We start from the raw sequence: 221146 nt of genomic DNA on the forward strand, positions 1-221146 counted from the left end.
AATAATATACCGGTGGGCCAAACAAACATGAATCTTTAAATTCAAATATCTTATAAGCTATTTGAGATAACTATAAAGTGTTTGATATCATTGTAATCAGAAAAAAATTCTTTATCGGTATGTCCACATAAAAAAATAATTTCCACTGTAAGAAAATTAAATTGTAATAATACAAGTTTGGAAATGTCGTGGCATGTTAGCGAATTTTATTCCGATTAGAATGAACCCAAACATTATATGATTATCTTTACTGGTTCTTGAGTTATAAGCATTTTTGTGAAGTAATATACCGGTTAGATCAAATATATATAATTTTTAAGTTTAAATATCTCATAAACTATTGGAGATGACTATAAAGTGTTTGATATCCTTGCAATCATAAAAAAAGTATTTATCGATATATTTAAATAAAAAATATTTTCTGCTGTAAAAAAATATAAATTATAAAAATAAATATTTGCAAATATCATAGATGACTAGCATATTTCGTTCTGAATGAAATAAAGCCAGACACTATATTATTATCTTTATTAGATATTGAGTTATGAGAATTTTTGTAAAAAAATACACCGGGTGGGTCACATAATCGATTTTTAAACTCAAATATCTCATAAACTAGTAAAAATAACCATAAAGTGTTAAAATGTTTGGTATCATTGCAATCCGAAAAAATGTCTCTATGGATATATCTACATCAAAAATGCTGTCTCCTGTAAAAAAAATTATCATAAAAATACATGTCCGAAAATATCATAGATTGCTAGCAAATTTTATTCTGATTAAAATGAACACAAACATTATATGTTTATCTTTATTGGTTCTTAAGTTATCGTCATTTTTGTGAAATAATGTGTGGGTCAAATATAATTAATTTTTAATTTTTAATGTCCGAATAAAAAATTATACCCCTCTAAAAACATTGTATTTATAAGAATACACGTTTGCAAATGTCATGGCTTGCTATTCAGGGATAAATTACAGGTTTGTTCTAGAAACACTTTTAATAAATTAGACAATAAGTTGAAAAGTCCGTCTTAAAGCCACCATTAGGTCTAATAACTTTAGGAAATATCAAATAAAATTAGGCCATTCTCATTTTCAGTTCCATAAAAGATTTTGTCTGATGTTACTTTAACCTCTGACGAAGAAAGTATACTAAACCTTAACCTTAAGTTTAATCTTTATAATAAGATGGACTCACAAACACGAGAGACTTTAGCTGTGGAGGCTGAGAGTGTTTTGCAGACGACTGATACAAGAAATAAGAACATCTTACGCGCTAAAATAATAAACTTTTTAAATTCTAGATGTGGCTCGAACAACTTAAACAATAACATCAATAAAAAGCACCTAATTTCGCTAAAAAATAAAATAAAGAGTACCGATTTGATATTGTCAAAAGCAGACAAGGGTAATTGCTTAGTCATTCTAAACAAGACTGACTATATTCAAAAGATATTGGAATTTCTGGACTCCGGGAATTTCATTACAGTTAATAGAGACCCTACCAATTCGTATTTTACGAAAGTTAAGCAAACATTGAACAGATGTAGCTTTACTCTCAATTTCTTTAACACTAAAAAAAAAAAAACTGTATCCTATTAATCCTAGAACTCCGATCCTTTATGGTCTCCCCAAAATCCATAAGACCAATTTTCCCATAAGACCAGTGGTTACCTTTGTTAACTCCCCATGCCATAATCTTTCCTTACTCGATATAGTCAACCAACATTTTTTCCATTTTGATAATAACATTTTCAGGTAGGTCTCAGGTTTGGCTATGGGTTCTTGTGTTTCCCCTCTACTAAGCGAGATTTTCATGAGTCATCTAGAAAGAGAATAGTTGAGGGTAGGTTTAGAGATTGCCTCACGGTATATAAGAGGTAAAGATGTCAGTGATACCAAATCAGCGTTTGCAAACCATTTACTCATAATTTTTCTTCAAAATACTACATAATTGTTTGTGAAATAATATACTGGTGGGGCAAACCAAAATAAATCTTTAAATTCAAATATCTCATAAGCTATTAAAGATAACCATAAAGTGTTTGGTATCAACATATTAAGAAAAAATACTCTATTGATATATCAACATAAAAATTATTTTCTCTTACAAAAAACATTACATTCATTTTCTCTTTTCTTAGTAACACCCCGTATAAATTTAAATAGCCAGTCAAAAAAAACACTATTCTTTTATTACTCTATAAATTTGCCAAGGGCCTCGACCTCGAATATGCATAATAGACGTTTTAAACGTGGTACATTTTTAAATGCGTACCGAATAATAATAACAATTTTTGGAATGTTGCAACCACGCTCATTAATAAGAAACAGGTAAATGCATAACCCTATTAACTCAATTTTAATCTTACGTAAGTCTATATATTGGAATCATTTTAAAATATTACCCAGTCATTAACTAAATCCCAATTATTTTTGCATTCAATGGCCATTGAGAAAAATACCATTTGCAAATTAGCTTTATGAGTTAATAGCATAATAATAGTTGGATAATCATCGTTTACGTGTCTGATGCGATTATTAAATAAATTCAATTCTTATGTGTAATAAAATAGGTTTCCAAACCAGCACCACCCTCGGAACGCCCTTAGGGGTTTTGACCCTTCACGGTCCAAAGGGAGCGGAGATTTTATTACTTTATGGTATAATTGACTTGTCCACTTGTTGATTTTCTTTTTCAGGCCATAACTAATATTTATTGGTTTACGATTTTTTAAAAAAAAATACTCCAACAATTAGGGTTACAGTGTCAGTTTAGAACATCCGAATATGGTCTATTAACTAAAATAGCAAAAAGTGCAATTTAAATCAATTCATGATAACCGTGCAATTTCTTTTTGAGTGTTGACCAGATAACTTTTGATATTGACAGCTGATACTGCATGACGGAAGTGCTTAATTTATAATAAAGTTGATTGATCTAAATACTCTATTAACCCTAACGAAAAGCTCAAATCATTATCAACGGTTTCCCATCAGGCATCAAAGGGTCAACACCAGGTTTTTCGTCGTTAATATCTAATTTAATAACACAGTTTGTTTAAATTTGATATAATTATATATATGTATTTATATATTTTATTGCTTATTTATATATGTACTCTTGCTGACTAAATATGTTGTTGAATTAGCTTTATGAACATTATTATTAATATTATATGTATTTTTATTTTTATTAATTTTTTGGGAAAGTTGTTGTTTTTGTATGTAGCTATTTATGCTAAATAAAGATTATTATTATTATTATTATTATATTTATAAATATTTAATACAAAAACAGTGCTATAAGATTGGATGTTATGGACGAAAAATGGTAATTTTTCAAAAGAATATCTTACTGGATAAATGCTTGGGGTGGGTGGGAGGGTAAGGGTTGTGTTGATAAAAAATAATGTTTTTCCAGAAAATATATATTCAATATTATAATTTCTTACCACTGTTTATTTAAATTTGATATAATTTTATATATAAATATTTAGTAAAAACAGTATTATTAGATTGGATAATATGGACGAAAAACAGTACTTTTTCAGAAGAATTTTATAAAGTATTTTAAGTGTAGTAATCCCATGTCAATTTTTTTATATGCCGAAATTTTTCCCCTTTTCTAAACACTTTAATAAATGCACCTTGACAATACACGGTTGATAAACAAACCAAAACTAAAAATTTAATAAAAAATCGTTGAATCAATACATTATATTATACGATAATAATATATGATGTTTTGCTTGAAATATAAAGGTTTTTTTAAATTACTTCTAATGGCAAAAAAATAATAAAAAAAAATACTTGAACAGATGAAAAGAAATCAAATGCCTGGAAAAATATTGATATTTCCAGAAAAACATAAAATTTTACATTAAAAATATGAAAAGCATAAACAAATGGCATTAGTTCCCTGGAAAAAATGCATTATTTTCAATTTGCTTCTAACAACAAAAAACCACATAAAATTACGTGAAATCATGGAAAAAAACAAATTTTTGGAATCGAACGTCAAAAATCTGAAAAAAGAACTCTATTAACCCTAAAGAAAAGCCCAAATCAATACCAACCGTTTCCCAATCAGGCATCAAAGGGTCAACGCCAGGTTATTCAACCTCAATTTCGTCTATCGGGCAGGTTCTATTAGGGCAACTTTAACAGGTTTAGAGCCTAAAAGAGGTCATTACCTCCCGATTGATTGATGATATTAAACATCAAAAGTCGCCATATTACTACTTGATACCGGTGGTACCTACTTGTTCTTTTTTAGTCAGTCGATTCGCCTCGCCATCTATAAATCAACGATTTTACCTTTAAAAGATTTACTGCTCTAGTTTGCTGCGACTGACAAAAAATAATTATTTACGGTCGGTCAGATATCGCCACAAGTGAATAGGTTCTTCGGTTTTGCACCTATATATTTGTTCGTTCTCTCAATACGAGCCGGACTTAATTTATTACGTTTTAAATGTAACAGGTAGTTGTAAACATGGGTTTTGGTAAATTGAACCATAAAAATTGGAACTGGGGTGACAATGGTGGTGTTTTGCTCATGAAATGCGTCTCGGTAAGGAAGGAATCTATGTGTGGGTTCCAATTTACAAAAAAAAAACCGTAAAAAAGGGTTTCTTACATTAGACTCAAATTCATGGGAAATTATTGTGGAATGTTTCTCTTGCTTATTTAGAGAAGCTTAATAGTATGAATACTTCTGAAATATTAGCTATAATATGAAAATAAGAATTGAGTTTAGAATCCAATATAATTCCGAGGTCTCTCACACTTTCAGCACTATCTTAAGAGGATTGTCAGTAATAGAAGAGACATAATGTATATATACTATTGTATTTTTAATACTTAAGTCAGGTACTAGTTGGAGGTTGGCGCAATCAGCCTCATTTACAATAAAACTTAAGATTGAAAGAACTCGTCCATTAACTTAAAGAGGTCTACGTAAGTAAAGAAAAAATTAATGAAAACTCCAAGTGCGTTTTTTTTAATTTGTCAGTACTAAACAGGTCTGATGATGCTTTATTAGCGAAACATGTAACCTTTGGGACATATATTGCGCCGGAAATGTTCAATGTTGCAATACCGTTTATTAAAGTAGTGTAACTGTGTGAAATGTTTCTGGATTAAGTATCTGGAAGCTGTAGGAAGAAACCTAAAATCGCTGGAATAGAAAAACATAAAAAATTATGAGAAAACACTCCAAAGCATTTAAAAAAAAAACCCGAGATAAAATTAAAGCCTGGTGGCGTCAATTACCTTATTATTTAAAAATTTCTAGGTTTTTCTCTGATACCTGAAAAGGTTAACCTAGAAGTAAAAAATTAACTCCTAAATAAATATTCCAAATTTCTATTTCAGGAGACGCTGCTTTGTCTATTGGAAAACTAAATTTATTACTAATGCTTGGAATACCAAAAGTCTAGCATCGGAAATTAAAGATCCATAATTTTTTTTACCTTTAGATATATTGATAAAGTTATACATAGAAAATTAAAGTGAATACCTCGAAAAAATCCCTGAAGATTTCTAATTTCTGGAAAACAAAAACATTAACTTCATAAGCATGGAAATCATGACAATTATTGGAGGTACATACAGGGTGCCTCTGATTAAGTCGGCACTATTGGTATCTTTGTTAATATTTAAGATACAGGGTGGGTTAAATTAGCGAACTAGTAGGATTTTTTCTGTTGATTAAAATGGTGAAAACAGAAAAAAAATTGAACATCGCCTGTTCGAGAAAATGTGAAAAATATACTTTTGTTAAATGGAATCCCCTCTATATTTTTACATAAATCAAAAGATAATAATTTTCTTAATAAAAAAGTTTATTTACACTAATAGCCTAAACCTAAAAATAACAAAGTTATAGCGATATTAATAATTTTGTCAAATTTAGGCAATTTGTCAAAATTATTTAAAAAATCTGAAATAGAATTGAAAATATTTTCAAATACCAATACCTGGACTATTTTAAGTACCTGGAAGAAATAAATCATGATTTTAACTGCGTTGAAGAAATAGATTCAAGTAGCAGTGCATTAAATGCCTGGAATAAAATTGAAAATGTCTTAAAATATCTGTAATAAATAATAAAATAATTTCAGAATTTGAAATACAATGAGAAATGTTTTCGAATGCCTGGAGTATATAAAAAAAAAAATTCAAATTATTTTGACTGCGTCAAAGAAGTGATTTGTAGTTGCAGGGCATTCAATGTCTGGAATAAAACTGAAAAAATTGCTTCAAATGCCTGGAATGAATAGGAAAATTATTTCAAAAATCTGAAACTTAATTGTAAATATTTCGAAATGCCTGAAATACATTAAAAAATATTTCAAGTACCTGGAAGAAATAAACTATAATTTTGCCTACGTCGAGTGAGTTGCTTTAGGTAGCAGAGCATTTGATACCTGAAATAAAATTTAAAATTACTTCAAATGCCTGGTATGACTTGAAAAATTACCATAATTATTAAAAACAAATGAAATTGATACGTCAAGAAAAAAAGTGACTTGCCTAGAATAAAAAGAAAAATTATTGAAGAAATTTAAAATAGAATTAAAAATTTTAAATAGAACGAACGTTTCTAAGTGCCTGGAATAAGATTGAAAATTACTTCAAGTTCCTGGAATATTTTGAAAAGTTATTGTCGGAAATAAATTCGATAAATACATATGAAAGAAAAATGACTGTAAAAGAGAGTAGGAATAGAAAAATCTGAAATAGAAATAGAAACGTTTTTACCCCAATTATTGTAAGAAATAAATGAGACCGATATATAAAAGAAAAGAATAATTAGGAAAATGACTTGAAATAAAATTGAATATTCTTTCAGAAAAAACATTGAGAAGAATGCAAATATCTGTCTGAAATATATAAGAAAATATTTCAAGTGCCTGGAAGAAATAAATTAGGATTTGAAGGGATAACTTCATATGCCTGGTATAACCTGAAAACTTAAAGAACAATAACTTTAAATGCCTAGAATAAATAGGAAAATGATTTTAAAAATCTAAAACAATATAGAAATACATACGGAAAATATTTCAAAATGCCTGGAATTAATAAAAAATTATTTCAAGTGCCTGAAAGATATGGAGCATATTATTGACTGCATCAAAGGAGCGGGGTCTTAAATGTTTGAAATAAAACTGAAACTCACTTGAAATACAAAATAAAATGTTTTAGAAGGCTGGAAAATATAAATCATGAATATGACTGCGTCAAATAAGTAGCAGGTTATTTATTGCCTGGAATAAAAAAGAAAAATGACTTCAAGTACCTGAAATAAACAGAAATATGAAGTCAAAAAATTTGAAATGGAGTTGGAAACGCTTAAAATGCTTGGAATAAATGAAAAAATTTTTCAAATGCCTGGAAGATATAAAGCAGTTTGATTTTACCTGCGTTAAAGAAGTGACTTCAATTAGGAGGGCTTTAAATAAATCCGTGGAATAAGTTTGAAAAAGACTTCAACTGTCTGCAATAATTAAAAGATATTGCAATTGTTGGAAATAAATGAGACTGATATGAGAAAAAAGCGAGTTTAAATGCGTATAGAATAAATATGGAAATTTTAAAATTCTGAAATAAAATGTGGAACATTTTCAAATGTCTGGAATACCTTAAAAAAATAAGTGCCTGGAAAAAATTAACCATGATTTCAAGTGCGTTGAACAAGTGGCTTCAGGTAACAGAGCCATTAAATGCCTGAAATAAAATGGAAAATGAGTTTAAATGTCTGAAATAAATAGAAAAATTATTTAAAAAATCTAAAATTAAATTGAAAATGTTTTCAAGTGCCTGGAATATATTAACCATGATTTTAACTGCGTTGAATTAGTGGCTTTAAGTAACAGAGCATTAAATACCTGGAATAAAACTGAAAATGATACTGGTATATGAGAAAAAAATAGCTTTTAATACCTCAATATATTTGTTTTTATTTTATAGCAAAAACAAGCCTCATAAAACCATTTTTTTTTTTTAATACTCTACTTAATAATATTTAAGAAATTATACTCAACCCCTAATACTTTTGATAAATTTTTTAAGTGCTTATGATCTAGAAATGTCCAGTTTTTATTATATAATGTAAGTTTTTGTTGTTTTACCAAAGAAAGAAGAGGATTGTTTTTAGAAAAAACGTTTCAATTATGAAATGATAATAAAAATCTACCGAAGTCGTAATAAAAGACTGGAGCATAAAAAGATCATGTTTAATTTAAATTCTAAATCACAATTCATAATTTCGGTATATAAAAAATGGAAGATCATTTTAATTAAATTAATCTTTAAACTAACTAAAGAATATATCTAACAAACAACGAGCTATGAAACATCTATTAAAAATATAATTGAAAATTATTCAATAACTGGAATACATAACTATATTAATTTAAGTGCGTGTAAGCAATAAACAAGTGCCTGAAATAATATGGAAAATGACTCGACGTATCCGGTATAAAAGAAAAAGGTTTAAAAATTTAATGAGTTAAATAAAAAAAAAAACAGGTTCAAATATTTGGAATGAAATTAGTAAATTATCTCTTATGTTTTCTCATCTAAAGTTAAATATCCAAATGATCTACAATTTTTTTAATTTTTCCATAAAATCATGGATGATTTTTTCTTGTTAATTCTTTCTATACAAAAAAAGTAAACCAGTGTAATTATACTAGTTTTTCCAGTGTATTTTTTATTTATATTTTATATTAATTATTCGTGATATTTTTTGCCAAAAATCTCATAAATGCCGTATCTATCTCTTGAAAGCGACTGTTCCCTGTTCAATACGCCCTACTAACAAAATTCATAATTTATTATTAACAAAATACACCCGAAATGTACATTCTTAAATTACATATTAAAAAAACCACACACTTATCGAATTTGGTCGGTTGATCACCATATTTTAAGTCAACCAAGAAGCTACAATGTGGTAAATCCATTTATTACCGCACCGATCTATTTACCACGGCCCACCAATTAGATGTGGATGATTAATAGCGTCTATTCCATTTGATAAGTGGGTCAGCCTTTGGACAAAGATATTTGTTTAACTGTAAAGTAAATGCCTACAGTTTAGATTAAGATCGGATGTATATTACAGTAGGTCAAAATTTTAAAATAAGTAGTCTCTAAATTTATGGAGTAATCCAGAGAATTCGTAAATGGCTATATTTGAAGCTATTATTAGATCTTACAGGCATTTAAAGTAATATATTAAATTTACATTTGAAACAACTGATCTCAGTACTTTACATGCGCATGGTGTACATATTTTTCTTTCTCTTATGGAAGTATATAACAACGATAACCAATTTTCTTTGATCTTACCGGCATAGTCCGGACCGTTAAGCTGGATTTATAAACGCAGTTCGCGTTCGCAGTTGAGTTGAGTTGAGTTCAGTTCAATTTAAACTATTCTAATCGTACACAACTGTTTATAACGTGCGCGTGCGCGAACGCGGCAGTTTCCATTACGCTGGCTTGAGTTGACCAAGTTTTGAGTTCGTCGTTCCCTGGCGTTCGTTTCGACCAATTAGAAGAGAAGTCATTTGTCATCTGTCAAATTTGTAATGTGACAATTGTGACATATAACAGATATTTTGTTGCGTTTTACCATTTTGTTTTTGTTGATTTTCTGATTTAATGAGGAGAATTTCTCAGAGATGGACATGGATAACATGAATCCCACCACCCAGGAGTCCCAGGACATGGATAAAACCGCATTGTTCCTAGAGCTTATTCAGAATTATACATTCCTCTATGACCTTAGCCATAAAGATTATAGAGACAATAATGAAAAAAACAATGCATGGAGGAGCATAGGCGAAGCATTGGGGTGGTCAGGTAAATAAAGATAAGAATGGTGGATATGCATAGAGGGGCGCTACAAGACAATCTTTATTGGGGGAACATTTTTATTATTATTAATTCTCTTTACTTCTGGTTGAAAAACAATATGATTACCACTAGTTATTTATACAATGTTTTCCAAAAAAATGCCCAAACTGGGTTTTACAGTATTGATTTAAAACCCCTCCACCCACCATTAGCATTATCAGGAGAATCCACATAACCAGGAGGGCAATAAATGCTTTCTTCCTCTGGTTTACTCATTTCCATCATGCAAAAGTTATGGAGAACTGTCACAGCTTTTGCTATGCAATCAACATTTTCAACTTTGGTATTGATACATGTCTTCAAAATTCTTCACCTTGCCACCATAATTCCAAATGTATTTTCTATTGTTTGCCTGGCTCTTGAAAGTCTATAATCAAGATTTTTTCTTTATGGCTTAAGTTCTTAGCACCATAAGGTCTCATTATATAGTGCTTAAGCGGAAATGCTTCATCAACCACAAATATATAAGGCATAGACAAATTTATGCCCTGTATTAGGTTTGAGCCAGGTATATTTAAAGTAGCATCTTCAAGCCGTGACCCAAAAGCACTATTTCTGAAAATTCCCCCATCTTTTTGGGAGCCATAAGCACCAATATCCACAAATAAAAACTTGTATTCGCTGTCACAAGCTGCTATTAGTACAATACTAAATGTCTTCTTATAATTATAAAACTTGGATCCACTTTTGGCCGGTGCTTGTATATTGATGTGCTTTCCATCAATGGCCCCCAGACAATGAGGAAAATTCCATTTTCTTTCAAATCCTTGAGCCACTTCCATCCAGCTGTCTTGCTCGGTAGGAGTTTTTATATACTCTTCATGTAAAAGATCCCACAGAGCACCACAGGTCTCTTTAATTATCTTATGAACTGTTGTATGGCCTATTTGAAATGTCCATGCCAAGACTTGCATACTAGTTCCTTGTGAAAGATACCTGCAATAAGAAAAAATATATAACTGAATTGCCATTATAGTTCATTTTAATGCCAAGCATTATTAAAATGGTTGGTTATAGACACCTACTGCAATGTTATGATAAGCCTCTCTTCAGCTGAAATTCCATTCCTTCTTTCATTTTTTGTGATTCTTGATTTTACAATCTTTAAAAGTTTTTCAAATACTGCAACATTCATTTTGGTGAATTTGAAAAATTGGTCAGCATCCAAAGCTTTCATATTCTTATAATAGTTGAAGCCACCTTAGCACCCAGCTTAGCCTCCGAGATCTATTAATAGGCCTGATTTTAAATCGGCGCTTTTGTCTTGTCTTTTTAACTTTTGCAGCCAATGCCAATATTATCAGGGCAAATGCGCCCCCTGCATACATTATAATAACATATCAACTGCGTTTATAAATCCAGCTTTAATTCGATAAATATAACAATCCATTTGTAAAAAATCCTTACCGGACTAAAATTGACTAATCTCTCGACGCAGGTGTTCATCTGTACAGGTCCGGATTTAAAAAAAGTTAATGATCGTCAGACAACGAAACGTCGTATGAAAGTGAGAATACTTTTTCTCATTTTGTGTTTTTATTACTTAGGCTCTTTGTCTAATTCTCTCTCCTCCTCTTAAAATTTTCACCTTAGTCTCATTTGATTCAAACGAACTTATCGCATACCTTTGAGACACAAAGACGTTACCTCTATTCTTCACAATTTCTGAATTAGAGTGAGGTGAAAGAGTATAAGGCATCAGTTTCACAAACGAGCTAGCATGTCAGTGATCAATATAACTTCGAATCAAATCCGTGCACTTTCCAAAAAATTACGTTCCGCCAACGAGCTTTTGCGTTTGCGTTCTAACCATAATATTATAACTTAAGACATGAAATACACTTCCATTGTTCGCGGTTACGATTTTATTGTTTAAACGAAATGAAGAAAAAAAAAACAACTAGCCCATTTATAACACAATTATTGTTGCGTTTGGAAAAGTGTCGCTGCACTCGATAATTTGACGCGATGGCGAAACTATGAGATTTTGCTCATTTATTTGAATAGGATAAGGTTAATGGTTTCAACCCTAGAGTAGGAACACATACACTATATTACTTTTCTTTTTCTGCTCCTTCTTAGTTTTCTTTTTTGTTTTCTTCTTCTTCGTCTTCTACTTCAATCCCTTTACGGAATATGAACTTCTGTCTGAGATATCCCTAATGACACTTCTCATTTCATTTGTATTAGACATTGTATTGACTGAAATGTCCGAAGTGTTGATTATCCCAAAGTGCAGTCCTGCATTTTTAATTTAATTTTCTCTAGGTGATCAGACGTTTCGGCATTTCATACGGACATTCTATCATACGTCAATTTTTTTTTAAAGTGAATAGGGATATTCAGGTCTAAAATCTAGAAAATAAGATTAAATTCCTTACTATAATCTAACAGTATAAGGCAGGACATTAGTGGATGCATATAGGTTTTTAGAAATGTGACTGGTAACACGGTAAATCCCGATTTCATTAATATCTTTATCTGAAAAAGTAAGGAAAGTCACTTAGTATAGAAAGAATACAAATTTAAAGAAGTATTACTAAGTGAAGTACTCATATTTCCTATGTTGGCAGAATGATCAATTATTCTTGTAACATACCTTTCCGATGATTTAATATATCGAATGTATGCACATACCTGTATACATATATGTATACAAGGTGGGTATCCTTTGTGTGAATTTACACATAAAATAAAAAGATAAATTAAGTTGAATTATAAGATTTTTATAAAAAATTAGCGCTGTCATCTGCAATTAAATAGTTGATTTCCTACGTAATTGAAAATATTACCCAATTTATTAACCGTAACGCTTCTATAATATATTTTATCTCATTCTTGGTTTGGGTACCTACAGTAGTTAAAGATTTCAATGATATTTAAAAAAAAAAGAGTAGATATGCAAGTAAGTCCTTAATTTTGTAAAAAGCAAATCAACTATGGCTTCCTTAATAAGAGGTCCCCACAAGCACGACCCCAACATACAAAAACCGTAATATTAAGAGGAATATACTATACACATTTCATTTAGTCCAAGCTCAAATTTTAGAAATATCGACCTTTTGATATATTGGGGTCCAAGCAAGATGTTTGGTCACTTCAGAGACTAATATTTGAAGAACTAGTAAAGGTATTCGCATGAATTTAGAAGGAAAATATTCCAAGAAGTCCAGTTTGTAAATAATGTTTAGGGTTTAATTTAGTCCGAGCTTAAATTACAAAAATATCGATCTATTTGTGTAGTTGCTTTGATTATCAAGATGACTACTCGTTTGGAAATCAAGAACTAGTGCAGCCAATTTCTTGAAACAAAAATTTTCATATTCGCAGGGAATTCTTTATAAATGTCCACCTTAATCCAAGATCAATTTCTAAAATATACAACTTTTTATGTAATGGCAGGCAATAAATATATTTGATTTTTAAAGTAAATACTCAATTCAAAATCTAAACTCTGAACAACTATAAAGGTATTCCTGTGAGATCAACATCATAATATTTCAAAAAGGCTACTTTGTAAATGATGTTTAAGGTTCAATTTAGTCCGAGCTCTAACTGCAGAAATATCGAACATTTTCTGTAGTTGCTACCTAGAAAGGTGTTTGATGTCTAAAATACTAGACATCAAAGTGGTAGAGTTGTTCTTATTAAGTCACGTTTAAAGTCCACATTAGTCCAGGGTTAAATTTCCAAAATGAAGAACCAATCTGAAGGTAAGATCAAAAGCATGATATTTCAAGAAGGCTTCTTTATATATAATATTTATTGTTCAATTTATTCCAAGTATTCCAAGCTCCAATTTCAAAAATATCGAACGTTTTGTGTAGTTGCTTTCTAGAAAAATGCTTAATTGTCAAGGTGAATACTCGTTTAAAATATGGCAAAACTGGTACAACTGTTGTCATGAAAAAATAAGTTTCATATTCAGAGGAGTATGCTTTATAAACTTCGTTTATAGTCCGCATTAGTCCAGGTCAAATTACCGAAATGTATTACTTTTTGTGTAGTAACAACCAATAAATACGTTTAATTTTTAAAGTAATCATTCACTTCAGAGTCTAAAATCTGAAGAACTACCTAAGGCCTTTTTCAAGAAGGAAATCATGCTTTTATTCTCAATTTTAGTCCAAGCTCATATTGCAGACATTTCAATCATTTTGTGTTATTGCTATATGCTTGCTTGTCAAGGGAACTACTTCTTTGAAAGTCGAAAATATCCAAGAACTGGTAGAACTATTGTCATAAAATAAAAACTATTGTATTCAGCGGATTATGTTTAATAAATGTAATTTATAGTCCACATTAGTTCGGGGTCAAAGTACCCAAATGTACAACTTTTTGTAAAGTGGTAGCCAATGCATATGTTTGATTATCAAAGTAAACACTCATTTCAAAGTTTAAAATTTAAAGAACTAGTAAAGGTATTTTAATAAAATCAAAAACATGATATTCTAACAAATCTACTTTATAAGTGATGTTGGAGTCAATTTAGTGCAAGCTCAAACTATAGAAATATCAAAGATCGATAAGCATGATATTTTTGCTTCTTGCTTTTTTACTCTATGAATGTTGTTTAGGGTTCAAATTAGTCTAGAGTCAAAATATAAATAATAAATAAATAAATAAATAAATAAAAAGGCCTTTATTTTATCCTCGGCGAAGGGCAGCCCTTCTGTTAACTTAACCTAGTAAAAAGAACTACCACACCTTCTTAATTAAATCTTTTACAAAAAAAGGGATACAAAAACTCCACTATAAAAGAAAAGATAAAAAACAACTCTACAGAATGATATAGCGCATAGAAAATAAAATTTACAAATACACGGATTTTACATTTCATTAAAATACCCACATTAAGTATACCAGATGCAATAAAATTACTAAAAAACTACTGCATGTACTGTTCTATAAAATGTTGGCTTTCAAGCAATATTTTCTTTAAATTCTTTTTAAAGAAGTAAAAAGACATCCCTTGACCAATATTATATTTATTTATTAATCTTGTAGCACAAAAATAAAATTATCTCTGAAAAATCGAAGCGCGATGTCGGGGTGTATCGAATTTTAGAACCGTGCGTGTTGTTTGAATATGTCTAGTGGAGCTTGTGAGTTTCAACAGGAAACAGCACTAATTAAGTTTTTCCTTATTCTGCAAGAGTTCTAGCTGATGCATGAGTTCTGTATTTTTTGTAATTTGCACCTACTGGAAGCATCAAGACATGAGCCATAAACAAAATTCTTCACAAAGCTGCTTCTTTAACGCAACATCTAATAGATCCTTACTCTTATACATGTTTCTTAGGCACATGAATCTCAAGTGTGTATCGAAAACAACACCCAAGCTTTTGTGCTCTTTTACATTTAAAATTTTTTCATGATTTATTAGAATCTCATAGTTCATTCGAGAATATGATGCCAAAGGTCCAATGAAAATCACAGCAGATTTTTTTGGGTTTAATTTTAAACCATTCACCGTTGATGTACTGCATCTAAACTTCCACCTAATGATTCCATTGCTACATTAACGTTATTCTCAGTAAAATCATTATAGATATCGAGCTTTTTATGTTACATCCAAGAACACCATGAGAGACAAGTTGTGGTAAAATGTAATCAACTCCTCAGTAATCTAAGCGTTTCGGCCCTTCTTCACCTCCTAAATAAATGAATGATCAAGTAAAAAATTTAAACATACATTACGGTGTTCCGCAGCCGATTAAACTTGCGCGAGAGACCTTTAAAATTCAAGAATGCCGCAAACCGACTTCGGCAACCCAAATTTTGATTTGGTCGGTCCAACTGAGCGCAGAGAAGTTTTCTAGGTCAGAGATTATTTTCTTGGTTAGTAAATATACTCGTTGCTTATCTGTTTCTTAAACCTAAAAATCTTAAAAATTAGCTTAAAGGATACCTTCGCACTTATCTCTTGCTATCTGAACTGGTTGATGTTCCAAATACTGCATCTACATGACTTCGTACACGTAATGCCTATAATCGGGCAACGGATAATGAATTCCTGCGACCCACGATAATTGCGGGAGTACATATCGTCAGGATGTAACCCAGCATTGTCACGGTTCTAGGTCAGAGCTCGTCGAAACCGAAAAATCCGTCGAAGAACACGAAAACCTTAAAGTCAAAGGTTCGCGCGCATTTAAAAGGTCGAGGCATGCGGCAGACGGTTTTTAGGCATTCAAACTCGGGTCACTGTCATTATTTTAACATCGTTGATTTGTTTCAGAGTTGAACTGGTTAAGAAGGAGTTTGTTCAAGAGGTCATTTGGTTATTATTGTGGTGCTGAAAGATCCTGAAAAAGGGAACCTCGAAAATCTCATTTCTGGCACTTATCTTACCATTAAGTCTCTTTGTTGAGTCAGAAAAGACTTATCCCTTTACTCGTAAAAATATATTTAGTCTAAGATTTTACAAATTTACACTATACAAAAAAATAAGCAAATATTTCTGACATTTGAGCCTGGACTAATTTGGCCTCTTAACGAGATTCCTAGAACATTATTATGCGCATAGATTTAAAAGTTCCTCAGATTTTAGAGTTTGAAACGGGTAATCCTCTTGATAATAAAATACCTTTCTGTGAGGCTAGTACACAAAAATGTCGATAATTTTGAAATTTGATCTTGGATTCTTTGAATCCTTGAATCTTTGAATACCAAAGAATTCTCTTTTGAATATTATACATTTTAATATTTTGTTCTTTAGACCTTAAAATGAATATCTGAAGGATCCAAAATTTTTCTTCAATGTAACTATTTTAGAAGTTTTAGCTTGGACTAAACTTGGACTCCTGATAAAATTTGCAAAGTATACGCATTTCATACAGTAAGTAAATTTATCAGAATGTTATACTCTTATTATACGATGTGGTACAATACTTTTTATTTTTATAGGATTACCGTTATTGGTTTCTTAGATTTTGGATTTTGGAATGAGTGCTAACCTTGAAAATCAATTGATTTTCTTGGACTTCAGTAAATAAAAAGTGTAATATTAAGTAATTTAAACTTAGACTAAATAAAATTTGTGATAGAATGCTCACCTTGAAAAGCAAACATATTTCTTGTAGGCAACTATAGAAAAAGTTAGATATTTCTGTAGTTGGAGCTCGGACTAAACTGAACCTGAAATATTTACAAAGTAGCCTTCTTCGAATATCATGCTTTTGTAGGAATACATTTACTAGTTCTGCAGATTTTGGGCTCTAAAGTGAGTGTTTACATTGAAAATCAAACTTATTCACTGGCTACCACTATACAAAAAGTATATTTATATTTCGGAAATTTGACCCTTTAAATATAGACTATAAACTTCATTTATAAAGCATACTTCTCTGAATATGATAATCTTTGTTTTGTGACAACAGTTCTTCAAGAAATCGGATATTTTAGACTTTCGAACGCGTAATCACCTTAATAATCAAACATTGTTCTAAGAAGTAACTTCACAAAATGTTCGGTATTTCTATAGTTTGAACTCGGACTAAATTGACCTCTAATATCATGCCTGCTTATATTTACAAGAGAATTGACAGAATTCTTGGCAAAGCCACATATTTAATTTATCGATAACAAACATGCAATTTTCACAAGCATTAAAAACAGCTCTAGTTACCCCTATCCAAGTGGCACAATAAATAAAATCAACAAGCATAAGCCTGTAACTTCAATCAATGTTACCCAAAAAAATTGCTGAAAAATATTATTTATAAAGTATAGCCTTCTTGGAATATCATGCTTTTGATCTCATAGAAATACCTTTAGTAGTTCTTCAGTTTACTTGGAAAATAAAACTTATATTTATTGGCTGCCACTACACAAAAAGCTGCATATATTTAGCAATTTGATCCTGGACTAATGTGGACTATAAACGAATTTTATAGAACATACTGAAATATTTTTTCTAGGAAGCAATTACGCCAAATTTTCGATATTTCTGCAGTTGGAGCTTGGACTAAATTGAACCCTAAACATTATTTACGAACTAAACTCCTTGAAATATTATTCTTTGGATCTCATAGAAATTTTACTCCCTGACGTGTAAGTACATTACTGTAACACTTGCCATTATGTTTGAGCTTTGAATATGCCATTATGCCTCTACACCTACATAACCCGATTGAACACATTCAAAAATTCCGTTGGTACCTCTTACATGCTCATAGGCCTTTTTACATTATAAAATGTAGATAATTGATTATTATCTCCGAAACCTCAATTCGAAACCGGGAACTGGGTCAAGTCAAATTTGAAGGTCAAGGAAGTGTTCTCTCAACAAAAAAAATCCCGTTAGCTTCACTGAATCAGTCGTAACAATATTACGAAATAATTTGCAATTTTAGGCATGCCCACATCCGCCATCATCACCATCACCGCAGTAGGATCTCATCAGCATTTACCGTTTTGTTATGCCGAGGAGGTTTTGTTCACTTCCAATATGATTCTGAAGAAATACTTCTCGCGATTCATCGGGGTTGCTTCAATATTCAACGTGATCCGAAAAACTCGATCAATCGATCAATGTTAATTATTAAAAAAAAAAAATGGTCGAGATTATGGTAGATAGGCATCATCAAGCATCTACTTCTTCAACAATTTTACCAGTCGCACCATGATAGAGGAACTGGGCGAGTAGGTCACTGGGTCATAGCGCCTTACAGATGTCGGCCGCAAACCACCGAATTCGTTTGCGATGTTGTCACTTTTTTTGAGACTTGTTTAACACCCTTGCGGTGTGTGATTTCCTGGGAATGATCCTGATAAAAATTGAATGTTCTTAGCCTGCAACATTCTAGCCTTATCCAAGAATATTCTTATTCTTTTATCAAAATAATGCTTTAGTTCGAACATACCAAGAATGTTGCTAAATTATCATATTTTTAGTGCCACCTCGGAGGAACATTCCAGAAATGTTCCTGTGGTGTTTAGGAAGTAGGGAGCACAATAAAAATAAATTAAAATAATCCATATAACTATAAACTCAATACTGATAAAATTTCATGAGCAATGTGAACAGTAATCTTACAGTGTAGACACGCCAATGCGCATCACATATCCTCTTGACTCCTCATCACATTGCCCAATCAATGATTAATAAGTTCTTAAGCATGCGCAGATCGACTCTCTATGCTTGTTCTAGTTTTCTCATTGTATTACTAGTATTTGAGTGTATGTTGTACAGAAAATATTCCATATAGTGGCAACGTGGTACCAACACATAACAAAAAAAAAACGACGGAGTCATCATCAGCATGGTACGGCCGGTACGCGACTCGTACACAGCAAGCGGGGTACCATCGCGGTACTAAAAACCACTTTATACACGAGATGCGTAAAAATCGTTTCCTCGTTTTATTGGTTCCGATAATGTCGTGGTCTGGTTTGCTGTCGCGCCTAATCGACAATAATAATCACTTTTGTTGTCTCTTTTTCTTCACTACTTTAACAGTAGTTTCGTGTTCGTTCGTTGTAGTTCTTATTTAAACTACAACGAACGAACACGAAACATTAAAGAGGCGTACAACGCGTTAAATATGTGGGAAATGATCGGGCATTTTTAGGTCAAAATACTTACAAACGTGACAGATCATTTCATAGCGATCGTCAAAGATTCTTGGGAGTTAGATCGGTTTGCATGCCTAAAAGTGGCTAAAAAGTCAATTTTTTCACTTTCTACCACATCTCACCCTTTAGTAACATCCTGGATCATTATGAAATTGTACTTTTCTTACGTATTTATGATCTTTATAAACGTGACAAATGATTTCATAGCGATCGTCAAAGATCCTTAGAACTCAGATCGGCTTATATGCCCAAAAGTGGGTAAAAAGTCAATTTTTCCACTTTCTACCTCATCTCACCTTTTACTAACACCGTGGATCATTATGAAATTGTACTTTTCTTACGTATTTATGATCTTTACAAACATGACAGATGATTTCATAGCGATCGTCAAAGATCCTTAGAACTCAGATCGATTTATATGCTCAAAAGTGGGTAAAAAGTCAATTTTTTCACTTTCTACCTCATCTTACTCTTTAGTAACACCCTGGATCATTATAAAATTGTACTTTTCTTAAGTACTTATGTTCTTTACAAACGTGATAAATGATTTCATAGCGATCGTCAAAGATCCTTAGAACTCAGATCGGCTTATATGCCCAAAAGTGGGTAAAAAGTCAATTTTTCCACTTTCTACCTCATCTCACCCTTTACTAACACCGTGGATCATTATGAAATTGTACTTTTCTTACGTATTTATGATCTTTACAAACATGACAGATGATTTCATAGCGATCGTCAAAGATGCTTAGAACCCAGATCGGTTTATATGCCCAAAAGTGGGTAAAAAGTCAATTTTTCCACTTTCTACCTCATCTCACCCTTTACTAACACCCTGGATCATTATAAAATTGTACTTTTCTGAAGTACTTATGTTTTTTACAAACGTGATAAATGATTTCATAGCGATCGTCAAAGATCCTTAGAACTCAGATCGGTTTATATGCCTAAAAGTGGGTAAAAAATCAATTTTTTCACTTTCTACCGCATCTCACCCTTTAGTAACATCCTGGTTCATTAGGAAATTGTACTTTTCTTACGTATTTATGATCTTTACAAACGTGACAAATGATTTTATAGCGATCGTCAAAGATCCTTAGAACTCAGATCGGTTTATATGCCCAAAAGTGGGTAAAAAGTCAATTTTTTCACTTTCTACCGCATCTCACCCTTTACTAACACCGTGGATCATTATCAAATTGTACTTTTCTTACGTATTTATGATCTTTACAAACGTGACAAATGATTTCATAGCGATCGTCAAAGATCCTTAGAACTCAGATTGGTTTATATGCCTAAAAGTGGGTAAAAAGTCAATTTTTCCACTTTCTACCGCATCTCACCCTTTAGTAACATCCTGGTTCATTATAAAATTGTACTTTTCTTACGTATTTATAATCTTTACAAACGTGACAAATGATTTCATAGCGATCGTCAAAGATCCTTAGAACTCAGATTGGTTTATATGCCTAAAAGTGGGTAAAAAGTCAATTTTTCCACTTTCTACCGCATCTCACCCTTTAGTAACATCCTGGTTCATTATAAAATTGTACTTTTCTTACGTATTTATAATCTTTACAAACGTGACAAATGATTTCATAGCGATCGTCAAAGATCCTTAGAACTCAGATCAGTTTGCATGCTTAAAGGTGGGTAAAAAGTCAATTTTATCCTTAGGTAATACCCTGGATCCTGTAACTGAGCTAAGAGCTTTAAAAAATTACAAATTTTTCAGTGATCAGTCAGTATGAACAACTTCTACCGGATACTTTTCGGTAATTTTCGGTTAAGTGACAACTTTGACAGTTCGAACGCTCATAAAAGTTGATTGGCTTGAGGACTTTACAAAACTGCACTGAATTTTCCCTTTTTTATGGTCAATTTTAGGGGTCACAATCATGTTGGGATTAGAGTAATTAGTTCCACATATTTAGTTGTATCTTGTGTTATCGTACCTTGTAAATACCGCGCTAAATGTATAATTATTTTAAAGAATCTCCCACGAGATCCATCCGAGTTGAATTTGAAAAAGAAACTGAAGAACAATGTCCTAACCCACTCTCGGAAACAATAGTGTTTCAATTAAATCGAAACACATAATCTGAATCGCTCTTCGCCGGTCTTCCGAAACAATCGGTCGTTAGAATTAGTGCATTTGCGCTAATAAAAAGGACATTTTGTACGGATTTGACCTGAATCTTAATACCTACTTGAATAAACAATAAATTAATTTATAAAGGAGACGTTTAACAGCTAGAAAACGGATGATATTCATGAAATAGTAATAAAAGAGCCCATCTTTTGAACGCTTATTATTAATGTGAAACCATTGTTGAGCGTGACAATATCTGGGGTAAATGGTTAAAGGTCTTTATCGTTAAGGAATCATTTTTCCGTCATAATTCATGGCGATTGATTGTCTGGGAAAATTACATTGGATTGAAGCGACAATTCATGGACTTATTTCGATTCTTAAGATATTTTGGACGAACAGTGCTGGGCATGAAAAATCGAATAGCGGAATTGAATTCGTTGGTCAAAAGTAGCTGAAAAGAGTACCATGTCTATAGGTTTGCTTTGAATGACAGATTTTTTAAACTAATTTTTATATGGCCTTGCTGTTGCTGTTAATATGGACAAATTAAAAAAAAAATTTATAAGGAGATGATTTGTCCTTGCCTCAAAAGTTTCTATCACTTTTTTTGCTAATAATCAAGGTATCAACCAATCAAATGTTTGCATAATTTAACAAAATAAAAAGCTAAACAAAATAATATAGTTGTTAAAGCGCAAATCTATACTTAGGAATGCATAAGGCGCATCAAAAAATATACATAAAATGCAACGCGTGCATTTAGTAGAGCGTGCAAAGAAAAGAGAAAGCAATTGGTCTGTATAGATAATAACCCCGTCAGAACCATGTTGCTGCAAGTTCATATTATATTATACAGATGCTAATAAATGTAAGCACCACGCAATGAACACAATTTAATAATTTATTAATAAAACTCTTTTTGAACATGAGCGCTCAAACTTAAGTTCCGCCTTCATATCGGCACCCGATTTGAATGCGCTCTAAATCAGGTAGCAAAGTGGTACCTCTCCTAATAATATATCAGTGCCTGGCAAGTACAACACAATCATCACATAACTCGCGATCGGGTATTTAATTGGATGTCCCGTACCTAGTTAATGGGAAAGTATAGAAAATGGGATGAAACGCAAAATTAACCATAAACAGTGCGCCTAAAGTATTTTAATGGCTTCGACATGCTGGTTCTATATCACTAATGGCGAGTCCCATATTCATATTATCTTAATTGAATTGTATGGTACTGAAGCGTTCACCTTTGTTGTTTACGTTAGCTTTCTTCTTTTTTTTTGCATTTGTTAGCATTTGATCATATTTTATATATAGTGGATGTTAAGTGTATTGCATCAATCCGAACACATTATTCTAAAACGAAATAAACCCTGATTAAGTTTATTGTGGCCCCCCAAATTCCCTGATTTAATTTCCATTGATTTTCTTACCGTTTTCCAGCCCTACAGCCTGTAGCTCATCCCTACTTATTTGTTGACAGATATGATACTTCTAGGCAACCCGTTTAACGCTCAGCTGTCACAAAATTTGACAGTTGGCCTCAGGTCAACTTTAACCCAACTTTTTTGTTTACAATAATTGCCATTATTTAAATTTTGAAAAAGTATTATATATAAATATTCTAGTTGATTTTCAAGACAATGACCCACCCGAAATCTGCCGAAGCTCGTCAGCACCACCTTGACAAAAACCCTTTTGACGGGTTCCTTATAGATGACACTTCAATACTGGATGGTATAGAGGGCAGACACCCTTGCCCCAGATGTGCAAAATCTAGGAAACTATTTTGTTATACCTGCTTTGTACCGATTGAACCTTTAGAAGGGAAATTGCCCAATGTGCAGGTCAGCTTTTTTTTTATTAAATAATTCCTGTAACATATAGTACAACCAGAGAAGCGGCTTTGTTGCTTAAAGGAATTTGCATAGAAGTCAAATAATGTGATTTCCGAACAAAAAGATCTTAATAAAAATACAAGTTTCAAATAACATTTGTGCCTGTTACAGGTTGTATTAAAAGCCTTTAATTTCCTTTTCTCATTTTATTTATTTTTTACTTATCTAGCAAGATAAGCCTATATGAAATCAATCAATGCAAACAAGTGAGTAATCTTTAATCTTCTTGTATAAGTTTAAAACACACTTAGAGCAAATAGAGATTGGCCAAAGGTGTCTAAATAAAAATAAATTTATTGAGAAAGCAGCATTCACTTCTCGGAGAACAAAAAAAAACAATCCTTATACCATGACTCTATCAATTCAATTCATTTGTTAAAAGAATAGATATTTGCATATTACTCCTTTGTCCTTCTCTTCTTTGATTCCATTTCCTATCAGAGGTTAGATATCATCATTGCTATTCTTACTTTATTTGTTGAAGTTCTATTGAGATACAGTTGAACCAATCCCTTAAATTTATCATTTACCAGTGCTTCTTTGTCCTTTTATCTTTTCTCGCATAGTTAGTCTAAGCATTTCGTACTGCTATCCTCTCAATATCATATCCTAGATATTGTAACCTTCTTGCTTTTATGGTGTTAATTACTTCATATTCTTTATCCATATCTTGAATTATTTCTATGTTTGTTTTTCTTTTCATCCATGATATCCTGAGCATTTTCTATAACACCACATTTTGAATGACTGCATTTTGTTTAAGTTTTCTGCCTTCCAGTTCATCATATTCTATTAAAAGCACATAGTACCTTAATATTCTCACACTTAGTTTTACTGTGAGGTCTCTGAAACAGAGGATTGTTTTCAATTTTACCAATGCATTTTTTGCTGTTTCTGTTTTAGTTCTTATTTCTATTTTGTGGCAATTATTTTCTGTAATCCTGATATTTGAATTGTTGAACTCTTTCTATTCATTCATCTATGTTTAGCTTCTTTGTTATTACACTGTGTCACTCACAAATCTTAGATTCTTTATTATTGTTCCATTTGTTAGTATTCCTTCATTCTTGCAAATAGTAAGTAGTGCCTCTTCAAAAACTGATTCACTGTATACATTGCAAAGCAGGGGTGACATAAGACATCCTTGTCTCACTCCTCTCCTTATTTCTATTTCTGGGCCTTGTTCAATGTCCAAAATAAAAAAATAAAGACTTGTTATTAATCTTGGTCTTTGTTGTCTATCTTTTTTGTTCTAAGCAATTTAACTAATTTTTCATGTCATATCTTATCAAAGGCTTTTTTGAAATCATATCTGTATTAATATCTAGACACCTGTGTGCTAACTTGCTTCTTGGATACCTAGTTCATATCTGCACTTAAATTAACTGTCATTTTACCCTTCTTTTAGTTTTTTATGAATGTACTAGTTTCAAAAATAACTTGATTGTGTGACTTATTGATGAAATTGTTCTGTATTCACAACAGTCTTGAATGTTTCTGGTTTTTGTGATAGCGCAGAAGGTGGAGAGCAACCATTGTTCTGGTATATGCCCTACTTTATATACCTGATCATTTAAAAATACCTCATACATAAATACTATTTATAAATCTCACTTATTTCCCATTTCCTACTTAGACCTATTATCCAACTTAGTCTAAGTGCCCTATTTAGTGAGTGAAATCTATCTTTATTTCAGTTGCCTCTCAAAATTGACATAATAAAACACAAAAGTGAAATAGACGGTAAAAGCACTGCCTGTCATGCAGCCCTTTTGGCCAACCGAGATGTAAAAATCTACACCTACCCGGACATTCCTGACTATTCAAAGGAACAAGTAGTTATGATCTTCCCTGGACAAAATGCGATCAGCGTTAGTCAATTGGTGAATTGCGACAGCTGGGAGAGCATTACGGAGTACCAAAATCAACCGTTAGACCGAGTTCCCGAGGGCTACAACAGGAGCACCTTAATGCAAAACATTCCTCTCACTAGACGAGAGAGCGGTTTGATAAGAACAGGGAAAAACCTGCCAATTACCAAGGCAGTATTTATAGACAGCACTTGGCACCAATGCAAAAGTATTTACAAAGACGAGAAATTAAGGGCGATACCTTCGGTGGTGATCCAAAATAGGGTGTCGCAGTTCTGGAGGCACCAAAGGGGTAGTCCGAGGTGGTACTTGGCCACCATAGAAGCCATTCATCAATTCGTACTCGAGGTTCATTTACATTGTTGGGGTTTGAGTCCCGGTTATTTAGGTATCAAAAACTGTTTTACTGAAAATAGTGTTGGGCAAGTTGAGGGTTTGTTAAGTCAAGACGAATCAGCTTATAATGGACAGTATGATAATTTGTTGTATTTTTTTAAGCATATGTACAATGTGATTCATAGGTATTATGATCATGATAATTTATATGCTTATAAAAGGAGGCTTATGTAGGAATTGAGTGTTTTTTATTGTTCTGAATCAAACTGTATGCCGGAATTTCTCTATTTTAGTGATTTAAAAAAAAAGTTTGGTGTCCTGGTTGCAAGAATTATTATGTAAAATTATTTGGTAAGAAATGTGCCCTTACTACTAAAAATATTGACTCAAAACCACGTTATTATTCTCAAATGCATCCTCAGAAGAAAAATAAATGACTGGTATATGGTAGGACCAGATTGTGAAGCAATATTTCACTGATTATGCTCAGAATTAAATCTTATTAGAGAGCCATTAACCGTTGAATAAAAGTTGCTATAGCCCTGCATACATTATCATCATGTGCTGAATACAGGGTTGTTGCTAACCAATTTGGGACCAAAGTCTTTATGCATTTTGTGAGGCAGTTATCAAGGAATTTCAGGAGAGTATTCCCCATTAAAAGCAATGCCTTTGAACAAATGTATTTAAAGATGCCCCATTGAAGTAGTACGAATTCTTCAATTTGAAAATAAGTTTATTGTTAAAATTTATTTTTTTTTACATTCTCCACTTTAAAATACATTGGTTGTTTCAATTTTTCTGATGCATAAGCTTCTCAATGAGTTTCTTCTAGGTTTCGATATGCCACATGCAAATGTGCAATGTGGTGATGCTAAAGTGTTAAAAGATTCCAACCTATACAAGTTTGTTTATTTATTTATTCATTCATCAACCAATACATAACAATAAGATAAAAATAAAAGTGAATTAACGTAACCTAACATTTTAAAGCAATAGTAGCATAAGGAGTATAAAAGTTACATTTTAATTCACAAGAGCTCATTGAAGTTTAATAGGAACTCTATATCACACTGCTTTTTAATTGCCTCAACAACTGTTTTGTACCTACAAAGCAGTCTAGCTGATCTAATTAACGGTGAGTTAGTTTGCTAACAATCGTGACAAAAGAACTGCATCCGTAACTTATTTTGTGAGAGGGTACATAAAAAGAAGAGGCTGCTCTGATCAATCTACCAGGAAAATGAAGTCCAGTTCTGTGGAGTAGATCACGTCATGAATTATTCGAGTGAAGAATGTCATAGAAGAGGGTCAAATCATGATGTTTTCGATAAGTCTCATGACTAAGAAGATGTCGTTCACTTTCAACTTCGTTATAAAGTAAAGGTAAAAGCAATATACCTTATGTACTGGACTTGTTCAATGGATTGTGAGAGGTTGTTTTAATGTGGTGATCATAGCAACAGCAGGGCAGTACAGCAAAGGAGTTTTATAGAATTTATATCTTGAAAATTTCTGGTGCATCTCTTGACGAAGCCGAACATTTGTAGAGACTTCGATACAGCTGACATAACATGAAAGGAAAAATTGATAGATCCTTCACACTAGTGACAACTGCCAGTGGGGTATCTTCAATAGTTGACAATTTGCTCCCAAATTCGAAGGTAATAATGTTGGACACCTTGTATTTTGCTTGCTGTTCCAGCATAATTTATAATAAAACTATGCAAAAGTCTTAAGGGAAGAGGATTTTGTGTTAATCTATGTCATGGTAGAGCTATTGTTGAAAATGCCTTTGGCCGCTTGAAAGAGGTCAGACGTACTTTGAAAAGAACAGACATTAATTATACATTTGTTCCTAAAATTGTATATACATATCTTACCTAATATAATTGAAACTATTAGAGATACATTTATTGATAATTGGCTATATGCTCTTCAAGGAGTAGAAATATTTTCTTCTCAAACCAAGAAGAATACCATTCAAGAGTATGATTGTCTTGAAGGATCTGCTATTAGAGATAACTTTCCGCAAACATTTTCATTGATCAAAATTGGTGTAAAATAAACCATATATGACTACATCCGTAACTCTGTAGGTATTTTCTGTACTTTGCCAAAATATATGTGCTGTATGTATACATTTTTTAAACGAGGTACTTTGACATTTCAATGAATGCATTTAAATATATGTACCTACATTCTAATTTAGTTCAGGAAGTTACATATCGTGGAGGTGAGAGACATAATTAACCATATTAAGAACAAACCTAGTCTGGACATTTATAGATTAAATCTGAGTCTAATTAAGACTATAAAAAACCAAAACCATTACCAAACTTATAATATTTGTTTGATTTCTAAATTTTATTATATATTTTTCTTTTTATGACGTATGTTAACATTGTATTAAGATTAATAAAGATTGATTGAATGCAAAAAAGGTAGCACAAACTTTCAATAGGTACTTTAACATCCAAAAACTGAGGTATCATATAGTAAAAACTTGGTTGCTGAAACTGTTATGCTTTTACATAATGCAACTAAAAATTTATTCTTTTAATTTTTTCTTAATGTGTGAGCTCTCTGTATCTTCATTATTCTCATACTATTAATTATCTTTCTTTTATTATGAATGTTTCTGTAAATTATTGAAATAAAAAAAAATGTTATGTCTAAACTTAAAACCACAGGTATATAATGCACCTGTGTGTACTGCTCCTTGAAAAGCATTTAATTTTTTTTTAAATCTTGTGCTCTGATTTCTGCCAATCTCCCTTCAGCTTCTTCTTAAGAGTCAAATAATTGTTGCACTAATTGCTTTTAATCAATTTATCAAATCTATTTATTTATTTACCAGTATCAACAGCCAGAATGATTCAAACAAAAAATATTGTTAAGTAACAAAACCGCTTTTTTTGTAAAAAAAACTACTATATTGTTTATTTTAACTAAAGGGTAATAGTTATTGTAATCATAAAAAAATTGTTACCATACAAAATTAATTTATCTAATAATTTAGATAATTTTAACTTAGGTTTTGTTGCCTGACAACATTTTCGTTATTAAAAAAGTTATTTTAACTATTTCTTTATTTGTTTTCCCACGTTTAATAAAATTTTGTTAATTCAAACAAAAAAATGTTAAACTACTAATATATAGAAAATTAACACCATTTTTTGTTAAATCAGCCCACTAATTTATTTGGATAAACCAAATTATTGTTTGCAATAATATTTTTGCAATTGTAAGCTCAGAATCGTTGATTTTTCTCAGGGAAGTAAAATATAAAAATACGCTGTATAAAGTCAATTTTTTTTACTTTCAAAGTCATTAAAATTGTATGAGATTGTTCATATAGCTGTGGAAATTAAAGAAAATTTGAAAAATTGTTATCTTATTTGTGTTGAGCATAAAATTAGTAAAATCGACAATCACTTTCAATCTTATAAAGTAAAACCAATATAAAACCAACAATTTTTTTATATTTTCAACGCAGCTTCATGAATTTCACTACGCTCCTAGTCACGTATATAAATCACCAAATGGTTTTGAATATATAAGACCAAAATATTATTAAAAGCTTATAATTGATAATTGGTTATAAAAATAATGTAACAGATATAAAACAAAATTGGTACAATCATCAAAGGTGTAAAAGCAAAAAAAAATTAGATTTATTATTTTTTTAAATTGCCTTTAAGTATATTTTAAATAAAGATAATTTTAAAAATACTTTTAAAGTTGACCAAATAATTTTAAGTTATTTATGGATTAATTTTAAGACATTTTGGATAAATAAATTTTGGATAAAAATCTTGTGTTTTATTAAACCCAACTAAAATAATTAATATCTGACTAAAATTGTCGCTAAAAATTATTATTAATTTTATACTCGTTAATGGTCATGCATGTTCAAAAAAAAAAAATAAAACAAATGTTATGAGAACCAATTTCTTCATATTAAAGGATTAAACCCTTTCGTTTTGATTTTTTTGTTAAACTTAAATGAAAGTCAAAATTGAAGTTTAACTAGGGTGTTTCAGTGTATACATTATACATTTTCACGGCCGTTGAAAAGACTGACCTTTAAACAGGTATTTGAAATCCTACAGTAAAGCATTAATAAAGAAAAATTATACAAATGCTATTAATAAAGCCAAACCAAAAAATTTAAATAAATATTAAAAAAAAAATATCGCTATACCACCTAATTGTATAACAACTAAAAAAAAGTACGGCAAACAAAACTAAATAGTCATTCAACTAAAAAAAATTGGTAGAGAACAAACATAATCGTAAGTATACCTCGTTTTTTTTGTTGCCTAAATGAACATATTGATATCGGACAAATATTTTGTTTATACAAACAAAATAATAGTAACATAACAAAAAAATTGTTAAAGTACGGAAAGAGATGTCAATACATCTTCTAAATTGTTGCTGCAACAAAAATTTTGTTAAACGACTTATTTAGTTAATTCGCTAAGACCATGTTAAAATCAACGAAAAAAATTGTAGCAGAACAAAATCAATTTAACCATTCAAATTTGGTTAATATAACTATGAAGGTAGTTTGACGCATTTTCATATGCTCTTTTTGGTTGATTTTACTTATGCTTTTTGTTGAGTGTAAGTATGATTATCTTTAACATATATTAACTAAACATAAGAATAACAGAGAGCAACCTATGACATCAATAAAATAAAAATTAGATAAATTAATACATGTCAAATATATAGTAATTCCATTGCCGATTGGATCTGATTCTGAGAAAGGTAAGAAAGGCAATCAAACTAATCATATCAAAATCTACATATTTGTCTTGTATTTCCATTATTGACAAAGAAAAGGAGTACTGAAAGAAGTTTGGAGAATTGATTTTATTTGTTAATACAGTAATCCCTCATCAACCGCGATTTTGATTATCCGCTGTTTTATCTTGCGAAATCGGCTTCTCTAAATTTTCAAACAAATTAACAGCGCTGTGCATTTTCGTCGCGATCTTACGCGCGATTAGTGTGATTGTCCTTTTCTTGAGTTAATTATTTAGTTATAATATAATGGCGTCCACAGGCCACGATTTTGTTAAAAGAAAGCGAAATGTAATGACTCTTGACACAAAAATTCAATTGCTAGACTGTCTTGCTGAAGGTGAAACGTATGCGAGTGCTGCAAAAAAATTTAAAGTGAATAAATCAACTGTAAGAACAATAAAAAAGAGTGAGCAATCTATTCGGGCCAGTGTTTCGCGCGGTACTAATACCAGCAACAAACTAAAATGTTTCTCGCGACCTCTAACGATGGAAAAGATGGAAAGGGCGCTCGGAATATGGATCGAGGATCAAACTAAAAGAAGAGTCCCACTTAGCACCCAAATTATTCAAGAAAAAGCTCAGCGTCTTTTCGAGAATCTAAAGTCTAATGAGGAAACGGTAAGCTTCCAAGCCAGTAAGGGTTGGTTTGAAAATGTTAAGCGATTTTCGCTGCACAACGTAAAAATTACAGGAGAGTCGGCTTCTGCAGATCACGAGGCAGCTAATCGGTATCCGATGGAATTCAAAAAACTAATTGAAAGCAAAGGATATCATCCAGATCAGGTATTTAATGCCGATGAGACAGGTTTATTTTGGAAGAGGATGCCTGCTCCAACATTAAATTTGTGTCTCAAACTGAAAGATCCGCACCAGGATTTAAAGTTGCTAAGGATAGGCTTACTCTTCTGTTTTGCTCTAATGCTTCAGGTAACCACATGATAAAGCCACTGCTCGTATACAAATCTCTTAACCCACGTGCTCTAAAAAATAAAAACAAAAAAGATCTGCCGGTGTTTTGGAGAGCGTGTTACTGCAACATTATTTACAGATTGGTTTCTGAACTGCTTCGTACCCAGTGTTAGGCAATATTTAACCTCAAAATCGTTGCCATTCAAAGCTTTATTTCTTGTTGATAATGCTCCCGGCCATCCTGAATCCTTAAAGTTTGCTGATCCAAACATAGAAGTTCGTTTCCTGCCTCTTAACACTACATCATTGATACAACCATTGGATCAGGGAATAATAGCAGCGTTTAAAAGATATTATGTTAAGCGAACTTTCAGTTATGTATTGAATAGCATGGGACAAAATCCTGGTCTCACAGTCACTGAAAGTTGGAAAGCTTTTAATATCGCCCATTGCATAATATTTATCAAAGAAGCAGTGGATGAGTTACGTTCATCAACATTGAATGCCTGTTGGAGAAAGCTGTGGCCAGAGGTTGTGGCAGACACATCAACAATTCCTGACAAAGCAACCGAAATTGACGAGGTTGTAAGAATCTTGCACCAAATTCATGGCGGTGGTTTCGACGAGTTGCAATCAAGTGATGTTGAAGAAGTTACAGTTTCTAACGACAGTGAACTATCGGAATCAGAACTGCTTGAAAACCTGGAAAATACATCAGATATCGAAGACAATACAGATGATGAAACCCCCGACGAGCCGACGACTACTACAATTACTATACTACATTCCTAACGTTAAGTAGTTTACAAAAAATGTTATCAACCGCACAACAGTTGCAAGATTTAGTTTATGATGAAGACCCTTCACTAGAAAGAAGCCTAAAGTTTTCAAATGGTTTGAATGGGCTACTGCATCCGTATAGGGAGATCCAAAAAGAACTCACAAAAAAAATGAAGCAGCCGACAATTTTACATTATTTTCGAAAATAAGTTGTATACGTTTATAACAAAATCATTATGTATCTACTTTTAATATAGATATGTACATACATATGTATAAGTAAATTTGGTGTCTTAATTACGTATTTCCACACTAATATTTTATATTCTTCTGTTTTTAGGAAATCCCTCGCTAACCGCGGTTTTGCCAACCGCGGCACCCTATCTGGAACGGAACCCCCGCGGTTGACGAGGGATTACTGTACTTTGTACATAAAAACAAGAGAAGTTTTAATCCGCTGATTTTCTAAGGATAATCTCTCAATTCCTTGAACAGTAAACGATGGTCATAGTTTTGCCGTACATCCACGGCATCTATTTTTTTTTATAAAACATGTATTTGAAAATTGTGCGCTATACGCGTTCTATAGTTGTAATTCATACCTCGTATTGAGAGGACCATACAATACTACTATATTCCAGTCTTGGTAATATCAAACTATCAAAAACTTTCAGACAATACTCTAGTAGATAAGGTCATCATCTGTGTAGTACTAATTAGATTGTATTTTTTTAAAATCATCTGCAAAGAGTAAGCTCGGCGATATTCCAGTAACCAAACATATTTTATTAATACAAATTGAAAATAAGAGAGGTCCTAAAGTGGAACCTTGGATAGGACATTAGAGGAAGTAGTAAAAACATCAGATCTGCCTCTCCTGATCTCAACACACTGTTCCCTATTTAACAAATAAGATTTAATAAGTTCAATCAGTTTATTGCTAACATTATTCTTATAAAGGGTTTTTATTATAAATCCCCAGATGTTTCAGGATATCATCAACTATCGTTATTATATCGAATCTACTCTGATTACTATTGTATTCTTACAATTATGCAAAGCAGTTTTAAGGGTCTTTGTTAATTATACCTTTTCCTTTAATTCTAGTTTGAATACATTGATGCATTCTTGTAGTACTTGCCATCAAACGACTTATGAATTTTTTCTTCTACGATAACTTGTTATAGAGGCGGTATTTCCCATTCCAAACATATATTTTGGGAAATCTTTTCTTCCATTGTCCTTATTCAAATGCAAAACAACCATAGATAAGAGATTCGTTTATTATAAATATTTTTACTAATTTTCCGACATAAAAAATTTAAAATTCCCGCGCTTGCCTCCCTCTTAGATATACGCAATAATAGAGATGAATGCTCATTATCGATATTAAAAATTGAATCCCCTCTTAATGGATGACGTCAGGTCTCTATCTGTCACGTAAACGTCATCGGGGGGGATTTTTCCTTCACAGTTCACAGAAAAATTACTGATACAGAACAGCGACAGAAGTGGCGCGTTGCGTGTATAAAGTCTGCAGGTGGGGCCGAATAAATTCACACGAAAAAACACAATTTTTGGACTCCATAACCCGAAAAAGGTAATATCCCGTTTTAACAGTGTTTGAAGTATTTAATGGACGAAATTTCATATCTATTTGTGAAAGTGCCCATTACATAATTGTTTATGTTTATCAGGTGAAAAGTGATCGATTTTACCGAGGTACAACCCCTTGAGGCCCCGATCGGGGGCCAATTAAATTTATTAAGACAATATTGAGAATATATCCGGGTCTGGTTACGAAACCACTTGACTTATCGAAGGTCTTTAAACTAGAATAAATCGAGACAACTGTTCTGCTAACACTTACTAGCCTTTGCCAAAATATTTATTTTTCACGTGATATTCGCGTTTTATTTTTAATCCACTCGGGCGTAATTATTCAACGAACCAAGCATCTCAAACCCCGAATCAAAAATTTATTTACAAGTTTTAAGGTCACAGAGAAACCACTTCAGCAGTTTTGAGGTTAAGGTTAACCTAGATCTGTGTTAGAAGGGGAAAATGCTGTAGTCTAGACTTTCATTCAATTGTATTATTTGAATTTTTTTCCTTTTAGTAACTGAAGAAAATGCATCGAGCAAGAACCCTGGCTAATGCCATAGCAGGGGTGCCTGGACAGACATTTGCCTCTTGGCTGGTCAAAAACACACCGGCAACTTTCCAATGTGCCCAGTGTCGCTACTACAATGTCCCGGCAGCAGCTGAGCCTTTCTTAAATGGTAGTTCCAGTCAGTATGTTGAAGATATGTATAATGCTTGGCTGAGGGATCCTGCTAGTGTACACGCAGTAAGTAACAAACAAACAAATTGTGTATTTTTGGATGAACTCATTACAAATACCAACAGTAGTAATGGAAATAATAATGCAACAAATGAATATAATTAATGAGAACAATAAACAAATATTTAAACTAAATCTAGTTTTGTGGCAAGTTTATTCTTAATTATCATAAATACTGAGTATTTGTAGACAAAACTAAAGTTAAATAATATAAAAGTACAAGATTATAAGATAGAAATAGTAAAAGTAAAAAATCTAAAACTGCATGTATGGTACACCTACTAAAATATAAAGAGTTCACAGTAGAGGCATTATGTGTAATTAAAAAAGACACTTATATCAGAGAAAAACAAACCACCGAGAAGCGACAAAACTCGCATTTACCGTTGATTTTCTGGGGTCCAATTTTGGTGCCCTTGAGCGGGCTTAAATGACTGGCGCTACATATAAAGTAACGGAGAAAAATCGTTTTGGCAATTTAATAGTTCCGTACACAGAGAGAAATATGACAATTAATAGATTAAAAATTTTATTGGGAACTTGAAATCAAAACTATTACATTATTTTACTGTTGGTATAGTTAAGTTATAGGTATACCTAAACTATACCGGGTGATACAGGAATAAGGGAACACGCAACAACTTTTTTATTTTTCAATATAAAACAATTGAATACGTCAAAATATGCCTTTATAACCATTCTATTGACATACCAAATTTCATTAGTTTATCTTGAAAAATAAAAAAGTTATTAAAGTTATTGCATGTTCCCTTTTTCCTGTGTCACCCGGTATAGTGCCAACTATAAAAATTACCATTTAGGATAAATAATGTAAAACAAAAAATCTTCTAAACAAATTTTTATTTTTTGAGGAAATAATATTGGGTCATTGTATAATGAAACACAAAAATACATTGGCAATAATTAAATTAAACCTAGGTACATTTATACATTCCGCAAAATTTTTAGTTTTCGAACATTTTTATCTTTATTTGTTTTTAAGACCCTATTATGATATTTAATGGTGTAAAATATTTTCAACCTTATAAATAATTTTAAGATAAAGGTTTTTGGAAAATGTGCACAAGGGTGTTCATAATTATAATAGTTCATAAAGTTCATAATTATAATAGTTTTCATTATGTTAAATAAATTGTTAGATATTTTCTGGTTTATGCACATTTTCTCAAAATTACAATTGAATATTTTATATTAATTTAAATATATATGAAATAAACTCTTCTGGAGGAGATTGTAAGCCACCAAAGTTACATATACTGGAATTATAAGCCTTAAAATGAAGAAATAATCTATTTATATCCATTTCATCACACATTTTGCCGAAATTGGTGCAGGTATCACAGTTAATATGAACTTCAAGTGCTCTTTTCATAATATAGGACCGACCGGAGAAAGAAGGCCTGGTGGAGAATTCTCGGACGGTTTATCTATTTCGATAGATAGGAGGTTGCCGAGGGGCTCGCACACTGAATATTGTGAAGTGCTTGGGCCTGCAAATAATAAAAAAATCCTTTAACATTTTAAAACTTTACATCTTTAATATGAATAAAATCAGAAAGTAAAACTGATAGACTATATGGTAAACTAAAATAAATTTGGAAATTCTGCTCAGGTAAAACTACCTATGTATTTGGTTTTCAAACTTTAAATAAATTATAAATAAGTGATTGTGAGGTTGGTTTTCATAGAAATGGAAACAAAGACAAAGGGTATTATTTTACCCGTTTTATATGGGGTCCAGACATTTTGGTACCTAATCCTAATCCTGGTATCTGTCCCAGACAAGTTTTGTATAACCATTTTATAACAAGACCTTGTCTGGGCCTTGTTATAAAATGGTATAAAACTAATTAGGGTTTTCTGAAGAATAATCCATTCTTACTGAAATCTTATTCCAACCTACTAAACTGAAAGAAGAGAGTCTTACCAGAAAAAATATCCAATAATGGGTGTTTTTCAGGCGTCTCAGTTCTGTCATAAGGAGAATTTTTTTCGGCAATACTTTGCTGGGCCAACGTTGCTGGTTTCATAATTGCAGGCTGTATTAAAATATCTAAAAAGAAGAAATATAATAGATACAGAATATATTTTTATGTGCAAAATAGGGTTTCGAGCATAAAATTAATATTAGTTAGTAGGTAAAAATTATAGTTAAGTTAACCCATCAAAAGCTAACCTGATAGAATTTTTATGTCCTTTTCCTTTGAGACTTTTTTTGGCGGTCCATCCTCAAGCTGTTCACCTTCACAAGTCCTTTTTGTGGGATTAGGAAATAATGTTGGTAACGCGTTAGGTAACAAAGGCTTTCTTGAGGGCCCTGCACTATAAAACTTCTCATCAAAATGGTACTCACAGAGCTTATAGTTCCTGGTTAGTTGTTCTCTAGGTATCGAAAACAAGTCTGTTCTATAGCAAGCTGCCAGCTATAACTTGGCACTGAAAGTCATAAAATTACACGTTTAATTCAAAAGCTAAATTTATGTATTTTTTTTAATTACTGCATAGATAAATACCTCTAATTACTGTAATTATGAATTTAATAAAAAATAAATAGTGAATTCCTGTAATTACGAAAAACAAAAAAAGAAACAACTTATTTTGAGTGGAAACAATTAAAAGAAAAGTTGAACTTACCGAACTTCTTCCTGCGGAAAAGCAAAGAAAGAAACACCACACCCTGTCTTTGAATGACATCCACGAAAAGCACAGGTATAAGACATATTATAAAAGTTTTTAATAAAATAAAGAGCACAATGACAACACACACAAAAAATAAACACAGAGAAAAATTCAGGCAACACTTGACTAGACTAAAGTAGGCGTCGAATATTACCGGACTAACCGACGGCTGGGCGGGGACCGGCAATAAGACAGGTATACCAAATAAGCTCGCACATGCGCAAGAAAAATCGGTCCTGGCTTTGTCCCTTCTCGGTGGTTTGTTTTTCTCTGCTTATATCTTTTATGTAAAGAAGAAAAAGAAAGCAATCTTCCAGGTACCTAAAGTTTAAAATGCTTTGCTTTTTCATTCACCCATTAAAACATGTAAATGTTTTAGCACTCTTTATAAGCACACGAAGATGGTTGAATATTTTTATGCTCAGATTAATTAGGGAGCCTTTGATTAATTTGCTTCTCGTAAAAGGGCAAGGCAATATTATTTTTTGTCAGGTACTTGTTAGTCAGATACATTTTTTATTTTTTATATATCAAGGAGCAAGCTTCTACTATAGACAGCATAATATCAAGGCTTTTAAAAAAAAGCCTACATGTTTTTCTTGGGCTTTTGTGACACATTTACCTGACAGTCTTTTGCTATTAAAAAATTGCTAATTAAAAAGTTTTACTGCATCAAACCCAGAATGCTATGCCATATATTAAATGACTTTTTACAAGTCAATAATAATCATATTTCAAGCATCCATTAGCCATTTTCTGCCTTAAAGTTCAAATATGTTTATGTGATTTTAACTTATTATAAATGACCCCCTATTCCTTCTCAGTTTTTATTGCTTATTACTATTTGGTCAATACAAGTAAATTTGAAATTTTGCCAACTTTTAATGATTGAAAGTTCTCATTGCACAACCCCTTAACGTTTATATAACCCGTTACTGTTACTGACAAATAGTTTTCCCGCAACTGCTCCGGTTTTAAAATATTAAAATGAAAGAAAAAAACATTAACCAAAACTTTTATTTCATATCAAAAACATTATTTATATAATATAGAACTTGGGTAGTACAAAAAAAATTTTTTATTTACAATTTGGGCACACTTTCAAAGCACATTGCAAACAGATAGGTAATTTGCACACAATGCAACATGTCTTTGTTTTCCTATATTTTTTTCCAGGACAAATTGAGCACCTCTTTCCTTTTGATAAATTTTGGGTTGGCAGTTGTGTAGGTGTATCCTCCATATCTACTCCAAGAATATCGGCGGCGAGGCAACGAGGTTTCCGGGGAACTTCTTGGTTGTAGTCTTTGCTTCATAATATGTGGAGTATATAGTGCAATACCTAGTTGTTTCAGAAAGTTGTAGCGAGTTATTTCCTCTCCATGTGAAAACTGATATATTATACAACTATTTACACCAGACACATTCAAAATACAGTGAAAAATTGACATTGGCCATCGACGGGTTCGCCGGGAAGTGGAATACGTTCCACATTTTTCATCTAAAGCATCTACCTGCTTTAGTGCTGTTATAGAACATAATTATTTCGGGTTTCTCAGTACTTCCATCAATAGTGCTTCCGTGATGCATTGACGATATTAAGACAACAGATTTTCCTTTCTTCGGGATGAAAGATACTATGGTTTTGTCCGATGTAAATCCGAAGTTTGAAGATTTAACAGGCCTTTTTCTGTCCGGTAAAAATTCTGGAGGGATCATTCTTTTATTTTTTTTCACTGTACCTACATAATCCCTTGTTTTTTTTTAACTCATTAGTCAACTCCATTGATGTGTACCAATTATCTCCAGTGACATTTCGGTTGGATTTCTCAATTGGTTTGATCATCCGAAGAACGACATCAGTTGGATGTGAAAATGGCGATTTTTTTTCATGTTGGATATTTTTTCCAGTATAGACCTCAGCGTTATACATATAGTGTGTTTGGGAATCGGCCAAGATCTGCATTTTTAGCCCGGATTTTGCAGGCTTATTAGGTATGTACATTCTAAATGCACATCTTCCCCGGAATGGAACCAGCATTTTATCTATAGTTACGTGAAGTCCTAGAATATAGTTCTGCTGAGAGTTTTTCACAAAAGCTTCAAAAAGATCGGATATTGCAGCTAGCTTATTAATTTTTACTCTCTCGGACCTTGTAAGATGATTGTCAAACCTTAAACAGCTTAACAAAAAGAGGAATCGTGCAAGGGACATTGTACATCTAAATAAATCTCTCCCAGTTCCATCTGTTGCCCATAATGATTTTAAATCCTCATGGCCTGACTTAAATATACCCTGCATGAATAAAAGACCGATGAAAGCTTCTATCTTAATTTTATCTGTCTTATCAATGAAAGTTGGAGCAAATTTTTGGCCAGAGTTTTTACGTCGTTTGAAGGTGGCGTATTTTGATGCTATTATGTCAATTCTTGTATTTGTGTTCTCAACTATAATTTTCAACATTTCATCAGTTATTAACAATTTCCAAGCTTCTAAGGGGCTCAATGGTTCCTTCTGTCGAGCAAAACCTTTTAGTCCGGATAAAACCCTAATAATGTTATGGGATTTTACCTTAGATCTTTGTGGAGGTTCTTTGGCCCATTTTGTGGAATCTTTTTCCGTACCAAGCTGACTTTGACATGTTGAAAGTGGCTGTTTGGTTACTTGAAGCGTTTTCAATTGCGATGTCACTAGACGAGGTATTTTCTTGCACAGATTCAGTCTCAAATTCACTATCCGTATCGTGTTCACTGTAAATTTCGTCGTAATCACTTTCGCCTGCATGATCAAATAATGTTTGTGCGGTTGCGATCCATTTTCTACTTCTTGAAGAGTTTCTGCCGTCTCATTTACATCTTTCAACTCTTCCCAAAACTCTTCGCTATTTAGAATGTCTTTTAGCTCCGCTGAAGTTAGCTGCTTGCTTGTAGAAGCCATTTTATCTAGAAAAAAAAGTGTATCAGTAAAATAACATATTTGAATTTAAATCTAAAAATTGCCTAAACAATTAACAAAAGTTTACACAAAAAATAATAGCAAAAACGAGTACATACCTGTGTAATGAGATGACACTTTGTTTACGTAAGTACTACAGACGGGTCACGGAGACCCAACTACGTAATTATTTCGAATTTAGCAAAATCAACAAAACCACCTGCCACGTCTCCGAGAGAAGCACTAACTAATAGGAGAATAGCTGGACGTACAGCTCTCCTACCACCAAGGTTACATAGGAAGTGCGTATTAATACTAACGCCGGGTCACACAGACCCCGTCGGTAGCAATTACGGGATAAAGTCTTCAGGCACACTTCTCATTAGTGATTGCTGATCAGTATCAGGACACAAGATTGTTGTTTTGTCAGCAAATACTGTAAAGTGTCCCTTAATGTATAGAGCAGTCAAGTCATTGATGTAGGTACAAGAAAAATAATATAGGGCCGAGTACAGAACCCACAGAACAAGGAGCATACATTAGCAATATTACCCAAGGATCTAACAATTTGTTTTCTACCTGATAAGATACATCTAAACTATTCCAGGCAAGACTTCTTATACCATAGTAAAAGGGTTTGTCGAGCAGAACCAAATGCTTTAGAAAAATCAAAAAAAAAAGTGTCAATTTGTTTTAATATTAGAATACTTGATTGCACACTGCTTGGGTCTATTCTACATTCTCTACTCAAATGATCTAGATCAGTATATACAGGGCCAATTGGTTTTGAAGAGCTTGAATTTAATAACCTTTGGCTGGAGACACTTTACAGCTTTACCATCTTTAATACAGCCACAGTTATATACAGACAAATATTTAGCAGAGATAGGGATCAATTACATAGTCCACATTAAAGAGCATAAAACACACAGTCTATACAGGTTTCAGCAAGAAATATAACCCAGTCAAACAAGCAACTTCCTTATTATGGCAACTGGAATCATATCTTACTGATCAGTCAGTTGGTTAGGGCCTGGACTTATCTCAATCATTCCTTGTACTAAGTTTACATTACCATAGCTACAAATGTGATTACTTTTAAATAACTAAATGAACCTTGATGTCATTTACCTGACCATAATTTATCTGACGCATTATGGTATGGTGATCAATGGGAGTTTGTGTGTATTCTCCTAAGAACTTGAATGCAATCATAACCTGAGCTGTATTTTTAGTGTATTGACTTCAGTCTTGGTTTGTAAAGAGTACAGAGGAGTTATAATGTCTCTTAATAATTCCAATAAATTGGGTCTATGCATCCCCCAGAGTGCTTTTACAAAACATTTAATCGTTTATGAGAGGGATCAAGATATATTCTAATCTCTTGCTTTTACAATCTAAACATATCAGTAGGTTTAGTAAATTATGTGAATATTATTGTAAATTTCAAGTTTGCTGTGAATATTTTTCAAAAAAGTACATCCAAATGATAGGACATTAATAATTTACTTCTTACTTGTCCAAAGGAAAATAAACGGCAATTGCCTGGAAAAGTGAAAAATTATTTGTCTCTTCCAGGCGTTTGAGGTCATCTCTTTCCGTTTCCAGATGCTCAAGGGAAGGAAAGTGACTGTCACTGTCCGAATTTAATGAAAAATGATCGTTTCCAGGCATATAAGGTCATAATTTAATTCTTAGAGTGTAATGAGTAAAGTAAATAATTAAATTAAAAAAATTATACTATAATGCTGTACTAAGGTGATTCTGTCGATTTAATCAATATAAAAATGTTGATTTTTCTCTGATGCATTTCCTTAACCTAAAATTAATCAAACTCCAAAGGTTAAATAAGGTAGTCATTCTTCCCACAAAAAAATTTAACCAATGTATTTCGGCCATTGTAGAAGCCATCATCAGATACAGAATTATATAAAACACACCACAAAAGTATGGACTTCTACACTACTGTCATTCTAGTCATGGGACGCCTTCTTCCGCAACTCCCAAACCGGGGGCGCAGGCTACTCGGCTCCCCCGTCACTCGCCCCACCCAGAAAGAACGAGGTGCCCCTCGGCGCGGTTATACCATCATTAGGCGCATCCGGCGCCCTGGGAGCCTCCGGTATCAGCGAAAAGATCATCGACGACCATTTGGCCGTACAGGCCATCATAAGAAGTTACCAGGTAAGTGATTCTTTTGGTTGTTTTATAAGGGAGCATTTTTATCATATTTTTTTTTGGTTCCAAGCATGTTTGGGTATGTGCATACATATGATATGGTCATAAAAGTTCATTTTTTCAGAGAGAGTGAGAGGGAGAGAAAGAATGAGTTATTTTTACTGGATTTTGAAAATGCCAAAGAGGTGGTGAAAGTGATGCTTATTTCAGGATCTGGTAAAAATTAAATGTTTCATAAAGACTTTTTGTAAGATTTATTCTGCGGTGTGTTCGGAATGGGTGAGATGCATGATCTGGGAAACTGTTTAAGAGTGATGATAAATGGTTAAATGGGTAAAATTTTATAGCAATAAATGCTGTTTAGTTGACATCTACAGCATGTGGATGAAACCAACAGTGACTCGAAGTGTCTGTATACAAAGCTGGAATTAAAATTAATGTTTCAAATTATATACCATTTTTCCAAAATATTTGAAAAGTGTTCGAAAGATACAATTATAGACTATTTTCAGAGTAGTAATATTTTTCCAATAAATAAAAGGTTTCAGAAAGGGTCTAAGCACTGAGTATGCAATATATGAACATTTATTAATTACAAACATATTATTTATTACATTACATATATTTATTAATTACAAGTCCATACCATACTAAAATATATAATTCAACTTGTGTTAATATCTAGGACAATATTTAAATTTATACTAAAATCGTGCTACCTAATGCACTTCCGAGGTTTGGTTCCGTGGGTGCACTCATAAACTATTAATTATTATTAAATTAAGTTGTACTTAGCATAAGATAATGTATTGTAAACTACAGTTTAAATACAGTGAATTCACGATGAAAGGAACAAATTCCATTAAAATTTAGTCGTTTTTTGGATACATCGATTAGTATTGTCACTTTTTTGAAATACGCGCGTTTTTTTAAATAAAAAATTTGTATATGTCTCTCAAATAGCAACTAAGTTTTACAATTCTATGGTATATTCTGAATAATAATAATGATAAAAATATATTCTAGACCTCACTTTAAAATCGCCGTTCGACAATTTCTTGATGCAACTTTTCCCAACAGATGGATGGACGACGAGGTCCGATTGAGTGGCCATCAAAGTCACCGGACATAACCCCATTAGATTTTTTTCTTACAGGGTTATTTGAAGTCCAAAGTTTATGTGAATAGGCCAAATAATGTTGATGATTTAAAGCAAAGACTTTGACAAGAAATTAAACTAACAAAGTGATTGAAAATTAACAAAGTGCAATTGGAAGTTATTTACCACGGACTTCAAAAGTTCACTGAAGTAAATGGACAACAAATTGAACAATTGAATTTGTATTTTTAAATGTCGTATGTTTCATTAGTCTATGACGTCAAACCGCTGATTTTAGGTATATAGTATTCAAGTCCCTTGCATTAAATTTTACAGGAACTGACTAATTGGAATCGAGGTTGTATCGATTTTAGAGCCAATTTAATTTTTTATTAGTAAAATATTAAACCTACATACTTTTTGGGAAGAACAAACATTTTCTTTTAATGATATTTACAAAAACAGTTTGGACTTGTTCAGTTTAGGTAAAAAAAATATACCGAAAGTTTGTACCTTTCATACTAACTTTATTTAGAAAAAATTAGGGCATAACAAGACTAAATAGGTATTGCTTGTTCAAGGCTCATTCTTCATTACCTTTCATTGGCTCCAATTCGGTATCTGATTATAACTCCTCACGATGGGTATTTTCCAGTAAATACTTGTATCAATTATCTTTCCAGTCCAAATCTTTCCAATTTTTGCCAAAATTTGTTTTTATAAAGGTATTTCAGACAACTGAATATTTGTAGAGGTTTTTCCTCATTTATTTAGATTTTGTTTAGAACTTTTAATATTAGTTTTAAAATTTGGATAACTTTTTGTTTGTATGACTCTGACAATCTTTGTCAACAATATTCTTTTACAATCACTTATTTTATCCAACTTTTTGTATATGTTTTGAAGTTCTTTAACATCCTAAAGTTTCCCATCTTTTTTTAATGTCTTAACAAAGTCTATATATTGCATGGCAATTTTCTTTAACTTAAAAAACAGACTTCTTTCTAAGTTTTCTTTCAACTACTCTAAAAACCTTCAACATTAACTTGAATTTAAAACAGTGCCTCAGAGGTTGCTTCACTTATCTCAAAAATTTAAATATGATCGTAAATTGTAACTTGTTCGTTTTTGTTTTTTATAAAAATATAGCTTAATTTAAGCTTGCAAAATAGACTTGTCCGGTTTTGCTTTAAATCAATCGATATTTCCTATTGTTTGAATATTATGGGACTTATTTAGCTATGAAACAAAAATAATAAATTCACAGCCCAATTATACAGAGGACTTGTCAAGTTTTGCGGGAAAGCCACTGACATAATAAAAAAAAATTAATATTGACGCCATAGTTTCTACTTAAGGTACCCTGTATAGAACATTTTTTTATTGCAAAAAACGCGCAAATGACAACACTAATTCGTGTATCCAAAAAATGTGCCTACACTTTAAATGAATTTGTTCCTTTCATTGTGAGTGAGTGCATTGTATAATTTCAATATGTTTTCTTTTTTGAAAATATGTTTATTAATGAAGAGGTGTGTCATGACAAGGGACAAAAGTCCAACCTCAGAGCATAGACCAATTCCCATCTAACTATTTTTCTCCCTCTTCAACATTTTCCATGATTGGACGCATCGTATAAATCCGCAACAAGCATGGAGGATGTAACATAATATCCTCTAAAGAAAATCTTTCATTACTATTTAGCTAGTATGCTTATTATTTTATTTTCACCGCTTTTTTTTTTTTATAAATCTATCCTCGTATATAGCAACGTGGCCATTTGGTGGCCAAGGTGGATCCGTTGGGTATAATGTTCTCTGATAAAACCGAGACTATTAGCGACGTGATGGGGTCGATTCCCGCCGAGATCGCTAGACAGCATAAATTAGGTAAATCGCTCCTAAAAGAAAATTTAAAACATTTGGTCGTAAAGTGCATAAATGCGATTAAATAAAATGATTTTGCAACGAGGCGTAGCATAACGAGGTTCGTTATTTATATATGTATATGTAATTTTTGGCGCAGTTTGAAACATTTCGGTTTTGTCCAGATCGAGGGAGAACAAATTGAACGCATAGGATGGAAATAACCGTTTTGTTTATTAACCTTGTTATAGGTGTAGGTCAGTTAGTGGAAAACAACATGAATGTACATAGTCGGTTGATTCAAAATGATCTCAATCAAAATATGCAAATATTTAGTTTTTTTTTACAGAGGCTTTCATGCTTAATAAATCGTACTAAAAAAAAACTATGGTGCTAGTTGGACCGCCGAGGACCTACCCACCCGCTTTTCTTAATTTATAGTATGTACCGGCATGCGCTTTTGGGCTTTTCATTTTTTTTGCACGTCAGCTAACTTACTATCACTTGCATACCATAACGAAAGCTTTTAGTTCATTTTTGTTTTTTTTTTTTTTTAATTAAAAAAAAATAACCTAGTAGAGGTGTTGGCGCTGTATTTCTAGATCCGGGGCCACCACATAGCGAAACTGGACCCGTTGGGGATCAACGAGGCCGACCTGGACGACCAGACCCCCCAAGAGTTGATTTACAAAAATTATAATTTTGGTAAGGTTGTGCCTGGTTTTGTTTTTTTGTATTTTTTTTCTTTTTTCTTTTTTTTTTTTTGGTATTCTGGTAGCAAGTTGAAATTTTTTGCCTGGTTGGTTTTGCTTGGTTTTATTAGCAGTGATTTCTGTAGTGACTTTTATAGATTGAAGTTGGGTGGGGCCTATCACCTATAGTAAATGTAAAAATTCATTAATTTATGGTACGTATGATAACACAAGTTTTTCCACTAAAGTTCTATATATATGGAACCTAAACATTTTTATTGGTTCACAAAAAAAGAATTATTGAAAATTCTTGAAGTTGACAAAAAATAATGATAATCTTTATTTAGCCAAGGCGACATAGATAAGTCAAGTATAAATTATTGTAATATATAAGCATGACGACGATCATGACTTTCATGTCAGGCTTCTGGGTTCAAGCATTTAAAGTGTTTGATCGCATTCTTTAACGCCCATTAATTAATTACTTGTTTCAAGCCTTATAACCTTTTAATAAATCACTTATTCCATGATGGTATTATATAATATAAGCATAAAAAATCAATTTTTAAATAAAAGTTGGTAATATGGCATCAGTTTGAGTAGTTTGGTTTTAATGGCAATTTTTTCATATGTAAAATTCATAGATATCACATTTTGTCAGCACTGCCGAAAAGCTTGTAAATATTAGATAAAATCACATATCCATATACGAAACTACATAAAAAAAAACTAAAATATGAATATGTTTTTTTTTAAAGTAAAAAAACTATTAAAGCGAAAAAACCTTTAAAAGAAAACCTGTTTTGATTTAAAATTTCACCCAAAAATTCCCATTTTTTAGTAATATTTCGGTTGCATTTATTTTTTGTTTTGTCTTCTTATTTTTCATTTTTTTTTTGTTGATGTATTATTACATAATTGGACCAATATTGAGCCGGTTTTCAAAATTAGATTTCTTCAAAAATTCAATGTTAAAAATCTAGTTTCTAGGACCAATTTTTCATAGTAGAATTATATTGCAATAAAATTTTTAGAATTTAATAGGCGTTGAACTAAAGATACAATTTTACCCAAATTTCTCTGTTTTTCAAATTTTTTTTTGAAGGAGTTTGAAATGTTCATCAATTTTGCTGCATAGACCATCTTACACTATAAGAATAACATTTTGTTGTAAAATCGAAATATAAAAAATTATAGAAAGATTTTTTAATAAATGGATATATATATTTTTTTTATATAAATAGATAAATTGCCCAAAAAACTTCGAAAAAGTCGTATAAAGCTTTATTTTTTAAATTTACCAAAAAAAGTCATACCCGATATTCCCAAAGTTTTCCTCAAAAAATCCAGATGGTAAAAAGTTGATCATTTTGGTTTTTATTTATTTTTTCTGGAAAATTATTGACTGAACTATTTGCATCAGATGCAATAGAAATAAAATTTTTAAGTTTAACAGTTTTCCAGAAAGATGGAAAAAACCTCTTAGGAGTTTTTTTCTCGTTTTTTCGAACACTATTGAGAATAGGGAAAATTTTCCTTTAGCATTGGAATCCCAATCAAAAATAGAACAAATCATACAGAGTAACATTTAATTGTAAACTTCAAAATAAAGAAGTTATGGAGGATTTTAAAAAAAATTGAAAAAACTGCATTAATTATCTTATCCAAAAATACTTTGAATTCAGTGATTTAATTCCCCCATGTTACCTTAAGTGTCTAAACTAAGTTTCTGATAATTTTAAAATAAAATGTATTATTATATTATATTATTTATTATTATATTATTTGCTCGCTTTTTTTATGAATTTCAGTAAGACTTAGAAGGTACTTATAGGCACTTGAATTAATTTATGGAATCCATTATATGTAGTTATACACTTATTTCAGGATTTTTAATTAATTAAAAACTCATTTCAGGCTTTTGGGTTCAAGCCTTACAAACTTTTAATAAATCACTTATTCCAGGTTTTTTAATTTAAGCAAATTTAGGCACTTAAAATAACCTCTGGAATCTTTTTTTAATTAATTAGGTCCTTATTCCAGTCTCTTGAATAAGACTATAAGATTTTTCAGGGAATACAACGAACGATCTTAAAATTAGTATAAGGAGCAAATTAGATGGAAAATATGTAATTTTTTTTTGAGAATTTTTTTTTCTATTAATAGAACAATTGCCCAAAAAACTTGAAAAAAGTTTTATTTTTTAAATTTACCAAAAAAAGTCATACCCGATATTTCCAAAGTTTTCCTCAAAAAATTAAGAGGGTAAAAACTTGACCATTTTGGTTTTTATTTATTTTTTCTGGAAAATTATTGAAAAAATGCGCAACAGATGCAATAGAAATATAATTTTCGAAACACTATTGGGAATATGGAAAATTTTCCTTTAGCATTTGAATCCCAATCAAAAATAGAACAAATCATACAGAATAACATTTAATTGTAAACCTCAAAATAAAGAAGTTATGGAGGATTTAAAAAAAATTGGAAAAACTGCATTAATTATCTTATCCAAAAATACTTTGAATTCAGTGATTTAATTCCCCCATGTTACCTTAAGTGTCTAAACTAAGTTTCTGATAATTTTAAGTTCTCTAAAAAGCCTGGACTAACTATCCTTAATACCTGAAGCACTTTACTCTCACTGTTACTCAAGATAGATGTATGTACCTGGATTATTTTATAAATTAAACTTTTCTATGAATTTCAGTTACTTAGAAGGTACTTATAGGAACTTGAAAGAACTTATGGAATCCTTTTACGTAATTTTACACTTATTTCAGCATTTTTATTTAATTAAAAACTTTTGGGTTCAACCATATAAAGTATTTAATCACATATTTTTATAGGCCCATTAATTTATTAATTAATTACTTGTTTCAAGGTTTTCAAACTTTTAGTAAATCAGAAATTACTTTGAATTAACTCATAGGATCTGGTTAAATAATTTAAAACTTATTCCAGGCTTTTTAATTTAAGCATTTAAATTGAATAAAATCACTTATTTTCAAGCCTATAAATTAATTAATTCAGGCACTTAAAATAATCTCTGGAATCTTTTTTTAATTAATTAGATTCTTATTCGAGTCTCTTAAATAAGACTATAAAATTTTTCAGGGAATACAAGGAACGATTTTAAAATTACTACATGGAACACATTAGACGAAAAATATGTAAGGTGTTTTTCCTAGGCGTGTTCCGATTCTCCTTATAGAAACTTCTAATGTAGAAAGGCACGTTAAGTAAACACCCTGAAAAGTTTCAAAATTCTTCCAGGAAGTTGCCAACAAACACTTATGCTCTTGTTGCTACTATTGTGAGCTGATTAGGAGAAGTCAAATGTTTACAAGAAATTAAAACTTTTGTCCAGGATGAGGTGATTAATCGCACTCAACTGCCTGGAAGAACTAAAAAAATTTATTCCAAGCAATCAAGTTGAAACCCAGTGCTCTCTATAACTGATAAAATGCACTTAAACACCTTGGAAAGTTACTAAATTCTTCCAGGGAGTTAAATTAAATACTACTGCTCTGTTTATACTATTGAGAGCTGATTAGAAGTCAAATGTCTCTTAAATATCTCTCTTATAAAATGTGATTTTACTCAACTGCCTGGAAGAAATAAAAAACTTATTTGACATTATTTATTGAGGCAAATTCTTCAGGCGTTAATTTGTTTGCTGATTAAATTTCAATTGTGTATAATAGTCTTATTCATGAAATATCTATTTCCAACAGTTATATCCATTATGATTTCAGACATGTTCAGGAAGCTTTCCTTTTTTTGACCCCAATAAAAGCACAGGACCAGATGGAATATCTACACTTGTTCTTAAAAATTGCAATGTTAACCTATCTAGACTTTTGCATCACATTTTTAATCTCCCTTTTCAAACAGTGGTGTCTCTAGACTTTTGGAAAGAAAGCTTTATTAAACCTATCTTAAGGCCTCTATTACTAATTACCGCCCCATTTGCATGCTTAGTGTAATTCCCAAGGCTTTTGGGAGTTAAGTCTCCGACTTTCTGTCACCACTGTTGGATCCATTATTGTTGCAACAAGTTTGTGAATAAACGTCCTTACTCACACGGACTTCACGTTGGATGCCTTGAAGAAGGGTTTTTAACGACTTCTCCAAGGCATTTTATAGAGTCCCACACATGTTGCTTCATAGACTTAATCTGATTGGGATTGATGGAACTTCATTGTCTTGGTGCTTCTTATCCGATAAAAGGCTGATTCTAGGGTAATTTAAGTGCCATCAAGGCTCATACCTCAAGGCTCACACCTTGAATAACTTTTCATTTGTTGCAATTACCTGCTTTTTGCAGATGATCTTAAACTAAACTGCGTTGTCAAATCATTCCAGGACTGCGAAAAATTACGATATAAACTGGATGACCTGTTTGACTGGTGATTGAGGAATGGCATGTCACTGAATCCTTTTAAATGTAAAACTATAATGTTTTTCGGCACTATACGTTAAATAGTTAGTTAGAACTTAAACTTTTGTGAGCTGATTAATTGCACTCAACTGCCTGGAAGAAATAAGAAATGTATTCCAGGAAAGTTGGAACCCATTGCTCTCTATAACTGATGAAATGCACTTGAACATCTTAAAAAGTTAAAAAATTACTTCATGCTCTGTTTATACTATTGTGAGCTTGTTAGAAGACATCAAATGTCTACAAGAAATAAAAACTTTCGTCCAGGAAGTTGGGTTAGAACCTGGTGCTATACGAGGGTGGTCCCAGAAGTACCCGACCCAATAAAGAAAACACGAAAATTTTTTTCCCAGCGATATTTTATAAGTTCGATACCCTTTTTATAATAAGAACTGTCTTACGTCTCGAAATAGCCATTAACTGCAGACATCAGTTCTTCATCGTTGGAAAATCTTTGACCACTGAGGCAGTTTTTTAAGTTTGGAGACAGAAAGTAATCTGAGGAGGCTAAATCTGGCTAATAGGGTGCATGAGGTAGCAATTCAAACTTTAATTCTGATTTGTGAGCTGGTGCATTGTCTTGATAAAACAACACTTTCTTCTTTCTTAACCAAATGCGGCCGTTTTTGCTTGATTTCTTCGCTCAAACGTTGCAATAAGTTCGCATAATACTCGCCGTTGATAGTTTTACCTTTTTCAAGATAGTCAATGAAAATTATCCCTCGCGCATCCCATAAACCGACGCCATGACCTTGCCTGCAGATGAAACGGTTTTCGCCTTCTTTGAAGCCGGTTCTCCCTTTTGAGTCCGTTGTTTTAATTGTTCTCAGGTGTGAAGTGATGGACCCATGTTTCATCCATGGTTATGAAACGACGCAAAAATTCCGCTTTGTTGCTATTAAATTTCGCTAAACACTCAATTGAAACATCTTCGCGACACTGTTTTTGCTCGAGTGTGAGCAAACGCGGCACTCATCTTGCACACAGCTTTCTCATGTCAACATTTTCAGTTAATATGCGATGTACCGCACTTTTTGAAATGCCTACTATGTCCGCTAGCTCGCGCACTTTCAGTCGACGATCATCCAGTACCACTTTGTGAATTTTCTTTAAAATTTCTGGAGTCGTCAGCTCATTTGGTCGACCACTGCGATGCTCGTCTTGGCAGCTCGTACGGCCTCGTTTAAACTCTGCTACCCAATATTTTGCTAATAGCAGACTAATATATTGGTTGGGCTGAGACCTTTCAAATAAAAGTGTTGTATCACATAACGATGACCAATTTTCTCCATTTTCACAAATTCACTGAAAACGGTCACTATTGATGGCTGCCAAACAAATACTAAACAACGTGGCGTCTTTAAACTTGAAACATATGCTTTATAGATTGTATACTTTCTAATACACTGATATTTTTCAAACTACTACCGACATCTTTCAGGCTGGGTACTTCTGGGACCACCCTCGTATGATGTGATTAATTGTACTCAACTACCTGAAAGAAATAAAAAATATATATTCCAGGCAGTTGAGTATCAATTCAGTGCTCTCTCCAATTAGGAACACCCTGTATAATTACAATATAATAAAAAATCTTAAGCCAAATATACTGAGGATCCCAAAACAGCTGTAAGTAGGTTTAATTTTAATCTAAATCAACAATCAGAACGAAAACCAGGTAAGTTATACATCATTTATGACTAACACAATTAAACCTAATAAAAAACTGAGATAATGAGCGATTGTCGTGTGATTTATTCAATTATCAAGGGAAATCAGCGTTATCAGGCGAACGGATTTAGCAAACAACTTAATGATAATACAAAGTGTTCTATTAAATTGAAAAAAAAAAACGTATTCTTTCCCATAAGGATATGCGGTGCCTTCAACCATAAAAACTTTAACTTGCAACCAGAAACCGTTCGAAAACTCACACACTATGTCCATAACCGTTTAGTTTGTGTCCTGACATATTTAACACAGCTTTTTCCATTTTTTTTTCGCTCCTTTTGCACCTCACTAGACAGACCGTCCAGAACGTATTCAGAAGAACTACGTCGGCAGGTTCAAGAGTTCATGCGACGTAAGCAATTTTTATTTATTTATTTACTTATTTATTTGTATATAGCCATACCACCTACATTCATTCATTTATTCTCCCTTAAAAAGTGTTTCAAACTGCCTTATTCGCTGCTTTACGTCCAAACGTTAATACCTACTTCATTGTTTTGTACATAACTGAACTCTCGTTTAGATGAAAACGACATGGACAGGGTGTTCAAGTTGCCCTCCACCACGTTTATCGGCGGTAAGGAGAAGGCTCTGCCCCTCAGGGAGATTTTAAGGCGATTGGAGTTGGCTTATTGCAGACACATCGGGGTCGAGTTTATGTTTATTAACAGTTTGGAGCAGTGCAATTGGATCAGGCAGCGGATGGAGACCCCAGGGTGTATGGAGCTCACTCACGACCAAAAAAGGTTGACTTTGGCACGGTTAACGCGAGCTACAGGGTAAGAACCTGTTTATTTATTGTTAGATCTACAGTACAGCTTGGAGCAAGGATAGAATTGAAAACCGTTTTAGAAGAGGTTAAATCGTTAAAAATGCTTACGTTCCAAGTTTAACACTAAAAAAAATATTAGATTCCAAAATGTGTCCAACAAGGCAACGGTAAATAATTACAAAATTGAGTTTTACATACTCGATATTTTTGGGTAAACCACTGGGAATATTTTCATAATTTTTGCACGGTAATATAATGGAAGTCCAGAGGAAGAATTTGAGGGTAAAAACGTAGTTCTACAGTAAAAATTTCAGAATTTAAGGCAGTTTTGGTCGAGGCATATTTTTTATCAGTTTATTTAAGTTATATTAAGTTTTTAATGTAAATTTTCGCTATTGTCGAGAATACTTTAAGAATTAATTGGAAATGTCTTAAGAGGTTTTTTGCCCAAGGAAGGGCGTTTTATTTTCCAATAATTCAATATCAGAAGGTTCTTTGTACCTCAAAAACTCTTTGAGTTAGCGGCAATTTTGTATGTCAAGGACCAAGAGTCACCAAATTTGAGTTTATGTAACTCAAACTGCAACATCAAGATTTTTAAGCATTAATGGACATTTTTGGGTATAACTGAGGAACCACTGGAAATATTTTCATAGTTTTTTCACAGTACTAAAATGAAGTTCCCGAGGACGGATTTGAGGGTAAAAACGTCCCTCTAGAGTAAACATTTCTGAATTAAAAGCAGTTTTGGTTAAGGCATAGTTTTTTGCAAGTTTTCAAAGTAAATTCTCCCTATTTTGGATAATATTTTGAGAAATAATTTGAAATGTCTTAAAAAGGTTTTCGCCCATATAAGGGCGTTTCTTTTCCAATAATTCCATAATAAAACGTTTCTTGTACCTCAAAAATAGGTGCAATAAAGGATCAAAACATCACTTAATAAATAGTAACATCATTTTTTTTGTGTCCTGTATCCCAAGTAAACTTTTGCACTTTAGTGTAAAGTAAGGACGATATCACGTAGTAAAATTAATTTTTTCTATAGCTTATTTTTATCCAATTATTTTAACCAAATAATTAAAATTACATAATAAGTATTCTTTAAAGTACCTTATGCAGAAAATGTCTAATTCAAAGATAACAAAATCTGAAAATTTATTATTTAGTATAAAATAGCCTTTTCGGTTTTTTTAAATTTTAATTTTTTTTGCAAATAGGTTTATATGTTATTTATTTTTTTCTTTTTTTTTTATCTCTACTTTATCATACCATTTATTTATTGCTTAAAAATCGAACCGTTAATCTATGAGATTTTGTATTTGGAACTCTGATGAATACGAATATTCGAAACGTCTTCTTAAGAAACAAACATTAATTAACTTTTTTTACTTAATTTGATTTTAATTTTCAATAACCATTACAGCTTAATATTTACTACAAAGGAGATTATAAGCCACAAAATATACATTTAAGTAAAGCATGCATAACTTTAATGGATATTGGTGTCATTTTTATTTAATTATAAACTTTTTATTCAGTTTTCTTTAAATTATTTTGCTTTTTTTTGAAAATCATCTTTTTACTTTTTTTCTTTGGAAATTTGTATAATGCAATTTAAGCTGATGTCTTATAATAATAGAAAAATAATACAAATATAAGCAAAATGATATGTCTAATCTTTTTTTTTTTTAATCAATTATTATTTTTGTATCGCTTATATTAGAGTTAGAGGTAATTTTATCTGTCCAGGACGAAGATTTGCCAAATTTGAGTTGTAACTCGATTTTTAGGTATTCCTGGACATTTTTTGGTATAACTTGAAAACCACTGTGAATATTTTTATATATTTTTTACAGTGACATAACATAATTTGCAAGGCTGGATTTGAGGGTAAAAACGAGGTTCTAGAGTAAACATTTCAGCAGTTAGGACTGTTTTGGCTGGCCCAATTTTTTTTCGCAAATTTTCAAAGTTAATTCTTACTTTTTTTTGAGACATAATTGGAAATGTCTTAAAAGGGTTTTTGCCTAAGAAAAGGAGTTTCTTTTCCAATAAATCCATGCCAAAACGTTTCTTGTATCTCAAAAAACTCTCTGAATTAGAGGCAATTTTGTACGTCAAGGACCAAGTTTCACCAAATTTGACTTTATGTAACTCAAACTGCATCAAGATTTTTAAGCATTAATGGACATTTTTGAGTATAACTTAGGAACCACTGGGAATATTTTCATAATTTTTGCACAGTAATATAATGGAGATCCTGAGGATGGATTTGTGCGTAAAAAGTCATTCTAGAGTAAACATTTCAGAATTTAAGGCAGTGTTGGTCGAGGCATATTTTTTTGCAAGATTTTAATGTAAATTCTATTGTCGAGAATATTTTGAGAAATAATTGGAAATGTCTTAAAGGGGTTCTTGCCTAAGGGAGGGCGTTTATTTTCCAATAATTCGATACCAAAAGGTCCTTTGTAATTCAAAAACTCGTGAGTTAGAGGCATTTTTGTACATTAAGAACCAAGAGTCGCCAAATTTGAGTTTTTGTAGCTCGTATTGCAACATCAAGATTTTTAAGCATTATTGTAAATTTTTTAATAGTACTAAAATGAGGTTCCCGAGAATGGATTTGAGAGTAAAAACATCATTCTAGAGTAAACATTTTGGATGTTAGAGCACTTTTGGTTGAGGCATATTTTTTTGCAAAGTAAATTCTCGATAATCTTGAGAATATTTTGAGAAGTAATTGGAAAAGGCTTAAAAGGAGTTTTTCCCAAAGAAGAGCGTGTACTTTCCAATATTTCCATACCAAAACGTTTGTTGTACGTCAAAAACTCTTTGAGTTGAGTTAGAGACAGTTTTGTCCATCAAGGATCAAGAGTCGCCAAATTTGAGTTTTCGTAACTCGATTTTTATGCATTTGTGGACATTTTTGGGTACTTAGGAACGACCGAGAATATTTTCATAATTTTTTCAGAGAAATATAATGGACTCCTAAAGATGGATTTAAAGGTAAAAACGTCGCTCAAAAGTAGGTAAAAGGTAAAATCGCGAAATTTTAGACGTTAAGAAAGTTTTGCTTGGCGCATATTTTTTTGAAAATTTTCAAAGTAAATTCTCACTATTCTCGAGAATGTTTTAAGAAATACTTAGAAATGTCTTAAATATATGGATCCAAGATAACGCCTAAATACATAATATCTTTTTTGTAATTAATTTATTTATTATTTATAAATATATTAATTCCATTTAAATGTGCCGCACTTGATCTTTCTTACTCCCAGATGTACAGAAATTTAGAATCACAGTTTATGTCTTGTTGCATTGTATCATCGACAAACAGTACTGTTTTACTTGACTTCGTTTTGATTGTAGTTACTTTAATGATATCATTTATGTACAATAAGAAAACCAAAGGACCCAGCACAGTTCCAAATTTAATATCCGATAAATTGTTTTTATATTTCACTACTTAAGAGTTGAAGCACTTTAAAACTGTACCCCTAACTCCCATTTTTTTTTAATAAAAGTTTTCTATTTATTATTTTCAAAGCTCTTCAAATAAAAATACTACTAATTCAAAAGCCTAATTGATTTGTTATAATAATTGCAATAAATTTAAAGTCACGTTTTTACAATGAATTCGAGCAATTTTTCATTGATTTGAACAGTATTTATTGGCTTAAACTCATTAGCTAGTTAATTATTTAAAACTTTAGGTGCTGGTAAAATGGTGATATTTTCAAACTCCTATGTCAAAAGCATCCGGAAACACTTTTTCCGAAATTTGTTTGAATCTTATTGTGCATCTCATTTCCTTCAAAGTTGTCTTCTCAAATTTACCAAATATATTAAAAAATGGTATGTTTGCAAGTATGTCATCAACCGCTGAAAATCGAGCTAAAATATTAACAATATTATATATCATATTGATAAAATATTTTTTAAAGTTTTTTGCAACAATCATTTCCTCTGTTAAAGCTCTTTGTTGAACTATTATCTCTTTAGGTTCTAGGATTTTTTTCCCTGCTGGTAAAGATTTAAGAGTTTTCGAAAATATTTATCCTTTTCTATCCTAATTTTTAACCGTTTTATAATTTGACTATAGAAACGTATCATCCATTTTCCTCTAAGAGACCAAACGAAAACAAAACAAAGGTAAGAACACAAACCGTAACTTTGTGTTCTTACCTTTGTTTTGTTAATTTGACTATAGTACAACTTCATACTTAATCGACTTTTTGTTCTTGTGAAGAATAAATCTTCATCATAATTTTCAACTAAAGCACATTTTTTTTAGAATACATTCTATATCGGAAACGGAACAATTGGCTAAGCTGTTTATATCAGTGACACTATTAAGCAAATAACGTTAATTTCTGTGTTATAGTGTTTTATATTTTATATAGTTCTTCATTCTCTTTCAAAAACAAATCAACCTGTTCACCTAACACATTGGTTTTATTAACTAATAATCCCAGGGTTTGCATTATTGAATGAACAGTAAGTTGATCAACATATCCTTCATCTAGTCTGCCTCTCTTCCTGGATCTTTCAGTCCCATTGTTACTCGCATATTACATAATGTACACTGGGCTACATATTTGAATCTACATTCACAAATAAAACAAATATTTAAATCAGAAGGACCGCTCACATCGCCACTTTTAGTTCCCATCATTTAATATAAAAACGTATGCAAGTGTATGAGTTATCTACTTCTCAAGACCAATTTATGTACTTTTATGTTAATACTTTCAATAAAATGTACTCTCATTTCCAGATTCGAGTCGTTCCTATCTCGAAAATGGTCCTCCGAAAAACGTTTCGGTCTCGAGGGTTGCGAGATCCTAATACCCGCAATGAAAACGGTCATCGATAAATCGACCGAACTGGGCGTGGAGAGCATCGTAATGGGAATGCCCCACAGGGGGCGTCTCAACGTTTTGGCGAACGTGTGCAGGAAACCGCTTTACCAACTGTTCACCCAGTTCGCCGGCTTGGAGGCGGCCGACGACGGTTCCGGCGACGTCAAGTACCACTTGGGCACCTACATCGAACGTTTAAATCGCGTGACGAACAAAAACATCCGGTTGGCCGTGGTGGCGAACCCCTCGCACTTGGAAACGGTCGATCCGGTCGTCGAAGGGAAAACTAGGGCGGAACAGTTTTATAGGGGCGACGGTGAAGGCAAGAAGGTACCTAGCTACTAAAATGGGGCAACGATATACAGTAGTGGCAGAAAGTAGAGCAACTTCTTTATTTTAAACACATCTATTTTATTTAGTAAGAAAATACAATCATATTGGAAATATAATACCAATAAGATCTAAGCATTATAAATCTATCAACAACTTAACTTAATATTCTTTGTTTATATTTTTTATGTACAAAAGTTAATTCTGGGGCGGAAAAAAGTAGGGCAACTTTTTAAGAATTGATGTTTTTCTTTTAGTAAAAACTGAAATACAATTACAATTTTAGTACTTTGTAAAATATCCGTCATTTTTGATAACTTCCTCACAACGGTGGCGCATAGATTGCAGTAACCTAGAAATTATTACTGGGTCCATATTAATCCAAGCTTCGTGTAATGCATTGAACAATTCGTCCTTATTTTTGTAAGTTTTCCCCCTTATTTTCCTATCCAAAATTTCCCATAGGTTCTCGATGGGGTTTAAATCTGGTGATTGACTTGGCCAGTCCATTACTTGAATATATTGCTGTCTAAACCAAGCCTTTACATATTTAGAAGAATGCTTTGGATGATTGTCCTGCTGAAAAATGTGCCTAAGGGGCATTTTCTCGTCTGCATATGGAACCATTTCATTTTCCAGAATATCTTTGTACCGGGTGTTTCAAATTCGAGCCACATCATTGGGATTTCGGAAACGGTAAGAGATACAGGGTCGGTTAAATTGGGGCAAAGTTGCGTATTCTTATGCTTAACAAAATGCCGTTTTAAAATTTTAAAAAATCCGACTACGTACGAAGTTATTCGGAAAATACCAAAATTTTAAAAAATCGTTTTTATTTTTTTGTGAGGTTATTTGAAAACATATTTTAAAATAATTGACACTTTATTATTGTCACTTTTTCTCCTCTACCAGATGGCGTCGTCAAATTTAAAATCCGACGTTTCGTCTTTTGGCAACCATCATCAACTTTATTTTTTTAAATACGGCCCTGGAATTTTTTTTACTCATTTTAATTCCCCTTTTTATTCTTAGAGAAATGACATATCACATAGTTTAATTTTCCAATATTTTGATGTCAAAAATTTACTTTTATTAAAAAAAAGTTAATACTGTCCTGTTGTTTGAAATAAAAAGTAATAATTTATCTTAACACTATCATTTATTGAATAAATCAATGTTTTTGACGAAATTTTTTAATTATTAACATGGTAAAAATAGTATAAATTTAATATATTATACTAAATTTTAACAATAACAATAGTAACAACTATAATTTATTACTAATTTGTATGTTGAACAACACAAACTAAAAATAATAAAACTTAATGCGAAAAAATGCAATATTTTAAGTTGAAAATAAATATTCAAATAGTTGACCCTGCACCTCAATACATTTCTGTATCCTTCTACGTAAATTTCCAGACACTGCCCGCTGGATAGTCCTGGCTCGTATACCCCTTAATTCTGTAAATAAATTTGCACGTAAAATGTTTATATCATTTGGGGTGTTCTTAAATAGTCTGTTCTTTAAATAACCTCAAAGAAAATAATCCAACGGGGAAAGATCGGGACTTCTAGCTGGCCAGCGCACCACCCCTTGATTTCCAATCCACTGATTAGGAAAATTATGATTTAAAAATCGTGTGACATTCCTTCCATTATGGGGTGGTGCACCATCCTGCTGCCACCACAAATCGCGGATAATATCAAGAGGTTCATTTTCAAGAACATCGAATATATTTGGCAGAATTAAATCTAAATAGCGCTCAGCAGTTAAATTACCGTCGTATATAATAGGTCCCAAAATTCGATTCCTGTAAAGACCCACCCAAACATTGAAAGAATTATGCCCCTGTCTTCTTACTTCGCGGTTTTGTCTCGGATTTTCGACTGAATAAAAATGTTCATTATTCCGATTAAATAGCCCGTTGGTCGAAAAGTTACATTCATCTGTCCAAATTATTTTGTTTAAAAAGTCTTCATCATCTTGCAGTTTTTCGTTCAACCAATTGCAAAACTGAAGCCTTCTATCGGTATCTCCATGCGTAAGTTCTTGACTGATATGAAGTTTATAGGGGCGATAGCGATTTTTTCTCAATACTCTGTGGATACGGGTACTTGGCATATTCAATTCACGGGAAAATTGTCTGGTTGAACCTTGCGGATTTTGGGTAACCTTTAACGAAAGCTACCTGATAAAAAGTTATTGTGAAAGTATATCGTTGTAAAACTTACAGCATTAATAAGCGCCTGCTCGGTTTCAGGATGCACTCGAGTCCCATACATATTTCGAGGTTTAGTGAAACTTCCATAGAGGCTAAGGTTCCTGTCCAAAGCTCCGAAATACGTATAATTAGGTTGGGGGCGCTCTGGATATTGCTCCAGATATTGTTGGCAGTAGCGTTGCGAATTTCTATTCAAAGAATAGTAAATTTGGACCATATCACGTTGTTCGCTACTGGAGAATACTATTTTTGATTTCACAAAATATCGAAAAAGCCAAATGTCAAACAGATATAAACAATTAATGACAGATGGTCGTCCATTTTTTTCTAATTCAAAGCCATCTTTGCTAATAAGAATTTTCAAGTTATTCAGCCGGAGACTTAGACATCACGCCTGCAGAAAAATTTGTGAAAATATAATATAATATAACATATTAGCAATATTTTTACCATGTTATTGATTGAAAAACAACATCAAGACAATTTTTATTTCAAACAACAGGACAGTATTAACTTTTTTTTAATAAAAGTAAATTTTTGACATCAAAATATTGGAAAATTAAACTATGTGATATGTCATTTCTCTAAGAATAAAAAGGGGAATTAAAATGAGTAAAAAAAATTCCAGGGCCGTATTTAAAACAATAAAGTTGATGATGGTTGCCAAAAGACGAAACGTCGGATTTTAAATTTGACGACGCCATCTGGTAGAGGAGAAAAAGTGACAATAATAAAGTGTCAATTATTTTAAAATATGTTTTCAAATAACCTCACAAAAAAATAAAAACGATTTTCCAAAATTTCGGTATTTTCCGAATAACTTCGTACGTAGTCGGAATTTTTTAAATTTTAAAACGGCATTTTGTTAAGCATAAGAATACGCAACTTTGCCCCAATTTAACCGACCCTGTATCTCTTACCGTTTCCGAAATCCCAATGATGTGGCTCGAATTTGAAACACCCTGTACATAAATCTATCCATTATCCCATCAATTTTATGAAGTGGCCCCATTCCGAAACCGGAAAAGCAGCCCCACACCATAACTGATCCACCACCATGTTTTACTGTTGGACAAGTGTATCTGGGATTTAACCTTAACCTGGTTTGCAGGACGTCGAACATATGCTATTCCATCACTTTGAAACAAATTAAACTTTGATTCGTCGCTGAATATTATCTTTTTCCAGTCATTAATTGTCCAGTGCAAATGAGATCGAGCAAAAAGAAGACGGGATCGTCAGTTTTTTGCAGATAATAAGGGCTTTTTTGCTGGACGTCTTGCAAATAATTTGGCCTCGCATAATCTACTTCTTATTGTCCTTGAAGATACCTGAACGCCTAATTCTTCTGATAAACGCTGCTTTATTTTACTTGAACCCAAAAATGGATCACTCTGAGATATTTTCAAAATTTGTTTATCTTGATATTTATCGGTTTTTCTTGGTCTTCCTGTTTTTTTTCTGGGTAAAACATGTCCATGCTTTACATAACGTGAAATTATTCGCGATACTATAGATTTATCAACAAAACTATAGATTTATCATCAAACTAAACCTTCTTGCAATATTGATTCGTTTTTCACCATTTTTGTGACAGTCTATAATTCGTGTTTTTAAATCAACGGATAAAGGCCGTCCTCTAGGCATTGTAAACTAACTTTGCTTTTAATGCAACCGGTAAACAGCTGGAATTAAACTAATATTATTCGATTTGTAAGTTCTAAGAAAAATGTTGCTCTACTTTTTGCCAGGTACACAAATTCTTATCAGTTTAAAAATAAACAGAAATATTTAGAAGGTCAATTCTTATCTGATTTAAGACTATCTACTTGACCAAAAGTATTGTGGATAAATATCATTGTTATTCCTTTGTTAGTTGTCAAGAAATTTTATTTTTTTTAAAGTTGCTCTACTTTCTGCCACTACTGCACATATAAATGTAATAATACTGGTAACATCGCGGTGAAAGTGAAGCCAAGCCGATAATGCATAAGTCTATTTTACAGTGGAATTTAGAGATCTGCACATGATTAAAAATTCTTATTGTTGATTAGCTTTAGCTTGAACGATCGATAATCCTCGTTTTGGGATGATGGAGGAAGCATATGACTAACTAACAGGAAATCACAATATCACTCATGTGCATTGGCGAGTTTTTCACTACGAGATAGATTTATGTCAAATTAACATTATGTTTGTTATTGCTTTCTTTTTTTTTTGTTATCAGTATTGGGGATATATATAGATATATGGGGCAACAGTCGTTTTAGGTTACGTTATGGTTTTTTTCTTTAAGGTTATGTCCTTGTTGCTCCACGGCGATGCCGCTTTCTCCGGTCAAGGTGTCGTCTTTGAGACTATCGGGTTATCGGAACTGCCCGACTATACCACCCACGGTACCGTGCATATTGTCGTGAATAACCAGATTGGGTTCACTACCGATCCTAGGTATTCTAGGTCATCACCCTACTGTACAGGTAAGGTTTAATAGATCTACGATTGCCCTAGAAAGTTCAATTTCTTCATTTCATTCAGTTCATTTGATCTTTAAACGCACTGAACAAAATACGTCAAAATATAAGTAATAACAATGCATATGTATTGAAAAATAATAATAAGCATATATAAAAACATAACTAACAGATAATCGTAAAATATGTATAGGGTGGCCGTTTTATTAGAGGCCTATGCCTTTTCTTAGAATCTACAGGGTATGGAAAAAAAAATTTAGGTATAACATAAAACGAAAACACTTAAAATTATATAATAATTTTAATTAGAGGAGAAGGTCCGAATATGGACCCCATTTTGTTTTTTGAAAATATTGATGGTGTTATTGAACGAATTAACCTGTAATTTGGAAACCTAATTACTGGGAACATCCACTTTAAACACGGTTTAAAAAAAATACTTAATAAGAATGGTGTAATTTTCAAAAATCAAAAAGTATAAATTTTTAAGATTTATGAAAAGTGCTTGAAATATGGGCCACCCTATAAAAGTAACAAAAAGTCGTATTTAATCGTAAGAAAATATGTATTTTCAAAAAACAAGACATAAAAATACTCATTTATGTTCTGTGTCCGCACAAGCCTCATGTGACCACATATTACGCATCAAACAGCGCACCCACGACTCGCCCTTGACATCTTCAGAAAAAAGTCTTTCACAATAAATACACGTTGCATCTTCGTTTTCAGAAGGAGTTTCGAATTCTTCAACGGCGTCATCTTTATCATCAGGAATGAATATTTCGCCATTTTCACTCTCAGAGTCAGACGATTCAACAATCTTTTTTCGTTTTGGAAGATCTTCGAAGTTTTGCCAAACGCATTCTGTTTTCCTTTTCTACTAACATTTTTAGTTTTTTCAATAGAAGTTTCCAACTCGTTTTTGTATGGAGAAGACGTTATAATTTAAGACTTTTTTCCACGATTAGTTACTTTTCTTTTTATGGAAGGGACTGGGGAAATCGCAAAAGGCGACACAAACCTGGGTGATTTTGACAAACTAGGTGAAGTGAAGGCAGGAACATCATCAACATATCTAGAGCATCCGGGTTGGGGATCATTATTGGATCATGGCGGGTCAGTAGATTTAGCATTTTTGTTAATTTGAGTTGCTGGACTGGACACGGGAGAGGAACTTTGATCTTGGGAAGTATTGCTGTTGGTGGAGTTTTCTTTAAAATCGCCGCATTTTTTAGCTGCTTCAGCTTCCTCAGTACTAAAATCAGCATCACAAAAAATAGACACATTTTAAAGGGATAAACGCCTGTCACTCGAAAACCGTTGATTGCTATTTGTGCAGTATGTGACTTTAGGGATGCCTCTCCCAATAGCTCGGCTATTTCATAAACAGAAACAGGACGCTGATTAACACGTATCCAACTTCTTATTTCTTCGCTATAGTAGAGCTTAAATGGAGCCATAAAACTTTTATCTAAGGGCTGTAATGTATGCGTAGAATGAGGGGGTAGTGACAATATTGAAATGTGATTCTAATAACTTCCAAATTGCGGGTGTGGCTGTAATGTCCATCCAATATTCCACTGCTTTCTCATTTTTTTTGAAACGTATTTTTCTTTTGTTCAGGGCATTTTTACCTAAAAAATAACAATCGTGCCATTTTTCACAAGTCTGTACTAAATATGGGCCTGGCTCATATTTCAGACAGTTAAGTGGCCCATATTCCAAACATAACAACAAAAATCTTCACATTTAAACGAAGTATTTTAATACAATTTTGGGCAAAACTCTGTAGTACATCTTAAACAATAACATTTCAAGACCACACTTACCAATTTTTAATTTTATTGGCTAAGAATTTTTCACGAAAATACAAAATGTTAACACACGTGTATTAATTTGTGTAACCGTCGGAGTATCAATCTGTCGATTGTTTTCTCATGCCATCTATGTTTAGACAGCTGAAGCTAGAGATTTGTTCGTGGATCAAATACTTTTAATCTACGCAATGTGAATCATCAATGTGAGTGGCCCATAATAAAAGCACGGCCCATATTCGGACCTTCTCCTCTATATAATAATTTTAAGTGTTTTCATTTTAAGCGAATTTTCAAATTATTTGAGTTTTATCAATACAGGGTGTTCAAAAAGTGCTGCCCCGACTGTAACACCAAAATTTTAATTGGGACACCTCATATATTTTTAGGTTCCTTGGGAGAATTAAAGGTAACTTTCATAAGAACTCCCTATCCGAATTTTGTGTAGACGTACAAGAATCAATTATACTAAACTTATGGTGAACAATATCTCGAACAGCTATGGAACTTTGACACGCGACTAATGTTGTTGTAGCTCTTATAGTAAAACCAAGAGATTTTAACTATGACCTTATGACGTTATTTATATGGTTGCAAAAATTAAGCCGCTTGTCAATAGTGACACCCAAATCACGGACGTAATTACAGTTAGAAAGAATTTTACCATTTAATGTAAAGACGAAGCTAATTTAATTTTTCGGCCAAGAAATTGACATTCCATTAAAGTCCATTAATCTTGCACAAGTTGTAGAATAAATTAAGTTCGTTTTGGAGAAACAGTCTTCCCAATTAGTTACAATGCGAAATAGCTGTAGGTTGTCAGCAAACAGAAGACAATTGATTAAAATGTTAACAGAAAGGTCATTGATAAAAAAGGAGCAAAATTGCTACTTAGTGAGTCTACACCAATTTTTCAGCAGATTACATCCACTTTGGGTATTTTAGATTTAAGTTCTTTTAAATCAATTCTGGTTGAAGATAAATTATTTCTCACACCAAGTAAAACCACTTCCACGAGAAATACCGAGGGCATTTAAGTTCCTTTCCTTACGATAAATCGAGTAGTAAATGGTTCATTAAGACCTCTGACATTCTGGTATAGGATACAAAGGTTCCCACTAGACAAGTTTTCTTATTTAAATTTTGTCGCTTACTATTTTCGCAGTGCCATTGGTGTAGGCCATCCTCAAATCAATCTCACCAGCTTCAAAGATGATCACTCAGTTGCTTCCTAATATCTCTCTGTAGTTGCAATTGCTGCCTAGTTTTGTCATATGAGACAGAAAGATGCCCAACAAAGAGAATCACTACTAAATTAGAGGCATACTAATTAGAGGCACAACAACTAATAACCTCCATAGCCAAATTGTTCAGATTATCTGTGGTCTCAGGACAATTAAAGACCATGAAGTTATTTTTCCTGTTTTCTTTTTCGTACTCACGGAAATGAGAGAGACGAGCTAGAACTAAAGTTTGCAGAAAATTGTTTGAACATCGTTAGTTCCTTTTCAAAATTGACTTTGTTAAAAAGCTGTTGTTCTGCATTAGTTGTTTTTTTCTTCCACTTCATTAAGTAGTTTTTTTTAGTTATTTAATTTTTACCTGAAACGGCTCAAATGTTAAATTATTAAAGGCCTGATTATCTGGAGGAGTGCTGTCCATTAGCTTAACCACTTGACTCATTGAAAAATATAGCGTGCAAGTCACAAAATATGAACAACATCCTGTACAATAATTTGTATAATATCTTAAAAAATGACTACAATATTAATCTACTAAGGAATTTAACCCTTCGCCCTATAATAGGATTCTCCAGTTAACAATGGGCAGTAATTTTTACCAGTGAACTTGAATGATATAACAGTTAAATTAGTATAACTTAATTACATAGTTTGAATCTTGGAATAATCATAGGCTTTAGACTGGTACAAAACACCACTAATAAATTTAACTATATCACTAAGCAAATTTTCAACTGTTGACGATATACATGTCTATAAACATATGAACATTTATTGGATAAAAATTTCCTTGAAACTTTATCCTACCGCTGCGCCTGTACATACATAACGCAATTTTAAAACTTGTAGATGTCGCACGTGTCGTAAACGCTCCGATTTTCCACGTAAACGCCGACGATCCCGAATCCGTTATTCACGTGTGCAACATCGCCGCCGATTGGAGGGCCACTTTCCACAAGGACGTCGTTATTGACTTGGTAAGGCATAAACCTTAATTTATTTATTGTTTTAATGAAATTACCGTGAAATTAGGTTTGCTATCGGAAATTCGGTCATAACGAACTGGACGAGCCGATGTTCACCCAACCGCTCATGTACCGGAAAATCAGGAGCATGAAAACGTGCTTGGACAAATATGCCGAACAGTTGACTTCTGAGGGTGTGTTTGCCAGTTTTCTTCGATCCGGTCTTGTGCATTTCTTACTTTTCTCTTTGTAGGTGTGGTAACTGATGACGAGGTCAAAGACGTGAAAGCAAAATACGAGAAAATCTGCGAGGATGCCTTGGAACGTGCTAGAAAGGAAACCCATATAAAGTACAAGGATTGGATCGATAGCCCTTGGTCTGGGTTCTTCGAAGGGAAAGACCCCCTGAAGGTACGTTTCTATATATTTAAGTACATAGTTCACAATCAATGATGTGCCTCAAAAACGTCTTTTTTTTTAACTGTATCTATGGTATAACTAAAAACTGCTGAAGAATAGTTAAAGTCACTTAAAATGCCTGGGAGATATCGAGAATTACTCCAAAAAAAATCTTAAAAAAATTATTACCAACGATTAGAAGAGAAAACACTACTCTCAACTCCTGGATCACATTAAATATTATTTTGAGGATATAAAAAATAACGTCAAATAGGCGGAAGGTATGAAAATTCCCTTCAAATTTCCGTAAAGCATGGAAAATAATTCCATATATGTAGAAGATCGTAAAAATGACATCAAGTACCGGGAAAACATAAACGATTATTTCTGATTCTTGGAGGAAAAATATCTGATGTATAAAAATGGCAAATGCCACTTTTTTTCAAAAACTATTGATTTCTCAAATTTTTATGTAGTTACAAGATAGTTGTGGAATATTTCGGTATACATGTCAGTCTTTGAATCAAATTCCCATCTTGAATAGCAGGAAAGTTATCCAAAATTTTGAAAAATATCTGATGTATAAAAATGGAAAAAAATCACAAATTCCATTTTTTCTTAGAAACCGTTTATTTCTCGGCTTTTCGTGTAGTTTTTTTTCATGAAAAGTGATTTTATGAATGCCCGGAATAAAAGGCAAAAAAGTCTCTAAAAGCACGAATTAGAAATGACACTAAATATCTGGCATAGGAGAAATCTCTGAAAAACATACAAAAATTATGGCAAATGTCTGAAATAAAATAAGAACATTTTAAGATATATTTTCCTGGAAGTTTAGAAACTGTAGAAGAGATTATAATACATAAATGGCATATATGAAATACATAACTGGCAAATATTAAAGTAAAAATGGCTAGAGGCCTAAAAGCTTAAGAAACGTGAAAAATTATGCGATGTGATTGAAAAATTAAAAGAGTGGCTTCAAAAGACTGGACTATATAAAAAATTATTTAAAATGCCTAAAAGTTTAAAAAAATTACTCCAAAAGTGTAATAGCTTGAAATATTATGCAAAATGTCTGCAATAAAATTAAAAATTTGCTTGAAATGCCTGGTAGACATAAAAAGTTATTACCAAGACCTAGAAGAAATAAAAAAATTAGTCCTAAAGCCTGATTCCATGACTAGAATACATAAAAAAAAATTGTTTAAAGTTTCCATAAGATATAAAAAATCACCTTAAATGTTTTGGCATTACAGAACCGAATTTAAAGAATAAACCCGGAAATTGATCTAAAAGTTTGAAAAATTTAACAAATTATTTTAAACCTTGGTAAGATTTCTTACTTACCTTAGCGCCATACAAAAAAAAAACAGGTAGGTATAAGTTTTGTATATAAATCCAGCAATTTTTTATCAGTAGGTAAATGATCACTAGAAAACTTTGTTTATTTTTGACAGTCAACACATTTTGCCACCTCTGAATTATATTCTATTAGTTTATTATTACTACAACATTTGGGACAAGTACTGTTTTTTCTTAAAGTCTTTTTCTATTTTACCGAAGGCATAGCATGTAAAATAAGAATATAATCACTTAGAACTGATTTCCTCTATTCCTCATTGAGGTTACATTCCGTTGTCTCAACTTGATCACAAACTTTATGTACTCATAAGAATTAAACTCCTTAGCATTATTTAGCTTTACAATATTATTAATGATTTCTTCAGGGGTATTTAAACCTTCAAGTGGTACATTCTTAACCTACTTTGTTTCAACAGTGATAACTAGTTTTGATTTGAGAGCTTATAATGACTTATCATTATGATTGCTGAACCTCCTCGAATTGTAACAGTATTATTTTTACATGCATATATTATTTAATTAGAAACGTATTATCCATTTTTCTCTAAGAGACCAAACGAAAACAAAACAAAGGTGAGTGTAGCTTTTTGATGAGACCGTGACTTTGTGTTCTCACCTTTGTTTTGTTTTCGTTTGGTCTCTTAGAGAAAAATGGATAATACGTTTCTAATTAAATAATATATGCATGTAAAAATAATACTGTTAAAATTCGAGGAGGTTCAGCAATCATAATGATAAGTCATTCAGAATGACTATGACTCAGAATATATTAAGCCACAAAATTTAGCTTGGTCAAGAAAATCAATCTTCTGAAATCACAAGAAGAATAGGCATTTCCTGAGCTTTTTGCAAACTAAGATTTATTCTTAAATCTTGTGAATTTCCTATAAACTTAAAAAGGAAAGTGTATGGGTTCTCGTTTTCATTGGGGCATTTTCATCGTCGGTCGGTAGCGTATGTATGAGTAGCGAGTGCTCCGTGTTATAACCGTATAAAAAGAAATTTTGAATTTTTTTTAAACAATCAACTAACTACTTTGTTAGTTGGTTGTTAGTTGTAATGTGATTTGTGTAGGTCTAGGCCTAGGAGCGAAACACGTGTAGCTTTTTGATGAGACCGTGACTTTGTGTTCTTACCTTTGTTTTTATATTATTTAAGTTGGATTGACAGACTGGGAAATATCATTTAATACTTCATTTCGACTCATTTTATATATAAATAAATTATGAGAATATGTAAGACTGTATTGTGACCAAAAATGTCTGGCAATGAATGAAAATTTGTATCTTTCATATGGTGCTTCAAATTAAGTGTCTCCGAGATCTTGTTGGACAAAATTCCCTGTAATTCGAAAAGTTTTTGAGATAGAAGAATCGTTTTTAAATGAAATTGTTTGGTAATAAATGCGTTTTGAATTAAAAATATTCCGACTATTTCTTAAGATTAGACTATTTCTTAAGAATTTCAAGAAGATACGAGGCCTCCCCCTCGCTTTTAAAAAGACGCGTATCCAGTTTTATTTCGCCAAGAAATACGACACCGCAAACTCGAGGTGTCGCATAAAATTTTAAACATCACTCTTTCTCAACATAAATGTATAAATCGTCCCTTTCCCTTCCAGTTAATAGCATATCAATAAACAGGATAAGTGCATAACGGGGCATTCAGGACTAATAGGGAGAACAGGGCCCTATATATCAGTCAATTTCGCCCCGGGCCCTCACCTTAAATCACCCCAATAATCCCGTATGCCAGAAAGGGTTATTAGCTCGCGAGTGTCCTTAGGATATGTCTGTATATTAAACATCCAGATTACTAACCGGCCCATATATGTATGTATACGAACGTTTCGGGACGTTTGATCTTTATTATTATGTGGCATATTAGGGGTTGCCAATAATAAGAACTGATATTAAAGTAACCTTTTTCATTTTAATTAACTTTGATTTTTGGAATTCGTTGAATCGGTTGCGCTCTTTTAACCTTAAACCAAGGCAACTTCTAATTTTTTTAATAAAAGTAGCAAAAAAAACGACCACTACCAAAACAGCCCTATAGTCGGATTACCGAACAGATGGAGTAAATGATGTGCGCGAAATATAGGCCCGCCCATCGTTGCAACCTTGGCAGATTTAGACGAGGATAATTATGCCTACTTATTTTAAATTATTTTACCATATAGCTTTGCTTTGTAAACAGCTTTTTTTTAAATATAATACGGTCGCCTGTAAAATGGGTCCAAACCGATTTTGAGGTTGTGCCAGGTAATGATATAATAATCCCTTTTAAGTATTTTGATATGCAAAGTTATGTTAATATATTGGGGTTTACCGAAAAGGGATAGGTAATCCTTTTAAGTAATCGTGCCACGTCAAACATTTAGGGTGTAATTGGCCAGGTTCATCAGAACCGAGCGCTACCTGAGCACTGGAAGTTTTGCCTATAATAGTAAGGACCAATAAAAATTGTCATACCTGAGCAACAATCGAGCGCTCAGGGAGCGCTTTTTTTTGATGAACCCGGCCATTATAAAATATAATTTTATGATCATAATCTGGTTTTGAGAATTACTTAAGTAGCTTAATTATCTGTTTTTAAATATGTGTTTTAAAATGAAAGAAGGAATAACAAGTTAGGGGCTGCGCTGGTAGGCCGGTGAGATTTAAATTTATAGATTGAATATAAGTATATATAGCAGAAAATTGAACCAAAACGATCTAAAGCCGCTCGACTAATAAAATTAAATAAAACCCCAAGTCATGAACCCTTTCGGCTCTAGGCCACACCTCCGGCGCCGAACGATCACGTGACCTCTCCATCTGTTCGGTAACTAACTTAACCTTAATTTTTAACCCAGAATGACGTTTTCAACCTTAAATCCATCCTCGGAAATCCCACTATGACGATTTAAAAAAATTATGACAATATTTTAAGTGGCTTCAAAGTTCTGACCAAAAATGTCTACTAATACACAAAAATTTTGTATGATAATAAATAAACGCGCGAGCAGCCCCTAACATATAGATAAAAGGAACTGACAGTTTAACTGTTGCTGCACTATTTGTTTATACTTTAAAACACATGTATTTGAACAATTTTCACTAGCAAGAAAAATTCAATAATATGCCATGTTGCCAATCTAATAACTTTTCCGTTGTAATTTAGGCTGCCAAGACGGGTATAGTCGAAGACACCCTGGTGCACATCGGTAAACGGTTCTCCTCGCCACCTCCCAATGCGGCCGAATTTATCATCCACAAGGGTATCGAGCGTATCTTAAAATCGCGCATGGAAATGGTAGAGAACCGAACGGCCGATTGGGCGTTAGGCGAAGCGATGGCCTTCGGATCGTTATTGAAGGAAGGCATTCACGTGAGATTGTCCGGACAGGACGTCGAGAGAGGCACTTTCTCTCATAGGCATCACGTTTTACATCATCAGACGGTCGATAAGGCCACTTACAGGTACGTGCAAGTTATACATTCAAAGAAATATTACGATAATTTATGCACGACTTTCATAATAATAACAATAATATGTCTTTATTTTTACATTAAGAAAAAATGTAGGAAATGGGTGGCGCCGTTCGATTTGATCGCTCTTCAGTAAACCACATCAACTGCATCAAAATACTTAAATAAGTTATATAAAAAATTTAAAATATAATAGTTATTTATGTAAGAAGTGTGTAAAATGATCCTTTTTTTATGAATGGGAAATTTGTCAAAATTTTTCAGGAATGAGAAGAATGACTAACTTACAGGTAGTTGATCAAAGAATTAAAAAGAGAACTGTGACTCTATTGCCTGGAAGTAACAGAAATTTCTTCCAAGCAGTCGATGTCTTTAAATAGTCAGAAAACTGTGACTTCAACTGCCTGGAAGCTAAAATTACCAAATTTTTAATGTAATTTTCTGTTACTTTCAAGCAATTTAAGCCTTTCAGGAATAAGAAGAATGACTAACTTCCAGGCAGTTGATGTCTCTTGTTACTAATTTTCTTAATTCTTATATTTGTGTTCTGTGCCTTTTAGTGTTTACGTCTTTTTAGAGTGAATAATTTTTAAATACTGTTACCTGGAAGGGATATGTTAGATAAAAGAGTATTATGGTTCAAATAATATTCAATCAAAAAAATAGCTACCTATATCCTTCAGTCAGGTCATTTTTTGTAAACAGGTAGACGAATTATCTTTTATAACTTTTAAGTATTATTTATAATATTTTTTTCACGGGTGCTTTGGCCGACCCAATTTATTATTATTTGCCATCATGTGCGATACATAATTTAGGACTTATCCGAATTATGTGGTTATGTATATTTAAATAATAATATCGTATAAAATTATATTTTTGAGAAGTCTTTTCTTATGGTCTTATTTTCGAAGTATATTTTTGGGTTTCTATATCCTAATCCTGATAATAAGATAATTATAATGTTTTTAATTTTGTTAATTATTTATTCTATGCTTTGCACAAAATCAGAGAGGCAGCCAACGAGCTGTTTTAAATTTTAGTTAGGAAAATTTAAATATTAATTTTTCTCATATTCCAGACTAAGCAGCGCACCTAAAGAATGTAAACAAAACACAATACACTATTATTTAAAATAATATAAATTAACTTTTCTAAAATTAAAAAAAGGCGCGCTACTATCGCTAATCGCGCGTTATTAGGGGACAAAACTTGGCGTAGCTTTGAAACAGATGGTGTACCTTTCCTTAGCGAGACAAACTCTAAGATGTAATGACAGAACCCCTTAATTTGTTATCCCTGATGATGGACATGTTATATGTCGGAAACATGTCGGCTTAATATGTTTTAAATAAATTTAGTGGAGCATGACCGAAATACCTTTAGTTACCCATTCTTCCTGATAAGTTTGGTCCATTTCTATGGCATTTTCTTCAAAGTCGCAGCTGTTTCTTCTTATTCTTTTAATGGGAGCGTCTTTTTCCACTATTACTAATTTTAGTGAGTCCATTTTACTTTAAAATTTTGCGTTGTTCTTCATCTAATTGGTTCGAAACTTTAAAATGTCTAATTCTGTTTCTTGTAAAAGGCGTTGTTTATATTTCCTATTCCTTCGTCTTCTATTTGCTTTTTGATCTATTTCGAAAACCACCTTATGCTCATCTCTACAAACATTGCACTAAAAAATTATAGTGGGCCTAATCGTTATTTCTGTGTCTTGTTATTGCGCAAAAATTAATGCAAGTTACACCGAGTAGTATTTTCATTTATCTTTTAACAAAACTTTTGATACGCAACACACTTATACTATTTTTATATAACACAAACAAAAAGCAATAAATTGTACAGATATTCAAAGACACGTTTGTCTCAAGAGAAGAAGCTTCTACTTATAATAATTGGTAGTGTTTAAAGAAACATTACTGTAAATCTCAGTGGAATATATCTAACTCTTTTTGATGTGAGACACGCATATTTCGTTTCTAATACATAATACGTCTGATTTCAGACCTTTATGCAACTTATACCCCGACCAGGCGCCATACACGGTCTGCAACAGCTCCCTCTCCGAATACGGCGTCTTGGGCTTCGAACTAGGTAAACATTAATTAAAACCCGAATACCGTGCACACGTCTCACTCGTTCCCGTTCAGGTTATTCGATGACCAATCCGAACGCCTTGGTAATATGGGAGGCGCAATTCGGCGATTTCGCCAACACCGCTCAATGCATCATCGACACCCTGCTGGCCAGCGGTCAATCGAAATGGGTGCGACAAACCGGGCTGGTGATGCTCCTGCCCCACGGCATGGAGGGTCAGGGTCCGGAACATTCGAGCGCACGCCTCGAACGTTTCCTGCAAATGTCCTCCGACGATCCCGATTATTTCCCGCCGGAAACGGAGGATTTCGCCGTGCGCCAATTGCACGACATCAATTGGATCATCGCGAATTGCACCACGCCCGCGAACTTTTTCCACTTGTTGAGGAGGCAGATCGCTTTGCCGTTCAGGTGAGGAGGGTTTTTTGCTGGTTTTTGTTTTTTGTTTTGGTGTGCCTTATGACGGATGATTTTAGGAAGCCGCTGATTGTTATGACCCCCAAGAGTTTACTGAGACATCCGGAGGCCAGGAGTTCTTTCGATGAAATGATCGAAGGTGGGTATATTGAGCCTTATTAACCGTTAGGTCTCTCGCTTTTTTCTCTCTTAAAACCCTGTTTGCTGAGAAATATTTAAACCCTTAGGTACGGATTTCCAAAGGATTATCCCGGAACAAGGAAAGGCCGCAGAGAACCCCGACGGGGTGAAAAAGTTGATTTTCTGCTCCGGAAAAGTGTATTACGATATTATCAAGGCCAACAGGGAATTGGGACTGGAGGATAAAATCGCGCTCATGCGTGTCGAACAAGTATTGTCATTGTCGTTATTGATAAACAAACATAATATTCACTAAGAGCATATCTATTTGTCTTAGTTGACTCCGTTCCCGTTCGATTTGATCAAGAAAGAGTGCGAAAAGTATCCGAACGCTCAGATCGCTTGGGCACAGGAGGAGCACAAGAACCAGGGCGGATGGACGTACGTGAGACCCCGTTTCGAGACCACTTTGGCCGGACAGAGGGAGGTGATGTAAGTATCTTTTCCAAGAAATCACACTTTAAACGGATAGGAAAGCAACAAAAAAATCTCTAAACTCGATTACCTCTGGATCGTTTACGAAGTAAATGTTACATTACGTATCTGCACTATCGCCCATAATGTAGTACCAATTTTAAAAAAAATATTAAATAAATATTTAATGCCGTGAACAGATACCATTATCGGAATGTTTTTATTAATCTTATGAGATTTTTTTCGTTTTTAAGCAGTTTATTTGTCGAGCAACTAAATTTAATATTTATGTTTAATTTTGTTTGTACTCTTGCGCTTATCCGTGGTAAATTTAAAAGTTTAAAAGTAAAGATTCAACATGCTAAGGAGGGTACATTTGCCCTTTGCAAATAACAGAAAAAAAATTGAAGAAACTCAAAAATGGTGAGAGGAAATAGCAAAAGTAAAATAGCAAAAGACCTAACTTTAAATAAATCAGTAGTATCAAGAACCATTTCTCATTTTAATAGAAAGAATACCTTGGAAGGTGTTGGGTTGGGTTATGATGGATGAATATAAAGATAAACTTAAAAGAATTAAATTAACAATAAAATAAATATTAACCCTTATTTTGGCCAAATTTGAGATTTATAGAAAGTTTATCTTTCAAAATTCAAAGAGAAGCTTAATTCTGAGATGAATTTTGGTTAAACTATGTAAAAAAAGGTTCTTAATCAAACTTACTACTTTAAAGATCAAGTTATGTTGCCCTTCTTAAATATTGTATCTGTATCAATGGAAGAAACCCAAATTGAGGGATCTCCAATAAATTAAGTATGTGTAAGCACTTATATAGCTAAATTTTAACCTTATGCTTGAATATATTTATATAAAAATTCATGCGTGTATGTAGATTATAATAAACCAAGATAGCAAAGGAAATCTTAGGACTTTGGAATGGAATTGGCCTTTTCTCAGGAACAGAAAACTAGATACTAAACATAGAAAATTTAAAAAGTTTGTGTTTTAACTACACCACTTATAATTCTACACTAGGGCAGTATAGTATTTAATAACTAAAACACCAGTTAAGGTGAGTTTCCAATTTCATTGGAGAAGAATCGATAAAAGTACTAAAAATTCAACTTTCTTCAAAAGCTTGTTCTTCAACACTCTTAGAAGTTACAGATATTCGCGCAATATTGGTTTTAGCGGGAATTTTAGTCAAAACGATAATGTTATGATTTATATTTCCAGTTCCATCATAAGCGAGCTATGCCTTCTTTAAGATTTTCGACCTATTTTTTATGCATTTCAATAAAACATAAGGAATAAGTTTATGAGTACTTAAAAGATTCGGACAGGCAATCAAAGTGTCCAGATTCCTGTAATAGACACTCAAATCATCTTTAATTGTTTGGAATAAGGTTATCAGTATTTAAAAGACCACTTTTAAGTGCTTGGAATAAGTTCTTAAGTACTTATGATACTCTTACAGGCAGTTAAAGTAACCAGATTGTGTGAATACACTCTCAGATTAACTTGCCTAAAAGAGGTTTTTGCCTGAAAAAAAATAAGGGAGGAGGGTCCTAACCCAGCCAAAGTCCTGAAGGGATTATTGGTTACATATGGCAAAAGTAACTTAAATTCCTGGAATAAACACTCAAATTACCTTTAAGTGCCTCTTAAGTACTTAACTTAAGAGACTCTTAACCAACAGGTATTTAAACTGTCCAGATTCCTGAAATAGACCCTCAGACTAGTTTTAAGTGGCTAGATAACAGTTTGAAGACGTTTCAACCATCTCCACCTATTTATATCTTAATAGAACTCTACTTCAATTCATTCAAGAATATATCTTTGGGATGAAAATAGACTTCTTGATGTGAAAAAATAACGTTCGAAGTAAATGTTAAAATTCTTGTACGATACATCATTTATTTCGAATACTTAACCCAAACTGCATAAACCATTTTTACAGGATTTATAAGAGCTGATGCGATATTTTTATTCGGTATTGTCTATAATTTCACCGTGAACACAGCGTTTTGGACATCCTATTGGTTTGATTTTTAATACGTTCCAGTCCGGCATTTGAGACAATTATAATGCTGAAAAATCTTTATATCCTACCCATTGTAACTGTCTAAAAAAGTACTAAATCCTAGCCTCAAAATATCACTACTTAATAAAAAAACGTTTTTTTAATGGAATTCCTCCAATAAAACGACTATTAAAAAAAGAAATTTTTGACTAAGGGTGTTTTTTTTCTTTGGTATGAAGATACGATTTTTCCGTTTTTTTTAGGCACTTTTTGAGTTAAATATTTTCAATATTTTCCAATAAATTTAATGGCATTGGTCCAGGCAGTTCAGGCTAGTTTTGTCTTCTTTATATCTAATTTTAACTGCCTGGAACAATGACCATTCTTTCATATATTTATTTTAACATTTCAATTTTAAGGTTCAAGACCTTATGAAAATAGGGACATCAATTGCAGTAATTTGTTAATTGAGGCAAACATTAGTAAATTAGTTTTAATTGAATGGTCCCTATTGAAAATGTGGGTAAAAGGAGAACAAATTTGGATTTCTTTACTGTTGACAACAATAATTATAGTCTAATTCAAACAATTCTGTATATCAAATTTTGTAGGAAATGTATTCGATTTGAAGAACCCACGTTTTGGTTTTCAAAAAGTGCCTATAAGAAAATTTATTCTAAACTATGTCATCATTTTATTTTTTTTTTAAGTTTTGCTGGTTTGCTTTACCGACTAACATGCTCATTTTTCGCTCTTTTTCTAGACCTACTAAAAAAGGGTGGTTCAGTAGTTGGTTCGGTAAAGACGAGCCCAAATCAGATCCGAATGTCGTACCTGACGAGCGAGTTGTCAGGTAACGCACAAAAATCATATCTTCATATTGTAGATTTTAGCTTTTGCACTTTATAGTATAACGTTCTAACATATTAGATAATAAAAAAGGCGCTTTATGTTGCTTTCTTTTTAAGCGAAAAACAATCTCCTGTAATACAATTTTATTTCCAGTTACATCGGAAGGCCGGTATCTTCGAGTACAGCGACCGGAAGCAAAGCCCAACATCTCAAAGAACTTAAGAATTTACTCGATGACGCCACCAGGCTGTAATTATTTTAATTATACAACAGTTTAGCCCTTTTAAAAAAAAAGGAGATTTTCGGACCTTAGAGGTATTTTCTCCCCCAATGCACCCGATAACTTGTTGATTTATTCTTAAGATTCTAAAACACTAGTGTTATATTTCTGTAATAATAATATAATAGATTAGTGTTAAGGAATGCACCAAAATTTACACACACAAGATAATCATCAAAGCAAAACTTATTATTTTTTTTTGTGTATAGTGTACATAGTCACTTTTCTCCTTATGTGTATATTTTTTTAAACTCGAAAACCAGGGAGGAATATTTTTTAAAAATGTGATGTTGTTAAGAGTCAAAAAGTATTGCTAACATTGAAAGTTGTATGGTTAAGGTATTCGGCAAGTATTGTATTATTATTTATTTATTTTGTGTTTTTTCCTTTTTTTTTGGAGTAAGAGATATTTTCAAGTGAAATAAATATTTGTTGCTTTATCACAAGTTGTGCTTTTTTTTTTAATAATAACCTCAAAAAATCAACATTCCCAAGGTCCAACTTGACAATATTCAAAAACTGAGTTCCCAGTTGTAACTTCTCATTTCCCTTATTTTTGACACCGAATTTAGTTGTTCTTTGGAGTCCGTCAAAGGGCAATTCCAGGCAGTTGGGTATAATTTGTTTCCTTATTCCAGGCAGTTAATTTAAGACAAGGTGATATTGATATATAATATATATTTGAATATGAATTTAAGAGAAAAATAATATTTGCTCTAAGGATATTTTTCTTGGTAATATCTGTAGTTTGTAGGATATTTTCAGCATCGACGGCTAGCGTTTCTCTAATGTTTAAATCAACTTTATGCGAAAAATTAAATTTTAAGACTTAGAATATTTTCTTCATGGGCTGAAAATTAAACGTCAGATAAATTCAAAAATCTTTTGTGAAAATCAAAATATGAATTATCACCCAAGTTCTGTCTAAATTCAGGTAAATTACGTTGTTTTAATTGTATCCACTTGGACGATTAAAGATTGGAAATTTTCTTACCTAATCTGCGAAAAGTTTCAGATCCAAATGACTTAACTTCGTCCCTAAATTTTAAATCTAAAATACAAAATTCTAAAAAAGACGTCACAAAAGTTGTGTATTAAAAACTTCTGCTGGAACCAATCAGCTTCATTTAAATTTGACAACGAAATTACAAAACACAGAACATCCTTAGAGATGTAAGACAGTTCTCCAAAGTCAACAATTAGGCGTCAACGTAACTGACATTAAGATCATTAATAAACGGTATACAGATAGCACAGTCCTAATAAGAGATAGTTGGAATAATCGATAAGTGAGAAATAAGTGCCCAATACAAGAAATTGTCAACTGCCTGGAAAAACTTGAATAGTACAGTTAACTGAAAAATGGTGAAAAATTTAATTTGCCTGGAAAAGTAGGGAAGACACTGCATCTAAAGTCTACAAGAAGAATCTAGAATTACATAAACTTGGCTGAAAACTTGAAAACTGAACTTGACTGGAAAAAGTGAGAAAATTGACTCCCTAATACAAAGGGAGCAAGTTTCCAAGAAATTTTTAAATTACATGATAAAATACTAATTCCAGGCAGTGGAACATAATTTGTTTAATATTTCCAGGTAGTTGGAATAAAACACAAGTGGTTCAAGAAAAAATTGAACATTTAAGTGGACTGAACAACTTGACTAACTGCCAGGCCAATGGTTTCAATTTACCTGAAAAACTGCGAAAAATGTAAAATATAAACAAAAATTAAAGTAAATGAAAAGTTTTAAATTACATGATGAAATAGAAATTCTAAGCAGTTGCACATAATTTGTTTCATTTGTCCAAGCAGTTGGATTAAGACGCAAGAAGAAACAAGTGATCAACTGCCTGAAAAATAGTTTCAATTTGCCGGGAATTGTGACAAATATATTTAATCAAAGGTCTAAAAAAAAATCAAGAATTACATCAAATTGCTTGGAAACCTGAGGTAAATTACATCATAAATTACCTGGCTCTTTAGATAATTAGATCACTAAAACGCAAATATGATCAATTGCCAAGACGAAACAAATAAATATGTTAAATTGGGTGGAAAAAATTAGGAAATTGACTTCTTTCTACTTCTAAAGACCAATTTTCAGGTAGCCAAGTTCCAGACACTTAACCTTTTTTACTCATTCTATATATTCACTATCACTTATAGTAATTTATGATAATTTAGTTTCTGGAACTCATCTAATTTCTAAAATTTTAGGGTTATTCTAACTATCTCTTATTAAGACTGTGCCATCTGCACACCGTTTATTTAGGATCTTAATTTCAGTTACGTTGACGCCTAATTGTTGACTTTCGAGAACTGTCTTACATCTCTAAGGATTTTCTGTGTTTTGTAACTTCGTTGTCAAATTTAAATGAAGCTGATTGGTTCCAGCAGAAATTTTTAATACACAACTTTTCTGACGTCTTTTTTAGAATTTTGTATTTTAGATTTAAAATTTAGGGACGAAGTTAAGTCATTTGCATCTGAAACTTTTCGCAGATTAGGTAAGAAAATTTCCACTCTTTAATCGTCCAAGTGGATACAATTAAAACAACGTAATTTACCTGAATTTAGACAGAACTTGGGTGATAATTCATATTTTGATTTTCACAAAAGATTTTTGAATTTATCTGACGTTTTATTTTCAGCCCATGAAGAAAATATTCTAAGTCATAACTTAAAATTTCATTTTTCGTATAAAGTTGATTTAAAAATTAGAGAAACGCTAGCCATCGATGCTGAAAATATCCGACAAACTACTGATATTACCAACAAAAGTATCCTTAGAGCAAATATTATTTCTCTCCTAATTTCATTCTCCTTAAATTCATATTCAAATATACATTTTATATCACACTCAGGATTTAAAAAAACCACGAATAAGGGCTCTGTTTAATAAATTTCTTTATTTTTAGAGTCATTTCGATCTAATACAGAACCGCTAAGTTTCTATCCAATATACGATTGTAGCTATTACATAAACTTTCCCTAACCGTAATACCGATCACAAATGATTGTTTATAAAAAAAAAATCATTGGAATATTTTGGTAAGAAGCGTCCTTATTCTAAATTAACCTATGAAATTAATACCCTCCTCTTCCACGGAATCCACCGCCATATCCGCCTCCTCTGTAACCTCCGAAGCCTCCGCGATAACCTCCCCTGTACCCTCCTCGATCTCCATATCCGCCACCTAAGATTTTAAAAAATTTAAAATTCTAATATTATAATATTCAGATAAGTTGTTACAGCCGACTGGTTGTCTCGTATAATATAACAAACACTTTAGATGAATTAAAACAAATATCAGTTAATAAATGCATAAATGCAATTACCTGATAACAAAGTAAAATAAAGGGTTGATCACCCTGGAGTGATACAATTATTAAAACTGCCGAAAAGTTTTTAGGTATTTTGAGTAACCGAACGAATTTGATAAATATATGAATTAAGAAAAAAAATTGCTTTAAAAATGTAAAATTTTTAAACAATGTAAATGCAATTATAACCACGGAAACCTGTTCAGCGATAGTATTTGGTGCAACGACTTTGTTTAAAATTCCGTATGTTATATTATTAAAAAAGAGCAAAAGTAAGTTAATAATAGAAGATATATTAAGGGATAATAAATAAATTAAATACGGATGATCTTTTTTGAATACCGGGGATATCTAAGAATTACATTTTAGCCATTTGGTTTTATTGTTTTAATAATAATGATGTACTTAAATTATCCGTGTCTTGCTTTTATTGTTTTTTTTTTTTAATGTTGATCATTACTGAAGTTATTCTTTTTTTTTAAATTTATTGTTTATCCAAGATTTTTACATCTGGAAAATTGAATCAGTGTACTTTTGTATGTTCTGCAAGAGCCGTTTTATTTTTTGAAGCTAAAAGACTGACACTTCTTTTATGTGTTGTAATTCTTGTTTTTATGTATCTCCCGGTTTGTCCAATATAAACTCATTCACAGTGTCTGAACAGGAAATCCTAAAAACTACCCCACTCACTAATTCTTTAGGAGTAGGTATTTTTTGCGAAGCCCACAATCGTTTTCGGTATTTTCACATTTAAAAGCTACAGTAAAATTGTCATTATTAAATGTATTAGCCACTTTTTCTGACATAAGGGATCTTGAAAAACTTTTTTAAGTGTTATTAGTAGCTTTTACCGTTTGGCAATTGGTATTTTAAAATGTCGTTGATTAATTTGCATACTCGTTTTTAGAAAGTAATGTATTTATGTCATTGTGAAAATCTGGGCGTGGCAGTTCTAAAGCTCTATGTTCTATGAAAGGTTTTTAATACTGTTAATTTTTTTTGTTTAAAAGGATGCATAGACTGGAAGTTAAGAAAACGTTAGGAAAAGGTGGGTTTGTGATACCAGTTCGTTTTAATTGTGTTGTTTTTGGTTTTTATAAGTAATACGTAAAAATTACATCTTCTTTTTCTCTGTTTTAGTGGTAAAGTTAATTTAAAGTGAAAAGAGTTGAAAGTTTAATAAACAGGACACAAGTAATGATATCGGCATAAACTGGGGAGAGGCAGTTACTCATTTCCAACACAAAAATCTATTCATGGAAATTACCTCCAAAATTAAAATAAGGTGAAATTTAATAATTGAACAAATTGATTTATTGTCAGATTGCAATTGAAGACCACAGGGAAAAAACGTGCAAAGTCACTATTAATTGAATTTGAGAGAATAACATTTTAAATTTGAAAACGCTATAAATTTTGAATAATTTTTTTTTAAATTTTGATTTTGGAAACAATTATTATACCGTATACTAGCTTTTTAAATTATGTAATGAAATTAAAAAATATCAATTAGTTTTTTAAATTTTATTACAAAACCAACCAAAGTACAAAAAAACAGGAAAGAAACGTGCAAAGTCACTTTGTTTTAAATGTTACCGTATTTACTATATTGGTGTTTAGCGCTTATTTTTTGTTGTTTTAACGGGCTTTTCTCTTCTGTTCATTTTAGGGATTTTCTTTGCAGGTAGTACAGGAAGATTGTCGTAAAAGGAAAACGTGCTCTCGTCACAAAATTTTTTCAGTTGCTGTAGATCTTTGTATTCTTCTCTTGAAATAGGAATTTTACCTAAAAAAATATTTTATTAACAAAAACACTATTATTTAAAGGAATTACAAAACAAACTTACCATTATAAGCTCGTGGTGGATAGTGAAACTCCTTTTCAGATAAAAGTGGGCCTCGTATGAGTTTGGAGACTGGTTTAGTTACGATGGAAGTAGTCCAAGATCCATTATAGGTTTCACGATGAAGAATCATTCTTGGATGATTCACAGTAACTTCCAACTCTCTTATTGGTCGACTCAAAAACGGACACTTCTTTACATATAAAGGAGACAAAAATGCACTCCAGTCTCTTATAAGGCTGTCGTTAACTTCTTCTATTTTATAAGGTGTTGGTTTAACTCTAGCTTCCTTGAAAACCCGAATCCAGTCTGAATGTAGTTCGGTCTTGGATTTGCAGTTAATTATACCCATATTTTTGTCACACTCCATAAATGAGTGGCCCCTAATCGGAAATACAACTTTGATAGTTTGAAACCTCTTTTTTTGGTGGACCAGGTAGTGCAAATAGCGAAACACTGTAAAGTTCTTATTTTGTCCTCCACAAGAGTCGCAAAAAATTATTAAAATCTTAACGCTACTAGGAAGATGATGAGTAACATAATCTTCTAAAAAAGAACATACCTCATTAGAACCCTTCTTAGCTACTTCTTCTGAATAGGTATAAAATACTGAATCAGCATCCGAAAGTCTATGGATGTTAAAAGAATAAAAAGATAATTGACGCTTATAATAGACGTTATTAGTCGTTATGTTCGGGACTGGTAAGTTTTTTTGGTAGTCCATGGCCACCGCCTCTATCTCTATTGATTTCCTACTTTGAAGTCGAGCTTGTCTCTTCCTAGCATAAAAGGCTTCTGTTTTTTTCTTATGAAGTTCTTTCTCTAATGTAAGCTTTCTTATTTTGCGATTTAGGAACTCTTTTATTTCCAAAGTGATGTTTTGGGTAAGCCTTAAATTTAGCGACTTTAATCTAGCATTGAATTCATCGCACTGGAACAGGTGTCAGAGCGGGGATATCCAAAACTGATATTAAAATCAGTCGAAAAAATAGTTCTGTAAGTTTCGTAAGACACAGATTTATCTGGATGTTTTAATTTATATATTGAGTGCATTTTGCGAATGTTCAAATCTTCAGGTAAGTAAATTTTCTTTGACTTTTTATTGCTATAATGACTAGACCTACCCTTAAACGAACGAATATGAGAAATAACACAGTTTTTTATATCTTCTTTAAGTGCACAATGTTTATAGGATTGTTTCCCCCTGTTGTCCTTAGAAGCAACTCCTTTGACTAGAAGTGAAGTGTGAATAGTCTGAACTCTTCTTCGTGTAATTCCATGAAGTGAACAAAATGCTTTAAGGCATACTGGAATGTCGACTGTTCCTTCATTACGTAGCACTCTTACCTTATAAAAGTAACTAGCCTGCCGAAAGTGACTTTCTTCTTCTGGGCGACGATTTCTTCGTTGGAAAACAGGACTTAGAAGAATAAGGCCACACAGATAGGCACTTTGTTCGTCCCAAGAACCTAACTCATTAAAATGTTTAATAATTTTAGCCCGTTCGTTAGGTAAAACTTTTTCAAAGCACTGAAATCGCTTACAATGACAGTCTGGCCCTACTTCATGACTCTGTAAGCGTATTTTTTTTGAAACATCAGACATACGACCAGTTATTTTACGTTTTTCAGATAGTCCACATATTTTTTTATCTAATTCGTCACCACTAGTGTCACTCGCCATGTTCACTCAGTTAAAATAATCGGCAGACTGACCTACGAGCTTAAAAAAACAATATAATTTTCTCAACCCAACACGTTTTTTCCTGACTGTTTTTTATCTAGCATCGCGATGACATTGCACGTTCTTTCCCTGCATAGTTATTTAAAACTGCAAATAACCAGTGACACAGTGCGTTTCTTGCCGGTATTAATTGCTTATATGAAAATATTCTTTGAAAGGAAACACATAAACGTATTATCTTAATTTTTATAAAATACTGACTTTGCACGTTTTTTCCCTGTACTCTTCAATTTTGACCAACGCCTTTTTTTTAAATATTATATTTTTATTTATTTTGAATATTAATAGTCGGATCTTTAGGAAGGGGGAATATAAGTGTTATTGTCTGCTTAAAGCAAATTAGCTTTTGTTGTTAAAGCAACTGTTGTATTTAAAAGATTTTAAGGATATTTTCCAAATTATTATTTTTTCAATGTACATAAACAATTTCTAAATTAACTAATCTACATTGAAAATTTTTGAATAAATGATTGATTTTGATAAATGTTTAGGCATTACCTCGGGTTTTTTACATTAAAGCAGAAACAGTTTTTACGGATTTTGTATTTTGCAAGTTGACTGTTGGTTCTTGCATAGGTTTTAAAGGTAGTTACATAGTAAACATATTTTAAAGGATGCAACCGTATAATGTACCATTTTTATGTTGGAAAATAGACTTTTTTCAGTGTTGTTAAAGTAGAATATTTCCTTTTCTTTTGTCTTAAATATATATTACAAAGAATTAATTCTGTTTTACCTCTGGGTGCTCCGCCCCGGGCACCCCTAAACATTTTCGGGGGCGGTCCGTTATACGATCCCAAGCTGTGGCCCCTGGGCGGTCTTTTGCCCATGCCCATGTTCATGCCGCCCCCTGCTCCACCCCTCGATTCCCTCTGAATCCCGAAACTGCCCGCGTGTAACTTGCACAGTTCCCTTATAACGTTTACCACCTGAAAGGAGTTTTTTTTAAAAAATTAAATTGGACTATAGTAGTATTAGTAGTAACAACTTACCTTCCTGTCGATTTCGGATAGGTCCATGATCTGTTCGGGATCCTGAGACGCCCGAATGACCAAACTCTCTAAAGCAGGTCGTAAAGCGACGATTTCCGAAGCGGTTTGCGGGTCCATCTTCAAATTGATCCAGTTATCCAGACGCACGACCCCGTCCACCTGATCGACTTTCCTCGATCCGAACAGCAACAAGTGTATCGGGGTGACCATCGACATCTGTTTGCAGGACACCGCCCTCGTACGGATCTTCTCCCCGAACACGAAGAACGGATACGGAAAGTTTTGCTCGTAATTACTGCAGTTCACCGACGTTTTGTGTATTAGGGCCGCTTTACTCTCGGTGGTCAGCACTTTCCTTTTCTCCTTGTGCCAGCAAACGTTCGGATAGAGGCCGTAACACATGAACGCCATGATCACGTCCAATTTCGGATCCGGTCCGACCGTTTCCATCGCCAACGGGGCCATCGTCTCCTCCGGGAAACCGCAATTGTTTAAGATCTGCTGCAGCTGGAATTTCGCCTCCCACGTCACCCGCATCGTCGGCATACTGATGCCCTTGTAGTCGCAAAATCGGATTTCCGATTCTTCGCCTCCCTGCCGCGCTTGATCCCACAGCTGAAATAACGTTTTGAATTATACGTTTGATCGTTAAAACGGACACTCAAGTTTTCGGAGGTTATTACACAAATCGATGGCCTAATTCTAATAGTTCGTATCTGAAAAAACGTAGTTTTATAAAAAAATGGAAAAAACTACCTAATTCTTATATTCTGAAGTATATTTCATGTTTTATTCAATTTTTTAAATTTTATATAACTTATCTAATGTAAAGTAATTAATATTTAAGCTTTTGTTAATATTTACCGCAGATGCGGTTAAATTCTTAAAAAATGCAGATACGGGCTTTTAATTTTAAAAAATCTAGAACGATCTAAATAAAATAACTTGATTAACGAAAGACTTTGGCCGGCGTTGAAGTGTATGGTTACTAAAACTAAATTTATGGTTTTTCCTTACAAATTCACAATACTTTGGTTCAGAGAGTGGGTGAGTATAAGTTCCTGGGACTAATGATCGACCAAAACTTAAAGTGGAATGTTCACATTAACCAACTATCAAAAAGTCTATCATCAACTATTTACGCAATAAGAACAGAAGCTATGGAGATTTAATAACCTAGGCATCTCAAAAGAAGTATATCATGTTCTGTTTGAATCTCGCCTAAGGTATGGCATCCTGTTCCTTGGTTACAGTACTGCTACTAAGTTACATTCTCTGTTTTGTCTGCAGCTGTGAGCCTCTGTTTCAACACTACAAAATACTAACTCATATGATCTTATTTTGTTTGAAACATTGTCATTCTAATACCTTCCAACAAAGGGCTAATATACATAAGTACCAAACACGTTCTAGACAAAACATTCAGGTACCTCAGTCTCAGAGCACTTTAAGTAGAAATACTATTTTTCACTATGGAAATATAGGATATTGTCATTAAAAAAGTTTTATTGAGATCTGCTAATTATTCTTTCACAGAATTTCTTGACCTACAGTAGTGGCAGAAAGTAGAGCAACTTCTCTATTTTAAACACATCTATTTTATTTAGTAAGAAAATACAATCATATTGGAAATATAATACCATTAAGATCTAAGCATTATAAATCTATCAACAACTTAACTTAATATTCTTTGTTTATATTTTTTATGTACAAAAATTAATTCTGGGGCGGAAAAAAGTAGAGCAACTTTTTAAGAATTGATGTTTTTCTTTTAGTAAAAACTGAAATACAATTACAATTTTAGTATTTTGTAAAATATCCATCATTTTTGATAACTTCCTCACAACGGTGGCGCATAGATTGCAGTAACCTAGAAATTATTACTGGGTCCATATTAATCCAAGCTTCGTGTAATGCATTGAACAACTCGTCCTTATTTTTGTAAGTTTTCCCCCTTATTTTCCTATCCAAAATTTCCCATAGGTTCTCGATGGGGTTTAAATATGGTGATTGACTTGGCCAGTCCATTACTTGAATATATTGCTGTCTAAACCAAGCCTTTACATATTTAGAAGAATGCTTTGGATGACGGGATCGTCTGTTTTTTGCAGATAATAAGGGCTTTTTTGCTGGACGTCTTGCAAATAATTTGGCCTCGCATAATCTACTTCTTATTGTCCTTGAAGATACCTGAACGCTTAATTCTTCTGATAAACGCTGCTTTATTTTACTTGAACCCAAAAATGGATCACTCTGAGATATTTTCAAAATTTGTTTATCTTGATATTTATCGGTTTTTCTTGGTCTTCCTGCTTTTTTTCTAGGTAAAACATGTCCATGCTTCACATAACGTGAAATTATTCGCGATACTATAGATTTATTCAAACTAAACCTTCTTGCAATATTGATTCATTTTTCACCATTTTTGTGACAGTCTATAATTCATGTTTTTAAATCAACGGATAAGGTCAATTCTTATCTGATTTAAGACTACCTACTTGACCAAAAGTATTGTGGATAAATATCGTTGTTATTCCTTTGTTAGTTGTCAAGAAATTTAATTTTTTTAAAAGTTGCTCTACTTTCTGCCACTACTGTATCTATACCTATGTTGCAGAACCTTAATGACTTTGCGTGCCTATATGTCTAGGTTAATTTTATTTTATTTACCTACTGTACCTCGAAGTACTGTTTGTTATATGTTTATTGTAAATTCAAGAATTCTTTGTAAATTGTACAGCAAATTTGCTTTTCAATAAACAATCGAAGTACTGTTATATGTTTATTGTAAATCAGGAATTCTTTGTAAATTGTACAGCAAATTTGCTTTTCAATAAACAATTTTTGACTTGAAGAATGTGAATGAATTTTTTATTTTTTTAAACCATATTTAAAATCAATTAATGAGTGAATTGGTTACATCTATGTCTATGTCGATACTAATTCGAATTTTATTTACCTCGAAAGCAGTCAACATGGCAACGTGGTCGGAGTGTCGGTCGCCGGCCAGAGCCCTCTGATGGCCGGCCAATCGTCTCTGGCCCATGTCCAGCGTAAATATTTCCGGGAATGTCGAAGAATTCGCCGCCATGGTGGCCAATGGACCACCGCACATGAATATACAGCCTAAAACCTAAAAAAGGAATCGAACTAATAAAAGAACTTACCAAAAGACTCATTTTTAAAAGACCGAATTCAACGACACTCATTTAATAATAAACTCGATGCCTCAAAATGTTGTAAGAGATACACCACACAAGGATATTTTATTTAGTATTTATACACCTGTATAAAGGGACGGTGGATCCACCGTGTAAAATATTTTCAGACTCATCTCTATGCCCAACTTTATTTATCTTTTAAACCAGAAAATAATCAAGCCGCAAATTTCGAAATTAACACAGATTTAGAGGTTATATCAAGGATTTCTAAGCAATATTTACTAAAACAAAATCCATTAGTCGGTAGCTTTCTTAGTCGGTTGCTTGTGCAACGAAAAAAAGAGGTCATATATTTTGGATAGTACGGATGTAAATATTGACAATAACAAAATAATTTTTCACCTCGAAATTTGAGATTTATTATAGATACAAAAAATAAATTTGCGGATCGCCTAAATTACAAAATGCTTAAGATAAGGTTATGTTATAGGTAGAAAAGTTCATAAAGAACCAGCTGCTCAATATGCGCACAAACCCATTTTTCAACACAAAATTGATAGAAAATCCGGTGGCAGAGAGAAAAGACGACCGCAATATATTTTCTCTCGCTTCTTATTAAAAAAACCGCAAGAACAAAGCAGCCTCCGTACTTCGTTTCTTTGTACCTGCCGGGGATTTAAAGCCTATGACGTAGCCTGGAGGCCTACTCAGTGTCGTCTTGTACGGGAAGTGAGTTAATCGTGTTATAAGGCATTTAAAATCTGTTTGTTTTTTTAAAGTATAATAGTGAAATATACTATAGTTTTTTTAGTTAGACTATCCGATTTTTATTGTAAAAGGTAAGTAAAATTGGTTTAAATTATTCAATTGTCTAATAATTTTAAAAAATAAATGAAAATTAATTACTGTTAAAAATTATATTATTTAAAATATACTTTGATTTTAAGTGACAAAATAATAGGTATTTAACTTGTAGGTATATATGTACAGCCTAGAGTGTGCATGTGTATATTAATTTTTTTACTTTGTAATTTTTTTTAGATGTTACATAAGAAAGTAGGCAAACAAGGACAAATAATTCACAGCCAAGGGAGAGAGATTATTTCTAACTGGCAGTATTGTAACGGTGCTTTTTAGATGTTATTGTTTTGAACCTAAGTGTATTATTTGTTATCTTATGATAAGATTTACTCGCTTAATTTTAACTGTACCGTTCTATATGTACTTTTGTTTTGTTCTGACAAATCTCGATTTTAACAATGTAAGTACGCTTAAAAATTTGTTTTTATTCAACATTTTACCAATTTTTGATAAGCATAGTATCTATGTAAATTGTATCTTTTACTTTTAGTCCTCGACCTGATGATGCGATGATATTGTAAACCGGTCGTCATAATAAAAGGAATTTCTGGTGAAATAAGACCTTTATTTTCTACTGTGTTTGATGGCAAATACCTATAAGAGTTTTAATAACCCTATTTCATCAGGAACCAAAGAAATCATGTTAGTTAGTTCTTCGTTCGAAATATTCATTGTTAATGGGGGCTCGTTTATAACAACATTTTGCCAGTCAATTAAGTCGACATAATCTTGACAATCAAAATTCAATTTATTCACGCGAAATATTCTAAGATCCTCGGTTTTTGCGGGTGATCTGCATTTTAAAATCCTTCTTAAAGCTAACTCGAATATGTTTTCTATCATCTCCTAACATGGCTAATAAAATATTTTCTGGGTGCGCAAAAAATCCATTTCTCTCAATTACGGGATCAATACCTTTTTTTATTTCTTCAGGGAGGTAACGAGATTTATTTATAATGCTAAACAAGTGCCTAGCACCATCCTTACAAGACCAATGGCATTTAATTTGAAACCAGCATACGGCATACACTTTTACTATAAACTCTGTTAACATTTTAAGGTTTTGAGAGGGCTCATTGGTAGCAACGTATAACCTTAGGACTCTATTGGCTGTGGTAAGCCATCTAGAGTGTGACATTTTCCCTGGCGCTTTTAGAGCCCAATCGTCTTTTAAAACTCCAGTAGAGATTCCTTGACACATCTCATATAAATACTTTGCATCGGTACTTACGGTTTCTAGATCAACTAATGGTAAAATTGTTTCAATTTTCTCAAACTGTACGACTGGTAAATTTTCACACGATTCAAGGGTCTTACCAATGGCTCCCTCTGATAATTAAAGATAGATGGGATTCTATCTTTAATTATCGAAATTTTGAGGAGGTTTCGGCAGCCGAAGATATTGTTTTTAGACGTTTAGTTTTTTTTTGGTTCACTTGAGAGTACAATAGGCACCTTTTAAATATACAGGATGGTTAAATTTTAAGAAATAAAAAATTCGCTAAATTAATAAAAAACATAATAATTTCCGAAATTTTAAGGCACTTTCGGTTGCCGAAGAAGTTGTTTTCTGACGTTAAATTTTTTTTTGGCTTACTAACGACTACAATAGGCACCTATTAAGCATACATTAATTAAAATTCCAGAAATCGAAAATTCGCTCCACCCTAATGCACAGACATTACCTCTCTAGAGATGTTAAAAAAAAACTTTATGTTATACATTGATTTTGTGCCACTTCAACTTGGCAACATAGTTTATGGGCTGATCCTGGATTGAACATTTTATGCCTGTTAGTTATTATACGTTTATGTCTAGGGTTCTTTACTTTATTTTATGTGTATTTAGTTATAGTTTTTTTGTAATAGTTAAATCATTTAAGTGTTATTGTATTACTATATCTTTATAATTATATTGAAATATTAGTATTTATAAATCAAAGGTCATAAGTTACTTTATTTGAACATGTATTGCTTTTACCATTTCTTTAGGCTTTACAGCTTCGGTAGTACAAGCGAAGCTGAAAGTTGCGTTTTATCCCAACCCACTTCTAGTTAAATTTTTGTATTGTATTATAATGATTAGGGCATTTAATTGTATTTATAAACTATTTCTTATTATTAGTAAAAGAAACGTGAATAAAGGACTCACCATCATTTTTCCCAACCGGGGTTCGATCGGTAATTTCGCGATAATTCTACCCAGCGGTGTGAGTTCGTCATTTTGGTCCAGGCATTTCATTTCTTTGAGTAAAACCTCCGCCTCGATCACGGCGTCCAGCGGCGGCGGTTCGATGGCCTTGGACAAGAAGTGACCGATGCCGCCCAACCGGAGCAATTTAATGGACAGAGCCAATTCGTGCAGGGGCGTGCGGAACATTTCGGGGGTCATATGTTCCTCCAGTTTCTCGTAACGCGCTCTCGAACACAAATGGAAGCAAATACCTTCAAGACAACAACAATAAATGTAGATATTAATTTTAGTATGACCGCATCCGGACGCCCCTTATCGGCGAATATATGCGTTTTCGAGAAAAATGTTTCGGGGTTTCGGAGTTTGATAGATAAAGGGTGAGCCATCTGGTTCTTCAGTACTTCGACATCCAATAACTCCGTCATTTCTTAAGACGATTTTGAGAGATGAGCATTATGCTGCTATTTGAGTCATGGGTCGATACACAGCGAAACAACACGCTAAAATTGTTTTTTTTTTTGTATAGGCCAATAGCCACATAGCCAGTTGCAATTTTTTTATCCCTTATACCTATTCATACTTATTTTATATTTTTAAATATTTTCCTGCATTTAAAATAATGATAGGACTTATGTTTTACAATTATACTTTTTTTTTGCCTTAATCTACAAGCCTAGGTGTCTTCTATAACTAAAATATAATGTGCTTAAATGTATGTTTTTTGTTATCTCCTATGCTAAACATAACGGACAGGGTCAATCTTTTCACGGCACTGCCGTCGATCAGCGCGATTTTTGAATTGCCAAAATCACAAGGTTGACCACGGACATAAAGTAGGAGGTTAGAGAATATTTTACTAAAAAATTAAAATTTGAAATATTTTTTTCAATTTAAATACTAATTAAATATTACAATAATGCATAACATTAAAGGGGTATGCAACTTTACATTCTCTTCTCAGTTTTAATAGTAATGCTTGAATTTCTTGAATATATTTTTTACACTCTAGAAATATGTGATCACCTGTAGTGTTGCAGACGATACATTTCTCAGATTGGAAAACTTGATTTTTTGAGATGGGCTTGGAAACTAGCATTTATTCAAATTTGATTCTGATAAAAAATAATTTATTTTATTAAATTATTATATCATTTTATTTTAATTACTTTTTTATTAAAAAATTCCTGGACTCATTAAGATTTTCACGCCAGTATTGCGAAGGTATCTTTGTATTCCATTTAATAGCTATAGTTTTTCTAATGTTATAGCAATATCACTAGCACAAGGAAAGTCTCCTCGACTTACTCCATTTTTGGCTACCATATCTACATATAAATATTAAATATTAAATTCTGTATTACATCTAATCAATTTCTTTATTTGCTATATTATAGGATATACTTTAAATGAACATGTGCGTCCATAGTTAGTAAATAAAGGGTATTTAACTATTGTGCTTAAAGGGGTAATTAACTCTAACATTGAGTAAAACTCATGATAAGCTTTATAAAGAGGTGTAGATTCTTTAAGTCGCGAATACTTATTGGTTAAGTTATAAGTGCTTAATTATTTTTTAACCAAAACTCTAAGCTATTATATATATATTGGCCTACAAGAGCTCCCTATATCTAGGTTTTTTTTTCTAAATTCTTGCATAGGGATTACTAAAACGCTTGAAAAGTTTTCTATTTTATGACTTTGTGAATAAACTTCATTGAAAGTGTGTAATGTGCTTGGCGTTTTTGGCCAAATTTGAAACCATAAATTTATACAAATTTATGCATTGGGTACTTGTTTTCATTGCTTTTCAGGTTGGATTGTTTTTTTGGCAATTTTTACTGATATGTAGACTTATTGTATGATGACATGTTTTATCTGCTGTTGATCTTATTGACACATAGTATTTACTGTAAATGGTAAATATATTGTCAAATCCAAGGGTAGTATTGCAGTTTTCTAGAGATGGGTAATTTTGTATTATTAAAGTATTTACATGTGTATTTTTCCTTTTTTTTACTATTGGATCACAGTCAGAAGAATTCCACCACGGAGGGGATGGTCGTTTATAACAATAAGGTTTATTTGTGGCCATATATATTCTAGCAAAATCGTTTATATTATTAACTAAACGTGTGTATTTAGTAGACGTGTTAGAATTATTACGATTTATTGGTATTGTTTGATTACATTACAGTTCTAATAAAGTAGGAAAGTGATCTGGTCTATGAGAGTCATTATCAACCTTCCACTGAACTTTAGTCCCTAAGCCTTATGAAATTAGACTTGGATCAACGGCAAAGTCTAGTTCATTTAGCCCTATTGTCCTAGTAGGTGATCCAACATTTAAAGTAACCACATTACATTTATCTATTAAACGAAATATTTGGTCTCGAACAACAAACCATGTACCATCTTCTTGAAACACTCTTTGTTTTTTGTTACTTGGAATTATTTCGCCGTATGTACATTGAAAATAATCGTTCAACTGTGGGTATCGTATGAAATATGAGAGCTAGTTCCTAGTTTGTCCAATGATTTCTTATATTACAAATGTGTAGCTGCTCGTCAGCGTCCCAGGTGGTCGCTTTGTTTGTCCGGAAATGCGTAAGCTGGTCTGATGAATTTGTATTTTTAACAAGACGCCGCACCTTGCCACACCGCAATCGCTGCCATAAAGTTTTTGCAGAGCAAGTTCCCAGAACGCGACTTCTTCGATTGGTCTCTTCGTTCTCCGGATTTGACGACACAGGACTTTTTCTTAACTTAAGCTACTTGAATAGTAAGCTGAATGTTAGCAACAATATATAAATTACAATAATCCGGACAATATTTAAAAATTAAGTTAATATAAGAGCAGAAGTTGCTGCTATTACGCCTGAAATGTTGTCAAATACTATGAAAATTTTCCAAAAAAGGACCGCTTTTTGCGTGTGATATGAAGGCTCTCATTTGATTAATACTCTATTCTGACCTAATTTGCAATAAATGGCATGGGACGTTCTAAATAATAAATCTTGTTTATTTGTCCAACTCAGATGGGAGATGGCAGGAAGATATTCAAGTTTGAAATCCTGTATACAGGGTGTAAATAAATAGATGCGAAAAAATTCAGAGGCTGATTCTTGGGTCAATTTTAAGAAAAAAACTGTATATGTCCTAAAAGTCCTAACTTTTGAGATACCAGGTGGTAAAGATTGAAGAAAAATATATGTTTTTTTACAATACCTGTGAAACCCTTGTAGATATTTTAGTAATATTTGGTATGCATTTTCTATGCATCAAAAGGCATTTTCCGAGGCTCACGATTTTTTTATTTGTACTAAGGTTCGTGCAAGGTTTAAAGTAAATATTTTTGATGAAAAATATGGTACACCACTGTTTACTTAACTTTTTAACCTTTTTTGTTTTTTACTTAACCTTTCAAATAATGTATTAACCTATTAAACTGTATTAACCTGTTAAATGTATGTGGTTGTTGGTTCATTGTCAGTTCTTGCCTCCTTTAAAGTAGAAACTTTTTTGTGCAATTTTGATCCATTTTATCAAAATGGCAAATTATTTGAATGCAGAAATGACATATATGCATTTTGTTTATAGTCTTGCTAAATTCATTGCAAAAGCATCTAGAACGTATGCGGAAATGTACCTTCAACAAATGTCACCTCATCATACTCTATATATGCACGCTTTTATTAAAGACTACGAGAAACTGGAACTTTTCAACCAAGAAAGCATGATTGTGGTCGCCAACGCGATATTAGAATACCGAAATTGGAAGAAGCAGTCTGCAGCTGTCAATCATATAACAGTATGGACTATTTTAAAGGATCAGTTATTATATCCATATCACAAACAATGAGTCCAGGCTCTATTACCACGAGATTTTCCTAGGCATTTTGAATTTTCTCGTTGGATGTTAGAAGCCATTGAGCAAAACCCTCAGTTTTTAAAGCAGATTCTGTTTACCGACGAAGTTAATTTTTCCAGAGAGGCAATCATTAACTACCATAATAACCACATTTGGGCAGATGAAAATCCCCATGCCACAGTTGAAGCTCATCACCAACAACAATTTTCTTTAAATGTATGAGTTGGAATCATTGGAGACCACCTTATTGCCCGACATTTTCTACCACAGAGATTGAATGGCGAAACGTACACTCGTTCTCTCCAACACATACTTCCAGGACTTCTTGAGGCAGTACCCCTAGATGTTAGAAGAGTAATGTGGTTTATGCACGATGGGGCTCCTGTCCATTTTAGTTTATTAGCACGTTGTTGTTTAGACGAAACATATCCAAATCGTTGGATAGGCCGAGGCGGTCCTCAGTTTTGGCCACCTCGGTCACCAGATATGAATCCACTAGATTTTACCACATAAGGTCATTTAAAACACGGGTTTGTGGAGCAGAGATCATGTGTCACAAACCTGAGCTGTCTTTCTGAATATGTGTGTCAGGCGCTTAATGCTAGAGGTCAGGTAGATGTCCTTTACATGGACTTTCAGAAGGCGTTTGATCAGGTAGATCTCAAAATTTTATTAAAAAAACTGGATTATCTGGGCTGTTCCACAGGTCTGTTAAGTTTTCTTTCCTCGTATCTCAATGGGCGTAGGCAGTTTGTCGAGATCGACGGCTTTCGTTTCTTCTCAATATATAGTGAAATCTGGAGTTCCCCAGGGAGCAAATTTGGGTCCTTTGTTGTTTATATTGTTTATTAACGATCTCGCATCAATCATCTCTTGTTATAAATTGCTTTTTGCCGACGATCTGAAAATTTACACTAAAATTAACTATTTAGCCGACTGCCAACATCTTCAAGAAGTATTAAATAGTATTAATAGCTGGTGTCAGAATAACAGACTTTTTCTTAATGTATCAAAATGTTTTCTTGTTTCCTATTGTAGAAATAAAACTTCTATACAATATGATTACCATATACAGAATCTTCCTTTAACAAGATGCCATGAAATCAAGGATTTGGGTGTAACGTTTGATGAAAATTTTGACTTTAAAAGCCACATTCAGAATATTGTACTATCATCATCCAGGTCTTTGGGGTTTATTATTAGAAATTGTCGTAATTTTAACGATACCAGCGTGGTACTATTATTATATCAATCTTTTGTACGCTCAAGACTCGAGTATGCGTCACTTATATGGCATCCAATATATGAAACTGAAATCAAAAACGTTGAATATATACAACGCAGGTTTATAAAGTATTTGCACTATAGGGAAGATGGCGTTTATCCAGCCAGAGGCACTTGCCAAAATGTCATGCTTGGACGGTTCAATATGAAAACCTTACTCGATCGTCGTGTGACAACGGCTATAACTTTCTTATATAAGCTAGTAAACAACAAAATAGACTGCATTTCACTCTTAAATCAGATTCGGTACATTGTCCCAAGGATAAACTCCAGAAATTCTCGCACTTTTTATTGCAACAGAGCATTAAATAATATTTTCAAGAGAGCTCCGATTTTTTACATATGTAATTTGTTTAATACGCTTTGTAACTACAACATAGATCTATTTGTTGATACGCTATCTTCTGTGCTGAGGCTACTCAATCAATAACCTAGTATTACAACCTGTAAGTACCTGTCTAATGCTGTTTGTTATTTAGAAGTGTGGCATAAAGGTTTGTTGAGTTCTTTTTTTTTTTTTTATTTTTCTTTTCTTTTTGTTTATTCTTTAAATTAGTTTTAACTGTTTTACTTTACTACTTTGTTTTTTTTGCATTTAATTTTTATTCTGTTATTATTGTTTTGATTTGTATTTTTTTTTCTGCATTTCCTGTAAGTGGGTGACCGTTGGAAATAAAGACTTATTTATTTATTTATTTATTTATAAAACCTTTGGTGTATAGGATTCGAAATTATTAATAGGAAATCGAATTGTTAATTCATGTGCCGTAATTTAAAATTCTCCCGGAATTTTTTATCGGATTCGTCGACAAATGCGGCGACGTATGGACTCTTGCATAATGGCAGAGGCTGGTCATTTTCAAAATTTTTTATAATTATTTAATTTCCTTTTCTTTCATTTGGTTTAAAACAAACTAAATAGTATCACATCTAAACCTCAATAATAAGCACATAATACATTTAGGTAGATGGGTTTTATTTTTTAATGGAATACGCAACCTCGGACATAAGAACGTTAACAGATCAAATTTGCTCAGAAATAAATAAGAATTACCAAAACCAAAAATTAAAAAGTTGCGTACCATATCTTCCATCAAAAATATGTAGTTTAAACCTTACACAAACGTCACTGGTACAAGTATAAAAAATTGGTGACCCTCAGAAAATGCCTTTTGATGCATACCAAATTTTATTAAAATATCTACAAGAGTTTTACAGGTATTATAAAAAAAACACACATAATTTTCTTCAATCTTTACCATCCGGTATCTCAAAAGTTAGGACTTTTAGGACAAGCGTTCATATAAAGTTTTTTTCTTAAAATTTACCCAGAAAGAATCAGCCCTCTGAATTTTTTTCGCATCTATTTATTTACACCCTGTATATCTTTGAACCCTGTCAATCAATGCTTTATTATCATAAATTTAAAAATTTTGTCGACAAAGCTATTATTTAAATAAATCATACAAACAAAATATACACAAAGACAAAACAAAAAATACAAATATATAAAAATAAAAAATACAACAAAACATACAAAAAACTTAACAATTTTATAAATTGTTTAGGTCACATTTCCTTAAAATCTATAAAATATATATACATTCACTTGTATACAAAGTCGGCAAAAGGCTGTTGTTTACAAAAACGTTATTAGCAAACCACTAATTTGTTTACATAATATACGAATATTATTTATGTACATTATCATAACAACATAAACAAATTTACCAGTGTTTAGGAAGCGCGTGCTTAAAATTACATAACATTAATTATTAAAAAAAGTCGGTTACTGTGTATAAGGTTCTCTCCAGCAAGTATGATTTCAGAGCTTTCCGAAATTTGGAAAAAGTTGTTATTGATTTGATTTCAAATGGGAGATGATTGTGCATTTTTTTTGCATTGTAAAGAATGGATCGTTTAACTAGTTCTGATCGTGGGGTTGGTAGATAAAGATCGTACTCTGCGTTTCTAAGAGGATAATTGTGAGATGGCCTTTCTGACATATCTGATAAGTGCTTGCGGATTAGGCAGACGGATTCAAATATAAATAAGGAAGAAAGAGTTAGTATTTTAAATTTTTTAAAATATTCCTGGCAGTGAGTTCTGTAATTTAGTCTTAATGAATAGCGTATAGCTCTCTTTTGTAGCTTAAATATGCGTTCAAATTGAGTAACAACTGCACAAACGCACCACACGTACCCCAAAACGGAAGGGCATATCGGAGGTGCCACTCAAACAGGGCATAATAAACTGTTATAGCCGTTGCCAAACTTAGCTCCCTGGATACTGATCTCAGAGCAAAACATGCAGAACTTAATTTTTTGGATAAGTAATCGATGTGGATATCCCATTTTAAAGAGTTGTCTACTATCAGTCCCAAGAACTTTACGGAATCAACGACCTCCATTCTGTTGTTATTAATTACAAAAGGTTGCAACGCACCGCTAAATGATAATACTCTAGTTTTTGAGACGTTAAGGCACAAGAGATTTGAATCGCACCACGATTTAATGGTGACTAGGTCACGAGATATGGTTCTACGAAGACCCCACCATATTTAAGTTGCTCCAGGAAAAACTAGTATCGTCCGCAAAGATACAAATTTTACTATTTATGTCCAGATTAGCAATATCATTTATAAATAGCATATACGACGCTTAACCCTCTATATATCATAATTTCAAATACTGTGCAAAATTGAGTTTTTACTTACCAGGTCTGACACGTCCCGCTCTACCCTTCCTCTGTTCCAAATTGGTCCTCGAGGCCCAAACTGTCGCGTAACTGGTCATATTATTATGCGACGTAAACATTTTCATTTTGGCCTTGCAACTGTCCACCACGAACACCACGTCATCGATGGTAATCGACGTTTCCGCGATATTCGTTGCCAGAATAACCTTCGTCACGTTAGGCGGCACTGGCAAAAACACTTTGCGCTGATCCTCCCGGGGAATCTGCGAGTGCAACGGCAAAATGCAGTACTCCGAACCGCCGAACACCGGATGGCTCTGCAGGTGTTTCATCATGGCGAAAATCAAATTCCAACCGGGTAAAAAGACCAAAACCGCTCCAGGAATATCCTGTTTTTTCACGTAAGTCAAGATCGCCTCCATCAGTTCGAAGCTGATTTCTTTCTCGTTTAGGCGGGCCATCGCGTTCCTCGTTTGTACCGAATATTTCGGGTCGATGCAAGTGTTTAGGTTCTCTTCGGTGTCGTCCGCGACCGTGTCCTCGTCCCCTTCGTCGTCTTTTTTGCCCTTGTTCTTCTTTTTCGTATCCAGCGGGGGCACAAACCCGGTCAGCTCGATACAATCCTCTAAAAAGTACTGCTGCACGGGAAAAGCGCGTCCCTCGATCTCCAACACGGGGCAATTGTTAAAATACTTGGAAAACAACGTGGTGTCTATGGTGGCGCTCATAAGGATCACCCTCAGGTCCGGATAGGTGTGAATCATGTCCCTCAGCACCACCATGATGAAGTCACTGTTTACGTCACGCTCGTGGATTTCGTCTACGATCACGTGGCTTACACCACGCAGGCCGTTTTCTAGTTTCTTTAGTAAAACGCCGACGGTGCAGAAGAGTACCGAGCCGTAGGGTCTGGGCAGGACCGACTCGAAACGTACCGAGTACCTAAAGTAAATAAATTAAATCATCTAGATGGCGCTCGGTTGGAGAGAACGTAGGAGTGATTTTCGCTCTCCAGACAGTACCCTCCGAAAATTATTTCTGAAGTTGTTTGTCTATAAACCGATAGCGGTAAAGCAGTTTCCGCAAAAAAATGTTTTTTTCAACAAGTAATATGAGAGAAATGAAATTCATTGTTTAACCCTAGCCGCCCCAAAATAATATTTTTTTTTGGATCCCAGAACCGGGTCAAGATTGACTATTTTTTTTGTGAAATTTTTATTTAAAAAAATATGGGAATCATAATATAAATCAGATTGGCGAAAGAAAGAATTCCAATTGTCGACAAGTGCAAAAGTTTGGGCCTTGTAATGGATAAAAGCCTTCGATATAAACATCACGTCTCTTGTCATCAAGGAACATCTCGTTTTAAAATTCAAATTCAAATTCAAAAACTTTTTATTTATCCCAAAATAAATTACACTTCATTTTTAAATATAACAATAATCTCGGTTGATGATAAATAAAGGACTACCCTGCGATTAATAAACCGATTCACAAGTCTGGAACTTATTTTCAGAAATGTGTAGAGCGCCCCAAAAACTAAAACCTATAAAAAACTAAAAAAAACTAAAACCTAAAGAAAAAAAAAATCACTATTTATACTTAACAATAAAAATAATAATTTTCAGTTTATGACAATAATTTTGGTATCCGGTCAAGCACAAGAACCCCCCATAGGTCACTAGGAGAATAGCACTAATAATTCATTATTATTTATAAATTGGACTGACAGAGAACCCACAGATCTAACCACAAATAGTCAGATAATTTTAACATTTTCAACATTTTCTCACATTTTCATTAAATTGTACGTTGCTCTTGCAAAAGTTTATTTTTAATGTGTTTTGAAAATGTAGATATTGCTAAAGTTTTTTTTTTTCAATTGGAATATTGTTCCATATTTGAGGTGCAACAAAAGCAAAGGATTTTTGGAAATTTGCAGAACGGTGTTGCGGTACAAGAAAATTGCCAGTATAGCGAGTTTGGTGATGGTGATCTCTAGATATGAAAAGTTGATATAAATATGGCGGTTGCTTGGATTTTAAAACTCTATAAATAAAATTGGTTAAATGTAGCGTACATCGATTAGCCATAGATAATATTGAGTGTTTATTTAAGTGTGGAGTAATATGATCTCTATACAAAATATTATATGAAAATCGCAAACACGCATTTTGCAACTTCTGAATAGATTTAGAAATTCTGTTAGTCAAAGAGCTGTGATAAATGATGTCACCATAATCCAACAAGAGAGTTACATAAATAGTATTTTGTTGTTGAGGGTAAAAATCTGTCTACTTGATATATTTTCTTCAATCTTAAATAGGCAATGCAAAGTTTCTTTTTTATATGCGTTTCGAAAGTTAATCTTGTGTCAAGGTAAACACCTAAATTCTTGACTTCTGTGACAACAGGCAACCTTTCATTATCTATCATAATATTTAAATGTTAATTAATATTTGCTATTCTGGCTTTGTTCTCTCCCAACAATATTACACATGATTTTGCAGCATTTAGCTTAAGATTATGATTATTTGCAAAACTTTGAATTTTTTTTAGGTCATCATTAAGATTTTTCTGAAAATGCTGCAATAGATCTTGATTAAATGAAATGTACAATTGGAAATCATCAGCAAACTGCTGTATTTTGGAATTTATAACCTCTTTGTTCATATCTGCAACGTATAATGAAAACAATAATGGCCCTAATATCGACCCCTGTGGGACGCCCGTTGTCACCGGTATGTAATCAGATTTAATTTTGTTGGGCCCATTATAAAGAAGTGTACTCTGAACACGCCCGACTAGATAAGACAGCTTCCTGAGAAAAACCAAAATGGTGAAGCTTAGCCAACAACATCCGGTGACACAGTGTGTCAAAGGCCTTACTGAAGTCTAATAGGCAGAGGCACGTGATTTCTTTCCGATCCTGATCAAGCCTTACATCATTCACCAAGTTAATTAGGCAGGTACTAGTGCTAAAATTTTTTCTAAATCCAGATTGGCTAGGCGGAATTATTTTTTTAGATTCGACAAATGAAACAATCTGTTGATAAATGTGCTTTTCCAAAATTTTTGATATAGCCGGCAAAATACTTATCGGTCGAAGATCTTTAAAGTCTCCTGTAAAATGTATTTTTACTGGCACTATTTAATTACTGTGATGTGGTTTCTGGCTGGTGTCTTGATTATGAGGATAAGGGTAGACGGCGAAAGCTCTTAAAACTCTTAAATTCGACTATACTCTATTTCAGAAGTGTGTAGAGCAATAAAACCTCATTAGGTATGCAAAAGTGGTACCTGGTGATCCACCAATATTTTATGCCACTACCTTAGTTGGGTATTAGTTTCAATGTAAAATTCTTTCTTTTCGTTGATTGCAGGTAGTGCCACCCGGTTTTGGGTCAATTTATGAGTTTTGCCCATTGTTACCCACTGATAAACATTGAAAACGGTTCGCCAAAGGCGTGCAACTGGGACTTGTTTTTTACCTTATAATTAATGTACTTAAATGCTATTTTATTTTAGAAAGTTACTTTTGTTTAAATGGAATAATATATTTTTTTCACAAATTTATTGAACATAATATGTAGAGTAAAACAGTTGAAAATGTCACTTTTGGATCTGGCACTTTTTGAACAGTGTATAACAATTTTAAATTATAATAGATTGTAGTCTTCTTCGTCATCTGACGAACTGTCATCACCTCTTGACATTATAATTAAAGGATCGACTGTCTGATCGATGAGGTTGTCAAGATCCCACATTTTGTCCTCTTGCTTAATTACATGCTGGACTGCTTTTCGCCAATTCTCTGGTGTCGCTTCCGTAATGGCTTGATCAAACAGTAGCTTAACATCTTTCATTTTAAAAGTCGTGTTTTGTCTTGCTACAAATCCTTTTACCTGCGCCCATATCAGTTCTATAGGATTTAGTTCGCAATGATATGGCGGTAAGCGCAGTACAGTTATATTATATTTTTCGGCTATATCTTCCACGGCGTATTTCATGAAACGAGTTTTGTGTAAGTTTGCTATTGCCAGCAGTTCTTTTTTTATCAAATTTGCTTCAAACGCAATACCTTTTGCAGTCAGCCAATCGATAATTTCTTGCTTTCTCCAACTTGAAGTTGGCGTCTTCTCTATTCGCCGTGAATGATAGCTTGCGTTATCCATAACCACCACCGAATTAGCCGGAAGAAATTTTATCATTTCACCAAAATAGTCCTCGAAAACGTCTGAGTTCATGTCTTCATGGTACTCTCCTGTGCGAGTCGACTCAAAGGTTAGCAGACCTTCTTTTAAAAATCCCTCTTCGCTCCCAATATGTGTGATTATAAGTCTTTTTCCTTTTCCCGAAGGTACTTTAATACCCGTAGACAGGCCTTCTATGAAAGCTTGGCGAGCACTGGTTATATTTTTGTCTTGCCACATTTTTTGGACTATATAACCTTCGTTAATCCACGTCTCATCAAGATAAAAAACTTTCTTTTGCTCCCTGCGGTACTGCTTGATACTTCTCAAGTATTGTCGTCTCCAACAAACAATTTCGTCGCTCTCCAGTAAAAGTGCTTTGCGGTTATGCTTTTCCCAGGCAAAATCCATATTTTTTAAAGTTTTCCATAAAAGTTTTCTACTTATCAATGGAATACTCTCATCTCGGCCAAGCTCCATTAAAATTTTGTCTAGGGTGGGTATTTCCTTTTTAAAATAAAAAGAGTGAACTTTTCTTCGAATTATACATTTAGCATTTTCATCAAGGACTTTTGTCGGTCGTCCTGGCTTTTGCTTGGGAGATTCCACTTGACCTGCTACTTTTCTTTCCCGCAACTTTCCAAGTCCACTCATTCGAGAACATTTTTCAACAATTTCTTGCACAGTAAAACTAGGGTAATCGTGTTTTATGCAATCATGTACATTTAAAATAATCACTCAGCGATAGTGGAGAATTTTTAGAACATCTTTTCGTTGGACTGAATACCTCCATTTTTTAAATATTGGGATAATAATATTGTGATTACACTACAGCGTAGCAGTGACTACTAACGTTTAAAATATGATTTAAAAGTATTTATAGTCTGTATATATTACCTGACCCCATTTTTGCATGTTACAAAGCGTTAAAAGATAGGTACCTATACAAAAGGATTAAAAGTATTTATTTAGTATTTAATCTCTTTCAAAATAAAGGCATTTAATCCGTGAAAATTAAATTCATAAATATTATAAGTACCTGCGCCTATCAACTACCACGAAATGTAGCCAAACAAAACGGAATTCCCCAGTTTATTGCTCTATACACTTCTGAAATAGAGTATAATAATTGTATAAACTTCAAGAATTTGGATGGCTTAATATGGAAAATCGAAGAATTGAACGATTTAAACGACTCCTTTAATTTAGACGGTAATTATCATTAACAGAGTATAAATTGAGAACTATGATTCTCTTTGGTATAGGGATTAAACTTTTCTTTTAATTGTTTTTTGATAATGACTTGGCTTGCTGTACTAATGACTTTGCTGCTAGGTAATCGCCAGTGATAGTGACTTTTATGTAAATTAAAATGAGGTTATGTGCTTATTGCATTATAGATTGTTAGATTTTAAATTTCGAACTTCTTCAAATTCTTTTAAAAGAGAAGCTATTTAATTATTGGCACAACTCTCAAATTATCTGTCTTTTATTTGTATACTTTTGGCTACTACTGTTTGTAAACTGTTATTTTGGCAAATAAAGAATATTTATTATTGTTAAAGAGGAAACCGTCTAAAAAAATCTTATTTGCTGTGGGATACAAGATATTTCATTGAATTACGCACGCAAGACCTTCGTTTGCCAGACATTAAACTGTCAATAAACGTTTTTTCCTTTGAAATTAATAATTTTAATGGATAATAGTGAACCTACCCAACGGCTTCTCCCAGCTCCTCCGCCCTTTCGTTAGCCACACGTTCGGACACGGAAACGGCCGAAATCCTACGGGGCTGCGTGACCACGATACTGCACCAAGCGCCTTGTCCCGACATTATATAATCCTCCAGTATAAACTGACATATTTGGGTTGTTTTACCTTGAAAAAAAAAATCTAATAAGCACCGATATCCAGACACTTCCCGCACAATAACATACCACATCCGGTGTTGCCCCTGATAATAATCACCGGATTATCGTTAATGGCCTCCATAAGTTTCCCTTTGATGTTGAACACCGGCAACTTTTGTCGGTCCTCGATGTTCTTTTGCAATCTCTGATCGGTGGTCAGTTTCAGTTTGGCCTGCTCGTGCATATGCTCGCTTATCTGTTCCATCGTCGCTGTGGCCAAAAATCCTTCGTCGATATTACAACCGGTCCAGGGATTCCAGTTTTGTTGGGGCGGGGACCACGGTACCACCCCGGCTTGAGACGGTGGAGCGGGATGAAAATCGTCCAGCACGTGGGTGGAAAGTAACGAGACCGGTTCGGATCCCTCTTGTTTTACCGCGGTCGGGTTTACTTTTAGGTCGTTTAAGACCTCTTTTACTTGGTTTCTTAGTTCGGGGGATATGGCCACTTCGAAGGGGGGCATTTCGGCGGCGTTTTTCTGCTTTTTTAGTGTACCTAGGGAGTTTTTTTTTCTTAATATTGTGACAGTTTATAGTGAAATGTGATTTTCATATAATATTGAGAGAATTTCAAGTAGGTGGCAACATAACAGCCCCCCTACTTTTTCACGTCACCTACTCCCTTTTAAGGTTAGTGCTAAAATTAGATTATTTATTGCAAATGTTTGGTTTTTAGCAAAGGCTTTTCAGTCTTTCCAAAGTTTATTGATGACTCTTTTAAAAGTAAATCTCATTTTGCTAAGTAAAAATGGCTAGATATAGAGATCAAACATTTATATAGTAAACAAGGTATTTTAGGGTTAGAAGCATACACACTTTTTTAAAAACTCACTTTTAGTTAAACTGATTTAGTGTAGAAGTAGAATAGCAAGCATGGCATGATTTTCAAAGAAACATGTTTGAGGTTATTATAACTATGTTTCCTCTTCGGATAAATTCAAATTACCATTTTCAAACCCAGCCATTCCAAAATTATAATGTTTACCAAAAATCCATAAACCTGGCAATACCATAAGATGAATTGCCTCCACAACATTTCAAAGTTTTTGGCAAAGTAATTTGAGACATTGAAATTATCTTGAATGAATGTTTTTCAGTCAAAAACAGTTTATAGTCTAATTTTAAATAAAGATTCATTTTTTATTTCTTTTGGTGTATCTTCCTTGTTCCCAAGCATTCATATACCAGAAACTTTAGAATATCTGATTGAACTTTTTAAAAGTAATTGTTTCCAAGTAATAATTATATGATAATATGAAACATGAGTCTTTTAAAAATGATCTTAAAAAATGGATGTAAAAAATAAGAAAGATCAAAATTCCATAATTTGGTGAATAATTCTTGAAATGTATTATTCCCTCAAGTTATAAAGTTTTAAATAAAATGTTAGACTTTTTTAATGTATTAATGTTACTATTAAAGTGTCAAAATGATGTCAAAAGCTTGACAAAAAACTTTCAAATGTGACTACAATATTGAACAGTGTCCTATTCCCAAATGTGGCTGTTTTACTGAAATGTGACTTGTCAAGAATTTCACAAACAAGTGGCAGTTTATGTGAGTACCCGTTTTATTGCCCTTTGATATTGATGTAATTTCTAGATATCTTCATATTGGCAAATAAACGTATATTTGTTTATTATTTATTAATAAAACTTGGCAAGTCACAAAATATTTTTCAATACAATTCATATTATGAACTTGATATGTGCCTCTCTCCCTTTCTAGCAGAGCTCTTCATGAACCATTCTGAGTTAACTGCAAAAAATGCATTTCGATATTTTTCCACAAGTTTAGTTAAGATATCGTGATAATGTGTTTGTCGTGGTCGACAAGAGCAAATGCAAAATTGATAATCTTGTAGAATAACTCAATAAAATCAAATATCCAATTTCCATCCTCAGATACTCTTGCCGTCGGTTGGAATTTGATAATGATTGAAAAGAAATTAAAGAATATGAAGAGTGTAAATTGAATAAATCCAATTATGCCTGATGTTTCCATAATATTGGACTCACATGATAAAACTTTGTTAACTGAATCATAAACAAATGTTTGTTCATAGAAGGTAATAACTATACCATTATAGCTCTTTTAAACATTCAGTCTCTATGATTCAAAACTGACGAAGTATTTATATTTCTAGAATCACTTAACTCTCCTAGTATTGTGACTCCGGTTGAGCATTGACTATGATTTGATAGATTAAGTACAATTCATGGTGATACTTTAATTATGATAGAACAATATTTGCAAGATATATTTAAAGGTGAAAAAGTTGATGGCTTTAATTTTTTTTTTTAAAGGAAAAAGTATTTCGAGTTTTCTATTGCGTTTTTTTAAATAAATAAATTTTATGTAATTTCTTCTTTTTAATGTAATATCTTAATTAAAGAGTATTCACCTGCAACAAATTTTTCCTAAATTTTATACAGGGTCAAAGAAACGTATAAGTTAAATAAAATACGTTTTTATGAAGTGTTATTTAATTTAATAGACCTACTTGGCATTCCTCCTACATTAGATTGCCTATCCGTAAGCCTGAACAAATGTAGAGGCTGCTAGAGCCTTACAGAGCATTTTGCTGAAAGATTTTAGCCAAATTTAGGTTTGCAATTCACATCTTTTCATTGCTAGTATTTTATTTACATGTGTTTAAATTAGGATAAATTATAATTGTTTTGTGGTACAATTGTTAATTTTATGCGCCTTCACTATGATTGTTTTTCTGTTTTATATGGCTGGCTGTTTTTATAGGGCCAACAAGAAGATCAACTAATTTCAGATTTAAAAAACACGTAGCTCGTAATAAAATACACATAGTACACGTAGTAAAATATAGAAATACACGTAGTAAGATATAAGTACACGTAGTAAAATATAGAGAATAATATTAAATAAGAGTCAGGGTTGGTCTAACATGTTTTAAATACTTGCCAATTTGTAGGAATAGACAACTTAAAATTACTTAAACCAGTTAATAACGATCGAAAATTAGATGCTTAGGAAAGTCTAGGAATATTGGCTTTGATAGGGGGGAATATGTCATTGCGGCATCCTGTGATCTCTCGAAGGCATTTGATTGTGTCATAAGACATTGCTACAAAAGATTGAGTACTATGGGGTTAGAGCATTTCAAGAGCGTGTTTAGATTCCTATTTATAGATGAAGCCACAATTTATTGAAATTAATGACAAAAAATCCTTAATAATATTTCATCAAGTGCACCCCAAGGGTCAATACTTGAACCTCTTTTATTTATCCTATACTCACATGATTTTTGTCTCGGAATAAATATCGGAAAATATATCCAATTTGCTGATGAGACAACTTATTATAACTCACATAAGAACATGCTCAAACCGAGAACCTTGAGTCAAGCATTTTAGCAGGGAGCTGGTGTGACCCAAATTCTCTGTCTCTAAATTTAAATTAAAATTGTAAATATTGAATTCAGCTTAAAGAAACAATCAACAGACATTAGGTACATGGAAACTAAATTTACTGGCATTAACTGTTTTTAAACAACACAAGAAAGCAGTAAGGATACTATCCAGAATAAACCAATGTGAGTCTTGTCATTCTCAATTTAAGAACCTAAAAATACTACCCCTCCCTGCAATATATATCCAAGAGGCTCCTATGTATGCTAAAGAGAACTTAATGGCCTTGACACATTCGATCAATTAACTCTTATAATACAAGAAATAAAAATCCAATTAATTATACCACAACATAGACCCTCTTTAACCCAAAAAAACTTTAAAGTCCCATCTATTAAGTTGTTTAATTGTCTTCCAGAAAAGGTAAAGGCCCTAATATCTAACAAGTTTAAATTCACAATTCAAACACTATTGCATCATATAAGTCCTCATGAGACCCGTGTGTTCTTGTCCATGAGCCTTGTGTAGTTAAAAGTTTAAAAACTAGATTTTATCTTTTTATAAGTTGAATATTTTTAAGATGTGTATTATGTGTGTGTATTTTTTTTTAAATCTAATAATGTTACTTTTTATTTTTGTAGGTAACAATTATTCTTCTTATCATTGACAATGCTTAAAATAAATTGTGTGATTTTGTCTAAAATGCAATATGCACAAATTTTAAACTCATGAAGGTATTCATAATATCAACACACGCTTTAGAGAGAACATAGCCCCGAATTATCGTAGACTGGAGAGATGGCCCATCATGTATACATTTCTTTAACAAATTACTCCTAATAATTCGACAAATGCCCGTATCTAAATTTAAAATAAAAGTCAAAGAACTTCTATTGCTTGGAGCATATTATTCCCAGGATTATGTTAGTGCTTCCTCTTTCCTGTGTTTTGTAATTTCATATTTTTTATTTAAAATGATGGAATTCCTAGAACTTAACAACAAGACAAAGTTATTTGTTCTAATACGGTAATATTTTAAGTATTTTATATGTAATGTTTTACATTCTAATATGTGTATTATTATATCAAGTATAGAGCTAAGTTTAACTATGTATTTTATATTTCATCAGATCTGACTTATGTGAATACTTTGTATCCTGACATCAATAAACTGAACTGAACTATATTGTACTTTATATTATTTACACCAATGAATTACCAGAGGTTGTGAGCGACACTGTTCAGTTTGCAGATGATGTGAATGTTACTTTGTCCACTGAGAATGAAGAAAATATGTCCCAAAAACTCTTCAGCACCTTATCACTACTTGAAAATTGGTTTAATAACAATAACCTACTGCTTAATGTGGATAAATCCCAATATATTAAGTTCAACTATAAAAAAATGCTTATTCATCTACCTATAAAGCAGATCTCAAACAAATTGAAACTCTGGATTATGTAACTTTTCTGGGGATCAGGTTAGACCATAGGTTGGATTGGACACATCACATTGACTCTCTTGCGAGCAAAATAGACTGTTACTGCTATGCAATAAAAATAATTTCCATGCATGTAAGTGCAGAAACATCAAAAATAGCATACCATGCCTATGTACACTCTCGTCTAAAATATGGAGTCATATTCTGGGGTGACAGCTCGAAGGCAGGTAGGATCTTTGTTGTTGTTGTGTTGATTTTGATTTTTTGTGTGATGTCGCTGAATGTGTTTTTGTATTTTTAAGTTTCAACTATTATGATCTGTAATTTGAAATATTGGTACTGGTTGTAGAGCACATTTTTTTAATGTTATATTTTTTACATTTTTTTAGAGTGCGCCTAAACAGTATCTGGTCTGCGTACCAGAATACTGACGTAACACGGCCTTTTATTTTTCATAGACATTGTGTATTTCTTAATTTTTATATTATACTTTGTACTTGTTTATGAAAAGTAATAAATTTTGTTTATTATTATTATTAAATACCTACATTGATATTATACTTGGTTCCTCAATTGCCATTGTGTCGTGTGTGTGTGTGCTTTTTTAATTGTATAGTATTTAAAATTAGTGTTAGTTAAATTACTTAAATTTATTAAATTAAGTTTTATTTTAGCAAATTTTATTACTAAAATACTGTGTAAGCAATCTAAGTTTTAAGTTTTATGTTAATTTTAATTTAGTTTATAATCTTAATTTTTTTCCTTCTTTTGATACACCCTACACCTATTATCGGTTATTGTTCTTTTGGATTAATAAAGATTTTGGATGAATTTTGTACAATTGTTGCTGTATTTTTTGCAGAATAAAGTTCCTTCCTTCAATGTTCAAAAGTCTTAATAAGGATAAAGATCCAATCCCCTATAATTAATTGTACAGTTTGGTTAGTGTTAAAACTTTGTTCAGCCATGTTTCATTGGATTTTTCGCTCTATTAGTTAAATATTTAGTATAAAAGGCCACTTATAAGTAGTTTTTTCAAGAATAACATAAAGAGTTTTAGTTATTGGTAAAACTGTTTTGCAATTCTAATCTAAGAATACTCAATTATTTGCACTAATATGGCTCTTATTATATTGGGTTTAATACTGTTAAGACAATAAATAAATAAACATATTCAATACCTGAAAAGGCCTCAATAACTCCCAAATGGAACAGCTGCCTGACCACCGATAGGGCACAACTTTTACTGGCCGTTTGTTTATTCGACCCTCCGTCCCTTCCATGGATGATTCGACCCAGTTGCTTCACATAAAAACTTATTTCTGCCACAAAAGATCTATAAAATGAGACATATTCAAATAAGCAATAATTTCCTTAAAGTTGTACTTACTTTTATGTTAAATAGGGAGCGAGCCAACTAGGTTCCCTGTGTAAAGAGCTAAAAAAGCCAAGAACTGTTTTTTTACTATTTCAGTGTTATTGAAATAAAAAAAACACATCTCCTCAAATCGTGAAATGTGTCATTCTTATGACAATAATCTCCTGGAAAACATTTTAAATAGTGGTGATATTTAAGACTCCCGAACTGGTTGGAGTGTCTTAAATATCAAATTATTAAATAATATATAGTGTAGTTCTTGGTTTCTTTGAGCCACAGAAGAACCTGATTGGCCCAAAACAAAATGTTTATTAGCCTAATACTTCAGTGGTGCCCACTAAAGTACTAAACCCAAATAATAAAAAAAAGTGGTCAAAAATGCAGCTTAACTTAATAAAGTGCTTTTCTGTCCAAATAAACAATAAAACAAGGTATGGTGGTTACTATTAACCCGCCTTTATAACCACAACGAACCTATTATGATCCGGTCCTACTTGCGTATATTTATAATCAGTGTTAATCTTATTGGACTGCATGAACTGATGCAATTTCGATTTGGCATTCTCCACGGTCCAGTTTCCGTGAATGGCCGCGTTTACATCCAAATCTTCGGCTTCTTCCATGCGTTTTTGTTCCTGGGCGCGGTCCATGTAGTGCCAGTTGTCCTCTTGGGCACCTCTGGGTCGGTAGGCCTCCCCAAACTTCGAGGGGCCCATGCCTTCGCTAAATACCTGATGTTGGGGCTTTTCGGTGGGGATCTCTTGTGGTGGAGCCTCAACTAAAGGATTAGAGACGATTTTTGTATGTAATTTATTGAATGTTTAACTAAATCAAATTAAATATTCACTAATACATAACACAGTATGTGTTTGTACAAGACAAGATGTAATAAGTCTAATGGCTAGAGATAAATATGAAACATTATAAATTTAAATTATTACTCATTAGAATCTAAACACAATTCTTTATTTTTTATTTATGGGGTCAACCCCATTAAAAAACTAAAGAGATTCAAACACAAAATAATATTTTAGCCTAACACCCAATTTAACACTCAACATAACAAAAATAATACAGTCAATAAGAAGCATTGGGAGTACATGGATTATATCTGAAGTGGATCGATTCATATAACAAGTCAAGCTAAGGGGAGCAACTTCAAGGGAAATTCGAGTGACTTCTGGAGTGCCTTGGGCCAATTTTGTTCCTTTTATATATAAATGAAGTGGTATCTATTTTTAAACACTGTGAATGTCTTTTATATGATGACGATCTAAAATTTTTTCGAACTACTGTTCCTTAGTGCAACTAGATTTAAATATTTTTAATCAATGGTGTGTAGAAAATTTTTTGAACCTTTTAGGAGTTTTGAAAGTTTTACGTATACATTAGATGGATGTTTGCTGGAAAGTGTAGACACTTAATGATTTAGGTGTTATTTTTGACCATCAATTGACTTTTAATGCTCATGTTGATAACATCACCATGAAGGGTTTTAGAATGCTAGGTTTTATTGGGAGACATTGTGATCAAATCAGTGATATTAGAACCATAAAATGTTTATACAATAGTTTAGTTCGTAGTGTTTTAGAATACAACTGTATTGTCTGGTCACCATTTTATAACATACATATTAATCATATAGAAAGAGTTCAAAATAATTTTGCAAATTTTTACTTTATAAACATGGGTTACCTTACTTGTTATAACATTAGATGTCAGCTAGTTGGGCTGCAAAGTTTGGAAATTCGAAGAAATAATGCCAGAATTAATTTTTTGTTTAAATTACTTAACGGTAAAATAGATAGTTCTTATCTTTTAAATAGGATATTATTAAAAGTCCCAAATGGGGTCCTCAAAGGATCCTTTTCTATGAACTATCTCACCGTACCAATTATGGATTTAGAGAGGTAACAGACCAACTAATAAAATTGTATAATACGCACTATAGTTCGTATGATCTATTTACGGGAGAGTCTTGTAATAGTTTTAAAAATAAGGTTATAAGAGGAACAGGGGGATAAGTTAGATAATATATGTAGGTACTTTATTTTCTTGCTTTTTTTGTTTAATTTGTGTATGTTGATTTATAAGCTTATTGCATATTGTTTGTGTTTTTAACATTTACATGTTCCACCTGTTAAGGTGTTTGTAATTGGATATATATAAATAAATTATTGTCAATTTGGTTCTCAAAAATAAAATGAATACTGAGAATCCAATCCAACAATTGACAGAGTGAATATTAAATATATGTTGCTACATTCCAACAAGTAATATAAACTATTAAAACAATAACAAATAACAATCCGTATTAGCCCATTATTTGAATAAAATTAATAATAAATAAAAATACATCAAATCATTTACTATTAATTAAGATCCAACATTAATCAATAGCAATTCACTAATCCACATTAAACAACCAGGTTATAAAGGTACAGGTAAAGTAACGCCCAATATTTCAAGTTCATTAGAATTAATAAATTTAAGTGTCTGTTTAATAGGGGAATGGGATGCATAATTAGTGCTATGAAATGGTATTGAGAATAATCTATTATGCCTAAAATTCCTAGATGGTATATTAAAAGGAGTTCCTGACAGTTTAACTGACCATTCACCAACTTATACAAGACCACCAAATCAGCAAAAACTCTCCTTTGACTCAGTGTTGATAAGTCCAACAACCGCTTATATAATCAAAATCATATAAATTTATTTTGGACCCTTTTGTACAACAATTTGTGTAAAAAAGGGGACCATATCATTGATGCATGTTCCAACTGTGACACAACAAGAGACATATTTACAAATCTCAAAAGAAAATTCCCTGCAAAACAAAGCCTAAACCTTTTAAGGAGTTAAGAACCAGATTAGTTTATGTGTGTTAAAGTTTAGGTGCCCATCAAACCAAAAACCAAGATCCTCAATAATATTACATGACTGAAGAAAAATGACCTCTATATTGTAAAATGAGTCAAACCTTTTATTTTTTATTTTATTTTCATATAAAATACAACAAACAGAACACCTTTGGGAGAACAAACTTTCATACAGAATCATCAGTCAAAGAAAATTAAAACTGCCTTCCAAATATACCTTGAAAGAATAAAAGCCTCCATGTAACAAGTATAATTTAATTTTTCTAAAAAATATTTTGGCTTCAAGATTTCTTATATCAGCTGGAATAACATTAAAGAACTGGACACCATAGTAGTCAAAGCTCAGAGCCTATTCTAATTCTAGAGCCTGTGATAATATTTCTACTATCTCTGGTGTTGTAATGGTGTATATCTAAATAAGATGAATATAAACTATAAGATGTATCAATGTAATGAAATGTAAGAACATACAGGGAGGTCTCTGAAGTACTGTCTACAACAATCCCTATATCCCAGCCCAATCATAGTCCTGATACATCTCCGTTGAAGCTTAAAGATTTCCTGTGCATGGCTAGAATGGCCCCAGTTCAGAATTACATAGCACATATTTGCAGAAAAGTAACCATAGTAGATAGACAAAATAGTGGACAAGGATGTAATAGCCCTTAAAAACCTTATCATGGAAAGTATTCTGCTCAGTCTGCCTGATAGAAGAGATATATGATCTTTCCATGTTAACTTTTCATCTAAAATAACTTTAAAATTTTTTGTAGGAGACCACACCTGGTATATTAGGATTTGAATTTTTTTTTAAGCTAAAGTTTAACTTGTTGGTTTTCGATGCATTTAGGGAAAGTCTCTTGGCTAAAAACACAGAATAAACGATCTTACAGAAGCGAAGGCTTGCGTCGGCTCCTTTGATATCCGTGAACCAGTTTTTTATAAGCCCAACTGACAGATGCACCCGGCGCGGCGCAAATACACTGAGATATCTCGTAAAGTTGTAGTAAACGCATAGACTGAACGAAGTGCTTTTATTTTTAAAATCAAAATGGTTATATTCATATAATACGGGAGCAAACTACAAAATTTAGTTACATTTCAAATAGGATTTTTGTTAAGGCTTATATTGGTCCTTGCTTTTTAGAATAATTATAATAATTATTATTTTTATAAAAATTGTTATTTGACAGTTTTGATACACGATAGAGGTGTAGGTTAGTATACTTTTAATTTGTTTTGGAATGGAATTTTTGTCTTAGTTGTTTTATGATAATGGTAAATAATATTTGCCTTTAGTAAGGCACTAGCTGAGAAAAAGTCTGCTATTTGTGTGATGTTAATATGTTAACAAGATACATATACATATGTACATAGGTAGGTATTTTTAAATTAAATTTTAGCTGGAAGGTTTATATGCAACACATTTAAGAGTAGGTGTCATCGGCTTTTATATATTTATATATAAAAAGATATATGTATGTATTATTATATACATATGTAGGTACCACACATACGTCCATATTTTATAAAGGTATTATACGTAGTATAGTCGCCGTCCATTATGATAGTCTGGAATAAAATATAAGATTTTTAAGGGTTTTACTACTACTATATTATGCACTTGCATGGGTAAACCAGTCCATAAAAAGACAGATAATTGAAAATTAAAGTCATTATTCTTTGTCACATAAAAATACTGTATACCTAAATCAACCTTAATATTTTTATCTATGTACAATGTTATGTACCTGCACATATGCATAGATACATATGGTTTAGGTATATACATATATGTTTATTAAATTAAATAATGTTTATTCTGTATTTATTTGCATGACACGACAAATTAATTAGGGAATATTCTGAACTTTTCAAAGCTTTTAAACAACCGTAATTAATAATGAATAATACATAATAATGTAACTTTTCTATACCTACTTTCTTTTATTATTGTTATTGCTCACCTTCTAATATCCCTAGGAAACGAAAATAAACTTTTCCAGTGATGCTTTTGGCAAAACAATGTGACCCCTATACACACAAAAAGTTGGCATTTTAGTGTTTTTTTTTTTTTTAAGTTTTTAGCACAACACAAATGAAAGAAAAAACAAGCAGAATTAAAAGAGAAAAGAAAACAAACAGAGTTAAACTCCAAAACAAGGTAATGTGTAATACCTACTTAACAAAAATAAAATAAAAAACAGCAAATTACACAATATTGCAAATATACACACTAACGCTCGTACTAATACACTAATTATGACCCGATATCCCACGTGGGCGACGACAGTTGTACCCGTTAGAATGGGGGTAAATGGGAGGAGCCTGAACAAAAAACCGGTTCGGTAAAAAGGGCTAGCCTTCGCTTCTGTGAGATCACTTATTCTGTGCTAAAAACCATTCATGAATATTTTTATTGCTATTGCCTATCATGTCCAACACAGAAGTGGAGTACCTAGTAACATTTTTAATTTATTAGCAGAAAATAAATAATACACAATTTCCATATAATATGGCATACAATATTTCTCGACCGATTACTAAACTGGCAAAGTCAAGTCAATACTAGCATAAAAATACCCAGTAACAAAAACAAAATTCACACACACTAATTGGTGTAACATCATATTTAAAATATTGTCGCTGCACTTATATCAAGATTAAAAATTTACAATAAGAGGTTGTAATACTTTATACATAAATATGTTTTACACATTGTCAAAAATAGACAATCCGACTTTAATAATGATGATAAAAAAGATATACCCGAACAATCTTTTTTCCTCATATATCTTAAACCAGGTAAGAGATTCATTCAGTATTCAGGTTTTATTACTTATAAAGAATAGTTCAGATGGCTCAAATTGAGCTTCTTTTCCCAAATTATAGAAATACACTATTGCTCACAATTTTAATCAATTAGATGGATTAAAGCATGCAGAGAAAATTTTATAGAACAATTTTTAAACTGGCCTCCCATTTACCACATACAATAAACTCAGTTGATTAATATGATTGAAGTTTCCTCCTTACCTCCACCAGTGAGTACGGGAGCGGCATCTAAATCAAATGGTATGTCAGTGCGAGCAATCAATCCTTGTCTCAACAAATAACTAACGAAATCTCTAGCTGCGTTACTCTGAGCGTCTTTCTTGTTGGTAGAATTCCCCGCTCCTACATAGCTGTGTCCACTGATCCGGACCTCACATAAAAACCTTTGCCTATGCCTCGGCCCTAAAATTACCGGAAATTCTTAATATTGTGAAAAGAATATGATGTAAGGAAAGTGTTACCTGTGGGACGCACTTCGAAATTCGGCTCGATCTTGTTCTTTTGGCAGTATTGATGCAAAAAGGATTTGGCGTCCGACATTGTGATAATTTATAGGTTATGATTTTTTTTTTTGGCGAAATTAAACGTTCGCTTGTGCGGTACAAGCGCCACACGACGCACGGATCGTATATTAAACGTATAAAATACAATTTAGCTTGGAAATTATTAGGAGGATTAATGGAAATACAGGTAATACAAACAGACGAGTCGGCGAAAGTAGAAACGGCTAATGGACGCAACTGTCAGTACTGTCACTGTCAAATGTCAGATGGATAGGCCTGAGAAAATTGGGGCACTGTTGTCAGCTTTCGTTAGAATTCCCTATAAATTATATTTTTTATTTCATATTAAAACGGACTGCAAAAGCAAATAACTAAGAAACTATAGTGAGTTTATTAAAAAATATTTCTTTATCCACCGCATATTAAAAAATAACATCATCTGACATCGATTTTTTTGATTACAATGTCGGCGGTGTTGTAAGGTAACGTACAAATTGTTTATAGTTTATGAAAAGTGGTTAATTATATATGTTTAGGTCAAAATTAAGAACAATATTTGATGAAAAGCGTCGCAATGTGGCAACACTGCACCTTCACGTGATCCAAACTGACACTGACAACTGTCACTTTCTAGAACACTGGCGTCAGTGCTGCCATGTCACATCCAAATTCTTTTAGTCAAGTTAAAAAATATTTCCGTGGTATTACCAAAAAAGGTCATGTAAATATATATTTTTGATTTAGAAAACAGATTATTAAGGCAGTAGTAAAAAAAACTACCAAAAATTTAGGAAAATTAATTGGCAACGCTGTGCACTACACTCAAGTTGGTTGTCGACCATGTTTTTTCACTCTAGCAATGGCGCCATCTATGTGCCGCTGGAGATTCTAAGAATAAAACTACTTGAAGAAAAAAACAATTTATTTAATATTAAAAAATAAGCATAATTTAAATAATCAAACGGATATTAGCGCTTCATATCGGGTACAGAAGAGTCCCACTGAGCCTTATAAAAATTCCCCGCGTAAGCCTTGCCCAGGTTGTACTTCTTAGCGAACCTTTTGATCAAAAAATTCCTTCGCTCAGTATCCAAATTCTCATCGGTTACGTGGATTTTCTCGTTATGTTCGAAAACGATGAAGATGTACCGGTGAAGCCCCGAATGCTTCGGGGGTCTCGAACCAACGTAAGCGGTGATAGTTTCACCGGTAGACAAGTCGTTTCCTTTGATGTTTACCACCAACCAGTGATTAATTTCCCTAAAATCATAAAGTATAAAGAATTTTGGGGAATTACACATTGAAATAGTGAAGCCCATAAACGGGGGCAAACCACTAAGCATAGATCAATATTTCTTAGATTTGAAGGCTCCGTAAACGCCATTAGAACATTGAGAGCGCCCTCTGAAGGTCGAGAAGCAACACTAACCGGATGTGAGATTGGGTTTGTGACGGCGGGAAATTTGATTGTGGCGCCAAATTTGAATTTCGCGTTGGTACCGTCTGCTTAAAATTAGTATAAGATGTGTGGTTCTTTCAAAAATTACAGTAGGCAAATTGAAATTTATTTTTCATATTAAAAAAAGTAGTTTTTTTTTTTAATGAAATCATTATTGCCTTTGGCTTTTTATATATTCTTTTAGGTTTAAATGATTTATTTCTTCCAGGCAGTTGAAAAAGAAAACAAATAAAGCAAGTTGAGATTGTAAAACTCTAGGGAATGGAAAGAACCCAGTTTCAAGTGCCTGGACGATTAAATCATTCTTCCTCTTCTTTTTTCCATATTTTCTTGCACGTTATAAGTCCTTGGGTTTAGATCATGACCCCTATTATTGCCCCGGAATACCCTTTGACGTTATTCACGCCATCTTTGTGGTAGTTTAACGACTACCGACCGTTCAGTCCTCCGTCCGACTAAATAATTAAATCATTCAGTTGAAACGACAAAATCGAGAACCGTTTAGTACTCCATCCGACTTGTGTACTCAACTCTATTAAAGAGTTGAAATTACTGGCAAGTAAATGGATTGAGGGTCTAGGACTGATGAGCGATTTTAGGACTCTGTCTTTCGAATTAAATTATATACGATTTACTAATATTGATTATTAAAAACATTGAAACATATTCTTGGATTTGGTTTTGAGAAAAAACCTATTTAAGCCTAAAAACTACAATATTAACTCATCCACATCTGCCAAGACTTTGTTGAATGGTACTCAAAAAATATTCCAGGAATCCATATAGTATAGAGTCATAATAGTGATTTAAATCTCGTAGATATTAACATTCCAGGAAAAGATTAAATAATTTTTTAAAGTTAATTCCAGGGACCCTTAGTAAATCAAATTCCTGGAATAAAGCCATCAAGTTATCAAAGGATATTAAATTCCAAGGAGAGAATAATACTATAAATGAACAGGAAAAAGATGGAGTATATTTAAAATATTATTCCAGGCACCGCAGTAAATGAGATTCCTGGAATAAAATTCCAATTTATCTAAAGTGTCAAAAATTCTTGGAATTTCTCAATAAGACTATCAAGTTATTAAAGTATATTAAAATTATTCATTAATATTTATGAAATAATCTCTATAATTCCATAATCCTGAAATTCCTCAGACTAGTACTATTATTTAGAATCCTATGCGAATTTTTAAAACTACAATAGGCTAACCATAATTTGGTATTAATATAGGTTCACACGATATGTTTTGGCTTTTTGCACTATCGGAAAATTGTTATTATTATTAAAACGTGGAATAGCTCTTCAATGTATTCTCCAAGACTTTTCGATTTTGATGTGTTTAAGTCCAAATTATGATTTAAAACTATTATAGTTTTTGTAATACTGAGACCATCATATAAAGAAACGTTCCACTACTACTTTCGGTAGAACCTTGAATCTGGTTATACAGTGAGAGCCAAAAGTCCGGAATAAATTCATTTAAAATTCAGGGGTATGTTCAAAAAAAAAACGCTCGGACACGTCGATTTTTATTTTTAACTGCGGGTTTTCTTACTATAATTTTATGTATACAGGGTGGTCCAAAAATAAGTTACGACCATCAACTTCAATTTTTTAAATGGAAATACCTATTTTTTATTTTGTATTCTTAAAGAACAGAAAATTCTAGACATATTTCATGTACAATGTCCTATACCTATCTTTATTTGTTTTTAAGTTATTGACAGTTGAAGATCGGCATATATGCACTTTTGACATGTTATAAAATCCAAACGGTTAGACATAGACAAATGCGGTTTGCATTTTTAATCGAAGCTTTTTTAAAACCATCATAGTAAGTGTCAACAGGTACTGAGAAATTTACGGTTGAATTTATAAAAAAAACATTCAAAATATTAATGTATTCTCTCAAAACGTTGCGTATCATTTCTTGAGGTATTCGTTGATTCTCATTTCTTATATTATTTCTCAATTCTTCTAAATTGTTGGGTTTATTTACATACACTCTATGCTTTAAACAATCCCACAAAAAGAAGTCCAAAGGAGTCAAGTCGGGAGACCTAGCAGGCCACTACAATTGACCCCTTCGCCCAATCCATCGACCCGGAAATACCTCACTTGAATATTGGCGCACGGCTCTGCTGAAGTGTGGCGGCGCGCCATCTTGCTAGAACCAAATTGAAGCTTCTGGAATATTGGGATTATTTGCATTTGGAAACATAAAGCGGGAATCAGTTCGTTCCTTAAGAATTCCAAATAACGTTGACCTGTTAAGGTACCTTCGAAGAAAAATGGACCTATGACTCCATAGCAACCATAGCTTTTAAAAATGAAGCAGAACAACTGCCGTGGCATGATATATATTATACTTATAATATTAATCGCAATACTAAAAAATAATATTACTTACTTAATTAATAAATATGCACATTTTAAAACTACAATATTACAAGAGAAACCTTTTACTCCCTGGATCACGAGCAATATAAAATTTTTAATGAAACTTAGAGATAAGGCACGTCACAAATATTTAAAACAGAAAACCTCCTGGGAATTTAAACTACTACAGACAGCTTCGAAATTTCACTAAAGTAGAAAGAAAACGGCATATTTCAAACAATTTTCCTTAAAAAAAGGTAAAGATTTTTGGAATACCGCTAAAAAAATTAATTTTACAAAAACTAAAAACAATCCTCTACCAGAAACACTAAATAATGCAGTAGACCTAAACTCATTTTTTTCTAACTCCGTGGCTTTTACAAAATCAACCTCAAATGAAAAAATTGACTTCTACAAAAATAATAAACTAAATGTTAATCAGGAAGAGTTTTATATCAATTTAATTGATGAGGAAAAAACTGCGAATATTATAAAAAACATTGGAAGTAATGCAATGGGAGTTAATGAAATTTGTATTAAAGATTTAAATATATGTCTTCCTTATTGTTTGGAGGCTTTAGTTAATATTATTAATAGTTGTATTTTGCAGAAAATTTATCCTAGTGAATGGAAACAAGCTATTCTTATTCCTTTACCTAAAATTTTCCCCCCTGAAGAATTTAAAGACATAAAACCAATAAGCATTTTACCAGTTATATCAAAAATATTAGAACGTCACATTTATAATGAACTCTCTAAATATTTATATAATTTTAAAATAATTCCTGATTGTCAGTCGGGATTTCGAAAATCTTTTAGTACTACAACAAGTCTCATAAGCCTTATTAATGATATTAGAATTAAAGAAGACAAAAAACAGATAACTTGCTTAACCCTACTTGATTTTAGTAAAGCATTCGACACCATTGATCATAAATTACTATTAGCTAAATTACACTATTTTGGGTTGTCAACAAATGCCATTATATTTTTCCAATCTTATCTTGAGCAAAGTATATAGATTTCAATAAGTAGAATCACTTCTTTGACCGCCTCAAAATGCCGCCTTTTTTATAAGCGGTCGTAAATCACTTGTAAACTACGCCGGCACCCCTCGCATGACAGGATACAAGTCCGTCCACACAGTTGACATTAGAAATGCGTTTACGGGGGGCAATAAGGAAAGTATTAAGTTTAATAATATTATTGGGTAAAATCAAGGTTTTTTTATTTTAAAATATTTTGATGAGTTTTGACCCTTATTCATTGTGACACATAAAATAAACAACAACTAGGTAATAGGTAATATATTTATGTATGCATCCAGTCGCCATTTTTTCTTTGCTTTTATTTCTTTTTATAACGCTAATAAAACGCTTAAATTTCAGTCAAAACCTTAGGAACGTTGTTAAGAAAACTAGAATCCCGTAAAAACTCTTTAATCTTAATAAAGGCGTACCTAATATAAAGGGTGTAAACCTAAATGTATACCTTAATTGCCGACTAGTTAAGCTGAATTTATACAGACAAATAGAATAAAATAAGGCCTTATTTGACATTTATGCATTTAAACAGCAAAATAAAATAAAATAAGAAATAAGGAATTACCAATCACATGCCAGGTATATTTCAAGAAATTGACCAATTACATACCAGGTAAATTTTATCTCTTTGTCTTTCAATGGGTTTTCTGACCAAAACGCCGTGCGTACTTTCGTTTTCAAATAAAAATAAAATATTAGTTGCATTTTGGTCAATTTCTTATTTTATTTTGCTGTATAAATGCTTTATGGGGGTTTGTGTAAATTGAACTCTTATTTTAGTCTTATTTTATTCAATCCAGCATTATTATTCTCAATAATAAAAACGTAGGGTTGTACCGATTATCTTTATTTTTTTGATTGACCTGGTTACTTAAGAGGAATCGTTTGGTTCAGACACTTAACTTAGACACCCTTTATTTAATCCTTTACTTGTTTGGGGATTTTTCCAAAATCCACTTTACCTACTATGTAGGTATGTAGAAACCTGGACGTTTATTCTACCTGGAAGTTTATTAGAATGACGTTTATTTCTACCTGGATGTTTACTACCATTTATTATTAAATGGAATATTAATTTGTTGAATCACAGTTGGCTGATCAAAACACATGTAATTAGTGGGAAACTGCAAAAAGGAAAATAATTAAAAAAAAACACTTGATTTATATGTAGGTATTTGATTTATATGTAGGTATATGCATATATTCCTTATTTGTTAATAATCGTAATTGCATTACAATGTAATTGCATTACAATGCACACTTACTATTCTATTACACAGTAAAAAATATTAAATTATAAACAATACATATTTATTTAGAGGAACTATGTACGAGTATAATTTTAAGTCTTATTCTAATCCAAAAAACATTTGTACAATAATTATAAATTTTGCAGTATTTTCAGCTTCGGGTTTTCCTTCTTATTTCCTGTTCTAGTTTTAGTTATTTCTCTATTTGCAAACTTTAGTGTATAATAGATTCTTACTCTTGTAAATAAAGCTAATATATAGTCTAAGGAAAACTGGAACAAGGGTGTGAAAATGGTATTTTTACACATTCTTCTTTTAAATAAATGCCTGCATTATCTTTTACACAAATATTATTAAATTTTTTCGTAAAAACATCCTCTAGTAAGATTATGTATTCATTGAAGCTCTTTGGGGGTACAGTTAATCCCCCAAATCGTCCCTGACTACCCTCGTAGGCTTTTTTTCACAAAAAATTGTAGTTTTATCATGTACATCATCACCTCTGCAAAAATTAATACTATGTTTAATGTTAAAATTAATATCACAACTATGTTTAAAACTACATTTTCGTAATAAATATCCACCAACATACACTAGTGCGTTGCCTTCTTCTGTTTGTAAATTTTGATAATCTTTGCTGTCGATATTTAAAATTGGTGTATAATTTTTTGTTGGATTTAAAACCGATACCCGTTTTACTAAATCTGGAGTTATGGTGAGTAATATATCACTTACATCCGCTAAACAATTGGAACCTTCTTTTTCATCACTAAATGACAGAATATTAAGTTCACAAAAACAAAAAATATTGGCACACTCGGTAAACGTCGAAAATAAACTAAACCGAGTCAACCCTATAACCACATTTCGTCGACGAATCGGTATAAATCGAAAAACTCCGATAGGCGAGAGGGGCGGGGTCGGCAGGTGCGGATGGTTAGTCGAAAAGGGTCGAGTGACTTGACTGTGTTAGACTGTGTCTTGAGGGTCGGTCTCACTGCGTTCGGGTAATCAAAAAGTCAAATTATGAGTTCTCCAACTTCTTGCCTCTTACCATGGGTGTTCCACAAGGATCCATATTAGGACCGTTGCTGTTTTCTCTCTATGTGGCTGATATGGAAAAGGGTCTTCAAAATTCAAAACTCCAACAGTATGCTGACGATTCCCAGGTATATATTGCTTTTGATACTCCAGGTCTGCATGAGGCGCAAAATAAAATAAATACTGATCTACAGAGCTTGGCCGTGTTTACTGAGAATCATAACTTAAAACTTAACGCATCAAAATCGTGTGTAATGTTTGTAACACATAACAAGAGTCAGCTGCAAGAAGTTTCAAACAGATTTAAAGTAGTTCTTAATGGCGAGTCTGTTCCAGTTGTAACTGAAAAACGTAATTTAGGTGTAGTTATTGATTCAAATCTACTTCCAACTTTACTTCCCATATTAAAGTCAAACTTCAAGCCGCCTACATCAGATTAAAGGGCCTTTATCAGTATAAGAAAATATTGCCTTCAAAAATAAAATATTGACTGTGTGATACACTAGTTCTTTCATTACTTGACTATGGGGATATTGTATACGGCGATTCTTTAACTAAATACTTATCGAACAAAATACAAAAACTTCAGAATAGTTGTATGAGATATTCATTTAATATTGCCTCTAGAAACCGCATAACTCCATATTTAAATTCTAATTTAATTCTGAATATGAGCAATAGAAGGAAAGTTCATATGTTTAATTTAATTTATAAAATAATGAAAACCGGACAGCCTGCAAATTCAAGAACTTTATTTTCTAATCAAGATATTCCTTATAATACAAGAAATCCCCATTTGCTTAGAATTCCTTTACATAGAACAGCAACCTTTAAAAAAAATTTTTTATATATTCATGGGCATTCGGATGTGGAATGAACTACGTATTTATATAAAGGAATGTTCGCCTAAAAAATTTATTATAAACTTAAAAAAATATCTCTTAAACACGCAAATTATGGTAACCTAATGTGACCGTATTTTATAAAATGGTATTTTTGTTTTAATTAATGTTCTACACACCTGATCTTGCTAATTGTAAATATTTACTTTAAAATTGAATTCTCCCTCGCCTGGTATCTACCCTCCGTGCTCGCCCCTATACCGTTCTCGCTCGTCTTTGGATTCTTTTGTTTTTTTTTTGTTTTTCTTTTTGCCCAGTTTCATAGCCACTCGCTAGTTCAGTGTAAAATGCACATATTGTCCCTTTTGATTTTGGTATGGACCTTATTGTAAATACATAATATTACGTTTTTTAGAAAATGGTTTATTTAGGAACACGGGTTGTACAGCACATGTACAAGTAATCTATGTACTTGCATGTGTATCGGTTTTTTTATAAAAATCGCGTTGCACTCCGATTACCAAACAAATTGTTGTAATTTTGAATTGTTTGTATATTCATGGAATTTTGTTTTGTATATTCTGTAATAATGTTTAATAATTTTGAATGGTAATAAAAGTTTTTTTTTCATTGATAATGTCGGCCCAAACATTCACAGATTAAGGATATATTGGGTATATGAGCTTTAATCACCCAATTTGGATTGAAGGAAGACCAGTAACGGCAGTTCTGTCTGTTCACTGTACCATTGAGGCAGAAGGTCGACTCGTCAGAAAAAATTATTCTACGAGTAAAAAGACGGTCGTTATGGCAGACATTCATTATAGTTTCGCAAAACTCTAATCGACGATCTGTATCATCTTCGTTAAGTTCGTGGATTAATTTTAATTTATACGGATGTTATTTTGCCTTTTTCAAAATCCTTCTTAAAGATGTTTTTCCAACATCGTTATCTAGTGCTGCCTGTCTAGTCGGTGTATCAGGATTTTCTTTAATGGACAAAACAACATTTAACTTCTTTTCCTCGGAAATTGAGGAACGACCCGATCTGGGTCGATCTCTGACGTGACCTAATTCCCTAAATTTTCTTTCTAGTTTGCTAACGGTTGACTGAGATATTGTCTTATCAGAATACTTGGTATTAAACATTTCACAAACCTGGTGTTGGGTCCTAATGCGATCACCACATCCTATCATAATTAGTATTTCTATTCTCTCAGTTTCACTTAACTTATTCATCTTTTCAGGCAATATTAAATTTTACAATAAACAAGGATAAGACTGCTTGATACCTGTCACTTCAAAAAATGATGACTCATTCAACATCATTGCAACAATGGATGAAAAAACAAGGTTACCTTAGTAAGGGTGTTACATAGTTGCATGAATTATTGTATGTTCAGAAATTCAACCATAAATTTCTCAGTACCTGTTGACACTAACTAGCTAGTGTCACCTAACATACCCCTGAATTTTAAATGAATTTATTCCGGACTTTTGGCTCTCACTGTATATGAATCTTTGTTTTCTAGTCAAATTCGGTGTCGAAAGCCTCGTACAGGTCAAGAGACCCACCAAGAGTGCGATCTGATCTAGAAATGTCATGACTTACCAAATATCGTGACTTACCTATAAATGGGGTTGTCCCTAGAAGGCGCATCAGGATCCACCATACTTAAAGTGTAATATTTATCAGAATCAGCCTCCCATGTCACCTGCGGTTGTTCGATAACCTGCGAAGGGGTTAACTCACCCCCGAATTCCACTTGCAGGTTATTCGGGTAAGTGACGGTTATTTTGGCGGATGGAACCGAGTCCAAGGTGTCCGGTACAACTCCGTCCACTTCCATTGTTTTTTTCTTTTTAAGAACTAGTAAACGCTATACAAAGCAAGTTGGATATTATGACTAAGTTTTGATTTTGTTCGCATACTATCTTATCTCGAGTGCACGATGATATGATAACATCGACGATAAGTTGTGCGGTTAAAATAACGCTCGTATACGTGTAAAAATAGTTGTTTTTAATCAGATCTGGTTTATTTACAAAACGTTACCTATATTAATTTAATAACTAAAATAAACATGTACACAACAAAACTGTTGCCTTAAGCATGAATTAAATTATATAATACGGTCCTGCTGTGGACTGTATACATAATTAATTACATAATACGGGCAGGAGGGTCCGTTTGTTCTCCTTAAATATCACATTTTTTATTGTTATAACGAATTTTGTTGTCAAATGCCCCACAGGTCATCAGTCTTTAGCTGGTTTAATGCTGAAACAAAATGTGACTATCAATTATCACTTTTTCATAAAGAATTTTTTTAAGCACGTTTAAATCAAATTACTTATTTAACTACTTTAACTCGAAGTGAAAACTTAATGACAGTTCTTGTCAAATTGTAAATATCTATGCTTTTGTTTTCAAAATCAAGCAATACATGGTTTGTGAATTTCCTTCTTTTGCGGATTCATTGCCATTTACAAAAGAAGGAAAACCTGCCTTTTTTCTTAAAGAATGAATATCGCGATATGTTATTTGTTTACGGCTTCTCTAATGGAAATTTGTGGAGTTGTTGTGTTAGGGAAGATAGATCTACAAGTACTCACCGCATTGGTGCTCAAAAGATCAAGAGATATAAAATTTGAAAATTTTCAATTTTTGTGGTTTTCTTTCTTTTGCCCATGATATTGATGTGAAAACAAATAGCAATCACAAAAGTACCGCCCTTCTTAGTTAAATCGTCCTAACAACAAAATTCTCTTTTTTTGGCTTATTACATTTTATTAACCTATCAAATGGTATCTACCTCCTTGGCTAAATTAGAGAGTCCTAACTACATTTTTTATGTCTTAAATCCACCTAAATATATGGTTCTATGTGCAGAAAAGACGATAATCCCAAATTAAAATGTCCTATCTATCTTTTTCTAAGTTAAAATGTCCTGAGTGGCATTCCGTTTATAGAATATTCATTTATGCCAGTAGAGACATATTCGAAAAGTGCTAAGCCAGTGGCAATAATACGGCACGAAGGGGTTGCGAGTCGAAAGATTTAATTTCAACTTTTTTTTATGTAACAGAGGCATGCGTAATATTACGATCTGACTTGACAACTGTGGAGCTCAAAACAAAAATTGGGCCTTATTTTGTTTTTTTTGTTTACGTTATACCGGGGTTTACATTGTAACTCTACCGGGACGCGTATTTACATACTATACTACGCTAGAGAGCATTAGAAAGAAAAATGTTTTTATGTGATTTTTTTGATGCTGTAAAATTGGTAGTAACAGTGAATAAATGTGTAATTATTTACGTTATTATTATTATTGGTTTTTGTTTCATTTTTGTTGGTAAGTTTAATATAGAAGATGAGGCGTTAAAATATTTAATGAATACATTAATGTTACTTTAAAATTTAAAACGAATGTTGTGAAGGTGTGTTGTATTTTGGGTTTTAGAATTTCGATAGTGCTTTATTTCTTAATGAGTTACTTATTATATTGGGTATTACGTCACTTATAGCAAAAATCAATTTAGAAATTTTTATCTCACACGCTCAACAATTGAAAAGAAGAAGAAAATAGACTTATTCACGTATTTAAAAGAAATATGAACTTAAATCTGTAACGATAGCGTTCGATATACTTTTTTAAATTTAATTTAAGTTCAATAAGTTTTAAATACAATAATTTACTTGAGGTATAATAGATTTTTTATATACCTAGAAGCTGAGGTTCAATCTATTAATCTCTGAGCTCGTTTCTTCTTTTCAATATCCTACCTAACTTTGTTATGAATATTACAATTAAAAAACGATAAAAAACAACAAGAAGACCTACTTTTTTAAAAAATCCCTAATTTGAACCAACGTTTCGGTAGTTATATCTACTACCGTTATCAAGGTAATTAAAGTAAAATTAAATTAAATTAAAAATAAAATATACTTATCTTTCAAATTTTCAGTAATGCAGTCTCATCAAAATTTCTTCCTAATTCGAAAATACTTTATATACTTTTTTTATATGATTTGACGGTTTATTAATAGTTTGACAAACTATTTTGAAAGATAACAAAATTTCAAAGGTTACTTTTTTAAAAATTAAAGGGGTGTGATCTTAATGTAAATTAATCATAGAAAATACATGAATATCAAATATTTTAAATCATTAATTAATTTTGAGAATACCCTGATCTACTTCTCTCTTTAGCAAAGGAATCCATGTATATATACTTTTTTATATGATTTGACGGTTTATTAAATTTAAATTTAAATTAACTCCACATAATAGTAAATCACCACATTTTTATGGTTTACCAAAAATACATAAAATAAATGTTCCTTTAAGACCTATAGTTAGTAGCATAAATTTACCTACTCATCCTCTTGCAAAATATCTTTTAAATATCTTAACTCCATACACTAATAATTCTGATTCTTACATTAAAAATTCTCAACACTTTTTAGAAAAACTTTCTACAATTTCTTTTAACCCTCATGATCTATTGGTAAGTTTTGATGTTGTAAGTCTTTTTACTAATGTTCCTGTTGACAAAACTTTAAATATTGTTAAAAATAAATTAGAGAATGATAATAATTTGGCAGAACGTACAACACTAAGCGTTAATACAATTTTAAAACTTTTAACCTATTGTGTAAAAACTACTTATTTCCAATACAATAATGAATTTTATCAACAAAACTTTGGTATGGCTATGGGTTCTCCTCTTTCACCAATTTTAAGTAATATATTTATGGAAAATTTTGAATCTGAAATTATTAATACATTTGATAAAAAACCTAAAATATGGTGGCGATATATTGATGATCTTTTTTCAATATATCACCATAACGAAATAGATCTTATAAATTTTTTAAATTATATTAACTCAAAAGAATCTACTATAAAATTTACTCTTGAAAAGGAGGCTGATGGTCAGCTTCCTTTTCTTGATATTTTAATTAAAAAGGATTTACAAAATTTTGAAACTAGAATTTACCGTAAACCAACTCATACTAATAGATATCTTAATTTTAATTCTAATCATCCAATAATGGTAAAAAAAGGAGTGGTAAAAAGTTTATATGATCGTGCACACATTATTTGTAATAATCAATATTTAACAACTGAAAAAGATTTTATTAAAAATATGTTAATTCAAAATAATTATCCCAAAGAATTTTTAGAAAATTGCTTTAAAGAGTTTGATAATCCACGTATAAAATTGAATCAACCACTTTTTACGACAAATCTTATTTTACCATTTATTCCAGATTTTTCTGATAAGATAAAAAGAATTGCTAAAAAATTTAATATAAGAACTATTTTTAAATCACAAAACACATTACGATACTTATTAACAAAAACTAAACCTTTCAATGAAAATGAATTTAATAAAAATGTAATCTATAAAATTCCTTGTATTTGTGGTAAATTTTACATAGGTGAAACCTGTAGACCATTACCAAAAAGAATTAATGAACATAAATCTTTTTGATGAATGATTTTCAAAAATCAAAAATTACACAACATGCATTCGACAATAACCACAGAATAGACTGGGATGCTTCCTCAATTTTAGCAAAGAAACCAATTTCAAAATTACGTAAGCTAAAGGAAAGTGCATTTATAATGTTAAATGAAGATAAATGCTTAGCTACTTGTTCGGTTGATTTTCATAATACATGGATTCCTTTGCTAAAGAGAGAAGTAGATCAGGGTATTCTCAAAATTAATTAATGATTTAAAATATTTGATATTCATGTATTTTCTATGATTAATTTACATTAAGATCACACCCCTTTAATTTTTAAAAAAGTAACCTTTGAAATTTTTGTTATCTTTCAAAATAGTTTGTCAAACTATTAATAAACCGTCAAATCATATAAAAAAGTATATAAAGTATTTTCGAATTAGGAAGAAATTTTGATGAGACTGTATTACTGCAAATTTGAAAGATAAGTATATTTTATTTTTAATTTAATTTAATTTTACTTTAATTACCTTGATAACGGTAGTAGATATAACTACCGAAACGTTGGTTCAAATTAGGTATTTTTAAAAAAAGTAGGTCTTCTTGTTGTTTTTTATCGTTTTTTAATTGTAATATTCATAACAAAGTTAGGTAGGATATTGAAAAGAAGAAACGAGCTCAGAGATTAATAGATTGAACCTCAGCTCCTAGGTATATAAAAAATCTATTATACCTCAAGTAAATTATTGTATTTAAAACTTATTGAACTTAAATTAAATTAATTATATCGAACGGTATCGTTACAGATTTAAGTTCATATTTCTTTTAAATACGTGAATAAGTCTATTTTCTTCTTCTTTTCAATTGTTGAGCGTGTGAGATAAAAATTTCTAAATTGATTTTTGCTATAAGTGACGTAATACCCAATATAATAAGTAACTCATTATGAATTCGTCACAACAATACAGATTTTACTTTATTTCTTAGTTAGGTTTTTTTATTTTTATGTATATGTAAAATCAAGTAGCACCTTATTAAAATCGAACAATTTAAAAATGTATACATATAAATTGTTAGATTTTAATAAGGTGCTACTTATTTAGTTTAGATTTGAAATTTAAAGGGCCTAATGAATAAAAAGAAAGCAATTACTTTTGCTTAAAATATGAAAGCAAATCCTGAAGACTTTGCGGATTAGAAATGGTAGAATTAGAAGCATTATATATGTGTGTCAATGAGACAGAATGTATAGGAATATACAGTTTATTATTTATTTTCTTTTTATTTTACTCATCTACCTAATATTGTCTACCATAGATTGGACATATTACCTATCTATAGACAATATTACCAAACTTAAGGAGTTTATACGAACACCACTGTTAATCAGTAAGAAAAAGCTGTATGAAATCATTCAATATTTTGTTAGATTTATTTTATAAAAAAAATAAAAAAGATGATACCTAATACTCAGAACAAAAAGATTTAATTCAATAATACCCATCTTAAAAAAAATTGAAATATTTAGTGATATATTGCGTTTTGACGATTGTAGGGCACAAGTTTATTTAGTGACATTGGAGCCTTAACGGATGGATACTTGTGATCACTTCTAACATAAAAGTGATCACAAATGAAAATAACAGTAAAGAAAAAGATGACACACACACTTGCGTTTTTTCAACAAGATATGGTTCCAAATTTGCCTTCATCATCTTCACATTCAGATGATCTACTTAAGAGAAAAGAAGTTGCGGTAGAACAATTAGGTCAACATTTTTCAAATCTCGTACAGATGGTTAAAAGAGACTCGACTCCTGAAGCAACAAATATGTGAAACTACACAAAACATTAGAAAAAATAAATTATTTTTATTTTACGTTAAGTACCTGTGTTTATTTTTAATAAATATGTGTTTAATACCTATAAATCTGTTTTATTTTTCTATTAAAATTAATCTCTTACAGTCGTAGCCTTACTTGGTACACCTAATTCTAAACAGCTTATTCTAAATTGCAAAAAAATTTAAAGCAAACTTTAGAAGAATACTTAATATAGCCAAGCTTAACCACTGAAGAGTCTAATTTAGTTCTTAATTCATATGAATTGCAGAATAATATAAATCAACTTTTGCGCTATTACTATTTTGTGGTTCCAACATAAGGACATTTTTTCGCTATTTAAGAAAAGTTTATTCTACTGTATTATCCATACAAGCAAATTAATGATAGAAAATGTAAATATGTACATTCTGAAGCAAAACCTATATTTTAAAATAAAACCAAATTTAGGAATGGACTAAAGAAATTACGTTTTACGCGTACGTATTTAAAATTTGTATTTACGTACCTTTAAAAGCCCAGAAGGCACTATTAAAATTTTTAAAATACAACACACCTTCACAACATTAGGTATTGGTTTTCAAATTTTACATTCGCATCATATTCATTAAATATTTACACATCCTTTATCCAACAAAATAATTAAATATGTTACTACCAATTTTACAGCACCAAACAAATCACAAAAACATTTTTCTTTCTAATACTCTGTAGCGTAGTATAGTATGTAGTGATAAATAAGTGCATTTCTCAACTACATATTATACTGCAGTGCAGAGCCGCGGAGTTCTATGGTGCTCTGTGCTGTAGTATAGTATGTAAATATGCTACCGGGACTGAACTGCAGAATTTAGAAATAAAATACTTTCAATCCGGTCACACTTTTAAATCCGCGGACTCGATTGAAAAGGCACGATAAGGTATTCAATTTTAATGATTTTAAATCGGCTGTAGAAAAGGCAAACTCAAGGCTGTAGAAAAGGAAAGATTGTTGATCCAAGTTTAAGCTTCAAAAAATTGTTCCCAAACCTTACTTGCAGAATATGGTACATTTGCACTTTAAAAGGGAAGAAATATGTTGTACTACAAAAATGTCTTTTCGGAAGAATTTAAGCTCTTGAAATGTTTAAGTGCTAAATATTTTAAGGATGGGTTACCAAAACCTTCTTGCCGAAATTGCCAATTCGAGGGAGGAATTAGCCGTTTCCCAAAATAATGATACTGACAATAAAGAAAATGTAGATTTCCAGTAAGAGTAAAGCACTTTTTGAGTAACTGGTTTCCATTCATAATGATTTCATGATTTACTTTCATACTGTTTTTCTAATCTTCTAATCTTTGATTAATTAGTAATTTAGTTATAATGTTAATTTGAAATGTAACACCTGCGTTTTTAATAAAAATCAGTCCAAAAATATATATATTTTTTTAATTATAATTACTTTACTAAGTTCAAAAGTCCTATCTAACATTTTTTATGAAATATGAGGACTGCATCTTAGTTTTCATAAAATCTCAATTTTCTCAGCTTCATCGATTTGCGAGTTAGGATGTTTTAACTAAGGACGGCAGAGTAAGTATATATATATCATTGGAAAGCATATTAAATGCAGTAGTTTTTGCTAAAAAAAAAACATGTCCCTATTTACCAAATTTTAGAAAAACGACAACGAAGAAGATACCACTAATTTTCCACATTTCCCAAATGTTACATTTAACTTCTGATAACACCCGGTATAAAAAATTACTCAAAAACATCCATCTTATAGCAAATTTAATTCTCTTTCAAATGGTATATCTAAATTTTATATGGTGGTAAGAATAACGGAGATATTCTTGTTTATATGAAAAAAAAAACAAAGAAATTTGATAAAATCAAAAAATGTTAAATACCAGAAGAACTAACAACTTTTCGAAAAAACGTTACGCGACTTTCTTGTTGCAAATGACTTATTTAATCACCTCTTAAATGAGTCGGTTTTTATAGTAGACACCTTGTATTGCAGTCTTTTCTGTAAAACAAAAACCAATAAGAAATGTCCCTCTAAGTTGGATTCAATTCCCTAGACGAAGTTAAAAGAAGTCGTTTACTTTTTCTTAAAGATAACTCACTTATTACGAGAAAACTACAAGGGTCTCAAACTTATATTAAGATTAAGGGCGTGCTACACGTATTTCGCTCCTAAAGGCATCATCAGATCTGATCAACAGCTTCTGAAAATCACAGTTTTAAAAAGAAGACGTGCACACTACGGATACTCCTTAAGGGAGCGAAACACGTGTAATCTAAATATGAGCTCGAGACTTTTAACAAAAAAAAAAGCAGTTTTCTTTCAAGGGAATGAAAAATAATTTGTATGGGTAAAAGAACTATAGAAAAAAATGTTTATTCCAAAACTGGTCGGAAATCTTAATTTTCTATAAGAAAAACAAAATTCCATTCGCATTAAGACAACTTGTAACAATTTTTAACAACGAAAACCATCTTTAGGACAAGTTACCTGATACATCTTAATTTTCATAAAACTTATGGGAAATTCACACTACTTACGTCAGCTCCCACGCTACTCAAGTACCGGTTTCGATAGCGATCATCCTCAGGATCGGCCGCGTCCGAGTTGATAATCTCGTTTATAGGGTCAGTTCTGACAGACGCTTCTTCTGTCGCCAACAATCGTTGCCTTTCCAACACGTCATTTCTAAACAGAGAAAAACACTGATAATTTGATCGTCCTCGATTTCGTTAATTTCAAGTGGGCGGCATGTGACTATCGAGACCCTCTTGAGAGAACAAAAGAACGATAACAAATTATGACAGCAATATAGTGGGGTTTTAGTTTGAGTCGGATCGTCAGTGAATGTGTTTCTTGTCTTTTGGTGGTTATTGAGGATCTGATTTTGTGTTGTGTGTTTTTTTAGTAATTTATGCCCAGAAACTTGATTAAAACGTAAATTTTTTCACGGTTTAAAGGTTATGCATGTATACGTACATGGTATAATTAACACGAGTACCGGAGAGTAAAGTATGTATAAGTGTTTCTTTATGAAATAGCCTTGAGTTTGGTCAAATATCTTTTTTAATCGCCGAGATTTTGAAATTTAACAGTGAAAAAAGGAGAAAGGCGAGAAGCGTGTAAAAAGGGTGTTTTTTAAATATTTTGGGCAAATCTCAAGATATAGTGCAATTCTGAGGTTAGAATTTGAATTCAGAGCATCGAAAGCCTTCAGAAAAGTAACATTAGTCTTCTGGGAAACAATTTACTTTAATAAAACATTATATTCAATATTATTTTAAGGAAATAAACTTGTAATTTTGTTTGTGTTTTATTTTCACATACCTTTTAGAGGATGCTGGTGTTGGAGGTACGTTTTAGTGCCAAAAATGAACAAAGTTCTCAAACGTACATAGCAATAAACGAATGTACAAAATAATAGATCTAAATTATCGTGGAATACAAGAAAACTGGAAGAACAATTTATTTAATTTTGCAAAGATATTTTTTTTTTCCAAAGTACAATCTAAAGCAGTGGGAATAGACGGTATGAGTTCATATCTCTTAAAACTCTATTGTCCATATATTGTCCATGTTATTATACAGGGTGTTTCAGAACTATGGGAATAAACTTCTGGAGGTTATTCAGTGCAACAGAAGAACCCATTTGAGTATAGGAACCCATGTCCGAAAATGCGTCACTACGCCACTACGGCCCAAAGATGGGTTAAAATTTGTAAAAAACATTAATTACCTAAATAGGATCTGCTGCATTTATTTTTACCTTTTGTACATGATACCATAACAACAATTGTTTAAAATTAACGCTCATCAATGTCAATTCTCAATGTCATGTTTAAAAATTTTATAGCTTACAATTTTTAAACATATATTGCTAATGGAAAACTTTACCAATCAAGAATTGGCGGATATGCATTTGGCATACGGAGCAACAAACTGCAATGCACGAGCAGCGTCGCGGTTGTATCATGAACGTTATCCTGAACGACAGCATCCTGGATATAAAAAGTTTATTGTGGTTTGTCGGCGGCTCGCTGAGACAGGCATCTTTAAGACCAAGATGCATGATACTGGTATTGCTCGAACCGTAAGAACGGTCGAATTTGAAGAAGAGGTGCTTCAGCGAGTTGCCGATGAACCATCAAATAGCACAGGTGAAGTCGCTAAGAATATGAATACGAGTAACGCTTCTGTCTGGCGGGTACACGAGCAACAACTCCATCCTTACCACTTCCAGAAAGTTCAAGGTATGACTGCACCCGATTATCATCCTAGAGTTCAATTTTGTCGATGGCTTCTGAATCACATCATTGCACAACCAAATTTTTTACGATAAGTTTTGTGGACCGAAGAAGCCTCTTTCACAAGAGACGGTATTTTTAATAGTAGGAATAACCATGTTTGGGACGAAGAAAATCCTTATGCAATTTTTCCAAGAAAAGATCAGAATCGTTGGTCTGTCAACGTATGGGTAGGCATTGTTGTGATGATTATTTAATTGGGCCATACCTTCTACCGGAACGGTTAAACAGGACCTATTTATCTGCGTTTCTTGGAGGAAGTTCTCCCAGAACTCCTTGAAAATGTTCCACTAAACGTTAGACCGCAAATGTGGTTTCAGCATGATGGAGCGCCGGCTCACGTTGCTGTACAAGTACACGAGTATTTGGCTCAGCGGTTTGGGCACCGTTGGATTGCCAGAGGTGAAGCAGTTTCTTAGTCTCATAGGGCACCCGATTCAACGTCGCTTGATTTTTTCTTGTGGGGACATGTAAAGTCCTTAGTCTACGAAACTTCAGTAGAATCAGAGCTAGACTTCATTGGACAAATAACAGCAGCATTTGAAATCATTCAAAACGAGGATCAAATTTTTAGTGTAGTTCGCCGAAATCATGTGCGGCGTTTCAATCGGTGTATTGAGGTTGGAGGAAGACATTCTGAACAATTGTTGTGATGGTATCATATACAAAAGGTAAAAATAAATGCATCAGATCCTATTTAGGTAATTAATATTTTTTCTAAATTATAACGACACATTTCCGGACGTGGGTTCCTATACTCAAATGGATTCTACTGTTGCACTGAACAACCCCTAGAAGTTTGATCCCATAGTTCTGAAACACCCTGTATAACTCAAATTTTTATTTATTGTATTGAAGAATCCGTTTTTCCTGAATGTGGGAAAACCGCTTTAATAGCTCCTAGTTCGAAAAACTTCTGTCCCAAGAAAATAACGATTTTAAGCCAATCAGTGTACTCCCAGTGGTTTCAAAATTGTGGGAAAAATAATAAATTATACGGAAATGAATAATTTAATTCCTGAAACTCAACTCATGGCTGTATTAACTAACGTATCAGACGATCGGTTTCGAACGATTGACACTGGAAAGATCACTAAACTTTCCCTACTAGGTCACAATATGTCACAAAATTCTTTTGGCAATTTTACATCACATAGTCAAGTCTCAATACTGTCAGATTTCTTAAAAACTTTTTGCTAGGCAGATCAGGCTCGATAAACAATGTAAGTATTTCGCAAAGAGTCCCACAAAGGTCAATGGTATTCCCACTCTTATAAGCACGCCATTTACACCTCCTTTTTACCCAACATTCAACTTTACGCAGATGACACCCAAATTTAATTATCCTTGGACAGGGTCAATGTTGTCTAGGGCTTATAGAATTAAATAATTTCTCCCTAGATCATTCTCTTACGTTAAATCGAAATAAATTGCTGTGAATTGGGAAAATACCCAACTTTGAAGCTACCGCAAATCTGCTTAAAATTCAAATTAATAGCGTACGAGTTAATTTGAAGTTTATTTTGATACAACATTAAGATTTACCACAAAATGCTATATACTAAAATTGCTATAAAACAATAGACACTTCACTTTTCAGAACACAAAAATTATGCTGTGTGATCTACTAATAGTATCAAATATGATGTGAATACAAAAAATTCTAAATTTGTATCTGGGGCTAATTTACGCCTTAAGGAGGTTTGAACATATTTCTCGCAAAATCTCAGATACTAACTGGCTAAACATGGAGGAGAGGCGAGATCTATAATATGTATATTGCATGTTTTTATAACAAAATTATGTGCAATAAATACCCAAAATATCTGGATAACAAACTATCTTTTAAGAGAGATATTAATAACAATAATTCCCTCTTCTTCTAAAAAACTCTTTTTCCTGTAAATCTTTTTCAGAAAATCTTAAAAATATATCACATGCTTTCAAATAAACTTATAAGCAGACGAGTCAACTAGTAATAAACTGAAATGACTTTTATGTAGGATAAAACTCTAATGTTCTAGGATTTTAAACCAATTATTGTTTAGTATTTATGATCTTTTAAGTCAAATATGTCATTTGTAGAAAGCATTATAATTCTTTTCCAGAAAAGTAGAAAAATGAAAGAGTGAATCGAATTTTCATGAAAAAAACCAGGGAAAAATTCCTATTAAGGTACCAGTCGAAAAAAACAGATTTTTCCTCTTATTTTTTTTTAGAAAAATTCAGAATGTTAGAAATGGTTATTCCGGGTGTGCCTGTAATAAACAAAACACTTTGCCTGTTATTAACAAATGAATATCTTGAGTTCTCGTAATCAATATTTAAAAATTATTGATTTATGGACTAGTCTAAAGACTCCTTTAGACTTTTTTGAAGAAATGACTAAAAACGATGAACTTAAAGTCAAGATATTAAAATTCTTATTCCATGAGTGTCGTAAGAAGCAAAAGATTTTGTCTGCTATTGACAAATAAATATCTTCAGTTCTCGTAATCAATATTTAAAAATTATTGATTTATGGACTAGTCTGAATACTCCTTTAGACTTTTTTGAAGAAATTACTAAAATCGATGAACTTAAAGTCAAGATATTAAAATTCTTATTCCAGGAGTGTCTGTAAGAAGCAAAAGATTTTGTCTGTTATTGACAAATAAATATCTTGAGTTCTCGTAATTAATATTTAAAAATTATTGATTTATGGACTAGTCTGAAGAGTCCTTTAGACTTTTTTGAAGAAATGACTAAAATCGATGAACTTAAAGTCAAGATATTAAAATTCTTATTCCAGGAGTGTCTGTAAGAAGCAAAAGATTTTGTCTGTTATTGACAAATAAATATCTTGAGTTCTCGTAATTAATATTTAAAAATTATTGATTTATGGACTAGTCTGAAGAGTCCTTTAGACTTTTTTGAAGAAATGACTAAAATCGATGAACTTAAAGTCAAGATATTAAAATTCTTATTCCAGGAGTGTCTGTAAGAAGCAAAAGATTTTGTCTGTTATTGACAAATAAATATCTTGAGTTCTCGTAATTAATATTTAAAAATTATTGATTTATCGACTAGTCTGAAGAGTCCTTTAGACTTTTTTGAAGAAATGACTAAAATCGAAGAACTTAAAGTCAAGATATTAAAATTCTTATTCCAGGAGTGTCTGTAAGAAACAAAAGACTTTGCCTTTTATTGAGAAATGAATATCTTAAATTCTCATAGTCTGAAGACTCCCTAAGTCTTCTCTGAAGAAATTACTAAGATCAAGGATAATGTGAGAATTATTTCAAAAAATAATTTTGCTAATTAAAAAAACGAAAAAATTTTTTTTTCCTCTGAAGCTTTCACGTAAAAAATGCTCATCGAAAATTGAAAAAAAAAATGAAAAGGAACAGCACATAAAAGAAAATAATTAGAAAAAGCAAAAGCTAAATTACAAGGAGACACAAAATGTAAATCAATGGGAAAGTGAAAAAAACAGCGTGAAAAAGGTGGCAGTTTTATTTTTCCCCATACATCTCTAAAGTTTTTAGGAAAAAAATTATTAGAAATAGAGAAAAAGTGAGTTTTGTGAACCATATTCATAAAATAACTTATTCAATCAATTGATTATTAAAAAGAAAGAGAAAATTTGATTTAAATCATTAGGGAACCTTATTATCGAATAAGTAGGATTTAAAAAACAAGCATTATAATATTAAGAAATGTCAAAATCTTCGGAAACAAATACCTTTCACCTCCTCCACCTAATTTTAACGAGCTAAAATTAACATCAAGTTTTGCACCAATAATCCCGGACTAAAGAAGCAAAGCAACCGCGCGTTACACATCACTATCCCTCTCACTCTAACAATTGTCCACATAATAGTCCGGTCACATTAGAATTTTTTCTAATATATATATATATTTTTTTTAATTTGTATTGCATGTTCTAAACTAAGTATATCTTTAATATGTAGAGGGCATTTTTAAATATTTTTATATCTACAGCAAATAAACCTTTATTACTAAAAAAAATCAACTATTTAGCGTACCGATTTAATAAATTAAAATTGAAGTGCATAAAATAATATTATAAACACAATTTTTTTTTGGCTCTAACATATGTATAAATATATATATTCTTAAAAACTAAATTATTTACAGTTTGACACTTGGCGGAGGGGGAAATACTTACAAAAGAACTTCTTGGTGGCGCCGCCTGCCGGCCGGAGTCAAATTTAAAATGCCTTGTTGACGCTGGTCCAGTATCAGGAGGATGCCAGTGAAGGCCAAAGAAACTAAAACAAAATAATGCCACCTAAGTATATTCTCTTCCATAATCGATTTTTTATTTATGAATTCCTATTTATTCTTTTTCTGAATTCATGAATTCTAGACAGTGTGAAAGTGAAAAAAACGAGGTAATTTCCTGGAAAGCAGACTCTTTTTTCGAAATTTAATCTAGTTCTATTGTATGCGATTTTGATCTCTATTTATGATCAAATTTCCGGGTTACAAAAAACTTAATAGCCCAGTCAGATTATGCTCTTTAAAATTTGATCTAAAGCATATTCCTTAAAGCCTTTCAGGAACCGTTAAGTTTAGTATAAATTCATTAACTCTTTTACTGCAAATGCTTATAAGAACAAAATCCATTTTCGCTATCAGGAACAAGAGCCCTAAAGTGACAATAAAATCAATTTAAAGTCAGCTAGGGATTTTCATCAACTGCCTGTAAAATCAAAAATCCTTTTTACCACCAGAAATAAAAAATACTAAAATAAGAACAAAATCAAAGTTGATTAGATATCCTGGCATTTAATAATGACTATGAATTTTCATAACCAGAAACAATAGTACTAAAATGACAATACCCCTAATTCAAGATCACACAAAGGTGCAATCAATCCACTTCTAATATTGCAAAACTTACGACCTCATTAGTACATTTTTGAGCATCACTTGAGATTTAATTGAAGAAATAATAATATTGCTAAATAATCGCGTCAATTAATTGTGACGTGTCCTTAATCCAAATATAGAGTTAATAAAGGATTTATGCTTACCTAATAGGCTGCCGAGGAAAAACTCGCTGAGAACCGTGTAACCCCACGTTTGAATAATCCAGCCGGTTATTATGGATATCACCGCAAGGCCTAAGTTTTGGACAGCTTGACACCTAAAAATAATGTAAATTAGGGCATTTCCATAAACTATGTAGAGGACAATGTTATGTACTAAAATTGGAAAGTTGCAGATGTTTACTGCAGACATTTCATTTGTACACATATTCCAAGAACTATTTCGTTAGACACCTATTTCAGCGTTTTTCCAAATTCAAACAAGAATTTGAGAAAAAAAATATTTGTCAAAAATTTTGATTTTTTGATTTGATTTTCATAACTCAAAAAATTAACCAGATGTTGTTTTGAAAATTTGTACACATATTCCAAGGACAATTTTGTTGGACACCTATTTCAGCGTTTTTCCAAATTTGTACAAGATTTTGAGAAAAAAGATATTTTTCGAAAATATTGATTTTTTTTTCAATTTATTCAACACAAAGTTCATAACTCAAAAAATTGAACAGATGTCATTTTGAAAATTTGTACACATATACCAAGGACAATTTCGTTGGACACGTATTTCAGCGTTTTTCCAAATTTGTACAAGATTTTGAGAAAAAAGATATTTTTCGAAAATATTGATTTTTTTTCAATTTATTCAACACAAAGTTCATAACTCAAAAAATTGAACAGATGTCATTTTGAAAAATTGTACACATATTCCAAGGACAATTTCGTTGGACACCTATTTCAGCGTTTTTCCAAATTCAAACAAGAATTTGAGAAAAAAGATATTTTTCGAAAATATTGATTTTTTCTTCTATTTATTCGACACAAAGTTCATAACTCAAAAAATTGACCAGATGTAATTTTGAAAATTTGTACACATATTCCAAGGACAATTTCGTTGGACACCTATCTCAGCGTTTTTCCAAATTTGTACAAGATTTTGAGAAAAAAGATATTTTTCAAAAATATTGATTTTTTTTCTATTTATTCGACACAAAGTTCATAACTCAAAAAATTGAACAGATGTCATTTTGAAAATTTGTACACATATTCCAAGGACAATTTTGTTGGACACCTATTTCAGCGTTTTTCTAAATTTGTACAAGATTTTGAGAAAAAAGATGTTTTTCGAAAATATTGATTTATTTTTCTATTTATTCGACACAAAGTTCATAACTCAAAAAATTAAACAGATGTAATTTTGAAAATTTGTACACATACTGCAAGGACAATTTTGTTGGACACCTATTTCAGCGTTTTTCTAAATTTGTACAAGATTTTGAGAAAAAAGATGTTTTTCGAAAATATTGATTTTTTCTTCTATTTATTCGACACAAAGTTCATAACTCAAAAAATTGACCAGATGTAATTTTGAAAATTTGTACACATATTCCAAGGACAATTTCGTTGGACACCTATTCCAGCGTTTTTCCAAATTTGTACAAGATTTTGAGAAAAAAGATATTTTTCGAAAATATTGATTTTTTTTTCAATTTATTCAACACAAAGTTCATAACTCAAAAAATTGAACAGATGTCATTTTGAAAATTTGTACACATATTCAAAGGACAATTTCGTTGGACACCTATTTCAGCGTTTTTCCAAATTCAAACAAGAAATTGAGGAAAAATGTTTTTTTCGAAAATATTGATTTTTTTTCTATTTATTCGACACAAAGTTCATAACTCAAAAAATTGAACAGATGTCATTTTGAAAAATTGTACACATATTCAAAGGACAATTTCGTTGGACACCTATTTCAGCGTTTTTCCAAATTCAAACAAGAAATTGAGGAAAAATGTTTTTTTCGAAAATATTGATTTTTTTTCTATTTATTCGACACAAAGTTCATAACTCAAAAAATTGAACAGATGTCATTTTGAAAAATTGTACACATATTCCAAGGACAATTTCGTTGGACACCTATTTCAGCGTTTTTCCAAGTTTGTACAAGATTTTGAGAAAAAGATATTTTTCAAAAATATTGATTTTTTTTTCTATTTATTCGACACAAAGTTCATAACTCAAAAAATTGACCAGATGTAATTTTGAAAATTTGTACACATATTCCAAGGACAATTTCGTTGGACACCTATCTCAGCGTTTTTCCAAATTTGTACAAGATTTTGAGAAAAAAGATGTTTTTCGAAAATATTGATTTTTTTTTCTATTTATTCGACACAAAGTTCATAACTCAAAAAATTGAACAGATGTCATTTTGAAAATTTGTAAACATATTCCAAGGACAATTTCGTTGGACACCTATTTCAGCGTTTTTCCAAATTCAAACAAGAATTTGAGAAAAAAGATATTTTTCGAAAATATTGATTTTTTCTTCTATTTATTCGACACAAAGTTCATAACTCAAAAAATTGACCAGATGTAATTTTGAAAATTTGTACACATATTCCAAGGACAATTTCTTTGGATACCAGATACAAATTTTAAGTCTCCCTCCACTCTTTTATTTATAGAATAAAATTTCCCATATGTTTCGGACACAACAGTGTCGAACATCAGGATGATCAGGATAAAATGCATAATAAGTCACACACACCGGAACTTGAGTATATTTCAATCTATCGACACCTTAAGTTTATTAACAAAAGGCGTGTGTGACTTGTGCTAATTTTAAACAGTTATCATCCTGATGATGGACACTGCTGTAAGCAGGAAGATCTTCACTTTCGATTCCACTGCAAATATGAACTATTTTTTCACTATAAAAAAATTGCAGGGAATTTTATAACAAAAACAAATAAATATTCTAGGAACAAAAGAGGTTATTCACTACTTACACTCCGTATGCCGTCCCTAGCTGATACTCGGGTATAATTAATGCTACTAGAGGCCACAAACCGCTGGCCAATCCCGAATAGGCCAAACCTAACATAGACTAAAAAAAATAATAAATAAGACAAAAAATAAGCGACTTTTGTTAGAATTTCACTTACAATTCCCACGTATGGATTTACGGCGGTGAATCCTAACAGTAAATGTGCCACAACGGTGGCCACCACAGAAATCAAGATCCAGAGGATGTTCAATCCCACTTTATCGATTAGTAAACCGGTGACGGGGGATGCGATCCCGGATATTAAATAAACCAGGCTGTTAATCCTGTCGGCGTCGTCTGGGGACATGTGGAAACGTTCCACGAAAAATGCCCTAGAATTAGATTTATTCAAGATTTTTCGATCCAGTGCAAAAATACTTTTAAATTACGAAAATTAAATTGTTACAGACATTATTGTAAATATATTAGGTACCTAGCAAATCTAATTTCTGTGTGTGCCAAAATAACCATAACAAAAAAAACTGGATAAAATAAGAGTTAGTGTGCACCATTTGCTTAAGCTCATCAAAAAACTTAATTAGGTAGATAATTGAAATTGAAAAGAAAATATTTAATTAGGTACTTTGAATCAGGTCAGAATAATACTGAAAACTTTTCAAAATTATAAAACTGATACATTTCTTATGAAAAGCTTCTCTGTTCCCTGTCATCCTTACTGTTAGCGGCAATACGTTTTTACACCAAGGTTTAGGTTGGTGGAAGTAAGTATAGAAAATAAAATTAAAAAAATAATAAGATATGAGAATATCTTAAGCAAGAAATGGACTTTCTTGAACTAAAACCGTTTTAAGAAGATTCCCATTATTTCTTAAGATATTCACAAGGAAACTTAGAATTTGTTAAGAAAAGTAGCAAAAAAAACTAGCCCGACCAAAACAGCCCTGGCTACCTCAATTTTTAATCCAGAGAGATGTTTTCACCCTCAAATCCATCCTTAGGAATGCCGTTATAAGGATGTGAAAAAATTATGAGAATATCTTAAGCAGTTCCCAAGTTATTACGATAAATAATGCTGAAAACTTTTCGAAATTATCAAACTGATACATTTCTTATGAAAAGCTTCTCTGTTCCCTGTCATCCTTACTGTTAGCGTCAATAAGTTGTAAATTTTTACACTAAGGTTTAGGTTGGTAGAAGTAAGTATAGAAAATAAAATAAAAATAATAAAATATGAGAATATCTTTAGTGGTTTCAAAGTTATGACCTACATTGTCGGCTAATACATAAAAATCTGGTGATTTCAATTTGCTTCCAAAAACTTCAACTTTTATGGCTCTAGGACCTTAGTGGACAAAATTCCATCTAACTCAAAAAGTTTTTGAGGTACAAGAATCGTTTTTATATGAAATTGTTTGGCAAGAAATGGACTTTCTTGAACTAAAACCGTTTTAAGAATATTCCCATTATTTCTTAAGATATCCACAAGGAAAGTTAGAATTTGTAAAGAAAAGTAGCAAAAAAAAAACTACCCAAACCAAAACAGCCCTAGCTACCTCAATTTTTAATCCAGAGAGACGTTTTCGCCCTCAAATCCATCCTCAGGAATGCCGTTATAAGGATGAGAAAAAATTATGAGAATATCTTAGGTAGTTCCTAAGTTGTGACCAAAAATGTCGGGTAACAAATAAAAATCTGGTGATTTCAATTTGCTTCCAAAAACTTCAACTTTTATGGCTCTAGGACCTTAGTGGACAAAATTCCATCTAACTCAAAAAGTTTTTGAGGTACAAGAATCGTTTTTATATGAAATTGTTTGGCAAGAAATGAACTTTCTTGAACTAAAACCGTTTTAAGAATATTCTTATTATTTCTTAAGATATTCACAAGGAAAGTTAGAATTTGTTAAGAAAAGTAGCAAAAAAAACTAGCCCGCCCAAAACAGCCCTGGCTACCTCAATTTTTAATCCAGAGAGATGTTTTCACCCTCAAATCCATCCTTAGGAATGCCGTTATAAGGATGTGAAAAAATTATGAGAATATCTTAAGTAGTTCCCAAGTTGTGACCAAAAATGTCGGGTAACAAATAAAAATCTTGTAATTGCAATATGGTTCTAAAAATTTAAAATTTGGCGACTCTAGGACCTTGATGGAAAAAACTCCCTCTAACTGTAAAAATTTTTAAAGTATAGTAAAGTATAGTAAGAAATAAGTACTGTTAGGAATTATAGTTTTGTTCAACAAAAAAACCTGGTAGAGTAAGAATGACTAACATGTACACCTATATCAGGGTTGGTTCGTATATAAAAGATCAAACACATAAAATATATAAAGATCGAATTGCCTTATTGGACAAAATTCCATCTAACTCAAAAAGTTTTTGAGGTACAAGAATCGTTTTTATATGAAATTGTTTGGCAAGAAATTGACTTTCTTGAACTAAAACCGTTTTAAGAATATTCTTATTATTTCTTAAGATATTCACAAGGAAAGTTAGAATTTGTTAAGAAAAGTAGCAAAAAAAAACTAGCCCGACCAAAACAGCCCTGGCTACCTCAATTTTTAATCCAGAGAGACGTTTTCACCCTCAAATCCATCCTCAGGAATGCCATTATAAGGATGTGAAAAAATCATGAGAATATCTTAAGTAGTTCCCAAGTTGTGACCAAAAATGTCGGGTAACAAATAAAAATCTTGTAATTGCAATATGGTGCTAAAAATTTCAAATTTGGTGACTCTAGGACCTTGATGGACAAAACTCCCTCTAACTGAAAAATTTTTTTTAAGTATAGTAAAGAAATAAGTACTGTTAGGAATTATAGTTTTGTTCAACAAAAAAACCTGGTAGAGTAAGAATTACTAACATGTTTACCTATTTCAGGGTTGGTTCGTACATAAAAGATCAAACACTTGTATGCCGGTATTCCTTCACTGTAGAATAAGCGTGTTGGCAACATTGGGGCATCTTTGAGCATCACTTGAGATTAGTTTATAAAAATTAGGATCTTTGGGAATCGCATACTACAAGGTAGATTAAAGGTATGTAATGTGCTAAATTTTATTTAAAACAAAACTACCTACATAAATTGATTTTAATCATACTATCAAGAGTCTTTATTTTAATATAAAATTAAGGTAAACTAACAACTTTTTTATATAATATAATGAAAAAATAAAATATCCTACAACTCTTGCTTTTCTTTATTTACTTTAGTACATGAATATAAATATGTAATTTTAGAATTTTTTTAATCTCGTTAAGTACATTGTAATACTGACTTGTAAATATCCTCTATAAGAAACTAATTCTTCAACTGGTATTTAAGAAATATGTGAATTATCTCTAGTTAAATTTAAAATACCATGTGGATTTTTGAGGCAGTGTACGTATTACATATTTAATGCAACATGTTTTAACTTGTACACAGGTTGTAAATGTCAATATATCATACTCTTCACAATTTTTATAGCTCGAATAATTTGTTCTTTTTGTAGTTTTTTATTAGTAAATTACGAGAAAGAATCAAAGGAAAAATATTAAAGAATCTATTTTTAAAAAAATTAATAATTGGCATTACATTTTTATGGATATGATGCATTCAACTTCAAGTGCCTGGACAAAGTAAAAAAATTAATTAAGTTTCTGAAAAGCGCACTTTTTGGTCAAAACTGGTCAGAATAATATTACCAACTTTTCAGAATTATAAAAGTGATACTTTTCTTACTAAAAACTTTTCTGTTCCCTATCATCCTTAGTGTTAGCGGAAATATGTTGTATATTTTTACACTAAGGTTTAGGTTGGTACATGTACATCGATTTTAGTGTTTTCATATATAAAAGAACAAACACTTAAAATATATAAAGATCGAATTGCCAGTACTTCTTCACTATAAAGTAGGCATGTGGCAACACTATCCTTTCCAAAAATGAGTTTATGAATGTAATTTTGGACTGTTTTTCGCCATACTATTATAGCATATCTCAGTAGACTCCAAAAGACTAATCATATAAAATACATGTTGTTTCCATTTGAGGTTCTGATCGATCTAACTATTTAGTAAATTGTACCTCCTTTATTTCATTCTCCATGTACCTGAATATTATAAAAATTGGGAGGATTGGTATCTGTTAGGGAGAAAGCTATGTAGTTGGTTTTGTCAATATTTAAAAGAATCTAGCAAATTTTTACTTACACCACATTATATATTGTCAGTATAAGAAACGACCAGCGATTTTCTTAAGTAAGATATCTCTATTAAAGAATTTATATATATAGGTTCTTATTTAATAAGTGTCTGATATGTCACAGAGTGATTTACCTTTAAGGTAAAAAGTTCCTATACAGGTGTGGTCTAAAATCGTTGGTTTTCGAAATTCATGGTGTCAAAGGTGTCAAATTTCCTAAAAAATACCCATTTATGAAAATTGGTATCTGGGTGTTTTCTGACATGAATAGTTTGAATTTGACGATAATTAAGTTCTTACTAGTGGAGGGTACTATAGGAATAAATGAGATAAAATAAAATCGTGGATCGAGAATTCCAGGTAGTTGGGACAGTTCAATTGCCTGGAATCAAAAAATAAAATACAATGAAATCATGGATCAAGAGTTCCAGGCAGTTGGGACCAAATGCGGGAATCACCGCAACTGACGGGAATTACAAATTTTAAAAAAAATCATGGATTTAGGATTTCCTCAGAATAACCTCAAATGCCTGGAATTTAAGAAAAAATCAGGAATTTCAGAGATTTGCGACAGTTCAATTGCCTGGAATCAAAGAATAAAATACAACGAAAACATGGTTCAAGAATTCCAGGCAGTTAGGACCAAGTCCGGGAATTACCGTGACTGACGGGAATTACAAATTTAAAAAAAAAACATGGATTTAGGATTTCCTCAGAATAACCTCAAATGCCTGGAATTTAAGAAAAAATCAGGAATTTCAGACATTTGCGACAGTTCAATTGCCTGGAATCAAAGAATAAAATACAACGAAAACATGGTTCAAGAATTCCAGGCAGTTAGGACCAAGTGCGGGAATCACCGCGACTGACGGGAATTACAAATTTAAAAAAAATCATGGATTTAGCATTCTCCTCAGAATAACCTCAAATGCCTGGAATTTAAGACAAAAATCAGGCATTTGAGACACTTTAATTGCCTGAAATCAAAGAATAAAATACAATGAAACCATGCATCAAGAATTCCAGGCAGTTGGGACCAAGTCCAGGAATTACCGCAACTGACTGGAGTTACTAATTTAAAAAAAATCATGGATTTAGGATTTCCTTAGAATAATCTCAAATGTCTGGAATTTTTAAAAAAATCAGGAATTTCAGGCAATTGAGATACTTCAATTGCCTGGAATCAAAGAATAAAATACAATGAAATCATGGATCAAGAATTCCAGGCAGTTGGGACCAATCCCGGGAATTACCGCGACTGACGGGAATTACAAATTAAAAAAAAAAAACATGGATTTAGGATTTCCTCAGAATAACCTCAAATCCCTGGAATTTAAGAAAAAATCACTAATTTCAGACATTTGCGACAGTTCAATTGCCTGGAATCAAAGAATAAAATACAATGAAATCATGGATCAAGAATTCCAGGCAGTTAGGACCAAGTGCGGGAATCACCGCAACTGACGGGAATTACAAATTAAAAAAAAATCATGGATTTAGGATTTCCTCAGAATAACCTCAAATGCCTGGAATTTAAGACAAAAATCAGGCATTTGAGACACTTTAATTGCCTGAAATCAAAGAATAAAATACAATGAAACCATGCATCAAGAATTCCAGGCAGTTGGGACCAAGTCCAGGAATTACCGCAACTGACTGGAGTTACTAATTTAAAAAAAAATCATGGATTTAGGATTTCCTTAGAATAACCTCAAATGTCTGGAATTTAAGAAAAAATCAGGAATTTTAGGCATTTGAGACACTTTAATTGCCTGGAATCAAAGATTAAAGTACAATTAAATCATGGATCAAGAATTCCAGGCAGTTGTTACCAAGTCCGGCAATCATACAACCAACTGGAACTACAAATTAAAAATCATGGATTTAGAATTTCAGGGAATTGAAACCACACCCTGGAATAACCTAAAATGCCTGGAAATTAAATAAAAATACAGAAATTTTAGGCAATTGAGACAGTATAAGAATAAAATACAATGAAATCATGGATCAAGAATTCCAGGCAGTTGCGACCAAGTCCGGGAATTAAGGAATTACCACAACTGACTGGAATTACAAATTTAATTCAACTACAAATCAAATTTAATTTAAAACAAAAAAAATCATGTATTTAAGATTTCAGGCAACTGAATTTTTTTTCAACTATTATTCAACATTTAATTCAACTACAAATCAAATTTAATTTAAAACAAAAAAAATCATGTATTTAAGATTTCAGGCAACTGAAACCTCAAATGCCTAGAATTAAAAAAAAATCCAAGAATTTCAGGCAATTGAACCAACATCCTGGAATTCAAAAATAAAAATCCTGGAATTCCGGGAAAATGAGACAGTTCGACTGCTGCAATCAAAAAAATAGAAATAACTAAAAGGCTCTTAAATGCTACAATTTATTATGAAAATAATTCAAGAAAAATCTTACATATTTACAAATGCATCTTTATGGATTTAGTTTCTAAGACTGCATGATTAGATATTGGATTGGTAATTCTCCTGTATTTTTATTAGTTTTAGAAATAAGTGATGTTTACTAAGGATTTATTTATAGTTATAAATAAATAATTATAAATTAATATAGCTGCCAACACAGACATATTTTTATTTTGTATCTATTCTGAATAAAATGAAAAAATTAAAAACATACTTACTGCCCAATACTGATAAAAGGAAAAATTGCGACATAGTAGCTGACACAAATGCAGGAAACCAACCAAAAAGGCATTTTAAAATCCTTCATATCGGTTATCCTAACGATTTCCGTGTTCATATTCTCGCTTCTTCTCAGTATCCTGTCCGCCCTTCTGTCCATAAAACCCAGAATAAGGGAACACGCCATAGAAAGCAAACATGTGCTGGCAGCTTTAAAGATTCCATATTAAAATACTGTTATTTACAACTAATAATGTTATTACCAATAAGCAATGCCAAGCCTAATATGTGGGTGCCGCTAACCCTCTCTGCCACCCAATTATAAATCGGTTCCATAACCCAAAAATTAACGGTACTGCCCACCCTTGCCAAACTTAATTGAAGTCCGAACACCATGTTTAGTTCTTTGCCTTTGAACCAGAGTACCGCATAATTGTTTTGGGCAACAGCCAAGGATTCTGCTCCTAGGCTGAACATTTATTACAAATTAAATTTCAATACTACCAAAGTATTTTTGGAACTTACCCAAAAACAAACCGTCCAATTAACATCAGCCAATACAAATTAGCATAAGCTGAATAGGCACAGATCAATTGACCAGCAAACGTTAGGCCCATAAAAATGTTCGTTCCTAAACTGATCCCAAATACCCTGGATGATTGAAAAACAATTTTTGTTATTAAAATATTCTGCAGAAAAAAGTGGTCAAGACAAGACCCACCTATCAATTAAAAAACCACCAATGAAGCACATGATAACATTGGGCCAAGAATAAACTGAATATAAAGCGGTAAACTGGGTCTCTGTCAGGTTAAGGTCCTTCTCGTAATTATTATGGAGGGCACTGGGGTTGTCATAGCAAAAGTAGGAACCTATAAAAAGTGAGGTTTAAGTTCCAAGCAATACAAAGTTATAATAGTATATAGTTTATTGTTAATAGAAGTGCTTTATTTTGTTTAGACAAAAGGTGTGTAGCATTGGTAAAAATGGTTTATCTTTAAAGCTAGAAAAGGCAAATTTATGTGCTAAAACATTGGAACTATAAAAAAATAATTATTCAAATAAGTTGTGTAAAAATTGAAGTTTTTTAAGCAAATAAATTCATTTAAAATTTTAAAATAAAAGAAATGCTTTGTAAGACTACTATATTAAATGTATCAATTATTGTAATATAGTTTTTATACATAGTTACTAAGCATCACTTGCAGATTGTACAAAATAACTGTTGTCTTTTTATATGTAATCTATGGAGGTATGACCATGTTTCAGCCAAAATTAAGCAGTATTAAGTCATATTTTTGATCAAACATTTAGCTTTTAAGAGCCCCACATATCGTCGCCTTGCATACAAAGGGCCGTAACTCATAATTTGATTTTTTTTGGATTTCGCCCGGAGGTTGACAAATTTGGTGTTTTCTAGCTGCTCTCAAAAGGGCGTAACTCAATATAATTTATTGCCTGGGTTATGCACGCAAACTGTTTAGGCGTATCTCATCAAGTCATTTTAAAACAGCAGGCAAAAAGGCGTTTCTAAGATACATAATAGTATTGTTTACATTATACAATTTGGCATCTAAGGAATGTTTTTGCTATACATGGAGTGAAATTGACAGCAAAAGAGGCTCATCGGAAATATCAACATGTATCTACAAATGTTTGATGCATTACGATGAAAAATAGGTTAAATCTGCAGATCTATTTGCCGATGGCTGTAACGGCCAAAATAAAAATTCCATAGTCGCTATAATGTTACTATATTTTGTAAGAAGCAGCAAGAACATTAGGCAAATTCGTCTTCGATTTTTTGAGCCCTTTCATGGTCAAAGTGAAGGAGACTCAGTCCATAGTGACATAAGTACTGTCATTTCGCGTTCAGGAAACATATTTGTTCCATCTCAGTTGATTCCGATTTTTAGACTAGCTAGGGCTAAAAATCCCTATAATGTAATTCCAATGAATTATTCCGATTTCATAGATTTTAAAGGCTTGTCGAAAGATTTAAGAATTTTAAGCATACGCCAAGATGATGACAGAAACCAAATCAACTGGACAGAAATCTTTGAAATTAAAATTGAAAAGGAAAGTCCAGATAATATTTTTTTTAAAGTGTCTCACTGTGATGAACATTATAGAAGCCTCACATTGAAGAGAACAAACATAGATCATTTTTCCCTTGGAGAACTTAACAATGAACGACCAAAGATAACATGTCTTAAATATCAGGACCAAGGGCGTTAAGGAACCTACGTTTATTTTTTTGCGATAAGAATTTTTTTTAAGGCCAGGCCAGGATTTTCACTTTTCATTTCTTTGAAGTACTAGGTTAAAGGCGTATCTCAATCTTTTTTTGATTTTTGGAAAAACTGGAAAACCTATCTAAAATTTCATTAGCAAATTGTTCTAATCATAGATACCCACATGAGCACAAAATTTAAGCCGCAAATTCCAAACCGTTTTTCTCACAGCGAGAGTTTCTCTTGAGCCAACATCTTAAAATGCTTTTCCTGTAAAATACAAATATTTCAGATATGCTCCTATGTGTGCAAGTCGACGATATATCACCATTATATTCAATTTTCAAATTATGATTTCAAAAATGTTTTACTCAATTATTCTGTTATATTTATTAATTCCTTAGGTCATAATTTCGAAAATTACAGGTGTAAATGTAGAGTGCATTTACTTGGGGTTTAAAATTCTTAGTATAAAAAGGTTTCTTTCTCTTTTTTTTTTAATTATCTCTCTTTCTGATCTTGAAACTTCTGTTTTTATGTATATACTTAATGGTAGAATTAAATGCTTAAGTGTAATTTAAATGTTTCTTCTGCAATATTATCATGGAGGTATGTATTATAATTATATTAGTATTAGGCAAATAAAAGATGACTTAATATTATTATTAATACTACATTAGTCATTGTCACATCATACATTTTCTAATATCAGTAAAACACTTTTTATAGTTTTTTTAAATTATTTTTAATTCCTAGGAGACATATCCTCATTGTAAATATGTGGGTCAAAAAAAAAAGATAGTGTACACAGGCAAAAAAAAATCCCCTTATCTTTTGTGTCAAATCCTTGAAATTTCAACAAAAAGATAACAATTTATATACACAGAATATGTGACAGTATTTTATTTCCTCCCTAGGCAGGTCAAAGATCATTGGGAGACAATAAATCGTTATGTAAAACTTTAAAAAGACTTAGTCATAATATTAATTATTTTGCAATAATTGTTCACTGCATAAAGAAATTTGCCACTTTAGAAAAATAGAAGTGCATGATTCCTGGAATTATTATTACACCTGATAATATTAGGTTACAACAATAGTTTTAAATAAATTAGGGTTTTTTTATGCTTGTGAGGTTGAGAATAGACACTCAGTAAAGCAGAGAGAGTAAAAACTTACCGAAACCCAAAAAACACATAAAAACCAAAGCGATGAACCTGTGGGCCTTTCCGCTAGGGTGACAACAAAGGAAATAAAATTTGTCACAGCAGGTCTCGTCGTTCCTGATCTGAATATTGGGCCCCCCGTCCATAGTGCTTAAATAAATTAACCAAAAAACAAAAACAATAATAAAAAAAAATTTAAATTAACTAACTAACAAACATTAACGTCATTGGAGGATTATGACTGAATTTATTAAACAGAATTAAGATGGGACATGCGGGTACACCGATAAGAACCTAATCTATCAATTAATAGTAGTAATATAATAAATTAAAAAAAAAGGTGGAAATTCTATTGTGTTTTTGTACTGTAATTATTGAAATTTCTTTATCTTTGTTATGAGATGGGGATTCATAAAAGAACAGCTGATAACTGTCACGTGTCATATGTCAAAAAATAATCACGTGACTTGTATAAAACCCATATGACAGTTAAAAATGTCAAAGGATACGTCAAGTGATAAAGTGATTAGACAGGACCGGCTTAATCAATTTACGATTAGGTCTAGTTATGCGTTACTATTCAGAATTCCCTATATTTGTCATGGCGTTCATTTGAATTAGGCGCACATCTAACAGCTTTCACGTGTAATCATCATATGACATCAATAGGTTAATTATATGTCAATCTTTTGAAACGTGACAGCAAAAGTGTTGCGTGATTGAGGTTATGTTCTAGCGGAGTTATTTGATAAGGCTGGTATGGTAAAATTACGATTAACAAGAGATTAGCAAAAATAAAGTGTGTAAAACATAGTTCACTTATGCATCCCTATTGAGAACTCTCTATTTTTGTCAATCCGTTCATTTAAATTAGGCGCACACCTGATGGCTGTTATGTGTGATCATTATTTGGCATCAATAGGTTAAGTATATGTCAAACTTTTGACAACTGACAGAGAAAATGTTGCGTGATTGAGGTTATGTTCTAGCGGAGTTATTTGATAGGAATGGTAAAATTACCATTATTTAATGATGGGAATTAGTGATTTTTTTGGAAATTTTACTTTAAAATAGAGTAAAGGGTGTAAAAAAAAGTTCGGTTATGCGTTACTATTGCGAATTTCCTATCTTTGGCATGGCATTCAATTAAATTAGACGCATAACTGACAGCTGCCACGTGTGATAATTATGCGACATTAAAAGGTTAAGTATATGTCAATCTTTTGAAAAATGACAGCATAAATGTCGTGATTGAGGTGATGTCTAGTTATTTAACAGGGCCGGCTTGGTAACATTATATATATTTTAAATACGATATTTCAAATCCAAGAAATTACCTCAAGTGCCTGGAAAAAATAAACAACTACATTCTTTCAGGATGCTGAGAAATTAACTTTGTGCTCCCTGAAAACGCTAGAAATGCTTGTACAAAAAAGACACTACTGCCGCGCAATTTTTAAAGTGCCATTCCGTACATGCTGTAAGCACCATTCAAACCTCTGATGTTAAACTCCATTAAATTAAATTCATGCGAGTGGTCTGTAAAAGACAATACCACATATGCACAAGACACACAGTTTTCAACTGACTGACCACAAAAACACATTGACTAATCATAAAATACAATAATGAATGATCGCTACCTCTCGTTAGATTTTTCGGAGCAATATAGCATCGAGCTACAAGGGCTTTGAAAACCTCCAATGGTTCGGCATAATTCTCGATCCCAACCTAGAAATGAGCTTAGATTTCCTTAAAGTTACGAACTATTCCAGATGGAACGCACGCAGCTACATCAAAAGAATTTATTCAGAATGCAGAAAGAACAAACAGGCCAAGAACTATCGATATAGTTGAATCTGTTAAACGAAATCCAGGTACCAGACATATCGAATGATATTATAACGCAATAACAACACAGTTCCGGCCCATTTCATATAGAAGTTTATCCATTGATGTTCAGTTCCAAATCAGTGGCTCTGATGAAGAAAGAAAGCAAACCGAGGAAAAATAACAAATTGGTTGTACCAGCCTTAGAGCAGTACTCCTAGTGGAAGTGTGTATGAAAATACTGCACCAGTAGTACTGTTAAGCGATAAACCAATTATTATTTTATTTTAGTGAAAAAAAGAGAGAATCTCAAACAAGCCTCCATTTATTACACCAGTTATCAAGAGAGCAGTAGAGGTATAATTTTGGTATAATGTTATTGTAAATATTTATTAATGTTTTTTTCCGTAAACTAATGTAGCGGCTTACTGCCGGTCAGTTTCTGAACTGCCATTGTGGACGTCATCGTTTTCACAAACTAAAACAATTTTAGACGTTTATTTGAATCTAGATTAGTCCTAATTTATATTGTGAATAACATTATGAGTTTTCTTATCTGTTGTATCCCCTGTACGACCATCAATAAATAAATAAAAATAAAATAATCATAAAGTCTTTATTGACCCTCACACATATGATGAAAAAGTCTTATTTTCGATCCTGCGCATATCTACAAGTCATAGCTTGCGACGTGGTCATCATAGGATGGGTCGGAGGTAAAGTCTTCCGCGAGATGGCGACTCCTCTGGCCATTTCCGGTCTGTAGCCGGCGTAACTGGGCGAGGGCATATCGTGGGCCAATCGCAGCCGTTCCTCACCCACCGCCTTCGCAATTTCCTCTTTCGTTTCTTCACTCACCAGGTTCTTAAGGGGATCCACGCATGCGCCACACCTAATTCAATACAAAGTTCACAGATGTGATAAATGTTTTAAAAAATCACTTATGTAAACGCCCCTTTAGTAGTAAACTTTTTACTAAATATATTAGTTGTTGTCCTACTGACTGCTCCGTGTAGTCATGTGTTTTTGGAGTTTGAGGAGGTAAATAATAGAATGTCTTTCAATTGAGATGACAAAATGGCTGTTGTATCTACTAAAGGTGCTTTTACATGAGCCACTATATATTTCTCATTATCTAAGCGACAAAAGTATATAACGCAAGAGGCAAGTAGAAGTGTCTTTGGGGAAGGTTTCTTACAAGACGGGCGGATCTTTATTAATCCAAAACTGCGCAGTCGGGTCCGAGGAGCCCCTCCTCTGTTGGTCGTCCCACGGTTTTCCCTCTTTGATAAATCGTTCCTCCAACGGGGGATAGAGGTCGGTTTGCAAACTGACCAGGTCGCGGGTTTCGATTTTCGAAAAATTCGGAATTTTCGGCTTGAAACCGGACGCACCCTCGATTTCCGCATTGCGCCACTCGCTGGTGTAGACGAACTGGCAGAGCAGCCGACGCATCTCTGGATCTGGCACGTCGTCCAGGCTGCATGCCGGAGTCATGTAAATTCTTGGACGCGTTTTTTGGGCTTCCAGTTTATCGACTTCCGGTAGAGGCGCCTATAAAAGTCAATTTAAATTGGGTCAAAGGGTATTGGATAGTGTTAACGAATAATGAACCAAGGGCCAATTCGTCAAAATTGAGTTTTCTTAACAGGTGTAGTAAGGATGTAGTACCAATATAGTTATTCTAAGTCTTTCTACTACTGTAGATGTATTAAATTATGAATATAGCGGTCAAGAAACTGTTTAGATTCTTCGTTTATGTTAGATACCATTGAGGTAACTAATAGTGTTTGTGGGTTACTAAACCTTTCAAATAAACAACTTCTATCTTCGAGATAGATAGGATCGAGACTCTTCAAGTTTCTTTAATATTCTTCCACGTCAGCATCGCTTAACTCTGTATATAGGGGGTCTTATAGATCATCGTCAACATAGATTTATGAAAGGTAGATCTACCACCACAAACTTAGTTTGTCTTACAGAACATATATCTGAGTCAATAAATGCCAGGTCACAGGTTGACGTTATTTATACAGACTTCTCGAAGGCTTTTGACCGTCTGGATCATGGTATTCTTCTAAATAATCTTGACCAAAACTACGGTTTTTCTTCTCATCTAATACACTTTTTTAGCTTTTATCTTACGGGTCGTCTTCAGCACGTGGAATGTTATGGCCGTAGTTCGGCTCAGATAGTTGCAACGTCTGGAGTTCCACAGGGCTCCATATTGGGGCCGCTCTTCTTCAACACATTTATTAATAGTATATCGGAACAGCTCACTGTAAATAATTTGTTATATGCGGATGATACAAAATTGTATTATGGCATCAATAGTATCTTAGATTGTATGGAATTGCAAAATAATATTAATCTCCTCAATGCATGGTGCAAAAATAACAATCTTCCTCTTAATGCTGCCAAGTGTAAAGTTGTTTCTTACTCTTTGAAGAAAAACCTGATTATGTATGACTATACTATGGACAGTGAGACTGTCCCGAGATCAACGGAATTCAAGGATTTGGGGGTGACATTCGACAGCACTCTTTCCTTTCAGCCACACATTCAGGACATTGTTAATCGGAGCTACAGAGTGCTGGGTTTGGCATTAGGAACGCACATAGCTTTAATAATAACTTTAGTCTTAAAATTTTGTATTTTTCTTATGTGAGATTAACACTGGAATATGCTTCTTCTGTGTGGTCACCATTTTATATGAATCATATACATGAACTAGAAAATCTTCAGCGTAAATTCCTAAAGTTCCTTTCATATAAATGTGACGGAGTGTACCCAGAAATTGGTTTTTCACGCCTACTAGAAAGGTACTCCTTTAGTAGTCTTGAGGAGAGGCGAAAATCTGCTGATCTGAAATTTTTATTTAAACTTCTTAATAATAAAATTGATTCGCCAGACTTATGTAAATCTTCATGTGCCCCGCATATCATCTAGAAATTCTGACATATTTTACCTATCTAGACCTAGAACGAATATTTGTAAATATTCTTCAATGCGTAGAGCATGTGGCACTTTTAATTCTGTTCAGGATCAATGTGACATATTCAACTGCAGTTTGTCCGAAATTAAAAGAGTACGCGTTTCATAGATAGTAGACATAAACAAAATTATTTTTTATTCAAGTATTATATAATATTGTAGGAAACTATTGCTATTAATAATGTATTCTTTTTTTTTTCTCTAGTTTTGGATTGTAATTTGTATAATATTGTATTTTTTTCCCCCAATCAATAATTGGAATTTTTTCTGTGGAGTGGTGTAATTAAAATAAAATAAAATAAAACTCATATATCAAGGTAATGAAAAATATGAAAATATATATTTGTTTTTTTCGTCTTGAAACCCTGCAGATGAAGAGCTAGAAAGTCGTTGATGATTGTTGCAATTGTTTGAATACATGTTATGATTTTATGATGCATTTTTGCGAAATTCAGAGAAAAACGAGGTAAAAAGACATCCTACTACATGAAAAATGGTTGTTGTAAGCATAAAATACATTTTCAAACTTCTAAAGTGCAGAAAAAAGCAGTCGTAAGCAAAAAAACAAGGGCTACACACTCACTAACACCTTGCCGATACTTACTTACTTTAAACTTAACAATTAATACAATAATAAATTATTTTTGACATAAAATTTAAAATAAGCCATTTTAATTAATTTGAAGTCACACTGGCTATATATCCCATTATAAAATACTTGGATATTTTGGAACAAATAATAGATGATTTTGTCTTAAGGATTTTCGCAATTTTGGTTGGAATATTTGTTTGACTAATTTTGTTCTTCACTTTTCATAAAATATTCTTTATTCAAACTTATAAAGTAGGAATGTTTAGCATGGATTTAAGGGTAAATACATGATTCTAGGTTAAAGATTTTAGTAGTTAGGGCAGGCTTGGTTGAGGTGTTTTCTTCGCAAATTTTCTTATCTAATTTTCACATTCTTTGGGAACATTTTTATGAAAGAATTGAAATATTCTTAAAAGACTTTAATCCAATGAAAGAGCGTTTCTCGCCAAACAATTTTGTAGGAGCAGGATTCTTGTAGCTCAAAAACTTTTTTAGTTAGAGGCAACTTTGTCTGCCAAAGAGATATTGGACGTTTTTGAAACGTTTATTGCAACATTCAAATTTTTTTATTTTGGCGGACATTTTTGGCCATAACTTGGGAACCACTTGGAATATTTTCATATTTTTTTCACATTTATTTGGCAGGATTTCTGAGGGTAGAATCGTGATTTTAGGTTAAACATTTTAGTAGATAAATGATGATTTTAGAGTTGCAAGAAAAAATGTTCATGTACACGGAATTTCTTTTATCTTGCCAATACTTTATCAAAATGAGTCGATTTCTACTCTCTAACTTAATGATTGATTAAGGACATTATTGATGGATAATATTGATGTTAATATTGAAGTGTTGTTATTTTTTAATCGCTTTTTAATGTGGTTGAATAATGAGCATTTTATCAATTTTCCAAAACCGCTTCTAATCTATTTTTTCGTTTTAAAGTTTGTACAACAAATTTGCGGTGCGGTTCCGTATCCGTAATAGGTTGTTGTGGAATTTATTTTAAGACAGGACAAGGATATTCCGCAACCTCATACCATTTAATGAATTCTGCTTTTACAGTTAAATGATACATTTGCTTTATATTTGCTAAATTTCTGCTTGAGTTTTAAATATTCGGCTAATCCTTAGCCAAATCATAGATCCAAATAATATGGATTTTCACCAGTCGTTCTTCGCAATCATCTTGTTAATCATATTCAGTTTCAAGCAATTCAGTTAGAAAAATACTTTTATATGATAGATACCGAGGATTGAAAACCCAATAATTGAAGTGTTTTATGTGCAATAAACTACTTTGGTTAAGAATCCCGGGTTTAAATTTTAGCGCTTGGTTCTTTGTACGTTAACACTATCCAATTAATAACTACAATTGGCTTAAACTTAAATTGTATTGTAGGCTTCACTATAAAATTGTAGTTGTATTTTTTGCAAATAAAGATTCATTCATTCACAATAATTTAATCGACTTATCTTCTGGTGCTTTGTTTAACTTAGGCGCCCGGACTAAGAGCGGCACTTACCAACTTTTCAAACGGTTTTCTAGGGTCAGTTTGCACGATCGGTTTTGGGAATAAGAGTAAATCAAAGGGAATATACACGTCATCCTTCCATGTGGTAAAGGTTTCGTTATCGGTGTAATGACGTTTCGGTGGAGGTTTAATTGGTTGCTCCGCCCTTATGCGAGGGTTCTTTAAGTTTTCCTTTTTCCTATCGCAGTACTTTTTAAAGTCGTTTTGGTAAGTGGTTTTTTCTTCAAAGGCGTTCAGTTTAATCTTGTCGTTGAAGCAGTTCATTGTGTCCAAAAAAAATTACGGTAAAGAGTGACAGGATGTCAAAATGAAATGTGATTGATGCGTCAACCCCAATTTTATCATTTGTACTTGGTGTAATGATTCTGGAATAATTGCGCAATTTACTGAATTGCAGAATCTTCATTAACAGCTTTTGAAAAACCCTTATATTATTTTAAAAATTAAGTTAAACTCATCGGCACGGTTCTCAGTGTCAGCTACTTTTTTCCAATTAATTCGTTAGTCACTTCAAATTTTTGATACGAACAAAAAATGTAAATGTGACTAATGCGTTAATCCTAATTTTATCAATGATACCTGAAGCGATAGTGATTCTGGAATAATTTACTCAATTGCAGAATCCCCAATTGTTGATACTATTAACAGCTTTGAAAAACCCTTATATTCTTTCAAAAATTAAGTTAAGCACGGTTTTTATTTTCACCTACTTTTTTCCAATTAATCCAAAGGTAAATTAAAATTTTTAATACTAACAAAAAATGTTATTTATTAATTAATAAAATTTTAATTACTACGATCAATTTTTGATTCCTGAAAGAATTGTTATTTATAAACTGAACAATAGTATTTATCTAATCAAGTAAACACCTGATTAGTGAAGTGCCTACCTACATACACTTGCAATTTATATAAATTATGTTGGGTCAATCGGTGGATTCTTAGTTGTCAATTTACTTCAGGGTTGAATACTACCAAAAAAAAAATGAAAATTCAACTTTTCTTGATTGGGCTAGTTACTTTGGGGGTGGTATCCGCAGGTAAGGTGCAAGTACCCTTTTTTACACACATCTATATGGTGAATTTCAATAGGAAATATCGAAGAGTACGGAGAACCAAAACTAGAAGGTATCATAGATGGTCTGATCAACACAACGATCAACAACATCTTGGCAAACTTGACTGATCCCATCGCCATTTCCAACCTGTCGCTCAGCTTCGACCAGGACTTACTCAGGTGAGTTTGACTTGCCTTAAGTGCAGTCCTTTCGTCAATTTCCGTGCGTTTCCAGTGGTTCTACCAACATTTCCAAATTCCAACTTTATGGCATTAAAAAGTTGGTTGCCACTAACATCTCTGTCAGCGTACTGTCGTTGGCAATGAACGCTACCATTGAAGTACCACAGATTCTACTCAACACTAAATATTATGCCGATATTGTTGCTGCCCAGCTGGTTCCTCTTTATGGAGATGGTTCCATCAGGTAGAAATCGTTATTATCATTATTGCTATTATTATTAATATTATTCTTTAGTGCTACCATCGATGACATCGTGATCCAAGTGGGTGGAAAAGTGAACATGACAGGCGGTTTGTCCTTGTCAAACGTAACAGTTGCCTTCACCTTAGGAGATGCCACAGTAAGATTTTTTTATCGTAATAACAGCATTCAAATTCTTTGATCTTTTCTTTTTTATTAGTTTTCCTTGACTGGTCTCCTAAATAATCCGGATCTTAGTTCCCTGATCAGTCAAGTTCTAAACGATAACGTGGTCAGTTTCATTAACGATAACGTCGAGGTTCTTAGCAAGATTATCAGTCCAATTGCTCAACAGTTGATCAATGTCATCTTAAATGGAGGATCTAGCAGTGCCCTCGAAGAAGAATTGAGGGCTTACCACTATGACAGCCAGCAGAAATTATCTTAAAATAAATGTAAATTTTAATAGAAGTACATGTTTAATAGGACATTATTTGGTTTTATTACGGCTTGACAAACACCTGGATAATTGCTTGAAGAGGGTATTGAATTTTATATCTTATCATTATTGATATTCTATTTATACAGAACTCATCAAGACAGTCCCGTTTTGATCTTAAAGCGAAAATAGGATTTTTAATTGTTTTTTTGAAAATGAAGATTATGACTACTGTTATTATTGGGTTCGTGGTTAGATAAACTGGTTTTAATGGCTTGTTCTCTTGTAATGATATAAATTAAGATGGTGTCGTCTTTTGAGTTTTTTCCAGTTGACTTAATGGTGCAATTATATTTTTTATAATTCTTAAACAAATCAAAGTGAATCCATTGATATGGTACTCATTTTGTTACCCAGTATTTGAGGCTATAGAAATTTAGTACACATTTCAGAAATATCCTGTGAGATTCTGATCTACTGCCAAGGTATTCCAGGCAAGGTGTCTTATAGAGTCTTTCCAGATGCTAATAGAAATTTCGAAATTTGCTGGAACAAGTAGAAGAGAATAAAATTGGAATGAAACTCACACCTTTACAACTTGAATGCTTCTTAAAGAAAAGAGAACATTGTTTTCTGTTTAAATAGAACCATTTTATAGCCATCGACTGGGTAACCACAGAAGTGAATTAGCTGCAAAGTATAGCGTGCTGTCATCGGCAAAGAGCGTGCATTTTGCATTCGTTGTAAATGCTCCAGAGATCATTTGCATATTTCAGAAAAAATGCTGTTTTTTCCAAAATACGGAGTGAAGACAGAAATTGCTACTCTGCAATGATCTGGCCAATTCAAGGCTTCACACAATAAATGCAACACAACGATATCAATTTGAAGCTTATTTACACTTAAGAGAATATAAATGATAACCTGTATGTTGCTATTAACCATGTAGCTATGGATGATGACCTTGAAATAATTTCTAATTTTTCAATGAATCTAAGTGAGCTAGAGTTTCCAAACATAAACAGTGGTGTGCGCTCAAGTGTTCCCTACAAGAACCTTCAAGAATTTTTAAAATATTTTTGACTAGTTTTTGAGCAATGGCTAGGTTTGTCCAGGAAGTCTTTGTTATAGTGGTAATAAATAATGAAAATAAAGTCTAGGGTGGCCTTGAAGTATTTTCTAATTTTCCAATAAAACTAGCTGAGCTAGAGTTTCCAAATCTGGACAGTGGGGTGCGCTCAAGTATCCCCTACAAGAAACTTCAAGAGTTTTTAAAATATTTTTGACTAGTTTTTGAGCAATGGCTAGGTTTGTCCAGGAAGTCTTTGTTATAGCAGTAAAAAAAACTGTAGGTAAACCTTGAAATATTTCCTGTTTTTCCAATAAAACTAGCTGAGCTAGAGTTTCCAAATTTGGACAGTGGTGTGCGCTCAAGTGTCCCCTACAAGAAACTTCAAGAGTTTTTAAAATATTTTTGACTAGTTTTTGAGCAATCGCTAGGTTTGTCCAGGAAGCAGGAAGTCTTTGTTATAGTGGTAATAAATAATGAAAATAAAGTGTAGGGTGACCTAGAAGTATTTTCTAGTTTTCAGTTTTCCAATAAAACTATAGCTGAGCTAGAGTTTCCAAATTTGGACAGTGGTGTGCGCTCAAGTGTCCCCTACAAGAACCTTCAAGAATTTTTAAAATATTTTTGACTAGTTTTTGAGCAATCGCTAGGTTTGTCCAGGAAGTCTTTGTTATAGTGGTAATAAATAATGAAAATAAAGTCTAGGGTGACCTTGAAATATTTCCTAATTTTCCAAGAAAACTAGTTGCGCTAGAGTTTCCAAATTTGGACAGTTGTGTGCGCTCAAGTGTTCCCTACAAGAACCTTCAAGAATTTTTAAAATATTTTTGACTAGTTTTTGAGCAATGGCTAGGTTTGTCCAGGAAGTCTTTGTTATAGTGGTAATAAATAATGAAAATAAAGTCTAGGGTGGCCTTGAAGTATTTTCTAATTTTCCAATAAAACTAGCTGAGCTAGAGTTTCCAAATCTGGACAGTGGGGTGCGCTCAAGTGTCCCCTACAAGAAACTTCAAGAGTTTTCAAAATATTTTTGACTAGTTTTTGAGCAATGGCTAGGTTTGTCCAGGAAGTCTTTGTTATAGCAGTAAAAAAAACTGTAGGTAAACCTTGAAATATTTCCTGTTTTTCCAATAAAACTAGCTGAGCTAGAGTTTCCAAATTTGGACAGTGGTGTGCGCTCAAGTGTCCCCTACAAGAACCTTCAAGAGTTTTTAACATATTGTTGACTAATTTTTGAGCAATGGCTAAGTTTGTCCAGCAAGTCTTTGTTATAGTGGTAATAAATATTGAAAATAAAATGTAGGATGACCTTGAAGTAATTTCTAATTTTCCAATAAAACTAGCTGAGCTAGAGTTTCCAAATTTGGACAGTGGTGTGCGCTCAAGTGTCCCCTACAAGAACCTTCAAGAATTTTTAAAATATTTTTGACTAGTTTTTGAGCAATCGCTAGGTTTGTCCAGGAAGTCTTTGTTATAGTGGTAATAAATAATGAAAATAAAGTCTAGGGTGACCTTGAAATATTTCCTAATTTTCCAAGAAAACTAGCTGAGCTAGAGTTTCTAAACCTGGACAGTGGTGTGCGCTCAAGTGTCCCCTACAAGAAACTTTAAGAGTTTTCAAAATATTTTTGACTAGTTTTTGGGCAATCGCTAGTTTTTTCCAGGAAGGCTTAGGTGTAGTGGTCAAAAGAAGGATTGCATTGAAGAAGAAAATTAGCAGAAGCTTATTACTACACTAGAAAAGGTAGAGGGTTGTAAAGAAGTGATTTAAGCACCTGGAAGGGTGTTGTTTATCTTTGAAGGCTTCCTACTGAAAACATTACTAATAAATTTATACATGTATATTTATTTAATGATAACCAATAGAAATTCTAACAGTAGAGTTCCTGATAAGCCTTAGATGCAGTAAGATTTTTTTGTCTTCAACTGCTATTATGAAATTGTAAGACTTTTCTAAAAATCAAAAGAAACCCATTGACATCGTACTTTTTTTTAGCTACGTTTTTCCAACTAACTCAGTGCATATAATTGAATTTTTGATACCCTTTCAATTTTGCATGAATACCCTATAAATTCATTGCAGTTATTATAAAAAAAAGAGCAATTAAAAGTTCACAATTGTGCTTTTACACCTGGAAACTTATCTGAAGAGGCTCTTATCTAATCACTGTATTGATTAATTACTAATTTAAAAGTCAATCGCGGTTGTGCATCACATCCAGTTTTAAACAAATAAAAATTAAAGCGTCAACATGAAGTTTCAGGTTTCTTTAATTGGGTTTATTTGTTTAGGAGTTTTGTCAGTAGGAGTTTTTGCAAGTAAGTTGAGATTTGTGCTTAAAATCACGTATTGGTCAACTAGATGAGAACTTCGTTATTTACATATTAATCCTCTAAATATTATTACACGTCTAAATTCTATATAAAATTTCAATCAATTTGATGGCCACATGCCTTGAGAATTTGGCCCATTAAATTTCTTGGAATTTAACGTAAAGTCAAAAAATAGGCTGCAACAAAAATTGATTTCCGTTTTCTTTAGACAACCTTGAGCAATACGACGATCAGAAACTACGAGGTATCATCGATGGCATGATTAACACGACAATCAACAATATTCTGTCAAATTTAAACGAAAGCATTGAAGTGCCCATTTTAACCTTAAACTTAAATCAATCCTTACTCAGGTAGGTTAATTTTAAAAATTTTTTCCACTGTTACCAACTAGCGAGAAATTTCCAGCGGATCCGCTAATATCGTCAATTTCAACCTAACTGGAATCAAAGAACTGGTAGCGACCCAAATTAACGTCAGCATTTTATCGTTAGCGATGAACGCCAGCATTAAAATACCGCTAATCCAGTTGGATACCGCTTATAATGCCAGTTTTATTTTGGCGAAATTTTTCCCGTTGTTTGGAGACGGCGCAGTCAAGTAATTATTAATTATTATTATTATTTTTAACCGCTCAATTTCATACAAATTTATTTAGCGCTACCATAAACGATATTGACGTTTTAGTAGGCGGCAAGGTGAACCTGACCGGCGGCCTGTCACTGTCAAAAGTGACAGTTTCCTTTGGCATTCAAACTGCACAAGTAAGATTTTATTTCATTGTTTTCTATTGCTTATATTAGTTATATTTGGAAAATGGTTGAACGAAAGTATGACTTGTGACCTATCAAAGTAATTGGAATCGTACCCAGATTCTATAAAAACATAATAATATTTATTTATTCCGACCGCACTGCCTATTTACAAGAATATAATAAAATACATGTGTGTGAAGAAGATGACAATAATCAGTAGTATGAAAATGAACATAACTGTAGCAAAAATAAAGAACAAAAAATCGAAAAATACAAAAACGTAAACCCATAGAGAATTTCAGCACTTTAGTTTTTTGTAATCAAATATATTTCAAAATCAGGGTAAAATGTGAGTAACTCTGATCGAGTCCTTCTTGCTTTAAGATTATCGATATTACATATATATCCTTCACTAACTAATAATTATTATGAAAATTCTGGTAAATTTTAATGTCAGCCTTGGAGGCTAGGGAACGAACAAATGCTTTTTGAACGGCTTCAATTGCTTCCACATGTTTAGCATCAAAAGGTGACCCTACAGGTGAGACATATTTAATCCCAGAACGAACAATTGAATAGTAGAGCATCATGAAACAAAAGAGAGATAATTTACAACAAAACCAAGATTACGCATACCCTACAGTCACATCATAACAAGGCACAAATGTTTACTGTCCAGTAACACTTTTTTCATTTGATCAAGTATTGTTTTACAAGTGACATGATGTAGAGGCAAAAATTGGTTCGTCCTTAATATTATGACTATCACTGTTTTTTATGGCAATTGTTCTCTTCACCCTTACTTTATTGTAAGACCAATTATAAATCCAAAAGCCAAACACACCGTATTAAATCATATTGTATTTGTCATCTATGAATGGGGAGGTAAATTATAAATTAGGTCTTATAGTTTGGAAAACTGTAGATTTGATTCTATCATGTTTATGCCAGTTTCAGAGATGGATATCAGTTCGAAATTCAAGGAATATTGCAGAATGCAGAAAACATGATGTACATCTGTTTAAAGGTGGTGTGTAGATTAGTTTTCAAAGAGAAATGGATGGTCACTCTATTGCCGAATTGTATGCGAAAGAAGGTCACAAGGTCAAAGTCTTGCAGAATCTATATACTCAAAGTAAAAAAATTACACGATGTTGCATTCAGCACATTCCGAAGAATTCCTATTAATAAATTTAATATTTACTTTTCTAGTTCAACCTCTGATGTTTGTGCTTAATGTAACCGTCTAATATCCATAATCAAAGACACCAGAAAAAGGCGAATTTTTTTTTTTACGATCTTCGGAAGGAAAGTACACCGAATACTTTACGTTTCGATCTCCAGCAGGTCCAACCTCTACCCAGGACTAATATTTTTGATGCATTCTACGCTCATCAAATTAGTCTTTACTGTATTTGGTGGAGATTCCAAAAGGTTTACTTCGATATTACGACTGAACGCCTGTTTTTGCAACAGTTGTGCAGGTCAAAACAAAAATACCCACATTGTCCACATTCTGTAATTCTGTATGAGATTGAAAGATTTAATACACGTAAGTGAAATTAAGTTAAGTTATCTCTACCGGTGAACAGGACCTTTGGGAGAGTAGAAAAGTTGAAGAGAAAACATCCCACCTTAACCAGTTACGTTGATTGACTTCTCAACTTCATTTGATACCCAAATGACACCAATACAAAACTTGGAATTCGTTAGAGGATCAGCCTGTAAAAGTTTTTTCTCGAAATAATTAAAAGTGGACTTATCGGTTTTTAGAGGTGAGCTCCTCAATTAGGTCTTATGTTTTGTTTTTCAGTTTTCTGTGAGTGGGCTCTTAGGGGACGACGAATTAAGTGAGATGGTAACCACGTTCTTAAACGATTACGTGGTTTTCATTATCAATGATCAAAGAACTCTCATTAGTGAACTGATCAGTCCTATTGCCGAAGAGCTCATCAATGCCATCTTAAAGGGAAGCTCAACGACTCAACTAAGTGTTGATAAGGAGGAGTTTTACGAAACTGAATCCAATTCTGTGTAAAAGTAAATAATAAATGACATGTATAAAATTTGATTTATTTATTAAATAACATAAGATATCCTACACGTACTGACAGACCTCTTGCTAAACTAAATCGTTTGATTATTAAGTTCTAGTCGTCGAATCCGATGATTTCTTTTAAGGTAGCGCCGTATCGTAAAGCTTCTGATGTTCTCGAAGATTCTCCAGCCGACGAGGGCATTATGGACATGTTGCGCGTGCGCTCAGTCAGTTTCGGAGAATTCTTCTCGCTCACTCGCACTCCTGGCATGACGGTCATACGACGGGAGGCGGGCATAGCGGCCATCTGACGGAACAGGTGCGACACCTCGTCTTTCATTTTCGAACTAGCCATCATCTGGAATTTTTTTTGTTGATTTTTAACTATAAACAGTGATTTCTATGATTTTTTTTTTATTAAAATAAGCCTTTCGACATGGCACTCATGCGCCCAACACTCAATAGACAGTTTTCGAAGATGCATATGTTTTGACGCTTAACATAGCCATAAACGTTATCTTAGCCTCTGTTTGACGGCTCCCCAAAAAGTGTTTGTTTCTTTTGCCGCTAGAAATTCGTTTTCTTTGTTTTCTTTGTGATTATTGAATTATTGGAGATTAAATAAACCTGAATTATTAATTATTATTATTTGACAATAATGTAAACAAGATTAGTGCGCATGCGTTTCGCTATGTTTATGGCTATGTCTATCGTCCGTAAGATGGCGTACATACGATAAATGACGCGTCAAATGTCATACATGTCAATTAATGGTTACCCGTGATACTTTTTAATGATTTCGAAAACTGTCTAATGGTATAATTAGATTTTATATGCGTTCAATGGTTTTCTTAAAACCGTCTTAAGACTTTTTAAAAATCAAAATACATCCATAGACCTGGTATTTAAGTAACTTTCCAGCTATTTTTCACCAAATAATTTCTTTATCCAGTAATTCGAATTTACCTTCGTTTAGGGGTAAAATCACATGCATGGCTTATATTCGGATTCGTATGTCGGCCATCTTGCTTGGCAAAATTGACAGAAATGACGTTGTTGACATTGACTGATGGAACATCATTTGTCATTGGAGTTTGTTTTTAAATGTATCAGTGTTGCCAGATTGGTGGTTTTACTACTAAATTTAGGGTTTTCTTAATTACATTTTTTTTTAAGGAACCACGCTATATTTTATAAATATTTCTTTGTATCACTGTGGACACGAAATTAAAAAAGTAAACTTCTTATAAACCGATGCTTTCTAGTGGGAGAGAATCTGACCTATGGATGCTATTTTAAATTAATTACATCTTTTCTTTAAAATTTTTTATTTCAATACCAGGAGTAATGTTTTAATTAATTTGCAGCAATTCCAAGTTTCAGGTAAGAGAATATGATTTTATTTATTACTATTATCTTTTTGTATTGTCAATTTTTAATAAAGTCAAATTCAATTAAGACGTTTCACCTTTCAAATATTTGATTTTTAACTTCGTCACTATCACATGCATGGCTTATATCGGATTCGTATGTCGGCCATCTTGCTTGGCAAAATTGACAGATATGACGTTGTTGACATTGACTGATGGAACATCATTTGTCATTGGAGCTTGTTTTTAAATGTATCAGTGTTGCCAGATTGGTGGTTTTACTACTAAATTTAGGGTTTTCTTAAATATTTTTTTTTGAAGGAACCACGCTATATTTTATAAATCTTTTTAAAATCAAATTTAATGAAGACGTTTCACCTTTCAAATATTGAATTTTTTACTTTATCCCTACCTCCTTGTTGGACCCCTCATTTTTTTTTCACAACCAAGAAATTTTTTGGTAAATATCCATCCTGTAGTATGTACATTTTAAAGAGTTCTGATGAGATTTTTTCAATTTACTCCTATTACAAGAAAAACATGGAGTATGATATGCAATGTAAATTTTATAATACTTTTAATACCGCCGGTACTACTGATACTACTGGCTTTACACTAAAATACATATTTATTTAAAAGTTTAGTTATTATTCGAAGAAAATACTTTTTGTTATAGCACTAGCACATTTGAGTTTTATTTTATCCTGATCAATATCTAATGCTAACACTTATCAAAAAGGCCCTATGTTCCATCAGTAACCTTTTTGACTAGGCGTCTGTTTCAGAATATATTGCAATTAAAAAACAAAATTATGAGATTTCTTATTAAACGAAATTTAATTTTCGCGCCTAAATTTTGCCACGCCTTTCTACCATTTTGGTTGGTCCAATCAGGCATGTCAAACTGTCAGGTTAGTTACAACAATTTCCGTTGCCACGCAAGCAGATTTGTTTGATCAATTTGTACGCAACCACCACTACTCTATAGTTTTGTGTTTTGTGGGTAAAATTTCAATTAATTTACCTGGATAATCTTCTGCTCCCTCTTCTCCAACTGTTTCATTCCAAATACATCTTCAAACTCGAACTCTTCGATCGCTTTGGCGCAACAGTCTAAGAACTCCAACTTGTCATTGTCTTGCAGTTGTTGTGCGCACCCGTTAGCTACCTCCAAGTCGTTTTTCGCGTCATTCTTATTGTGCTCGGCCAAGTTCGCCTTTAGCAATAGCATGCAACTGTTGAAGATCCACTTATGGTTCCTGATCGATTTCGCTTCTTTTATGCATTTTTTCCCGTACACCCGAGATAAATCGTAGTGTTTCTCTTCGAGCTCATATCTAAAAATAACTTGTTGATAAGATTGTAGGATTTATCTAGTTACTAAAGCTTACCTGGAGAGCTCGTAGTAGTTCCAACATATTTCCTCGGGGGTGGTGGCTTTGGTCAATCGTTCCGACAAATCGGAAATCTTCTTCTGATGATCGAAGACGAAAACTTTCAGTTGATCGATTATCGAATCGGACGATGGTTCCCTGCTCAACGGAAGCCCCAGGATGGTAAAGATCGCATTTCGCTGGACATATTCTGGACGATCCTGGCTGATCCGATAGGACGAGTAGTACATGTCGCACACCTAAAAGTCAGCCAGTAAAAGGAGATTCAAAACTTCAGAACTTCTAAAAAACTATTTTTTTTTTTAAAAGTATGCCTGACATAAGAAGCAACAGCCTCACAAGAATATAATATAATCTAACCGATCTGGAAACTAAGGCTTTATATAACATTGCGTGTGACTCGTCAGAAATTTAATTTACTCTTACTGATTCCCAACAGTACTTTGGTGAAGAGGTCATTGTTATATGAGGGTCGAAAAGTTTTTAATCATTTGCCTATTGGTTTAAAAGCAACTAATTCATTAAGGACTTTTAGACAATTGCTAAAGAAGTCACTTTTAAGCAAACCTCATTATAACTTAGAAGAGTTCTACCGCGACGACATTGAGGATGTTGTATAGTTTTATGGGTTCCTTTTTTGTTGTGAATGAGGCTAAAGTTTTATTTATATAAGTTTTTTAATTGGTTTTATAACTTAAATCATATGCTTTACCACTGCCTAGGACTTATGATGAACCCCTAGTTTTTTTTTCTTTCTGGCGGTCGAATAAGCAGCAACGCTGGCTCTTTTAACTGAAATAACTCAAAAATAGGCGATTAAATTATTTTAAGTGCCTAATAAATTTTGTATAAACAGGTTTTCTTAATAAATTACTGAAAGTTTCACTTTTTTTTCTGAGAGTAGTTTTCTCAGTGAGGAGTTTTCAATTGAAAATGCTTTTCTGTTCTTTAATAAGTAAGCAATATGTCGGTTAATAATTTTCAGTGCCCTATGAAGTCTCTATTTAATTTAATTAACGAGGAAAAGAAGAATAAAAAAATATGTTAAATAGGAATTAAATAAGTGGGAATTAGATCGGGTTCTAAACAATCTAATGAAATGAAGGCATTTACAAACTAAATAAAACAGATGACAATAAATTTAACATAATTTCATGAATATTCAAGAAGTTCCGGGATTTCTGCTTCATATAATAACGTTCTGAAAAGGGCCATGGTCAGATAGAGGATCAGAATTATAATTTAAAATCGCATTTCAAGTTAATAAGGAAATGTACGTTGTACGATGCCCTTGACTTATTATGAACCCCTAGTTATTTTTTCCTTACTGGCGGTCGAATAAGCAGCAACGCTGGCTCTTTTAACTCAAATAACTTATTTTTCGACAAAGATGCAGCTGGTAAAACATTGCGATGTAATTTCGGGACACCCTGTATATTAGCAAGTGAGTTACTTATTTTGTTGGCTATTACGTCACTTAAAAGTATTAGAGTAAAAATCAATTTAGAACATGCAAAAAAATAAAAGAAAATTGACGTGCCCGAGCATTTTTCAACCAGGTTAATTCATTTACCTGTGAAAGGAATTTTTTTCCAGACTTCTTGGACACACTGTATAAAAAAAAAGAAAATATAAAAAAGCGATCCTCGGATACCTTTTCGTAAATCATTTGCTGATAATCCGCCTTGTCAGGCAGCAATTTCTTCGATTTCACATCGCAAAACTTCTGAAATTTATCGATAACGTTTAGGAACGTGCGCATGTCCAGTCGATCGAACGCTTCGATCATACGACCCACGTAATTGTTCGCCTCTTTTTTGGTGACTTCTTGTTGGTGCTGTTGTTCGATAATCTGGCGTTGCTTAAGTGCTCCGGAAACTTTTGCCTCTTGATACTTTATGAAGTAAAACGGTTTACGGGTACGTAACAGTTCCTGCTTGAAGGACACCTGAAAAGCAGGAACGTGTTCAAGGTCTATGAGCTCTTGCATTTTAATAGTCAATATTTTGAGGATAAAAAACGGATTAATATAAAGCTATATACCATATGCTTCGGATAAACTTTAGAAAACTCAGAGGAATTGGAAAACGATTGAAATTGTATACGTTTAATTAACGTATATCAGCATATTATACACTGACCGTTTTATGACAATTCTTGGCCAATTGTTGGATCCTTTTGGATCCGTTCGCGTTCGGACTGTGCGCCCCCGGTTCCTTTTGCAAGTTCTGCAAGAATATCTTGTCCAGATACATGACGTCCAGGTACTTCTCCGCCATGTAGTTCTCGATGTTCGTCGTGTACTTCTGCAACGGTTCATAAGGGAAACTATGACGGAAAGGTGGCGCCCTCTCCTCATCCGGCACCACCGAATGTAAGGAGTTCCTGATCTCGTTGTCATCCGCCAATTGCTGTATGGCACCTGAAAGTAAGGAGTTGTTGAGCACGACGTTTATTATTGTGATACATATATTTTTATTGTCTAACAGGAAACGATTCCCCATTTGGTACAATTAAATTTCTTGTTATCATTAGTTTAAAAAAACAAAATAAACCCATAGACGTGGAACTCGTTTTCAACTAACTCGATGGTACAATTATATTTTTCTATGCGTCTTAAGACTTTAAAAATCAAAATACATTCATGGTCATGGTATTTAAGTAGTTTTGGCCAATTAACACAATGGTAAAATTATGTTATGTGGTTATACAATTAGATTTTTTCTATCTTTAACCGTTTTCTTAAAATCATAAAACTTTCCACCTATTTTTCACTAAATAATTCCCTTAATATCCAGTAATTCGAATTTACCTTTTAGGGGTAAAATCACATGCCTGGCCTATATCGGATTCGTATGTCGGCCATCTTGCTTGGCAAAATTGACAGAAATGACGTTGTTAATATTGACTGATCGAACATCATTTGTCATTTCATTGGAGTTTGTTTTTCAATGTATCAGTGTTGCCAGATTGGTGGTTTTGCTACTAAATTTAGGGTTTTCTTAATTAATTTTTTTTAAGGAACCACGCTATATTTTATAACTTTTTTTCAAGTCAAGTTCTTATAAACCGAAGCTTTCTAGTGGTAGAGAACACTACAATGTATGATGTAAGGATGTTATTTTAAATTAATTATATCTTTTCTTGAAAATTGTTTATTTCAATACCAGGAGTAATGTTTTAATTAATTTGCAGCAATTCCAAGTTTCAGGTAAGAGAATATGATTTTATTTATTACTATTATCTTTTTGTATTGTTAATTTTTAATAAAATCAAATTCAATTAAGACGTTTCACCTTTTAAATATTTAATTTTTAACTTTATCACTACCCCTTGGTTGGACCCCTCAGTTTTTTCACAACCAAGAAATTTTTTGGTAAATGTCCATCCTGTAGTAGAATAGTAAAGTAATTATTGAAATATCGACAGATAATATTGATAAATTCGGAAATGTAACAAATAACAACATCAAACTCGGTAACTCGTGAAATATAAAACTAATAGTAGGTAATAAATTAAAACGACTTATAATCTAGTTCTATTTGAAATTATTTAAGGTTATACCAAAGAGATCAACATCAATATGTAACTGAACATCATTGAATCAGTTGCATGCTCTATATATGGGGCCTTTCTTAACCAAATTGTGATCAATTTGGTTGTTTCATATTTTAAATAAAAACACCAAACTCCCACAAACAGCAGATTCCTGAATAGACAGTGCACCAAATTTTAAAAACAATAACTGCTGACTGAAGCAACATTATTCAACTTAAAACCCATTTGTAGAATTTTCGTTGAACTGATTCGGGCCTGTGAATATGCACTGCATAATTAGGAAACCATCATAGAGGAGCATACTTTAGGCAAGATTTTACTAGAGAGTTAAACAAAATTGTCCTGCTTGAAGTATTAGAAAATAGTTCTGTTGATCTTCTAATGGAATCTAAGGTCTTTACACAAGATCTTATGTTGGTATTTATATGAGTATTGAAGGTAAACTTTTTATCAACACAGACCGAAAATTACAATTTTTATGGAAGTGCTCAAAATACGCCTTCTTTTGCAACTTCTTTTAAGATCCTTGACCTTCTTCCTGTCATTTTAAGGACGCTACTCTGCACTAACTATACTTTTCAAAATTGGAGCTAATATAACATAAAGCTCTAAGAACAAATTAAAAGATCTTGTGCTGTGGAACCTTGGTTAATTTTAAAATCTATCTATTACTACCATCATAATGAAAAATTGTAAAAAAAGACACTACTAGACCTCCAGGTCACGAACAGAATCACAAAGAGTCAGAATCACACTAGAAGTATGATGAATGATTTCAAGTCAATCTCATGTTTCAGTAAAGAAATTCATGACATTCTAAAGATTAAGTGGGAGTCTGTTAACTTGACACTATTCATAAACCTTATCAAGATTAATTTGCAGCTGCATGACTGTGAATAAGACGAAAAATCTCTATGTCATTCGCAAATAGTAGAAACTCACTACTGTTACTCGTGGAAAGAAAAATGAAGCAAGGCAGTTGCTTCCCTGGGGGGCCCTATTTGAGGCATTGTTGCTAGACTATCTAAATCTATTGAATTCTACAAATTGCGGTCTATTTACTGAGTAAAAAATGAGAAACTGTACTAGATGATCAAAAAAATCGATTTTATATTTCCATGATTTAACCAATCGAATGCCTTAGAAAAATCCCAGTAGATGACAGCAAGTTGGTATTTGCAATTTATAGCCTTGTATGCGTGACGCAGAAATAATGTTAAGTTAGTGATTATTGGTCTAAACTGAGAAAAAAAAACAATGCTGAATAGGTAAAATAAGAGGCTTAATTTCATAAAACACATTTCTATAAATGTAGGTCTTAATGACTTTAGAAATGGAGATTGGACGATAGTTCTCTTTAGACAAATTTCCAGACTTTGGGAAAATTGCTTGTACGTAGTGCCAAATTGAATTAATTCATAGATATGAATATTTTGAGAAGCAGATTATATTCTAGTTATGTTTCTTGCTTGTGGTATAAATTTTCAAAATATCTTGGCATGTATAGAATTTTCAGTATTTGTTATATAAACCCTATACGCTACATCAATATAGGACTTTATGGGTGCTCGGAGGGCTTTATAAGCAGCTAATGATTTAGTTCTTTTCCACCTATATTTCTCCTTGAAAAAAATCCATAATTTGGGCAATATACCAGCTGGGATATGATATTTATTTTTTCGATGCCTATAACGAGAAACTGCTTTGTCAAAGACCATAGAAACTGAAAAAATATACCAACATCATCAAATTCAGGAAGAAAATTCTGCTGAAGTGCAGTGATAAGCTGATATAGCATGGGAAAGTTAACCCTTCTAAAATTATTGTTGAGACTTTTAAGGTTTGATATAAAGTTACAATTCCTATTGTTTCTGCTCAAAATGATATAGCAATAGAAGGATGGTAAGTATCTTTCGAGAAAAGTGAAACACCACCATCAACAGTGCAACAGATCAAGGATATTACCTTGTACATTACAAAAAGTCCACCTTCGTATCAACAATAGAATCTTAATATTGATATTAGAGTTACCCATGATTAAAACCTTCTGGTTTTGTCTACAGTTAAGAAAAGATATATAGTCAAACAACCACCTGTAATCTTCAATTGGAGAATTAGATGGCACATAAATAGCAAATTTAATAATAAACTACATTAATCCTGCAGCAAACAACATCCACCCGCGGAATCTGATTCTCCAGACACATTAAATTGTTGTACCTTTTGATTTTAATGTACCTTTCGCTATTTTAATGTATTTATCTCAAAAAAAAATTAATTGTAGACTCTGATAATGATGAGTGAAGTCGTCGAAATGAACTCTCGACTAAATGATCGGGTATTTCATTTGTGGAGAAACGTCGTTCCACTCTTTATAACCAGTTAACCACTCCACTTCCCACGAACTTCTATTTACAAAAACATAAAAAGTTATTCAATGGGATTTAATTTTTTTAAATAAATTTAATGGAGGATGACTGAAGTATTTTTAGTTACTCATTGACATATTAATTGCACTGCAAGTATGGACGACTTCTTCAACTTTAAAATCTTATTGTCAATAAACAGTTTATTTTGATGCACTAAGAACATCAGTATAGATTTTGCATCTGGTCTATATTAAGATGACTGCTTTCAAATGAATCATTAGGATAAAAGTCCATAACCATTCTTTCATTTATTTAACTATACATTACAACTTACAACTGCTCTTTGCTGCTTGGACTGGTTGCTTATTATGAGTTTGCGCCTCTATCTCGATCAGTTTTGTTAGCATAAACTTCTTCGGTTTCTTGGGTTTACGTGCGGGAGTGGGCTCGTACGGTTTATGTGCCAAAAAGTTCTTTTTCCAGGCCAACTTCCGGATTATTTTGAAATGGTCTCTCAACGGACGTCCGGCACGTTCACCCAAGCAATTTTCGATCGCATCCGTGCACTGCATCTTGCCCAAGGTGAACACTTCCGGTTTCGTACGTTTGGGGATCAAACGAGTGTTTTGCACTAAGCCTGTGAGTCATATCTGGATTATTATCAAATTTTGCGTACCTTATCCGGTTTCGTACCCTCCTCGAACTCAGCGCATAAATATGTATTTAGAGCCTTGTCGCTCAGAATGACCAAATCGTCCGGATCGTACGTTAAGGCCTGGTTAACGTCATCCAGGGCCTCGCGGTACTGGATCAGCTTGCTACGGGACTTCGCCCTGCCGATGAGCGCCCTCTTGTCGTCTGGAAATTTCCGGATGGCCTCATCGAAAAACTTTAAAGAGTTCTCGTATTGTTCTAGTCTGGAAAGCGACTGGTTATGGCGCTAGGAGTAAAGGTTTTCTATAAGTTACCTGGATACGTAATATCCTATTTCCCTATGTAGGGTCCTGCTTCCATAGAGGTCTGGTTTGGCAAAAGGGTTGGCAAGAGGCATCGTAGATCCAAAAAAATAAGCTAAAAAAACATTCAGGAAGTGATAAAAGTGTCAAGACGGTAATGTCAAGATTGACCTGTTAGATATGATGGGTTAATGAATACAGTTTTTATCAGGGTCTGTTTTATTTGCTTGAAACTTTTTTTTTGTTAATTCCAGGCAGTTAAAGGCGTTTTAAATCCGTCACAGGAAACGCAGTCGTTTTAGGTTTCTTATCGTCCAGGTAGTTGAGGTCATAAAATATTGCAAGTGCTTGAAAAAATTTTTTTTCTGGCAAGGTGCTTTTGAAAATAAAATTAAATATTCCAAGCAGCAAAAACATCATTTCTGTATCGTTTGAACCTTAGATTAATAACAAATTATCGTTAACTTATCCTAGAATTAAAAATAGATGCACAATTCTCAAAATACTATTAGCCTGAGGAAATCAGGAAATTCTGTCTTTTGAATTTAATATTTCATAAATTTTAACTAATAATTTTAATATATTTTAATCACTTGATAGTCTTATTGAGAAATACTTAGAATTTTTGGCATTTAGCGATTTTACGTAATTTGGCATTTTATTCCAGGAATCTTATTTACGGCGAGTGCCTGAAATAATATTTCAAATATTTTGCACCTTTTGCCAGTTCATTTATAGTATTAGTCTTTGGAATTTAATATTCCTAGATGGCTTTATTCCAGGAACCTCATTTACTCTGGAATTAACTTTAAAATATTATTTAATCTTTTCCTGGAATGTTGTTGTCCATGAGACTTAAATCACTATGAATCTACTATATGAGTTACTGGAATATTCTTTCTTTTGAGTATCACTCAACAAAGTAGTCACAGATGTAGGTAATTTATACTCCCAGATCCAATTCAAGAAAACCAAGAAAAATCTGCAAGCAATGTCTGTTTTGGTGTTCTTCAGCATGCCAATAAAAAACGTCTTCCAAGTAAGAACTCGCCAAGAAAACTGACGTTTTTTAGGCTTAAATGGGTTTTTTCTCAAAACCAAATCCAAGAAAATGACTTCAATGTTTTTAATAATCAATTTTAGTCTTAGAATCGCTCAGTCCTAAGCCCTCAATCCATTTACCGGCCAGTATTTCCAAGTCTTCAATAAAGTTGTGTACACAAGTCGGATGGAGTACTAAACGGTTCTCGATTCTGTCGTTACAACTGAATGATTTAATTATTAAGTCGGACGGAGGACTGAACGGTCGATATTTGCTAAACTATCGCAGAGATGGCGCTATAACATCAAAGGGTGTTTCAGGCTACTAATAGAGGTCATGATTTAAACTCAGAGACCTATAAGCTGTAAAAAAATATGGAAAAGAGAAGAGGAAGAATGGCTTACTTCGTCCAGGCAGTTGAAATTGGATTCTTTCAATTCCCTGGAGCCCCACAATCTCAAATTGCCCGAATTGTTTTCTTTTTCAACTGCCTGGAAGGAAAAAATTATGATCTAAGACCAAGGACTTAAAACCTGTAAGAAAATATGAAAAAGAGAAGAGGAAGAATGATTTAATTCATCCAGGCAGTTGAAGTTGGATTCTTTCAATTCCCTGGAACTCCACAATCTCAAATTGCCCGAATTGTTTTTTTTTCAACTGCCTGGAAGGAATAAATTATGATCTAAAGCCAGGGACTTGAAACCTGTAAGAAAATATGGAAAAGAGAAGAGGAAGAATGATTTAATTCGTCCAGGCAGTTGAAATTGGATTCTTCCAATTCCATGGAGCTCCACAATCTTAAATTGCCCGAATTGTTTTTTTTTTTAACCGCCTGGAAAGAATAAATTATGATCTAAAGCCAGGGACTTGAAACCTGTAAGAAAATATGGAAAAAAGAAGAGGAAGAATGATTTAATTCGTCCAGGCAGTTGAAATTGGATTCTTTTAATTCCCTGGAGCTCCACAATGTCAAATTGCCCGAATTGTTTTTTTTTCAACTGCCTGGAAGGAAAAAATTATGATCTAAGGCCAAGGACTTGAAACCTGTAAGAAAATATGGAAAAGAGAAGAGGAAGAATGATTTAATTCATCCAGGCAGTTGAAGTTGGATTCTTTCAATTCCCTGGAACTCCACAATCTCAAATTGCCCGAATTGTTTTTTTTTCAACTGCCTGGAAGGAATAAATTATGATCTAAAGCCAGGGACTTGAAACCTGTAAGAAAATATGGAAAAGAGAAGAGGAAGAATTATTTAATTAGTCCAGGGATTTGAAGCTGGGTTCTTTCAATTCCCTGGAGCTCCACAATGTCAAATTGCCCGAATTGTTTTCTTTTTCAACTGCCTGGAAGGAATAAATTATGATCTAAAGCCAGGCTCTTGAAACCTGTAAGAAAATATGGAAAAGAGAAGAGGAAGAATGATTTAATTCATCCAGGCAGTTGAAATTGGATTCTTTCAATTTCCTGGAGCTCCACAATCTCAAATTGTCTGAATTGTTTTCTTTTTCAACTGCTTTGAAGGAATAAATTATGATCTAAAGCCAGCGACTTAAAACCTGTAAGAAAATATGGAAAAGAGAAGAGGAAGAATGATTTAATTCATCCAGCCACTTGAAATTGGATTCTTTCAATTCCCTGGAGCTCCACAATCTCAAATTGCCCAAATTGTTTTCTTTTTCAACTGCCTGGAAGGAATAAATTATGATCTAAAGCCAGGCACTTGAAACCTGTAAGAAAATGTGGAAAAGAAAAGAGGAAAAATGGTTTAATTTGTCCAGGCAATTGAAATTGGATTCTTCCAATTACCTGGAGCTCCACAATCTCAAATTGTCCGAATTGTTTTCTTTTTCAACTGCCTGGAATAAATAAATTATGATCTAAAGCCAGGCACTTGAAACCTGTAAGAAAATATGGAAAAGAGAAGAGGAGAAATGATTTAATACGTCCAGGCGGTTGAAATTAGATTCTTCCAATTCCATGGAGCTCCACAATCTCAAATTGCCCGAATTGTTTTCTTTTTCAACTGCTTTGAAGGAATAAATTATGATCTAAAGCCAGCGACTTAAAACCTGTAAGAAAATATGAAAAAGAGAAGAGGAAGAATGATTTAATTCATCCAGGCAGTTGAAGTTGGATTCTTTCAATTCCCTGGAGCTCCACAATCTCAAATTGCTCGAATTGTTTTCTTTTTCAACTGCCTGGAAGGAATAAATTATGATCTAAAGCCAGGGACTTGAAACCTGTAAGAAAATATGGAAAAGAGAAGAGGAAGAATGATTTAATTCATCCAGGCAGTTGAAATTAGATTCTTTCAATTCCCTGGAGCTCCATAATCTCAAATTGCCCGAATTGTTTTCTTTTTCAACTGCCTGGAAGGAATAAATTATGATCTAAAGCCAGGGACTTGAAACCTGTAAGAAAATATAAAAAAAAAGAAGAGGAAGAATGATTTAATTTATCCAGGCAGTTGAAATTGGATTCTTCCAATTCCATGGAGCTCCACAATCTCAAATTGCCCGAATTGTTTTCTTTTTCAACTGCTTTGAAGGAATAAATTATGATCTAAAGCCAGGGACTTGAAACCTGTAAGAAAATATAAAAAGAGAAGAGGAAGAATGATTTAAGTAGTCCAGGGATTTGAAGCTGGGTTCTTTCCATTCCCTGGAGCTCCACAATCTCAAATTCTCCGAATTGTTTTCTTTTTCAACTGCCCGGAAGAAATGAATTTTGATCTACGCCTGCAAGAAAATATAGGAAGATAAAGGATGAAGAACAATGGTTAAATTAAAAAAATTACCTTTTTAATAAAGAAATTAAATATATAAAATCCCAATTCAACTTTCAATCTGCCTCGAATTTTAGGAGACTTTAATCCTGCAGGAAAGTTCTCTTTGACTACCTGGAAAAAATACTGATTTAATAATTACTAAAGAGACTCAACTGCGAAAAGTAACTTGGCAACTGCCTGGAAGAACAAAAAAATTGATTCAACTTCAACTGCTTGGAGTTTTTCCCTGTAATAAAATTATTTTTTACTTCCAGGCATTTGAAGTCGTTTTAATCCAGTCACACTTTTAATTTTGTATCCAAGTAGTAGAAATCACGATGTGACTTTTGTGCTCTTAACCTTCAATTGCTTGGAAATAATTTATGAGAATTCCAGGCAGTTGAATCTATTTCTAAGCCCCAGTTAAGTTTTGTTGTTTTTCCATGTAGTTCAGACCAATTTTTCAGAAGAAATTTTACACTAGTTCTATTTTTGAGTAGATATCTTCAGAAGGAATTATAAGAGTTTGTTCCAGGTAACTGTATAGAAGAGTACAAACTTTCACATCAGAATAAATTTGTTGGTAGTACAATTTTATGATTTTTTAGAATAACCATTGAAATTAGTCCAATTTTTTTCGAAGGGAATTATTAGCAATTAAATTTTCAACAAACGTATAAAGACTCTAATAGTGTTTTAGTAAAAATGTAAACTAAAACTAATACAATTGGCCATGTGAGTGTATTCAGTGTATAGAATAGTACAATTTTTTTATTGATTTTATATTACTTGCCAAATTTAGAAGAATTTAGTAACTTATTTTAAAAACAAGTACAATTTTTCGGATAAAGCGAAAAATTAGTAGTCATTACTTAAATTTAATAATTAAAAAACACAGGTTCAATTGCTTGGAAGAAATCAGCATTTTTTTATACTCTAATTGATTTTTTTCTACTGAATGTCACTTTAAATCTCTACTGCCTGGATCTAATGAATTTCTTCCCAGGCAATTAAGGACAAATTTGTTTTTTTTTTAATGTGAATGTCCGGTGGAAATCCGTTTAATTTATGAAAAAAACCATAGGACTATACAAATGTCGGTGCAAAAAATCCATTGGACGTCCATACAATTGCGAAATAGATCCATTAAACGTAATTCCTTGTAATTCATTTTACCAGTGAGTTCTTATTTTATTAAAACCATGAGATTTATAATTTCATAAATCCATATAAGAGGTCCATCAATCCCATCGCCTTGAAATTTGACCATAGTATCTCCTTTTAAGAAAAGATAATAAAAATGTGAGTTCAATGAATTTTCATTAGTTCATTAATAATTTCCTAAATCATATTCATATTCCTATGCATATTCATCAAAATGAAGAAACATCTTTCAACTATTAATGGGTGTCTGATGTAGCTATAAAATGAGTCCAATGCCTTCTCAAAATCTATCCATTGGACTCAGGTAGATATTTTGGAAAGCCAATGAAACTCCATTGGATAGAGATAATTCAAAACCCATCAGCTTATACAAAATTATCTTCCAGAGAATGTCCATAATTAATCCATGGACATTTCGACTTGGGACCAATGCACGACATCCATTGGAGGATGTGTGCTATATGGGGAACTGCTTCCATAAGCTCCATCTATTAAATCCCAACAACCGTGTTTTTTTCCATCCTCTTCTTTCGTATGTACTTAAATATTGCAAGAGGAAATGGGACATTACACCGTGGACGTCGTCGCTCGCCCCACCATCATTAACAAAGAGACCACCTTCGTAGGTATTCTTCAAGTTCACATAACGTTCAAGTTCTTCATGTTGTGTACGCGGTGACTTCTCGACCTCCCGTTAGATCGCGTTCCTCCGTTGGTCATTCTTAAGCGACGTTTTAGCACTTGCGAACATCCTCAGGAACAAAAAAAAAACGGTTTAGTGCGTAGTTATTGTTGATGTGCGATAATGGTTTCGGTTAAAGTGAATATGCTCCTGACCGGGTTATTTCAAGTAAGTTTAGGCAAAATTAGGTTAAAAATTCATGTTATAAAAGGAAATCTAGGTAAATCGATGTACTTGGCGCGAAAATTACAGTTAGGTACCGAACGTGAGGTCAATGATCATCGCATGACGGTTGACCGTGAAACGCCGTTTTACATGTAAAATTCACCGTCACAATTTTTGTAACGGGGTCAAACTTTTGATGTAAATTATCCATATCCGAAATTATCCGTAAAAAATTGCTTATACTCTAATAATATCCATAGAATCTCCGCGGGATATTCCTAAAAATTTGCTGTATCACTTTCTTAGTATTTGAATCTATTTTTTATATTCTAAATTTGGGCGTGGCTTGTACCGTTAAATGACAGTTTCAACTCTTAAAATGGCGGATTGAGGCCATTTTGATTCCTGTCTCTATCTCTCTCTCTCTCTGCCTATCTCAGCATTTCAAAGTCATATTCTCACTTGATAATAAATCACTAAAGTCATTAATTAATTACACGCAATTGAATTCGAATTAAATAGAAAAGAAGTCTGACATTTAACAAATAAATCTTTCTATTTTTTTATTATTCGCATGTCATTATTATTTTGAGTAGGGCGATCAAAAAGTTGACATTTGACAAGTAGCTGTATTTATTATATATTCCTTCCACTGTTATCGGTCTTACCTACACAATGAAACACTGATTAATTCTAGGCAGTTGAATTAGAATTTAATAAAAAAGAAATCTGGCAAGTACGGAATATAGCTACATACTTTGTACACTAATCGCATAATCGTAAAAATAATTTTGCTTTTCTCTCTCTTTATCATATCCATGTGTCATTATTATTTTGATTTGAATTAATTCTAGGCAGTTGAATTCGAATTTAATAAAAACGAAGTCTGGCAACTATGAAATAGTTTCTTATTTATGTGTACACTCATACATAATCTAAAGGCATATTACTTTTGCCTATTTTCTCTCTTTGTCACACTCATGTGTCATTACCATTGTAGACACATAAAATTTTATTGAAAAAATATTATTGACAAAAAGTTGATATTTGATAAGTGGGAATATTTATATAGTCATTCCACTGTTGCCAGTCTTACATATTAAATTAGTAAAGTCATTAATTCATTCCAGGCAGTTGAATTCGAATTTATTTGAAAAAAAATCTGGCAACTATGGAGTAAAGGTACGTATAATACTTTTGCCTCTTCTCTTTCTTTGTCACACACATGTAACGTGGTCATTGGAACAATCAAAAAGTTGACACTTGAGAAGTGACCATACTTATTTATGCATTTCACTGTTGCCAGTCTTACGTATTAAATTAGTAAAGCCATTAATTAATTCCAGGCAGTTGAATTCGAATTTATTTGACAAAAAAATCTGGCAACTATGGAGTAAAGGTACGTATAATACTTTTGCCTCTTCTCTTTCTTTGTCACACACATGTAACGTGGTCATTGGAACTATCAAAAAGTTGACACTTGAGAAGTGACCATACTTATTTGTGCATTCCACTGTTGCCAGTCTTACGTATTAAATTAGTAAAGCCATTAATTAATTCCAGGCAATTGAATTCGAATTTAATTGAAAAAAAATCTGGCAACTATGGAGTAAAGGTACGTATAATACTTTTTCCTCTTCTCTTTCTTTGTCACACATATGTAACGTGGTCATCGGAACTATCAAAAAGTTGACACTTAAGAAGTGACCATACTTATTTATGCATTCCACTGTTGCCAGTCTGACGTATTAAATTAGTAAAGCCATTAATTAATTCCAGGCAATTGAATTCGAATTTAATTGAAAAAAAAATCTGGCAACTATGGAGTAAAGGTACGTATAATACTTTTGCCTCTTCTCTTTCTTTGTCACACACATGTAACGTGGTCATTGGAACTATCAAAAAGTTGACACTTGAGAAGTGACCATACTTATTTATGCTGTTGCCAGTCTTACGTATTAAATTAGTAAAGCCATTAATTAATTCCAGACAATTGAATTCGAATTTAATTGAAAAAAAACTGGCAACTATGGAGTAAAGGTACGTATAATACTTTTTCCTCTTCTCTTTCTTTGTCACACATATGTAACGTGGTCATCGGAACTATCAAAAAGTTGACACTTAAGAAGTGACCATACTTATTTATGCATTCCACTGTTGCCAGTCTGACGTATTAAATTAGTAAAGCCATTAATTAATTCCAGGCAATTGAATTCGAATTTAATTAAAAAAAAATCTGGCGACTATGGAGTAAAGGTACGTATAATACTTTTTCCTCTTCTCTTTCTTTGTCACACATATGTAACGTGGTCATTGAAACTATTAAAAAGTTGACACTTGAGAAGTGACCATACTTATTTATGCATTCCACTGTTGCGAGTCTTACGTATTAAATTAGTAAAGCCATTAATTAATTCCAGGCAATTGAATTCGAATTTAATTAAAAAAAAATCTGGCGACTATGGAGTAAATGTACGTATAATACTTTTGCCTCTCCTCTTTCTTTGTCACACACATGTAACGTGGTCATTGGAACTATCAAAAAGTTGACACTTGACAAGTGTCTTTCCACTGTTGCTAGTGTTACTCATTAAAGTCATGAATTACTTCCAGGCAGTTGAATTCGAATTTAATAGAAAAGAAGTATGACAACTATGGAATATAGCTACATATTTTATACACCCATGCCATGATAATATTAATTTTGCTTCTTCTTTTTCTTTATCACACTAATGTGTCATTATTAATTTGATTGGAGCTGTCAAAAAGTTGACATTTGACAAGTGGCTATATTTGTGCAATGTGTATATTGAATCCAATGTTGTCAGTCTTACACAATAAACCACTAATTAATTCCAGGCAGTTAAAATCAAATTTAGTAGAAAAGAAGTCTGACAACTATAGAATTTAGCTGCATATTTTTAGACGTACACCTATAGCATAAGAATAATAATTTTGCTTGTTCTCTCTCTTTGTCACACAGCCGCGTCATTACTGTTTTGATTAGAGCTGTCAAAAAGTTGACATGCGAGTATATTTGTATACTGATTCCACTGTTGCCAGTCTTACATAAAAAATAATTAATTAATTCCAGGCAGTTGAAATCAAATTTATTAGAAAAGAAATCTGACAATTGTGGAATAGGTACATACTTTTACTAGTGCATCCTTAATAAAAACATAATACTTTTGCTTTTTCTCTCTCTTTTTTATCATTATTAGAGCTATTAAAAAGTTGACACTTAACTAGCGGCTACGTTTCCATACTCAATCCGCCGTTGCCAGTATTACACAAAAAACCAAACTTTCTTACTATAAAATCTTTTTAAGGTGCTGCTATGGAACATCCTGATTGGTACCGCCTTAACGAAACTAACCTCAAACTGTCAAGGGGGCGGCGAACTGAAGTACCTTTGGGGTGACGCGTTAAGTGACAACCCCAATTGCGTCGGCCCCACGAACCGACCGTATCCCACGTAGGTGAATATTTAGGTCCGTAAAATATTCCTTAATTTAATTTGTTTTGGGTTGTAATTTTCAGTGATGTGATCGAAAAATCGTTCAAGAATGACCGGATGTGGCAGGGGCATTTCCGTACTGCACGTTCTCAACGTACCATCGACCCCTACCAAACCAGGAAGGCCTTATTGAAGACTTTCGAGCAAAACAGTATTGATTTAGGGGCTAGTTCACCCAGACAAGGTAAAATCCGCTCGAAATTGCTCTTTTTTATGTTGGTAATATTGAGGTTATGTTTAGGGAGGGCGTCTACTATGTTTTCGAATACTTGCGGCGGAATGCCCCCGAGACTATGCAAGACTCGTTACAATACCACCGCCCCTATGTACGGGGTGTCGTTGACTTCCGGACAACCGGTTACCATCGTACAAAAATTTCCCGACCTGTTGCAGCAAGTCGTTTTTGAGGTAAGTTGCCTCACTTCCGAACAATCACGTGACTTAGTTTGACACATCCTTGCAAATGTTTAATCTGTCACGTCAAATTAATGTCAACGTCAGCTGTCAATGTCAAATGCTTCTTAAAATATTGACCCTTTGAACTCTAGATTTCTTGATTGACCCGTTAACTTTATTATTTTATAGGTGTGTGAAAGTTCGGAATGTGATATGGTTAGGGGCGAATGTATGCAGACCTACGTGCCCTACCTGTTTTTGGTTATCCCTCTAGGGCCGGTTACCCTGACCGGTCAAGACTACGTACTGGTAGAGAGCGGTTGCGTATGTCGACCAAAAAACACCGCTAGCAACCAAACCCTTTCGAAAGTGTAAATATTAGAATTTGTATTTTATGTTTATTTATTTTTTTTTGTCGAGGAAAATGTTGGGGGATGTGAGGGATGTCTCAAATTTGAACAGTCATGTGCATTTAAATTTGAGACATTTTATTTTTAACCTACAGACAGTGCCAATTATTGTAATAATTTATATTAATCGGTCTGTAGGCAACGAAACGTATTGTGTTTGTAGAGACTGATTGAAATTATCAAAAAAATTAATTAATATATCATTATTTAAGATACCTATTATATTGTCTTTCTAATTTGGTCACCCTGTAAATTTGGTTAAATGTTTTCTTATTGGTAGCGCCCTGCGCCATCTATCGGATGCAGTCAAAGTATATTGACTGTTGCCCTTTGAATATATTCTTCTACAAGTATTCAAATATATTATTTATTACTAAAATTAAGCCTATTCTTTATTTTATGTAAGTATTTTATTGCTAAAAGTAAATTAAGAAAATATTAAAAAATACGTTTTACAAGCCAACCCTGGACTGTGACATGGTTGACCAGATGATATTGACATATGTCAGATCTGACATATAACACCTGTCAAGTGTCAGTTCCTAGACATCCATTAACAGCTGATACTGTTGTCAGTTGTGTTGATAATGCGAATCAAATCTAAAGGATTTTTCAATCATTTAAACTGAAAAGTCTTCATAACGTCCAAAAAAATGTCGCAAATGTAATACGAAAGTGAAACCGTTATGAAAATGGTATAATAGTTATTATATACATTTATTCGAAGGTTATCTGTTAACGTGAGGTGCTTAACCTCAAACTTGCCCTAGAAATTTTTTTTAACATAAAAAAAGAGAAAATGAGCAAAAATGACTGGAACGGGCCGGGTCCTGTTCCGAACCGGTGGCTGAAATGTCCCAGAAAAGCCGACAGGTTAATTGTGAATAAATTTATCGCCTTGAAGACACCACTTAGTACGGATTTTGATGATCAAGTGCCTGCCGAGTGCAGATTTCATCCAAAAATGTTTTTTGACATATGCAAAGCGAAAAAAGTAAGTATTGAACGTGTTTATGTTGGGGATAAAGACAAGTCGTCCTTCTAGATGAAAGTAGGGCTGTGGATAGATCTGACCAACACAAAAAGGTTTTATGACCCAGCCGAAGTGGAAGCACATGATTGTAGATATATTAAGTTACAATGTAGGGGACACGGCGAGACTCCGTCGGATGAACAAGCAAAGAGATTTATTGAAGTAGTCCATAATTTTATTATAAAATATCCATTGGAACTGATCGCCGTGCATTGCACTCATGGTTTTAACAGAACTGGATTTTTAATTATAAGTTACTTAGTTGAAAGAATGGATTTGAGCTTAGATATTGCCTTACAAACATTTGCCGAAGCTAGGTAAGTACAACTAATGTTATGCATGCTTACAACTTAAATATTATAAGTTTATCTTTCACATTTTATTTATTTAAAAGTAATAATAATAATAATATATTTATTGCTAAGGAAATCTTACTCAAAAGACAAAACCACTCCAAACTACTATCTCGAAAAAAGAATGAAAAATATGCAAAATAACATAAGAGATACAAACTCCAATAGTTTTTCCAAAATTATAAAACTATGGCCTTTTAAAAAAATCTACATTAAAATCTTATCTAAGAATTAAATGTATTTTATTTATAAGTTCGGCAATTACTGTGATAAATAAATCTATGAATACATACAAGTAAGTAATATGAGTAATAATAGTTAAAACTGGCTCAGACTCGTCTGATTCATGTTACACATTTGTCTTTTTTCATTTTCTGTATGTGTTTTGGGTGCATTCTGAATGTCATTAAATCTTAAATTTTTACTACTTGTTTGTTAATAATTAGGCAAAGCTTTGCAAAAAATTTTTCTATTTTGAATTTGAAACCTTTATCTTATATAACTTTACAGACCTGTCGGAATATATAAGCAAGACTATTTAACAGAATTATACAGGAGATATGATGATATCGATGATGCTCCTCTGGCTCCTGATTTGCCAGATTGGTGTCTGGAATTTGACGATTCCAATGAGAAAGATAATGAACAAGTCAAGGAATTTGAACCTTCCACTTCTGAGTAAGTGTTTGTTCTATGTGTTTTATTCAATGTGTCTAAAATTTCTATTCATTTTCAAATTGAACCAAATTCTTCTTTTCTATCTAACAGTCAGTCCAATAATTCGTCTGCTCCCGTTCAGCAACAGCAACGAAAAAAGAGTAAAAAATCAAATGTTCAATTTATGGATGGTGTACCAGGAGTAACACATTTCAATGAACAACCCAAAGCTCACAATTTACAGAAAAAGGTGCAAAGCCTGTGCGGATGGAAAACAAAAGGCTTTCCGGGCTGTCAGCCAGTTTCTATGGATGTGAATAATATCAGTTTATTAAGTATGAAACCTTATAGGTGAGTGAGTATTGATTGTTATAAATTTCTTGATTGTTTAATTTTGAATTATTTACTCCTACTTTTCAGTAAAAAAACTGAAATTTAATTAAATTGTTACCGAACTTTCAAAATATTTAGACTTTTATAAAGCCTTTGACTTTGGTAAAGAAACTGATCAGGTTTCACATGAATTTTTTTCATAAGAATGGGTAAAAGGGTGCTTGTTCAGATCACTTTCCCACTCATTTTATAAAAAAATCAAAATGATAAAATTAAGTATTAAACAAAGATAAATTATCTACTCTATTTAAAACAGAAACCTGGGAAAGTGTCTTAACTGAACATGATCCAAAACTCTGTACCAACAACTTTATAAAAATTGTTTCACACTGCATTGAGTTAGCATTTTCTGAAAAATATGTAAAATGTAAGAATAGAGTTAAAAAACTGTGGATTTCACAGGGATTTTTATTATCCATTAGGCATAGGGATAACCTCTATGAAAAAAGTGTCAAAGATCCTCTTAATGTGAATCGGAAAAATGAGTATATCCACTACAGAAACCTGTTGACTGAATGTTACAAATGGGCTGAAAACAAATGGTTTAAAATTTATTTGATAATAACTGTAAGCATCCTAAGGAAATATGGAAAACAATAAAATTTGCTTCGAACGAAAATTCTAAAATAAATAATATAAATTGTATTAAGTGCAATAATGGATCTTTGATTACTGGTGACTTGGAACCTAAAAAAAAACAGATATTGCAAAAAGTACAATGTTCTTAACTCCTTTTTCTAGAACTGAAATAGAAAAGTTAATAAAGTCTCTTAATAACAGCAATACTAGTATAGGAAATGGTATTTCAAACAATATCATTAAATATTATTGTCACTACCTTCTAAGACCTATATTACATGTAGTAAATCTTGTTTTTGAGGTTGCTATTTTTCCTGAAGCACTGTTCATAGAAGTGGTCCAAAGGATAAATTTATCAAACTACCGTCCTATAGCTCTTTCAAACAGTATAAGTAAACTTTTGGAAAATTGCATTAAGTGTAGTTTTTCTGCTTATTTGGATAAACATAAATTATTAGCAGCAAACCAATATGGTTTTTGAGAAAACTGTAGCACTGAGGATGCATTAATAACCCTGTCTAATAAAATATTTAAAAGCTTTGATTCAAGGAAGAAATGCATGGCTATTTTCCTCGACTTGGCCAAGGCCTTTGACACTGTGTCACACCATATTAAAATTAAAGCCATATTTTAGCGAGTAAGCGGTTTTAAGCGTCTTTAAGACATCTCATTCGAGCGGTCAAGTCATGACGTCACCGTGTAAGACGCTTTAAGCGTTTGTTAGCGGTCTCCCGAGACCGCTAATAAACCTGATATGTCAGATGTCAGAATACAGTCAGAAGGGTCAGTGATAAGTAGGCATTGTTTGCAATTTGTTTATGTTTGAAAAATGTTCGGAATGAAGCAAATTAATTTAAATGGTATAATGATTGAAGTTGATGAGGACACAGCGTCCATGCTAGAAAGTAAGTATTGTGTAGAACGTAATTTCACAATAGTTTATGTTTATGTAAAAATCCACTAACTGAGGGTACCTCTGTTTGCCATTTTCTTATAGTGTGGCTCCTACTATATTTAGGAGCTCTATATTTATTTTCTAATAAATAATATAGTAAACATGTACTAAGAAAAGTAAATATTATTATAAGGTGCTTAAGGTTTGATTTTTATTACAAGGGACTTAGTATTTAGAGAAAATTATGAGAAAGCAGTAAGGAAACAGCTTAATTTATCTGAAATTTTGAGAGACCATGAGGGCAATGAAATAAACAACTCTCAGAACAATGCTTATAAAGTAAGTACTATTTATTTTTATTTATTTCATTGGGTAATGTTAAAGCCATGCTCTCTTGGAAAAGGTTGTTATTTAATAACATATGTTAGTAATGTAATTTTGTAATATAATTTTTAGGAAAATAAGACTGAATTAGTACCTGAGGATACACAATTGATTTGGTGCTCTAAGGAATCTACTCCAAGAGATATTCAAGCTACCTATACCTTTTTAGAATTAAGAGCAAAATATGCCAGTGAATTTGATGATAAAAAAACACAAAAAATACAATATGGCAGAAAATAGTTATAGAAATGAACAATAACAACTTTTTTGTTGGCCTCGGGTCAGAGGCAACTGAGAGGTGCAGAAAAAAATTTGCAAATCTGCAAAGTGCTTATATGAAATATCAAGATGAGAGAAGAAAGACTGGTCAAGGAAAAGTGCAGAAACCCCCTTTTTATGATGAGCTTGATCAAATCTTGGGATCCAAAGATAAAGTTACCCCTTCAATATTAATAGACAGTGTCTCAGCAAATAATATAAATCCAACTGTATTTGAACCAGTAGCCGGACCATCCACTGAGCAAGAGAATAAAAGGCCCAATAAATATGAGTCAGTTAAGACAACTAGCAAACCAGATCAAAATGTTGAAAAGAATAAATTACTAAAAGAGCTTATAGATTTACAAAAAACAGACAGTGAAGAACGAAAAGGTGAGATAGCACGTATGTTTTCCTATTTGGAGACTACTCCAGCTCAACGCCATGATGTAATTATGGCCCTTTTAAAGAAAAAAGAAAATAAAAAAAGGAAGAGACATGACTCAACTTCTGATAGTGATTAGTCCTATATGTGCCTTATTATTCTATTTATTAGGTTCTATAGACAATGTGTTAAACAATATGTTAGATAAAAGTAATTTAGTTTGAATTTATTAGGTTCTATAAAAAATGTGTTTATTGGATAAAAGTTTAGATTTTCAGTCTTTTCATATAAAATATGTTTTCTTTGTATCACACACATATTTTATAGCTTTTGAGTAAGATTTACCTAAAATGTTTGTTTTTTCAATGGTTGTGTTTATTTTTCATTTGTTCCTATATTTAATCTACTATATATCCTTATTTAATATGTACATATTATATGCTATGAATAATTAATCACTAAATTTTTATTTAAGAAGATATAGAAATATTATTTATTATCCATTAACCCATATTTAATGCAAACTTATTTATCCTAAGATATAAATAAAAGATTTTGTAAATTCTATTTATATTTATTTTCTTACTGTTCTATCTTATTCTGCTTATCTACATTGATTTTTAACATGTTGCTAATTACACTTTTGTACACTTCTAACATTTCTTCTTTAGACAAAAAGGTCACAAATTTGCTCTCTCTTATAAAATCCAAGATTCTCATTTTGAATTTGGATTAATATACCAATTTCATTGTCATTATCATTTTCATCTATTTCACCAGTCCATTCATCCAGGTTTTCATAACAGTAATTGTGCAAGACACAGCATGCAACAATGATTTTTGTTGCCTTTTTAGGTCAATTTACATTTATATATTTTAATATTCTCCACCGTCCTTTTAATATACCGAATGTGTGTTCAACTGGAATTCTAGTTTTACTGTGTTTTAAGTTGTGCATAGTTTTCCTTTGATTCAACTTTCCATAGTCTCTAAGAAAGAAATAACATAAAATAAAAGCTGCTATGCCATGGCATTACAGTTTATTTAAAAAAATATATGTTCACAAAAATGAAATTAAAATTATTTTATACTTACTTAAAAGGCGTCAACAACCAACCTAAAAGTGGATAAGCCTTGTCACCTAAAATATGGTAGTCTTCTAAAGGATAATATTTTTGGATATTTTCTTGTGTTTGTAGGAACAACTGACTATTATTAAAAATCTAAAAGAATTAAGTAACAAAATTTAAATGAAATATTACACAACCAAAATACATCATTTTTTTTGTAAATATTACAGCTGGCAATGTACCCTAGAGTCATGAACTGAATCCGGAAATCCAACATTTATATTTGTAAATATCCTTTTAGCAGTAACAACAGCTTGCATCTTTATGCTATGGTTTGAATTTTTATCAATATAGCTATTTTGCTGTTTCAGGGGAGCCTTGAAATTTATATTGCAGCCATCAATAGCTCCAATCACCCCTTTAAAAAATATAATAAAAAAGATTATAAAATAATGTTAAAAAACCCAATGAAAAATGAGTTATTTAAAACCATATATTAATACCTGGATAACCACAAATTTCCCTAAATTGTTGTTCAATGGTCAAGCACTCTTCTTCATTCGGCCATGAAATAAATTTTGGTAATAAACCCACAAGCCTTTCTAATAATATATTAGCATAGTGATGAGCTGTGGAACAAGCTACATCAAACCGATCAGAAATTGAAGTTAATGTATCTCCCTTTCCAAGCCACCACAGGGTGATTAGAAGACTCTTTTCAGGTCCCACAGGCAATTCTCCACCCTTTATACACTTTTGCTATGTCAGGACACATTACAATTTCTAATAGTTTATAGAATGATCGTTTTTCCATTCGAAATAACATGTAAAAGTCTATATCTAGATATAAATTTATCCAGCCTTCCCTATATATGGATCTGGAATGATTTGCTCTGGATATTAGGGCTGATTCCAGAAATAGGTATTGTAGATGAAGACGTCCTCTTCCTAGTAATTAAAAAAAACGCTAAAACAATGCTTTCGATAATTTGTTCTTCTAAAAGCAGCAAAATGAACACGACGATATCCCGATGGTGGTCGCACATGTTTTGTATCAGTCTCCTCTCAGTTCATATTAATTTTTTTCTCATAGATAAAATTTGTTTTGAAAATGAATTTAATACCCATATCAACCTAGCAAATGTTTAGACTCTGACAGCTGTTAGACATGACGTCATTCGAGCGCAAAAACGATGATGACGTAACGCTTAAGATATTGTAAGACAACGGAGTAAGGCGCTTACTCGCTAAAATATGGCTTAAAGGAATAAGAGGACAGAAGTGGAGTATGCCAATATTGTTAAAAATAAGTCCGGGTTCAAAATTAAAAACGTCGTTAACACAGTCTAGGATAAGACTTTTCTTGGCTTTGGTGATCTCAAATTTTTTCCAGAAGGTCCAGTTTTTTGCTTTTTTAGCATTCATGCACGACTGATACATTATCAGGAACAGCGAGTCTTGAATTATTCAATTAAATGTAATTGCAAAATTAGCAAATTTTTGGTTCAGGTAAAACCAAACGGCCACCAACTGAGATTTCTCAACTTTACATTAAAACCAATGTTAGACTTTTTTGTAATAATAAATTATCTCAGACTACTCCAAATCATCATTTCTCAAAAATTGTCTGATTTTCCTGTTGGACAATAAAAAATAAAAATATGAATACAAACAACATATTTTAATCTTGGTGAAACCATATCGAGAAGGAAGGAAAGGAAAAAGAAAAGAAATGTAAAGATATAAGTTTTTTTATTTGTTAGTAGGTTTTCAGTACTCTTCTGCTCTATGAACGAAACATTTTGAGCTTAAGTCTTTGAATAAGTACAGACAAAACTTTGTGTATTGTGTACTTAAACGGTGTTTTTTTTATGAAACTAAATACGATTAAATTGTTGCATGCCTTGCCTTGAAATTTGTCTTATTGAACCATTTAGGGTGTCCTGGAAGGCGGATGGAATGAGATATATGATGCTAATAGACGGAGAAAACGAAGTGTACTTCTTTGATAGAAATCACTCGGTGTTCAGGGTGGAAGGCCTGAAGTTTCCCAATAGAAAAAACTTAAGAGGGCATCTAAAAAACACGTTACTAGACGGCGTAAGTTTGATATTTCCCTATTCGGTTTTTTTCTCACTGTACCAGTTTTAACCTAGGAGATGGTGATAGACAAGGTGGACGGCGAAGACATCCCGCGTTACCTGGTTTACGATATAGTCGCGTTCGAGGGGCAAGACGTGTCGAAAATGCCCTTTTACCCTAAAAGGTTACAATATTTGGAGTACGAGATTATTAAGCCGCGATACACGGCCATGGAACAGTCGATTATTAATAAAAATCTGGAACCGTTTAGCATTAGGAAGAAGGACTTTTGGCCGATCACGCAGGCGCACAGTTTGTTGGGCGAGAAGTTCGCCAGGAGTCTGAGTCACGAGCCCGACGGGTTGATTTTTCAACCTTCCAATGAGGTAATAAACCATCTAATTAATCAAATCTTACCTTATTTTTAAATCTAAACATTTTTTGTATGAATCCGGATTTACTTAGAAAACGGTTTTCCCCTTTTATTATTTTTATTTTATTTAGTATTAATTTTATTTTATTTAGGATTGCATTGCTAAAAATCTAGTAAATCTAGGTCATTCACATATTATGAATACCTAAAAGTGCGATTATGTCGAAAATGGGTGCTCCCAGCGACTTTAATAAAGTATAGGTTTTTTATGTAAAATTGAAAAAGGAATTTATTTGATACTTATTTTTAAACCGATATATGGGGCTGAAAAAGAAGTTAGGGGTTCTAAAAAAGTAAAAACTAACGCAACGAGCGCCCTCTACCGAAAACTGTATACGAACTATTATTTTTCTTTTTAAAAGTCTTGTATGTTTTAAATTTCACGTCAGTATGTCAATTGGTTCGGGACCTATGAGAAAAAAAAACGATAAAGCAAATAATACTTTGACACCCTGTATTTCAGTTACTATTAAAGTTAGAATGAGTTAACGCAATCACATTATTTCGACGTAAGGAATCTACTGTTGATCTATGTCCCATTACTTTCTGGAAACCCTGTATATTACAAATAGCAATGGTCCTAATACACTATTGAACGTTATATTTATTTATTAACGCTTTATCTTAGAATATTGAAAGGCTAGAATTAGTAAACAACAACTTTGTTTGAGTCCAACATGTGCACAGGGGCAAGAGGGGTGTGTTGTTTACAAACATATTTGCCGATTCTCTGTTGTCAAGTCGACACGAATTTCCAACGGAAGAAATTTTTTGCTATATTTTAACAACCATTATAACGTTAATTTAACTTACTTGTGTTGTATTTTTATAGGAAAATTTAAATTAAAAAATATAAATACTACAATTAACCTATTTTAAGAATAAATTTAATATCCTTAAGCAAAAAAAAAACAAAATTATTAACATTCTTATCCCTAAAACTGTTTCTAAAAAATTTGAAGCGACAACACCGGAACTTAAGCGCCTGAGCCATACGCATAGTGTCATCTGTCAAACGGCTTTTTGTTTATGTTCTGGATTCGTGTATTTTCTTTAATTTTTTGGTTTCAAAAGGAAAAAGGTCACATTTTAGTGTTTTTTTAAATTGCTAGGATGGCAAAAACTTGTGTCGTTTGTGTCGCATCATGATAAAAAGGTGATTCAAGCCGATCTTTTCACAAGTAAGTACCGATACTTTCATAACATCACATCATGGGGTAACCATCATCATAAACGTAGAATAGGGGATCTTATAGATCTAAACCTAATAAAAACTTGAATGTGAAAGTGTGTGTAAAATACCAAAATATTTATATTTTTAAATCTAAATATATTTTTGAACATATTCATCTATCAATAGGCTATAAAAAATATAAAACTAGAATTTTGTCCCTGGTTTTATTGCAGGATTTTATGTTTTTTTTGTTGTTTTGGCAGAAAGATGGCATAATACCCATATACCTATGTATATATAGTTATGTTTTTTAATACAGACATTAGGTAGATAGATGAAATTACTAATTTTTTATTGCCTTTAAAGAATTTTGAAATTTATTTATATATTGATATCTATGTATAGTTAATTTTGTCTTTCCCTAAAATTTGGTCGATAATTTTTTTTTGTTTTACCATATTGCAACTTATAATAATATATATATAGTAATTGGCACCACATATTAATTTATTACTGTAATTTTTTTGCTTTTTGATTAAATATCAAATACTTATTATAAATTGCCTAATATATGCCCAAAGGGAACAATGGATTTCATTAATTGAAATCAACACAATTAAAAAGAATATATTTGTTGAGATCACTTCCTTAGAAGTGATTTATTATATAAGGAAGATAATAATATATTATCAGTAGCCAGACTTTATTCAAAAAATCAGTCCTACCTTAAAGGTAATTATTTTTTTATATATTTTTCTAGTATAAAAAAATCGTCACAAAAAGTATTAGTGTTACTCATATAAGCTTTATTTATACCTAATACTTATTAAATTAGGTATGTGTGTAAAACAATTTTTTTACTAGGATTTCTGATGCACTGGTTAAAAACACAATAGCCGATAATTCAGTTAATTTACCAAGTGATTTACCCTTCAAAGCTGCAAGGGTAGTTTTCCTGAAGAGTGCAAAAACTTCTTTAGCTTCCAAAATGGTATATAGTACAAACAGTGAAGCTAATATAGACAAGTATGGATAATTAAAATAAATTAATATTCTTGATACACCAAATTTTGTATAATTACACATCTGATCATTCATCATCAACAACATAACTGCATCTGAGATTAAAAGTTACTGTGGGGTCTAGGTCAACAATTACTTTTTCCCATCCAATCTGTTTTTGTTTAACTGCTACACATTCCCTGACTCTGCCAAGGAAAAGGTAAAAAGACATCATTATCGCACATTTAAAAATTATTGTTCAATTCTTTCTCTAAGTACAAATAAGACTTTTATGCCATGTATCATCTTATTCTCTATATCTTATTTAAAAGTGATATAGTATTTTATTGTGTTATATTTGTAATTAAATGCAATTAATCAAATGTATGATATTTCAAAGATTCTTTATAATAGCATACATTTTATTGATCAATTGGATTATCATAATAAATTTTTTAATTTTTTTCTTTTTAATATTGGTAATACTATATTTTTATGTATATTACTCTAGGGTAAAATGAAAATGATATCCTGAGGACTTTTTAAAAGCAAAATCACTTGTCACCAGATTATGGAAAAAAAAGAACAAAAAATTAAAATTCGAAGATTGCAACAAACAAATTTGCGCCAAAGAAATTGAATTAGATGTCTCATGTTATTATTAAAATACTTACATGATTTTCGAAAAAACCCAACATATTACATATTTTATTTGACTTGTAAAGGTACTTGTTTGTATATAACTACTAATAAACTATCTAATCTAATCTATTGTACATAGTCTTTATTCTTAGGTAAGCTTTGTTTTTTAGTATAAATTAATCTGATATAATAATTGGTATTAGGTATTATATAGGTCACTGTTAAATGTCTCAAAACCATTGTACAGGTTAAATACTCATAATAAAAATCTTATAACCTATAAAAAACCTGCAACTCCTTCACAATTTGAACATCCTTGTTGTTTTAACTCTTTCCGCTGAAGCATTACTGTCCCTTTGAAAAAGTCAGCACCATAGAAGTATATATTATGTGATTTAAAGTAAGTGATGTAAAACTGAGTTTTGTCCAATATAACAATAATAAAATTTTGCAAAATGTTAAAAATTTGTGTCTTAAAACATGATTTATTAAGAAATCTATAATATTATATTAATAAAATATTTTATTTCCATAAAAATGCTTTGACAAAAATGCTGACTTTTATTAGGACCTTCCTCTAACGAAGTCCGTTAAAAAACACATAAATAGCTCATAAATGGTAATATTACTAATACTTAAACTCTATAATAATTAATAAAAATTTATCAGGTAAATATTTGTTGACGACGTCACTGGTAGAGAGTGCTTGTATCGGTGGCGTCAACAATGCGTTCGAGCGGCGTTGCGATGCCATTAACGTTTTCTCGTTGCTTCGTACCTTATTTTCATTTATTTAACGTATATTGACTTCGATATAGAGTATCTTATCAAATTTATTTTTAAAAAATGCTTGATATTTTATTAAAGGGGAGCAGTAGTATTGTTTTAAGTTTTCGGAAAAAAACTGAAAACTTTTATGATATTATAAAGTGATTTTTGCCATTTCTCTATAAGCATTTGGCATCATTGTATCAGAGATGTTGCAAGCAAACAAACCTGCCCATAGTTCCACGGCATGCTACTTCTAGCCTTTCAATGTTCTAAGCGCTTTATGATAAAACATCATTAATTTTTAATACCTGTTTTTAAATCTTTTAAATAGATACTAAACCACTCCAAAACAACCCTCTCTAAACCTATACTTTTTAATTTTGTTATTATTGGTTTCAAATGCTCTTCTTAAATTCAGAAAAATGGCACCAGTAACTAAATTACAATTTATATTCTATATTATCAGCCAACACACCGTGAACAGCAGTTGACATAATGACTCGAGTAATGTCTAAAGATCATTAAGCGACTTTTTAATCTTTTCAATAATATTTTTTAGTATTAACAGTTGTAAATGAAATGGTAATCCTCTAATTTCAGGAGTGATGCATTTCGGCAAGTGTTCTTGCCATCATCAGACTCTAAAATATATTACAAACAGTTCAACAACATATACGAACATTTTTTTTCCTTGTCAGGTGACATAAAAATACAGACAAAATTATAAAATACTTACACATAAACACATACACAAATTATAAACAATAACAAACAATACTTGAATGGTACATTGCAGGACATCTAGTGAGTAGTTAAAATTATAACAAAATTTAACAATATGAGATTAGCAGATTTCTACTCAGTACTAGGAGCGAGTGAGAGAGAACCATCGGACTGTAGTGTTATAGGATGTAAATCCTATAGAAGAATGGAAATCCTATAAGACTTGGGCGCGGGATGGCGTACGAGTAAAACAGTAGTGATAGTCGCTCCGTGAATTTTGCTTCTAAAGTGCAGTTTTTTAAAGTACCTAAGTGTTTATTGGGAAAAACTGTGTTGGCCTAAGCATCCCTTGTTTAGTGATCCAAGTTTTAGTTGGTAAACTATAGTACTGCAGCTCCAGTGCTATTATTTTATTATCTCTTGCCAAAATGGTTCTTTCGTCGACAGATCTACGTGAAATTAAGTCAGTTGTTGCTGCTGTTTTTACTGAAAAATTCCTCTCTGATATAGCAGGAAAAGTTCTCACAATGGTTGAACAACGTTTTGATGATAGATTGAAAACTCAAAAGGCCGAAATTGAGAAAATTAGAGGTGGTCTGATAAAGTTACAAAATGAAAATGCCACTCTTCGACAACAAATAGATCAACAAGAGCAAAGTGTGCGCAATGACAACATCCGTATTTTTGGTTTACAGCCTGAGGAATCCGAAAATCTGCCCAATAAAGTATTGGATTTATTTAACACTAAACTTAAATTAAAAATTGGACACAATGACCTGAAAAAATGCCACAGAATTGCTTCTAAAATTCCTAGCGACTCACCGCTGGCAGTTATGGTGCGATTCTCGTCGGAGGCCGCTCGTATAGCCGTGCTTAAAAATCGAAAATATCTAAAAAATACGGGTGTGCAAATTAAGGAGGACCTAACTAAATCTCGGTTAGTGCTATTCAAAAGTGCTTCTAGTTCATTTTCACATAAAAATACATGGATTTTGAATGGTAATGTGTATGTTAGAGCGGAAAATGGTACAGTGCATCGCATTAACTCAGAGATGGATATTCATTCAATTAAAAATTGACGTGATTAACAGGTACATTTAAAAATTAAAATTAGTCATTTGGTTTACTGTACTTTTATATAAGTATATGGCTACATATGTTATTTATAATTTCATGCGTGTTTACGCTTTTTGTTTATAACGATAAAATGGTAGAATTTGTATTTTTTTTTTCATTTTGTTTTTATAATTGTTTCTTTGGTAAAAACTTGTCTTAGGTATTAAAAATGGGAATGAGAGCGACTCATTCATCGTTCATCTGTGGTTCTTAACCTCTAACCATTTACTTTTTTTATGTTAAATAATTTTTATTTGTATATTATTTTTATATATTAATTTTTTATTTTTTATTAATTTTTCTCTTTTTGGTATAAAAAGGTATATTATAGTGTCTGTTATAGTGAGGTGTATATATTTTATAGGTAAATGAGAATCGCACATTTAAACGTAAGATCATTGCATACAAGGTTCAATGAATTTAGATTCCTAATAGAACATCAAAATGTAGACATTATCTTTTTATCTGAAACATGGCTCTCCAATACCGATAACTCATTGTTGTTTCAAATTCCGGGATACCAATTTTTTAAGAAGAATCGTCAGGGTAGAGGCGGGGGCGTGGCGGCTTATGTAAGAGACAAGTATAAAGTTAATATTGTTTCATTTGACTTTAATATTAATGCTCAATTGGAACTTCTTTTCTTAAAAATAAAAATCAAAAATAAAAATGATGCTTTTGGTGGTTTTTATAAGCCCCCTACTCTTAACTTTAATAGCCTAATTTCTGATTTTGATAATATATTTTCTTTTATATACCCGTGTGTTGACGAAGTTTTCTGTTTAGGAGATTTTAATATTAATCTTTTAAATTTTAATAATCCCCTTACATCATTATTTGAAAATTATAATCTCACTCAAATAATTGAAGACCCAACCAGAGTCTCAGCTACTTGCAGCACTCTCTTGATGCAATATTTGTGTCTAATGTGTCTCTGATACATAATAAAGGGGTCATTTGCGCAGACAACGTCTCAGATCACAACTTGGTTTTCTGTGAACTAAATTTAAACAGGGTACCCATAGTTCCTAAACTAATTGAGTACAGGTGCTTTAAAAATTTTAATAACCAACTTTTTTTACAGGATTTATATTTCCTACCATGGGATAGCATTTTATATCAAAATAATATCGATAGTAAGCTAGTAATTTTTAATAATTTAATTCAAACACTTTTTAATAAACATGCTCCTTTTAAAAAAGCAAGAATTACTAAACCTAAAGCTCCTTGGCTAACATCTGAGGTACTTCTTTTCCAAAAACAACGCAATGAGGCATTAAGGAAATTCAAGGCAACAAGGGATATACAAGATTGGGAGAATTATAAATTTCTGAGAAATCATACTCTGGCTACAATTAGAAGAGAAAAAAAGAAGCACCTTAATCTGTTGAGTAACGAAAAAAATAAACGTCAGCTTTGGTCGTCATTAAAAAAGTTTAACATTTGTAGAGATAAAAATAATACCAATATTCCGGAACACCTGTCTGATCCAATCAAATTAACATCTTTTTTTCTCAATTTCTACAAAATTCTGCGAATTGTGATGAACAAGTTCAGTGTTATAATAATGGTGTATTTGATAATAGCCTGCATTTCACACTTAATCTTGCAACTGTTGAAGATGTAAGTAGAATTTTAAATAGTATTAAGTCTAATGCGACTGGTGTGGATCAGATTTCACCAAAAATGTTAAGGTATTGTAGCCCCTTTATTGATAAGTACATATGCCACATAATAAATTGTTGCATAGAAGCTCACTATTTCCCCGATCAATGGAAAATTTCGATTGGTAAACCCTTATCAAAAGTTGCTAGCCCAGAAAATTATAACGGCTTGCGCGTTATAAGTATACTTCCAGTACTTTCAAAAATATTTGAAAAGGTACTTTACCATCAGATGGTTTGTTATTTTATTGATAATGACATTATTCCGGCTACGCAATGTGGCTTTAGGGAGAACTTTGGTACCTCTATAGCTCTACTAAACGTACTGGATGATATAATGGACGCTATTAATAAGCAACAGATTGCTGTTCTGGTGCTTTTAGATTTCTCTAAGGCGTTTGATACAATAAATCATGCCCTTTTACTAGCTAAGCTTAAATATTATGGCTTTTCAATGGAGTCTATACAGTTAATTGATTCCTATTTGAATAATAGATTTCAGACAATATTTACAAATAATTCTTATTCTAATCAGGCTCACATTTTGTCTGGAGTGCCCCAGGGTTCTGTCCTGGGACCTCTGCTTTTCCTTGTATATACAGCAGACATTCTTAAGTCCTTAAAAGTTTGTAAGGTGCAAGCGTTTGCTGATGATACGCAGATATATACAACTTTCAAACCTGATAATCTTAAAGAAGCGGAGATTGGTATAAACAATGACTTAAATATAATAAATCAATTATCTAAAAAACATAATTTAAAATTAAATTCCTCAAAGTCTTGTTTTATGGTTTTTGGAAATACAAATAAAATTACGAAATATTAAAAGTGTAATAAATGTTCATGTGGAGGGCTCTAAGCTTTCGGTTGTTGAAACTGCCAAAAATTTGGGCATTGTGATGGACAGTAAGTTGAGATTCAGGGAGCATGTTAATAAAGTTGTTCAAAAATCGTTTGCAGCTTTAAAACTCTTATATAGTAATAGAGATATTCTTAATCTAAGTCTTAAACGCAGCCTATGTGAGGCCATGGTGCTCTCTAATTTTAACTACTGTGATTATGTTTATGGTTCTTGCTTAGATAATGATTGTAAAATGCGCATACAAAAAATTCAAAATGCCTGTATCAGATTGGTTTATGGCTTACGTAGTATGATCATATTTCGCAATACTATAAAATAATTAACTGGCTTAAAATGGACAATCGTAGAATTCTTAATTTTTCCACTTTTTTGATAAAAATCATTAGCAGCCCAAAGGCACCTGCGACTATAAGGAATAGATTGTTGTTTAGAGCAAATGTACACGGGGTAAATGTTAGAGCTAGAAATAAGTTAACCATGCCGGTCCATAGGAGTGCTATGTTTCAGAGATCGTTTTCTTACAATGCTGTTCAGTGCTACAATAAAATACCTACAGAATTTGTTGACCTCCGTGCAGATAAATTTAGGAGGAAATATAAAATTTTTCTTATGAATATTCAAAACAATTCTCTTACTATTTAATATGTATCAGATTTGCATCTTTTTTATAGAAGAAAACTTTTTTTGTGTTATATTATAATTGGGAATATTTCTTTAGATATAACATGTTGTGATAAATGTTACTTCAAATACACCCTGATCTGGTTCAATGGAGTAGCTATATAAAGCTAGACTGCGCCAGGTTCAGGTACTTTGTTTTTTTTTTCATCAAGTTTGTAATGAATTTGAATAATAAAAGACATTTATTATTATTATTATTATTATTATTATTAAATAAATAAACAAATAAATGTGTGTCAATAAGTCAAATCAAATCAAATGTCAGTGAATTAAAGAAAGTGTTGCTCTCAAATTGAGTTTGCTCATTAATGCAAGTGAAAAACCGGTGATTTGATGGCTTTATTTATTTCCAGGATCTCCAAATTGGATCTTTTAACCCCTTCAAATATTTTTTAGCCGTATGTAGCCGGTAGATGCGACGAGGTGCTAAAATGGAAACCGTTAGACCTGAATTCCGTAGATTTCCGCTTAAAAATCGTAAAAGAAAACGGGTTGGGCCTGGTGGGCGAAAAAGTCGGTTTTCTATACGTGGGCGGTTTCGATTACCCCTTCGGCAAAATGAAGTACACGAAAGCCCTCAAGGATTTGGACGGGAAAATTATCGAGTGCAAATTGGAAAACGAACAGTGGAAATTCATGAGGGTGAGAACCGATAAGACGTTCCCTAATAGTTACGATACCGCACAGGGTAAGGAACTTTTTTTTTGTTATTTCAATTTTTCTATTGGGAGGGTTTTCTTGTAGCCGTTTTCCATAGCATCAAAAATCCTGTTACGAAAGAGAAACTGCTGCACTACATTGATCATTATAAATATGAAAATGACGCGGAAATGATGCCACCCCCGGCGAAGAGAACGAAACGGTGATTGGATTAGAACGATTGTTTAAAAAAAAAAACTCGTTTTATGAAGAAAATCTTAATTTATCTTAATTTTTATTTTATGAAATATGAATGGTTGAATCTGTATAGCAAGAGAACCACTTTGAATAAAATAATATAAATAAATTTAATTGTTTTTATTAGATTAAGGTAAGTAGATTAGAGTTTAACTATGACAAGTTTATACGAATTGACAAGTTTATAGACGAAATACTGAGATGGCGCGCATGTAGTAGTCTGTGAATTTCAACCGCTCTCTAATTTTGCTTATTAACAAAGATTTATTAAAAAAATAATTATAAAAAGTTAAAGAAACGCATTCTGTAAGTAAGTATCTCTATATTGAGAAAAAAGTGTACGTGAAAACAGTGTCCAAAGTTGTTGTTTTTGTGAGTTTTATACCACGAGAACCCAGCACCCAAACAAGCAGCCAGCAGCCATCAAACTAATTACTCATATTAATTTAAAATTCAAATTAATTACCCATGAAAATTTGTTTAAAATTATTTCTAAAATAAAATCTAATGCTGTTGGCGAGGACCTTTTATCAATGAGGGATATAAAATTGTGTCTACCCTTTTGTGCGGATGCTATTGTAAATGTTATTAATTCTTGCATATTAACTTTAACTTATCCAACAATCTGGAAAACTGCAAAAATTTTACCACTACCTAAAACTAACGATCCAAAAACCCTTAAAGATATAAGACCAATTAGTACACTTTCTGCTATGTCAAAAATATTTGAAAAGCATATCTACTCACAAATTGAGTCATTCATAGAACAGCAAAATATAGTCCCAACCTGCCAATCTGGTTTTAGAAAGAATTTTAGCACAACATCAGCACTAACTAATATTCTCAATGATATAAGAGAAAATCAAGAACAAACAAATAGTACTTGCATGACACTTTTAGATTTTAGTAAAGCTTTCGATACGGTACATCTTGAACTGTTATTAGCAAAATTAAAGTATTATGGATTCTCTACAGATGCACTATTGTTACAAAATATTTTAACCTTTAGGTATAGTTACGTAAGTACAAAAAAAGACTCTACAATAATAAAGTCGGATCTCAAACTTGTCAAAAAGGGAGTACCTCAAGGATCCGTCCTTTCTCCTCTGTTATTTGCCATTTATGTAGCAGATATGTACAGGAGTTAAATTCTGTAAATTCAATCAATTTGCCGATGACACCCAACTTACTATACCTGTAGTGAAGAGTAATGTGATAGAAGCTAAAGAAAAACTTACTAATGACTTAGACCAATTATTCTTATATTCAAAGAACCATAATTTAAAATTAAACGCAAATAAATCTAAAATTCTTATAATAAACAAAGATAAACAACTTCGTGAACAAATTGAACAAATATTTCAGGTATCTTTAAATAATAATACTATACCAGTCGTTCAAAATGCAAAAAATTTGGGGGTTATTTTTGACACAGACCTATCTTTTCAGCAACACATAAATAGTAAACTTTCCACTGCATATTTAAGACTTAAAAATATTAATTATATTAAAAAGTATCTACCTCAAAAACAAAAATATTTTTTATGTAATTCTCTGGTTCTGTCCCTGTTTGACTATTGTGATGTTGTCTATGGTGACTCGCTATCATTGGTAACTAAAAGGTCCATTCAAAAGATGCAAAACTGGTGTATGAGGTTATCATATAATATATCTTATAGAGAGCATATAACGCCCTATCTAAATGAATTTAAAATTTTAAATATGGCCAACAGACGAAAACAACATTTTTACCGTTTCATACACAGAGTAATAAGTACTGGCAAACCCCCCTACCTTTTAGAAAAATTTAAACCGCTTCCAAGAACCACTTTAGGGCTACAGCGTACCGCCAATGACCAAAGCTATATTGTACCCCACCATAGAACTTCATGCTATGAAAAAAGTTTTGCATACACTGCTGTTAAAATGTGGAATAGCTTGACACAAGTCCTTAAGAATTCAAAATTTTTGTTTTTTAAAAATTCAATAAATAAGATCCTATTGGAAGAACAGACTAGGTTATAAGTTTTAAAAGTCACATAAATAAATTTAAGTACTTAAATAAGATCAATATTATAATAATTTCGATGTTGAGATTTTTTATTTGATTTTTTATTTCGTATTGTTTCTAATATTCTGCCACGCCCTGACTTATCCCTAAAAGCTAACTGTCATCAAGACTCGTTTTCCTTCTGCGCGCTCCCATTCTCTTCAGAACTCTTATTTTTAATTTGTCTTTTTGTTTTTTGTTTTCTTTTGTTTTTTTTTGGGAATTATTTTATTAAGTAGTTTTTTATTTATTTTTCTTTGCATACTTTATATGTACTATTTTTTATTTAATTTTTTTTGTATTTATTATAGTAGCTATTTATTAGGTTAAGGGTCCTTTCGCAGGCGTCCGCTCAGCGGTCACTGTTACCGGTTTTGTAATCGTGAATTGGTCCTTTTTTGTCAACTGTATATATTATGTGTAACTAAATGATACTTGTATTTTTTTACTTTTGGCAAAATAAACAATTTTGAATTTGAATTTGAAGTTTAACTATACAAGACGAACAGTATTTAAAATTGTAGTAGTGCTCTGTATAGTGTTTTTAAATGTACAACGTTCCTTAGAATAATTTTGATACTCTCAAATGTGTTCCCACCATGGAAAACTTCTGGAGTTAACTGATGATGGCTCATACGCCGAAAGCGCTCTGCTAAGCTTTTAAAAATTAATTGCTTTGAATACATCTAGTTTGATTAATTTGTATTATCCTTCAAGCAACGCAGCCACTTCCCTCTTCAAAAACTAAAATGGCTCTAAATGCCTGGACTATTTATAATAGAAAATGATTGTAATTGCTTAAAATATATTTAAAAAAAACATAAGTATATTCCAAGAAACAAAATGTCTTAATGATAGTCTTGAAGAATTTCATATACCAAGAATAAAGAAGTTGAGACTGATAAGGAATGGGTAGCCTCGGCAGATAATGTTGTCGAGTGTTATTGTGCCTATTACACCTAATTATAGTCCACGTTTATATTTTCTTAAAACCAAACAACCTGTTTCTAGAATAAAAAGGTAACACAGAGTTTATAGATTATGAGTCAGAAACAGAGGAACGAGAAACGACAAGAGTAAGGCCGGCGACACATTGGCGGTTGCGGCAGCCGTTACAACCGCTATTCTGTAAAATACATGGAGTGGCAACACATTAGCCGCCAAATGGCCGCAACCGCATCTTACCGCGGTTCGCGGTCAGAAATTTAACGTGTTGTTTCTTGACTACGTGTTCACATTAACCGCGAGGCCAAGAACGAGATCAGATCATTTTTGAACCATGGATATATTCGACACAGAAAAATTTATTATGTTGGTGCAAAATTGGACGTGTTTGTGGGATGTTTCTGATAAGGAATATAAAAATCGCGATGAAAAAATTAATGCTTGGCAGGAGGTTTTGGAAATGTATTCGGATCAAAATTTGTCGACTCCGGAAGAAATAAGATTAAAAGGTAAGAAAAATACTTCATATATATGTACAAAAAGTGTTTTAATATAATAATTGTTTACAAAGGTAATAATATACCTATCTATTAAATAAGCACAATACACTAATACTTATTTATATCATAGCATTTTGCCAACTCAAACTGCCTTCAGGCTATACAAAATACTCAGTAAAAAGATCTCTGACATGATGTCCTCGTAGTTGTTGTCCTCCAGTCCCATGTACATCTATATCATTTAACCAGCAAGTTAACGTGTCTTCATTTTGTATCCGTCCCGTTTTCGAACAAAGTTATGCAAGACACAAGCTGCTTTTATTACCAGCACTGCAAAATCTGGTTGCACTAATATGCTAGTATGAAACACGCCACTTATTGGCCAGAATGCCAAAGGCACATTCCACGAACCTCCTAGCTCTTGTTAATCTGTAATTGAAAATCCTTTTATTCTCGTTCAGTTGACGTCTTGGATATGGCCTTAATAATAAATTTTGATGTGAAGCAAAAGCTTCATCGCCCACCGATACATAGGGATAAATACCAGTGGCGTGCAAAGAATGTAGGCAAAAAGGCATTGCCTACCCTAGCAATATTTGTAAAATTAGAGAAATAAATTACAATATAATATTCACTTCTTCCTTTTATCAAAAATATCAAATATCATTTTCATCTGCATTATAAAGCAAACGCAAACATTTCCAGGAATCCAAAATAGGGCAATCTTGCTTTTAAGCTCACTTGCTATTCCCCACGACATTGCCTTGATATGAAAAATATATGAAGATGCGAGGGCAGCACCTATTATAGCGCTTAAACGCGACAAGCGAACGAAATTAATTAAATTAAATTTTGTTCTAAAAAATTACCACGTGTAGTACAGACTCGATGGGCCTATAACTCCAGAACTGTAAACGTAATTTTCAGTGAACTTTTTAAATTGAAAAACCTATTTATTGATATGCTTGAAAATCAATCAAACTGGGATGGGGAGAATCTTTCGGCAGCTAGAATGTATTTATTGACACTAGAAGATTTTGAATTCAATTATTTTTTGGAAATTTTCAATGAAATATTTGTTCAGACGGATAATATAATACAGTCGAAACTATCTGTTATTGGCTATTGTCTTAAAAAAAATTAAAGTTTCAAAGCATTTTTGGAGAATTTCTTCATAGAATTCGAAAAAATATATAGTAAATGTGCGAATGCTTATGGCGAGCCTCGAAGAAAATGAAATATGGATGATGTTAAAACGCATTACAGGCGAATTTTTAGAGAAATAGTTGACAACATCAAAAGCGAAATTGATGATCGCTACAGGGAAATTAGACTATTAGATTTTTTCTGTCTTTTGGATTCTGATTGTTTCGAAACTTTTAGAAATAAATTTCCAGATGAAATATTCAATGGATTAAAATTGAAATACGGACAAAAGTTTTATTTTGAGAGATTGAAAAATGAACTTAATTGTTTGTATTCATTATCAGAATTCAAAGGCATGAATGCTTATGAAGTCATACGGTTTTGCCAGGAAAAAAATGTGCGAAGTGTTCCCTCAATTAATCAAATTAGCAAAATTAATCGTAACAATACCCGATAGCTCGGCATCTGCAGAACGTTCATTCTCTGGATTAAAACGCATCCACACTTATTTACGTAATACTCAAGGACAAGAACGGCTTAGCAGTTTATCAATAATTTCCTTGGAGAAAGAACTCTTGCTAGATTTAAAACGTAAGTCGACTTTTTATGATGATGTTATCAATGCATTTTTGGTGAAAAATCGTCGTATTGAACAAATTTATAAAAAATGATTGTTTCTGTTTCTCAGTTAGTCAGACATTTTTAAATAAATTTGTGTAAATAAAGACAATGTTCCACTTCATCAAGAAAACGATTCTTCTCGACGATTTTCTAATGGTAAGTACATTTAAAAAAATTATGCTACCTTATTGCCTAGTGCCTACCCTACTCTTAATGCACGCCACTGATAAATACGTTGGTCATAATTATCTGCCAAAACTGATGGACTGGGTATAAGCTCACTGTTATACAACTTTCTTCCAACAGTACTTTGCCTAAAAACATTGCAATAAGCACGAGCGAAAAATATTTCTTGTAATTAAAAAATGCCGATCCGCTATGTCCTGGTGACATTATACGAATATGTTTCCCATCGACTGCCCCAAAGCAGTGGGGGAAATTAGATTTCTGATCAAATTCCTCTGCAATTTCTTTCCATTTTTCAACAGTAGGCTCGGGCATTTCTAGTGGTTGTAATATAGTCCATAATGCACGAAAACATTCATTAATGATCATTGCGATTGTACTTCTTCCTATTAAAAATGAATACTGCAAAGCAGCAAAATGCATTCCATTCGCGAGATACCTATAATAACATTTTATTTTTACGTCTGTGTATGAAAATAGGTTGCTTAGTTTAATGAGATTTTTTTTTAGGGACAGAACTTCAAAAGAAATGGAAAAACATTAAAGACCGTTTTATTAAGGATCTCAAAGGTGATTCGAAAAGCGGCTCAGCAGCATCAAAAAAGAAGAAGTACGTTTTCTTTGATATGCTGCAGTTTCTGGTTCCTCAAATATTAGACAGCTCAGAAAATACTGAAGGAAATGAAGATGGTTCTGAAGAGGCCAGACCAGCACCGCATTTCAACCAAAGAGCAGCAATGCCGAACACAATCTCCAGAAAAAAAGCATCGTTTGAAGACAAATTGTTGATACTTCTAGAAAACAGGCAGCCTCCACAGCCCCTGGAAGATGACGACGATTTAAATTTCTTTAAATCGTTGTTACCAATGGTTAAAACCTTGAACCCGCAACAGAAAATCAATTTGAGAGTAGAAATACTGCAAGTTCTCCAAAGAGTTTTAAATCCTCAGCCCTCTTATCATAATCAGTTCCAATCAGCTACATATATTCCGCCAGTTTCTCAGCAAATTTTTCACCAAACCATTCCTTCCACATCATTCTGCGTTCACCCATCACCATCAAACCCCTCTGCTTTGTATGACAGCCGCCCGTGTACCTCTCGTTCATTACAACCTATACTTTCACCCACAGATTCCTAATCGTCCGACTACAGTGAAATTTTACCTTGTAGATTTTGTTTAACTTTGTTCCATAACTAAGAATAAAATATAATTATCTTACCTTATAGTGACTGTTAATCTTTCTTCCAAAGTGATGCAATCTCTAAAGTGACTTTTGCAAGTGAGGTCTCATCAACGTCACTAATTCATCAAAAGACGTAACGCTCATTCTGTAATAATTAAAAAACTTTTCGGGATATTCCCTCAACCGAAGGCAATGAAACTGACCATTTGTCAGACGCCTTTCGTATAACGGATGTACCCAGTACCTTCTTTTTCGTTTAGATTTCTTAATTTTGAGAGCGTAAATTATGGCAACTGTTTCTGTCAACTCGATACTACTGACTGTCGCGAAATTTGCGGAAAATGTGAACGCTATCGCGGTTGCAACCGCTGCCGCAACCGCCAATGTGTCACCGGCCTAACAAGGCTTATTATTGGATTCACATATAAATATCTAATGATTTTTTTCTGCAAAACAAGTAGCGTTGATTGAATATTTGGGAAGATACGCAACCTTATGGGCTAAAGCGTGACCGCAAATATGCGTGAAAAATAGATGGCGATTCTCTCCAGTATGCGCGAAAATAATTTCATCCGTCGCTTCTCATTAGTAATCGGCCGATCATCCCTGAGTCGTGTGGGAGAGTTTTTGCACAGGTTCGTGTTTGCCGTATTGCAAGTTGGTAGTTGTTAAAAAATTTTCTTGGATATCATAATCACAAATAGATAGATATATGTAAATGTGTTTAGTTTGTGAGACAATGGCTCCTTTAGGCAAAATTAATCAGTGTGCGTATCGTGGGTGCAATAATGTGAGAAAATGTAAAAACAATGTTCTCAGTTTTTGCAAATTTTCGATTTTAAAACCAGTGTTGCTTAACCAGTGGATAGAAAATATAGGCAATGCGGAAACATATGTTATTGATGAAAATTTATTAAAAAACAAAGTGGTTTGCGAGAAACATTTTGACAAAATATATATTGCAGTAAGTAATAAGCGAAAGAGACTTTTAAAATCAGCTGTACCTGATGTATGATGATGATACCTATGTCCACAGCATATTGATAAATTTTTGCATTTATTAACTAAGACTTTGATTTATAACACCTAAAATGGGAATCTCAAAATCTTATTAGAAAATCTTTAAAAAAATCTAATTATAAACCTCACAGAAAATTATCTATTTTATCTACAAAAATCAATCAGAACTCTTAAAGATATTGTCTCTTCATGTCTATGAGAGCCATTTTCTCTTTTTCTTTTTTTTACTTTAAGAAAATTTTAAATCAATATATTATGTTTATGGTCTTTAGTGTTTTAAGTATTTTCAATAATTGTTTTCATGATGAAAATCATTCATGAAAAAGATAAAAATAAAGCCTAAAAAGCCTTTAAAGTTATTGAGAAACTGGTCCTAGTACGAATGATAGCTTTCCTAATTAAAAAAAATAACATATTAAATAAATGTCGAGTAATGTTTTCATTCCTGGAGAGATTATATTTGAGCTTGAAGAAGGTCACTTTGCTGCAGCGGTATTCTGCGACTTCTCTAAAGACTTTGACTGTGTCAATCATGGAATACTGCTCGGTAAGCTTTCTAGATATGGGTTTAGGGGAGTTGCTTTAGAATGGTTAAAATTTTGTTTTGTTAGACAGAAAAAAGTTTGTTTGGCCAAATGGCAGTTTGTCTGAACTTTGTGTTGTAAGCAGGGTTCGTTTCTCGGTCCTGTTTTATTTCTATTGTATATAAATGACCTGGCGTCTCTCCAGATAAGAGGATTCTTCACTGTTTTTGCAGATGACACCACTATCTTATGGGCAGACAATAATAAAAGCACATTAACAAGAACAATTTCTAAAGATTTATTAATGATTAAACAGTAGTTTGATGCTAATTTGTTGTCTTTAAACATAGATAAGACTAAATTGTTAAGTTTTTATGTTCAGAGCAGTTCATGATTCACAACAAAGAATTGGAAGTGAATAATTTTAACAGATTCTTGGAATTGTTATCGATCATAAACCTAAGTTTTATGGAGATATGTCAGGAGGCAAAAACTGGCTAGACGATGTTATGCTATTGAGTGGTTTTAAATGAACTGAGATTGATATCTGCAAAAACGGTCTATTTTTTTTTGTTGAAAGTTGGAACTTACTTTCATACAAAAATACCTACAGTATGGAATAACATTTTGGAGTTGCATTAGTAAACGGCTTTTTGACTCGATGTTTGTTTTTAAAAAACGAGCCATTAAATATATGTGTCATAAATCTCCACAGGACATGCAGACCTCTATTTGAAGATACTTTCCTTGTGTTGCTTGTTTATTGTTGAGTCTGCTTGCCTAATATACAAAAAATATAAATTGTATCTTCAAAATAATGGCTCCTTAAAACATTATAATATCAGAAAAAAATACAATATTCCAATGCCCATCCCGAAAAGTGAACTAAGAATTCTCTTATTTACTTGAGCATAAAAATTTTTAATCATTTTCCAAATGTCATAAAAGTCTCTAGCAGTTCTCCTCGCTTTAAAAAGTCCTTAACGAAACTTCTTAAAAGCAAGTTTTTTTATAGCATTAGAATTTTTTGAAGATAGTTAGGAATAAAAAAAGGAATATAAAGGTTAGAATTTGTGATGTTACTCTAAAAAATTTTTAAGTGGTTTTGCTTTGAAATTGAAAATACATTTTGTGTTTATACTAGTATGTTGAACCCACTATTGTGTATTGTTTTTAAATTATATGTTAGTAATATGTCGATTAATGTGCCTATTTTATATCATAGAAGTACCATGTCAACAAGTAGGTACCATGTATTTATGAATAAAGTATGTTTTGAATTTTTTGAAATTCGAAATTGTATTTAAAAGAGAGAGAGGTATATAATATTTAATAGGGATGATTCCAACTACTCACTAGAAATTACCTCGTTGAAAAAGTAATTAAAAAGGTTATTCAAAACTGCAAGTGGCCAACATGGCGTCGACAAGAAGAAACAAAGTTGATTATGACTCTCTAAAGAAGGAACGTCGTATTTAAAAGTTAAAGATGTTAACTTGTAAATGAGAGAAAGTGTTGTGTTACAACAATGTATAAATGATTTTATTTTATATTTTCAAATAACGCCAGAAAAAAATAAAAAACTATTTTGCCAAATTTCACCTTTTTCCTGAATATTAGGAAGTATTTGGCATTTTTCCAATTTTTAGATTGCATTTATTCAATCATTGCATTTATATTGCGCAACTTTCGCCTAATTAAACCATTTACTGCTCATCCTTATTTTGGACATCCTGTATAATCGCGATGAGACCCTTCATACTGTAAAACAAAATATTTGTTTTTTTTTCTTATTAACTTTTTCTAGTTTTAAGAATTAGTAATTAAGTGTTTGCCTGTATTGCAAATTAAAATGTGGCCTATTTTCTATATTTTATAGTGTTGTTACACCCTTATTCAAAACCTTTTAAATTTTGCGATTTTATTTTTATATTAATTTCAGTTAAAGGTATCTATTTTTCAATATTTTTGTCCAAAAAAAGTGTACTTCACAGATCTCACTACCCTACACAGTTTTTGAGATATTGGCTGGTTTCATAAACCCGTATTGTCAAAAATCACATTACGGGCTACTTTTTGCAAAAAATTATTGACTCTAAAAAACTATAGTACCGTATATAGATATTAAATCTTTAATTATTTAATTTACTCTTTATATTTACGTGAAACCTACCTATATCATCACCTTTATTTAATATTTTTGTTAATTTTCTAATTAATAAATAAAAGCTTATTGAATTTTTGTTTTGTTTTTATTTATTTATTTTTGTCTCAAAAAAGGATTTTGGTAAGTAATTTATTATTTGTTAATAAAATTTAAGTTCTAAGAGATAGCACCTTCCAATACATTACTTGACCACCACATTTATCTAGTTATTTATGCGAGATCACAGCACATTTAAATATCGGCAATAACAAAATAAATAAAAGCGCTGTTATCATCATCGCCCTTGTCTTAAAAAAATAACAAAACGGCCGGGCGCCCAAAGATTCCCGCGTCGTTAAACTGCAAATGGTCAATATAACGCCGACAAAGAAAAACAAAGTTGATGATGGCTCTTTAAAGACAGAACGTCGTATTTTAAATTTAAAGGTGTCATCGTATAGGCGAGAAAAAGTGGTCACAATAATTTATTCATTTAATAAATACTTTTGTCATATATTTTGAAATAACGCCAGAAAAAAAAAATGATTTTGCCAAATTTCAGTTTTTTGAAAAATTTAGGAAGTATTTAGATTTTATTATAAAAGGACACTATATTGCTCAACTTTCCTCTAATTATACCACCTCTATTGACGTCCTGTATAACCGTGATGCGGGGTCTTTAAACAAAATGTTTTTTTTTTGTTACTAGGTATCTTTTTATAGTTTTAAGTATAGTTGTAACAACTGGTAATTGAGAATTTTCCTGTGTCGCTTAAAACTTAAAATGTGGCCTATTTTCTATTTCTATTAACATCCTCACTCACCACCCCTTACTTTACAGATCTCACTACGCTGCACAATTTTTCAGATATTGAATCACATGACAAAATGGGTTACTTTTTACAAAAAATTATTGATCAAGAAGTTATATTACCATCGGTATTAAGTCTTATGAATTATTTCAATTATTCTTTATAATATTTAGGTGAAACCTACTTATATCTTAAAATTTGTTCCACATATTTTTTGAATATTAGTTTTTAGTTAATTAAGTGCAACGGGCTTTTTATTTAAAAACTTGACCCTCTTGAACACAAAATGGAGGAAACATAATGTTTGTTGGAATTATAACTTGTATATTAAACTTTGTTGGTAATTTTGTAAAAATAGATTTTTATATATATGTTTGTATTAATTTTTGTCTCAAAAACATATTTTGGTAATTATTTGTTTATAAAATTTAACTTTTAAGAAATTTCAATATGCCTC

General features: G+C 32.3%; 11 protein-coding genes and 3 long non-coding RNA genes across 23 annotated transcripts; 7 read left to right on the top strand and 7 right to left on the bottom strand.

Moving 5' to 3' along the window:
* The first annotated feature begins 23138 nt into the window (after nucleotides 1-23138).
* Nucleotides 23139-25955, top strand: LOC126744006 (tRNA-uridine aminocarboxypropyltransferase 1). The gene is made up of 2 exons (XM_050451314.1): nucleotides 23139-23460; nucleotides 25209-25955. The coding sequence occupies exons 1-2, from the start codon at nucleotides 23257-23259 to the stop codon at nucleotides 25950-25952; spliced, it is 948 nt and encodes a 315-aa protein (XP_050307271.1). The 5' UTR covers nucleotides 23139-23256; the 3' UTR covers nucleotides 25953-25955.
* A 7703-nt stretch (nucleotides 25956-33658) lies between these two features.
* On the top strand, nucleotides 33659-78842 carry LOC126743534 (2-oxoglutarate dehydrogenase complex component E1). Of its 6 annotated transcripts, XM_050450660.1 has the most exons (19): nucleotides 33659-33825; nucleotides 34345-34575; nucleotides 42182-42388; nucleotides 45949-46051; nucleotides 52506-52565; nucleotides 52737-52992; nucleotides 57763-58177; nucleotides 62699-62879; nucleotides 66778-66905; nucleotides 66961-67087; nucleotides 67147-67304; nucleotides 71823-72121; nucleotides 74139-74227; nucleotides 74284-74641; nucleotides 74707-74786; nucleotides 74875-75038; nucleotides 75105-75259; nucleotides 78028-78117; nucleotides 78270-78842. In XM_050450660.1, exons 2-19 carry the CDS (start codon nucleotides 34357-34359, stop codon nucleotides 78367-78369), a joined length of 3189 nt encoding a protein of 1062 aa, XP_050306617.1. In that variant the 5' UTR covers nucleotides 33659-33825; nucleotides 34345-34356; the 3' UTR covers nucleotides 78370-78842. The 6 variants fall into 6 exon arrangements, with proteins under 6 accessions (XP_050306617.1, XP_050306618.1, XP_050306620.1 ...); XM_050450661.1 differs by lacking the exons at nucleotides 45949-46051; nucleotides 52506-52565 and adding an exon at nucleotides 45250-45370; XM_050450663.1 differs by lacking the exon at nucleotides 78028-78117.
* A 2445-nt stretch (nucleotides 78843-81287) lies between these two features.
* Nucleotides 81288-119126, bottom strand: LOC126743653 (dosage compensation regulator). Of its 2 annotated transcripts, XM_050450847.1 has the most exons (12): nucleotides 118848-119126; nucleotides 118588-118788; nucleotides 113144-113447; nucleotides 112473-112627; nucleotides 106496-106963; nucleotides 106274-106436; nucleotides 100384-101306; nucleotides 92474-92766; nucleotides 89260-89433; nucleotides 86301-86915; nucleotides 86045-86237; nucleotides 81288-81594 (listed from the first exon to the last, which is right to left on the bottom strand). In XM_050450847.1, the coding sequence occupies exons 1-12, from the start codon at nucleotides 118924-118926 to the stop codon at nucleotides 81485-81487; spliced, it is 3678 nt and encodes a 1225-aa protein (XP_050306804.1). In that variant the 5' UTR covers nucleotides 118927-119126; the 3' UTR covers nucleotides 81288-81484. The 2 variants fall into 2 exon arrangements, with proteins under 2 accessions (XP_050306804.1, XP_050306805.1); XM_050450848.1 differs by lacking the exons at nucleotides 118588-118788; nucleotides 118848-119126 and adding an exon at nucleotides 112682-112729 and having other exon boundaries at nucleotides 113144-113246.
* Nucleotides 119127-119793: 667 nt separating this feature from the next.
* On the bottom strand, nucleotides 119794-128868 carry LOC126744227 (protein D2-like). Its single transcript, XM_050451584.1, has 2 exons — nucleotides 128540-128868; nucleotides 119794-120149 (listed from the first exon to the last, which is right to left on the bottom strand). The coding sequence occupies exons 1-2, from the start codon at nucleotides 128758-128760 to the stop codon at nucleotides 119858-119860; spliced, it is 513 nt and encodes a 170-aa protein (XP_050307541.1). The 5' UTR covers nucleotides 128761-128868; the 3' UTR covers nucleotides 119794-119857.
* A 44-nt stretch (nucleotides 128869-128912) lies between these two features.
* On the bottom strand, nucleotides 128913-157058 carry LOC126744221 (major facilitator superfamily domain-containing protein 1-like). The gene is made up of 11 exons (XM_050451579.1): nucleotides 156659-157058; nucleotides 153967-154117; nucleotides 153771-153896; nucleotides 153509-153714; nucleotides 153245-153455; nucleotides 146553-146766; nucleotides 146397-146494; nucleotides 143590-143702; nucleotides 142719-142821; nucleotides 136784-136931; nucleotides 128913-129191 (listed from the first exon to the last, which is right to left on the bottom strand). The coding sequence occupies exons 1-11, from the start codon at nucleotides 156789-156791 to the stop codon at nucleotides 129186-129188; spliced, it is 1509 nt and encodes a 502-aa protein (XP_050307536.1). The 5' UTR covers nucleotides 156792-157058; the 3' UTR covers nucleotides 128913-129185.
* LOC126744229 (uncharacterized) lies at nucleotides 136947-161607 on the top strand. Of its 2 annotated transcripts, none has more exons than XR_007663080.1 (4): nucleotides 136947-138493; nucleotides 149274-149431; nucleotides 158299-158701; nucleotides 158767-161607. It is a non-coding gene; the product is annotated as an uncharacterized LOC126744229 (long non-coding RNA). The 2 variants fall into 2 exon arrangements; XR_007663079.1 differs by having other exon boundaries at nucleotides 158421-158701.
* Nucleotides 159078-163910, bottom strand: LOC126744223 (uncharacterized). Its single transcript, XM_050451581.1, has 3 exons — nucleotides 163586-163910; nucleotides 159674-160029; nucleotides 159078-159367 (listed from the first exon to the last, which is right to left on the bottom strand). Exons 1-3 carry the CDS (start codon nucleotides 163856-163858, stop codon nucleotides 159124-159126), a joined length of 873 nt encoding a protein of 290 aa, XP_050307538.1. The 5' UTR covers nucleotides 163859-163910; the 3' UTR covers nucleotides 159078-159123.
* A 560-nt stretch (nucleotides 163911-164470) lies between these two features.
* LOC126744225 (uncharacterized) lies at nucleotides 164471-165563 on the top strand. The gene is made up of 5 exons (XM_050451583.1): nucleotides 164471-164634; nucleotides 164687-164831; nucleotides 164887-165078; nucleotides 165130-165235; nucleotides 165296-165563. The coding sequence occupies exons 1-5, from the start codon at nucleotides 164580-164582 to the stop codon at nucleotides 165521-165523; spliced, it is 726 nt and encodes a 241-aa protein (XP_050307540.1). The 5' UTR covers nucleotides 164471-164579; the 3' UTR covers nucleotides 165524-165563.
* A 3203-nt stretch (nucleotides 165564-168766) lies between these two features.
* LOC126744222 (uncharacterized) lies at nucleotides 168767-191715 on the top strand. The gene is made up of 8 exons (XM_050451580.1): nucleotides 168767-168902; nucleotides 169126-169270; nucleotides 169326-169517; nucleotides 169576-169681; nucleotides 190507-190652; nucleotides 190718-190878; nucleotides 190936-191102; nucleotides 191280-191715. Exons 1-8 carry the CDS (start codon nucleotides 168836-168838, stop codon nucleotides 191463-191465), a joined length of 1170 nt encoding a protein of 389 aa, XP_050307537.1. The 5' UTR covers nucleotides 168767-168835; the 3' UTR covers nucleotides 191466-191715.
* LOC126744219 (uncharacterized) lies at nucleotides 171734-181536 on the bottom strand. The gene is made up of 8 exons (XM_050451577.1): nucleotides 181370-181536; nucleotides 181095-181318; nucleotides 180736-181038; nucleotides 176616-176896; nucleotides 176129-176422; nucleotides 174472-174713; nucleotides 174105-174417; nucleotides 171734-172068 (listed from the first exon to the last, which is right to left on the bottom strand). The coding sequence occupies exons 1-8, from the start codon at nucleotides 181450-181452 to the stop codon at nucleotides 171823-171825; spliced, it is 1986 nt and encodes a 661-aa protein (XP_050307534.1). The 5' UTR covers nucleotides 181453-181536; the 3' UTR covers nucleotides 171734-171822.
* Nucleotides 182945-216481, bottom strand: LOC126744230 (uncharacterized). Of its 3 annotated transcripts, none has more exons than XR_007663083.1 (4): nucleotides 216224-216481; nucleotides 185197-185298; nucleotides 183956-185137; nucleotides 182945-183102 (listed from the first exon to the last, which is right to left on the bottom strand). It is a non-coding gene; the product is annotated as an uncharacterized LOC126744230 (long non-coding RNA). The 3 variants fall into 3 exon arrangements; XR_007663081.1 differs by lacking the exon at nucleotides 182945-183102 and adding an exon at nucleotides 183340-183863 and having other exon boundaries at nucleotides 184206-185137; XR_007663082.1 differs by lacking the exon at nucleotides 182945-183102 and adding an exon at nucleotides 183340-183613.
* LOC126744220 (mRNA-capping enzyme) lies at nucleotides 192044-209663 on the top strand. Its single transcript, XM_050451578.1, has 8 exons — nucleotides 192044-192494; nucleotides 192546-192850; nucleotides 193397-193564; nucleotides 193655-193894; nucleotides 199445-199607; nucleotides 199664-199975; nucleotides 209054-209345; nucleotides 209402-209663. Exons 1-8 carry the CDS (start codon nucleotides 192300-192302, stop codon nucleotides 209521-209523), a joined length of 1797 nt encoding a protein of 598 aa, XP_050307535.1. The 5' UTR covers nucleotides 192044-192299; the 3' UTR covers nucleotides 209524-209663.
* Nucleotides 197060-198731, bottom strand: LOC126744228 (uncharacterized). The gene is made up of 3 exons (XR_007663078.1): nucleotides 198011-198731; nucleotides 197533-197925; nucleotides 197060-197426 (listed from the first exon to the last, which is right to left on the bottom strand). It is a non-coding gene; the product is annotated as an uncharacterized LOC126744228 (long non-coding RNA).
* LOC126744224 (uncharacterized) lies at nucleotides 212867-216222 on the top strand. The gene is made up of 2 exons (XM_050451582.1): nucleotides 212867-213058; nucleotides 215513-216222. The coding sequence occupies exons 1-2, from the start codon at nucleotides 212884-212886 to the stop codon at nucleotides 216139-216141; spliced, it is 804 nt and encodes a 267-aa protein (XP_050307539.1). The 5' UTR covers nucleotides 212867-212883; the 3' UTR covers nucleotides 216142-216222.
* Nucleotides 216482-221146: the final 4665 nt, after the last annotated feature.

The sequence above is a fragment of the Anthonomus grandis genome, chromosome 13, assembly GCF_022605725.1.
Source record: "Anthonomus grandis grandis chromosome 13, icAntGran1.3, whole genome shotgun sequence".
NCBI classification, from domain to species: domain Eukaryota; kingdom Metazoa; phylum Arthropoda; class Insecta; order Coleoptera; family Curculionidae; genus Anthonomus; species Anthonomus grandis.

What these genes read in the sequence shown, in the direction of transcription:
- LOC126743653 (XM_050450847.1), bottom strand. Translation starts at nt 118,926, where the DNA reads ATGTCGGACGCCAAATCCTTTTTGCATCAATACTGCCAAAAGAACAAG. An exon ending in GAGCTGGGAGAAGCCGTTGG is followed by an intron (nt 101,307 to 106,273) that starts GTAGGTTCACTA and finishes TATTTACTTTAG; the next exon opens with GTACTCGGTACGTTTCGAGT. An exon ending in TATCCGAAATCGACAGGAAG is followed by an intron (nt 86,238 to 86,300) that starts GTAAGTTGTTAC and finishes AACTCCTTTCAG; the next exon opens with GTGGTAAACGTTATAAGGGA.
- LOC126744220 (XM_050451578.1), top strand. Translation starts at nt 192,300, where the DNA reads ATGAGCAAAAATGACTGGAACGGGCCGGGTCCTGTTCCGAACCGGTGG. An exon ending in ACATATGCAAAGCGAAAAAA is followed by an intron (nt 192,495 to 192,545) that starts GTAAGTATTGAA and finishes TCGTCCTTCTAG; the next exon opens with ATGAAAGTAGGGCTGTGGAT. An exon ending in TAGTTACGATACCGCACAGG is followed by an intron (nt 209,346 to 209,401) that starts GTAAGGAACTTT and finishes GTTTTCTTGTAG; the next exon opens with CCGTTTTCCATAGCATCAAA.
- LOC126744219 (XM_050451577.1), bottom strand. Translation starts at nt 181,452, where the DNA reads ATGCCTCTTGCCAACCCTTTTGCCAAACCAGACCTCTATGGAAGCAGG. An exon ending in AGCAAATGATTTACGAAAAG is followed by an intron (nt 174,714 to 176,128) that starts GTATCCGAGGAT and finishes GCTGACTTTTAG; the next exon opens with GTGTGCGACATGTACTACTC. An exon ending in AACTACTACGAGCTCTCCAG is followed by an intron (nt 174,418 to 174,471) that starts GTAAGCTTTAGT and finishes AGTTATTTTTAG; the next exon opens with ATATGAGCTCGAAGAGAAAC.
- LOC126743534 (XM_050450660.1), top strand. Translation starts at nt 34,357, where the DNA reads ATGCATCGAGCAAGAACCCTGGCTAATGCCATAGCAGGGGTGCCTGGA. An exon ending in GCGACGGTGAAGGCAAGAAG is followed by an intron (nt 58,178 to 62,698) that starts GTACCTAGCTAC and finishes TTTTTCTTTAAG; the next exon opens with GTTATGTCCTTGTTGCTCCA. An exon ending in GTCATCACCCTACTGTACAG is followed by an intron (nt 62,880 to 66,777) that starts GTAAGGTTTAAT and finishes TAAAACTTGTAG; the next exon opens with ATGTCGCACGTGTCGTAAAC.
- LOC126744222 (XM_050451580.1), top strand. Translation starts at nt 168,836, where the DNA reads ATGAAGTTTCAGGTTTCTTTAATTGGGTTTATTTGTTTAGGAGTTTTG. An exon ending in TTAAATCAATCCTTACTCAG is followed by an intron (nt 169,271 to 169,325) that starts GTAGGTTAATTT and finishes AGAAATTTCCAG; the next exon opens with CGGATCCGCTAATATCGTCA. An exon ending in ACGAACCGACCGTATCCCAC is followed by an intron (nt 190,653 to 190,717) that starts GTAGGTGAATAT and finishes TGTAATTTTCAG; the next exon opens with TGATGTGATCGAAAAATCGT.
- LOC126744225 (XM_050451583.1), top strand. Translation starts at nt 164,580, where the DNA reads ATGAAAATTCAACTTTTCTTGATTGGGCTAGTTACTTTGGGGGTGGTA. An exon ending in TTTGGGGGTGGTATCCGCAG is followed by an intron (nt 164,635 to 164,686) that starts GTAAGGTGCAAG and finishes GAATTTCAATAG; the next exon opens with GAAATATCGAAGAGTACGGA. An exon ending in TATGGAGATGGTTCCATCAG is followed by an intron (nt 165,079 to 165,129) that starts GTAGAAATCGTT and finishes ATTATTCTTTAG; the next exon opens with TGCTACCATCGATGACATCG.
- LOC126744006 (XM_050451314.1), top strand. Translation starts at nt 23,257, where the DNA reads ATGACCCACCCGAAATCTGCCGAAGCTCGTCAGCACCACCTTGACAAA. An exon ending in GGAAATTGCCCAATGTGCAG is followed by an intron (nt 23,461 to 25,208) that starts GTCAGCTTTTTT and finishes TCTTTATTTCAG; the next exon opens with TTGCCTCTCAAAATTGACAT.
- LOC126744227 (XM_050451584.1), bottom strand. Translation starts at nt 128,760, where the DNA reads ATGGAAGTGGACGGAGTTGTACCGGACACCTTGGACTCGGTTCCATCC. An exon ending in AGGGACAACCCCATTTATAG is followed by an intron (nt 120,150 to 128,539) that starts GTAAGTCACGAT and finishes TTATGATTTTAG; the next exon opens with GGAAATTAATCACTGGTTGG.
- LOC126744221 (XM_050451579.1), bottom strand. Translation starts at nt 156,791, where the DNA reads ATGGACGGGGGGCCCAATATTCAGATCAGGAACGACGAGACCTGCTGT. An exon ending in GGTGGTTTTTTAATTGATAG is followed by an intron (nt 153,897 to 153,966) that starts GTGGGTCTTGTC and finishes TCAATCATCCAG; the next exon opens with GGTATTTGGGATCAGTTTAG. An exon ending in ATTGGACGGTTTGTTTTTGG is followed by an intron (nt 153,715 to 153,770) that starts GTAAGTTCCAAA and finishes ATAAATGTTCAG; the next exon opens with CCTAGGAGCAGAATCCTTGG.
- LOC126744224 (XM_050451582.1), top strand. Translation starts at nt 212,884, where the DNA reads ATGGATATATTCGACACAGAAAAATTTATTATGTTGGTGCAAAATTGG. An exon ending in GGAAGAAATAAGATTAAAAG is followed by an intron (nt 213,059 to 215,512) that starts GTAAGAAAAATA and finishes ATTTTTTTTTAG; the next exon opens with GGACAGAACTTCAAAAGAAA.
- LOC126744223 (XM_050451581.1), bottom strand. Translation starts at nt 163,858, where the DNA reads ATGAACTGCTTCAACGACAAGATTAAACTGAACGCCTTTGAAGAAAAA. An exon ending in GAAAACCGTTTGAAAAGTTG is followed by an intron (nt 160,030 to 163,585) that starts GTAAGTGCCGCT and finishes TGACTTTTATAG; the next exon opens with GCGCCTCTACCGGAAGTCGA. An exon ending in AATAAAGATCCGCCCGTCTT is followed by an intron (nt 159,368 to 159,673) that starts GTAAGAAACCTT and finishes GTATTGAATTAG; the next exon opens with GTGTGGCGCATGCGTGGATC.